The sequence below is a fragment of the Diadema antillarum genome, unplaced genomic scaffold, assembly GCF_040938485.1.
Source record: "Diadema antillarum isolate AM-2024a unplaced genomic scaffold, OU_Dant_1.0 scf00000029, whole genome shotgun sequence".
NCBI lineage: Eukaryota > Metazoa > Echinodermata > Echinoidea > Diadematoida > Diadematidae > Diadema > Diadema antillarum.
This window is the reverse complement of record NW_027270918.1, coordinates 6,416,064-6,704,421: the sequence shown is the minus strand read 5'-3', so window position 1 is coordinate 6,704,421 and position 288,358 is coordinate 6,416,064. Positions and strand designations below refer to the sequence as shown.

General features: G+C 37.8%; 2 protein-coding genes across 2 annotated transcripts; one reads left to right on the top strand and one right to left on the bottom strand.

The window, feature by feature from the left end:
- Positions 1-65,886: 65,886 nt before the first annotated feature.
- On the bottom strand, positions 65,887-238,180 carry LOC139737370 (1-phosphatidylinositol 4,5-bisphosphate phosphodiesterase beta-3-like). Its single transcript, XM_071648050.1, has 44 exons — positions 237,678-238,180; positions 211,633-211,710; positions 209,202-209,222; positions 191,763-191,831; positions 181,932-182,072; positions 167,418-167,497; positions 156,915-156,968; positions 155,713-155,797; positions 146,741-146,841; positions 142,202-142,368; positions 128,936-129,082; positions 128,321-128,481; positions 126,765-126,844; positions 125,544-125,628; positions 124,633-124,735; positions 122,929-123,021; positions 116,917-116,997; positions 108,484-108,540; positions 108,190-108,246; positions 106,876-106,944; positions 103,672-103,737; positions 102,081-102,290; positions 101,482-101,541; positions 97,129-97,298; positions 96,439-96,535; positions 94,266-94,350; positions 93,233-93,305; positions 91,643-91,694; positions 90,894-91,048; positions 90,136-90,300; positions 89,155-89,254; positions 88,220-88,488; positions 87,142-87,352; positions 85,109-85,150; positions 83,896-84,036; positions 81,679-81,722; positions 80,558-80,754; positions 79,751-79,820; positions 79,259-79,291; positions 75,558-75,733; positions 73,647-73,742; positions 70,801-70,858; positions 69,751-69,837; positions 65,887-69,172 (listed from the first exon to the last, which is right to left on the bottom strand). Exons 1-44 carry the CDS (start codon positions 237,774-237,776, stop codon positions 68,585-68,587), a joined length of 5,073 nt encoding a protein of 1,690 aa, XP_071504151.1. The 5' UTR covers positions 237,777-238,180; the 3' UTR covers positions 65,887-68,584.
- A 5,396-nt stretch (positions 238,181-243,576) lies between these two features.
- On the top strand, positions 243,577-280,829 carry LOC139738681 (inositol-tetrakisphosphate 1-kinase-like). The gene is made up of 10 exons (XM_071649309.1): positions 243,577-243,858; positions 247,812-247,836; positions 258,143-258,268; positions 270,719-270,836; positions 272,422-272,526; positions 273,730-273,773; positions 276,837-276,996; positions 278,021-278,094; positions 278,669-278,837; positions 280,384-280,829. Exons 1-10 carry the CDS (start codon positions 243,782-243,784, stop codon positions 280,713-280,715), a joined length of 1,230 nt encoding a protein of 409 aa, XP_071505410.1. The 5' UTR covers positions 243,577-243,781; the 3' UTR covers positions 280,716-280,829.
- The last annotated feature ends 7,529 nt before the right edge of the window (positions 280,830-288,358 follow it).

The following is a 288,358-nucleotide window of genomic DNA, read 5'->3' as shown; positions in this document are numbered from 1 at the left end:
TCCATTGACCCTATATTTCTATTGCATATTACAAAAGCATATGAATTGGAAATAACGTTTCAAGTACCAATATTGCCAGGAAAACTCATGACGTCATCATATCATCATCTGAAATCAAAAAAGTGGAATTAATTTTTTTGAGGTACTCTTTCTGACATTCATTTACTCGTATCTCTGTTGTTTAAGCTCAATATTATCCCAAATTCAGATATGTTGTACTTTGAACATTTGCCTTTCAAGTCCATGTCATGGTTTTGAAATTTGATGACGTCATCATACTTTAAATTGTGATTAAAGGTAAAGACGCAAAATCGGACAAGTTTACGTGTTATGTCTATGGGAGGTGATTTTTTTAAAAACCATACATTGACTTGACAACGTTTAAGCACCTTTATCTCAGATGATTTTGCTTCATTTCCTCTGAAAATTAAGTATGTTGTAGCTGTGACAATAAGCTGCAGTAATCATGCATTTTATTCTTTGAAATCTCCTCATCAGGTTGACAATTTTGCAATTTAAAACTGAAAATGAGAATGGAATGCGGACGAAACGATTCCTGATTCATCTTTCACGTACATAAGTTTACGTTCCTCTAATTTTCTCGTCGAGACGTATGGCCGAGTGGTTAGAGGTGTCGTCACAGAAACGTGAGGTTGGACACGTACGGGTTCGAACCTCACAAGAGCACGAAAGAAAATAATAATTTTTTTTTAACTTTTTTTCTTCAATGGAGTACTACACCTTCGTCCATGTAGAAGTCACGTTCGCATGTAAACACACCTATACGCACACACTCACACAGTATCCCTTTGTTTATCGTTGGAGACTGCATTGCTTCGACTGCTGCAAAATATTGCAGGCTGGGCTTTTCAAGCTGATCATGGTATATTGTAACAAAATGAAATTTGTTCATATCAATTCAGTAACACAATGTAGTCGTGGTTACTTTGTGCTGATTTTATACATGTAAGAAGCTATACATTGTAAAAAAAGGTATTTGAATTGTTCCTTTAAGTCAGTCTTCTGTATTGATGATTATTTGTCAATTAGTGGTTTTTGTGGAGTTTCAGATAATGATAAAAAGTATGTATGATAAGTGCAGCGATACTTTCTACAGTTAGTTCAAAGTTGTGTTACAGAGGTTTGATACATACATTTAGCATTGTGTTTGTGTGTCCACGTGTGTATACAGGTTGGCCATATGGCACATTCTAGACAATAAATCTTAATTAATTAGCAAACGCGATCAGCTATGGAACTGAATATGGTACTAATGTATGATGTTCATGATTCTCATTAAACTGTGACGAGTTTAAAGAGATAGCTTAACTGTGTGTAAAAATAAAGCAATAATAAGGAAATTTTAAGGGAATTTGATAACCATGCCTATAATAATTTCATACAGGTACTAATAGCTGCCTCATATTCGTGTGATTGATCGTCATGTCAATAGCAAACTGACAACGTACGATTAATATATTATACATTAAACAACTGTCTATCAAATCCATATCGATGTTTTCTAGTTTGATGACGTCATCATACTTTAAATTGTGATAAAAGTAAAGACACAAAATCGGACAAGTTTACGTGTTATGTCTATGGGAGGTGATTTTTTTTAAAACCATGCATTGACTTGACAACGTTTAAGCACCTCTATCTCAGCTGATTTTGCTTCATTTCCTCTGAAACTTTAGTATGTTGTAGCTGAGACAATAAGCTGCAGTAATCATGCATTTTATTCTTTGAAATCTCCTCATCAGATTGACAATTTTGCAGTTTAAAACTGAAAATGAAAATGGAATGTGGACAAAACGATTCCTCATGTATCTTTCACATACATAAGTTTACGTTCCCCATATTTTCTCGTCGAGACGTATGGCCGAGTGGCTAAAGGCGACGTCTCAGAGACGTAAGGTTGCGGGTTGGAACCCCACAAGATCACGAAACAAAATACTTAGCTATTTTACTTTTTTTTCTTCAATTTTGTATTACATATTCGTCCATGTAGAAATCACGTACGTATATAAACGCACCTATACACACACACAGACACACACACACACACGCCATATCCCTCTTTTTTGTGTGTTGGAGACCACATTGCTTCGACTGCAGCACAATTTTGCAGGTTGACTTTGTCAAACCGATCATAGTATGTAATGACGACGACTGAGGTGTTGTACTTTGAACAATTGTCTTTCAAGACGATGTCATTGTTTTGTAATTTGATGACGTCATTACACTGAAAATTGTGATTAAAGGCAAGGTATCAAAACCAGCCGATTATAGGTTTTATGTCTGCGGGACGTATTTTTCCCAAGTTGCCAGAAATGGCATAGCGACCTCAGTCGTTACAAGGCCGCTTTTCCGTCTAGCAATGCAATAGATGTTCACACGGCCACGTTGGTTGAGTGGGCATTGACTTTCCCCCTGTTATATCTATACATTGTTTTTTTTTTTTGTCTTACCATTTCCGTGGATGACCCGTGGCCGACTGGTTACAGAAACGGTTTCGCATGTACGCTCAATATAACTTCAAGGTGCCTATATCACATTCTTTTCTTTGTCGATCACAGATGACTGTCATCTGATGACCACAAGCGTATCACCTAACTCGTCCTCAATGTGACGAGTTTTCATGTCTCGTTTCTTTTTATTCTTCTTTCTTTCTGGACAATTTTGTGTCATCAATATCTCAAGAATGACATTACGGAATAACATGACATTTTCAGGGAACATGTCTCATGACAATATCTAGCCACAATAAGGTTTTCATGACAGTAACATATCTATGACGTCATCTAGGCGCCATTTTGTGATTTTCGGACCATGTTACATGATCGATCATAACTTCATAACTAAAGGTCATTTCTGTATCATTTTCGGTGGACATAAAGTTCAGGTCACGTTCTATCTTTCTTTCTCTGATCCTAATTACCTAGGACGTCATCTAGGACGCGTAAGCGCGCGTCAAACTTTTAAAAGGCTCAAAACAACTTTCCAATGGGAAATCTCGAAGTTTCAGACAAATTTAAGCGTTTCAAACGATTTTGCGCGTGCGCGTCCGTCCGCGCGTTTTCGCGTGCACAGCGCGTCAGTAACATGAAAATGCACTTTTTTTGACTGATTTGGATTCCTGATACTTTGAGTAACAATATCCATTGATTTCTGATCGTTTCTGACAAATAACAAAGCATTGCACTTGCGTCAAAGTTCAAATTTCGCCTGCGCGTCTATGTGCAAATATAGTGAAAAAACATGTCTTTGTTTATTTCGCCATAGCTCTTTAAAACGTCTGGTTACCCTATGTTTTTATTGCATATTACAAAAGCATATAAATTGGACATAACGTTTCAAGTATCATTATTTCTATAAAACATTATGACGTCATCACATCGTCATCTGAAATCAAAAAAGTGGAATTAATTTTTTTAAGGTACTGTTTCTGAGATTCATTTGCTCGTATCTCTGTTGTTTAAGCTAAATATTATCCCAAATTCAGATATGTTGTACTTTGAACATTTGCCTTTCAAGTCCATGTCATAGTTTTGAAATTTGATGACGTCATCATGCTTTAAATTGTGTTTAAAGGTAAAGATGCAAAATCGTACAAGTTTACGTGTTATGTCTATGGGAGGTGATTTTTTTAGAAACCATGCATTGACTTGACAACGTTTAAGCACCTTTATCTCAGCTGATTTTGCTTCATTTCCTTTGAAACTTAAGTATGTTGTAGATGTGACAATAAGCTGCAGTAATCATGCATTTTATTCTTTGAAATCTCCTCATGAGGTTGACAATTTTGCAATTTAAAACTGAAAATGAGAATGGAATGCGGACCAAACGATTCCTGATTCATCTTTCACGTACATAAGTTTACGTTCCTCTAATTTTCTCGTCGAGACGTATGGCCGAGTGGTTAGAGGCGTCGTCTTAGAAACGTGAGGTTGCACACGTACGGGTTCGATCCTCACAAGAGCACGAAAGAATATAATTTTTATTTTTACTTTTTTTCTTCAATGGAGTACCACACCTTCGTCCATGTAGAAATCACGTTTGCATGTAAACACACCTATACGCACACACTCACACAGTATACCTTTGTTTTGCGTTGGAGACTGCATTACTTCGACTGCTGCAAAACTTTGCAGGCTGGGCTTTCAAACTGATATAGTATATTGTAATAAAATGAAATTTGTTCATATCAATTCAGTAACACAATGTAGTCGTGGTTACTTTGTGCTGATTTATACATGTAACAAGCTATACATTGTAAAAAAGGTATTCAGTCTTCTGTATTGATGATTATTTGTCAATTAGTGGTTTTTGTGGAGTTTCAGATAGTGATAAAAAGTATGGATGATAAGTGCAGCGATACTTCCTACAGTTAGTTCAAAGTTGTGTTACAGATGTTTGATACATACATTTAGCATTGTGTGTGTATATATACGTGTGTATACAGGTTGGCCATATGACACATTCTAGACAATTAATCTTAATTGATTAGCAAACGTTATCAGCTATGGAATTGAATATGGTACTAATGTATGATGTTAATGATTCTAATTAAACTGTGACGAGTTTAAAGGGATAGCATAACTGTGTGTAAAAATAAGGCAACTATAAGGAAATTTTAGGGCAATTTGATAACCATGCCTATAATAATTTCATACAGGTACTAATGCCTGCCTCATATTCGTGTGATAGATTGTCATGTCAATAGCAAACTGACAACGTACGATGAATGTGTTATACATTGAACAACTGTCTTTCAAGTCCATAACGTTCCTCATATTTTCCCGTCGAGACGTGTGGCCGAGTAGTTAAAGGCGACGTCTCAGAGACGTGAGGTTGCGGGTTCGAACCCCACAAGATCACGAAACAAAATACTTAGCTACTTTACTGTTTTTTTTCTTCAATTTTGTATTACATATTCGTCCATGTAGAAATCACGTTCGTATATAAACGCACCTATACACACACACAGACACACACACACGCCATATCCCTCTTTTTTTGTGTGTTGGAGACCACATTGCTTCGACTGCAGCAAATTTTGCAGGTTGACTTTGTCAAACCGATCATAGTATGTAATGACGACGACTGAGGTGTTGTACTTTGAACAATTGTCTTTCAAGACGATGTCATTGTTTTGTAATTTGATGACGTCATTACACTGAAAATTGTGATTAAAGGCAAGGTATCAAAACCAGCCGATTATAGGTTTTATGTCTGCGGGACGTATTTTTCCCAAGTTGCCAGAAATGGCATAGCGACCTCAGTCGTTACAAGGCCGCTTTTCCGTCTAGCAATGCAATACATGTTCACGCGGCCACGATTGTTGAGTGGGCATTGACTTTTTCCCCCTGTAATATCTATACATTTCTTTTTTGCCTTACCATTTCCGGGGATGTCCCGTGGCCGAGTGGTTAGAGAAACGGTTTTGCATGCACGCTCAATATAACTTCAAGGTGCCTATATCACATTCTTTTCTTTGTCGATCACAGATGACCGACACCTGATGACCCCAAGCGTATCACCTAACTCGTCAGCGTGACGAGTTTCATATCTCGTTTTTTGTTGTTGTTGACGCAATCATGGATCGAGGGGGGGGGGGGGCGCATCCCCCGTGGTACCCCTCTATAATATCTTATCAAAACAAGAGAAAATGAAAAGAAGAAAATTGGGTAGTGTCGCGTGATGACGCGTGTCGCGATATGACATTTGTGGTCGACGGATTATGACATTTGTGGTTTATCCAATACTGATATTTGTAATTGACGCAATCGCGGATTTTTGTATTCAACTTTATTTTCACCTCCATTAAAATGAACAAAGAAATTATGTACATTGCATATGCACGGGATATTTGTGATACAGAACAAAATTTGAAAAGGTACATAAACAAATTATGAAAATGGGAAGTAGATGCGATTACATCTTTGTTAAATACATAAAGCGTATAATACAAGTCAACTAAGGATGAGGATGGAAGTGGAGGGTCCCACTAAAAAGCAAAGATTGTACGATATGGGACCCTCAGAAAATACACAAAACATCAATATAAAACACAATAAACGAACCGATGTCAACTGACATCAAGATGATTGGGAAGAGAAAAAGAGAGAAAAGGAAAGGAAAAAAAAAAGGAAAAAAGAGAGAGAAAAAAAAGGGAGAAAAAAGGGGGAACTACAGCATGTGCCATCGTGGACGCAAGCAATCTAGTTATTTTCATAATGTAAAATAAGTGATAAAATACAAGCTGGATTGAATGTAATGCAAAACATTTTTTATACGTAGTTATGTTGGTAAGAATGCAGGAGAAAGAGAAAAAACACATCGTTATATTTAGAACACAGACAGGGACATACTTAGGAGGACTTATGTAAAAAAAAAATGATGACTTGACTGAGATGATAAAGGGAAACTAACTCTGTTGGATGTTGTAAAATTTCAATAAAAATGATTTTAATTTATTCTTGAAGGAATTCAGAGATTGAGCTGTTGTAATGTTACTGGGAAGTGAATTCCAATACTTTGGGCCATCGTAAATGAATGTGTTTTGAGCCAACAAAGTTCTCAGAAATGGCAAATGGAAATCATTTGATCGCCGTGTTGGATAATTGTGAACGGATTGATTTCTTTGAAACATTGTTTCAAATATATTTGGGAGATTATTTTTATTATAATTATACATGAATTGTCCTAGATTAAACAAATACAAATCATTAATTTTCAATATTTTATGCTCATAAAATACAATGTAGTGGGTCAGTATGGGACAAAAATGCAGTATGACATATAACACGGAGTGATTTCTTTTGCAATAAAAATATTTTATCTAAGAGTGTTTTATATGTATTTCCCCACGCGAGAATACCGTAACTTAAATATGGCAATATTAGGGATGAATATAATACGAGCAGGGACGACAAAGGAAAACAAAACTTAAGCTTATTAATTGTACCAATATTACGTGAAATAATTTTACTTTTTATACTCTCAATATGAAATTTCCACGACAGCTTATTGTCAACTGTTACTCCAAGAAATTTTATATGGGAAACATTTTCGAGTGGAGTACCATCTAAAACAATATCAACAGGTAATGCCTCAGTAGAATTACTAAAGATCATATATATTTTTTTTTGAAGATTAAGAGAAAGCTTATTTGCTTTTATCCACTGGGCAACATTTTCTAATTCTAAATTTATTGTATTAACAAGGGTAAGAAGATTATTGTGTGAAAAAAAATAGATTTGAGTCGTCTGCAAAAAGAATAAAAGAAAGAACATCTGATGATCTAAACAAATCATTTATGTAAACAGTAAACAACAGTGGACATAATAAACTTCCCTGTGGCACCCCACATTTAATATTTAATATTTGTGAATTACAACCATTTAAAGAGGCATATTGTTTCCTGTTCATGAGGTAGCTCCTGAACCACTCCAAGGCATTCCCACGCACTCCATAATGATGTAATTTGTTAAGTAAAATATCATGATTGATGGTGTCGAAGGCCTTGGAGAAGTCCAGGAACAAACCTATCAGATGAGAAGATTTATCGATAGCATGTGCCACTTTTTCTATAAAACTCAATAATGCATGTGTGGTGCTATGTTTCTCCCTAAATCCAAACTGAGAATTCGTAAATATATTATTGAATTTAAAGAAATTAATAGTTCTTTTATAAATAATTTTTTCAAGAATTTTTGACAATGCACTTAACAAAGAAATTGGTCGGTAATTATTTACGTCTAATTTGTCACCTTTTTTAAACAAAGGGATGACTTTTGCTGTTTTCATACTTTCGGGGAAGGTGCCATTTAAAAGGGATAGATTAAATATATGAGCTAAAGGATCCGCAATTGACGATATTACCCCCTTTAAAAGAAAATTGCTGATGTCATCGTGTCCAGCACTTTTTTTGGAACTAAAATCAGAGACAATATTGATTATCTCCTGAGTGTATGTTGGATTAAAAAATATTGAACTAGAGTTTGGGGGACCCAAAAATTCGGAAAAATGTTTTATGGAGGGAGGAATATTACTTGCAAGGCTTTCCCCAATTGAAGAAAAATGGTTATTCAAAATATCACAAATGTGTTGAGAATCTTCAAAAATTTCACCATCAAATCTAATTTTTGTAATATTTGACTTAACATTTGATATATTCATGGCTTGCTTTAGAACTTTCCATGTATTTTGCATATCATGCCTGTAAAATTGTAGTACAATATTTTTTCTTTTCTATTCGTTTAATTTTCGTCAAAGTATTTTTGTAACTAGTGTATTTCACCTTTGATTGCTCAGTACGTTTCATTTTAAATCTGTAATATAAATTATTCTTTCTCTTTATTGAACGCAGGAGCGATTTTGAAATCCATGGGAGATGGGGGAATTTTTTTTTTTTGTAATTAGCTGATTTTTCTCTACGTTTTGGAATACAAATGTCCAAATGTTGGATAAAAATCTTCATAAAATATTCATAAGACAAATTAACATCATCTGTATCAAAGATACAGGACCAGTCTGCGGTGTCTAAGCTAGCACCTAGCCTAGCTATACTTTCATGAGTAATTCTTCGTTTAAATGTATTGTTGTTTTTATTATTAACTGTCTCATTTAAAGAAAAACCAGTCGAGATGGGGAAATTATCGGTGATATCTGAGAGTACTACAGAAGAATCGGGAGGAGGAAGAATGTTACAAAAAATGTTGTCAATTAAAGAAACAGATTCATTAACTATACGTGTGGGTTTAGATATTAAGGGTAAAAAAGAGGCAGACAAAAATATTTCCAAAAAATCTTGCGACATATTATTCTGTTTTAGTAAATCTATATTGAAATCACCCATAATAAAACAATTTTTATTGATAAAAGGTGGGTTTTTAACCAGATCCGAAAAATAATCTAAAAATAATTTAGTATTCGCGTTTGGTGGTCTATACTACACCTATGATTATATTTTAGCTGCCTGGAACTGTGATTTCAATAAATAAAGACTCAAAAAAATCAGTCATACTGGTGAACTCATCGCGGACTACATAATTACACAAACATAATTTTGTTTAAGCAACACCTCCACCTACCATATTTTGTCTGTTATTAACCACTAAATCGTACCCGAAGAGAGCGAAGGGAAGACTGGAGTCATGAGAGAGCTAGGTTTCGGTTAAACCTACCGCCGAGATATTATGTATGATGGGACTATTTAATAATAACCTCAATTCTTCAAAATGCTTATCAATACTTCTAATATTTAAATGTAAAAGAGAAAAAATAGTACTATCATATTCCTTGACAATATTGGTAAATTGGGTTTGAGTAAGATATTCAGAAGACGGACTTTGCAATTGGTTCTCTGTGTCAAAATCATAATCTAATTCTTGCGGCGATGAATTAAAACTGTCAGAAACATAATTATAAAAAAAAATGTCATTTTGATTGATATTTGATTCGTTTTGTTCAAAAGAAGGTCCTGTCAAATCAAAAAAAGTCATCATCATTAATTGAATTGAATGCTGTGTCTATTGAATTGCGTATTAAAGGGTGAGCGTGTTGTCCGTTGCTTGAGTCCACGAGGGCACCTGTAGAGGGCAGTAGAAAACAATTTGATCGTGGAGATTGTTGCAATATTGCAGTTACACATTTTATCGTTGTCTCTTAATATAACGTTATCTATCTAGAGGTGGCGCATCCACCTTAAGTGCCCCCTCTCTTTATTGTGTCAACACAACATAAATAAAAAGAAGAAAATTGGGGAGGGGGAGAGGGTCGCGCAAGCCTTTGATTTTGTAAAAGCGCCTCCCCTTCGTGGAATTTCTGGATCCGCCCTTGTGACGCGTCATGACATTACGGTAAATTTGGAAATTTTGACATTATGTCGTCGACGTGTTATGACATTTGCAGTAAAAATGGAAATTTTGACATTTGTCGTCGACGTGTTATGACATTTGTGGTTAATCAAATATTGACATTTGCGGATTTAGAGGAGGCGGACCCCCCCCCCCTCCTTAGAGCCCCCTCTCTTTATTTCGTCAACACAACAGAAATAAAAAGAAGAAAAGGGGGAGGATCGCCCCAGCCTTTCATTTTGTAAAGGCGCCCCTCCCCTTTACGGAATTCCTGGATCCGCCCCTCTAATGGAAGCAATAGGTTTTTCCATTTGTGGTTGACGCAATGATGGATCGAGAGGGGCCGCATCCCCGTCTGGTGCACCCTCACTATGATTATTATGTTAAAACAACAGAAACAAAAATAAGAAATTGGGGGGAGGGGTGTCGCGCCAGCCTTTAATTTTTGTAAAGGCGCCCCCCTCCCCTTTAAGGAATTCCTGGATCCGCCCCTGTGACGCGATATGACATTTGTGGTCGACGGGTTATGACATTTGTGGTTGATCCGATTTTGACATTATTTTGTCGTCGACGTGTTATGACATTTGTAGTAAAAATGGAAATTTTGACATTTGTCGTCGACGTGTTATGACATTAGTGGTTGTTTTGACATTTGTCGTCGACGTGTTATGACATTAGTGGTTGTTTTGACATTTGTCGTCGACGTGTTATGACATTAGTGGGCGATTTTGACATTAGTGGGCTCTACACCCCTCCTTAGTAATGTTTAATACATCTTTTCAAATCCTCACTAAGAAATTGCTCACTAATGTTGGAGTTGACTACATTTCTCTAACTGAAGTATGCCCTCATCATGCTCATATTTACCGGTCGCTTTTTCTTCCCTGAAGTTGTTTACATTACCTCGTGAAGATATTTTAAAACTATAATGGATTTTTTTTCTTTTGAAAGGAAATAATTTTATACTGGGAAAATAATTATAAAGCACATTGTCGATCTACCTTCACTTCTATGTCTATTTTTGTCTCCCCATATTTTACTTTCTCGTGTTTCTCTTCACTGCTAACCATTACGGTATTGATGAAAATGATTTTAGGCCTACAAGTAGGCCCATTTGATTAAGACTACAATATTCTTAATGGAATTTCCTAAAATAGTCATCAATGTAAGGTATTCGGCTTAAAAATGCTATCTGAACTAAACATGCCAAAAGGGAAATGTAATATAGTATATGATTCCATGATAATAAAACTATTCTTCAAGACCGATTTAAGCTAAATGTTGTGTTTGGCATAGCAATTTTCAATAATTTATTTTACAAGTTATTGCTCTTTCTAATAATGTCATATCCGTACGGATTGTGACTTGAAGTTAAAACATTTTCAAAGATGTCTTGACGGTATTCTCATGATCACGTATACGTCACTTCCGGTATTGACCGATTCTGTGACGCGCTATGTGTATTTTTGGCATGGGCGCAGCCATAGTGGGTGTATCAGCCGACCCCCCCCCCCCCCCCCCCCCGCACTCCCCCACCCCTCTCCCTACATTAGCACGCGCGCAGAATGAAAAACTGCTTTAGCCAATGGGCGTCTCGTACTGAGTGCGCGAATGCTTGCTAGTGCGCGAATCTTTGTCACAAGTGCGTGATAAGCATGTTGCCCCGGGGTGGGGGAGAGCAGGGGGGGTCGGCTGATACACCCACTATGGCTGCGCCCTGTGCCGTAAAATGTCTGCTGCCCTCAACGAACCCGAATCGGTCAATAGCTGGAATGAACACAAATAGCTCGCGTCGGTCAGTGTGAACGCTGTGCATTCACAAGTTAGTGTAAGAATCTGCATGCATGGCGATACAGATGACACGGCGTCGGCGTTCGAAATCCTCAATCTACCATTCTCTTAGTGTAATTTGATAAGAGCATTTCTTGTTGCTATCAGAAATGTTAAGATGAACCATATCTGAAACTTTCATGGAATTTCACAGACAGTTATGGAAAAAAGTAGATAATCTCGTCCAGAAATATGCCGATCATGCACGGATCGTAGGTTTGTTTTCACTCCAGCCGCTGCTAAAAATACCCGGGTGTCCAACCATGAGAATAAGCAAGATGTGCCCTAACATGAAAATCCCTCAGGTTCATAAAAAGCCAATGGACAAATCTAGATACTGTCGTCGTGACATATAGCAGACAAGTAATGCAAAAACCTACAAAGCTGTTAATGAAAGAGGGCGATACCTTCTAGATAAACTTTATTGTTATGGTATGAGAGGTATTGTATACAAATGGTTTCAAAGTTATTTGGATAATCGTAAACAATATGTATCAATTAATGGTTATACCTCTAATCAAAAGACAATTAAGTGTGGTGTTCCACAGGGGTCTATATTAGGCCCTTTGTTGTTCATTCTGTATATTAATGATATATGTAATGTGTCTGATCGTTTAAAGTTTATTTTATATGCAGATGACACCAGTGTGTTCATGTCCAATTCTGATATACAAATATTACAGGAACAATTTGCAAGTGAATTAAAAAAGCTAGTTTATTGGTTAGATATAAATAAGCTTGTTCTTAATATAAATAAAATAAATTTTATGTTATTTTCAAACAAAAAAGTACACAATGATTTTGTTTATATTAAAATCAATGATGTTTTTATTAAACGTGTTCCATATGTTAAGTTTTTGGGTGTAATAATTGATGAAAAATTGTCTTGGAACCAGCACACTGATGTTGTCTGCAACAAACTTGCAAAAAATATTGGTTTATTGTATAGATTTTATTCGTATCCAAAAGAAGTTTTATTATTATTGTATAATTCTCTAATTCTGCCTTATTTGAATTATTGTATACAAATCTGGGCAAACTGTAGTGAACAAAATATGTTGAGGCTTTTAAAATTACAAAAGAAAGCAATCAGAATTGTATCTCATAGCGATTACCGTGCTCATACAATGCCAATATTTGATCGTCTGAAAATTCTTAATATTTATAATATGTATATATATCAAAGTGCAATATTTATGTTTTCATGTTCTCATAATATGCTTCCTGGAGTATTAACTAATTACTTTAAGCTTAATAGCCAGGTGCATACATGTATAACAAGAAACTTTTTTAATTATCACTTGCCATTTGTAAGATTAAGCTCGTATCAAAAGTCAATATTTTATAATGGACCGAAAATATGGAATGAGTTACCAGAGGAAATAAAGTCAAGTCAGACTTTTACGATTTTTAAAACCCATCTTAAGCAGTATTTAAGTGACAGACAATCTTTAGAATAAATGTATCATAAAAAATATTTTTGATAAGACTATACATATACTTTTTGTTTAATGTGTTTGTGTGTCTATGTTTTGTTTGTTTTTGTTTTTGTTTTTGTTTTGTTTTGTTTTGTTTTGTTTTTGTGCTGCTGTTTGTAACTTTGTAATATATATGATATTCGTTTGGTACATGTTAAAGGACTTGGCTTCATATAAGGCACCGCCTTCCTGTCAAGTTCCTAATGCTTCATGATTTCTTATGTTGACGTTTATATTTTGTATCCGTTGCAGTCATATCAGTTATTTTATACAAATTTGACGACATGAATTTAAATGTAATGTATTTGTACTTATAATGTAGTGTATTTTCTCTGTTTGTTTGTATGGTTTTTATGGAGTATTGAATAAATAAATCCAATCCAATCCAAATCCAATCCAATCCAATACCTGATTGTGACAGGAATGCAAAGTAGATTAGGTAAAACTGAAGTGGCGGGGTCTTCAATACGTACTCGTTCCAAAAAGTTCCTTTGCTGGGGTAAAATATGGCTCTAAAATAAAATGCACGAAAAAATACTTATTATACTTGGAGGTTGGTGGAAATAATGTTTTCCAGTCTGTGTAGTTTTTAATAGAGCTTTTGATTTGATTTGATTTGATTATCAATTCTTTTCCACGCTTCCGGCTATCCCGCTTCGCTATGCTAGCTCATCACTATTAAGCATTATTAATGCACTAAAAATACTTGTATATGGCGGGGTCTTTAACACGTAATAGTAGTCCGGGTGCCAGAGGCTGAACCTTGTTTACCGTCCACCCAATGTTTTTTGATGGTTTTACCCTGTTTTGGGGGTGCTAAATCCGAATCTGGATGATGCAACTCTTGCATCCTTGAGGGTTTTGAGACAGGGAAGATGGCCGCCAAAGTGGCCGCCAAAACCGGAATTTCCCACGTATTTCCCTCTAAATGGTGAGATATTGAAAACAATTGATGGTTTTACCCTATTTCCAGGGTGCCAAATCCGAATCTGGATGATACAACTCTTGCATCCTAGAGGATTTTGAGATATTCAAGATGGCCGCCAAAATGGCTGCCAATTAAAACCGGAAATTCCCATGTATTTCATTCTAAATGGTGAGAAATTGAAAAAAAAAATTGATGGTTTTACCCTGTTTCGAGGGTGCTGAATCCAAATTGGATGATGCAACTCATGCATCCATGAAGTTTTTGAGATATTCAAGGTGGCCGCCAAAATGGCCGCCAATTAAAACCGGAAATTCCCACGTACTAGTATTTCCATCTAAATGGTGATAAATTGAAAACAATAATGGTTTTACCCTATTTCGAGCGTGCTGAATCCGAATGTGGATGATGCAACTCATGCATCCTTGAGGATTTTGAGATATTCAAGATAGCCGCCAAAATGGCCCCCAATTAAAACCGGAAACTCCCACGTATTTCCCTCTAAATGGTGAGATATTGAAAACAATAATGGTTTTACCCTATTTCGAGGGTGCTGAATCCGAATCTGGATGATGCAACTCATGCATCCTTGAGGATTTTGAGATATTCAAGATGGCCGCCAAAATGGCCGCCTGCACTTAAAACCGGAAATTCCCACGTATTTCCTTTTAAATGGTGAGGAATTAAAAACAATTGATGGTTTTGCCCTATTTCGAGGGTGCTGAATCCGAATCTGGATTATGCAACTCTTGCATCCTTGAGGATTTTGAGATATTCAAGATGGCCGCCAAAATGGCCGCCAAAACCGGAAATTCCCACGTATTTCCTTCTAATTGGTGTGAAATTGAAAATAATTGATGATTCTTCTCTATTTGGAAGGTGCTGAATCTGAATCTGGATCAAGCAACTCTTGCATTCATGGAGTGTTTGAGATATTCCAGATGGCAGCCAAAATGGCCGCCAATTTAAACCAGAAATTCCCATGTATTTCCTTCTAAATAGTGAGAAATTGAAAGCAATTTATGGTTTTACCCTATTACTCCTGCATTGTTGAAGATTTTGAGATATTCAATATGGCCGTTAAAATTGCTGCCCAAAACGGAAGTTCCCATGTATTTCCTTTTAAACGGTGACAATTTGAAAGCAATTGGTGGTTTTTATCTTATTTTGAGTGTGCTGAATCCGAAGCTCACGATACAACTCTTGCATCCTTAAGGGTTTTGAAATGATAGAGATGGTCGCCAAAAACGGAAATTCATATGTAGACCCCCTATTTCCTTCTAAATGGTGTAAAATATTAAACTGTTAGTGGTTTTACGCTATTTTGAGTTTGCTGAATTTGAAGCTCCAGGATACCGCTCTTGCTTCCTTGAGGGTTTTGAGATAATAAAGATTGCCACCAGAACGGCCCCTAAATGACCTTCCAAATGGTGTTAAACTGAACACATTTGGCGGTTTTACTCTATTTCGAGGGTGTTGAATCCGAACCTGCTTGATGCAACTTTCGTATTCTTTTTTAAGGGTTTTGAGATGTCCAAGATGACCACCAAAATAACTGTCAAAAATTTGAAAATTTTAGGCCGTATTCAGCACCTTCGAAACTTGGTTGTTGAAATTCGTCCATTCTTTAGGGGTTTTAGACGTCCAAGATGACAGTCAAAATAAGTGGCAGAAATTCCAATGTTAATAAACTTTTTTCTTAATGGTAAAATTTTTAAAACAAATTGATAGTCTTACCCTATTTCGAGGGTGCTGAAGGTCTTTGAAGGTTTTGGGACATCTATAAATGTCCTGTATGAACGGAAACTCCTTAACATTTTCTTATAATCAAATGGTGAAGTAATGTGCTCTAACGCGAAGCGGGGGATTAAACCCATGCAGGGTGAAAAGCAATAGTTCGTATTCTTAAATTCAACTCAGTTGAGCGAATTGTCAAATCAGCCAAAATTATTGGCATCCAAAATGACTGTCACAATGGTATTGTAATATACTAAGATATTCCGATATGTCTCAAACGGAACATTAACACGTACTGAAAAAAAAAAGAAGTGATATTGACATCATACTGAAACGTACAAACACAAAGATACGACTGAAAATTTCCTATTGCATAATTGTTATAAAATGATGCTTGTGATCGCCAATAATATGGCTCCACAGATGTGAAGATAATCCTTTTCGGCTATAAATAGAGTAAAATTAAATATATTTTCAATTGTTAGCTGAGCTAACCTATTAGCATAAGAATGTTGACAGGTGCCGGGTTCGAAGCTTTCGCAGGCGGAGAGAGCTGTGGAGCTCACTGACCTAGTTCGACACGCAGCAGAACGGACGTCTTATTCAGAGACGGAATTGCGACGTCCATCACTGGTATTGTCGGGACGGCCTGCAAGCTCAAGATAGAGGACCATATTATGACCAGGACGAAAAAGCTGTCGGGATAAGAGCATCGGGAGGCGGTATTGGTTCCGGCATGTCAAGAAGCAGTTCGTGAGGGTGGTTTCCAGGCGCGTACGTAAGTCATCAGTTCTCTCCGTCCGTTCTGTCTTGCCGTCGAAGCTTGGTGCTCCCCTTGGATTCAGGTATTATGTATATATTATGTTCTCTTGCAGGTTATGCGTTAGGGAAGGGAGGCGGGATTGAAAATGATTTATTCACGTTTGAGTAGCGAATTAGGGAATAAATTATGGCATGTTGGTATTTTGTGTTGAAACTTGTCTTGTATTCTGACGAGTCTCGCCTCGTATTCTTATGAAACTTGTCGCATATTCTGATTACGTCATTGGAAATGGTTGCATCCATGACCACTATAGTAGATATCAATACGGGTAATTTCAAACGCACTCTGGATTATCAACTATTACCTGTGATTTGTCCGTCCCCTCGTGTGTGTTTGTAATATATATATATATATATATATATATATATATATATGTATATATATATATATATATATATATATATACCTATGTACATATATACATAGAAAATGTTACATCATATTGCCGAAAAAATGAAGCATAACTATAAAGATGTCCCATTCGTGTCTTCAACAATGTCATCAATACTACCAATATAAACCAAATAACCGATTTGGTGTTCATGGATGAAGAGATTAAAACTGCTCATGGATTATAAAGACAGGTAATGCTGGGTAATTTCAGTACACTTCTCTACATCACTATCACAATATGATTTAGATGAACATGTCTTGTCCATTGATTGTTAGTGTTCAAAACTTATCCATTTTATGTAGAGGAAACAGTGTAATCTTGTAATTATTCAACCGCATCTGTAGTCTTGAAGGGTTCATTGCTGAAACACTTGTATCGTACCAACTCAAAGATATCCGGTAGAGCTGGTTTCACTGTATATACAGCAAGTTCAAACTGTGCCATTGACGAAAACTTGAAATCTTTCAGTCAAAAAAAAGGGTAAAACCATCAATTGTTATCAATTTCTTACCATTTATAAGAAGGAAATACATAAGAGTTTCCGTTTATGCGGCCATTTGGCGGCCATCTTGACTATCTCGAGGTGCATCATCCAGATTCGGATTCAGCACCCTCGAAATAGGGTAAAACCATCAATTGTTTTCTATTTCTCACCACTTTTAAAAGCTAATGCATAGAAATTTCCGGTTTCAATTGGCGGCCATTTTGGCGGCCATCTTAAATATCTCAATACCCTAAAGGATGCAAGGTTTGCATCATCCAGACTCGGATTCAGCTCCCTAGAAATAGGGTAGAACCATCAATTGTTTTCAATTTCTCACCATTTAGAAGGAAATACGTGGGAATTTCCGGTTTAATTGGCGGCCATCTTGAATATCTCAAAAACTTCATGGATGCATGAGTTGCATCATCCAGATTCGGATTTAGCAGCTTCCAAATAGGATAGGATAATCAATTATTTTCAATTTCACACAACTTTAGAAGGAAATACGTGGGAAATTTCGATTTTGGCGGCCATTTTGGCGGCCATCTTGAATATCTCAAAACCCTCAAGGATGCAAGAGTTGCATCATCCAGATTCGGATTCGGCACTCCCAAAATAGGGTAAAACCATCAAAAAACATGAGGTGAACGGTAAAACGAGGTTAGGCCCAAAAAGTGGCTTTGGCACCCAGACTATAGTGCCAAAAGAGTATGTCGCCATCACAGGATGATATATCATACAAACTCTTTGCTGGGGGATATAAGGCTCTAAAATAAAATGCACGAAAAATATACATACGTAGAGGTTGCTAGAAAACTTCCAGTCTGTGCAGTTTTAACGGAACTCCTGATTTAATTTGAATTTCTATTCTTTCCACCTTTCCGGCTATCTCGCCTCGCTATGCTAGCTCATCATTAATAAGCTATAATGGTTTTGTTGCTAAAACATGCGCCATAACATATGTATTTGTGTTGTTATTTCATATATTACTGATGAGATAAAAACGCAATATGTATACCTCTGTGCCTCTTTGATAGTCACCCAGCAACTCGATTAACGGCTTGTCATCGATGGTGATGCGCTCCATCTGTAGCATGATGAAAAGAATGAAAAAAAAAATCATATTTTACATAGATATGAATCTGTCTTTATTTTTCTCCGAATGTGACCGTGCATCACAAAACGAACAAAAAGTCGCACAGACTGATTTTGCGTGAGGACTGAAAATAAAGTGAAATGGGTCAACTTAACTGATCTTGACTTTTTCATATTTTTGGACGAGTAAGTCTTCTTCTACATTGTACATTATGTTAAAATTTGGGATCATAAAACGGTCAGGAAAGTGCGTTTTTTAGCAGTTTATCTCGAAAATATTTGGTAGAATATTGTGATTAGATGTGTCTTTAGAGTCCGATCTTCATTTCTGAGAAACCTTGTACACACTCTTCACTTTCAACTCTAATAACTTTTGAAAGGGTGACGCTACTGCTTTGAAAGTTAGCGTTAATCATGGACAGAGTGTGTTTATAAGGCATGATCAATTTCAATTCAATTTGATAATCCCTTCATTGTTGCTACTCCGGTGGTTTACTTCCTGTATTTTGTCCCATTCATCGCACAGGCAGCACGGCTTGGTAAAGATTATAAAGCGCTTGAGTACACACTGTACTTCGGAGCCTCTATTCTCAGTTCACACTTTTCCTGAGTGTGTGCTTTCTTTCCAATATTTATATAGGTTAGGAGAATCCATTTGTATTGAGTTATACATCATTAAAGCTTAGAGTCTGCTCTTTTAGAATCTGCCCTTAAACTACAAATCCATGTCTGGCGACTTTTTGTGTGTTTTGTAGTGCAGGGTCACAAATGATATCGGTTGGTTCATGGCAGCATACCGAATAAGATTGAATCACATGTTTTTACTTTTATGGAATGACACATCCACCTTCGTTGCAGAAAGTTCTCATTTTGATAAATTTTCTTTTACGAAACTTGGATTGATCGTCGAGTGTCGGGACGGATTGCGATTACACAGTCGTGATTACATGAAAATGTTTGAGATGTTTAGATATTGTGTGAGTGGTGATTTTAAATCTCACAACAAGTGAAATTACTAGGGAGGTTTACAATCAGATTACATCTATCCGGCTGGACGGATTTTGGAGTACATCGCCGCTTGAAAAACATAACTAGTGCAATAAATCTTAACCCTATAAAGATTAAGCCATTTTGACCCTCTTCACGCCCAAGGGGACTATGGCGCATTGTTCTCCCTACATAATTCATTATCTTTGATGCATCACTGTCACATTTGACACATGGGTAGAGCAACTCAAACTCTATATGACCCCACATTTGAACTTTCTCCTGGTCACCCATGGAGGTTGCTATTTACCAAAATATGAAAACATGCACAGGAAATATGGTTAAAGCAATGGCTATTGTGTATTATCTTTCCCCCGATGTCTTTATTTTGGACCAATCATTTTCATACTTACTTGCCACAAATAAAAAATTAGTCAAGTTTTTTTTTTTCCATTGAAACTGATTGACAAATTGCCCTACATCAACGTATATAAGCACAGAATTGATCAATGTTTTAGTAGTAGCCATGATAAAAAATCATGGGCGTACATACTAGAGCAGGATTCGAGCCTACGACCTCCTGATCACCGGACAGGCGTCATCTCCACTAGACCATCGAGCTTTCGCCCGACAGCAAGTGTGGGTTCTCATCCCTATAGCATGAAGCGGGTACTGCGTGATTATTCAACTTTATGAAATTCTTCCGTCGAGATTTTTTTTCTTTTCTTTTTCTTTTTTACCTTACATACGTCGATGTAGGGCAATTTGTCTCCTCCGATTCTTGTTACGGTCTATTAACTGCCACAGTGTTTCGTTGCTTTCACCCCTTTCTATCACGGCATACAAAATTCCTCATTAGCGCCGGGACTGCCGTAATTTTTTTTTATTTTTTATTTCTATCTTTTTTTTACCGTGGCTGATCAAAACGGGGCTGAAGTGGTTGCCGGGAACATGGTGTAAACGCAGCTTAAGTTTATGCATTGAATAATTTCCAAGGTATGGAGAAAAAGTGTGATTTCAGTATTGAATAGTCAGATTTCAAAATTTCAGCATAAATGATGATACATTCGTGTGCTTTAGCTACTTCCGAGATATGGAGGAAGAACTGAGATTTAGCATTTTAACCTGACTTTTGACATTTTAGCAAAAACCTTTCCCAGCGATTCTCTACTCGGTAATACATGTCTACACAAAGTTTCAAGAAAATACTTTCATGCATTGCATAGATATGGGAAAATAGTGACATTTTGAGCATTTGACTTGAAAGTTGACCTTGAGCATGCGCACCCAAAAGTTGATATGCACTACTTCGGCCACTTAAATATATTCATGCCAAGTTTCGTCAGGATACCTTAAACAGTTTTTTAGATACACTGTCCACGAAATTGATTACGAACGGACGGAAGGACGGACAACCGCAAAAGATAAGACCTCCGGCGTCACCTCGTGGCGGAGGAATAAAAAGACATTATGAGACCTATGATGTATACGTGTATGATTATCAAATTTCACATTTCCAAAATATTGGAATTTTTAGTTTACAGATTGATGATTTTTGTGATAAACTAATGATACTACAGGCATAACTTGTGAAGGATTAAAAATGACATGAAATATAAGGATAAATTTTGGTAAATACTGTTTTTGTGGGGTTTTTTCTTTCAATCATCTCTATTACATCTTTTATGTTTATTGCAATGTCACATAAAGAAAAAAGGAAATAACAAAAGAACCATTTCAGGACAATTCATAATCACAACTACTTTATATTTTACTCCATTAGATTACAGCCATACCAACCCATTTCATCCTTTTTTATATCATTTATTGAAATTGAAACAGAAAATAACGCAAAATGGGACTAATATGGTTGTCAGTTTACAGTTGCCATGACAACAAGCAATATCACATTGTTTCAAATCATAATGTTAGGCAATGCAATTTTAAGTCACCAAATTTGGTTGAAAGGGCGTAGGAGTGGCAAATGAAAATATGGTAGGGGCGCCATATGCCCCCCCCCCCCCTACTTCGGACTTTATAGGCTTAATGTGAATTGCGTTCAAGGTTATTGATGTTACCCCTTCCCCTATTTTGAACAAGGCAGTGCTGAACAATGACAATGACGGATTCTTACTTGACAGCGGGAAGCCTTGGAGGCAATTGTCCTGAAGAATGTCCTTGACAGTTTACACCCTTTGAGACTGGCCCGTGTAAGATGGGGCAGACGACAAAGAAACTCAGCCAAATTTGCTGCAGCTGACTCTGACACAAATTTCCCCTCTGTCCTGGGAAAACTTGATATATCTAGTTTGCTGATCTGTAACAGGGAGAAACAAAATAATAATAACTAACTTTGTAATATGTGTTTTTGTAATATTCTGAGCATTAATAATGTATCATGAAACGAGGTTCATTTGTCACGATGTTACAAATCAGTGAAGTTATGTACTGTGAAAGAAGAAAGAAAACGAAATTGCGTTCTATACTTTTGTTACGCTCTTGGTGTTAAAACTCATTGCAACAATTAAAGAGTTATCAGTTTTCAGCGCAAATCAAGAATCTGTTAGAATGAGAATAATCTCATGGTTCCGAGCATTTCATTTAGACGACCTTTTGGAGGTTTATGAATCATCATTCATATATACAATGTTATTTATGTCTAACACCCTTCCGTCAACCAGTGTCGTCGTAACTATAATCATTTTATAGATTAATTTTACTGCAAAAATGCAAAACTCTGGACATAATTTATTTATGTACATCATATGCCCCCCTCTCCGGAAAAAAAAAAAATATATATATATATAGGAACGCATAGCACAATGAAACCGAGATCCGAGCACGGACGTACCTCCACTACACGTGCAACATCGCACAGCATGTAAACGTTAAAATCACTCGAGCAAAATATTATAATGTCATTTCTTTCCATTCAATGAAAAGTTTATTAGGTGAATTGGAGTGAAACAAAACAAAATTACCATAGACATCTTTATTTAGAGATAAGATGAAAAATGATAATGTCATTATTTGTTGCATTTTTTATTTGTCAAGGTTATCATTTGTTTGTTTGTCTGCGCGTCTGTTTTGGTACGATATTCTACAGCGGTCCTTTCTCTTTTCCCTTCCTGAAGAAAAAAAAATGTGTGCAATGTTTTCTTTTCTGGAATATAATACAGCAGCAACATTTCCATATCACCTCAATTGGGATCTTTCTCTCCTCCTCGCCCCCACCCGTCTCTCTCTCTCTCTCTCTCTCTCTCTCTCTCAGAAATTTGATAATCAAACTTTGAAACATTGTGTCGTCAGAAAAGTAAAGACTGTGCAAAGCCGGTTCGGATGATATTGATAGGATTATGTTTTATCCTTGCTCTTCATATTTCAATACGTTTTTTATTGAATGAAAAGTTGCATGACCTATTCTTTCGTTCATACATTGAATGTCACAATGCTATGGAGGATTAAAGTTACAAACTATGTCAAGTCAATGTTAAAGTTGAAATGGGATTAATTTGCGAAGGAATTTAATACTACCCGACAAATATCATAGAAAACATGTTCCTTTTTCATTTTTCGAAGAACATGAAGAAGAAATTATATTATGCTCCCAACACTACATGACTCTATCAATAGTCAAAGATCATACCTGACAGGATAAAGCTGAGTCGACGGCTGCTGAAAGGAAACTATCGGGCAAGCAAGGGCTCCACAGAGAGAACTCTGAAAGACGTGGCATAGCAAACACCCATTGGATCAAGTCTCCCATCGAGAAAGAGAGAGAGAGAGAGAGAACCGAAATATTGTGAAAACTATCAAAGAGAAAATATTGAAATGGTGTGAAATTACAGGGAATAATTGGAAACGAGATGAAGAGTTCAATATAAAGGTGGATCGAAGGCTGGAATGGGCCATATTCTAGTACTTGCATTTTAAAGTTATAGATATTACATCAAACTATGTCATTTTACATTTCTAAGTCAATCGTCAGATCATGTTTAGATACCTATTCTAGAGGAACGGATACTCGTGGCAGTGGGAATGGTAGCCCACCCTGTCTGACATTAGTGAAAAGTGGTGGCATCACACTTACATGATTATTTTCCGTTAACACTAAATGACGTTATTCGGTTATTATGAAATAGTTTCAAGAATGTAGCCAATTGGAAGCGCTGAAATGAGTCACGTGTGCGTGCATGATTTCTTACTACTGCACGGCCGTGCAAAAAAGCACAAAGTCACTGACGTCACAATGTTTACACTAGCAATGCACACTCAATCAATTGTTACAAGTGCGTCGCGCGCTACTATACGCGCTGTCAATCCTGTAAACAACTTCTAGTTCGGGCTGCCAGCCGGCCTTTCTTGTGCATAACATGTGGCGTACGTATACGCTTATACGTACAGTACTTATATGTGCGGGATTTCCGAGTGCGACGTGCGTAAATGTTTGGGACGACCATCTTCGGACATCTTGACTTTTGAGCGAGTGCTACATGTAGCTGACTGGTATTGACCCACAAAGGTACATGAAAAATGCTGTTAGCTTTTGACCCATTTTATAAATCAAATAAAACACAGGTTTCAGTTCGTGACGTTAGTGGAGATGCACCTCACTCTCGGGTATTTACAATGTAGTGCATGTTTCACTTATTGTAGATACCCTCGGGTGCGCTACATCTCCACTAACGCACTCTCACCTGTGTATTATTTGTATATTATAAAATGGGTTCAAGAATGTAGCCAATTGGAAGCGCTGAAATGAGTCACGTGCGCGTGCATGATTTCTTGCTATTGCACGGCCTTGCAAAATAGCGTAAAGTCACTGACGTCACAATGTTTACACTAGCAGTGCACACTCAATCAGTTGTTACAAGTGCGTCGCGCGCTAGTATACGCGCTGTCAATCCTGTAAACAACTTCTAGTTCGGGCTGCCAGCCGGCCTTTCTTGTGCATAACATGTGGCGTACGTATACGCTTATACGTACAGTACTTATATGTGAGGGATTTCCGAGTGCGACGTGCGTAAATGTTTGGGACGAACGGGACGAACATCTTCGGACATCTTGACTTTTGAGCGAGTGCTACATGTAGCTGACTGGTATTGACCCACAAAGGTACATGAAAAATGTTGTTAGCTTTTGACCCATTTTTATAAGTCAAATAATACACAGGTTTCAGTTCGTGACGTTAGTGGAGATGCACCTCACTCTCGGGTATTTACAATGTAGTTCAATATGCACTCGGCTTCGCCTCGTGCATGTTTCACAATTGTAAATACCCTCGAGTGCGCTACATCTCCACAAACGCACTTTCACCTGTGTATTATTTGTATATTGAAAGTAGCCAAAAAAGTACTCTCCTTTATACATGGAGCGAAAGGCATTTACAGACCCAGTCAATTCGGTCAGTTTCTCAAGTAAACTATTACTTTTACCCATTATCCCCCTTTGTTGTCGGCCATTAATGACACTTGTATCTATTGTTGATTTTTCCTTAATATTGTTTGTCATGTTCTGACCAATACTGTCATATAATTATACGAACAACATGTGCACAGAATGAGTAAAACTCTTCATAGAGTAAAGATGGCTTTAGTGGACTAACAAGGGCAAGACTCAATTCATGAGACGTAATGATTGAGCAAAATTTTCTTTCACAATCACCGGAAATAGTGAAATCAAGTGATATTGCATTAAGGCATTCCCAAAAGTAAAGAACAGTGTTAATAGTCCGGCAGCCAAAAGCTATTTTTTGGCCGAAGTATCTTTTCTCTGATATTGTTTTTTTTTTCTCTGTTGATTATTCATTTTTGGGGTCTCTACAATGATATTCAGGTGGGTGTGGAGTTCTCACCCTTGGGCAATTTTAATTATTCAAAATGGCGTCCAACGCGGCCACCACGCAGCCCTTAAAGGGGAAGGCTAGTAACTGATCGGTGGGAATCAGTGGAAACCTGGGAGATGATTGTTCCAATCCTTATGGGATTCATTCAAGAGTTCATTGTATATCTATTGTTGTGTGAAAATGATTTGCTTCAGAACGGTCTCATATTCAAGTAATGTGCAGATTAATGCTCCGTCACTGACCAGGGACGCTAACCTGGAAGCATTACACTGCACATTACTTGAATATGAGACCATTCTGAAGCAAATCATTTTCACACAACAATAGATATACAATGAACTCTTGAATGAATCCCATAAGGATTGGAACAATCATATCCCAGCATTTCCACGGATTCCCACTGATCAGTTACTAGCCTTCCCCTTTAAAACAAGGAAAATGCATGTAATCGTGTGTTTCAAGTGCTTATATGCCGATGTTTGGATTGGAGCATTTGTCCAAAGGTCCAACAACTTGAATAAAATATTTTTTTGACAATTGTTGCGAGACAGTTGCTATGGTTAAAGTTAAATAATTAACTTAAAATCCCTAAAATACACAAAATCACCACAAAAATTGCACGGAATCGGGTTTGTGTGTGTGATTGTTGCATGATGGATATGTTGACCCGAATTTGGCAGAAAATAATCGAAACTATTTTATTACTTAAAGACCTGAGTAGATGGTTGCCATGGATATTTGCTCTTTTGCTGGTTGCAGACATTATGATATGTAACATACGAATGTATTAATAGTCCTGGGATGTATGTGATTAACCTGTGTATTGATAGGAATCTTATCAATTGGTAAAAGAAACTGAGTACATGGTTGCCATGGGAACTTTTTTTTTTGGTACATGTTACCATGAGCTAGAGTATCATCTGAAGTGATAATTGCCTGGAATGTCTTGAAATATAGTAAATTCTATACATTTACTGGTACCTAAGAACATAAAGAAAACCATACGAAATAAAGTACCGGTACTCTAAGTTACCATGGAAGTTGATTTTCCATACCAATATTGAAGATGAAAATGTCAGGGTCACTTGAAATCGAAGTAATCATCATGAAAATGTGATTTTTGAATGGATGCAGTAATGCACTTAATTATGAACATATAAAGTGGCACCATCACACAGTCCACAATGTATTAGATTGTAACACACAAGACTTGGTATTTGGAAACATCCAAACAATGCTGGAAAAGCTTCCTCTTTGCTCTTGAGCAACAGTAGACAGTGTCAGTTTAATGGTTCACGCTTCAGCTTTTGTTATAATGTGTACCCAGGGCCTGACTCAAGGAGCTTCAAACACACCTTGTAGCAGCAGCTGAGTTAGCATTCGTTATGTAGTTCTGATCCCTGAAGGTACATGTTTGGATAAGTACAATTTTGAATCACATAATTTCCCAAAATGATTCTATTGTTTTATAGTCTAGTTATCATATTTTCTAGCTCGGCCAAGATTTCAAGAATCAGAAATAAAATTGCATTAATTCTATACATAGGCTTCGTCATTTTAATTGTGGTTGGATGTGGTTAACCCTGTGTTTTAGAAGAAATACATAATCACTAATTTCACATCTGCAATAGATCAAATTATTCCTGGTGATTTTATTGATCAAAGTCAACAACAGTAAATTAATACATTTATACACTGTATGCAACCATTTCCACATCGAAAAAGTAAAATACCATTCAGAAATAGTAGATGTTGTACATGGTTTTATATTGATCATTGGAATTAATGTTGTATCAATCATAGGGATATAGAAATAAATCCTGAGCATAACAGTCGGTTTATGTCATCAAAAGATATTGCACAAAAGTGTTGATCTTGTGCCATGTAACTCTATGTCAAACAATTTCGTTGCAGTGTACATGTATGCATATCATTGGACTGTCCTTGAAAGTGATATTGAGCAGTTACCATGACAATCAGGACATAATTATCATCTTCATTTAACAGAGGGAGGCAAGCGCGCTGGAACACTCAGGGTTTTGTTTTGTTTTATTGTTTGTTTGCTTGTTTGTTTTTGTTTTCTTGGTTGTTGTTTTCTCTCTCTCTCTCTCTCTCTCTTTTTTTTTTTTTGGGGGGGGGGGCAAAATCTCTCGGAGGGCACATTTATGTGAGGATGTGAGATCCTCAGCGTGGGAGCGAAGCAACCGAGCGGGGGAGGGTGTAGGAGGGTGGGGGAACCCCCCCCCCCCCCCCCCCCCCCCCCCCCCCACGGTTGGGACTTTTTGAAGAAAAAAAAACATAGTATAAAAGTCGCGTTTATCAAGCATTTCACACCAAATTTCTAGTGAATTAAACATAGTTAAAAACAATCACTGCGAAGGACTATGATTTTAACATAACGGGGGTACATTGATGTGATGGTGTGAGATCCTCGGCGATGGAGCAAAGCGACCGAGCGGGTGAGGGTGTTGGAGGGAAATACCCCCTCCCACGGTAAGGACTTTTTGTAAAAGCAGAGAGTTATAACAGTCGCGGTTATAGAGCATTTTAAATCAAATTTCTAAGGAATTAAACATAGTAAAAAATCACCGCGAAGGACTATGGTCATAACTATAGGTCTACCTACCTGTAGGGCGAGCAAGCGACTTTCACTTTGCCATTTGTCTGAAATGTATTCATCGCACTGTTCGAGCAATGAAAATTATTCTTGTATTACTAGAAAGCATAGAAAAGAGGAAGGTTTACTAAAGGTGTGTTTCAGGGGGCACAATCAAGGACGCGAAGCTGCCATCTATCATATAGATTACTCTCTAAAAAAATTCGTGTGAAAATTTTCACTCTAAAAAGAGTAAATACAAAAAAGAGTGAATTTTGAGTGAAAATGCTCATTTTCACTCATTTTGGAGTGACGTCAGGGATCACTCGAAGATTTTGGAGTGATCCCTGACGTCACTCCAAAACGAGTGAAAATGAGCATTTTCACACAAAATTCATTCCAATTTCACTCGAAATTCACTCTTTTTTGTATTCACTCTTTTTAGAGTGAACATTTTCACTCGATTTTTCTTAGAGAGTAAGGTTACTCATAAGTAAATATTAGTGTATAGATATAATGATGTATTATATTAGTGAATATGTTGACAATCTTAGACAAGAAAAGTGCCGTTATTGTTCATTTTGGTCTTTAAATAATTGATTCATTATTTGTTACAGAGCCCTCCCCCCGCTTTCGGCGTTCTTGGAGGGAGGTACTGGTACATGCTACCATGTAGGCATATGTGGAGTAAAGACCTGAAATATGATATGTCAAATTTTCACATCATTGCTATACCACAGTTCAATCCTTAGGCATTTATTTACAATTCAATTTGAGTCTAGGTTGCTATGGCAACGATAAATAAAGTAGGCTAGATTAAAGGGAATTTAATTAAGATTTTCTTTGTAAGGGGTATGCAGGTTATTGATATTTTGTGCACGTCGCACGAATAGCAAGCATTTTTGTGTGTATTCTGCCTAATTTTCTAATTTTCCAAGGTTTGTTCCAATAAGTTGATGGTTACCATGGCAACCAGATTTTGCTCGGCAACTTAAGACATAATACTGATATTATTGGTCTTTTATAAAGTGTTCCAATTGAAATACTACTGTTTCAGTGACAAAAATATGATATATATCCATTTTTTCTGGCTTTCGGGCTTCGTGGCGGCCATTTTGGACGCCATTTTGAATAATTAAAATTGCCCAAGCGTGAGAGCTCCACACCCACCTGAATATCATTGTAGAGACCCCAAACATGAATAATCAATACAGAAAAAAACTATATCAGAGAAAAACCCCCTCGGCTGCCAGACTATAATGATTAAGATGGTTGCCCAATCTGTTTCCATATGCCCCAGTCACACAGTGCTTTACGATGGGTTACGTCCGCCTCGGATAGATACGGATGAGTGAACGCAGGGGGACGCAGCGTGGACGCAGGCATTCGCAGGGACGTATGTAGACGTAACTGTCCGTAACTCATCCTTAAAGAAACGCAAAATGACGGCGCCAAGCCTGCGAAATTTGGAAATGTTCAAAATTTCGCAAAGGGATTCTACGGATGCAGACTAACGCAAGTAACCGTAACCAAACGTAATTATCCGTAACTGAACGTAATTATCCGTAGCCTGGACGCAGACCATCTGCAAAATATTTTACCTCGCGTCCGTTTGCGCTTGTTTACGTCCAACCTAAGTATCCGAAAGTAACCGCAAGTTAACGTATCTCAACACTTTCGTCCGCTTACGGATATTTGCGGACAGTTACGGATGCTGCGGACGATTATGTCCTTCGACGTTTTCCATTTTCCACTCGCGTGGGAACACAGAGACTCGTCGGAAGCCACACAACTCGTGTTGTCAAGCTACAGTGCATTTACCTGAAGGAATGCTACAACACAGTCGGAGCAGTGGAGAGGCAGAACCGCATGGTCAAATTATAAAATTTCTCCCACAAATGGTCATTTTAAGTGGCACCAATATACTCATGACATCGGTTGACCCTTTGTGCGTAACTTTTTTTTTCTTGCACTCATTGAATGTATATGTTTCGAAAAGGCAATATTTTGGGTAGGGGATGGGGTGACAGCATTTTATTCACTTTTCTGGCCGGGAAAGGTGTGGGACAGCGATAACTATATAAAATGAGAACGAATTTAGTATTTCTCTATTGTCTAACCCACTTTACGCTCCATGGAATGTATTACATTTATAAATCTATATATATATATATATATATATATATATATATATATATATATATTGTACTTGGGTGTGGGAGGGGTGTTTCATTTCATTTCATTCATTTCATTCTTTATTTATTTTCGGCAAACATAACACGAAATGAATGACAAGATATAACGTAGGCATGTATTCGACTTTACATGATAGATAATAGTTTAATAACAGATACAGAATTATACATGCATATCGGCAAAATACAAAGTTATGTCTGGAAAAAAAAAGAATTGAGAGGTCCACTGAAAAGCATGCTTGTAAATTGTGGAACACTCAAAGGATTCTTCGTATGAACATATTTGTTTATAAAGACAGGATAGAACAAAACAGGAAAGAACAAGACAGAAGAAACACACGACATTACATGACTTGACAGAAGGGTATACCATTGAAAGAAATGAAGCACAAAAGAATAATGGAAAGAAAGGAAAGAAAGAAAAAGAAACATGAAAGGAAAAGCCAACACGTTGAACATCTGGATCGAAAGAGATTGAGGTGCTTCAGAGATCGAGCAGCTGAGCAAAGTTTGTACAAATAAGATGATGTAAAAAAATACACAATAATGAATGAAATTATTGACGAATTAAATGATTGACGATGAACCCTTAGGTTGTAGACACCAGCTAAGTAATGAATAGTATATTATCTTAGTAGGACATGAATTCATCAAAAAAAGTTTCAACTTACGCTTAAACGAATTCAAAGATAAAGAGTTTTTTGTATCACAGCTTCAATTCCAGAATCTAGGGCCAGTGTAAATAAAAGTATTTTGGGCCAATAAGGTTCTAAGAAGGGCTAAATGAAACTCATTAGATTGCCTCGTGCTCATGGGATAATAATGAAAAAATGATTTCTTGGAAACATTGAATTAAAAATATTGGGAAGTGCATTTGTGTTATGATTTAACATAATCTGACCCAGCTCAAAGAAAAACAAATCTTTAATTTTTTAAATATTATATTTCCCGAATAATGGATCTGCATGGGAACGTGGTGAAACGCCACAAATAATACGAAGTGCCTTTTTTTTTTGTAATAACAACAGTTTATCTAATAAAGTTTGATGGGCACTACCCTATGCTAAAATTCAATGATTAAGATAAGGTAATATTAATGAAAAATACAACGTCAACAAAGAAGACAACGGGATATGAGATTTTAAAGTCCATTAATGATACGGGCCGTGACGCGAGAAAAGGGCCCTTAGCGCATTGAATACCGAAAATGAGTTTTCACCTCCACATTGTGGAAGGAACTCTGACGTATTTAGATATGCAAACCTTTTTATGAAATTCCAATCCTAAATGACCCCTTTACGACATTCAGAAAAGCATGTTTTGTCCAAATCCTGTCAATTTTTGATGCGTCTATATGCATGTACGCGCATTTAGCTAGTTGATCTTTTTTGCGCGTATTGCTTTGTCAAACTTCCGCGCCGTTTTCTGGCGTTTGCGCGCAGCAGCGCTAAGGGCCCTTTTCTCGCGTCACGGCCCATACCAATATTACGCGAAATTATTCTACTACTATTAATAATATGAGGCTTCCACGAAAGTTTATCGTCAACTGTAATACCGAGAAACTTTATGTGAGATACACGTTCTAAATGAACTTCATCAAAAATGATATCTGTGCTTAAAACTTCTATAGACTTACTAAATAACATATACTTGGTTTTCTGAAGATTTAGTGATAATTTATTGGCTCTTATCCATTGAGTCACTTTTTTAATTCAGAATTGACAGTATGGACAAGGGTAAATGGATTTTGATGGGAGAAAAAAATATTTGAATCATCGGATAAAAGCATAAGAGAAAGTATGTCGGATGAATTGCAAAAATCATTAATGTAAATGATGAAAAGTAAAGGTCCTAATATAAGTTTTTGAAGTGTTTGAAAGTCTTGATGTCTTTTTTGGGGGGAAATTCAATAAGCATTGCATTATCATAATAGTCTCCTTAACATATCCCAATAAGTCATGAATATCGTTGCACAACGACAGCGTAACCACAGTTTGTCTATTCCATGACTGTAAGTAATACTTTTCTTACTCTAATGTTTAACTTATCGATCTATAATGTATTATATTTGGGGTATAATTATGTTATGTATTCTTTACGTTTATGAAGTTTATTCAAATTTGAGTTGCAAAAATAAAGTTTAAACCTCAAATTCAAAATTTCATATATCTTTTATTACTGTAAAGCAAATTAAAGGAGTACGCACTTGTACGTAATTCAATTTCAGTTTTCCTCAATGTACAATGTAAGACAGTCCATGTGATAAACTTGTTGTAATAATACACTGACATAGCAGGGATCGTCACAGAAAACCATACTGTCCATAATCATTTATAACAATCTGTAACTATCCGTAACTATTCGAAAATATCCGCAAATCTCCGCAAGTGTTCAGAACTATTATGTGCCAATTCGCAAGGAATATCCGCAAGTGGACGCAAGTACTCGCATCTGGTCGTATTTGTCCGTATCGCCCGCATTTTTCCCCGTATGTTTTGAACAAATTTTTTGGTGACGGCAAAGGATCCGCGGGAGTCCGCAGAAAAAAATGACTTTTTGGACGTAACGTCGGACGCAGAGCATTATGTGACTGGGGCTTAAGTGTAAAGAGGTATAGCAGGGGCCGCGGAACGTTTTTCAGTGTGTGTGTGTGTGGGGGGGGGGGGGGTGGGCTGTGCAGCCCCGGGGTTATCAAGGTCAAAATCCTCCCCCCCCCCCCCCCCCCCCCCCCCCCCCACCCCGCTTAGACGCACCGGCGTAGCCTGGATAATGATCTTGTGATCTTGGGAGGGCGGCGGTTACTATGCGAGGGAGCCAAGCGACCGAGCCCGAGCGAGAGGAGGGAAGGGGGGGGGGGGGCGGGGGTGTTCCCCCTCCCATGGTGAGAACTTTTTGCATTTTGATGCTGTAAATGGTACAATTTGATGCATGTTTTTTCGTCTTTTATCGACTTGATACGGCCCCACTTGTTTAAGGTAGCAGGATATTTTGATGTGGATTATTATTGAACAATTTGCCTATAAAGTGGTAGCATTTAAATAAACTTCTTGTATTAATTTATTGTTGCAACTAATTTCATGAACGTTGTCTGTTAAGCAATCAAGCAGAATAGGCATGTACACGAGGGTGTACAAAAGGTATATTTCTCCTCCCACACGAAGTTGATTTTACATTTTCAGACCTGAAATTCAGCGATCTGGTGCAAACTTTTGGTGCAATACTTGGAATTTTTTCCACCACCCCCCCAAAAAAATATACATATATTAATGGAAATAATTTTGACTTTTTTTCAGGAAAGTGTTAATAGCAAAATCACGGCATTTAGCTCTTATTCCGCGTGTGCATCATCTGTGTGTATGTACAAAGTCTAAAGAGGTAGAGGGGGAGGGTGTGGGATCCCGCTCGACGGAGCTTTTGCGTTTTTAAAATCAAGATAAAGCAATCTGAAGCACACTTTTTGTGAGAAATTAGGAGTGTTATTTTCCCCCGATTGTTCCCCTTTCTATCTTTTGTTTTCTTTTTTTCACGATCCAAAAGTGTGTGTGTGTGGGGGGGGGGGGGCTGCAGCCCCCCAGCCCCCCCCCCCCCCCGTTCCGCGGCCCCTGTAGCTATAGGTAAAGAATTATCATTAACTTGTAATGTAGCCATAATGCAAAAAGAGTGCTATCCGATATATTGTAAAGTGTAATTCAACGCATATTACACTCTATCATCCAGTGCCCCGATTAAAGGGGCATTCCAGACGATTTTCATAATTTCACATCATGAAGTACATAAATTGACAACTCCATGTATAGATTTATGGAATTTATTGTGGTTTTCTAACAGAGAAACAATACTTTAAAAATGTATTGCTCTGTAGCCCGGCCGGGTCCCCGCGTAGATCATAACAGATGACTTTGGTCGTTGTTATGCTCAAAATAATGGTTTTACACTTCTTTTTTCTATAATAATTTCTACACCGATGAGCTATGATTGGATAATAGATATCTAAGATGTCAGTTCAAATAAGAGACCATGCTGAAGCACATCAAAATTATTTCATTTCCCTCAAACTTGCATAGTATAATTCAGATCACATTATGTTCTCTGTGATTACTGAGCAAAACTGGATTAAGATCTTCCTCTCAAGCCTTGATTTCAGTGATGATGGACACAAAAGGTATTTTAAAACGTCTACGATAGTGTTCATATCATTACATTTTCAGATGTGACTTTGATTCTCTGTTTAAGAAGCTTTCCGGCAGTGAAACATTGTTTTCACTATACTGTAGTTTTTTATATGTATACAAGTAGTTCTTGTTATCACTTTTTAAGTAGTATAACAATGAAAACTTGTTCTTGTCTCTGTATAACATGAAGAGGCAATGAAATATTGTTTCATTGTTCGGTGTTTTATCATTTAATTAATACCGTAGAAACACTTCATCTATAGTTAGTTACATTATAACATACGTGTTGTGGAACTATGGTGATAAAGTCTTACCTGACAGTTCGAAGCCTCTGCCTGGAGGATCTTGTAAAAATCCAAGTGAAATCGTGGTTGCAATATTTCTACGACACGCAGTGCACTCCTCGAACACATGCCCTTCGCCAAGTCACGTGACACAGTTCTTCCGCACCTCATGCACAGCAAAGCTAGTGATTGCTGATCGAGCGAACATTTATTGACAGTAATTATCCATAGTAATGGAGAGTTTTTAAAAAAATGCACACTTATCAGACTTACTCCACTTTATTCTAAGGATTGCTGATAGAACGAACATGAATGATATTGACAGTACAGGAAGGAAATTATCCACAGGAGAATAAGGTTGATGGAGGTTCAAAACCCAGAGCAAAAGGGATCATGATACACTTTCCATTCATACCGTAATTTCACTAATCACTATTCGGGAAGCGAAGAATTCATTCTCAATTTGGTATATGAGAAAGAGCAGAGGGGTGACAGATATGTCTCGATCTAAACCTATGTTATGTGTAATAAGTAGTGTATGCTCAAAATACATAATTATGTACTATACACGAGACTCACTATGTTATCTCCCTTCGATACACAGCGTCTTTGGTATAACCAAACTTAGATGATTAATATAAGGGGCAGTTTGGCAACTACATTAACAACTGTCACAAATCGGCCTAATTTTACTCGAGCATGAAACTACACCAATTATCTTGCCATAAGAACATCTTGCTTAACTCCTCATAACTATTTTTTTAAAGCCACAAATATAAACATTTTATACAATTTACCCCCAAACATTCTGATTAGACAAGGCGGTTAAGATTAAACTCACACACCAAGTCACCTGACAACCGTATGATACGAGGAAGACAATTATTTTACACTAACAATATTTCACTTCAATGTCGATATTAGACTTTTACAAGATGTTGCATTTCAGAACGATTTCCCAAATTAATAGGACCTGGTCAGGTCTGAAAAAAAAAAACCACTGAGTACAAAATCAATGTTGAGGTTTTAGATTGTGCATCACATTTCACTATCAGGGAAAGACGCACAGACACACACGCACGGGAATCGCATACTTGTGCAACACAATTTTTCCTGTAATATTTCAAATCAATTATTCAAGCTGCGTCACTCACCACTTGGTTGTAGCTAACCATGAACACCACTCCTGACACTGTGTGTTGTGGTGGATTGAATGATAATTCGTATTCATTCCACCGTTTTCCCACTGCCCTTGCTGCCTCCTCAGTGTGACATTCAAACGCAACGTCAGTGCAGAAATATCTGGTCAGAACACCTCACCAGGTCCTCGATGATATCTAGACCGAGTTCTTTCTCTGAAGCTGAGGTGAAGTAGAGAACGTGGCGAAACTCCTTACGTCGACTAAGAATTTTCTTTTTTACTTTGTTGTACTTGGCGCGGTCATTGACAAATAAGTACTTAATATATACCCCTGCAATGTATTCTTGAAACAGTTTATGGGGGAAAGACACAGTTGAAGCAACCAAGGATGAAATGTTAACATCGCGCCGACGCTCCCTTGTGATGACATCTCTTTCTATAGTCAAAACACCGACCCTGCAGCATATTTCCATTGCATCGTGACACTCTCTGAATTGTTCTTCAGGAAATGAAAGATTTTTGTCAAACAGACCCTCCAGGGCTATCCCACTTATTTCCTGAATTGCCTTACCAGCTTTCTTCAAATGTACAACAATGTTCTGATTCTTTAAATTTTCACAAAGTTTTGATGCGTAGTGTTCTTTCAGAAAAGATATCATTTCTCCAAAAATCCTGGAGAAAGTTTGCAATTTTTGCATTTCCTTTCGTCTCTCCTGACTGTAGTCGTTCCACATGAGGCAGAGCATTGCGCAGTAGATAGGAAATGGGGCCATGTTTGATCTGATGACATCATTTTCTTCCATAAAACTGATCAAGCTGTCTGCAAGATAATCCTTCTGTCTAATTCGAAAGTACCTCCTGATATAAGTTGATAAATTCACCTTGTTAAACCCTTCGATGTTTAGAAGGGTGTAAGCTTCGGCAAGACTCTTGTCCATCATGAATTCATCTGTCCTCCAGGGGCGTGTCGTTACAAATACCTTGCATGAATTATATTGCTCTGTTTCTAGAATACGAACAACCTCACTGCTGCTCGTTTTACTTAATTGCTTGTCAAACTCATCGAAACCGTCAAATATAATGAGAACCCTACTTAGATTTGCTGAAATATAGTCATCTATCTTTTTCTTTGTTGCTGTATTTGAATGAGAGAGGTATGTTTTGACAATACCACCAATACTTGTTGCGTTCTTAACATCTCGAAGAGGTATTAGGAGCACCATGTCCAGATCCTGGAGAACACGTCCCTGGCACCAGTCCCAAGCAATCTTAGAGCATAGTGTAGTTTTCCCAGCACCTCCCTCACCCTGTATCAGAAGTCGCTTTGAAAGATTTCCATTTTCATCGTTGGTCAAAAGGTCGTCGTATGTTATTGGTGTCTTACGCTTGTTACTTTGGTCTATTATATTTAAATTCGTATAAATTTCATCCAATTCAACACGTTCCATAAAGTTGAGTGGATCCACCGTGACCTTGCGTCGTGACACACGGTAATACGCCTTCAGCTCTGCCTTGCATTGCCGAACTTGTTCCTTTGTAAGCGATAATGGTTCTTAGAAGAGAAACAAGAAGCGAAAAAGCAAATATGCGACATCATTATTAAACATTATTATGAATGTACATAAATACCCGCACACACATATCTACAATAACTTTATAATACACAGATTGACAAAGAGGGAGATAGAGTGAGAGAGAGAGGGGAGGGGGTAGAGAGGGAGAGAGAAATAAGGTCGGGAATATATAATTAGTCGATAGATTCAAAAAGGTTAACTGTACTTGCTGATAGAGGATATTATAAGAAGGCTCTTAATCCTCCAAAATATAACAAAATCGTAAATGTCTTACTATTTAGTGCATTACGTAAAACAGTTCAATTAATTTGCAACGAATGTGGTTAAAAGAGATGAAATGTAATGTTGAAAATAAAAAGTCACTCTGCATGATATGATAAAAATGCATTTTTGACGACGAATAGGATTGTGATTATCCCATGTTTTTCTTACTTAGCATTGATTCTTCTTCCTCGTAAAATCGCTCTGGCGTGTCTGGTCTTCGCCAGCAGGGGTTCCAGCCACATCCTAAAACATATCATCAACAACAACAGTATCACTATCAATGATTGTTTTCATATCATATATTGGGGCAAAATATTTGCCACACTTTTTTTTTTCGTTTTCCCACTTTTCACCACCAGATTCTGAGGAAAGCATCACTTCAATCATGCGATTACTATATGATGTGTGGTCTGCCATATTTTCCCTTCATGAAAACTTTTTATATTTGACATCGATTAATTAGCGTTGATAACAAATTTGCAAGTTCAGTTTATGTAGTTTTGAAAAAAGAAAGAAATTTATTGATGTTTATTTTCATATCAAAATGACGAAAATGCAGAAATAAAACTAAATCAAGAAAAATCACAAATATAATTATGCACTCACACAGGCACACACACAGACACAGGCACGTGCACACACACATACACACACGGACACATATATATGCTCATATACAAATGATTGCAAATATAGAACCTTAAAGAAAATAGATAATAGAAAATAGATCGATACCTTTTCGCGGTAGGTAGTCCGGATGTTTGTTTTGGAGATACTTCCCAACAAAGAGAAATAGAATGACTATGGCAACAGGCACACCAATGGTGAGTCCGATGATGAGACCCAAATTAACACGTTTTCCTGAAACTTTATATAGACACAGATGAAACACGCTTGCATTTATTACCCCATGTAGAGGCAATAAAATAAACACATATTAATACTTAGATATACTTACAAAAACATTAACATTTAGTACTTTTGTATGAGTGTGTGTGTGTGTGTGTGTGTGTGTGTGTTGCCTATGATGATAGCGCCAACGAAGTGGTTGATTGCACGAATATATCATCATTATAAATAAATATGTTGACAAAATAAATTATTCAAAGGACACATTCTAATTGAGTCATCCTAGCTAAAGCCCCTGTTCCATTATGCCGTTCTCCCTACGATTTGACAATTTTCTCAGATCGGGAAGGATCGGGTAAAACCTGAGCCGATCTGGACACAGTACGCTGTTAGAACGCTCTAAGTACGCTGCAGTTACGACTTACACGTGCTTGCTACGCTCTTACTACGATGATCGGGAATGAGGCATTACGATCGTTGCCGCTGTAGCTAGGCTTAAGAAAGATGTAGCTACGCTGTCAGTGCGATGTTGCCGATGTTATCCGATCGATGCAGGCTGTATCTACGCTCTGAACGATCTATACGATCTTATCACGCTGTCACCCCGATCAGAGAGCTGAAAAGTGCCCGATGTGCCCCGATGTACCCCGATTCGACTGTCGATCTGCCGTCAGTCAACTTATTAGCATGCAGAACCCAAGAAATATATTGTGGACCTCGAAGAGGCTCCTCAACTCCCAGTTCATTTGTAGCAATGCATTGTTTTAAACAAAGACGTGCTGATTTTTCCAAGGCTTTTTCTTGATGTCTTTTATAGTCCGTCTTCCTCCAGTTGTAGATGATTTCATATTCATCAAAATTCTGCTATGTCCTCTTCCTCCTCTGTAAAGCGGGGTTCCCACTATCACGATTGGCGCCACGATTGAAATCGTGGTCTTAATCGTGAAGGAATCATGGTGATCTTATCAGATCTTGACGTCAGTCGTGGCAATCGCATTAATCGTAGAAAAATTTTGGACGGTTCAAAAATTTTCTACGATTAACACGATTAATTGTTGATCGTGATCATCGCATCAGGTTGTCTTGGATCGTATCAAAACGCAGCAAATCTCATCTAATCGTACTTCTTAATCGTGTTGATCGGGATCGACTTTTTCACTTCCCTCCTACTTATATACATATATTTATTCTTCTTTTTTTATATTTGCCCTTATTTTGCTCCAAGATCGTACATATTTTGTATTATATATTTTTATACATATCATTATTATCACTATACATTGTTTTACCATAACACAGACGCACAAAAACGGAGTTCCCCGTAATCAATTTGGGATAATTTTTTAACAAAAAAAAATAACAAAACTAAAATGACTGTGGTATATCTGCACGTACTGACTAAGGTCAGTATAAAAATGAGAATGATTTCCTGAATCGTGCATGAGTGAGCACACATCAAAGGCAAATTTGATTACTTTTTAGAACTATACTACAGTAATTGTTGTTGTTGGGTTGTTTGTTTGTTTGTTTGTTTTTGTTTTTTTTTGGTTTGTTTTTTTTTTTGGGGGGGGGGGTAAAGTATTGTTTCTTGTGTTATCAATCGCTTTTGTTGTTTCATCATCCATCATTTGACCCCTTCACATCTATTGTAACAATTTTCATGTTTTTTTGTTTTTTTGTTTGGTTTTTAGAGGAAAATAGCTGTGTCTACTCTTATTAAACTGCAAAATCCATTTAGTTAAGGATTGTTGTCAGATGATGCAGCCAAGATCTAGCAGCCCATGTCAAGTGAGCATAAGAAAGAGTAGTTGTGTCTTCATTGAGTAAGCATGTACACTTTAAAGATGGAGCAAAAACTGCAAAACTGTACTTTTGATATTGAATAGGGGAGGGCTGGCACAATGAATCCTAAAATAACACCATTGAAAGCAGAATGTTTCTCATACCCCACGAAAACTTTTGTGACTTTTGAAAAGTGACCATTGTCACTCATACATGACTATAAAGATCACTGTCATTTTTCACATAGAGGTTAGTTGATAAGACGTGTAACAATACCACTGCGAAATAATTTTGCTTCAAACTTATTTTGTGTTAAAAAGTGACATTAGGGGAGTTACTTTTCTGTTGTGTGTATATCGGTTTTGTTAAACACTGTTGAAAAAAACTATTTATCAAGCTAAACCCACCAAACTTTCAATACCCCATGAGATAACGACATTTTGAAATAGAAAGGCATATATACGTACTATGCAAATATGAAATCAAACACATAAACAATACTAAGTTCGGTCAACTTTCTTATACTGAGCCTATAACACATAATAATGTCAGCATTCAAAAAGATCCAATCCTCTTTTTAAGCTTCCATTTCATCATATTTTCTTCATGTGTTTCAAAGGAAGGCAAAAACATTTGTCTTTATCTTTTCTTTTTTTTTTGGGGGGGGGGGGGGAGGGGGCAATGATTTGATCTTGCGTATGCAGTTGTTTTGGGTTTTTTTAGGGGGAGGGGGGGTGCTGAGGCCGAGCATGTCGATTCAATAATCTTTAGGTTGAATTAGAAAAGGGAATTTCTGACGTTGTGGCTGGCCTAGGCGCTGCTTTCTCTCTGATGATAACGTAATTGTCATTCGCAATATTGCAAAGGTCACGTTGTCGTCATCCTCAGTCAACCCTTGCCATCATCAATGGTTGTGGATAAATAGGCCTAATCACTCTTAAGAAGTTAGAGAAATAATGAAAGACATTGTTAGTCGGACTATAATATTCCCATTCGGGTCCAATCGCGCCTTAAATCGAGTCGCTTTTGATCCCGATCGTGAAAGACATCGTATCTTATCTCAACAGCCCGCATTGCTTCGCGGTATTCGTACTGGAACGTATCAGAACACAGCTGCACGCACCAGATCGGGGATCTCGATCGTAATGATCGTGTTAGATCGAAACCAATCGTAGACTCAATCGGGACAATCCTATCGGGTCATATTTGAATCGGAGACCACATCGTGACAGATCGTATTGCTTGAAATAGACCAATCGTGACCATATCGCATCCCAGCGAACCAACACGTATTGACTCGCATAACCTCATATCCAAACGTGAAATTTCAGACGAGTTGAACAAATTTTCCACGATCAGTTACGAATGTCCAATCGTGGCGTTCGCAATGGATCGCACGATAGTGGGAACCCCGCTTAAGCATCACTTGCAGTCTCTCTTTCTTCGCCTTTTGGGTAGCTGCTTTAAATTGCTGCTTTCTTCTCCTCTTTTTCTTCATCTCTTCTCCTTCGAAAATTTGAGCTCCTTCTTCTTCATGTTCTGCCCTGACAGGTGCAGCGACAATGCCATCCTCCTCCACAACAGTTATGCCTCTCGATCTCCTTGATCTTCTTTTGGCAGACATTTTACTTTTCTTCTCATTCTTGTGCCGATCTTACTACGCTCAGAAAGACGTTGTTACGCTCATCCCGCTGCGTTTACGCTGTCACTACGCTCTCCCCGCTGCGATTACGTTGTCACTACGCTCTCCCCGCTTGTTGTACGATTAATGGTGCGTTCCCACTGCCGATCAGATCAACTCGATCAATCCCGATCAAGCTTTTTTAGCCAGGTCGGGCTCGCTCGGCATTGGTATTCGGGGTCGATCTACCTTGATCGGCATCGCTCCTGCTTCCTTCACGATAATTTTGGACATGTCCAAAATATTCGAGTAGGAAGCCCGAACACCAACAGCTCGGGTAGTGATCGAGAAGAGATCGAGCTGATCGGGAATCGGTCGTATAGAAATCTAGTGTGGTCGGGACGGATTTTTTCCCGAGCTCATTTCCCGATCATCTCGAGTTATACTCGAATGCTACACGATTAATTTCAGATCATCTCGATCCAGGATTCAGCATTTTCATGAATAACTCGACCGCTACAAGACCGATACAGGACTGCTATCGATTGATACTCGACTAAACTCGATCATGCTTCGACCGGCACTCGATCAAATACCGAGCACTTTTTGACAGTGGTTGAAGCAGGTGCAGACGTATTTTCTTAGCACTCATTTATTGTTCAGGTATTAAGAAAAAATATATGCAGTCCTTGGTCACGTTAAAAAGTTAAATGTCGTCAGTATCTTCAGCCACTCCTGGCCCACTGAAGTAAAAAAAAAGGGCCACGAAGAGAGAAAAGACAACAAACCCTAAACAGCAGACATGGCAGATTTAGACTCTCCAGACAAAAATACCAGAAGAAAGAAAGGAAACACAGTTGAAACTGAGAAAAATTCAGTATTCTGGCAATATGACTGTCACGTGAAAATAAATTTTCTAGATTATTTACTTTACTTATAAACTGAGGAATGTTTCTTGAATTCTTTTGCTAGCTTGTCTGTTTCAAATTTGAAATTGGTTACGTTGATATAAAATCTATTTCTTACGCTGACGTGTTAAAACACTAGTTGTAACGTAGATTCATAGATGCTTAGTGACTTACTTTACTTTTATTAACGTAGATGTTACACTTTTGCTTCGCTTAATAAGTTTTTTTTTTTGAGAGAGAGTTGTATGTACATTGCTTGAAGTCCACCTTGATATCGATTGGCCGGGATGAGTTGACAAAAAAAATAAACCAAGATTTTCATCATTTTTGCTAATGTAAAATGTTGTATTGTTTTATTTTCATAATAATGTACTCTGTTTCACATATCAGCGCACTTCATGAATTTAGAAATTGATATGATACATGTATTTTCTTTTACACACTTTTGGGCCTATACTTTATCAATGAATATATTTTTCCTTCACTTTTTAATTCTTTAATAATGAGAACAATAATGACAAAGATAACACGACTCATTAGGGTTGTAGAACAGTCATTTTTTTTTTCAACTATGGTGCATTTATGGGCATATAGGCCTTTGTTTCATTTTAGACCAAATTAATTTCAGCCCACCTATATGTAATGTACTTACGAAGCGTGGCGGTGTAACATATTTTTTATAAGACATCAATCTTAGATTTGCTATTCACATCCACTACAAATATCGAATGCATATGAACGAACCTATATTATTATACATGGTGTCCCGGCAGACCAAGTGCTACAAAACTGTCTCCTATTTAAAAAGATATGAGCGACTGAATGAAATCGTTACATTATTCAATAGAAAGAACACCTCAAATTTTATTTGACACAATGATAATCAAGCTTCGTGCAGGCGCTTTGATTTCCACGATAATTTGTGATTTACAAAATCTGTAACTTTGGGCACTGATATCCGACTTGACTGAGCGATAGTGAAGCCGTAAAAACTGATGAGTGCGTCAAAAATAGCTACTGAAAACGGATAAAATGAATGAATACTACTGAATGCATATTTTGTACCTTTTTGAGTGGCTCACAAACAGTAGTGATCAGTCTTTGTCATATCTTTTTTTCAGGAAAAATGACTATAGAATCGAAACGTCTGCACACAGCGTTCTTCTATCAACTATAGGTTTTCCCGGCCAATTTCGCACTTTTGGTCAGTCCAATTCCTAATTGCTGCATTCAATTTAGCAAAATATACCATAGATGACATGTTCAGTAGTTCAATTTTATGATCTCTTCATTGAAATTCATTTTGGAGCATTCAAATTACCTTTAGCCTCATTCTAATTAACACTTTTTCAATTGAAATTCGTAAAACAAGCACCATTTGGTTATTCGTTTATTCAGTTTAGAATGATATAGTCACGTGATCACGGACATGCTGCTCTCGTTCATTCCAATTCATTTTGGCAATCAATTTAACATCTTTTGCAGTCAATTTAGCACGCATATCTATGGTTTGCTTCTTTCTTTATTTTCTTAGCATAGTTATTGTTTTCCAAGCGTCATTACATTTCATATTTTCGTATGTCAGAGATTTTGGCAACACTTTTTTTTTTCTTTAATGTGCTTAGTGACTCTTCAAGTCCGAAGATAGTGCAACATGTGCATGGCCACAACTTATCTCGCCGTTGAGCGCTTTATTCCGTGTGTCGGCCAGTTGCAGGAAGTGAAGGTTATGATCATCAAATATTCCTATAATTCTTTTTCTGTCCCCTTGAGAAATACATTTGTATCTAACTTGAGCCGTCATGACTAAGAAGATGAAGTTAGAATAGAGTATTGTTTCATATGGGCCTAAAATGTCATGTATGAAAGAGCAGGGGCGTTACAGAACAGCAAACTCGAGTTATATAATAAGATTACGGTCAAAAATACGATACTTTTACTGCTTAACAGTGCGTGGATGAAACAATAAGTCACACAGAAATACGCGTTTAAATGTTATCACCTTTTCAAAATGAAATAAGATGACGTTATATTCAGTAAACATGTAAGGAATTTGACTGCCCATATACGCGAAATTGAATGATTGAAATACCCATTTCGCCAGTGCTGGCGAATTTGAATGACTGCAGAGCACGTGCCAATTTGAATGCCCGTTTTACGAATTCGAAAGGCACATGTGCAAATCTCATTGATGTGAATGCTAAATTGAACGAACAACTTGCAATTTTGAATGACAGAATGTGCAGTGATGAGGATTTTCGCTAAATTGAAGGAACCTTTTTATCAAATGGACTGACAAAAGTGCGAAAAAGATAATCATTTCTTTCGTTCATTCATGCTTTTGCAATTAATAGTCAGTTTCATAGCACTCTTTTGGGCCACGCCGTATTCAAGCATGAATACTGAGTTGTCTGATATAACCAAACGAATAGTGTAACCAATTCTTCTTTCACTCGATCACTGTACGAACCTGCCGACCCGTTCGATGCAAGATCTTACACAGATCGAGTCATGTCGAGCTGGTCTAAGAAGTCTAGTAGAAATCGAGTATTGACCGTGTAGCGATCGTGTATTGATTGTGTAGATCGGGATGATCGAGTAGAGATCTGTGTGGTTGTCGAGGAGAGATTCTGGAGATGTCGAGAATGGTCGGATGTGGATCGTAAAAGATCGAATAGCGGTCGGGAAGGGATCGTGTTGAAGGACGATCGAGCATTTGGTCGGGATTGCTCGGGTAAAAATAGGTGATCGGGATTGATCTCGCTTGATCGAGTTGATCTGCTCAGCAGTGGGAACGGGGTATAAAATTAGGTCAATTTTGATCGGGGAGATCGGGAAGAAATTTTGAACAGGTTCAAAATTTCTTCCCGATCTGAAAAAATGCCCGCTCCAACCCCGACCTCCACACGCTGCTGCTACGATGCTTCCGATCCTCGTACGCTTTTGCCGCTCTCTTCCGATCTGCTAGATCGGGACAGATCGGGGTCCAGATCGTGATAGTGGAACGGGGGCTTAAGAGACCGACACCCACGAGTCATACGGCCAACGAGCTCGACATTCATAAAAGGTTGGAGTCTTACGATAGCTCACAAGTCATACAACCTACCAGCTCGACATTATCCAAAAAAGCCCAGGAGTCCGACACTATGCAAACAAGGCCTAGGAGACCGACACAAGGCTAACGAGGCCTACGAATCTGACACCAGGCAAAAAAAAAAAAAAAGGCCCATGAGACTGACACTACATGCATGAAAAGCCAAGCGATATCGGAGTGATGAGTGTCGGAGTCCTGGGCCGTTTTTGATGCCTAAACTCAAGGGCCTAACTTGCCTAAGAAGTGTCGAGATCACGGATGTATGGATTCTGGGCTGTATAACTCGTGGGAGTTGGACTTGTGACCGTACTCCTGCAAATAGTCGTAAGGGTGCTTTTTTTTTTACCTCCTTTTTTTATCCATTTGAATTGGTAAATATTTTTCCTGTAGGCCCCTATGCATTTTTACTAGTATTGGCGGACTAGCAAAATGGACTCTTTTGTGCCGGAATGTTACTTTGCTCTAAGGATGAGTCATTGAATTATACTTCTCCGTGACCAATCTCATTTAGAACATTAATTTAAGTAATATCAATTGTATACAAGTTATGATTCGGAAACATAAAATTGGCAACATGTCACGAAACCTGAAAAAGGCAGAACGGTGATTTCTCGGGTCGACGTTCCATTCAGTGAGTCACCGGTAGCCAAGCACATGAAGGTTTGCTCTCGTCCATGTATAGCTGTAACAGTGATTGTCTCGAACCTCTCGTATGTGCCATCAGAAAGTGTGCTCTGTAGTGAAACCACGGAACTTAGTCTCTTTCCCAAATCCTCGGTCCACAGCATGGAAATGTTAGGTTTGAATCCACTCACGACACACGTGAGGTTAACAGAAGGGGTGTTGGAGGGGAATTGATATGTACACCGGCTTTGACGAGATTGACTTCTATCAGCGCATCCCTCAATCGTATGTCCTGATGTCATCGCTAGGGAAATAAATATTATTTTAAATTGAAGTGATTGTTATACTTTGTATTCCAATCCTAATTTTCACTATCCCCCAAACATGCCAACATGATATTTCTCATGGAAAACGAACTATTTATCTTATGCTTCGTAATTTGCATGATTGCAAATGAAAGTGGAAAGTTCAAGCACTGACAGTTCACAATCTACGCACACTTTGGTTGTATTTTGCAAAGACATATAAACGGCTTTGTTCAAAAGGATAGAAACGTTAAGTTACGTGTGCGTTCCTATCTGAATGGCATATACGTGCTGGTAAATTGATTGCAACTCCTCTCTGACACAATGTTAACCAATTATGTTCTCTTTCTCATTACCAAAATTTTCCTTATCTGTCTGTTTGCTGTTTGAAATCGTGCTAAGTAAAAGATTAAGAGATTTTGTCAATTTAGCGTATGGAATGATTAATGAGATTCCTGGTTTAAAACACTAGCTTACAGTGTCCTGTATAGCAAAACGTGTGCAAAAATTGGCAATATTGTAGACCTACACTTTGAACATTCTGTGAGTAACAATGGGTGATTTCAAGTTCGGTGCTAGTGCTAGTGCAAGCTCCCAAATAACTGCGCTAAATCGAGCTCCAACACCGGCGGTCAGATTAACGAAGCGATACCGATCAAAATTATCGATCCTAACACCGAGGTGTCGCCTCAAATTCCATCCCTTCTTAAATACACAACTATCTTAATCTTGCTCCCAGGCTCAAATTTATGTAGCCATGTCTGCAGTGTTCGTGTACGTTTCGTGGGCGACCGCTGTATTACATGTAGCATGAACGGCGGAGCTCAGTTCAGCAGACGACATTCAATACCGAGCCCAGCACCAACTACCGGAAATACGTCAACTCCCAACACCGACGTGATTTCAAGTTCGGTTTTATCGCCGGTGCTAGTGCTCAGATAGCACTAGCACTAGCACTAGCACCGGACTTGAAATCACCCAAAGAATACGTTAATGTAAGTGTCAAAGGTTATAAATTCTCTTAACAAAATGTGTGATTGCAATCAAAATCTCAGTTATCCAACATCACCCTACAATGGAAATAGGCTGTACTGCTAGCATTGGACTAGATAAGGGTATTTCTCCTCCCACGCGAAGGTGATTTTGCACTCCAGACCTGAAATTCAGCGATCTGGTGCAAACTTTTGGTGCAATACTTTTATGCAATACTTTAGTGCCAAATAATAATGGAAACAGGGCTTTTTTTGCAGGGAATTGTTAAAATCACGAAATTTAGCTCTTATTCCGAATGTGCAACATGTGTGTGTATGTATAAAGTCCAGTTAGGTAGAGCTTCGGGGGAAGGTGTGGGAGGGGGATTCCCCCTCCCGCTCGATGGACTTTTTGCGTTTTTAAAATTGAAATAGAGCGATCTGGAGCACACTTTTTGTGGAAAATTCGGAAATTGTCATTCTCCAAAGTGTACTAAGTCTGTAGAGGAGACCAAGCAATGAGAGGGTGGGAAGATACCTCTGCCATATTCAAGGGAGCATTTTTTTTTTAGTTTTAGAACTGAAAATTCAACAATCTGGCGCACACTTTTGTTAAAATATCTGGAAATTTGTCAATCAGAAGAGAAGTGTAGCAAGTCTGTAGAAGGAGATTCTGTATAATTTTCTGATTGCAGTTAAACGTTCATATGGAAAACTGCTTACGTTTAGATTGTAGCAACAGTCTGCTAGTACGCATGGGGAGGGGGACGAGCAGGAAGAAGGCGTGGGCGAGTGTTATCACCACCCTTCCCGTACGATAGAACTTTTGGCTTTTTAAAGGAAGAAAAGGTTGAGGGAAGGGTTGGGGATATTCCTCTTGTACATGAGGAAACTTTGAGTTTCCGGAATATGAGTGATAAGTCTTGTGCACTCAGAATGATTCAGAATTTTTTGTAAATCTAAAACGTGTACTGAGGCTAGGGAAAGGGACCAACAGACGGGAGGGTTTTGAAGGGGGAATACCCCCTGCCAAGCGCGAGAGATTTTGCATTTTTTTAATTGAAATTCAACGATCTGGTGCATACTTTGAGTGAAATATTGAAAAAAAAAGGCGATCCTACTTGATGAAAGGTTGAAAGGGAGAACATGGATACAGTGTACACGTAATTTTTATATTTTTTCCGCCTCCCAAATCCCCAGTCCAAATCTTAGGTGGGGAGGGGGGGGGGGGAGGGACCGCCCCAATAATTATTGCCCCCCCCCCCCTTGGCTACGCCAGTGCTATGTACATAATAAATGTCGCTAAGACAAAATCTAAATGCAACTGATTGACAAATTGCCCTACATCGACGTAAATAAGCACTGAATCGATCGGTGTTTTAGTAGTAGCCATGATAAAAAAAAAGATTAAAAAAAATCATGGGCGTACATACTTGAGCAGGATTCGAACTTACGACCTCCTGATCTCCAATCATGCGTCCACTTCCACTAGACCACCGAGCAGGCGCGCCGGAAGCAGTTTTGGATTGGGGGGGGGGGGGGCAAACATTGGAGGGGGCTCAAGATTAGACCATGCATAATTATGTTACACAATATACACATACATACACACACACACACACACGCACACACATATATATATATATATATATATATATATATATATATATGTATGTAAAGTGGCGTACGGTGGGTCGAAACATGGGGGGAACCATAAAGTAATTTTGACGGTCTGTATGCTTCTGCGTGTGTGCGTGAGCAATAATGGGACTACAATACATTACGGAATGTGATACATTCAACAACGCAGTCATTGAGGAACATTGTAAGTTTTCCTTACATGGATTATGGAATGACGGTGTGAAACGATCGACAAATTATATACTGTCAGCAACATAAGGTGAATGGCATAACAATAAAATGCGAGCGAGCGAAGCGAGCGAGCTTGAAAATTTTGATATTCTACAGTTCCAATTTGGAGTTTTAATTGTAGCTACATATTTCGCTTTGAAATAAATGGGGGCGCATCGGGCGCAACTGCTGGCAATTATTGGCAGCAACATTAGGAGAATGGCATAACGATTCAATGCGAGCGAGCAAAGCGAGCGAGCTTGAGAATTTTGACATTTTACAGTCCCCAAACTCCCGTTTGTAGCTATATCTTTCGCTTTGGAAATTAAGGGGGGGGGGGGCATCGGACGCAACTGCTGGCAATTACTGTCAGCAACATTAGGAGAATGGCATAACGATTCAATGCGAGCGAGCGAAGCGAGCGAGCTTGAAAATTTTGACATTAATTTTTACAGTCCCCAAACTCCCGTTTGTAGCTATATTTATCTTTCGCTTTGAAAATTAAGGGGTGGGGGCATCGGGCGCAACTACTGGCAATTACTGTCAGCAACATTAGGAGAATGGCATAACGATTCAATGCGAGCGAGCGAAGCGAGCGAGCTTGAAAATTTTGACATTCTAGAGTCCAACAACTGCCGTCGTAGCTATGTTTTTCGCTTTAGAAATTAAGGGGGAGGCGCACCGGGCTCAACTGCTGGATGCGAGCGAGCGAAGCGAGTGAGCTTGAAAATTTTGACATTTTACAGTCGAAAAGCTGCCATTTGTAGCCATATTTTTTCCCTTTTATTCATATATATACATATTTATTTTATTTTCTTTGTTTATTCATTTATTTTTATTATCATTATTACTATTTTTTTTTTTTTTTTTTTTTTGGGGGGGGGGCTTTTTTGGGGGGGGCAAAAATGCGTTTTGCCCCCCACTTTTTGGATTGGGGGGGGGGGCGGCCGCCCCCCCCCCCACTTCCGGTGCCTATGCAACCGAGCCTTCTCCTTCTTCTGGTGATTGCCGTTGCTTGAAGTCAAGAAGAAAAGATGCAGGCGTGACTATCCTGCATTACACGAGTGATGGAAGAAGAATAAAGGTAGTACAAACCAATACGTCGACTTCCATTTAGTTCCCAGGCACAGATCTATGTAGTCATGTCTAGTGTTCGTGTGCTTTCCACGGTGACACGACATGTGCTCCTGTGACAATTGCTCCAGTTTTGTTTTCTCCAAGGACTTACAAGAAGACGGTTGAGTTGAGTTGAGTTGAGTTTATTTATTTAACCACTGTAAAAAGCTTGCTATCAGCTATAAGCTGTTTTTCAGCAGGGTCGTGAAATGATAACAAATCATAGAAATCATACTAGAAGAGAATGCACATAAAAACATAAAATTATCATTACAAACCAACGCCAAAAAAAGATATAAAAAGTCAAGGAGTATACAATGTGAAAGTACAGACAAAAAAGAGAGGAAAAATCAAACATGTGACAGGTTAGTGGGAGACGGTAATTGCATTGCGTATCACTTAAGCATTGCGTATCACTTTGAGAAATTTGATATAATCAATTAAGTAGAGAATAATTAGCAAAGGAAATGTGCGAAATTGCTCTTGAGAATGCAGAGGATCTTGTTTCTGCTGGCAATGTATTGAATAAACTCGATGCCGAATATAGAGTGCTATTTTTAAGAATAGTTGATTTGGGCTTAGGGAGGTAAAGAATATTTTCATGATTACGTAGATCGTAGTGGCTTACTCTATTCTAGAGACGTTTACATAAACTTTCTGGTAGAAAGTTATAAGCAGTTTGAAGATGAAAATTAATGCTTGCTTTTTCCAACGATCAATGATTATCAGACAGTGGCGGTTGAAACGATTATCAACTTGCAACACGATTCTCAACGCCCTTTTTTGTATTATCTGCAACCGCCTTAAGTGCACTAAATTGCACTAAGCAAAAAGATAAAGGGTTTGTGATTAATTTACATTTTGCTGATTCAGCATTTTTCTATGCTTTCCTGATGTCAATAAATTGATGTGTAATTTGTGGTTTGAGACTTTCAAATCCTGGCTGCGTTATAGCATTGACGAGTCGGGATGCCTTTCCTATCATACCTCACAGTTCTTTAAATGTAGAAGAAGAAAAAAAAACACTCTAACATAACACTTTGTCACAATGCCAACTATAGAACTGTCTTTTCGGATGAGAACCTGCGAAATGTTTCATTTTTCAGGCCACTCGTCCTCATGTCAAGGTTCCAACATTCCTACACTGTGAAGAACCATCAAGACAATTATTATGTTGATATCTCGGATAATTCGCGCTGAAGGAAGAAAGGCATGTCGATCCAGCCGTACGCAGCTCATGAGCGGCAGACAGACGAAAATCGCGAAGATGCATGGCCGTTGCCAGGGGAGTCATAAAATCGTCTCGCTTGGATGTCGTCTGCGTACCCGACCGGGTTTTAAGATGACACCCTGGGTCGTATCAACAGCTGTCCGTCGCCATGGCTCTGTACGAAAGGCGACATGAGGAAGTTTTGTTTCTTTTTCTTTCCATGACAATATACTCAGAGAATATCATTCAACTTATTCGAATTTCTTCAGGAATTGCTCCAAAATATAGCAAAGCGAACATACGAAATTGCGGGGAAAAAATCGGACCAAGATATTTTGCACGCTCTACAATAAGTAATCTTTATTCCAAACATGATTTCATAAAGAGAATTTGCTGGTTACTCTAAAACTGTATTCAAAGCTTACAGTCGCTCATGAAAAATTAAAGAACTGCCACAGACTTGTCCCACCTAGTGAAAACTTAAATACGCTGTGTGGCAGAGAATAAAAAATGACAAAAGCAGCAAATAGGTTGCAATGATATGAAAGATTCAGCTGATTATACCACAAAGCATTGCTTTTTCACTGTAAATACACAACAGGTAAAATACAGCATTTACTGTATATACTAGGTGTTTCAAAAAACATTTTCCACTTTTGATTCTTAATAAGTCATAAACTATATATCAGATAACACTGTCATTGATATGAGTAATAGCTGAATAGTGTACAATTTGGTTGAAGGTAGTTTGAATATGAAAGCATAAATCAGTTTCATAATATCCATGATTAATTTCACGATTAGGTTCCAGATTTTGCTCTATTTTCAACCCTCTGTACAAAATTTCACTTTGCACAGGGGTCAATGGGTGTGTATGGGAGTGTGTGATTAACACCCTGACAATGGTCCTAAACAATGGTTAGGGTTTGAATGCTTCATTATTTTTTCATGAGAAATCCCACTATCACAACTAGTCTTTATTCAGCCTCTGGCAGTATCTGTGTAAGGTCAAACGCCTGCCGATACTGTCGTTGGGTCTCGACAGTGCTCTCCCTACTTCTGAAAAACGAAATTACAATGAATACCTTCTGTTCTATCGTAAACATGGTGACAGGCAGCAAAGAAAATCAATTAGAGTATACACTTGTGTAAATGGAGCCTTAAATAAATCTACTGTGAAACATATCGCCCCAATGATAAATGCTGCTGAACTCTTTACCAAAAATGATAAAAACAAAAAGCGAAACATTTGTCAGACTATTTAATCAGTAGACAGTTATATTAAAACGAGGAACTTTAGATCATTTATGCTTATTTATATCCAAAATTTAGTGATATGTGAAGCAAAAATTTAAAATGATTGCCAGCTGGAATGGAATGTGGTGTTTGCAAGCACATGGAAACGTGTGCTTCCTTTTTCCATGTGCATGCAGTTTACCCTTTACCGTGCATGAATCCAGACTAGCAGTGCCCAGGGCAATCCACATGAATTATTGATTAAGCATTCATGTGCCTGGGAGCACGAGACTGACGCCTAGTCAACAGGTGGTTCAGGCATGTCCATTGTTCAGGGCCATTGTCAGCACACACTCACATACACATCATTGGTTCCTGTGCAAGGTTCAATTTTTGTACAGAGGGTTAAAATTTGGCCAAAATCTGAAACCTTACTTCAAAGTCAATCTTATATTTAATGAAAGTGATTTATGCTTTTACATTCAAAGCACCTTCAACCAAATTGTACACTATTCAGCTATTATTTATATCAATGACAGCTTTATCAGATGAATGGTTTTTGAGCTATTAATGATCAAAAGTGGGAAATGTTTTTTGAAACACCTAGTAGAATGGAAGAATTATTTCGGTAACATAGAGAAACGCTCACAAAGACATCGCGAAAAGTGGCATAATAGCTTCCTAGGTCAGGGGTCATCAGAATTTTTAACTTTCTAATACGTTTTTCCTTGATCGACTGTCGGCTCCCTTGTTCAGGCTGTTTGGTATAGATGGTGGTCGATCAAAATATTTTGCCGGGTAAACACCGTCTTTCACGAAAGTTGTATCGAGCCGGTGTGACCTTCCGGAATAGGATTGATGTTGATGAAACAATGCAGTCCCGGATCGAGACAAATTAATTGTCTCTCACTCGAAGTGCAAGCAAATCATTTAATGAGTTACCCATTTTTATTCAAACAGCCTCCTCATTGCAAACATTTAAGAATCGTGTACGTCAACACCAATCGCTCATTTGATACGAACCCTTTGCACTAGCTACGAATTATGATGATATCTATTTTCTCCACTCGTTTTATGTTCTTTCTTATGTGTTTTATGTTCTCACGAACCGATTGTTCTTTAGCTGTATCATATCTATGTTTGTTTTGTTCTTGTCTTTTATTGTGTGCACATGTAATGTAATGTAGTATCAACGCAGGGCTCCCTTGTAAAGCAGGCCTTTGTGGCACTGAATGGGACTACCCTGCTTTTAAAGAAGACTTTATAAATAAGATAAATAAATAAAAGTGTGAGCTCCAGTTTATCATTCTTTATTTTATCACTCTGTAATTGTCCCATCATACAAACCCGTTGCCACGTGAGGAGCATCAAAGAGCACACTCGTCGATGTTAAAGAAGAAGGGGGACGGAGAGTAAAGCAGAGACTACAAGGAAAGAAAAGATAAGGTAGAGGCACACTATTATCACAAGTTAAGGAATGCAAACGCATCCCCCTTCAACGCAAGCTGCGGTCAGCGAGTTTTGGGGGAGGGTGTTTTGGAAAATGTTGAGGGTTTTTTTCCTCCTTCGTGTTTAAAGAATATTACCACAGAGAATGATTTGAGATTTTTATGGCTCTTATTGGTCTTAGATAAACGATGTGTCATTACAAAAAGAAATAAGGATAGGCCTGAATGAATAATGATTCCACGCCTACTTTAAATTCCTGCACGCCCTCCCTGTATGGGGTAAGTCTAATTTTACCGCGCGCGGCGCCAGGAAGCCAACCCTTTGAGCAGCATGCGGTATAGCATTGCATAATCATGCTCCCCGTGGCAACCATAGCTAGTTCGCACATAGCCGACTGCAAGATTTAAATTTTGATCGACATTTGGATGATGATCCATCTACGAGTTTCGACATGTTTGGACGGAAACTTTACGGTTATAATACCGAAAGATACATCGCGAATGATTCTCACTTAAAGCAAGATTGTTCGTTCGTTTGTTTATGCAGACAAAAAATTCAGTTTATTCTCTTTATAATCGGAATCGTTTCGTCTCGAGTTTTCCTATATGAACGTAGTAGAGTTGGGACAGCGTTTTTTTTTTTTATATTCCCATCATGCAATGTGTCACCTAACGCTATATATTTCGCGGGGGTTTTATTTTCGCGAATTTCACGAGTCGGGAGCTATTCGTAAAATTAACAACACGCGAAAATATTACCTTCCAAAATGAATCCCTTGCCTTGATGATACGAACATTTCAGTACTACAAAATGTAGTATACCATGTTACGGCTTACCGAACAGACCATACTGGCTAAGCTTGTTTACGTACATATAGCACGTCCACGTCTACTTATGAATACTGTAGAGAGTCAATCCATTATCGCAAGGGGACCACTCATCAGAAATCTAGCGCGATGGAATTAACCACTTCAAAAATGTTGAATTCTAACTTACTAGTTCGCAGAGTTTGGTAAGTTTTTTTCATGCAGTGGTATAACTAGTATCATTCTTATTTGCTAGTAAGTTGAAAATTCACACTTTCTTTGCCACTTCATATTTTCTCTGGTCCCCCAATCGCGAATTTAACCACTCGCGAAAATGTGTGACAGCGGCAATTCGCGAAAATTTATGTACGCGAAAATTATAGCGTATACAGTATATGAAGAAAGAAAACACAAACTCGTGAATGAAAGTGTTCTCCTATATATACCAGCGATCTAAAGTTTGAAAAGTGTTTTTTTTTTTTGCTTCTTTCATTTCTTTGTATGGCTCTCTTGAATGCGCCTAAAAATATTAATATTATGCCTATAATTATTGCTCAAAATGTCGTTGAAGGGACCAAAGTTCAAACATCACTTTTTATTTGTTTTGTTTTGCTTTTTTTTTTGTTCTGTTTTCGCCTCGTCTGACCGCATGTTCAAAACTTGCTCTTCGATGCCGAATAACATGAGGGGACTGGCATAGTGACACACTTGCCTTCCAAAATCTTCAACGATCATTACAGCGAATACCAGAAACCACGTTTACGCTTTTATGTGTTACAAATTTACGATGTCTACTGGCAACGCGGTAAACGCGATCAGGCGCGTTGTGTACCATCCCGATCCCACGAAGAATACACACTCCCAAAAAGGGCGTTCTATAATTTCGACACCTTTTACTCGTCTGCACCAAACAGCTACACACTGTACGTACATCGTATATGTTACGGAAGAAGAGTCCCCCGGGCGACAGTGTAAGATGGTGGAATACTATCCCCTATATTCAAGCCAGTGTATCTCCGACAGCTGTGATGGATACGATTTGGAGTAAGAGCGCCTCAAACCTGTTTGTGAGAAGGCTCATTTACAGCTAGCCACAGTACCAAAAGAGTGACGATGCTGTCACGTGAGCAAATTGTGTTCTAGATTCTTACGTTATGCAGACGTGAAAATCGGGATACTTTGGGCTTGTGATCATTACTGTTCCATGCATATTCTTTAATTGATTCATTAATGTGTTTCATGTTTCTTTGTTGATGATGTAGGCCTAGTTATTTTGGCTTCCTATAATTATTGCCTCATAATTAAAACAAAACTGACGCATATCACGGCAACGTTCACTTCACACATCTATGATAATTAAGATGTTTATGTGCGCATTTGACATGCAAGAAAGAGAAATCAGGCTGTCTTTTTTTTAATTTGCCTCATTCAATCATACAAATTATTGAATACGAGTACCTCGCAATGTTATTAGTTTGCAGTGCAGAGCGGTCAGACCGAAGGCAATGGTGAGTGCAACAACACTTCCGCAGGGGAGTAAAAAGTCTTCATTGTCTTCATCGTCCTCAAAATTAATATAGTCCACTGAAGTAGGATTTTATAATAAAATCTCATTTTGGTATGGAGACTTTGCTTTGTCTGGCTCAATCTTTACCCGGACAGCGTGACTGTGTCTGCGGACTTCAAAATAATTTCATCCTCAATGCAACCATCAGATCAAGACAGTTTTGCCAGACTAACCGTAATTTAGCCCCTCAAGCAACTGGGTAAAGTGTTCCTGCAGATATTATCGGCTTTTCATCATGAGATTGGCGCCTCTGAATTTCACGGCGTATCATCTTACATTGAAGAACATGTTATTACATCGATCTCGTTGGATGTTTTCTGACTGTAGAATGTACATGATTAAATCAGATTAATCAGTACTTTTATTTCAGTATAAAGTTCGTCATACAATGTATACCACTTGTGTATCACATTTTAAAGACAGTTGAACGTATTCAAAGAGGAGGCAAATAATGTTTAATGTACTTTTTCTTTTAATGACAGAAAAAAATATGCAGAGTTAGCTGTCAGGTATGGCACACAGTTAACCGACGAAAGCCACTCAACGATAAGTCGATTTAGGAGGACATTTGCCTACGACGTGTGAAGGAGGGCGCTATACACTCTCCCCACCCATGTCAACACATCGAGACGAGTTAAGATCATGCCTCGATGCACTCTAAACACCACATCTTGCTAAGAATGTGTGTTTATGGTGGTCGCAGGTTGTCACACCTGTCGTTGAATCAATAGGTTTCCCTCTCTTAGCATGCAAAAAGACAGAAAATGGGGGTAGGCCGAGGAAACTAGAGGCGAAGGAGTGTGGAGGAATTACGCCAAACTCGATATGCGGCACCCGCGGATGTTGGATTAGATCAGAGCATTTTGCGGTGAATCGTCAATACAGAGGCATAATAGCCCGCAAGCGATTGGCTTTTCCGTACCATCAACGAGACGCAGAAGAAGGCAGAACACCGACCCTGCTATTCGCTCTGCGTTTCAATTGAAGACCTGAATATAATTTTTGGCCAAATTCAGTTTGACATGGGAAATTGTAGCTTATGCATGGACTCATCTTGTGTATAAATGATAAATCCTAATTACCCCCAGAAGTGCCTGAAATGAATGAGTTAAATCTTATATGAATGTAAGAATGAAGGACTTGGGTCATTCTTACAGTCATATTATAGCGCCCTCTCTCATCCTCTCATCTCTATAGCAGAATGTCATGTATATGATTCAAAAGAACGACCCAAGTCCATCACACAAAATGGCCTCACCATAAATAGAATATAATTGGACAAATAAAAAAGATATGAAGGTTTCTTTTAAGTTTACTCGAAATGGTCTTCCATGGACTTCGGTCGTTCTTATATTCATATACTCAATTGCTCTATGGTAGTTTATGTGAAGTGAAAATATTCAGTTTTGATAGGAATGCGTCGCTTTCGAAGGTCAGTCCAGTCCTTGATGCGAATAATTCATTTTGTCACAACCCAAAAATAAGATGGAAAAGAGTTACCTCTGAAAAGACTTTCGCGGTTAGGCCAGACGCTTCTTCAGCAGAATGATGTGATGACTGAAAGTCCTCATCCTAATGAGGAGGTGTCTAGCCTAGCCGCGAACGTCCTTTGATGTACTTCATTTCCATCTTATTTTGGTTAGACAAAGTTAATCATTCGCATTATTATCCTACCAACCAGATGATAGGCTATTTTAACTCCAGTCCTTGTTGATCCACAAAGTCACCTGACAACATAGGCCTATACTGCAGTACCCCTCATCTGCCATGACGGATTGTATAGTGTTTGCCCTTCTGTTTTCATCCTCAACAACCTGCTCTGAAGATATGACCCATCTCGACACCACTCTTTCAAAGACGCGACGGATATTACGTGTAACAAGTTGCCGCGGGTACGGTTAGAGTTAGAAGGTCGGATGTGTCAGAGATGCGTTCGGAATAGACATTGATATTCTTTAGGGACGTAAAATTCATTGCATGAATAATCTCTTTTCCACAAGAACTACAATCGTGTCCGAACACTTTCTAGTTCCATCAACGGCGAACAAATTGAAAAAAAAAAAAACAATGCCATAATACGTAATCGTCTTCGGGAAGTTTGACCCTAAGTGACGATTATTGTGAGGTAAGTCCGTTCGTACATAGAACAAATAATGTAATGCACATGCATGTTTTGCTCACTCTCTAAGGAGGCCAGTACTTGGAAAGACTGACAAGCTGAAGCACACTGTTTTCTAGACTACCCTGTTTTCACTGTCATTTGAATGGGATAACTTTCACAATATTCGGCTTAAAAGTAGATTTCTTCACATGACATGAGGTGGAAAAAACGGGGACATCATCCCTGAATGTACCAAGGCACGTAGCCTTTGTGAAAGACAAACGAGCTGTAGGAGGTGAAAGAGAAGAGGACAGAAAGAGGGCTGTCAAGCCAAGCCAGGCCAACGAGGAGGCAAGTCTGAAGCAGTGAGCGGGGCCTTTGGGGACTCGTTCAGAACTTGAGCTTTTGAGTTACCGAATAACACTACCAAAATCACGATCAACTACTACTATGCCAAGTATCAATAAACCAAGATACACCCTATTCTCATCGGTAATGATTTTGTTAATGACCATGATACATATCGCAATGGGCGAATCTGTCCATTAAATTTGGTGGAGTTGACTATTACAAATGAATAATGGAAAAAAAAATGAAGATGGAATCATGTTTTTTAACGGCTCATGAATGATATTCAAATTCCAGTATCTTAAACCGCCCTTACTGGCACTGAGGCACGCTCGGGTTTGGGCTCTCTTCGCTCATAGCTAACAGAGCTAACAGCGTGACTGCCTTGGACTAAGGCTAGTAGCAGAGCCGAGTTTCTGCCAGAGCAGCAGTACGTGTTGGAATCACGCGTGGACTCGAGTAGTTATGCTCCTCCATTCGACACTAAATCGCCAAATTCTTTCTGAGAAGAAATGAGAGGGTCGGTGCAATATAGTGCTAACCCACACAATAGTCATTTTAAGATAATCGCTGTTGAGTGTTTGGAAAGTCCATACATTGTATATTAATAAAACATGAATGCAAGCATCTTTTACCATCTTATTGGTTGAATCCAAATATGATATTTTAACGGAGGTTAGACTGAAGGATAAGGATTATGAAAATGCATGTGACTCAATTTTGACAAAAGTGTGGGTTAGCACTATTTTGCACCGACCTCCTCAAATCTCAAATGATAAGGCAGGATGTTTTACTCTTTTCAGGATTTTTTTTTTTTTTAAGTTGAACATCCCTGACTAGCGGTTTAATAACATATCATTATTGTCTTGTCATTTTCAGCACAGAGTTGTTGTTTGTTTGTTTGTTTTTCAGCATTTTTTTCCAGGATGGATACTTCGTTACACATCATTCAGCGAGTCGTTTTCCTCCCGTTTTCGTTTTCAACATTGAGTCCGTTACAGTTCTGGTCGAGGTGAGGATTTAGCTTTTAACGTTTTGCGAGATATTCAAAAATCACTCTATGAGATGTCAAAGAGTATGCAATTCTAAGGGGTATCAAAAGTTTATTTGATGAAAATCGGTTTTGAAATGGCTGAGATATCCAAAAACAACGTGAAACAAAGAGATCCTAATATTAAAAGTTGTGGCCTGTCGCCTTTTATCATTATCACTTTTTTGGATATCTCAGCCATTTGAAAACCAATTTTCATCAAATAAATGTTGGATCCTACTTAAAATTACATGCTCTTTCATATTTCATAAGAGGTTTCTCATTATCTCACTTAAGAGTGATCAAAACATGAATCCCCACCTCAACTAGTACTGTACAGTCCCTTTAACAGTCTGCACAGCTATAGGCCCGCATCACATTTTACTTTGTTAACTTCACTTTCACTTTTCGCTCTTTGGCAGACAGAAACATAATGTCACTGAACAATGTTGACCCCGCGAAGTCTCCAGTTATACGTGACCGTAATCCAGTTGGGTGCTTATAGGATCTACTACATGGCACTGTTAGGGTAACAACAATAAATGACGGGGCCTTCTGGTAGAGGTTATCCTGGATAAATAAGACATCATCTTCTATCATTACGCGTTTTCTGCCACTTCTGTGGCTGAACCAACACTTGAACGCACACGGGAGGTGATTACTAATTAATGACATGTACTTACAGATGTGTAATAAGTTTCAAATATTGATGGCACATTGACCCCGAGCTAGGAAACGCAGTACGCCCTACATCGTTCCCGAGGGCGCTAAACTTTATTAATTTAAGATATTTCACACCACAGAGACCGGTGCAACTTATCGCCTGCTGTGATTTTGTGTGCTAAGCAGGACCAGGGGCATATTGGCTTCATAAAAATGAAAAAAAAAAATGTATCACTTCAATGGCGAAATGCACAGTGTGTGTAAATATTATGTATATTATACACTATTATGCCTACATCTATATGTATATATATATATATATATATATATATAATATACATTGTATATTCAGGAAGGTGGAAGACTTTCCACCTCCCTGGTATATTACTACATATTACATGTAAAGTGGGTATTATTGTGCTTTCACCAATTACAGAACATTTTCTTGAAGCAGCTACTCATACTAGGCGGCCTTCTGTCGAGAAACACGATGCTATTTTTCCCCTTGAATACTGTATGTCTGGCAACTATCAGCTCAGATTCTGACCGATTTTTAAAGGAGCATATTAATTTAAAACCAAACACAACACAGGACAACACACGCATGCTATAATTATACTACAGTACTCCCTTCCAATCCGGCCAAAGAAAGGAAAATCTTTCTTTTTTCATAATGAAAAATTGTTCATTATGATCAAGCACATCAGAAGCTTTTGCAGTGCAGAATATATGTCTATAGGCTTTGCGCTTTATTAATTGATATAATTATTATTATTATTATACAGAAATTAATTATGTTTTCAGATGATGCCCTAAATGCCAACAGGTTTGTGTTGATCTGAATAAAACAGCAGTAAACGGGGCTCAAAATCTTCTGCCATCTTTCAGTTTTTATGTTGTTCATCATGCACAGACTCCACCAACGTATATTTTAAAGACAACACACTCTAAAACGTCAAGACATTATTTAAATAGTTTCCTTTAATATCTACTGCACCTCATTTTTCCATGTGTATAGAGTACATGATATGACATTCCGCATATTCCCAAGACAGAAGGTAGAACAAGTAATGCAAGGGTCATCATAACAACCCTGACCCTTGAAAAATCCTTGGTCTTCTTGTGGCATGCTATATGTGCATACAGAACCATGGACTCCGACATGGAATGAACCTCGGTCATGAATATTCATCAGTTTGGATGGGCAGGTTCTTAAAGGGAAACCATAATACACTTGTATGCAAAAAAAAAAAAAGCACAGTAATGTGTAAACAGTTTTGGCAGGTCACATACTGTTCAGAAGCATCAACAGACAACCAAAACTTGTATCTGTGCTTTGCTCTTTATCCATTCAAGTTTGATTACAAATCATGTCGATAATGGAATATTACTCTCTTTTTGAACACACTAGATATCTGCATAGATATACATTTTCTTTTCACCCATTTCTGAAGTGGTTCCCTCTACTTGTAAAAAAACAAACCCATGCCTGTTTGATTAAAGTGCCAGCTTTTTGTGGGAGGGACAAAAGATGACCTCATCTACACAAAAGGATTTCTGTCACCACAGTACAGGATCAAAAACAATGTTTCATGGCATTCTTTAAATTTACGATTTCAACTCTGGTCTTACCTGACAGTATAGATTATATCATACATCCATATCCCAAAACAAAACAAAAAATACAAATACTAAGCCCATAACAAAATTATAGTATGATTATAAGAGCCTGTCGTAACATGATAAAAATGTCACCCAAATGAATATGAACATCAGAATTTTTCAGGTCTAGTATCTCAGTATATATACATCCACACCCACATGTCTGAATAATACAAATTGCAAAGGGCCCACATTTCAGCCTCTATCAGGGTGTAAAGAAAGGAATAATATCACACAAAGAAAAGAAAATATAACAAATGCAGAGATACAGTTCTGTATAAAATGTCTGTCCACTCTAAAATCAATATTTGATTAAAGTCTATTCATATACACAATATGTCATCCTACAAGCTTGAAACCTACATAAAGTGGCTGTGAGATACATGGAAACATTTTTTCTTTTGGCAGTTGTTCGATGAAAATCCCTGGGTAACTAGATATAAAGTGAGCTATCATCCCCTGGTCCCTATCACCCATCACCCTGCCCTAAAAGAAAGATTCCTGAAGCTTTTGGAAAAGGATGGAATGACATTAAAGTAAACAGAAAATAGGAAAAAGCAAAGTACCAACCACACGATATCTGACCAAAGTTTGAGATAGCAATGCAAAGAAAATTAGGAAAACACATCATTGAAATATAATGTTTTCCTACAATTATTGTGAGCTTAAGAATTTCAGCTCTTGTCTAGCAAATATGATTTTGTGCAAGTAAAGAGAGGTAACAGTTTATATGCTGATACAGTGATGAATGAAGTGATGTACATTTGAAAATTTGAGCTAATGATTTTTAGCAATATACTTGCAACCATACAGCATTGCTAGATGAAGTAACTTAGTGCACTTGTGGCATCAGAAAACATTTGGGTCATTATCCTGAAGGTTTTTACTGATTTCATTCAAAACACCCTCTCTTTCCCAAATTCACGCATTCATAAGTTAGGATATCATCTCTATGCTCAAAAGGCATTATGAAATTTTACTTATGAAAATCTCAGTCATTTATAAATGATTTCATCAGCATATAAATGAAGCACCTTACAGGTTCCTGACCCCCCCCCCCCCCAAAAAAAAAAAGAAAAAAAAAACACTCACTAAAAATGCTACATGAAAGGTTGTTGGCAAATTTGATGTTTTGAGACAAACAAACACGTGTGTTCACATTTGTTCTTTTCCCCAACACAGTTTTACAGAATTTGTAATACACAATATCAATTTAGCACTGCTAACAATTCTTGATAACTTTGTGGTGTCATGTAAACCTGCAGAATACTTCTATGGATGTATTTCTCTGTTGCTTTACACTAAGACCATTGTGTCAGGTATAATTCCTTAAATTTACTGAAATTGTAATGTTGGATATGATTACTTTTCTGCACCAACACTTACATGCATAATCCATTCAACAATACTGCACCAAATTCTTTTTTTCCATGATAACAGAGTGGCAATGTATATATAGGATGCAATGTTGATTTCTATGGCAATCCTGAAAACAATTTCTACGACATCCGTACATTATAGGATTCCAACATCTCACTTGCAATTACAATTTATACAACCGACAGTGTGTACCAATTTCAAAGTAAATCATGAAAAAAAACATTAATTATAACAAAAAAACAACATATATATATTGAACGAAGAGCAGTTACAGCTCAGAAAATGAAGCACAAAAGTAAAGGAGAACGGCACTGCATATTCCTGTTACACTCTAGCGAATCAAGCAATGAGTAATTTACAACTGACATGATTTTAAAGAAAGAAAAGTGAGTTAAAGAATGATGACATTACATTCAAAAGTGGGAATGTGCAGCAAATATCAAAATGACCAGATAATACTTGCAGCTGTCTCATGCAAGTTCACATTTTCTAAGAGCCTTATCCAACAGTATCAATGTCAAAACACAACCAACAGGAATGTTCATATATGTTTCCAGTACACAGAGAAGTCTTTCCAAAAATTATTTTGATCAAAATGTTTTGACATCAGGACAGTCCATTCAGTTTTTTTCATCTTGTGTAGGTATAAATTGACATATCAGCATGACTATCATAAAAAGAAGGTTAAAAGGCAATAAAAACATCTGAAATATGTTTGGAGGAAAAAGGAGTCATGATAAAACATCCAGACAGTATTGGTTCATGCTAAATGCATATGAAATGCATTTACCATTTACACCTTCTACATACAATTGGTCAAAGAGATTAAAGAAGAAAAAATCTTGAATATACAGAAAGATGCTCATAGATTTCCATATAACATTCAAATGGTCATTTGGTGATGAAAATGTAACTTTATCTCCTTCAAATTGGTTTTGGGTGATCAATCATGACTATGCATTTTCCAAGTGGTACAAGATCACATACACAATTGAGAAACTTCAAAGAGGATACAATAATAGTTTGCTCGGGCCTTTACCAATAACCCTCCGGGCTTTGCTTACACACTATACAGTAATGACTTTGTAAGATTATGAACAATCACCGGAGGTTAGGGATGTGATCCTCAAGAAAAAAATAATAATTATAATAATAATTTGTCAAAAATAGTACATTTCAAAGACTTCAATATCAGATGAATCATGGCAAACTTACAAAAGATGCATACTACAGAAAAGACTAAGTGTATGTCTCGACAAAAAGTGTTTACAAATTTTTAACAAAACAATTCCGTCCCAATAAAATTTTGCTACCAATGTTGCTGAAAAGAATTGGTGTTAATGTGGGCATGCATAGTCTCAAAAAAATGATAAAAAACTACAACAACAAAACAAACATGGTACATGAAATAAGAATTATTACATAGGCAACGTGGTTTGTTTGTGTGACTAACATTTTTACCGATTTGCGTTAATCTCCTTTTTATGAGTGAATTTGAATGTATAAGCCACATGCACAAGTAAATATATCTACAACATCAACAAATGATATGGGGGTAAAATCGAAATGATAATCACGTTATCAAAAACAAACTTTTTGATATTCCTCATTCACAGAATTTCTTTAAAAACTGCTACCATGGTGACTTAAAACTGCTCTATTTCAATTGTCATTAAGGGCATTTAAAAAATGTATTTGTGCATGAATAAAGGAAACTGATTTGTAATCTGAAGTAGATCACACTGATTCAATCTTTTTTCTTCACAACTACAGGTTAACATACACCAGAGGATTCTAACACTGAAAAGGGGCTTATTTGAGAATTCTGCATATGTTTCATTGCATAAATACTCTATACAGAGCAATGTGAAAATCTCATAATATATTTGCAAGTAGTACATATCTAAAACTTGGACTAAGCTATTATGAATAATTTGAAATTTTCAAAATAAAAAAAATAGTCAAAAAGTAGCTTTGAATTTCATATAATGCCTCCAATAATTACTGTTCTAGTACCATATACTCCCAAAATTTGAAATATTCCTGTACAATTAATAATCCATTTCTGTAATAAAATAACACAGCACAGATGTTTTCTTTCTCTCTCTCTCCTTATTTACATCAATATCATTTCACATTGCATCATGCCTGTACAAAATAACAACAACTCATTACTATAAATAGCACTTTACAAAACATATTCATAGTTTCTCTTTATAAAACAAGAAAATTTAGAGCAGACACTTAAAAATTTTCCTTGTAGTACTGGATGTTCTAAAATCAACATAAAAATATGAAAAAATAGGACCTATCAAGACACTTCCAGATTTTTAGCTTTTTTACCTATGATGGAAATTAGCTGGAATGAAATTACCTTTCTGCTTGTTTTTGTATCATGGAATGACCTTTGAACTATGTGAAGAAACGAAAGCCCCAAATCAGTCTGATACAAGTATGGCAGGATGGCTGGTAGATCACACTATACTTCCGTCAAACCCCTTCACTCTGGCATGCCTAATCCTCACACATTTGAAACGCATAATTCTGTATGATTCTATCACAACTCAATGCTGGCGAGCAAAGCGAAGTTTCCTCAGCAGTACAGCGGAAATGAAACAATGGAAGCTACACACTCCTAGATATACCCGACCATGAATGTCACAGGACTATAAGTAACCTGGATACTTAAAGGGATGCTATGCATGGAAAAAACAAATCTTTCAACTGCCAATGTAGTGTAGCACCAAAGGAGTCAATTACTCAATTCCTACTAATTGCATCAATCTTTGAGTTAGCAATATCTCTTTCATTTTGCCCATATAACCTTTTTCTTGTTACTGTTGTTTGAGGATGACATTCTTTAAAAGATTAAAAGTATCTAAAAGGTCCAGGATCTTGTTTGAAAGTCACAGTCAACATCTAACACGTTTTCTCACAAAAGGAAATTAAAGAGTTTGGTCCCATTTCTGAGTAAGCAGAAGGCAGTGGATTCAATGACAAATCTGGCTTCTTAGTATATTAAGCTAAAAAATTTAAAGCAGTTCTGCAGGAGGAGTGCAAGCTTTTTACCTTGCCTCCTTGTTATTGTAAAAGTGGAAACTTTTGCACATTTCGTGTGACATGAAACTAAAACCACAGAAATTGTTTGCCTGTTACATGTTATACTATTATTTTGATTCAATGGCATTAAAAACAAAACACACAAAATTTGTTTTACTTGACCGAGTGTGATAAAATTACTCATTTGAAAATATCCACTTTTACAGTATATAAAACTATCATCCACTCTATGTTACTGAGTTATCATGTTGGCAGTTGCGAATATTTGCACATTATGAGAGAGACCTTGGCTTTTGGTCTATTTGACAACACCATACCATGCTACTGTTTGCTTGCAATATAGTCTACAAGGCTGAAATGAGTCAGAGCAGAAATACGTAGATTTTTGCAGCATACATTAAAGTCTGTGATACACTCTCCTACTACCAGAAACAGGTACTATAAAGCCATGATACCCTGGGTTTTTCAGTGAATATTTGCCGTCATTTTTCGGCAAAATGAACTTCTCTGAAGTGAAATCCCATTACTGTTCTTCAAACAAGGTAACAATACATTGAAATTTTATGGAACATAGCATCATTCTTCATATCCCATGTCGTATACATCAAATTTGGTTCTTACAGCTTGATATAAGAGCTATGGATTCATGTACACACATTGAAAATATGCTTCTAAATTAGGTGAGTTGACAACATAGCTACACAAATTATTCATGATCTATAACTCTGAAGGCACACACTTTGTTTCAATTATCTCTTTCTTTACAATAGACCGCAAATCTAAATCTGTAACGGTCTGACATATGGAACAGATAAAAAATTTCACCCATAATACACTTACACATAAGCACCAGTCCCTGTGTTTTTGTCTCAGTTCATATAAAGTATCCTTTACAACAATATTACAATCATGTACACTTTACTTTGTTACATCTTTACATCACAGCACAAAAACATAATTGACTTTGCAGTATATCTTATAAATCAACAAATTCTTGGCTTCTTTTTTTTTTCAAATGTTGCAGCTTTTGATGTTTTAAGGTAACAAGACTGCACTTTGCTACGGATGGTTGGTTGACAAAATTGATATCATGAATAATGCAGGAACTTCCCTTGTGCATTACTTTCATATCCTTTGCACACATATTATGACACAACCACACACATCTGACACGTCGGCAACAAGCAACTCCAGAAGGCATCTCATGCAAGGTGACACCACTGATGCACTATTGTCGCCATGGCAACAACCCGCCCTGCCATTACTACAGCCTCGTCAGCTCCACCGTTGGTGTGGCCTTCACCGGACTGTCGGGGATCTTGGAGCACTCCCCCGTCTCAAGATCCTTGCACACATCCTTCGGCTGCGGAGGACTCAGTCCTGTGACGATGCTGCCGTTGGAAACGCTTTCGGATTCCACGGCCGGGCTGGTCTGCGCCGAGTTATTCGCATTGGGCTCCTCCTGGCTACTCCCACTGGGCTGCTCTCCCGCGTCCAGGCTTGCGTGCACCTCTACCTCGCCAGCCACCAGACCTGTACCGTCCCCACTCTCCTCGGTCCCATTTACTTTGGTGGTGATGAGCCCCTGACCGCTGAGGGCGCCATTCGAGTCCGGCCCTGTGGCGGGGTCGACTTCCGACACCGGTGAGGCATCCGAGATGCCATTCAGGCCACCGCTGGACGACTTCTTCATGTCTCCGTTGATGCCATTCTGGCCCACTTCGCGAGGCGTGTCCGCATCGGCCATGGCCACGATTGAGCCATTGGAGTCCGAAGCCAGACGCTTGAATTTTCGATCCTTGATCAGCTGCTCACACTTCTGCTTGTAGTCCTCCTCAATGACATTTTGCATCTGATGTTAGCAAAAGAAAAATATTGTATGGAGAAACTGCACTTAATTTGACAAACAAAATGCATCTCTACTGATGAAGTTAATTCAATGACTTGGCAGAGTGAACTGCAGTACATCTGTACCAGAGTAGACACGTGTTATATAGAATTACCATATAAAGGCAATGGGCAGAGATCATAGTGCTTGTCTACATGCAGTATTAGTATCTCATGCAAACAGTGTAAATTTGTGCAAGATTTTCCTAATACTAACTCAATGTCATCAGCTGAAAAGTGAAGAATGCTTATGACAATTAAAAAGAAGTCTTTTAAAAAGAAAAAAAAAATGTTCATTGCTTACAGAGAATTTTTGTATGACCTCTTCGTTTTGTTTTGTTTTTTCTCTTTTTTGTATGTCCTGATTTTGTATTGCATTTAAGACTTTTTATAATTGACAAAAAGAAGTAGCATGGCCACAACAAAATAACAGCACAAGATTTGATAGGGAAAAGAAACTTCATTTCATAACACAACGTATGTTCAGTGCAGTCATCTAGACTTATATGACCTGCCTAGGAATAAAGGAGACATGACCCTTACATCAAACTCTTCCTGGGAGAGGTTCTGCTGAAGCTCTTTCATCGTTTCCTTCAGCTCGTCTTTCTTCTTCTTCTGGAGTTGTATCAACTGGAATGAAAAAGAGAAAAGAAGACAACCAAGAATTAAAGGGATCGTATAGTTTGGGTTGAGACCAAATTTCAGGTTTCTAACATTTGTGTGTGTGTGTGTGTGAGATGATGAGAAACCTCTTATGAAATATGAAAGAATGTGTAATTCCATGAGGAATTCAACGTTTATTTGATGAAAATTGGTTTTGAAATGGCTTAGAAATCCAAAACAGAGTGATTCTAATAAAGTGTGGGACCCACATTTTATTACGATCACTTTGTTTTACATTGTCTTTGGGTGTTCTAGTCATTCCAAACCCGATTTCATCAAATAAACTTTGAATTCCTCTTAAAATGGTATGCTCTGTACTATTTCATAAGTGTTTTCTTGGTATCTCGAAAAAGTTAAAAGCCCAATTCTCATCTCCACCAATACTGTACCATCCCTTTAAACATACACATTATAGGTCTTTTACACATATCACAAGGTGATCGAATTTCCATACACATGCAAAACTCTATCACTGCATCAGCAGCATGCACAAGTCTTTTTCTTTCAGCTTTTCTGGAGTAACATCTGTTTCTGGGAAGTATCATGTGTGTGCTATACTACATGTCTCCATTATTTTGCTTGAAAAATTGCAAACATAGTTTTACAGAGAGTGAGAGAACAGTATTTCCAACACAAGTTTGGTAAAATATGACTCAAATGAAAAGGGAAAGAAATTAATTGACATCTCCTATCTTGAGTAAGCTTTTGTTTTGTCATATCTTTTCTGCAGATATATCAACCAGGCAAATTGTTTTCTGGCACAAGATATATACAGGTACATTCTCTTCAGAAAGGCCATGATCCCCTCAAACAACACTGAATAAACTCATAAACTGCTTGAACATAACTTGCAAGAGTCCTCGCCCTCAGTTTGGAAAATTATATTTTGTTGACAAGGAGATTGTTGGGGATGGAGAATATGTAGCTTACGTGTGTTCTCTCTGTCACTGCTTGGTCGATGTGTTTCTTGCGTGCTTCTCTCTTTAACCTGCAGAACAGTAAAACAACCAAAACAAAGACACTAGTTAGACCAGTCTTGGAATTATATCTAAGGAAAGTAAGAGCATTTCATTAAACTGTTGTCGCAAAACAGCAGTATCAATGGAAATAAAGTGTGCAAAATATCGCACATGGGTGAAACACTTATCACATATGCAAGGCAAATAGATGGTATACACATGAAACAAGACCATACATAATGATTAAGCATACTAAGCAATGTTCCGTAAGTACACCTCAGTAGATTTGTTGCAAGTACAGATGCGGTCCAACAGGGCCGCCATTTTATTGAAATTAACATTTCAAACATAAAATTTGATAGAGAAATTGGATTGCAACAAATTTGATGTCATATGAAGAAGAGTAAAACTTTCTAAAAGTTGATATCACTTTAGCTGTGTATTGTGATAAATTGGGGGGTGCTTCTCTTTTTTTTTTTGGGGGGGGGGATCCATATTTTTATATTGTTTTGAAAAAAAGGAAGAAATGTAAAAATGCATGATTTAATATTTATCAAAGAAGATCTGAAGAATTATTTTGAAACCTGCGATTGAGATTGAGATTTACTGAGATTGAGACATAATTCATATTTCTGGAATTACAGGCAATATCATACACTGTTGACAAGTTAACATCTAAAACTTGAAAAAATTATATTTATGCATTATAAATTTTGCTTACAATGTGTTTACATGGTCACATCATGTAATACTGTAATTGTCTAGTGACTTGCAAGTACCTGCAAACTAACTTTTCATGCCAAGTGGTAGGTGACGCTGGTCGCTATTACTGTAGCATTTCATCATAGTAGATTGTTCTGAGGCAGATAAGATTGAACAGAAAGTACCGCGGTATTTTCCAAAAATATCACTTAAGGTGATTAATACCCCCGCCCCGTGACGACAGTCTTACCCAAGGAATGATCTTTCCTTGATCTTCTGCCATTTAAATGCCGTTACCATGGCTACGCAGCTTCCAACACGTCCGAAAAATATGTCTTGCACATCTTCCCACCAAGACTATTGTGTGTGTCACATTTCATAAGCTTTTGTCAAAAACTGAGGAAGTAGTTCAATCCACAAGATCTTTCCTTGATCTTCCGCCATTAATATGCCGTTACCAGGGCAACGCAGCTTCCGACACGTCCAAAAAATATGTCTTGCACATCTTCCCACCAAGACCAATGTGTGTGCCACATTTCATGAGCTTCAGTCGAATACAGAGGAAGTAGTTCAATCCGCAAGATCTTTCCTTGATCTTCTGCCATTTATATGCCGTTACCATGGCAACGCAGCTTCCGACACGTCCGAAAAATATGTCTTCCACATCTTCCCACCCAGATCAAGGTGTGTGCCACATTTCATAAGCTTTGGTCAAAAAACTGAGGAAGTAGTTAAATCCGCAAGATCTTTCCTTGATCTTCTGCCATTAATATGCCGTTACCATGGCAACGTACTTTCAGGTACTGTCAAAAAATGCGTCTTGCACATCTACAACCAAAGGCACACATCTGTACCAAGTTTCATGGAAATTGGGCAAAAACTGAGGAAGTAGTTTGCAACACAAAATTTTCCATCATTTTGGCTCATAATATGTGAGCTGTTACCATGGCAACATACTTTTTGTCACTGTCAAGAAATGTGTCATGCTGACCTATATCCTAAGACAAACATTCAATATGAATTCCATGAGAATTGGAAGAACACTGATGAAGCAGTTTTGCCATGAAGCATTTTGCCCTATATTTTACCAATAACATGCCGTTACCATGGCAACGCACTTTTTGCCACTGCGGAAATATGTGTCTTGCACATTAACATATTCAGATGAACATCTGTACCTAATTTCATAAAAATTTATCAAAAACTGTGGGAGGAGTTCGCGACGCAAGATTTGTACCCATAATATGCCGTTACCATGGCAACGTACTTTTGGGTACTGTCAAAAAATACGTCTTGCACATCTACAACCCAAGGCACACATCTGTGCTAAGTTTTATGGGAATCGGTTGAAAACTGAGGAAGTAGTTCGCGACGCAAGATTTGCAACGGACCGACCGCCCGACCGACCGCCCGACCGACCGCCCGACCGACCGCCCGACCGCCCGACCGCCCGACCGCCCGACCGCCCGACCGTCCGCTGATTCCTATATACCCCCTTCAAACTTCATTTGACGGGGGTATTAAAAAAAATCAACACAGGAGGAACAAAGAACAAAAACAATGCTACTTCAGAAGAGAAATATCTAAAAAAAAAGAGAGATAAGGAACATAATTTGTGACAGATAACAGGTAGATATGAGAGATTAGAGAGAGATTAGAGAGAGATATAGTAGATATAATAGGCACTGTAGAAAGCTTACATAAGAAGCAATCAATTTAGTTAGCCACTGTCCCACAAGAACCTGAAACTACATGCGATATGGGATGTGGAATTGGATTGATATTCCACTGATGAACGGAAAAAAATAAATACCACAACATGATTTTGTGACCAGACTAGTCTCCTGGAGGTTGCCAGTTTCTAATCTTACCTATTGGATGGGAGTACAAGTGTATAGAGCTGATAACTATGGCAACCAATGTTTCCTGCCGGACGCAAGGTGAATCGACTTCAATTTCACACTCTTGGGGCCCACATGATCTCACACCACTTCACAAAGAGTCTATACTCATGAAGATTGCTCTACAAACATTGCGACAAGATAAATGATTGATGCTAGACTGGCCCACCAAGGGCAGGGATAAGAAAATGATGACTGATTCCGATCCAATCACCTGTTGATTTCTTGTTTGCCTCCTTTCATCTTGCCAATGTTCTTCATCTCCTCAATATTCTTGCTTTCAAGCATCTTCCGCAGGTCTTGTTCCACTCTGCACATAAAGAAAACAAAAATTAAAAAGAATTGTGCCAAGAATTTCCATACAAAGATTGCATTCCCAGATTCATTTGCACCAAAGATGCATTGTACATAATTATTAGAAGCTGATATTCCTCATTCCTAAAATGCACAATAACATACATATGCTCATTGAGATAAACAAGTCAGTTACCAGTGATGTATCTCTCTTTTTCTTTTTCTTTTTTTTTTCTTTTTTTGGTCACAAATATCAACTCCAAGATTAAAAACCCTGCCATTTTAGAGTGCTCTTTCTTTTATTGCCACAATTACTAAACCCAAGATGAACATCCACTGACTTTTTTTATTGCCCCAATAAGTTAAATACTAAATCATGATTACAATAAGTTTATAACTGATCCTAAGATAGGCAACATTTTACAGAATACTCCAGTTACATTTACATCTAAAATTGATATTTTAGAAGTCCGTGCGGATTTAATTAGGATATAACCAGTTCCACCTGATCATGCAAGAATATGAAATATGCAGTAAAATTCCGAGTTGCCAATTCAATTTTTAAACAAGGAAAAGTGGAAATTACGCGGTGCGTAACATATGTCCCCGCCGGAAGTAGCATTTTGTAACAAAATGTGCAATATAGGTAAAAAATCAAGGTCAAAGGTCAAAGAAGTCAAAGGTCAAAATTCTGTGGAGAAGTTTTGAAGCCCTCACCTAGTGCCATCACATAAAGCAAATGGAATTGAAATTGGGTTAGAAATGGCGGCGGAGTAGCATTTTGTAGCCAATGTACAATATAGGTCAAAAATCAAGGTCAAAGGTCAAAGAAGACAAAGGTCAAAATTCTGTGTAGAAGTTTTGAAGCCCTCACCTAGTGCTATCACATAAAGCAAACGGAATCGAAATCGGGTTAGAAATGGCGCAGGAGTAGCATTCTGTAGCAAAATGCACAATATAGGTCAAAAATCAAGGTCAAAGGTCAAAGAAGTCAAAGGTCAAAATTCTGTGTAGAAGTTTTGAAGCCCTCAACTAGTGCCATCATATAAAGCAAACGGAATCGAAATCGGGTTAAAAATGGCGAAGGAGTAGCATTTCGTAGCAAAATGTACAATATAGGTCAAAAATCAAGGTCAAAGGTCAAAGAAGTCAAAGGTCAAAATTCTGTGTAGAAGTTTTGAAGCCCTCACCTAGTGCCATCACATAAAGCAAACGGAATCGAAATCGGGTTAGAAATGGCGAAGGAGTAGCATTTTGTAGCAAAATGTACAATATAGGTCAAAAAATCAAGGTCAAAGGTCAAAGAAGTCAAAGGTCAAAATTCTGTGTAGAAGTTTTGAAGCCCTCACCTAGTGCCATCACATAAAGCAAACGGAATCGAAATCGGGTTAGAAATGGCGAAGGAGTAGCATTTTGTAGCAAAATGTACAATATAGGTCAAAGGTCAAGGTCAAAGGTCACGACTGAAATTCTGTGTAGCAGTTTCAAAGCTCCCATGTAGTGCTATCATATAAAGCAAACAGAATCAAAATTGGCTCATAAATGACAGAGAAGTAGCAAATTGAAGATTTTGATCACACACGGACGCACACACGGACACACGGACACACGGACGGACGGACGGACGGACGGACGGACACACGGACACACACACGTACGGAGCCCGTTTCATAGTCCCCTGCTCGAACTCGTTCGGCGGGGACAAAAAAAGAGTAAAAGCATAAGCAAAATTACTTCAGGCCATAATGAGTAAAAGGAAGAATACCAATATGATAGGAGTACAGAAAGAAGATACAAAGAGGGTGGTGGGTGTTGGGAGGGGTTGGCTTACTTCTTGTGCTGGGCGTCCAGCTTTTTGAGTTGTTTCTCGTGGATGGCGGCCATGAGATCCATCTGGAGCTCAAAGAGCATCTCGGCGTGTTCTACCCTCAGCTCCTTCTCCAGGAAGAGGTGTTTGCGGTAGAGGTCGATCAGGGAGTCCTCGTGGGATACCTGCTTCCTCAGCATCTACAGAGAGGGTGCAAAAGCAAAATTATGTACAGTCTGACCTCTGTCATCCCGTCATGTCAGAACCAGTGCCTGTCCGGATATGCGATTCAGCTGGATATTTGAGAAACACTGTTTATGTACATATATATATATACACACATGAAGCTGCCAACCAAGTGGTAGCTAGGTAGGTAGTGTACATTGGAACAGTGGTGCAATCTATACCAGCCAATCAAAATTTCAGTCTTTTTTTTTTTACAGAAATTCAAAACATTTTAATGTGAAACTCATAACTCATAGGCCTATCATAGCTAAATCAAGTTTTGGGGCAGTTTTCATTGTAATTGAAAACCACTTTTTTTTCCTTGGTCTCCACTGAGAGAATATGTGTGGAGAAGTCTAGATAGCACATATGCTAGTCTGATAATCGAGGTCAGCCTTTACAAGAAATATTGACTGAGTCAATCTTAAGGCACGCATGAAATTTTCCTTTGTCTTTTTTTTTTCTCACTCTGGTAAAGAAACTTTCATGCATTACTCAAATGTCTGCGTGGGGAATGAATTGACAAAAAATAAGTCAAACAATCTGTGTCTAAAGCTATGTCTTTTGTCAGCCGATTGATACTTGTGTAATGAACAAAATCAAAAGAATTGTTTCCGAAAACACCATTGTGATGTATATTGTCTCCATGCTGAAAGTTGCAAACTCAGGCTTCTTATAAAAAGAAAAGGCTAGAGAGTACTTTTTTTTCCCTTGCCCTGGCTCCCTATGGCAAATATATGCACTTGTGAAATACTTTTACACACTCAGATTCACAAAACGTATGGTATGTGCAGTGAGTAGGCTTTCCTAAAAGAATCTAACACTTTGCATCGGTGCTTGCAATGATGCCTGAAATGTGCACAAACTTGCTTGCATTTCAGCCTACAGTGGTATCATGTTTGTACTCTAAGGCTGTCTGGTGTCAATATCTTTCCACACAAAGCTAATAAATGGTGTACAACACTTAGGTGTAAAAGCACTAGCAAAGCATTCTTGATGTTTGTCCCCCAGCAAAAAATATTTGGCAGCATCTGATTAATCATGCAGGACTGCAAAATCAATTGTATAAACTCTACGTAATGTTTTACAGCATCAATTTAAACAGAATTGCTAACTCTTGTAAGCCCTAAAAATTTGATGGAGCGATGGCAATAGTGTATTTATTGCATGAGCAAGTGACGCAGCAATTTTATTCTTTCTAAATCAGTGGTAAAGGGAACCAAACTGAACAGAATGGCAATCGGATTCTCAAGCAGTACAGGCACTCTACTAATTTTAGGGATTTGAAAAGAAATACCCACCCCTTCACGAATCTGTCATGTCAATCTGACCTCACAGACATAGTGATGAGATGAATGCAGCTTAAAGCTTGAATCACGGTTTAAGTATAGTATGATGGATGATCTTTGTATTATTATTATTATCTGTTATTTCTTCAGCAATGACTACATTACATATTAGTCATTTACTCATCTTCACATCATATTTGAATCATGAAGTGTAACATTGTGAGATGATGCAATTTATTGATTCTGCAAAGCAACTCTAAGCAAGAATGATTTCGTTCAACTCAAAGAAGGTGCTTCATGATGAAGTTCATGTTATGATCTAATCAAACTTGATGATCTTATCACACAAGATTTGGATGACAGAATACATGTACAAGCATAGAATCTGTATTTGAGCATTGTATGACAATGTATTTGAGCTGTAACGTACAGGGCACGTCTACTGTTTGTGGATGATAAATGCACACTAGAGGCGAGACAATGGTGCCATCTGTATATCTGTTGCATGTCTTGCAGTATCACAAAAAGACAACTATTGCTAAAAGGCAGCAAAGAGTATCAATACAGGATGCATTTCAAGAAAAAAGAAAAATAATTTTCAAAGGAGGACGCATTTGCAGTATGTCATTTTGTATCACATACATTGTATTTAACAAACAGTAATGCTGCATTTACACCATGTTCCTGGCGGCCAGAGCAGTCACGTTTCAGACAACCGTGGACAAAACGGGATGGACGTGAGACAATGAAGGGGGACGGGATGGACAAATGTGACCGGCCATGATTGTCGTGCATGCTGATTTTTAAATCGTCAAAAAATTTGCCACGGCAGTTTCGGTGCTAATGAGAAACCTTGTAGGCCATAATAAAACGGGGTGAATGCAAGAAAACGTGATATAACTTGGAGGCGGTCCATCGTATGACACAACAGAAATATTGTGTAGTCTAGCCTAACCAGACACTGAAAGAACAGCATCTGATATCTACATGTTCATCATAGTGAAGACTGGAACAAAAAGACTACAATTTGGAGGGGAAAAGACAGGAGAATATCCCATCTACCCACGGCGCACAATGTTTTGTGCAAACGGGATGGCGTGGCTGCCCGGAACAGGGCGTAAACGTAGCATAATGACTGTACGTCTGTAGTCAAAACTCAAAGGAGTACACATCAGTGATATGACTTAAAATCACCAAAATATGTCTGTTGTTGGTTTAGATTTGGTAATGAGTGATGACAATTTGTAACTCATAAAGGATTACGGACATTATATATCAACAAACATGAACATGGGAGATGAACGAGAGATTTATTTAGCCTGGCTTTGGACATATACACACACATCATCTATGGTGTGATCTATGGAAGATGTAATGTTCAATCCATTGCCAATTGGTTCCCATGAAATGACCATGACAAAATGTCGGAATGTGTGAAACGAGTCAGAGTTTATCCCAAGTATGTGTGTGCTCATTTGCTCACTTAATCATGCAGAGCGAAAAAGCTCAGAAACTGAAAAAAAAATCAAACACCTGTTTCCTACCTGAGAAACAATAAAGAAATGACTACCAAATTTGGTGTGCAGGGATATTCAGAGTTCCTGTAAAATATATTGGTTATCTACTATGTGAAGATTCATAGCATATCATGCATATAAGGTGCAGAATGCATACTACATAGTTGGCAGTTGTTTAGGAAAATATATCAGCAACCAAAATCTTGAAAGTTTATCAGCCAAATGTTCTTTACAGTCTTTTCACAATAACAATCAGCATGGAACAGATTCTTAAAGATAGAAATCAAATAACAATGAGTGAGAATGGGAAAAAAAAAAGGAAGCCCAAAAATCGATCAAGCATCTTCTGATTTTCTGCATAAGATATGGGCATGATGACACAATGAGATTGCTGGGTTTAATATAAACACGCATCATAATGAAAGCAACTAAAAACAGAACAAAAACAAACAAAATGTACAATACAATTAAGAAAAAAACAAGAGAAAAAAAGGAACAAAAAAGCCCAAACTTGTTCTGAATGTAAAGCACACGCCTGATTTCGGATATGAATGTGAACCCTTATCCTGGATGTGAATAAAGATCAAATGAAAATTATATTTTTTTTCTTTTTTTTTTGTAAAATATGATATGATGAATAGTGAATGATTAGGAAATAGTTTTGAAATTTTCCTGCAGAGTGTGCTAAATTCACCTGGGGCTCATCCGGCTCACATGAGGAGACACTCTGAAAATGAAAGAAAAACTCGGCAAAGCTACAATCACGCAGAAGTTTTAAATTCACAAACTCATGTAGTACATGAAACATCATCTCCAGCACATTTATTGCTGAATAATAAACTTATTTGTGCTAATCAATCTGCTATGGCATAGTGCCACATATTTCTACATCATTTCGTCGTGTGCCCGGCAAAACAGCACGAATGCAAGCCATTCAAGGCAGGTGTGCCCTGCAGAATGGCACGAGTGCATGCGAGGTGCACGTTATACTTATGCGCAATGCATGCATTCGTGTTGTTCTGCCAGGCACACCTTCTTTCAATTGTGTACGTTCACGTCCTTCTGCCGGGCACAAGGCGATTTACGCTCAATGGGGTGTCTGTCTCTTATGGAGATGTAAGACTTCATATACTGATATACACGTATCACATATTTTATGACAAAGAAACAAAAACAAGAAACTGACCTCTTTCTCAAGATTGTTTTCCAGCTTCTCCATTGCCTTGGCACAGTTCGCCTTAACCTCCTCCGCATTCCTGTCATCATCACAAAACAAGAAATTAGGGTACAAATGAGCGACAGCGGCACTTAAGTGATGACAGAACATTCAAACGATTGCCCACTGGTGACACTTTTCACTTCACTCTACACCTGCATGCAGCAGCACTAATAATCATCACTAGTTTCTTTCTGTTTTTTTATTTTTTAATGCATCCATTCCCCGTTAAGGGATGATATAAATGTGGTTGAGATGGAGCTTCAGGTTTCCAACTTTTTGGTGAGAGAATGTGAAACTTCATATGAAATGTAAAAGAGCATACATATCTAAGAGAAATTCAAAGTTCATTTGATGAAAATTGGTTTTGAAATTGCTGAGATATCCAAAACAAAGCAATCCTAATGATACAAAACTTATAGGTGGGACCCACCTTTAATGAGGGTCGCTTTGTCTTACTTTGTTTTCAAATTTTCAATTTCAAAACTGATTTTCCTCAAATAAACTTTGAATTACTCTGTGCTCTTTAATAATTCATAAGTGGTTTCTAATCATCTAGCAAAAAGTTGAAAGCTGAATATCCCTCTCATCCAAAATTGTACCATCCCTTTAAGCTTTTCATCCAACTCTTTCAATGCAAGAAGATTTTAATGGAATCACTGAAGGTCTTTTTCTTTTATCAAACTCGCAAGACACACAATGAAGAAAAATGTTTCAGATTAGACAAAAAACCTCAAGAAAACACAGAAGGGAGAAGACAGCTCCTGAGGGACTCACGCATGTTTGCTCTTCATGGCCTTCTTTTCGGTAGCCACGTTCTTCTTCTCCAGGTTCCGCCTCGACTTGTCCTGGGACGTCTTCAGCTTGCCCTCGTCCTTGTCCAGCTTCTTCTTCAGCTTGCTCTGCTTCTTCTCGTGCTTCTTGATCAGCTTCTGCAGCTCCGCCTCCGTCCGCATCAGTACCTTCTGGTATTTCTGGAGTGGGGTTTCGCAAAAAGAAAGAGAGAGCAGAGCAAAATGAAATGCACAGTGAGCAAATGATGAGTGAACTAGCCACCTTCCACAAGACAAAGAGTAAACACCCTTTAGAAATTTGACGGCTTTCATTACCTTTCTGTGTTTTTACCGTGGCAAATTCTTACAATTCAACTTGATGGCAACGCACAAATCATGAACAGCTAAATTATGTTTCCATATTTTAAATGCTGATCGAACATGAAATCAATTTAGTGATGAGGGTTGATCTAACACAAAGGTGATCTCACGTAAAAGTCATGCAATATTGAGCAACACAAGATGGATAAGGATAACAAAATATTTTGATATCTTCAATGCTGTTTGATACGAAAAATAGCAGGAGACCCAGGGGTCTTGCTCTAACACGAGTATTGCAAGATCACTTTCCACGCATTTTTACAGACCATTAGCAAAGAAGAACATATAAAACAAACTTCAGGAGCTTACAGAGACCTTATGGCTGAATCAGCCCCCCCCCCCCCAATCTCTTTATGTTTAAACTCAAAGCAGATAATCTTTATTTCTTGTCTAAAATCTAAGACAATCCATATTTTTCCTCCCTCTCAGTCAGTTTCTCTGAGCTGTAACTTTCAACAACCTCATGATATGCAGTATCAAAGCTTAAAATGCTCACCTGGACAACAGTACACCAATACTTTCTGCAGTATATTATTGACAGTGCTTGGAATAATCAATCTAGGCACGTAAAAATGCCTCTAAAATAGCCAAGAAAACATCCCCTGAGATTTAGCCAGACATTTCAAGCTAAAATCTGCAAATTAACCCATTGAGTGTAGAACCTGTGGCTGCCATGTGAAGTTCATGGACATCAAAAACTTCTGTAGGGAATTTCTTAAGCAGCTAGATAGACTTAGAACCAACCTTTTCTTGTTTGATCTCATCCACAGTGGCTGCAATGATTTCCTCTGCAGTATGCATTTCACGAAGGAAAATAAACAGACTTTGTTGTCAGAACATGGAGAACATCTGGGACAAAGACTACCAATGCAGTGAAGAAAACTGCAATCTTAGAAAAGTGTGCTCAAATATATCCAATCCCATCTATAATCATGTTTTTAATATCAAGAACAAAATTGCAATTTTACACTCTAGATCATATAATTTTCATTCAAGTTCTTTCCAGTGAATTTGGGAAAAATAAAATATGTTCTGATGAACGCTGACCAAAATTTGTGTTGCTATATCTTATTCATTGGTCTTTTTGCTTCATCTTGAGATATTTTTAGTCTTAAACAAGACACATTAATTTTATGGTGCTCTTTGCTGTTCTGCCATTGCAGCAGCTTTCTCACCTCCAAACAATCAAATTTTCCCAACACTGAGTGAAAAAAAGGTAATTGAAAAAGTATCACTTGTGTTCTATGATATCATCATGCACAACAACAAAAAATAAGAATACAACAGGAAAAAAAAGCAACAGTCAACACAAATTGCATGACAACAACACAACAGTACACTGGACAGGCCAACAGCTTCAAGCACATGTCATCATGCTATTTTTAAGAAGTTTGACTTTGTGCAAACTTTCACAGCAGTCTATCTATTTCATTATTAGATAAAAAAAAGTGTTATCAATTGATTCAAAAGTGTTAGCGACTTTGATGAAAAAAAGAAGCTTTACATTCAAATCTAAATCTGCAGTCTCTTACCTTTTCGCTCTTTGCTACGCGCAACATAAACTGTTTATTTGTACACACTAACACAGAATACACACATGTTAAAAATCTCATGCAACAAGAAACACAAGGGACATTTGAACTGAAAGTGAAAATCACAATATTAGTTAGACAAAAATTAGAACATTATGGCATCACAATAACAAAAAAATCAATCATGCGTAAAATCGCCAGCCAGGCTTTGATTTACATCGCAGATAAACTTGCATGCCGCATACTACCAAGCTGCGCATAATTTTTTTATGCAGTGTGAGTGGAAAAGAATGCGCATCGCACATTTCCTCATTGCCGTGATACGATCAAAACTTTCCAATGAAAATGGGCCTATGGCGAGTGCTCTAACTAACAAATGAAAAAAAAAAACCTACATGAATGTACTTTCAGAGTTCAACAAAAAGAGGAAAATGAAATGGGCATGCCCTGGTATTCAATGTCATGCACAGAAAGTACATTGCTCGAGAGTCATGCAATACATGTATTGTGCTCATACATGTACATAAACCAGTGCAGTACCTGTAGATATGATATACCATGCAAAACATCATGGAGATATGATACAGAATATAGAATGTAGAAATGACTGAATGAATGTGCCTAGAGATGTGTGATATGTGTGCCAAATGATAGGGAAGCTGACAGTTAAACGGGAAAATGTCAAAGTCGTGGAGCTGAGACCTATAGATGAGGGATAGAGTCAACAATAGAAGCCAGATATATCTTGCCAATCCAATTCTTGCCATTTCAACAAAAATCTTGCGACTGGTTGTGATACTAAGACTTGTCTGGCCAAAAAACTTGTATAAATGACCATTTACGAATCAGACAAAACACCTTACTTTATTCCTTCATTAAGCTGCTTTGACAAAGTGCCCAGTGTTTTTCATGAGACAGACTTCAAGAAGAATATCCTTTGGGTTTACTCACTCATGGTTTGAATTGTAAACAAAGGAAAAACAAATAAGACCGTGAAACTAACCATGATAAATAAATGCCAAAGGATTTTGCATTTTCTTTTCAAGCAGCAAGGGCTTACATAATTTGCATCATAACTTTCTTTTTATGCACACAATTCAAAGGAAACAGAAAAATGAAATGAAATGGCGCTACTGTTCATTTATTGCCTTTTATTTGACTCCCAAACAGCAAATGCATATATGCAAGTTTCTCTGATCATATTGAAAAGTCAAAACAGTATTATCCTAAGATGTTTCTTAGCACAGAACAAACTGAGTGAGTATTGGTGCAGATTCAGAGAGAAAAAAATTGAAACATACAGTAGATATGACAGGAAGGTGTGACCCAGACAATGGAAACGCAAGAATATTCACAAGGAAACGGACAAGACACAGAGGAGACCATAGACAAGAGTGCACACGTGTCACCATGACAACAGGATGCAGACCTTGCGGCACCAGGTTGGGGGTGCTGCGGCTTCGGATGCTTTGGTTGTGAAACCCCGAAAAGGCATCGGACTGAAATTGGGCCGTTCCCATGGAAACGGACCGCAGAAGACCACTGCTACCGCCACTGTCTTTGGCTGAGACTGTTGGTATGGGTGGATATAGCAATGAAGGGGGGGGGGTTGGATGGGGGGATAAATATTCATACATAAATCATATACAAAAATCATATAGGTCATATAATGCCTGGAATATGGTGAAAATGATTAATCAACAAACTGATATAAAAATAAAATAAAAACAAAATCAAACACGAGGATGGAAACTTCCAGTGAAGCATCCACTGCTCTTGGGAAATGAACTCGGTAACGTGTCATGTGATCAGTCATGTGACAACCTGGGAAATGACAAGCATTCCAATGAGTGTGAATCCATGTTTATCCTGGCTATTCGCGAGCAGAACAAAAGAAGCGGATTTGAAAACAAGCATGTTGGACATTTGCACACTGCTAGCATTAAGTGTCTAGTAAGTGAGCGGGATTATGCTCAAAGCTATTCACGGCAAATTTGGAATGTTACCGCTGTATCTGGGGAACTATTGGCGTGCAAAAAAGCCTTGTTAAAGACCAGTCACACAGAAAAGGACAATAGTTTTTAAATCATCTTTGTCATTCTTTGGGAACTGGATACATTTTATATTGGTATGAGTTTGAAAATACTGCAATTATATTTCATATTTGTCTTATCAAATTTAGCATGTTGTGTGTTTACTGATGAAAATCCCAAAATATCCTTTTATTTTACTTGAATATGTCATCAAAAAATGCTGAGCAAAATTAACAATATGGGAAGAGGAGTAATTTCATATGAATTGAGATGAACGAGTGATGGTGAATGTAAGAGAGACAGGCCATTGAAGTATAGTAATGGCATCCATGAACAATTGCATACAAACCACCACCGCCCAAAATTTACACCCAATGACAAAATCTCTGTATGAATATGATTTAATTGCGATGTCACACCCCCTGAGTTGGCATTCCTCTCTTGAAACTCCCCTGATCTGAATATCATTCAAGAGATGGAAAGTTGTACAAACCTGAGGTGGAGAATGGAATTTAGGAAGATTTTGATGTTAGATGCATTTTTTTTTAAAGTAATGTGAGCTGAACAGTGAGGTCCTCTGTCTACAGAAAGGCATTGAGACACACTTACCCATTGGTTCTAAGTGGTTCAGTAGAATCTGTAGTTGTGTTTCTGGTTCATATTTAAATGGTTGATGGAATTGGTATCAGTGAAAACAGAACATAACAGTGAGTCTTGCTGTACAGCACAGCTTGACTATGGCAAAACAATTTTTCAACACCAGTTTGCTTCCCATCTATCTTCACAACCCAAATTCCTCTCATGGAATAAAGAAACATCCCTTCATTTCAGACAAGACAAATTGATTTGTGTTTTTCCTCTATTTTTTTTTTCCTTTCAGAAAATACCACTGACATCTTTTTTTTACTTTACCCCACTAATCTAAACAGAAATGTTGTCTTTAATTTCCAATTCATCTTGACCAATATTCATAGAGGTTAAAAAAAGCATAAACAAAAATAGAACAAATTTTAATGGTAGACATGCTGGGAATACACTTTATCTCATAAATGTTACCTCAACACATTTCATGTCAATGTTCACACTGAGGTTTGTTCCCTGTACTCTCACAGATAAAGCATTAAATAATTTCATTAATGACAAAAATATAACATATAAATACATTCATAGACAAGAACAGATTTTCTTCGTGAATAAGGAGAATAATGTCCTCTCATTGATTTTGGCACACCAATCAATCATTAACATTGTTCAGTTACACATCAAATCAAGTTTCAAAACATGTGGTGTCTGTTGTAAAAGTACATGTAGTTAGTGCCAAACACACTTTAATGGACAGACACAAGCAATTATTATGATGCATAAATTTGAATTTATGAGAACACAACTAATTCTAGCATGCCATAGCAGGAAGGCTTAGAAGGAAATCAGAAAAAATGGAGATTCATTGAGAATAGAAACATAGCTGGCAGAAAGAGCAAAAGCATTTACTCAGTATCTGATGATCTTATACAACACCCATCTTTTTGCGACAAGGTGATGTGGCTTACTATACCATATTTTATTCACTGATGATCATGTTTGGCAATTAGCATACCCAAAGCAAGCCTCAACTACAATCCAAGTATGAGTAAAGCCAACCTCATCCAACGCAAAGGATGAAAAGGATGAGCATCAATATACACAATATTGAGAGATTTACATTGTCAGATTTTGTTATTTGTTTCTTCTCATCAAACCAAGATCATTGCATATAATCCTCACCTCACCTCCTATCTGTGACATTTCTACATTTCACAAAGTAGGACATTTTTGCATTGTTGAAACAGGAACTCATTTGCTACAAAAAAATGCTGTGGTAATGGAAGAAAGTTTGGGGTCTATTTAGATTCATCTGGCTGCATGTCCTATCAATGACTAAAAAGAGTATGAGTCCTTTCACATAAATTTGTATATGTATGTATGTGCGTGTGTGTGTGTGTGTGTGTGTGTGTGTGTGTGTGTGTGTGTGTGTGTGTGTGCATGCCGTCATCTGTATTGCATACAATGCTTGGTTTTCATCTACAACTAATCAATTATTCATGAGACATGAAATGTTCAATGCGCAATGTGAATGTGTACCAATCAATATTAGTCCATGTACCATATCAGACTGTATATACCCACAGTAAACCATGTTCATGACAATGTAAAATGCATAGAGCTATGTTATCCTTTATAATTTGTCACATGTGTGGCAGTGTTTCAGTCCATAGGGTCACATCCATGACAGTATTTCTATCCGCAAGTAAGAAACAGTGTGTGACAGGTTTCTGTTCACAGTGTATTCTGTGACTAGAAGTGTGTCCACTGTGTATTAGATTTGATTTGATTTGATTTGATTTATGATTATGTATGATGTATTCCACTAATTCTATCCATAATGTATCACATACATGTTACTGCATTCCTATTCAAAATTAACCATATCTGTTAGCTACGTTTTGGTCAGTATCACACACATATGTGTGGCGTATCAGTGACTGTGTTCCTCTCCACAGTGTGACATACCACAGGAAAGCAAGCACTATTGTCAGCCATTTTGTAACCCCTGTTGAGTTTTACCTCCTGCTTTGAGTCTCATCCTCCCTTCAATCTCTTACCGGACTGCCTGGACGGTCTGGATGTTTTCTTGATCGCCGGTGGGAGGGCCTCGATGCTGTCCCTCTTCTCCCTCTCCAGCGTCTTCATGTCCTCCACGGCCTTGTTGCTAGGCGCTTTGTCCTCCACGGCAACGGGGTTGGATGATGCTGCAGCCTGTCCTCCCTCGGGGGTGGCGGAGGAGGTCTCCCCCTCGCCCTCCTTGGTGGTCTCCTGTCGTCAGGTGTGCAGCCAGAGAGGATTAATTGACTCAACATCACACAATTATCATCTTCTTCTTTAAAGTTTGTTTTTAAAAATGGATTCATTAAAGGGTTTAGTAACCGAAAAAGCAGCTCTAGCACCATGATAACATGTAGCTGATATATATGCAAATACCAGCCACAACATACCATTAATTCATGACATATTCATCAGCATTTTGCTAAAACTTGTAATGTTAAAAACAACAGTACAATGAAGATAGTAATGACAATAAAAACGATGATCATGACAATGTTAAAGAAAAAAAAACTTCTAATGAACGTCAATGATAACCACCATCATAATTATGATAATGGCAACTGAAATTGTGACTCCAAAGGAAATATGACAACACAATACCAGTTAATCAAGAACACAATGTCACTTCCCACATACACATTTGAAGGGTTTTATTGCAAAATGAGCTAAGCACCATTTTTAGACATTTCAAAGTAAGTCAATCATCAGATAGGGTAAAATTATCAACCCTTCCAGTAATACCTCACTTGTGACATAAGGAATATTCTAGAAGTTATGATTAATAATACCTCACTTGTGACATAAGGAATATTCTAGAAGTTATGATTAAAAATATCCTGTATTTTCTTATTATTTTCTTTCTTTTTTTAGCAGCTTTAATCACAAATATCTCAACTTAACAAGAATGGAGTTAGCTTATTTTGTGATAAAACTTGATCTTCATTTATAGACTCAGGTCTTTACTTCGGAAAAGGGCATTTGCAACTCTTTGCTGCCGATAGACACGAACAAAAACACACAAACAAATGCACACTCAGACACACACAGGCACATATACGCAGAGGAAATCCATCTTACCCCATTGGTGCTAGGGCCCGCATCGTCGCCCGTCTGCGGCTGGGCACTCTCCTCCTGGCTCTTGGTCTCCTCCATGAGGACGGCGAGCTGCTCCGCCCTCTTCTTGATCTCCTCGTCGATCTGGTTCTGGTGCTGGATGGGGTTGACCAGGGCGTCGGCAAAGTTGGCCAGCCCCTTGGGCACGTAGTCGCACACCTTGATATGCACAAAGAGCGACGGCATCAGCAGCGGCTGGTAGAGTTCATTGCGCAGTGGGATGTGCCGGTAACCTGGATGGCGGTGGGGGAGAGATATTGTGAGATCCAAGATCTGACAGCAAAGAATCCATAGCAGGATGAGCTTGTCTTGAATTTAATACATAATCTTCAATAGCTCTTCACATTCATATATGAGTACATGTGTGCTTCAAAAAGATCAGGAAAAGGGAATAAAAGCAGAATACTGGACACTTACAATTTGTAGATACAACATGTCAAAAAGTTTAAATATGTGTAAATAAAGTTGAGAGAATAAAATGGCTTAAAGCCTACGATTTTGACAATTGCAATATAATATGAAATTGGCGTTAAACTTTCCGCCAAAAAAAAATCTAATTATGAAATAGTATTACACATAATATAAAAATATTGCATGCTCTCATTTTCACACTAGTTTCATATCACACAAAATGTGCGAGAAGTGCCAATTTTACAGTACTTGGAACACAGTATGAAAGCATTTTTCTATTTCCACTATCACTGACATAAATGGATATTCTCTACATTACCATCATGAGAGTTTGACAATGGTGTCAATGGGCAACATAACATAGTGCTACCTGTACTTTAACCAACTCTCTTTGGAAACCAGGTGAATCCTGTATGGAGTCTATGGGGATTTCAGGCTCTAGCAGTGAATGAGTTAACACAATAAAAGGACTGGGAGTTCAGTCTCACCTGGTCTAAGAGTGTCCACTGGCAGGATCTTGTGGCCGATCTGCTTGTTGTTGTCGTCGTACGCCGTGATTCTCAACATGGCCAGCTTGGGCATAATCACCTGCACAGTGATATATGAAATACTGACCTTTAATAAAAAATCTATGCAAAAACTATGCAAATAATAATATTTGCACAAATCAAGTTCTTTGTGAATAGACAGGTTCTGAAATGTATATTTAGATTTTACGCATGCCTTGTTCACAAAAGTCGCCCTTAACATCCTCATGAGGCGTTTTCACATCAGCCCGATAAAAATCCAAGCTTGAGATATTTTTCGCGATTGCAAATTAGCACGCTATTTCATTTCCTATTCACATCAGCCCAAACATTATCAAATAGCGCGATAGTTCGCATTAATTATCCTGCTATTTCGGAAATTTCCCGAGTTGGACTCAAGAAATTTTCTCTATCAATTAGCGCGCTAATTTTTATTCACATTATCAAATAGCACACTATTTTGTGATCGGGTTGATTTTCTAAGTCAGAAAATAGCGCGCTATTTCAAAACATCGGGCTGATGTAAAAACGCCTATTGATTGCTGGAGGCTTGCCTAACCTAGCAACAACTGAGTGAATTCCTGCCTATGGAACTTAATGGGAGGGAGCAGGTGAATGAAATGCTTCTTTACGAGGCTGTAGGAAAATAGACATCCATAAATTGTTACACGATAAAGAAACGGTCTATTGCCTGATCGAAAGTAAAGAGTGACTAGTTATATTTTTGTCTGCCTATTGCATTGAAACAAACATCCTTGACAAAATCTGCTCAATACAACCTGTTGAATCCTGGTAGAAAAATCTGGGACAAATATTCAAAGGATTAAACATCATCACTCCACATCTGAGTAAACAACAACCCACATGAAAGACAAGGATCATGAAATCTCAGAAGATGGCTAAAAATGAAGAGTAAACAATGAAAAGTATCGCACGTCTCACCTTGGGAAAGACAAACTTGTCGTCATCATACTGTGGATTGATGCCGTTACTGGTCACTGTCTTGGTCTTGTATTTCTTCCTGACCGTGTCCGCCGGTAAACCAAACATGTCCACCTCCACGTACGTCCCAACTCTCTTGTCGCTCAGAAACTGGCCCGACAGAACCTTAAGGAGGTTTTGAAACATCCAGTAGGGCAAGTGAGAGAGAATAACACATGACAATGGATTCCCTCATATGATACCTTCATTATTTTAAAGTTTGAGCTACTACTGTGATGGGTTACTTGTTCTCTGCACTCACAGTACTGTAAAAGCTGATATTTTCGGGTACAAAAATGTTCGCAAATGATGCCACAAACATTTTCATGAGAGCTTGTTTTCATGACTTGACTCTGAGGCTATCAAGGGTGCACTAATGGGTGTCCTTTCACTCTGCTAGTTTCATCAGATGGTGGTAGTTTAGCATGTTGTTAAATTAGTGGCCCAATAGTGATTTGCAAAATTCACCAAAATTAAATCCTCATAAAATAACAGCTTTTAGAGTATATGTTATGAAATTATCGCAAAATGGATAACATCCTGGTCAAAATCTTTACTCATGAAAGCTTCTGTGAATCATTGTCTTAAGCAAAGTTACAAAAGAGATGACATATCAACTGCCACATTAAGATTTTGGGGTCATTTAAGGGTCAGCCGTAAGTAGGCTAGCTTTTGAATATCCCTACATACGACCTCCCTGTGACCACCCTGTGACCTACCTTGACCTCTACTGTGGCAGCCACGATGCCATCCATGGTGGACTCGGCGAAAGGATCAAAGTATCGGTCCTTCCTCCTCATGAAGTCTGGCTTCAGGATGTATCCCGTCCTTCCATTCTTATTGAACAACCCCAGATTTAGCTGCATGGGAATGTCTGAATCATGATGAGAGAAACAGCATGAAAGTTCAATCACAAAACTCTCTGATATTACACACTGTGACGAGAATAATGACATGATTCTCAATCCACAAAGAAAGGAATTGAAAATGTCAAGCTCAGAGCTGGTACAAATTAGGTTACTGGACATTTCTTTCTCAAATGCTTAAAATCTGGAAATACTACATATCAGCTTCTGACAGAAGTTCCCACAGTATATCATCTCTTAAGTTTTATGCTTAAAAATTTATTCAGATCACAAAACACAATTCCAAATATCATAAGAAGATGTGCTATTGGTTCATGTCAGCATGGCAGACCAGAATTGACTTTAATCCTTTTATTATAAAAGATACTATGTGCAAGCGAAATGCATGGCTTAAGCTTCAATCAGAAGCAAAATGCATTTACACATTGTTTTGAGGCCAAAAAATTAAAATTCCTCCCAAGATACATGTATGCTTCACAGAAACTCATTCTTTACATGTCAGCATCTAAATTTGGCTGATTTCCCCACCTAATATATGGCTTCAGTCATATCAACTTTGTCTTATTGGTTTTCACATGGTAACTTTTCTATTTTCCACTTACCAAGCTGCTGGTAGTTGAGGGCTACAAGCTGGCATCCAACATTCCAGAAAATCTGAAGAAGACAAAATGAATGTGTTCAAAGAGAGTTTGTGATCATGAATTCATTGTCTATCTATGGCTCTTTCACCATATTTTTTTTTTTCTCAGAACTATGTGTATCTAGAGAATTCTTTTTTGAATAAAAATCACATTTCTGAGGCCCCCCATCGACGTTCCGTGCAATGTATCGCTAATGCGAAAAGCTGTCGCCGCAAAGTTTCATGACTTTTTTCTTTTGAGTCTCATGCATCTTTTGACACCAAATTTGCGATGCCCGGGCTTCCTGGTTCCGAAGTTGCGCATAAATATGTACATGCATGTCAGACCAAAAATTGCTCAAAAACGTGAATTCGTGTACAATTTCAATGCAAACTGTGCTTACAGGCAAATTTCATAAAAGCATGATTATTTTTGGGTTTCATTGATTAAAATCAATTAATAACATATTTTCTTGTTCGGAACAATGTCGCAGTACATAAGAAACTCAAAAAACAATAAAATACTTAAGAAATGTTTTTCTGATGGCACAGTTTTTTTCTCTTACAGTATATTTGCTCAGGACACTACAAAGAATATCTAAACAAAAAATGAGCCTAATTTGAGCTTTATTTAATGATTTATACCACATTGTTTTATTTCATGCATCATTATGCATAAATTAGCATAATTTAGCATAAATGAGTATTTGTTAAACTTTAACTTTGTGGTACTTTAGATTACATCATAGGCAATGTGTGTGCCAATTTTCGTCACAATCGCGCGGTCGACGGCCGAGATCTATGACGGCTCTATGATCTACCCAAATAGCCCGGCCTAGTTAGGGTTAAAATCATTATTAATCACTACAAGAAGAAAAAAGATTTCCATAGAGACACATGTTTACCAAATGAGAAAATTTTGACTTCTTGGTATGAAATCACTTGTCATATCATTGTTTTCTTTTATATTATTCTTGCCATGGGCATCACCCCTCCCCCCCCCAAAAAAAAAAAAAAATAATAATAATAAAAATAAAAATAAAAATAAACAACAAAAAACAGAAAACAATTACCATGTAGTATACAATGTAAATAGTTTACTTGGAAGCTATGGGCGAATTTGCCAGAATATTTCCATTGACCTGTTGAAGAAAATAACCATCAGGTCTGACTTCCTTCACTTTCACGTGCCAATAGATGGCCATTAATTCCTTGTCAAACAAGGTTGTTACAGAACGTAGGGCATGATAAAAGTACAATTTGCACTTGCCCTGATGGGCATTTGAGAAAGGGCCTCATACTTTTAACTGGCAAATGCACCCCTTGTATTTTACTTGCCCAACAGTAAGATCTAATTGCTCTAGACAAGTGGGCAAGAAGGGCTGTAGCATTCTGTAACAGTTGTGTATATCTCCCATCTGCCAAAATGGGAATATAAAAAAAGAGCTTTATGCATTCAACAAGCAAGTGCCCATTCACTTTACTTGTCTGACGGTCAGTTTGACCTGTCCTGGGCAAGTGGCAAGTGGACAGGTGGGTTTGTTCATGCCGTAAAATGGTGGAGCGTCCTTACCTGTGGCATGAAGTTACTGGAATCTACTCTTGTTCCTTTGGGATAGATTCTTGATAACTGACGTTTGTTGTAGCTGGAGGATTTCGAGTTAAGGGTTATCATGGGTATAATGGTATTCTGTATCCCACTGAAGTCTGTTCCCGAGCATACTCTTGCAGGAGTCTAATCACATAATCAGTGAGAATCTATGTTTTTTTTTAATCTTTCTTCTTTTGTGACTACAATCTTGATTATCTTCACAAAAACCAATATGATTTCTTCAGAATATCTCCCGCTCCTGACAAAACACTATTTTCAAGATGAAACTGATCATATGATGAATTCTTGGATCTAACACCTTTGAATTTTTACACCTAACAGTGAGTGGAAGTATCATGCATAAGATATGGGCTGTGGTCATGAAAGCTATTATTACAATGATACATATTCAGATTATTTTATTCACAAGTTGTATTATAGCACTTACTCAGTTAGTATCTAATCACACAAATACAATTGAACTCTACAAGAAATAAACCAACAAAACAAAAAACCCACACAAATATTTCTTAAACACTGGTTTGGTAATTTTCCCTGATTCCCTGCATTTATTCATTTTTTAGACAGTTTTTGAAAGGCTTGTGTAAGTATTCCCCAAAAAAATGCAACAAGGAAATTAAATTTTGGAATTTGACCTCTGTGCAAGCTATACTCTGTGAACACCATAAAGGAATATGTTGATTTGTCCACTAGATAAGAAGATTTGATATGAAATTATAAAAGATGCAAGACTCCAATGTTAAGGAATCTTTGTGTTTTTCATCCAAACTAGTCAAATATAACTCTTTGGTCAGTACACAAGAATCCCACTGAGCGCCGATGATTTGGCAACATGTGTATTATACGAGACAGGTTCTATCCATCAATTGGCCTACGCAGCAAGCTGTCAAAATGTGTCATTTGGAGAACACAAAGAAAGGCTCAAGTGAGTGCCACTACCATCACTGGTGAGAAATTGGAAAAAGGAATAACTGGATGGGTCTGAAAAGGATACTTGACAAACTCGACTGGGTTTTCCTTGACTCGATTCATGGCGGATGTTTCCACAAAGGATGAAATCTCGTAACTGTGGTTCTTCTCTGTGGGGGAAAATGAATGAGAAAGACTAGGAAATGAGATATATCAACCACTTTCTGCAGGAATATGGTATCAGGATATTAGACAATTTTTGATAAAAATTGCCTCAAAGAGAAGACAAAATGTCACTTGTATCCTGTATATGTCACTTGTATCATATACATCATATATATAATCATATATATATGAGATTATCATTTTGTTTGTTTGAGTGGAACACCTGAGTAGAGTGGAGCTGGCTGGAATGTCCCATCTGTTGAGCACAGGTGAATCAGTAGGCAAGTAAGAAAAGAGTGAGTGATTAACATTCATGTTTAATATTGATATTCTGTTGCTAGGATATTGGGAACCTAGCATGGTTATTGGCCAACACTAGGGTGTGGTAAACACATCACATCTCTGAGTAAGGAAGTTGTGCTGTATGTGTGTGAAAGAGAGAGAGGCCGAGGACTTCCCACTGGTGAGCAACTCAGGCTGGCAGGCAAGATACCTCTGGCAGCTATCCACTGCACCACTAGCTCAACACCAACATTGAGTCAGCATCAACATATCTGTGAGTTTTGACACATTTAATGCATCTATCATTTCTCCTGCAGCCCAGAATGAGCACCTTGGGGCAAATGTAGTCATGTTTAGGGATTGAGTTTCATATACAAGCTGTTTGTACTAAACACTCAGGCATGAATAATCGAGTGTTAGAAAATTGTTGTGAAATGTAATAACCACTGTTTCAGTGAACGCAATTTTGGTTGTGAGTTACAGTGTATAAATGGAGTGAAGCATTATTGATATATGGTTAGTGAATATACTTTAAATAATATGGGTAATTAGAAAATCATGGTATGTCATGAGAATGTTCATGAAAATGTTCAGAAGTGCACTTATGGAAGCACTGAATTTTAATTTATTGTGTCTTAACAAAAAAAAAATGATTCTTTCAAGTTAATTGTAATCGAGCTGTCGTTGACTTCTTGCAACACTAATTAAAAGCTAACAAACACCTGAATGTATCATCTTCAGCATATGAATCTGAACTGTGTTTTTCTTCTATAAAGTATGAGAAAGAGGCATATACTTACCTATTATAAGTACATGGCTGTTTTACAGAAATTGTGTGAAGTTGGAGGCACTATAAAAGCAAAGCGCTGTATTCACAAGCCTGCTCCTTTTATTCTTAATGACCCAGCAAAGAGATTAAATTAAGTTTCAGTAGTCAAAAGACATACACTGGATTTGGCATGTTTTACAAGGAGAATACAAGCTTAGAACTTGGATAAAGTCCATGTTTTTTTAAATTCATGTAAATACTTTTCTCACTCAAAAGAGTGACTGCAACGGAACACACAACACATGTATTCAAAGCAAATCTTAATTTTTCAACCTAAATGCCCGGGTGACCCATTGTTAATGAATCAATCAAAGCATCGCATCTCATCATCATGACCTAATGCTCTTTACTGGTAAGATACTGATCAAACATATTTGAGCACTGATGAGAACTGAATACATCCATGCACAAGTTACTGTAAAACATGATATTTTAGCAGCATGAAATTTTCTTTTCTTTTTTAGGGCATTAAAATTTTGCGAAGTGCCCCTGGCATTCAATGCAGATAGTGTAGACAAGAGCCTTCACGTGCATTTTAATTTCGCGAATCTTGGCTCTCATGAAATTCCAGGAATTAAAATGCATGCAAACATTCCTCGTTTGACAGTAGTACAGTAGTATTCCTCTGAAGACCCTTTATACCCTAGCTTCCTGCATCTACACAGTATGCTGTTGTGGTGGCACTGTGGTCTAGTGGATAGACTCTTGACTTTTAATCGCAGGTCCAGAATTCAAATCCTGTTAAATGCCTACATCCATGGCCAAGATGTTTTTACCCACTATTTCCCTCTCAACCCAGGTGTATGGGTACCTAGCAATGCTGGGGTAATAATAATTGCAGAGCCCTCTGGTACAAGAGTGATAACACTGAAGAGGCTACCCCAGGTAGATAAGACAATGTTGTTATTGTTATAAAATAGATAACCCCTACATCATCTGTGACACCTTTCATCCTCAAGAGTGGAGGAAGATGCACACTTACTGTTTGAGGTTTCAAAAGATGAAAAGTGGACTGGCTGAATGTAATTGACCAGGGCTGACATCTCTGCTCCTGCCTCAGCTTCTTGACCGGCTGTACCCTGTGGGTCAGATGGTCAGTGTGTGGGTCAGTCTCCATTACAGAACATACTTGAATATACACCTACTTTTTCTTATCAATGAAATACTCAGGAAAATGGCTGCCAATACAACAGATGTCATATTGTAGAATCCCATACATATGTGGCACTGGAAATTAGAACACATGTTAAAATACTACAAAATCTCCTAGTTTCAAATTTACAAAAAATGAGTCTTATTAATACTATTCCAGTTATGAGCATCATTAGTTTGGATACTGAATCTGTGTTTGGATTTGGTTTCAATGTACCAAATGAAGAAGTCATGAATTTCAGCTCAATTTCCTCTCAATCAACAGCCCTACCCCGGCACCGTTTCATGAAAGTTGTTAGCCCTGACAAGCTGTTGGTCTCTGACAACTTCAGTAAAATCCTTGATTTTGATTGGCTGAGAAGCTCTAGTCACTGACTGTTACTATGGTGATTCTCAGGGCGGCCAACTTTCACGAAACAGTGCATGCCCAGATCCACCACCACAAGACATCCTTGAGAAAGAATTAGAGGGTGAAAGACATGTAACTTCTACCAAGACATCGACCCTAAACTACACTCACTCTGTCTTTCTTTTCCTGCATCTTCTTCAGCGCCTCCTCTTTGCTCAGCGCCTCCTCGTCGTCGCTGTCATCGCTCTCCTCATCGACATCATCCAGGCCGTCGGCCAGCTTGCCGCCAGTGCCCGCCTCGCCGTTCTCACCGTTGGTCTCCCCTTCACCAAGGCTTTTCTCTGCCAGAAATGAAATGATAGGACTTAACCTTCTGTACTAGAAGGAAAATTATAGCATACTTTTGGCTACATCAGGATTGCAGCAGAATTGCTCAGTGGTGCTTCATGTTGGGTAGAGATGTCACACATCAAAACTTGTAGCCTGTACTGTTACTACACAAGACTGAGTAATTAGTGTTCTTATTCTCTCACCGACTGTCATTGATATCATCATTCTTTGAAATAAATGTACTCATGATAAATACTATCTATGTGACAGTAACATTATTTAGAATCTATCACTACTGTCATTTGATTTTCATTATTACTACCATCATTTTCATGATCATATCATCACTGGTAATTTTCAACATCAATACACTATTTGGAGGAGACAGGAAAAAAGAAGTTAATTCATGTGGTAGCCGCAGTGGGATTTCATTCTCACTATCATTATGATCACAATCATTATCGTCTACTGCACTTATGCTTACCTACTAGTATCTGAATTCTGATTCATGATTGACACACAGGAATATTTACACATCATGATGCCTCTTCATTTGGAATATTTAACAGTATATACACACAAGCTAATTGAGTAAAAATGTACATTTTGCACTTGTTGGATGGAATGGATGTGTGATGCATGTAATTATCATATCTGATTTAGAGCATGTTTAAAAAATGACCACTGAAGTTTTTTATGATTTAATATCCTTTGCATCATTACAATGACTACTTTGACAAGGTGAAATTCTGTAACAGTGTGTTGATTAGGTACTTTGATAATGGATGGAATTTTGATGACACTCTTATGACAGGACAACAATGTGGCTATACCATCAGCACACAGTAAAGTCTAGACATATGAATGAATATGTCTAGACCACAGAGAACATATGATTGCTGGTCTCCGTCTACAGGTTAATCTCCCAAGTGAAGCAACTTATATTTGAAAATTTAAATCATACCATTGTCAATTCGATATCTTTGAATGTCTTTGCATTTGTTACCTCGAGAAAAAAAGAATTAATCCACATACTTTTTGCAGGATTATTTATAGCACTCACTTTAACATGAAGAAAAGAAAAAATGGGGGAAAAAATCATCACTATTTTCATTGATAGAATTGGAAACTAACACAATCACTTGGGTATCAATTATGTGACATCTCATTTGCTCTTTAAGCCACTATCCAGTGAATATGCCCATATTGATCGTTAAAAAAAACCCAAAAAAACTCAAACATCTGATTTCATACATACTTGCCCATTGTGTCATATTGGAGAAGATATGCCACAGATAGCCCAACAAAGAAATGAAGCAGTAAATTAGTGGAGAAATTGAAGCTAACTCCATTTGGGCTACCATTTAATTTACCTAGACAAAAGATGGCAGTCTCCTGTTCAATCTTTTATGGAAACAGGAAATAACTGACCATAACTGACCATTTCTTTATGGCGTCAAATACAATGATGCCGCTGACCTATATCAAACACTAAGATAAGATTATTATATCATGACTGTGGATATTTTTATGGAAGACAGATGGAAGAATGGTTAAAAGACAAAGCTTGATACAAAATGGACCTACATTTAAAAAAAAAAATGTCATTGTATCTGAGGGGTCATGAGCATTTATGTAGTACAATTAGCACGCACAGACATCTGTAATGTTCAAAATCTACAAATACATATTGTACTTACCTGTAACAAAGTCATACATTTTCTAGAACTTGGAAAATCAAAATGCCTTTATACACAATGCAAATAAAATAACTGATGCCATAAAACAAATTAATATATCACAGCAGAAGCAAATATACCAATAGCACCATTAGTGCCCCCCAAAAGAAAAGTGAATTTATTAACAAAAAAACTGTAAGTTATCTAATTCATGAATTGTGAAAGAGATCTGAAAAAGTAGGAAATAAATGTGAATATCACATATGTGTTTAGACAAGAGAAAAAAAAAATCAATGAATTTGTGTACACACACTCACAAATAAACACACACACACACTGAAATCCTGTGCAGACATATAGCAAAATTACAGACTAACAGACATACAGTCACATCTTTTGATTTCTTTGCAATTCTGTATGATTCATGATATCACTGAGAATGTTTTGCCATGGATTTGGTAATTTCTGAGTATCAGTAAGCACCTTATTTTATGCCTTCAAGCTTTGTGTAGATGTACTGCAAATACATGTAGCACTGCTGAAGCATGTCAAATGCATGGAAGCATTTCTTCGAAGTGGCTGGTAAGCATTTATTGTTATGGTATAACTATAGACAGCTTGAAAGGTGTAACTCCATTTTGGGGAAACATTTGATAAAATTATCCTTAGGTGATCCCTTGTAGAGTTAGTTGCATTTACCCTTCAAGCAACACAATATCAAAACACAAAATAACTCAAAAAAATTTGGTGAGGATGCAGAAGACTGCCAAAAAAGGTAATTTTTGGCTGAAAGTGCATAAGATAATGAAAACAAAAGTTGACAATGATGGGAGTATGCTTACACATTTGTGTATGTCATCACCCTGAAAAATGATCCGTACAAAAAACACTGCAGCACATTAGTACCTTTCTGCTTCTAATCATAACCAATTTGAACATTCCACAACTGCATGTACACTACAAAATTAAGATCATCTGTCAAGTTCTGAATTCTGAGTAGTTAGTTTATTATTTGAACTATAATGGCGTTTTTGTAATTTTGAATTTCAAGATTATACACAAGATGGAATTATAATCATATACATGTAAGTTTACACATGCTAAGAATGAGTCAGTTATGCCACATTAAAAAAAGAACTAATCAATTTTTTGTTTTTTATTTCATATTGTACTGAGATTTTATAAAACATATAACTCATTGTGAACTCATCCAACCTACATAAATATAATGAAATGTGTTTTGTTTTGTTTTTAAAATATGAAAAAGGGGGTTGTGGAGTTAAGGATCTATTAAGGTGCACCTGGTCTTCCTTTATTGTGTTTGGAACAAAGAACTGAGAAGGTACAGTCAGATTAATATAAGATACAGTGCACTTACTAAAACATCTTATATATGGTGATGTCAAGGTTTCAATGCTACTGCTTACTTGTTAAGTTTCTACAAAGCTTTCGTGCACACTTTCAATGACCTCATGAGTGGAAAATGAAGGAAACACCCTTGACACGGACAAGTAGGTCTATACAAACGGTTAAAAACACTATTTTAACCTCACTCTATGCAAACATTAGATTTAGATATGAAAACAGTCAGATATTAAAACCAAAATCAGGAGAGTTGTTCCCAAAATGTATAAGTTTAGACCTAAAGGAAAGTCAGTCTGTTCAACTTCTAGTGGATTTCATGATTCAAGGTCACATTGTAAGGTTCTGGACAATACTTCATTGAGGGTTGCATGATGACTGCAGCTAACAAACAAGTGAGTATACGGGACTAAAGCCAACTGGAGACAAGTTTATGTGGTAAGCATGTACAATGGTATGCTCCAACAGGCCAATGCTGAGGTTGAAAAAAAAAATGACAGCTACATGCATTCTTAAATTTTGAAATTCATTTCTCTGTTACTTCTTCTCTATCAGAAAGATATAATTAACACATTCTCCATTTTCCTGACATAAATGAAGTATGTTAAAATTTAAAGAACACAGTTTTTTTAGCCAATTTTGATGCATCATCATATCAAACAGAAGAATTCAAAAGAACCATACTGTGTTGTAGATTGATCAAACTGAAAAATAGCTACAAATATATGTTCAAAGCTATTAAGATTTAAGAATAAGAAAAACTGAAAGCAATACTTGAATAATTGCGATTAAATCAGAGATGATTCATCTAGACAAAACAGCTTAATAAATTGTCATTTATGAGTGAAAAAAAAAACACTACCCTAAAATAACAACAGGAGCAAAGCAATTAAGACCGAAACATCTGTTGGTAGAAGTAAAAAAAAAAGTAGAGGACTTGATAAAGGAAGATATGGAAGTGTTTCATTATAGTGACTTGGCGTAAGCACTGAAGATTTTCTTTTCCTTTTTGTGGTGGGTGAAGATGCAAGAAAAAAAAAATATGGTAAAATCTGTTCTCTTGTGTGTTTGGAGTGAAACTACTATTTCATTCTTGATGATAAGCAGTGTAGTTCTTTTTTTGATGAGAACAGCAAGAAGCTTTGAATATTACCTTGACTTGCCTGTCGGTTTAATTTTCTTCTTCTTCTGAGAGAAGAAGGCCTCTCCCCATCTTCATGAAAGGAGTTTAGGGCAGCCAGTTAGCATATCATTTCAACCATTACGTTTGAATCCATCCAAAGACATTTAGCAGATCTTACATTCAATGATATTGATCAAATGTTAGCTACAGTGTCAAATTAATGTGTATTTAAATCAAATGTGACAAATATTTGAAATATCAAAACAGCTGACCCAAATGCTGTTACAGGAATACATATACTACAGTAGTGGTATCTTCTGTAAACATTGGAAACCATGAACAGAATCTGTCTTCCAAAGACTAGCATGGGATATTATACAACCCAAGAAAAAAGAAAGAAAGAAAGATTACGATTAATCTTTTCACAAAGAGGAAAGTAATGTCTTTCAATATTTGCCCTTTATATCTCTTGTTACATATAACAAGGTTGACAAAAGTCAGTTGTTTAATGTTTTTAGTTACTGCAAGGGTACAGCTAGTCTCAATTCAGGAGTATAGTCCCTCTTAACTATTACAACTTTTTTATTAGAGTTTTTTCTGAGATTGATTTCCTGTGTCACTGCCGTTACCTTGTGCGTCTTGGCGAACAAATTTTCTTTTACGTAGACTATGCTGTGAGTCTTGTCTCTTGACTGTACAGAATGGATGGGAAAACACTAACATGTCAAGGGAAAGATATTGACAAAATACTGGGGTTATTGACATCCACACACACACACCCACACACACAACCACGCACATACATACATACATACATACACACAAACTTCTAAGTAACACTTAAACCACTGATATACAGCATAGGATGTGTATTGTCCACCACATGGACGCGGGGAAAACCTGAAAGTAGACTATGTTGGGCCGTGGATGGCGAGATTGGATGATGGTTTCACATTTTGTGCAGTGACATTACTGGTACTATTTCATACACACTTAGCACAATGCAAATGGTGTTGGAATTCTTCAACTTTGTGATTCAATACTTCCATATCTACTGTGGATCGGTGAGTGACACCAAGCCCCATACATTATACATTGTGTGTGCATGCAAACAGTTTTCTATAGTACAGACAAGTGCAGGTAAGAGACTTACAAGTCATATATTTGACTGAGTGTTCTAGATTACTGTCTGTACCAAAAATACATTCAAAAACTAATTTACTCTTGGAATTTTTAAACCAACTGCAATGAGCAACTTAATAAAATGATATGAAGTTCTTTTCAACTCTTTATCGATATAAAGGAGTAACCTAAAATCCCATCTGTTTGACAGTGCGTTTTGAAGACAGACTTTCATGTCTTCTTTTTGTATTCTTCTTCTTTTACGGTATATGTATTTTCAGTCTTTTTGCTATGGTGTATAGGGCGTTGAGCATTCAATCAGAATGAAAAATGGCACCATAGAAATTGTATGTATGTATGTATGTATGTATGTATTATTATTATTATTATTATTATTATTATTATTATTATTATTATTATTATTACTACTACTATTATTATTATTATCATTATTATTATTATTACTATTACTATTACTATTACTATTATTATTATTATTATTATTATTATTATTATTATTATTATCATCATCATTATTATTATCATTATCATTATCATTATTATTATTATTATTTCTTCTGCCTTACATGTCTATGTCTCCAGATGATTAATGTTCTCAAAGAAAACGCTATGATCCCTATATTTCCTTGGTTTAATATCAGTCATGCCTCTCATTTATCCTGAATCATATCTTACACACAACTTCCAATGCTTCCACAAATCAATGCCATCAAAAAGAAAATAGGCTATTACAAGACAGGTGCTTGAAGACTCTAGAACAGAACACTTCAAAAATGCATCTACTAGGCCTGCAAAGCCATTCCAAACCAAGGGAATGGGTAATGTAATGCCTACAAAGGATGTGTAACAATAAAGAATACAATTATATACAAGAGCAGACGAACAGAATTGCACATAAACATACACAAAATAAAATTTCCTCTGTCGAGAAGTTTAAGAAGAAGAAGAAGTAAAAATAATAGTTTTAAAAAAAAACCTGTGGCCCACCAATGTGAGGTAAACTGATTGAAGAATTTGGTGAAGCAAGAACAGTTGCATGCCAGGTGAGGTGAATGATTTGCTATGTGTGACCTTTACCTTCTGACTTCGACGGTTTTCGCTCCAATTTACTAAGTGGAGCATCATCTTCCTTGGGTGCTGATACTGATTATTTAAAGGTTGTACATAGGGAAAAAATATATTGAGATAGTCATATCGATGGTAAAATGTATGGAACTCAGTCTTGAGTGTTGTTTTGAGTGTAGTCCCGAGTGTAGTCTTGAGTGTAGTCACGAGTGTAGTCTCGAGTGTAGTCTCGAGTGTAGTCTCGAGTGTAGTCTCGAGTGTAGTCTCGAGTGTAGTCTCGAGTGTAGTCTCGAGTGTAGTCTCGAGTGTAGTCTCGAGTGTAGTCACGAGTGTAGTCTCGAGTGTAGTCTCGAGAGTAGTCTCGAGTGTAGTCTCGAGTGTAGTCTCGAGTGTAGTCTCGAGTGTAGTCTCGAGTGTAGTCTCGAGCGTAGCCTCAGAAGCTCACATGAGATTTCAAACACCACGTCCTAACCAACCAGGCCCCAGAAACCACATTTCAATGGTTCAAGTGCAGAGCATTTTTATCGTAATAAGTGGGATTCATCATCAGTGTTTCATATCTAAAGTTAAAGTAAAAAGTCTCTTCCATTTGAGCCCTAAGTTATTTTTATAATTGTTTATTTTGCTCGCAGACTTTTCAAACCCTTTTTATTGCAAACGTTACAGGTGATTTTTAAAAAGGTAATACATTTTAGAAGATATAAAGGGATGGCATAATTTTGGTTGAGATGGGGCTTCAGATTTCCAACTTTTTGTGAGACAATGAGAAACCTCTTATGAGATATGAAAGAGAATACAACATAATAATTCATATCACATATAATAATTCATAACTGCTTTCTAATTATCATCAAAATATCAAAATCTGAATCTCCAATCTCAACCAAAACTATACTATCCCTTTAAGTTCTAGTTTCTCTCTAATTTTTTTTTTCTTTGCAGAATTAATAACTTTTACCCAGTTCAATCTAATCTTTTTTCAATAACGGATGTGCAGTGGAATTCAGAGGTGCCAATTTGACGATGTCAAGAAGATCATTTCGGCAACAAAATTCTCCTAGAACTTGATGATGGGTTGGCAGGAAGTCTCCAAAGCAACGTGCTCTGTCTTCCATTTCCTGGGATGTATTCCTACCCTGCTCCCTAAGTTATGGTTTGACTCAGATTATGAGTTGCTTCCATGTCCTCAGAGAGGCAACTTTCGATGCACTTTGGGTCTGAACTCACATGAGTTGCCCACTCAAGTCACTTTGCTCGATTATACAGGTTCACGTAGCTAGAACCCTAGATCAGGTGATGTGTTATGAAGTGACCTGACCACATAAGCTGTAGCCACATGTGTCATTTGTGTTACATCACAGAAAGTTGGGCTATAGTCCCTTTATGAGGAATATTTTTTCCTAAAATTCCAATGAATAAAAAGAGTTCTTTAAAATCTACACATCCTTTCTAAACAAGATTAGATGTGAATGAATATGGTAACTATGCATTCTTGAATATAAAAAATAAGTGCATCACTAAGCAAATGGAAACTATGACAACAGAATCCGAAAGTATTAGTGCACTGAAATTTGCTTTTTTTTCTTAGATAAGTATTTACACATGATTCAACATCATTTCTACAGAAGATGAGCTGTGATGAATATGATAAAATGATAGGTATCCTGTTATAAAAAATATTAACTATAGCTGCATAACTAAACATAACCAAGGAAAGATAAAAGAACCCAAAGTGTCAGTCAATAAATAATTAGACACTTATAAAGATAGCTCTTCATAGAAAAGATAAATCTCTCTTTAAAAAAAAGTATATCAGGTATAAAAGGTGAATAATTATACAATAATGAAGTAATGATATAAGATGTAAAAAAGACATGTGTTGATGAAATACAACATGAAAGTAAAATTGTCTTTGGCAAACTAAAAGAGTTCCAATATTATATGCTACGATTGTTTTTATATTGATTGAACATTCAATAGACATTTCAAACAGCACACTACAGCACAAAAGGGCTAAAAACTTAACATTTTCTGCCATAGAAAAAAAAATCAGATTTCTTGCCATATGTTAAAATGCCATTTACAATTTTACATTTCAATATTCAAAGCCACATTTTGAATAATTTGAGAAATATGTAGATCATCTGGAGAAAGAGCGTTCTTTTGCTCTTGCAGATATTCCCCTGATGAATTTACAATATATTAGACAGAGATAGATAGATAGAGATAAGTGATGAAATAATAAAAATCAATGTTCATACAAGTGAACTGAAAAATAATCAGTTAAGTTTGATTCATCAAGAATATGGAGAAACACAGCAATGCATATTAACCCGTAAAGCCTCGGGAGCCACATTTATGAGGTTTCGTGTGCTGTACATTTCATTAACAATCAATATTTCTAGTGGTTGAGAAGACGCTGTAACAAATTTCTTCTACTTGAGCCTTCAGTTGTTCATGAAGAGTTGTTTGTTTGGGTTGCAGAATTTTCAAATGCCAAATTTGCAACTGATTATCAAATATTGCCACATTCTTTGAAAAATTCAAAGTTTCTGTTTCTTTCTTAAATTGGGAATTTCTATTTGTCATTTCATTTCTGATTTTGTGCAGATTTCATGATTCAAAACTGTGCCTGAAATCTTTCTCTGAAATATAAAACACACAGTGAATGTCAGATGTGCCCTTTCAATGTCAACAAGATGACAATTAATGAGTCAAATTAACTGAAGATAATGTTCTGACAAAAAAAAAAATGCTGCGATGAAGAGTAGCTGCATTTAGATATACCATCCACCTCCCATGGAATGCTAAAAAGTAAAAATTAGCATGTCAGCTGACAATGTTAGTTTGCCCATGCACCAATATATGTATTCACCAGGGCCCCATTTCATTAAAGATGTGAGGATAGCAACTCTTGTTGGAATGGCAACTTCCCATAGCAACAGCCAATCAGAAAGCTGGATTCTTGTTGTTACCATGACAACTGCCCTTCCAGCAAGAGGGGTTATCATACCAACTCACTTCTATGAAATGGGGACCAGAAATCCATCAATATGTCCATTACCAGGGAAAGAATTTTAATAGTGAAGTTTAACAGACCCAAACTAAATTATGAGCACTAGGAGTGAATGACATCCCAGAAAAGAAAAAAAAAAAGGTATTAAATGAGGTTTTGATGGATGAACGAATGGATGGATGGGTATCGTTTTCGTTTACCTTCCTTTTTGGGAGGTTGCTTGCTGGATGCTGAGGAGGTGGAGGAGGACTCCTTGCCACTCCCCTTACCTGTCGATGGTTACGGAATCACGGAGCAGTCACAAACCTCTATCAAACAAACCGATTGCCATTCCCTACCCTGGTTCAATGTCTCTACCAAAATAACTCTATCTACCCATCACCTGTACCTACCCAATATCTGTATCCAGCACATTAATGTATCTACTCTAATAATCTCCCCTCCCCGTCCCCCACCATGAAGGAAGAAGAAGTAATATGCACTCTGCTCCTCTCCCTCCCCGCACTAAGAAAAAAAAATTACAAACAAGCAAAACAAAAACAACATTTAGATCTTCCTATTGTCTAGGTCACTCTAACGAGTCCATCACCTAACAATAATGGGTGAGTAACTCATTCCTCTTCTTCCAATATAACAACTTATATCATCCAAATCAACTAGGACAGCAGCATATAATTATAAGCATAACCGATGCCCCTCCCCCCCCAAAAAAAAAAAAAAAATCTTGTCCACTGATATGCCAAAAATACATCATCTTCTCACATACTTTATTTCAGGCAAATGAAAGCACACATCTGTACCTTGGCACCTGTTCATATGCCCCACTTCTCGTGTGCACAATTTCTTCATCACATACATGTTAAACTTTTCAAAACATTCCCGATGTGAGTTCTTCCATCTCTTCTTTATGGTTTGCACATGCAATCGACGAGCTTTTAAAATTTGTCAATCCTATTTTTAAATCGTGCTTCTTAAACTGCTTCCCACTTGTGAACATGTTCATTCTACAATTCCATCATAAACTTCATTCAATTATGGAAGTCTTGCACAAGTATTGATGCTTGTGAAACAGTCTGACTCTGTCACACTATAGTAACCAGTAAACATATAAGGAACAGTCTTTTTACAACACTTTACAAAAAACAGTCTTAAATATGAGCAATGTATACCTAAGAATCATGCAGCAGAAGAAAGAAACAGTGATGAGTTTACTGCACCAGCCTATCATGATGACAGCTTCACACACTCTATGAGGCAACTTGGGTCTCTCATCACGTGACCGGCAATGTGCTAGTCTTCGTTACCAGCCTGATAATTCTACCACTTTCAGTTTATATTCTCTGTATCACTTAAACTAAGAAGAAAACAAATCTTAAAGTGCACATACACTGCAAAGTATTAGGTGCAAAACACAACTCATCAATAACAATCGTGCATAAACTCATCAGGGGAGGTAATTTATTGCACTCATAAAAGGGCTAGATGGTCTTTAGCGAGAAAGATTCTTAATTTACCTTCTTGTTTCAGAACCTTATTCCTTCCATCCGGAGATCCTTCTTTGGCAGTTGGGGCTGCAAAAAAGAAGAAGAAGATAATACAAATACAACATTTATATTTTGATGGAAAATAAGCATAGGCATCTCTACAAATATCAGTGCATGTAGACAAATTATCTTAGGTTGAAAAATGACTCCCACCCTGAAAACTTTTACCAAATTAGACCAAACATGTGATAATCTCTATTTCTAAACCTGATTTACAGCATGCTTTATGACGACTGAGGAACAGAGGGAAACTTTTGTGTGTACCTTCTCCGTTTGCTTCTGGTGTCTCGGCTGTTTCCTCAATCGTCTTGACTCCCTTTCCTGATAGTCACAAGAACCAATGAAAAACATGACAAGAGAAAAAAATATGTGTTAGTTAATGATAATTTGATAATAGTCTCTTTTTTTTAAAGTTCTTAATGTGACAACATAGCAATAGCTACGGCTATGGTATTGTTCAGGTAAGAAATGCATTGGCATCTAGAACAAAGTGTAATTATTAAATGTGGGAAAGAGTTAACCAACAAAAAAGTCAGCATTGTCTATTAAGTAGCAGATAGACACAACATCCACAGATCAAGTAAATGGTGGCAAAATAATCTGACAGCTCTAAAATCATAATGATTCAAGAAAGACAAAGTAGCCTTCTGTTTTATATAAAGTGAAGCTGGTGAGATTCTACAAATGAAATAATTTGTTTGAAAGAGCATTGTTTGAAGAGGAAAATTTGTGAATGCCGTGTTGCAGAGATGTCATGCTTGCTGTGGTGAAAAATGCAATTACAACTAGCATAAAATTTTGGCTCAACAATTAATCCATTCATGCACACTGATTCATAAAGGATACACAGGACAAACAGAACAAATGGCACGATTCTTGCATTGGTGTGGTGATTCACGTGAAATAATGATGTGCCATTATCAGATACACATGATTTGATGGAAACTTGTGACTATACAAAAGGAAATAAACAGGCATGAACAACAAGAACTCATAAAAACAATAAATGTCAAATGAAAAAAATAAATAAATGAAAGGTTATATAAACGGAAAGAATGAATTCTGAATGCAGAAGACCGGTATAATCGCAGTGACATATGATCAGAATAACTGTCAACAGAATGATGTTAATAAAAATGTGATACAAAATTTATCTTTAAAAAATGTTGGAAAGCACAGTTTAAAACAAATCAATATTAACATAGGGGGATGGGGAAGGGGAGGGGAAGGGGGAGGGGAAGGGGAGGGGGAAAGGGAGGGGGAGGGGAAGGGGATATATTCAACAGCTTCTGGTGCAAGTATGGGCATTTTTGTGTCAAACTCAAAACCACCATAAAGGGAGATAACTTCATTCCATACCCATGCAGTCCCACTGTACTGAGAGGCAAAAACTATGCTTCACACATATGACCACTGGTTACCTTCAATGTTTGTGTCTTCGGCCATTGCTATGGGCACGGAATCGGTTCCCCTTATTTTGCCTTTTTTTTGTTTGTTTGTTGGTTTGTTGGTTTGTTTGTCAAAGACATTTTCCAGCAAGAGAAGGAAATGAGAAAAGAGCAACCAAAATAACAGCAGAATGAAAATAGCACAGAAATAGATTTAACATCTCTTCTGCAAATATCAGCACCACATAAAACTGACTGATTCCCATATTAAGCATAAATGTGAAAAGAGAAAGTTGGATATGAATTCTCTGCTGCCATATGTCATTCAGACGGAGAAGAAAAGTAGGAGATAGCAAATTGCAAGAAAATACAGAATTACATTTTCAAAAGTCAACATGAATGTACATGACGTGGTGAATGAGAAAGTTAAGAACTATTGCAAAAGCGGAAATTTTTGCATGAGTAATTTTTCACGCTCAGTGGGCTAAGACAAATTTTTGTGTGTTTTTAATTCCATGAATCAAAGTATAGAATAGCATTACCCATAAAAAGTAAAATATTTGCATGCTTTTATTATCGTGCTAATTTCATGTTGCACGAGAAGGACAAAAATTTCCGCTTTTACGGTACAGCGTGATAGGCAGCTCTTAAAGACATTGGTGTGCTTGATTTGGCCAAGAAACCTGTAGAAGATATGAAACCAGAGAGAACATGGACAGGTTATATAGACCCGACGTTCTTAGGACGTTCTTGCCCTTGAGAAGTGAACGAGGAGGAACAGAAAGTACGAGCGTGAAGAACTACACACCGCCCTACATTCGACATGACATGACCTGGTTGTTGCAGTGCAATCTCGAGAGGAGAGAGAAGTGATATACTGATGGCATCTGATAGAACACTAATACACAAGAATCACTAGAGGCAGATACATGTAGAGAAATAATGAGATTGACACCAAACTGCATTTTTCTAAAGCATCGACAGGTCTGGGTTTTTTGGGTTTTTTTTCCTTCCCTGCCGTGCCAACTGATGCTCATCATGACTTTGCATGATTTACGATGACACAAACATGAAGTGATTTAGGATGACTAGAACAAAAGGAGAATGCAATCATGTAATCATTGCACATGGTTCTTGCCTGATGGCATGAAAACAGCATGCAAATAGTGATATATCAAAAGGCGTGCTAGCTGTTTTTTAGTTTTTTTACCCAGTTCCTCGAAGTTGTTTATCATTAATAGCGATGATGCATATATCTTCTATGATTACAACCATTACAATTCATAAACCACTCTAGCCAACAATACTAAGAAGATCTTGAGGATATGCAAATCAAAGTATCATGTCAAGAATCATGTTTGATTTTAAAAAAAAAAAGTCAATGTAAACATTCAGAATGAATACACAAAGTTATCTATACGTATTGAAAGAAATATATACATTTTTTTCTCTCTTTTATATCACCAATATGTCAACCCATCAGTGCTAAGTGGTGTAATAAACATCTCTATAGAGGGGCGGAAAATCATTTGTGACTTATTGGTCAAGAGCTGGATAGTGCTCTCCTATTACTAAAATACACACAGACTTACAGGCTGTATACCTTTAACCCATTGAGGACGGGCTGATTTTGCTACAACACACATATACACTTGCCCGAGTATACTCGGAACTCATCCTCAATGGGTTAATGATAGCTGTATGAATATCAATCCATCACACCAGCTTCATCTTTTATGGTGATGATTAATTAAAAAGTGACTAGAGTGAAGTGCAACAGCTGTGTCTTTAAGATAGAGGATACAAATAGATACAATGAGAAAAGCATTTTATTCGTGTACAGTAGTTTGGTACTCAGGAACATTGTAACCTTAGATTACAAATTAGCATCTCTTTGCACAAAATCACCCTCTCACTCTCTCTCTCTGTCTCCTCTATAACAATGTTGCACACTATCTTCAATTATGGCTAACTCTAGTTGTCATCTGAACTTTAACCTTTATCTGTTTTCAATACTTATTCCAATCTGGTTCAAGAACTTGATATAGAGCATACATCTTTGATACAGTCACCATAAATTCCTTACTCTTTTATGAAAGATGATGAATATCAAACTCTCATTTCACAATAATGAATAAATGTCATAAATCAATGTCATGTCAAAGAACATATCGCTACCAATATACAGCAGATTAACAAGCTTTTGCATACTATTTGTTATTTATTAGTGATGTATACAATATACACTGAGACATAGAATTTATTGCAGTTCCAAGGTACACTGTACATATGATTTCATGATATCCTAATACTTGAAGTATGGGCTGTATTTGTGTGAATGGTGGTGATTGACAGCCTCAGCGTAAGCTGCATAGATGAACCATATTAAGTTGTCCTCACTAAATGACTGCAGTATGATTTTATTTTAATGTACTTTTCTGGTGTTAAGAAGAGTTGGTAAAAACTTGGATGTTAGTGGATGGTTGCCGGTGAATAAAAGCAGTGAAGTACCAAGCTTTTAATTATCTTAAATGGTAGTTTTATGCAAAACGTGAAACTCATGAACTCAGGACAAAAACACACACAGACATACACACATACACATAGACACACACACACGCACTATAGATATCAAATGGTATGTACAAGAGGGATCTCCCGTACACGTGTAGCTATTTTGAAGCGCCTACTTCAATCGCTCCACACATGTGTGTCTGCAAACACAGATACATAGACACACACAGACATACCTATTTTGTTTTGGTGTTGTTGTTTTTACCTACAGCTGATGAAAGCTTCCATATGGCTTTCACTGATAAAAACAGATCAAAGTATGTATAATTCAAGCATGGAGTAGAGATGCTGCCTTCTTCCATACTCATGCATAGGCCATCCAATCAGTGTCAGACATGCACAAGCCACATATCAGCAGTGCAAGAAGGGTGTAACAACCAAAGCCAGACCTCTAATCTAGACCTGGTGTTCTACTCTTTAAAAGTGTTGCATTCCACATATCAACGACTCAACACACACTGTGTTAGCCTGTGGTTGTGGCATCTATGTGTGCTACTACGCATACATGTAATTCTATTGTGACAGTGAAGTGTCGGCTGCAAGAGACAAAATGTGTAAAGGCAATGCACTTTGGCATGTTTGAGATTCTACAATATTATCATTATCATATCATTGATTCTCATTTATAGTCTGTTAGTAAGTCCAAATCTAAAAAACCCATCCACAGTTCAGGTATAAATTGACAGTGTTTTCCCAGAAAACTGTCCATTTTGGGAATGAATAATTGATCATAATATGAAGCCCCATTCATTACAAAATCATTCAGAGAGGGAAAAATAATATTAATATCAGCTGAAAAACAATAAAGGTTCACCATCAACAGCTTTGATGCAGGTGTGTAGAACTGGTTTTTTTTTCTCTCTCTCTACTAGTCTTTGAATGGAGCCACATAAGCAAAATTTCAAATTTGGGTTATAAATTCTCGTCTAATAATACGAGAGCTGTCCATGATCACTCATGCAATCTACCATAGCTCATAAATCATCACTTCTACTATGCTTACATCTCAAAACACAGGCAGCATAAACATGAAGCGCTAAGTTTGCCATACTTTGTTTCAATCGTTCCTACTTTATGCAACAACAAAATGAAAGACAATGGAATCAAGCATGCGTGACTATTTCTGTGACATCACTTATATTAACGGTGCATTAAAAAGAAATTAAATGAAGACTGGGTGTTTAAAGCAATGACAGGCAAACTGCTATTTTCGCTCGTCTTAAAACATCCTTGCAGAAAAATGTAGTGTTATTTGCTTGGTTGTGCCTTTGTTCTAGATTCTAACAGTTTCCATGGAAACTATCTATACTTGCAATGTTATGGCGTGAAGAATCTATAGGAAGAAAAGAGTTTGCAGTGCTCTATCTGTGATGAGAAAGAGCATGATACTGGAGACAGTCATGTGCCGCTTTGGGCTAGAGTTGTTACTTTTCATATCATTCTACAGTTAATGCTGAAAGCATGTACAGGAGGACCTGGGCCCCATTTCATGAAGAGTTTATTTGATGACAACTCTTTGCTGGAATGACTATTGTCATGGTAATGACAAGGATACAGCTTCCTGATTGGCTGTTTGCTGTGGAAAGTTGTCATTCCAGCAAGAGTTGTCATCCTAACATCTTTTATGAAATGGGGCCCAGAAGTGAGAGAGAAAGAGAAGAGACAGATGATAGACAGACAGACAGACAGACAGACAGAAAGGGAGTGACAGACAAAGATACAGACAGACAGAGAGAGACAGCAGGGTGATAAGACTTTGTATCTCAAATTTTGGCAAAAATCACTTTTTTGTTTTAATTGTCAGAAAATCAGTTAAAGGAAATGTTCACATTATTATACATGTGGATTGAGAGAATGAAGCAATGTAAGTAAAATACATCAGTAAATGTAGAGGAAAATTGGACAATCTGTTCAAATGTTATGAATTTTTGAACTTTCACAGCTGCCATCGCTGAATTAGAAGACTAATATAGCTTGTGATATCAAATGCATAAAACAAAATAAAGCAAATGTAACAGAAAAACAACACATTTTAACTTTTTGTTCATAAGAACAGGGCACTTGAGTTGCCTCTTTTAGAAGGCAGGGGGAATAATATCACCCTTTATAACATATGACAGTATTTTAAGTCGAGGGAATGTGCACTTTTTGCAAAAAAAAGACATGTTGTGGAATTCTCTTTATATTTTCCTTATATCTTTCCAAGCATGTGACATCACAAGCTGTAGTAGTCTTCTCATCCAGCAAATGACTGTGCAGAATAAAAAATTCGTAACTTTTAAACAGATTGTCCATTTTGCCTCAAACTTTCACTGATATGTTCTACTAATATTGCTGCATTCACTCAATCCACATGTATATGAAGGTAAAGTGATGTCCTGTCCAAATCCTAGCTGTCTTGCCCCCCAAAATGAAGCTAACATGGCATTTCAAAGGAAAGGCAATCCCTATAGTACATTGGCTCCCAAGTCTGTTTGCTCTCCTGAACATTTGACATTGTTGAGATACAAGGTTCTGTCACCCTCAGAGAAAGAGATGAAAAGGCAGAGACCGAGAGAAAGAGAATACATGTTGCATATTCTAACGCTAAGAGACTTTGTGGTGCTTTCGGTGAGGATGTTTGGATGTTGAGGAAGCGGTCTCCATGGTTACCTTCCTCACTTTGAGTTACTCCCTCATCTTTTGACACCTCTGATATCTGGTTGAGTATATTACGCTTACTCTCTCTACGAGAGGCTGTGATGGGAAGAGGAGGTCACATGCAAGGAAAAAACCACATTACCATGGATAAATGCAAATTAGAACATTCTTTCGCTGACACCAAGGTTGACCGCTTGCCACTCCAATACCGTAAAATCATTTTTGCAATGATACAAGCATACAAGCCTTTTAGTATACCCACTAAATTCAATGGATCACCCTCTTTCAATCTTAAACACTGAACATTTATTCAAATGGTATATGGGAGAGAAGCAAAAGGCTTTAACTCCACACCATTGCACTTTTGCTTCGTTTTGTTTTTTTCTACTTTTGGAAAGCTCTTTCAGTTGACACATTGCACAAAGTACATGTACATGTCTTGCGACTTTTTCCCAAAAGACCAATGAACCAGCATGTTGATGCTTTGATTTTGTTAGTATCCATAATTTTCCCCAATTCCATGTTGATTTATCATTCATATGGAACAACAACTGATTTTTGCCAAATATTCAATAGTCTCTTGTGCACAAATAAAAAAAAAAATTCTACTCTCAGTCACAAAACTGAAGGGGCATCCACTTATGATGTTGAAATTCACAATTTCCATAAAAGAATAACCTTTCGTGTGCAGAAAAAAAGCCCACATGAATACTGTAATGAACCCTATCCAATCACAATAGCCCAACAAAAGCCTGGAAACAAAAACAGAGAAAAATATCAGGCTTTTTCCACTTCTATTTTTTAATATCATAAAAGACCCTACCCTCACCACATCTCTCATGTACTTCGATGAAATATACCTACTGGGACTAGAAAATACCTGAGCAAGGTAGCCCACTTCTTTACTGAGCACAGCATTTGACACTGGTCTACCAAATATAAACCACAAACTTTATTCAAGGATTGGCATAAGAACTCTACATGGAGCCAAGGCAGGCCTGGGAGCTCTTTTCAGAATATGACAATTCTCAAGGGACCCCTTCCAATCTTAAGGATAATTTGTAGCAACTCAGCACCTGTTCCCCCGAGAAAGAATTGAGCTCTCTTCGGACTACCCATATAAACTTCATGTCTGAGTCAGGTATGACATGTTCACACTCCACAAGCTTGGCTTATGCGGTTGGTTCTAGACCATAAAGACAAAATTTTAGTATTTGCTAACTTATTTAAACACTAGAACCCTCCCCAAAAAACTCAAGACTTGTCAATGGCACAAACTGGGACCAATCCAGATCCAATGTCAAGAAGTATGATTATAAATTTCAACAAATGTAGCTGGAGTCTGTATTATACATGTATATTTCTTCTCCTATATTAACTCTTTCACATCCATTGACATCATGAATTATGTACAATGTTAACAGCATTAACAGTTGTGGTCCAAATGAGGTTAATGGAGCTGCTAGTTTTGTGGGGGAGAGAATCGAGAATCAAACTTGGCTCAACCCATGACTTGATGTAATGAGGAAGTACAATTTACAACAAAAAGTTGTCAAACAAAATTCCACAATTTCCCATGTTTTTGTTTTTTTACAATAGTAAAATAAAAAATGAATTACTGTCATTACAAACATATAAATTATACACCAAGTGAAAAACATGACTGTTCGGTACATTTGTGATAGATATATTCTGCAATGTTAGATTTATCCAAATAGGAAGATGTAATGTAAAACTCAAGCAAAGAGATCCTGAAGAAGCTTAGTGTTATATCAATGAAAATGGCACTGTTAGCATGAAAACTTATCAATTATCATCAAGAAGAAACATTCCTTTTGAACAAAATGGCACTTAATCTTGGTGTGGACAAATACCTGTCATATACTTTGAGAAAAGGAAATATGAAATTGATGGTCGTAACATTTTGATTAAGATACAATGTAAATGGTCAGTAATTAATACAATCTGCTCCTGTTAAGGTTATGAAGTTGAATTCTCCCAGATTTTCAGTAATATTTGTCAGCAGGTTCTGAATGCAAGGATGTTGCTGGTCCATGAGGTGAAAATGAATGAGAGAGAATTCTGAATGTACTACCTCCCCGACTAGGTCTATTTTCAAGCGAGGGATCTCCACTGTCCATCGACGTCAGCGAGGTCGTACTCTGGAGTCGACGACCTGGCATTCAAGAAAATGGTTATATTTACAGCTGAGCCTGGGTCCAACTTATCACAGTTGAATGGAGTTGGCTTTCTATACTTCATATCTTGAGCTCTATTCATTTAAATAGTATGTGACACCTGTTGAATCCTTGCAGTATTGGAATTAAATTGCACAGTTCATTTTCTTGAAGTAATGTAATAGTTACATGTATTTTCCTTGCTAAAATTACATAATATTCCACAAAAATTTGAACTCAATATCTTCGATTGAAAACACTGTATGAAAGCAATTTCTAAATCATTTGTCTTTGGTTTATATTTCAAATACATAAAACAAACATCTTACCCACATTGTCCACAAAAGAAAGAGTGATAACTGAAGCTCAATAAGCAAGTAGCTATATATATAAACTTGCTCTCATACTGCGATGTATAAACACGTTTTCATGCTGTGAGTGTCCATTTTGATAGAATAAGCAATTATATTCAGTCTACATTTAGCCCAAAATAGAGAGAAATCATAGAAATCATTCAAAACATTGCATTCTGAGAGATAACTGAAGAGTGTTGGGTTTTTATTTATCTGCATCTGATATCATTGCAATCAACATCAAGCCAAACACAGTTTTACTTTACTATCATATTTCAAAATGCTTTGTGCTTTAAAAAATGGTTGAGCACCTAGGAAAGAAGTCATGGATCAATGTTAACAAGAACAATTTCATCATTACATGTTACACATCAAGGTTGCCAAACATTTATTTTAAACATTATGCTTATAATTTCAAAGCATGAAAACAATTTTTGTTACGATTCTTCTGTAGAATTTACGCAGGAATTCCTCTCATCTGAGAGATATCGCACTACTAAAACTGTGGCCACATATGTGGCCATGTATTAGCAACAACTTTGGCTTCATGAATTCAGAAAAACAAAAATAATGACATTTTTCAAAGTCTGCCCATGGGATTGAGACATAAAATACAGAAGACGAGTACAAAGTTTGTATGCTGCTGATGACTTTTTGAGACATTGATGTGTCATGGTAGAAGCAACATGCAAACACAGACCATTGATTGTCTTGCATAGCATAAAACCAATCTGTTTGTATGCAATTTGGTGCACAGTATGAGTGAAGAAACACACTACGGTAAATGTGTCAATGGATTGTCCTGCCCTATAAAGCTCAAATCAATTTTCTCGAAATTTTTAATCAGGCTCTTTAATAAAAATGTAGGCATTTTTGTGATCAGAACATTCTGAAAGAAAGAAGAAGGAACTCAGCAACTGGTTGGAAATTTACAGTCACATATTACAAAGAATTACAAACATAGAGATTTTGTCCGCTGGAACAGAAAAGAAATTCCATATATAGACATGTTAGTCATTTTTGCATAAATAATCAAATAAAATATGGTTAACTGAACTGGTGCATCCAGGGTTTAATACACAATTAGTGTACCTAGGTTATAGTAATGTCAAAAAGGAATAACATTATACCTCTGATTTCTGATACTCTTTCAACAATAATGCTGTAAAGTGCCAGAATTCAAATTAGGCGATACATGTAGATGGGATTCCTCCATTCTTTGCAGGAGACAAAATGCACGGCCAAAGTGCTGAAACTTATGCTATGAATGACACTGAGAGGTCATTGCATAACAATGGCAAGTCCTAGCCCAGCCGCATATAATATAGCCATTAGTCACATCACATCCCAAGCCCACTGAGGTGACCTGTGCATGCTTCATTTTAATACTCAAGTGCAAGCAAGTACACAAGGATAGGCAATATTATATCAATAGTACATGATTTCATGATCCGCACAACACTAGACATTACGCCTGGCAAATGCATAGATAGCCCAAGTGCAGTTATATTCATATTCAAGTAGAACAGCATGAGTACTCATAATGCGTTTGCAGTGTGTATTGACTATTAAAAAAAAGAGCATTTGAGAGTACAAACTTTGTATGTACATGTACCATTTGTATTAGTAAATAATGTGTATTTATGACATTGATTTACAACATACTTTTTGTTTAGTACAGGATTCCCTGTGCAACAATAAAAATGTATAGTTCACTGCCATGAACTACAACGAAATCAATGAATGTTGCCCAGTACCAGTTCAACCTCATGTGTATTTAGGGTTTGATTCAATCTGACATCTGAACGTTTTTTAACTGGCAAAGTTTACCCAACCATGACAAGGGTTTAACTGGTCTGTCAACAAAACAATATGATGGGGTACTTTGGTTTATTGACTTTGCTTCTACATACATGTACATGAGTATTAACACATCCTAAATTCCATCTAAAGATAATCATAGAATTGATCACCCAACATGGTAGGATGTACGCAGACAATTAGTATGTCATCCTCGCATTCTTAAGATTCCACTAATTTCATTCCTGGAAATGGGGCTGAAATTAGGATTAAATGAACCGGGAAGTCCACTTGGGGACTTTAAAATTGAGGGGGAAAAAAAGACTAGGCTTTGACTAGCGATACATTTTTGATGAACTAAGGCTCGCCTGAAAGGCACATTTTGATGCCTTAAGCCTGATGAGAACATCACTATGGTCAATGCAAAGCATCATGGGCTAAAGATGATGTATTTGCTCAAGATGCATCATTCTGTAGGACAATGCAAAAGGCTAGACACACAATGTATGACCATTGGACACTACAGGATGGACAGTGACCACCATGGACCTCAAAAAACTTACATGCACAAACTGAGTTGCTGTTGAAACGATGAAAAGATATGTTCATTCATAAAAATATTTAAAAAACAGATTCCAAGCTTCTACACTGTTTGTGAAGATGAAGTACATAGCAGTATACAACCAAATATGGAAAACGTACAAGTGTATATTCCGCCCATAGTGAACATTATGAAATTACACAAATATTCAGATTTGACTTCATGATACATGAATAGCAGCATTATACCTGGCTTCCCCCCCCCCCCCCCCCCCCGAGTCATGTGACATGGTATCAAAATGATGTTTATAATCCTTGAAATACCTTAATACTGTATTGCCAACGGGGAACTGTGGCAGTTATTGTGGCTACACAGGCAGTAAATATTTCCATGTTTGACTCGACTATTACATTATGGTGTACATTACCCTACATTGTTTAATATACAATGTATGCTATGAAATGGTGACATGGATCCTAATCAAATGATTGGCTAGGAGCTATCATGTGACCAGTTTTTACTTTAACTAAAGACCCTAATCTACCACTCATATGCTTTGCATGTGTATGAATAAATGTACTGCAATTGTGTGTGCAGTTCAGTTCGCTTTGAGCAGGTGCAGGCCTGGGAATCTTCCAAAAAAAAAGCTGCCATAGAATCTAAATTGTTAAACTTCCTATCAAATTCACATCTACGAACACAGATCTACGAACACAGATCTACATCTGTGAGTTTGAACAAGTATATCTCACATATGATGCCATGTATTAACATTTGGGAACAATATTGCTGGTTGGAATTTGGGAATTGGATCTATACGCACCATCTACTACTAATTTAGCGCTGATTACTACATGGTAAGTTCTTCACTTCAGTGCTTAGTTTCTCATGGTAGGTTTATCTGTATACAGCAAATACAGGGAGTACTTTTTTACTTCATTAAATGACACACATAGGAAAGGATCCACATCACCATTTAATAAAACAAATAATGCACATTACTTGGGTGAGTGTTAGTAAAATTATCCCACCAGTATTAACTTCAGAACAGTCAAACGTTAGTATCAAGTCGATAATTCTTACTAATGCCCTGTGTAACGTGCATTATTAGTACAATTATACTTAACTGTAAGGTGTTAGTATGTAATTTTGATAATGGGATTGGCAGATAAAAGTCAAAGAAGGTAATTTAAGTTTCTGATTAAGAATATGTGATGCACTATCGTTAGTGTTACAAAGGATAAGAAATAATAACATCCATAGTGACTGCATTCTGACTCAGTCTCTGGTATTCTTATATTTTGAGATAGATATTTACAAATGTGAAAGAATAGTGCCCTCTGAAATAAATCAGTGCAATCTAGAATATGTACTAGGCACTACAGACTGATTGAGAATGTGTCATGCGCTTTAATAAGTTTTATCAAAAGATGTCAATAAATAAATCTAATAATCCAAAGTCACTGCATTTTGACAGTCTCTGGTATTCTTTCACTTTCAGATAGATATTTACAAAATGTCAAAGACCAGCATCCTCCGAAATAAATCAGTGTGATATAGAATATACCAGCACATCACAGACAGTACAAAAAACCTTGACCTCTTATCTGAGTTGTATAAACAAATTGAAGTCTGAGGAAGTGATTAGTGATAGTCTATCTCTTAATGACGTGGTACTCTTGATATCACAATATCATATATGCCATCGTGCATCTCCAGTCTAAAGAATTTGTATATGCAATTCCATGCCACGGTGCTTTGAGAGAAGAATTCTGAGAACTAACAGTCCTACAAGAAGCCATGCAATTGTTCAGCCATCTTGTTCTCCTTTCTCACTGAATGAATAACTAGTAATGGTAAGAGCTTCCTCTCTTATTTTTTTTTTGTTCTGCCATAGTTTGTTTATATGAATCCACAAATAAGAGGAGAAAAAGAACAATCTACAAGCAACTAGTTTTTATTGGTACAGTCCTTGTTTTACTGTTCCTTATCGACATATATTTCACTCATACTTATATCATTTACATAATGTTAATTATCTATATGACCAGGTTAGCTGGCTATAATTGAGTCAACCTTTTTTCTTTCTGAAGATGTGCTTTCCATGCAGTAACAGCTCTATGTTCAGTAAAGGATTGAACAAATCTTTCAGATTATCAGACAGCACAGGAAAAAGAAGTGTGTGAATAGCTCTTTTGGCACAACACTTGCCTGATATCAGTATCTCCAAGAAAGTAGATCCCTCTTTAAGAAAAAAAAAAAGACTTTGAGCATTTCCTTAACAGAGCAGTAACGATATCTGCCTAATCAAGTTACACCAGAGTGTGCATCTCAAACCTGTAGCTGTTTGATTAGTGCAGAAGTATGACTGGCAAGCAAGCCCCGAGAGGAGAGTATCTTACTTTGAGTTCAAATTGTTTCCAAATACAGAGTATCTGGGTTGTTTTTGCTTTTGTATTTTTTGCAAGGGATGAATATACAAGCAAACAGTACAATGACTCATGGAAAAATGATTTGGCATAGCATTCTCCAAATATTTCTCATTTTCAATTTTCTTGCTATCCTAATGGTAGATTCTCACATGAAGAACATTCAAGCCACAAGGAGAACCCTGCATGTGCACACCTCATCCCGAATGTAATAAAATCATTGCCATGGAAATTGCGCAAGTGCTAACCTTACAGTCAGATTATTGACGAAGTATTTTTTATGTGAACTTCAAATACTACCAAGGTTGGAATGCAAATTGGAAAGCATTTTAAAACATATCAAAACATTGTAACTGTCAATGTCAGCCTCACATTTTCCCCGACAAGGTTATTCATTGAACCTGCTAATATGCATGCTGCTTTATAAGGCAATAACAGCCTTTAGAAAAGGTGTGTGCTTTGTTTTAATATTGCTTCAACATTTTATACAGTCATAACTGTGTGGAAAGTTGCATGAATCAACAAAAAAAAATGCCAGATTTCTCTTGAAAATACACTTTGAAAAGCACAAAAAAGATACTAGCAAGCCTTCCACAAGTTGAGGCAACCACGACCACATATCATCGGAGGAGTAGAATTTGTTCGTCAGAGTTTTAAAGCATGAGCATGGTTTCCATGGCAACAATCAGCTGTCTTACAAGGCTACCCACAAGGCAGGACAGTCTCCGTAATGAACGCATGATGCTCCGGCGTGCTACGTTTAATGCATGGAAAGGTGATGAAGAAAGAAATAGGCGGAAGCAGTACCTCGACTCAGCCTGCGTGAGGGCGCCACATCGGTCGAGTCTTCGTCATCCACCGCACTGGTGAATGAAGAGTTGGAGCTAAAACGGCGCTTGCCTGTCAAATCACAGATTCATCGCCCAATCAGATAAAAACAAGCGAGATGGAGACAGACTGGTGCTCTGTCAGGCAAGCCATTATGGACTTGACTTGGAGCTCCATTACAAGTTTGTGCAGTTGTTGTTGTTGTTGTTGTTGTTGTTGTTAGAATAGAGGATAGGTAATGTTCATGTGATTCCAGTCACTTTCAAAGAGGTATATGAAAGGTGTTAGTTTGTAATGGACCGTAGACGACTAAAATACATAGAGACATACAGAAGTCTCACCTTCAAGAGATATTCCAAGAAAATATGAATAATCATTGACCAGCCCCATACAAATAGTCTATACACAGTGAATTAGAATTATGGCAAAGAATTGCCACCATGATGAAAGTTATATACATTCAATGGCTTAAGGGAATATCTGTTATGAGTCTCATAAATCACAGAATATCATTTCCTTGTGTCACTTGGCAACAAAGTCCAGTTAGTCAGGGGTTGTTTACGAGCATATAGTAAGATAATACAAATGTTGCTTGGTTGATAAACTGGTTAGCCGACCCCACAACCCTGATCTGGCTTTTCTTTTTGTTACCTTCCGTCATCACTTCATCAGCGATCAAGGCAGTGATGGAAACCATTGATGCTGCCTTGTCTCTTTTCTTCCCTGTCACAAAGGGGGGAGGGGGAGGGGAGGTACTAAGGTAATTCAGCAAATGGCATCTAGCCACTTGATTCCCACAGTCTAGCATTTGTCATAGCTGCAGCACAGGTATAGCATCGGTTCCTGTATCAGGAGGGTTAGCTTGTGGCAACTTGCTGTACTGCCTATAAACAGAGAGAACCTCATTTTTTCACTCATTAAATACTATTAAATAAAGCCAGCAATCACATTATTAACTCATCACGTTTTGAGATTTTCTCTTTGAACTGATCAAACCTGCAGCTGTAAAATAAATGTTACATCACTGTAAGACAGATTTCTTCAGGCACATGAACAAAGTGTTCCTTTGGGATAAACATCTGCAATTACGTCACTGCAATTCTTGTTTTTTAACCAATTAATCAGATGAAAACATATCAACATATATAGAAGCCCTAATGTGGTTACAGGTTTACAGACAGTAAAAATGTAAAGAATGATCTCATGATACAAATGCATCACTGCATCTAACCTGTGCTCATATCAAATTAATACACTGCATGTGGAAATTTTGTTTTGGGGTTAATTGTCTATTGTGTTAGGGTTAATGGATGTCAACGGTCTTTTAACCTGCTGATGCCATATCATAAATTTGCATTTCTTCCACATACCTCACTAGCACTTATTGAATACATGAAGTTGTGATAGTAAACTACAAAGAGAGTCATCATTATCTACACACCCTAAAATGTGCCAATCTTCAATAGTTCTGTTGACATGAAATGGTTGGAATCTTGTAAAATCATAAACATAATCTGCAATGATTACATTGTTTCAAATGAAGACAATAAAAGACAACAGTCTGCAAAAGATACATTCAAGAAACAAGGGGAATATGATGAGGTACTTGGGGCTCATATGTCAATAAAAAACTAGGGGACAATGATTAATTGTTTCCGAGCGGCTCAGGATTAGCTGGCATACCTGCTCGTTTCTTGCTGGCGTCACTCTGCTTCCGCTTCTTGTTCTTCACCAGGATCTTATTCTTCAGGCAGGCGGGATTAGGGAGTGGTTTACCAGATTCGATCTGAGCAGTGCAAGAAAGAGAAGGAGAGAGCATGAGAGAGAGAGAGAGAGAGAGAGAGAGAGAGAAGACAAAGAAATAATGGTCAGAAACAGGTGAAGGAGAGAGAAAATAATGAAAAAGAGAGAGACAGAATGAAACAGGAGAGAATTATTAAGGAAGAGATGATGATAAATAAGAACAGAAATACATAAAAAGGAGAAAGACAGAGTGATCAAGATATATATGATAGAGAGATACAACAAGCAAGAGAAAAGATAAACATATGAAAATATAATATTACTGCATGTCTTTCAGCACCTGAATTTTGAAATGTAGAGTTATCTGTCACACTAGTACATCTCCAAGTATCAGATTCTTTGTCAAGTTGTATATTACCCTGCTTGATTGCAAACATTTATAAATGAGACGTTGTATAAGGTGTCATTGAGTTTTAACAAATGCTTGCTTGCTTGAGATATCTTAGGCCCTACAGGCATCATAAACCAACAAAAACAATGAAACAACCAGATTTTGAATAGTGAAAATAAAGTAAAAATATTTGTTACGATTACAATTAGAACTATTCATCTTTGACAAAGGTACTATGTATAACTGAGCTCTAGCAGATGCATTTCCCTAAAGCTATTGAACTACAAATTAAACGAAATCATGAAGCAATCTTTTATACATTATTTCTCTAACAATACAAGAAAGAATATTACAAATTAGAGCTAACGAATGCCATAGTTATGCAATATCATTCTAGGATTGAACGTTTGGTTAGCTCTGCCTTTTCTTTTTGCCAGGGTCTAATGTGTCACAGACTTACCGGAAACTCGGATAGGGGGTCGATTAAGAGCTTGTCACCGAATATGGTCCGGCAGTAATGCGCCATCTTGGCTTGCTGTTTTTGTCTGGGAAGAGAAAGTAAACAAAATAAAACAAAATAAATGATCTATTATGATCACAAGCAAGATAAGATGAGATAGGACCAGTACTGTGGAAATACAAATTGTGTACAATTGTGCTTCTCCTGCCTATCAGGTTACTGTAGATAAAAATCCATCATTTTTTTTATGATTCCAATGAAATGAACATTTGAACAAGAATATGTTGTATGCAACTCATAAGATGAGGGATCATTTTTGTGCAGAGGATGTCACACATGTAGGAATATTTATTTCATAACTTTAAATAAATTTCACAAGATGAACACTTTTCAAATATTTGATATCTTTAAAGTAGTTCTTTACATAGAAAATGATTTTGCACCATGGATAATGTCAAAATAGGTTGTACAAAACTTGATGTGTTGATTAAAAAAAACAACAATGATGCATCTTTTTCCATGATTTGGTAAGTTGAATACTCTAATGTCAACAAAATTAAGCAACATTTCTGTAAGTACACAGCAAAGAATAAATTGAGAAAAGAGAGACTCTACATGTCTCGCAAATACTTAGTGACAAAATTACCATTTCTGATTTTAAAAATCTAGATTTTAAAAATCTAGATTTAGAAAGAGGAATTCATTATACGAGCATTCCACTGTTATGATATCAAAACAAAGAGAATCCGAAATTAGTTACAGCATCATTTACATTTAGTTTATGTTTAGTTCTTCGTAAAGGGCAAATGTGTTGTAAAATCTATCTCACTGGACATACATTGTACATCTGAAATTAAAGTCATGTTCCTGTTATTGGGTGTAATTCTCTTTTTTTAACCAGTACTGTATATGGCATATAATCTGCCAGTTTTTAAGAGTCGGGGGCTATTCATAATTTTAAAAACCCACATATCACACGAACTCTGATCGCGACACGAATACAATGTTCACACGCACATGTTCACGTACCGGTATACAGTGCACAGTACGAGGTATATCAACAAGGTGCATGAAAACACTGTACTCCACGATCGCAAATCTATGCACTCACAAAATTGTCTTGAATTCCCGATTCTTGAATAATTAGTCTAACTAAATATACAGTGTGTACACTACATGACTTGGACGCTAGCAGTCTAGCCTTTTGACCTCCCGACTCACGTGCAGTGGTTCTCAAAGGAGAGTATGACAGGAAACTCAGACGTCTTGAACGCGGACTCATTGATGGCTTCAATTACATCCTGCAATTTGATCAGAAAAAGACACTGCTATTACATCACATCACTGGACAATATTTCACAAGTAGAAATTTTCAAGGAGTGGCCTACATAATTTTAACTGTGCCCCCAATATCAAGCTGTCATTATTTGTTTTATATACCGAAAATATAGATTCCAAAATATAGATACCAAAAATATAGATTCTAGTCTCTTTTACAGCACTCGTAATCAACGCTGATCGGTCGTATCATTGGTGCGTACATATGAGAGATCTATGTGTACAGGGTTACGACTGTCCCAAATCCTATTTACGGGGCACAGTTGATTCTATGCCCCAGGCACAGTAAATCATGACGTCATTTTGATAAAAAATGGGGCACAGCTATTTTCATGACTCCACTTTTAACCAATCATATGAGAGAATCTATATATGAGGTATATAAGTATATAAATATATCAATTTGGAGTCATCAAATCCCACATCTTCTTCAAAACTCTGAAAGTTGTTGAAGCTATATTAAAATGTGTTTCCACACAGATATTCCCTTACATCTATTTCCTCATAACTTGGGACCATTGTGAATAGTAATGAAGCACATAGTGAATGTATCAGAAAACAATATGTTCATTTGCATGACGCAAAAGGATACAGTACAGAGCAAGGAAGACTTGTGACAACTGAAGGAGAAAAAAAAAATCTTAAGAACTTGTTGATGACATATATTTCCTACTGACATCTATCAATCAAATTCCATTATAGGAGTCCAGACTCGTGTACACAACTTTCCCTCACAGTCATATCCTTCACATGTTTACACGTCTCATTCAATACTAATTTTGTGAACAATAGGAATTGGCATACTGAGAGATGAAAGATATATCCCCATGATAAACCTCTTGAGTGTATCACAGTGCTCTATTTGTTGTATTACCACACATTACATATCGCCCAGCAGGAAGTAAATTCCAAGCCAGTCTGTCATGTCAGATAGCATGGTCTCTGCCAACACCCCCCCCCCCCCCCCCCCCCCCCCCCAATGGAAGACTGGTTTCATTTTCCTGGTTTCCGCTGCCTCTATCACCTGTATATATCTGCTTTCATCTTGTGTGTCACATTAGTCTTTGGCATAATATCACCACCTCTGCCTATAGACATGTACCCAACAGGGCCAGGGTGCCGTAACTTTTTTAGATTAGCAAAACTAATCTCAACCTCCTCAAAGCAAGCAATCTTCATTCCAAACTGACCAATCTGGACTGCAAAGCAGGGTGCACAGAGATCACAAAAAACATGTGAAATTATACTGAAAAAAAAAAATTGCCCATCAAATCGCTAAGAGTCATGACAAAGTACCCTGGGCAATACCAAAGTGCCAGTGTGCCTAATACACAAGAAGAATCTCAACTGGAAAAGTAAATCTCGGGTTGACATAAGAAAAAAAAAGACTACTAAAGCCTGGAAAACAAGCTATAGAGAGGAATGTTGGCAGCATGAACCTTGAACAAGACATCGGTGCACATGGTGTAGCCGTGGGTGATGACGGGCTCGGGGTCCGTGTTCTCCTTGCCGTCCCAGCAGTCCAGCTCCACGCAGCGGCATCCGGACAGCAGCACCTGGCGGTAGATCTCCACCGAGGACCTCCCGGTCAGCTGGTGGCCTGGGAAGGTGGAGGAGAGTACGACAGATGATGACAAAGCCCGGAAGAAGAGTCGAATCAGGTAAAATAATGATTGTAAAGATGAAAATTATGATATTGATCATCTCCTGATAATAATTATTATTATCATCATTAATATTACCACTCTTTTCATTATCATTGTCCTTGTTATCATCACCATTATTGTTATCATATAGATTATGAATATGATGACGAATTACACTTTTTCCATTACTATTATTATAATTGCATTATTATTATTATTATCATCATCATCATCATCACCACCATCTTTGTTATTATTATTAATACTTTTACTATCAACATTGTTCTTATTGTTGTCATAATTTTTAATGAATTTGAATTGAACAGATTGGAAGTGGATCAAATGGAAAATAAAGCAAATTATTATTTTACACAATGCAATATGACAAGAAGCCCAGGCCATGCTCACCAGTGAGGTAAGTGTTGTGAGAGGACTTGATGAAGTAGTGTGAGAGAGGCTGTTCCATGTCCTGAGCCATGAGGTATGACTCCATCCCATTCACTTGGTTGTCATCACTGATCAGGTACTTTATCAGCGACTCGATGGACATGTGACCTGAAAACAAAGAGAGAAAGAAAATGGCAGCTTTAATGGGACATGCATTTATGGAATGACGATCATTTTGTGAGATGAAGGACTATACAGTGCACCTCAATCTTGGTATTCATACCTCACAGAGAATTAAACAATGACAATGTTCCAAAAAGTGTATCTACGTACTGTAAACAAGCAGATATCTTTGCAAACTTTGCCCCACTCAAAGAACAGACAAACAAACAAACAAATAAACAAGGAGAATTCTCTCTTACTGCCTATCATAAACACAAAATTTTACACAGAAAAGTTGAACGGACAGATCACATGTAAATGTTGCCAGATCTATGTCAGGTATCTCCTAACTATATCTCACACACACACACACATATTATTTAATTGAGATGAAAGAGTTCATAACCTTCCCTTATAATTGCACCCGATTGGCAAATTGCCCTACATTGATGTAAATAAGCACTGAATTGATCAGTGTTTTAGTAGTAGCCATGATAAAAATCATGGGCATACATACTCGGGCAGGATCCGAACCTACAACCTCCTAATCTCCGGGCAGACAACTTATCCACTCGACCACCAAGCTTCCTTCCGACAGACAGTGCTGATTCTAATCCCTATAGCATGCAGTCGGTACTGCATAATTAGTCAGTCTATCTACATCGATATACAGTTACTTGTCAATCAGTTGCAATAAAACCAGTCGATGGAAAAACTTCCCTTATTAGCATAGCAGAAAGTGAGAACAAGTTTCTTGTTCACTGATTAATCACATAACAAAAGGCTACCTACTCAAGCCCTTAACTTGAACTCCTTATGCCGTCAACAGTGACAGATCCAGGAATTCCGTAAAGGGGAGGCGCCTTTACAAACTTAAAGGGGGCGCGCACGCCCCCATTTTTTTATTTCTTTTGTGTTATCAAAAAATAAAGAGGGGGCCCGCGCCCAGTGGGTCCCCTTCTGGATCTGCCATGGGTCAAGTAACATCATATTAATTCCACATTGTTGCAGTCCCACTATACTTGAGTTATTCCACGTGTATAAAGTGAAAAGTTAGCTCTAAAATGAGCCGGCATCCTTCCCAAGGGAAAAAGATACACACTATCAGTCTTCGAATCACTTCACTTATTTTATATTTTCATAAAACTCAAGCAGAAGGACACATTACAGCCTTCAGACACACAGTCTCAAGTATTGATTAGATATTATTGGGTCTGTTTCCATCAATTCTTCACAGATCCCTGCTTTTCAAACCCCTCAATTTGCTGGCATTTTGAGATCTTCACCTCAACTCAGGCACTACCCACACTTCCGCACGCCAAATGTCGTGGGATAACAGGAGAGTGAGACCCGGCACACAAACAGCAAAAATCTGCTCCGCGGATGCTAAAAAGTGTCAGTCAAACCTTGTGAAGGTAGTAAACACATCAATATTGCATGGAGTTTACAAAAAAAAAAGAATGTCTCTCCCAAGGTGGTTTATCTGTGCCTCGCCGGCAACAATTCAATAGCACTTATTTTCTAACTCCATGGACTCAGTCGATGCATGCAGGAATTGCATAGTAAATATGTATTCTAGCATTCCCTCCATCGGAAATGAATCTGGATAGATAGCGTGGAACGGAAATGAAATGTATGACAACAGTGAAGAGCTTATGTATGCTCTTTGAAGTCTCATCAACACCCATGCACAACCTTGATACAAGCATAAAGTGTACATATATATTTATGTAAGTACGCTGTATGTATACATTTGTATAATATGGGATTATGAAAGACTTTGAATTCATAATGCCATTGGCAAGTTTCAAGGAGATGAACTATGAAGTCTCCATCAAGGATTTCATGTGCACAAATACATGTACTTCATTTTCGCCAATTGGCAAACATAATGTGCAAGTAAACTATTAAAATCTGAAAGTGTTCAAACATGTCATTTTAAGAGAATGATGTTTCTTCAAGTATGCATACATGATTCATTAAGACAATTCTTGCAACCACCTAGACTTTGCCACCTGCTGTTCATTTTCATAGCTCTTCAGCCTCAATCACTTTCCGAGAAATGCAGATCGATCAATATCTTCCAAATACGAGGTTATCATGGCTTATCTTTTTCTATTCTAATCCATAAACCAGTTCAAACATTACTTGAGTTTTTAAGAACTAGAAGTCATAATCTTTTCACACTGAACTTGATATGTGCATATCATTCAAAGTCCTATTTCAATATCAAAGGTCGATTACTTTCAAATTTGCCAGGGAAGAACAGACAGTGAAAACCACTAAATGAGCACCCTACACAATCATCAAAATAAGTTCATCAGGTTCTTGATTAAGTGCAATCTTTTAGAACCACAATTTCTTTTAAGAAACAGCAACTACCAAATAAATATCAGGTAGATTAAATCCCTCTCCTGTCCTTTCATCAGTAAAATAGGGGGAGTGTGCCTCCTTTCTCCAATTTCATAACTTACAGATGTTGAAAGGAAGAGAAATAGAAAAGAGTGCTCAAATTGCGATTAGTATTTCATTGCCTCAGCAGTTCCTTAAGAGAGTCTTCCTGGAATATCCCTGGGGCTTCTCTCCCCGACAAAAGCTGACGCATGCTAGTAAGAGCCACATAGCGGAGCACCAATTAATAAGTCCTCTTGAGAGGGAGCTCGGAGGAGCTATGGGAGATGGGGAAGGGGGTTAACGGGACTGCATCAGTGATGCTGCACCATGGCAACCCTTAACCCTCTCGATACCAAGCCAAGGACATTTGCATCTTTTACTATAACCTTTTGGAGGAAGTTTCTACAAACATATGTGTAGACTATTATAAAGTGAATGCTGAAAAATGAGTGAAAAACATCAATGCAAATAAAAACAGATGTCTGTTGAAAATCTATGCACAACATGTTGTTTAACTTGTTCATGAACTCCGCTTGTTGTGTGCTAAATCAGTACACAGTGCATGTCTCTTTTTCAGATTTGAATGCACAGCACCAACACATTTGTACACATAATAATGAATTAGAGGTGGGTGGTGAAGGGTGTGGATCAGGGTTTTGGTGGGGAATTCTTTGGGCACGGAATGCAATCTTAATCAGTGGGCACAGAATTATGCTGAATACCAAACAATACTCCCATTGTGTCTCAAGTATGTTTAACTTATACAAGATATGTGCAGAGTACAGACTCATTTCTAAAAGCCACTCATTAGACGATTTAATAGACTGTTGTAAGAAATGAGGAAATATACCAGTTCTCAATTTTACCTGCTAACAATTGAAACAGATCTGCACTGTTGGATCAATGCAGTAGTGTTCAAGAGACTTGGTTAAGCTGCTTAGTAATGCTTAAAATAGAATTGTAATCACTGTAATGGCACTTATGGTTAGCTGGTCACATTCATCAAAGTTATTTGATATACAGACAGCCCATTCAGAAATGTCCAGTTTCTGTTCCTTTTTCTTTTCAGGGGCTATTAATAACTCAGCCCACTTAGGGTGTGTTTAGGCTCAATTAGCGAAGGCAGAATCAGCGTTTTGAAACGCTGATTCAAAACGCTGACTCAAAACGCCGTTCACGGGAGCACTGTTTATGCTCACTTTCTTCGAGACGTGGAAAGAGCGTTTGCGATTGCTTCGCTGACCTCAGCAGAGGCAGGTCAAATTGGGGCGCGCACTGCGATCGGTGGCCTGGCCTATGAGAGCAGCTGGGAAAGACATGTGTATGCACAGTACATGGGAAAACTGCACAGGCCAGGGTAGCTGGCTGGCCGGGCGCGCGCTTTTTCACGTGAACCAGAAAGGCGTTTAGATGATGTCACTCTAAACGCGTATAGAAATGCTGTTGCGTTCATGCTTCCCCGTCAAACGTGATTAGTCAGAAACGCCGATCGTAAACGCACCTTTTTGTGCGTTTTGGATCGGCGTTTTGAATCAGCGTTTCTATAGAAATGAGCATGAACGCAACAGCGTTTTGCACTAATCACGTTTCAAAAGCCTGATTTTGGCCCCCAAAATGGAAGCATAAACGCACCCTTAGGCTGATAAACTCTTTGAGTGCTTCGAGTGCAGCCGCAGACACAGAAAACCCATAGCATTGTACAGAGAATATTAAGCACATACCTGTATGTTCCTTTGCAAAGTTTGCATTCTACCAATTGCCTACTTTTGTATCCAATGAATGCTGGAAGTCACCACGTACACACACACACATTATACTAAAAAATGGCCTAGAAGATCAGATATACAGAACATTAATTTGTGTTACTCTATAGAGATAACATTTCCTGGAGGTACAGCAAATGCAAGGAACAGTATTCTCTTCCTAGACACAACTTCATTGCAACTGTACATGTACATACAAGCTAACTACCATAGAAACTAAGAAAATATTTCATGGACTTTTGGTTATGAACAAAGAGCACGCAATCATGCCTGTCATCTGGTGTTGATATAAGTGCACCTTGTATCATTCACTTCTTGCATCAATGCATAAAGAGTCTATTTACGCATTTATCAAGCTTAACTTACTCTGCATAATGAGCAGTGAATCATTAATACTGGACTGTTCGATGTTAGTCACGGATCTGGCCCTCCAATATAATATGTTATTGTAATAGATACATTTAATAGACAACAGATAACTTCCTTCTGTGTAACATAATATGGTCTGCGCTTTCAATGCAAGTTCTGCATACATACATACTTCAGTTCACTTCAATGCTGTGAACTACATGCATTCACTGGAAAATATGAGACATATCAAATCCTATAGCTATGTCTAGTAGTAGGCCCATTTCTCTTCTATCCATAGATGTGTTACTGATTGGTATTAAACGAAATGAACAGAAAAGTCAATTAACCTTTAAAAAAATCTCTCTATCTCTTTTTTACTCTATCTCTCACCCTCTGTCTGAATCAACTTTGTATCACTCTCATATGCAACTTTTCATGTGCATTTAAGCCTGAGTTTATTTTATTTCACCACAGGTCACTCACTTTAGCCAATGGCCGTTCTTCTGTGAGTCTGCGTAGTTTAAAAATTATAAGTGGAAAGATGAGCAAAGAAAATGGGATTCCATCGGGAGTCGAACCCAAGACCTCCAGATTGCTAGACCGGTGCTCTACCGACTGAGCTATAGAAAGCCCTAGTTCAGTGTTCGTCCCAGAAACCCTTAATTCTCAATGCTCGGGTGGTCAGAAGCTATAGCAGTGTGTTTGTGTGTGACACACACGCGCACACACTTAAACCTGGCATAAACCCGAAGGATAATTCAACTTGGGGATAAATGCGAGGGATCACCGAAGTGATGCAGCTTTTTGAGTTTGTAACAAATAAAGACAGAATAAACTGACCAGAAAGAATATAAATTATTAGTGGAAAGATGAGCAAAGAAAATGGGATTCCATCCCATTTTAAAATAGTTTAAAAATCATACACTTACAAACTACAACATTTTATACATAGCACAGAAAACGAGAAAAAAACCCCAACCAAATGAAAGTGAAACATATAGAATCATATATATAAAAAAAGGAATTAACACACTGAACAAAATCAAAAATGGATGACATTCAATGTTACAGTTCAATGTAAACGATTACTGTATAATCTATCGATCTTGTTTTCAAAAGTGGAGAAAGATACACTTCATTTTGCATCATCTGAGAGAATGATCCACAGTTTGGCACTAATAATCAGATGCCAAGGCATCTCAGTATACCAGAAGGAAGCCAAAACCACAGTATCCATTCCACATCAATCATGTAGTCAGTGTGGCAGCTGTTGCTCATTTGATACTTTTTAGGCATGATTAATAATTTTGGGGCATGACGGCACGGACAGAATGATAACCGACTTGCTTTGTCCAACAGATCAGACAAGAAAACATGTTAAAGGACAAGTTCACCTTCATAGACAGGTGGTTTGAGTGAATGCAGCAATATTAGTAGAACACATCAGTGAGAGTTTAAGCAAGATCGGACAATCCCTTCAAAAGTTATGAATTTTTTAAGTTTCTGCTCAGTCACGGCTGGATGAAAAGACTACTATAGCTTGTGATGTCACATGAGTACAACGATATAAAGAAAGAACGAAGAAAATTCAAGATACTTCCATTTTTCTCGCATAACAAAAGAACACTCGACTTCTCTCTTTCAGAAGGCAGGGGGAATAATATTACCCTTAACATACGTCAGTAGCAAGTCGAAGAAATGTACACTTTATTCAAAAAGTACAGTTTTGTGAAATTCTCTTTTTATTTTCCTTATATAGTTGTATGCATGTGACATCATACACTGTAGTACAGTAGTCTTCTCTTCCAGCAGTGACTGTGCAGATACCTAAAATATTCGTAACTTTTGAACGGATTGTCCAATTTTCCTCAAACTTTCACTGATATGTTTTACTAATATTGCTGCATTCTCTCAATCCTTATGTATATGAAGGTGGACTTGTCCTTTAATCTTCAACCATAAAGGCATTACATACATTTTTGCACTTCTAACAGCTTCAACTGAATTGTTTCTAAGCTTTGTTACTTTTGTTCAATTATGAATACTGTAGATTTTTTTAGAGTATTACATAATTTCACTACATTATTGGCATATTGTTTCTCATATCACATTTCATCATTTTTTGTCATTAATACATTGTATCAATCTCTTAAATTCAGTGCTTCGGAGCCTACATTCTACAAGCTTCTGATTTTTAGTAAGTTCCTCATGTTACAGGCTATTCATATTTGCTTATAAGTATACATTTATCTATTTATGTCTCAAATTGATTCTTTTGTGTTGTACATCTTTCAAAATATCAAATGGGGAACAAAATTGTATGGAATGTGGAATATGAAACAATAAATTTTAAAAAGTTTGCATGTAATACATACTTATTTAATTGAATATATTAGTAGTTTTCTACATAATTTGCAGTAATGTATCTTTCCAAAATAACATAAATATCTAAATATCTAAAAGAAAAACTAAGAGATGATAGATGTTCTTTAAAATTTTTGAATTAAGTTCTTGTGCACTTCTGCAACTCAGTTTCCTTCATGACAGTGAAAATTCTTAGGTAACAAACCATGCTGGACAGATGAATGAAAGAATGAAAACATAATTACTTTAAATGAATCAATCAATGACTCAATCAATGAATACATTTTATGTTGTTTTCCTTGACCCATTTTAAACAGATGTTATATACTTTTCCTCTGACTACTGTTACAATATTTGCCAATATTAAAGAGAGAAAGTGTGTGTGTGTGTGTGTGTGTGTATGTGTGTGTGTGTGTGTGTGTGTGTGTGTGTATGTGTGTGTGTGTGTGCAAGAGTCATGTGATAGCTGTCATTTAGCAGCACATGGTCATGTGACCCATTTTCCCAGGAAGAAGATTTGGGTGGAGGATGGGGGAGGGGGGGGGGGGGGGGGGGGGGGGGGGTTAGTGGCCGGGAGAGGAAGTCATGGATCTAAAGAATAGGGCTGAAGGAATGTTGACTGTAAGATTCAGGGTTTTGTTTCGTTTCAACGCGGGGAACCAAGCGCAGCTCATCCACTCATGTCTAGGTACCAGGAAACATGGGTGCACGCTGATAGCATGTTTTGTGTTACTGTGACGATTGCAATCACTACCCGCATCCTTTGATGACAGCCATTGACCCTGATTGGCCTGGCCTTAAAGCCCTACACCACTCGTGTTTGCCAAAATGAAATCAATGAGAAACTCTTCATTTAAGCCAAGTTCTTACAGGTCAACATATCAATCCTCATACCATATGGGATTAGCATCAAACTTGAACTGAATCATGAGCATTTATAGAATGTTTAACACTTATAATGGTGAGGGTAGTTAAAAAAGATGATTAAAACGTGGTAAAGTAATCATTGTGACTGTTATTGCCATTTCTACTATCACAATTATTATTTCGTTATCACCATCATAATTAGCATAATCAAAACTATCATTGTCATTATCATTCTATCATTACATCATTATCATTACCATATTTACTCTGAATATCTAATTACACGGATGCAGGGGGAACTTGCAATCTAAAACCTTGTTACTGTTGCATATATGCACAAACATTCCACAAGGTCAATGATTTACCAAGTGATCACCTTAATGGTGTTAACATTGTTATTGATCTCCTTTTTTCATGTGACTGTTTAGTAGACCAACAGCTGTTCAGTGTTTTTATGGTTGTTTCTAGGAATTTTGATGTGTGCACCCCATAAGGGAAGCCACCTAAAGGAGAACTGCCATCTGACAGAAAAAAAAAATCATCATGCATCCCCCACCCATCCCCCCCCCCCTTCCCCATACACAGTACATGTTTAACCCATTCTGAGCCAGAAACTTTGGACAGTGTGTAAATTACTACACAGTCATTGAGTTTCACCTCCTAAACCTCTTTTCTCAACCTCCCTTACCCCCCCCCCCCCCCCTCTCTCTCTTTCTCTTAAAAAAAAAATGAGGAGATTTTGTGACAATATATGAAACCTATCCCTTATAGAGGCCACAGCCATTTATCACAAGGTTATACTGCTGAGAGTAGAAAGTGACACAATATGCAACCTATTGTGTGAAGAGGATGTAACTAAAGATTCTCGCCCAAGAAAGGCAAGATGATGCGGAAGCTTCCCTTTGTACAGTACAAGGTAAGTCTTTTCCACTACTTTAACCCATTGAGGATGGACTGATTTTGTTACAACATGCATTTCCCACAGACACTACTCGGAACTCGTCCTTAATGGGATAAAACACTGATTTACTGACAACAAAGCATGGAAACTAGATTCAGAAATTCTATTTATGTAAAAAGCCCTTTGCTTCAATGCCTTGTTACCCAATTTCCATAACTAATACAAAATCAGGTGAAAATCATATTTTTTTCTTTTGCTAAATTTGCTTGAAAATGCTGCATTCGATGTTTGTTTGTTGTTGGTGTTTTGTTGTTTTTTAGCATTTCTCATCATTCTCCACAAATAGAAAAAAAAAAACTCTGCTGCTAGGTCACATTAAATCCAAGCCAAACTAGAAATGTCGCTACAGCGACTGGTTATACCCCCGCCAAACAACATTTCATAAGCTTTGGTCAAAACAACATTTCATAAGCTTTGGTCAAAAAACTGAGGAAGTAGTTAAATCCGCAAGATCTTTCCTTGATCTTCTGCCATTAATATGCCGTTACCATGGCAACGTACTTTCGGGTACTGTCGAAAAATGCGTCTTGCACATCTACAACCAAAGGCACACATCTGTACCAAGTTTCACGGAAATTGGGCAAAAACTGAGGAAGTAGTTTGCAACACAAAATTTTCCATCATTTTGGCTCATAATATGTGAGCTGTTACCATGGCAACATACTTTTTGTCACTGTCAAGAAATGTGTCATGCTGACCTATATCCTAAGACAAACATTCAATTATATGAATTCCATGAGAATTGGAAGAACACTGATGAAGCAGTTTTGCCTTAAAGCATTTTGCCCTATATTTTACCAATAACATGCCGTTACCATGGCAACGCACTTTTTGCCACTGCGGAAATATGTGTCTTGCACATTAACATATTCAGATGAACATCTGTACCTAATTTCATAAAAATTGATCAAAAACTGTGGGAGGAGTTCGCAACGCAAGATTTGTACCCATTTTTGCCCATAATATGCCGTTACCATGGCAACGTACTTTTGGGTACTGTCAAAAAATACGTCTTGCACATCTACAACCCAAGGCACACATCTGTGCCAAGTTTTATGGGAATCGGTTGAAAACTGAGGAAGTAGTTCGCGACGCAAGATTTGCAACGGACCGACCGCCCGACCGACCGCCCGACCGCCCGACCGCCCGACCGCCCGACCGTCCGCTGATTCCTATATACCCCCTTCAAACTTTGTTTGGCGGGGGTATAAAAATGTCTCTTCTTCCTTTTCTATACCATACAAAGTGCAGTCTGTCTAACATGTTGATAACGTTCAAAATGTTTTCAGACAAATTTCCCTGTTTAGCAAATTTTTGGAGTTTCCTGGTTCAAATGTTAAGTTTCAAGGGTGTATTCAATACAACAATCTATAATTAAAGCATGCACAACTCAGTTCACATATATGCATGTCTCCCTACATTGATGGTAACATTTGGTAAAATGCATAAAACATAAAATGACGCAGTGCTGGAGGTAATCATTGCTGGATTCAAAAAGTAAGGAGCCATGCTAACTGGCAGCTAACCAGTTCTCTTATCAACCCATACATCCCCAAATTTGAAAGTTCCTAAAGATTTTATAGACCAACTAATGTATATGCTGTTATTTTTACGTACAGATATTTTCACGAATGAGGGGATCATGGACATTTTTGCGAGATGTTGTTTTCGCGAATCGATGCAGAGATCTTCATAAGCGCACTATTACCCTCTATAGCGCACGGTGACATTTTCGCGTGTTGGTAAATTCACAGCCCATGCGTGATTCGTGAAATTCGCCAAAATTAAACCCTCGCGAAAGTAACAGCCTAATATACAGTATCATGTCAATGCAGGCAATGAGTTAAGGGCTGGTCCTGGAATGAAGTCAGCTGAATGGAACAAAACACCTATCATAATAGTTTATTACAATTAGTGGGTCTAAAACAGCACTGAATAGATTACAGAAAACCTGAAGGTGTACAGGTTGTTGATATGGCATCTGAAATCAATGGACACTTCTTTTTAATCACAAATATTTTTGCATTTGATGTGAGCCCTGATGTCTAGCTGTCACCAAGTATGTATCATCATCATTATCAACAATAATCATAGTAGAAGTAGTATCAGTAGCATCATCATTGATGTCATAATTATGTTCAGCATCATTATTACCATCAGGAATATCAGTCCTCGTATCAATTTCTAGATATAAAGATAGCTACAATTGTATGACAGGAACGCAGTCTTACAAAGACAAGAAAACAGTGCTTGCCAACTGGGCATATTTTTTTCTTAAATGCAGACACAATTTACGTTCTGTTTTGCATGTGCACAACGGTTTTCAGTGATCAATCAGCATCTGTTTGCAGTAAACAGATTTAAGTAACTATCATCAGGTCAGTTGGGTATCTATTGTGGCTGCCAATTAATCTAAAATGGCAAGCCACAGTGTGCAAAAGAAGGGGAAAGCAATGTAGGCCATAGACATCGAAGGTCAAATCTCGAATTGAGTGGCTTTACGATATAATGGAAGATCCTGTGTATCTTTTATAGTGACACAAAAGAACTCCTCACAAATGTACACTCAGTGTGCTCTTTACAATGCTTTAAATGCACTGCTTCATAAAAAGTATCAAGAATGGTGAAAAATATTATGCATTCCAAATATGACAAAGAATCTATCCGAACAACTAGCAAATCACTGCTGAGAAGTTGCTCTCTGTGTGTGAGAAAAGGTATTAGCAGAAGTGTCAAGCATTGTTGTACATGATTGATCAGATTAATTGACATGAATTATCAAAACCTAGCAAGTTTTCTATTCTTTTTTAATGCTTAACATGTCAAAGACATCAAGCTTTTAATTTCTCCATCATAAAAATATGCCCAGGGATTTGATGATACAAGATTTTTCACAAGAAATATATCAACAACAAAACTACAGTCAACTGCAGCATTGCAAGACCTGTGATTAAATTTCATGGAAGAATTAAAGCAAAGCATTTTCTTCTTGTCCATACTTCAAATAAGATTTTCATGGCCTGCCTTCATGGTTATTGAGCAATTTTCTACATTTGAATTAATATCTTTATGCCGGAACTAATGCTAGAATTGAAGATATATGGACCCTATTTTGACAACCAGAAGGTACAGATGTAAAAGTGGTAACTCGTGCAATTTGAAAGATTGCAGGCAATACACTGCTCTGTGCCTGTCACTTGTCGCCACGGTAACCACAAATTATATGAAGTGTTGCCATCACACCAGTCCTTTGTGAAGCAAGGGACCTTGGAAATCCTGCTGGTGTTTTTTTTCTCCCCCACACATGGTTATGGCTGGTGGCAGCACATCATGTAAAATTGACTACTGACACAGCGATTGCAGCAAAAGGACTGCGACAATATGATTGTAGATTTGTCAATGAAATTCCCTTTGATTCCACAAATTAACTGGACCGGATATAAAGAGAAAGGGGGGGGGGGGAAGGAGGGGTAAAATTTTACACCATGCTACTGCCTTCAATTAAAGTGACACATGCAAACTATTTTGAGGAATGTGCCGATAGCCTCCCACACACTAGTGTCCTCAGCTACAAGGTCCATGCGATATGCTCTTCATTAAAGACCAAAAAAAAAAAATATATGAAATTCTGAGCAAGCACAATGAACGCAGCATAAGCATTTTGCATTGGCATAACTCATGCCATCAGGTGGGGCATGAAGCTAAGAAGGTTAACCAGAATTCTGAAGAAGACACATTTTTAAAAAAATTTTGATTAATGGCAGCATGATGAAAGAAGAGACAGCATCACTTGGTGATGAGCATTTTCTTCAAGGTTTTGTATAAAAGAACATGTCGTTCGAGTGCATCTCTAAATCCTTGCCAAATGACCACAGCAAGCACGTGCCGCATGTATCACTGCAATGGGTTATTATGATATGATCTTGTAAGAAAATAGAAAGATCATTTGTCATGACAACGTAAATGCTTTTTTCCTTTTCAACGGTTGTTTAGACAGCGTACTTTTCTGATGTCAAATCATGCACAATAGAATATTTTGTTGTCATGTTCAAATTTTTGTTTAAAAAATAGAATAAAATGATCATGACGATGATAATCATCATCATTAGCAGCAGCAGCATAATAATAATAATAGTAATAATAGTAGTAGTAGTAATCATAATAATAATAATAATAATAATAATAATAATAATAATAATAATAATAATAATAATAATAATAATAATGATAATAATAATAATGATAATGACAATAATAATAATAATATGAAGAACAAAAAGCAGAAATAGAACAAGAAGAATTACGATACTAACGAATTAATCACAATGTAACCTTTCTATTTTAATGATCTGATTCTGAATGCAACATTCCACATGTCATTAAAGCAGAACTTCTTGTATGCAGGAACTGTGAGAGAGGACATACCTTTCCTGGCAAACTGCTTATTCTTCTCATATTTCTCGATGATGTCAATGGCTTGCTTGGAATCGTAGAAAGGGTAGAGGATCTCATTCAATCTTGGATCACGCTGCTCATTGTTCAAGAACTTCACCAGGTGGTCCGTGTTTAGGTACGGCTTGTTTTTGGCCCCCCTATTATATACCATGGAGGAAGAGATAGACATAAAAAGTATGATAAAAATATGTTAGGAAATCTGAGGAATATCCATAAACTTGTCATGATGTCCCTACTGACCATGCAAATAATATTTGATAAACTATAAATTATCATATGCATCAAAATACGGAAACATACCTAAATGCATCGTAGTCTCAATAAACAAAACATTTTTGAGTTTCATTCTGGGGCACATGAATTTACGTCTACATGTAAACATGATATTTAACATAGAGAAATTTGATATTTCCCCAGGATTCAATAAACTAATCTTTATACTTTTGACTCTATACAAAAAAATGACACTTTCAAATATGGCTGTTCTACTCAACCAGTCAATTATAGCTGTGCTCTTTCAATCTAGCATAACTACAGAACAGATAAACCTGTACTTTAATGTAAAAAAAAAGAAGAAGCAAATGATGTGACTGGATGCAATGAGGGACAATTATTATGAAAACTAATCATCTGATGGCCCAAGAATGTGACGTCAGTGAAATCATCCACATAAAAAGTGTCACTGTGACAAAAAAGCATCATATTATCAATGTGGATCGAGGTGAATAGATATCATTTTTTCAAAGCATTCTGAGCCTGATGTAACTCAGAAATTTTGCAACAAATTGATAATGCCTACAGCATTGTCTACTGGATTTATGAGAGAAAAGAAAATGTAAAAAGGAAGAAAAGGAAAAAAAAACTCTTTAAATACTAATTTCTGGGCTTAATATTGGTGGCTGGAGATGGCCATGATTACACACGTATCTTGTTGTGTAATTGCCATCATGCACAATTAGTAATATGGCTGTACCCTTCAGTTTTTCCATGGAGGCATTCACCTGCAGAGATGAGTGTTTCATCAAAACATCATTTTACTTGATTACTTGCCCATATTTTGCTGATAACTACTTGGAATTAATGGATGAGTTTCCCTTCGACATTCATGCCATTTTTCGAAAAATGCTTTGGTCTCAATTTCTACAATATTTTCAAGTCACAGGGGGTTAACAGCCCACATAAAGGTTTTCTGAAATATATAAATAACATGGGCAATGCAGTGGCATTCAAGATAAACCTTGTGCACAATGCTTCAACACAATCATACGGCCTAGATATTGCTTGCTAAATGTTTACGTAGATAGGAAGAAAAAAAGAGAAATATGTCATATCAAAGGTAATGTCAACATCATTTGAAACGAAACCATAAAAAAATTATGGGCAGTTTCATAAGATGACTTATAGATAACAATGATGGCATGAATGTAATGCAAGAGAGTCATGATATAAATGATACAGCAGGTGTTCCTTTCTATGCAATTTCACTACAAGTGGGTTGGACATCTTTGATCATTAAAAAAAAGAAATATATATATATATATATATATATATATATATATATACATACATTGTACGTATATATAGTGTGAGAGATAGTTCCCTTCCCATTGTATGTATATAATATTGTACATATATATATATATATATATATATATATATATATATATATATATATATATATATGTATGTATGCATCAGTCAGGTGACCAAGTGAGCTAACAGAGACAAGAAGGAGAGCCCACAAAAAATATCAGATCGGAAAGTCGAGCGTGTTACGATTTGCCACGCAGGGTTGTGGGTCGTTATCATGTCAAAAGCTGTGGAATCAAGACGCCCCCGTCACATTCCCATGAGAGCTCCTTATCAGGCCGACACTCCGTAATTCATCGGCTATTTGAGAGGGTACAAAGCCGGGTAGCGATTGTGGATGTTCACGTGAAACCAGCCATTGCTCGCCCTAATCAAGCATGCATTAACGTCAGAGATTTGCCATCTCGCCAAGCCCCAAGAACAAAACAACATTCACCAATTTCTTGGCAGGGTTCCATGAACAGAGGCCATAGAATAAACTCATGTTCCTTAAGATGCGACAGACTCCATCAAACTAATGTTTGGCTGCTGCCGCTGGTGTCACAAGACTCCACATCAATTTGTACAAATTTGCTGCATGGCCCATTTCTGTCACGTTCATTAATGTCATTCTTAAAACATCCCCCCCCCCCTCATAAAAAAAACACCTTCACTCCACTCCATTACGTTCAGTATTCTGAGGAATATGACAATTTTGTTTCATCCCATAATGCAATACATACTTTTTATAAAATGGGTTCAAGAATGTAGCCAATTGGAAGCGCTGAAATGAATCACGTGTGCGTGCATTAATTTCTTGCTAGCATGCACGCCGGGCCGGCTCGCCGTGCAAAAAAGCGTAGAGTCACGTCACAATGTTTACACTAGCAGTGCACGCTCAATCAGTTGTTACAAGTGCGTCGCGCGCTACTATACGCAGTGTCAATCCTGTAAACAACTTCTAGTTTGGGCTGCCAGCTGGCCTTTCTTGTGCATAACATGTGGTGTACGTATGCTATAAGTATGTGCGGGATTTCCAAGTGCGACGTGCGTAAATGTTTAGGATGAACATCTTCGGACATCTTACTTTTGAGCGAGTGCTACATGTAGCTGACTGGTATTGACCCACAAAGGTACGTGAAAAATGCTGTTAGTTTTCGTCCCATTTTATAAAACAAATGATGCACAGGATTATTTTGTGGCGTTAGTGAAGGTGCGGCGCACTCGAGAGTACTGACAATGGTGCAACATGCACGAGGCGCAAACGCACTCTATCCTGTGCATCATTTGTATACTGTAAAGAAACCATTCTGGAGGCAATAATGGCATATGAAGGGCAGTACTGCAGGCTAAAGGAACTTCCACAGAAATGGCAACTGAAGCCATTTTTTTCATGTTATTTAATCTAGTTCTGCCTAACATCCTGATCTACATGTAGTTGCAGCCCAACCCAGGCTAATGCCCTTGTTAGCATTGCAAACTCATGCTTGTTCATTTCTGAAAATCATCTTCTTTCAGTTACTCCTTGTTCTTCTTCTTTGACATGATTAGAAGCCACATGAAAAGAAATCATAATGACAACTTGTAGGAAACCTTACGTTTAAAATTAATGACTGAATCACTTACCAGCCTATCCCCTTCCATGTTAATGGTCAATTGTATCATTCAACTTGAATCCATCCTCATTAGTACTCCACCATTTCCTGTTTTTCCCTTTTTAGTTTCTTAAGATTCCAAGAAGCCAATCAAATACTTCATCAGGGAACTAACTACAAGTGGGTGTTTGACTTAACAAATACGAGGTCCATCAATCTACTGCCTAGTTTTCCTCCCTTTACTTTTGCTTCATTTTTCTACACTGAAAACCATCACAAGATTTCTGGGCATTGCATAACAAAACATTATGAACTTATTCAATGTACGCATTAAAGGGACTGTACAGTACTGGTTGAGGTAAGGGATTCATGTTTTGAACATTTCTAAAGGGCTTTTTACACTTGTAAATTTTTGCTTAGCCCCAGACCAACGGTGGGGCTAAGGGGGGGCCTTAGCCCCACCGTTGGTACGGGACTATCCTTAGCCCACTTTCTGTTTACACTCGTTTTTGCCAAAGTGGGCTAGCCCCACCGATAGTACGGTACTATCTGGCCCTGCAAAATAGCAGGGGTTAGCACCGCAATTGCGGTGCTAGCACCGCAATTGCGGTGCCAAGCAAGTGAGTGTAAACAGAACGAAAAAATAATCCTGGGCTAAGCGACGGAGACGAAGCGCGACCCTCACTGACCAATCAGAAACGAGGTAATCAAGTGCTGCCGGTGCGTGCGTGTACGTGTACAGTACACAGCGTAATTATGAATATTCATGTGGTTTGGAAAGTCCGGGGCTAAGAAATACGAGTGTAAAAAGATCAGTTTTCTCCTTAGCCCCGGACAAGAGATAGTACGGGACTAATTGGCGAGTGTAAAAAGCTGAAAAAATTGGTACGGGACTAACGATAGTCCTGGGTCAGAGAAAGTCCGGGGTTAAGAAACACAAGTGTAAAAAGCCCTTAAGTGAGATAATGAGAAACCTCTTTTGAAATTTGAAAGAAGGATTGAATGTTTATTTGATGAAAACTGGTTTTGAAATGGCTGAGATATCAAAAAAAGTGATAATAATAAAAGGCGACAGGCCACAACTTTATTGGGATCTCTTTGTTTCACCTTGTTTTGGATATCTCAGCCATTTCAAAACCGATTTTCATCAAATAAACTTTTGATGCCCTTTAGAATTGCATGCTCTTTGACATTTCATAGAGTGGTTTCTGAATATCTCACAAAACGTTAAAAGCTAAATCCTCACCTCGACCAGAACTGTACACACCCTTTAAGATTTCATGCATAGCCCTTGAAATGTTTAACAGTGGGGATCGCGGGAACTCTTATATCTTAGTGCTCTCACAATTCTTGGAACAGCTTGTCCACTTCCTTCTGGTTCACAAGGCGCAGGTAGAATGTGAAGAATACGTCGAAGGTAAACCTCTTTGGATCAATGGTGTCATCCTAGCAAAGAAAATAGAAGAGATGAACGTGAATGGCATGTATGAATGCCACATAGATAACTAGAAAAACACTCGGCGAGCATTGACTTTCGTCAAACACCTCATTTCCACTCATACATGCATGCTGAAAATCACCCAGTTTCCCAATAAAGAAGCCTTTTTGTTACTTCATCAGATTCCAGCTGTGCGGCGCCTTTCATGAACAGAGCACGCACTGCAGTGTGCATATGCATGCAAACCTCAATGAACTCCTAAGTTCATTAACCTGTCTGCAAAATAGATTAAAAGATCCTTCAAATATCCATAATAATTCCCGGACCACTACCAAAATGTAATTATCCGTTCCTTGCGTCATTATCAACTTTTCTTGCCAATTTCATTCAAATCTATTCACAACTTTTGGAGTTATTTTGCAAACAGACAAACCAATGCCTGTGATCACTTAACCTTCTCATTCCTTGGCAGAAGTAATAATCAAGAACATGTTACTATTCAGGGCTGCCAGCATTCACTCAGCAAAATCAGAGATTCCAAAGTGTTTCATGCATTACAGTGGACAAGAATCAATTCCTGAATCAGGAAGATTTCCATATTTTCTCATGAACATATGAAGAGATATCAATTTTTTCATAAAACCTCCTGCAGAATCAGGTGGACTTTGCAGATTTGCATTCTATTAAATTGGTAAAAACCACTCCACAAAATTAAAAAGAATGCATGAATACGAAAGTAAGACTTTGACCCAAAATTTTGAAAGTCCAATGTGTGTCAAATATGCATACATTTGGAATCACCTAAATGCTTATTTCATGGAAAGTGTTCCTTGATTATTTTTGAAAGAAATTAGATTGCGGCCTACCATTATCAATGACTATCTGATGTCAATGCAGAAACTTGCACATCATCACCAGGGGACAAAAAAAAACTACAATATACCATTTCATCATGCCAGAACAATCTCTCAAACTCAACACAATTGCACATTCTTCAAATTCTTCAAGAAGTATCGTAACATAATCAGTCTGTTGATGACTGACACACAGCCAAAGCTCGAACTGAAATGGTCGTCTAGTGTCAAACCACACATACACGCACAACCATGCAGTCCATATTCACCATTTTTATTGGCATGTATACGACAATATTGCCTTTGCCTTCCTTCTAGGACAGGTGAACAATAGCATCATCCACACCTCATAAATCACTACCTGTACAATGTAGAGGTGGGCGTTTATCATCTTTCAAAAATTGGGTGACGATTTCATCCTCCATCCTCCCCCACTTCTCCTGGCCTTGAAGGCCTCGTATCCAAAGGGGCGACACACGGAATCACATATCCTTTATGAACAAAAACATGCTGAATTGCCTATACAAACAGCATGGCCAAACCTGAGGGAGAGGCAGGGCGCCGCATTAGTGAGGAGTTGCCATGGATACGCTCCAGTCACGGCTCTCAGCATGTAGTAAGCTGATTTACTGACTAAATAAAGAAACACTGATACGATAAACTTTGTAAAGTCGTAATGATATTCATCGCTTACAATAATGCGCAGCATAAAATCTCGGGAGGGCTCTATTAAACATGAGTGCATAGATTCTCAGGACCTTAATCAGATAACGCAGAGGAAAGCACTGGTCGAAATTGATTTGTGAATATGGCACTCAGCATACAAAGAATGCACAACATCATTTGCTGATGAAAGTTTTTACACCCATCTGAAATTAATTTTAGGGATTCAGTGGATTATTTTGTTACAATCTTGTATCAGCTAGGATTCATTCACATTCATTTATTTTGTTTTATTTTCACAGGGTAGCCCTTTCAGTCAAAGAACTAATTGACAAGGGGCCCCGACTGCAAGAAAAAAAAATGTACATTCTAAGGATCTCAAGTAATTATCAAGAGCATTTGGATTGGGGGAAACATAATGACAATATCTCCCTCCCTCTCTCTATCTTTGTTTCTTTCAGTATCATGTCTCTCACGTCTCTTTTTTCTCTCTCTTTCTTTCTGTGCATATCTCTCACCTTTTTCTCCTTCTCTACCCCTTTTTAATGTACTTCTATGCATCTATTTATATATATATATATATATATATCTCTTTCTCTCTTCCCTTTCTCTCTCTATCTCTCTCTATAAATATTCATCTGGTTACCTATATCCATCTATCTGGCTATACAACAGCTACATTTACCAACTCATAATCCTTTCCATGAATACTTGCACTGAATATACACCAAATATGATTCACATTCTGGTTTATTTCCATAAAGGTAGCATACTTCAGTGATATGTATATAGGGCCAAGATCTCTCAGAAGTGAAGTAAAGTAACCTCTCAGTAATATGTTAACAGTTCTCTCACAAGTGCAGACAGGATTGCATACCTCAGTATTGAAATATTTTTTCCACTAACTGATTCCAAAGATCGAGTAATCTCAAAGCCATTTTGTGCTCTGTTTCACAGATCACATACATTCTTGGCATGTGAACAAAAGCCACCTCTTCGACTAAAAAAAAAAAAATCCTCATAGCCTTGAGACATAGCACATAGGGCTCTGGCAAGTAACAGGTAAACTTGTTTAAAAGTGTCAAACTTTGTTAAACTTTACAAAGTGAAAGACTAGCCTCCCTGGCTACATTTTGTGACAGATTTAGGAGAATATTTGATTTCTTGCAAAGAGAATGCATAAGATCTGACACACATTGTTCATCATCCCTGCAAAACTTGTTGACAATAGCTAGATCTTTAGTGAAATCCATCATATGGTGCACCAATGACTGCTACATGTAACACTTATGTTTCATGTAAAGAACATCTCATGCGATTCATACAAATTGCGCATGATCAACTGCCCGTTTTGCACACATATTTTTCTTCTTTGGATTGTTCCCCTTCACATTCTTTGTTTTGTCTCGAAAGAAGTATCTACGGTATATAATCACTTGATATGTGACATTCATGCACTTTTGCACATATTTAGACTAGTAACCGAGACAACAAGCATCACATATCACAGACCGTCTTTTTTGCTTTTCCTGATTTTTTTCTAAAGGAAACCATAAATGAGTCAAAAAGTAATTTCATATCATGTCTTGAGCTTTCATGAGCTTTCAGTGACATTTTCTCCACAAAGTTTACATGTACTCTCACCTCTTCCTCCCCCTCCAGGAAAACAACATTAAGGAGATGAAATATCCGCATCCGAGGAGGGGAAAAACCATGATTGGAAAACACTACATTGACTTGGCAAGTGGGGCTTGAAAATCCCCCCGCTTCTTAATGAGATACGTACAATCACCTGATTGCCTTCTAAGAGATCAAGAAAGAGGGTCAATTAACTGGCTGAATAAGTCCATTAGCTGGAAGGAAACGAATCAGCGGCATGGACCGAGAGGAATTGGGGGGGGGGGGGGGGAGGGGGAGGAGTCATTCGTTTAGACCAGTCCGTATCATTATGAAAGCTTTGGAATGGGGTGAAGATCTCAACCTCCTGGGGGGCATTTCATGAAGGAACTTGTCGGATAAAATATCTAATAAGTCTCTTTTATCCGACAAGTTTTGATAAATTCTTTAGTCTGATTGGCTGATTTCTCTGAACTTGTCGGATATAATTGACTTGTCGGACATTTTATCTGACAAGTTCCTTCATGAAATGCCCCCCTGATACCATCTAGTGGATAAAGATTGGGGAGATGACACCACCTGCCAGCTTCCAGAAAAAAGTTCATGAAGAAGGAATTCGTCCTTGCCTCTTCAAAACCCCATCCTCTTAGTGATCATCTTGGTAGTATTTGATTTTACTACCTCTCTTGTGGTCCCATTCTTAACCACATGCTAACTGGGAAGCTACTAAGTAGTTATTACCCTTGCCCATTCTGCAGTAAACTCTTAATTACTTGGATTGATGGTGTGCCATGGGCATTGACTTAATTCATATCAATTCACTTTCCACATTCAAGTCAAAAGCAGTTTTTATGATTCATATCACATTCACACAAGGATACTTTCAATAATAAACCTCATTTTTTTTGTAATAATTCCATTACATGGAAGGAAAAGCTGATGAAAGAAAATGTTAGGCTTCAAGTAAAAGTAATGGCTAGGAAGTGATGCTGATAATCAAACAGATTTTAAAGAACACACTCTGGTTTTTGTGAGAATTCAACCTGAGTAATGATGCGTCACCTTTGAAAGATCAGTATTCATTTCATCTGACTATTAACCTGAGAACAAGGAGCAAAGGTGACCATCTTTTCAAGTCTATTGCATTATCTTTAGGAAAAAAAAAACATGGTTGCTCACTTAAGATTTGTATAATCCTGGCCATGAATGCAAAATGCCTGGGCCTCTGAGTCAAAGAACAACTTAACACACATTGGGAGTAACAATAACTGCAAGTCTGCACACAAATCTGGGGCAGCACTAAACCCACACAACACACACACACACACACACACACACATACACACACAAACACACACAACACACACATCTCATCCAGGCATATATCACATAACAAGACTGTGCATGCTACCCTGTATTACATTAGGACAGATACGATTACATCCCCGGCCATCACAAGACACCATAACTCATTTGTGTGTGGAAGCCAGGAGCTACAAGGGCACCAATTGTTGGCTCCCCATAGATCAGCTTTAGCATCCCCTCATGGTGGAGCTCGGTGTGGTAGCACTCAATCACAAAGACATGACTTTACTTTCATACGCGCTACACCTGTTGCTTTTTACAGTATGCTGCCAACTAGAATGAATATCATTATTACAGCCCCATCTATGGAGTAAACATCCTTTTCGTAATAAATATTTTATGTAACACATAAAATTATCTGGTTGTGCAAATAGATGCCATATCTGTTGAAGTATTTAAGAATAATCTCAAGAAGTATTTGGTTTATTTGGCTTACAATAATAGATTATTATCTTCATATATGTCCTGTACTATTTCACTTTGTCATTTTCTTTCTCCTATGTACTTGAATGAAAATGTATCTTGCACATAGTCGCGCTTACAGCATTTAGCTACTAGATGGATTTGGCTCCTTATCAGTCCCATATATAATCATTATTAGTATCTAATCTGGCAAATTTCATATATGAAGGCTTTAAATGCAAAAAACAGATATATGCCATTTTCAAGTTTTTTATAAGAAAGGTGATCATCAAATAGAAAAAGATTATTTTTTCTCAATGATACTCCATTTGTTACGTAACAAGAAATATTTTGAAGAAATATCTAAATGATTACATATGTTATAATTTTCATCATATTTCAGCAGCTTCAATCACAAATACCACAAGTTGATGAAAATATGATCAGTTTTTGCCAGTACACTATTATACTTATGTGTTGATAGAACTCAGATTATTTGCATTTGTACATAAGTGCACTGCTCACAAACTTTCATTGAAAGATGCTACTTGACATAAAGGCTAACATGCAATGTAATCAAGACATTAATGCATGCCTTTAGGATGAGAAAGGAAGATGCCTTTTGCTGTCCCTATCTCTGAGCACTTCGCATATTTCAATCATTTACTGGGCTAAAGTAATCTTCCAGTTTCATCAAGATTGTACTATCAAGTGCCTACTTCATTGACAGTATGGACATTATAGCATTTGGTGGCTTTATAAGACTATTCAACATCTCAAGATATATTGACATTCATTCTGTGTGCAACCGCAAGCAATTATATCGAAGAGCCTTAACTGCAGCACTTAACTGCATCTAATTTTCTCTTCCAATACAAAAGCGAACACACACACACACACACACACACACACACACACACATACAAAATACACACAACCACTTAAAGCCAGGGTCAAACTGTCCCTAACGCTTAATCTCCAGACCCTTGGTCTCCATCATCAGTCACATTTCATATATATCTGTTTGCATTCCTTCTCTCCTCGGAGACTTTCTCTGTCACCCTCCCTCTCCTCCTCCTTCCATCTCCGACTGGATGCCAGCAACAATTCCGCCCCATCCGACCCCATCCCCTCACCCCTCACTCCATTCCCACTCGCTCTCCAATCCCAAGTGTTATTGGCTTCCTTCAGACCCCATTTCCCCACTCGTGAGAAATGAGTACTCTCTCTAGAAGTAATCCAGATGACCGCTCTGGCGGTAAGCTTCATTTGTCTTCACGTTCGCCGCACTCGTCCCGCCTCGGCAAATGGGGAGCGGACTTCGCGGTGTGGCTGCGACATTCGACTTCGAGTGGCCTACCACCAGTTATGGAATGCTCGGGTTCTCATGCTGCAGCTACTTCTGGTTGACCTGAAACGCTAACGTCACCCCTCTCAAGTAATCATGATGAGTGTGGCAACAAAACTTGTCAACGAAGATGCATGGAAGGAAGACGCTTCCCTCAGGCAAAAGATTAACTTGTTTCGACGACAAATTTCTAAACAAATTTAATCTCCTATCTAATATTCAAACCCCTGTTCTTGAGCCTGATTTCACTTGAAATTGTACCACATGCTTAATTCATACTTACCAAATTCTTTTGCCCAACCAAAGATCCTTCACCCATTGAGGGCGGACTGATTTTGCTACAACACGCATTTCCCATAGACCCTTGCCCAAGTATACTCAGGACTCGTCCTCAATGATTAATCCCATCTTTCACCATAGATTTTAACTCAAATTGTGTGAATGTATACTCAGTGCTAAAAAGAACTTGGCTGTGATTGCTAAATTACTACTGAAGTAATTGTCACCAGGGAATGTAACTTTAATGAACCCCTTGAATACCGCTTCTCCATCAATTACTATAGACATCTTGGTGGAGTTCAGGAGGTGTTTGGTGTGGGGGGGGGAGCTACCAAACTGTAGACCAATTTAAAGTGTGCCTTATTTCTCAAGTGTGAATGGGGCAAAATCCGAGGCTACTCCAACCTGACGACAGATGGGATCATTCATATCAGAAGTGGTGACAACCCATGTGTGAGAACATGCCACGCGTGTAAAATGTTGATTTCTTCCGCGTGGCGTCCCGACAAAGCCCCCAAAAGGGCTCATCCCGTCCTCACAGTCACAGTCGGACGGGCCGGTGATCTCATCCACAAATAACACCTCCAACTCGCCACACCTATTGGTCTTCTATTTCTATCAACAAATATATCCACAGTTGAATGACAATGCTTTGATTTGTTTATTCTTCAGCAATCCATAACATTATCACATTCTAAAAAAAAAAACAATGGCAGCATAATGGATATTTTGTGTTTATTACAATATTTTTTATGGAGCGCTGAAGTGGAATGAAACTGAAGCGCTCTGAATAATGGACGTCACTAAAAGAGAGGTATTGTTCTCACATTGTAGATGAAACAATACATGTACATGGCAATACCCCCAGTCCTTACCATTTTCTTCAACAAATAATGCTGGACATCTCATTCAGATAGCTGAGATGTCATCCTTTGGCTGTTTTCAAACCTAAAAATCCATTTAATCATTTTGAATTACGAACAACTGTAGCATTTTTATTGATTTTCTATACTGGGGCTCTAACCTTTGTAAAATAGGTTATTCTCTCCCTCTTTTTTTCCTCTCTTTCTCCCTCACTGTGTCTGAATGTAGACACAAAAGGTTTAATATGCAATTCTAGAGTCAGATAACTCTAAAAGCTGAGTTTGCATGCATTTAACACTTCCAGACAGTGGATGCTGGCCTCATACTCACATACACAACACATATATATATATATATACGTGTATGTGTGTGTGTGTGTGTGTGTGTGTGTGTGTGTGTGTGTGTGTGTGTCAGCATGTGCGAGTGTCTGTGTGTATACGTGTACATAATACACAGACACATATAGATATATTAATTAAGAGGTATATGTGGATGTATTCTAATATACAATCAATTCATCCATTTCTAGGCCTATATAACCTTCCCTCCATGATGCAGTATTCTGACCATCAGCTTGTCCTAGCATTTATAAAACAGATAATGGCTGGAGGTTACGCTATCTGGAAACAGTCAGAAAATGGCATTAGCTCCCAACCATCAATGTCAATGGGGAAAGAGATTACAACCATTGTGACATGTCTGATACAAAGCAAAGCTTTTATCTCAAAGGCAATGGTCAAAGCCTATTCAGTGTTCTTGAAACCCTTTCAACGCCAGGGACTTTAGACAGTGCATACAATGCTATTGGGTTTTCAGTGACAACTGACACTCGAAGCATACACAAAGGGCTAACCCTTTCTGCACCAGGGACTTTGGACAGTGTGTACAATAAATACTATGGGGTTTACTGTGCCAATCAGTATTCAAAGCAGCCAAAGGGTTAAAGGTCCTGTTTACCTTTGGGAGCAGTGATTTAAAAATGTTCTCGATATCACATTTGATGCATATGTGTAGGTCTGCTATATCACAAAACATCCTACCATACAAAATTTTTGCAATAAAGCCTAAAATAAAAGGAGATATCAGTATTTTTCTCATTAACCCATAACTGTAGATGGTTTAGTCTGGAAACATTTCCATTATAACTTTTGTTTACATTTTATGTATTTAACAATACTTAACATTGATTATATGGATACAAATTTTTACAGTGGTTGTTTCTATCCCTAACTCACAATTTAGAGCTGTTTTAAAGCACTAATAAAAGGCGTGGCCTGTAGTCTTTTATTATCATCACTTTTTTGGATATCTCAGCCATTTGAAAACAAATTTTCATCAAATAAACGTTGAATCCTTCTTAAAATTACATGCTCTTTCATATTTCATGAGAGGTTTCTCATTATCTCACTTAGGAATGTAAAAAACATGAATCCCCACCTCAACCAGTACTGCACAGCCCCTTTAAGAGAGACACCTGCACTGCCTACCTTTCCACTGTGGACTCCAGCTACCTGCAGAGCCGTCTCCACTCTCTTCTTGTCCGACGTGCTGGAGGAGAACATCTTGAGGATGCTGTAAGAGGAGGAAGCAGATAGATGCAGGGATGGAAATCAGAAAGGCTCTTCTTTCGTCTGTTTGTTTTATTGCCACACAACACAGCTGCAGGCAAATCACAATACTAATGAAATAATAAAGATACTAACAGATATATACAAGACGAGAATGACGTGCAATAGAAATGAAAGTTTCTACCTATGGGATAAAAATCATTTTGACTTGCAGTCAAAGATTTGAGATGTGCTCTTGTTAACATTATAAGACAAACACTTGTAAAATAGTTCCTTTCCAGTTGTCAAACTGGACAAGATTACGAGACTCAGCAGAATAGCAGAGAAGACATGCAATGCAAAAACAATAAAAGCTCTGATGTAATGATACATCATGAGTGGTTTATACAACAAACAGCATATAAGTTCTTCAGATCTACATAGAATATCACATTTCTCTTCAACACTGTCAATCTTACATAATGTTTTGTTAACACATGGAAAATGGAAAGAACAATGGCAATGTAGTGAGAAAGTTAGGTCTGCAAGACAATTTTCAGAGTAGTTCATTCATTCATTCACTCAGGCATGCCGATAGAAGGTTGTATTACATACGATATATCTCTTATCAAAACACTGATGGCTTCAAGCCATCAGCAGGCATCTCTCCTCAGTCGCCTCTGGCTACAATAGCGGCAAAACAGTGTCTCATCTGATGTTTGCATGGGTCTGTATAAGTGTGTATGTTTGCACATTTGTTCACATGCATACTAGGGACACATGTGCATACAAATACAATCACAGGAACAGTTGAATAACATTCTGTTTTTTATGTAAAAAGAAAGCAGCGAGACACCGCTACTAACCAAGACAAAATGATGTGAGAAAGACTGGCAGCAGTTTGTCTCATCGAAGTAAGGATTTTGGCTGCTTTATCAATGAAGATTTGTTTTTCCCTACGGCATCCTTCCCCCCCCCCCCCCCATAAAAGGATATCATGCAGTTCAGTTGAGAGGTGCTATAATGTACTGTTCTCTTCTATAGCTTTTCACATTTGTCAGTTTTGTCCATGATAAGAGAGGACAGAGCCTAAGAGAGTGCAATGACCTTGAGAGTCATTACATAATAGACAGCAGACTTACTTCTTGACAGGGATGTGCCCATTTCTGTTCACCATGATTGTGATCTTGGTGTATCTGTAAGGAAACGGGGGGAAAAAAATCAAGAGAAAAGAACCAATGTCAACATGAAATACATATGTATTCATTCAAAATGTGTTATACGGAAATAAACCAACACTTCCCTCCAAGCACAGGTAGAATTAGTACATTTAATCCAGGCAATGTCATATACTTTCAACTTACCAGTGCAGTATGAAATGACCTAGGACATATAGTAAACTATAACTTGGTCAACTTGACTTACTTCCTCACATCCTTGTCGTATCGTCCATTTAAGTCTTTGTCATGTGTGTTTTGTCTTGTCCATGTATAACTGAATATATTTCTTGGGGATTTAACTTGAAAGGCTGGTCTAAGCCTATGCTAATTCTTCCACATCTGTCAATATAAAGCCTATGTTTTGTATATTTTTCATTTACCTTTATGATGTATGCTGTGATGTACACTGTAACTGTCTTTCTTTATCAGATTTGCGGATATAAATTAAACTGAACTGAAAACATGTTAGATGTGGACTTACATAACTGATTTTCAAGAGTTGTAGCTACTAATTACAGGGAAAAGAAATTGAGAGCACTAATAGAGAGTAGATTTCAAAGTTTTTCCCCACTCTGGATCTGACCCATCTCGCTAATCACATCTCATGTTCCAAGTCTTGCGCAAACTTTCGAGTTTGTGCAGCAGTTGGGTCCCACATGCCGAAATCTAACCATGATGTGAACGTATCATCCAAGCATGAAGAATATACCACTGATGTCACAAACTATGGTCTCAATCACACTACTGCAACCTTCATCATGCCATCAAATTACTACCACAGCACACTCAAAACCCTCTTTTTGCTATACAGAAGAAAAATTATACTGTTTTCACAAAAATATCCTTGTAATTCTTCACTTCCCAATAAAAAGCTTTAGCTGATACAATACCCTTATCAAAGCATATAATAATCAAATAAGATTCATAGCATTTCTTTCGAAAATATAACAGAGACCGAGAAAAGGTTGATGAACAAAGAAGACAGAAAGTTGTGTTGCAATGACAGCAATATAATATCCCTTGTATCTTTGATGGTAACAGATACCTTAATGTAAACATGTGAAATTCTGCTTATGTAACTTGGGTTTTTTTTAATCTATCTGATTTTAATGAACAGTTCACTGTCCTTGCTGTTTGATTTTGCTGTATTCTTAAGAGTTGATGTGAAACTTAATGGAAGCTCTCTTGAATCCCCCCTCCCCCCTCCCCCTCTGATATTTCTACTTCTTGAAATACAAGTGCTTCTAAAGAGTTCTCCTGGCTTTGTGCCAACATCCATACACAACTGCCATCTTGGTTTCTGGCCGCCACAACCTCCACTTCAGTGGAGAAGCCACTGACACTCTGACCAACATCTAGCCACAAAGAAGCGGCATGAGCCTGAAGCCATTCTGACTAATGAAATGTTTTTATTACCCTTGTGCCTATGACTTACAAAGACAATTCCACTTGCCTGAATCCAAGAAATGAAACGAGGGAACTTCTACGCAAGGACAAAGGAGAGAGAGAGTGACAGACGACATTGTCTTTTGCACGCATATATTGTCTTTGTTGAAAATTTGTCTATCCTAATTCAATTTGTAAATTCATTTTTGCAGTCTTCTGGCATTTTGCTTCACTTAATCAAACTTTGTGATTCTCCCTTGGCGATCTACACCTAAAAGAATTGAATTTAATGTCAAGCAGAAAGTGTTGTTACAGAAATCACACTTCAACATAAGACAATGTCATCGATCGGTCAAGCATACCCTACTCCTATCTTGAAATCTGAACATAGGGCTGTGTGTGGCACTGATGGACATATAGGACTGATACTATGTTCAGTTACGTCTGACATAAGATTCTCTGTCAGTGAAAATAGTTAGCTGCCACTCAGTTACATCTCCCTAATATAAAGTATTAACAACAAAAAACGTAAAATTATACAACAGCAACTACATTTGCAAATTCTGAATTAAACTATGATGTAGGGCCTCAGTAGTTTCTCTGCGAGGTAAGAGTCACCTCTTTGCTTCACTAACCTGGAAATTTATCAATTTACATACAAGATCATTGATGCATGTGACTTCCGTCTACCCGAGTTGTCACACTACTGTAAATCTGGAAACTTTCACATGCATGAAACTTTTGTGAGTTATTCATGGGGAGCCAAGATTTGCAATAAAGGTGAAATATACATGAAAGGTTTTTGACTACACAATGCGCTGAATGCTGGTGGCAATTTGCAAAAGTTTTATGCTGCAAATGGTTTTGGTTTTACAGTCTGCTGGTCTTCCACATTTCAGTAATATACCTTTGATTTGAATTCTTCAATTCAGCATTGCATAAATTGACCCCACATGTGGCTACATAATCTTTCTTCTCTCTCTCCCCTTCTGTCTGTCTGTCGTCTGTCTGTCTGTTTGTCTGTCTCTCAATCTCTTTCTCTCGTCTCTCTTCTCTCCCTCGTTGCCCTTGATTTACATGCGGTTGCTTTCGTAGGAGCCTTTATCGCCTGGATACCGTTCCCACTCCCTCTATTGATGCCTACGAGCGCTGTCATTTACCTGTAAAGGCTGCCCGCGGCCGATGCTATCTGACAGCCTCTGTTTTTGTTTGCACGCATCATCAATATCACCATGTCTGTTTTCATTTCTCATCCGCGTCTCTCCCATCCTGACGCCATCCCCCCCCCACCCCATCCCACCCCATCACCACTACCACCATCCTCATTTCCTCTTCAGTCGATAGCGATGGCACTTCACCCGTACCCCTCTGATTTCTGTCTCTTTCGACAGGAACCAAGTTTGACTTTGGATGCAGCATGCTTCCTCCCTTACCCTTCTAAACTGACATAAAATTCCGGTGATATTCTAAGTGATATTTCTTCAAAAAAGTAGCACCTACGGTGTCTCATAAGAAAACACACCTGATACTCCGAAAGAAGAAAAAAGCACCATATATGTTTGCACAGCAGCTAGGCACTCAAATCTACCAACAGAAGTCATGAATCAGCTCTTAAGATACTGCCGTGAGAAATTGACAAAGTCCGACTCTCAAACGAGTGTTATTTGCAAACACATTGCCATAATGTTCCTGTACTAGTCATCATCTTATTTGGGGAGTGTTTTTTTTTTCTTACCTTTGTACTTTGTACTTTCTCATTAGGCTATCGATCAAAGGAAATTTCACATCAATGTCTTAATGTCCAGCACTAACAAAGAATTGTGTCCCTACAGACAATGAGTTTGTTACCTAAAATCACTTAAATAAAGGTGTATGAGAGCATCTGTGTCTGTTCAAGACGATTTCATAGGGTTTCATGACCTGAACACATTTGCCATTAACATTGCACAGGAGAAATGCCTGTTCTCGGTGCTACCAATGTTATGCCAATTTGAATATCCCCGTATTGCCCTGAGTTGATTCCGCTGTCTGCATTTCAAAATCCAAGTATGACTCATGGTCTAGTTGTGGCGCTCTTTTGCCACTGCATGTTAACGCCCCTTTTTTATCTCATGCTTTTTCTCTTGCTTGCGGGAATATTTGAATTAGGGAGCACATTTTAGAGGAATCAGTCTGTGTGCACAACACAGTTCACACTAACAAGAATGCAAGCAAAATATGCACATATGAAATTATACAGACATTGGAACGCCAACTGCATGGCAAATTACTTTGAGGCACATGATTCTTTGCTCGGCCTTTGGAATGACGCATATATGTCAGATATCAAACATCTACTTAAATCTATTTGATAACAATAAAATATCTAGATCTGAAACTGTAACACCAGGGAATGAAAGGGTAGTACAGTGAGCTTATATTTGTGTTCTGTTAATATAGTCGAGAGTACCATCGAATGCAAGTCAAAACCCCAAAATATAATTCCATGGTACAGTTTTGAGCTACTACATGTATATCTCACTATAGTGGGTAACTGCTTGCACTTATTATTTAAAGAGTTTGCAGGCACAAAAAGAGCCAGGATTTTACTTCTCTACATTCAGTGGTGGTGTTGTAATACTTCATATGAAGATTATGAATATTCTGTGCATGCATACAATTTTCCTAAAAAGGAAGAATGGCATATTCTGCAAAGCATATCATAGAATCTTATACATCTACTTTGGTATATTAAATTTTATGGAATTCATTTCATATTCATTTGTTGAATTTCTCTTCCATAAGTCTGGCAGATCTCAGACAGAGTTCCGGTACACACTATAGCTTCATCCTGGATAACCATGTACATGTACTAAAGAATATATCGGTGCATCTGAATGGAAATGAAATCAGGTCTGTTTTTAAAAGGACATGTTCACCTTCACAAACATGTGGATTGAGTGAATGCAGCAATATCAGTAGAACACATCAGTGAAAGTTTGAAGAAAATCAGATAATCCCCTCAAAAGTTATGAATTTCTAAAGTTTTTGCTCAGTCACTGCTGGACAAGAAGACTACTACCGATTGTGATGTTACATGTGTACAACAATGTAAAGAAAATATAGAGAAAATTCCACATATTTTCCAGTTTCTCGCATAATGAGAGAATACTTGACTTGCCTCTTTCAGAAGGCAGGGGGAATAACATTACCCTTAACATACGTCAGAGACAAGTTGAGGAAATGTGCACTCTTTCCGAAAAATAAAATTTTATGAAATTCTCTTTATATTTTCCTTATATCGTTCTACTCATGTGACATCATACACTGTAGTAGTCTTCTCATCCAAGAGTGACTGTGCAGATACTTTAAAAATTCAGAACTTTTGAACAGATTGTCCAATTTTACCCAAACTTTCCCTGATGTGTTCTACAACATTGCTGCATTCACTCAATCCACATGTAAATGACGATGGACTTGTCCTTTAAGAGATTAATGGGAATAATCTTTTTCTGAGCATCACATCTCTTTAGCAAGTCTGCCATATGGACAGAGTATGGTTAAAGTCCTCTCCCTCCCCCCCCCCCTTCTTTTCCAGAGGGTGGGGGTTGAGGAGGAAAGGGAGGGGCATGTCTGGTATATGCAATCATAGCTCTATTTTACATGGGTGCAACTGCTGGACCCCCTGGAAATAAATTAAGTCCTTTCTTGTTTACTCTGTGGTGTATTGCATGAAATATTCTTCAAGAAACTTTTTAAGAGCCAAAAAGTTGAAAAGCTCAGTTAACGGCTTATAGCTTGATGACTTTGTAATAAGAGGCCAAATTTATATGAAATTATCATGATATTACCAATTTGAAGCTCTGATTAGAATTCATTCTGAATCACAGCCCTCAGGAGAATGAAGAGGAAGCCATCCATTATCTCATGGGGGAGGGGGGGGGACAAAGTGAGTTGTTATTCAATTTTGATTCTGGAAAAGTGGCCATATAAGTCTGTGACACTACTTACCCTCACAACCTTCCTTGCATATATGCAAATATACAGTATAATCTCCTCAAACAGTTATAAAATCATTTTATATTCTTGAAGTCTCAAAAATAGTTCGGTACAAGCCCAGCAGACTTTGAACTTTGACAATGAATTATGATGAGAGACCAGTGCTTGATACCATAATGAGATTACACCAGCAAAAGAACAAGCCATGCCATGTGTAGCCAGGGAGCTGTTCACACTATGACAAATTTTTACAATACACAAACAAATTGATCCCTTCAGCCTTTAAGCCATACTTTGCCAATCCCCCACTCAGAATGTTTCACCATTGGATGACAATTGGCATGTGAAAGGTTAGCTGCAACTTGCTACTAAATTCATTAATCAGTCAGTATACCTTTCATATAAACATGTATGTATAATAAGATAGATACCTTAGCGACATTACTGGTTGTAATACTACTTGAGGCACTTTTTTTTTCAAAAGGCACACATCCTTGCAGATTTCAGTCCAACACAGAGTCATGGACTTTGCACTCAAACACATCCTCTTGCATGGAAGAAGTAAAATACTGTATATGCCATATATTTCGCGAGCCTAAATTTTAGCTCATGGGAAATTCCCGACGCTTTCGCAAGTGCTTAAATTCGCGACCGTGGAGTCCTGTACTGAATGGAGAAAATGTATACGTGTAGGTAACATTCACATCGGGATCAGAGTCAATCTTTTCACGTGTCTTTAATGTCCCGAATAGCATCCGACTTGCGAAATTCGGAAAATATAAACCTCGCGAAATATTCAGCGTATACAGTAGTTTATGAAATTTGGTTTCTTGTACCCAAGAGTCAAAAGTATATGCACAGGGGCGGATCCAGGAAGGACCGCAACCGGCGCACGCCCCCCCCCCCTTTATTTTTTGTTGAAACAAAAGAAATAAAAAGAAAAAATGGGGGAGGGGTGCGTGCGCCCCCCCCCCCCCTTTAATTTTGTAAACGCGCCCCCTCTTTACGGAATTTCTGGATCCGCCCCTGTATGCAGCTCTAAACAGGCTGCTGTCAAATGGCCCATAGGATATGATTTAGAAAAACTCAAATGTTCCTTTATTATATACATATGCAATTTAAGGATATTTTATAGGTCAGCTGTTGCTTCTGTTTAGCTTATTTTATTTCTAATATTTTTTGAGATGATTTTTTTTCTCTCTCTCTCTGCATGTGAAATTGCTGTAGCATTGTTAGCACTTTTTTCCCTCAACTCTCTTCCCATCTGGAGGTTTTAATCATAGGATCCTCTCATGGAGAGATGCCTCCAATAATTGAGCAACCACCAGACAATCGGGTTATCTCGCAGCGCTAACACTCGATAAGATCTCGCCCGTGCCGACTGCGTGCCGTCCTCTTCGCGAAACACGTCGGAGAGGAGCCCTCAATCGCCTATCCCTCGTATCTGCGTATCTGGCCTTTATCATTCGACTAGCCATTACCCCGGCACTGCCAAACAAAATATGCATTTGAACAACCCAGTTTATCAGGCAGCTTTATCAGGCTCTTTATCAAGGGCTGTACAATTCCGAGCTCAAAAATGAAACATATTTTATCATATCTGAGCGTGTGTACATTAAACAGACATCTATACATATACTTATGTGCATGAGTGCATTTGTGTGTGTGTGTTTGTGTGTGCATGTGTGTGTGTGTTTGTGTGTGCATGTGTGTGTGTGTGTGTGTGTGTGTGTGTGTGGGTGGGTGTGATTACTTAAGCTCAATAAGCTGCCTTGGTCAGCTTTTCAGGATATATTCACATTTCTCTAATACTTAAAGTCTTTTAACCCTTGTGCTCATTCTCTTGCGTGAATATCCTGTGGTCATCCCTGGAGGAAACAAACTAAACTGCCTTAGCAGATAGTTTAAAGTGCAATCAAAACCCTTTGGTTCTGTGCAAAGGTTAATGGCTGCTACTGGGGTAATCTGGCATGATGAGTGTGTTGACTCTTTACACAGAGCAAAGCAACTTTTATGACGTGCCACGAGAAAAATTCTTTCTTTGACATTTCTTCAATTCATTCCATATAACAGACACATATTTTGTGATGAATGTATAAAGATGTACTGGCAGCACTAAATACAGCTCTTCCTTCATTTTACCTCACTCGTTCATATGATGAAACTCTCAATCATGGCTTTGAAGGACACTGCAGAGGCGAACATCTCTCAAACAGCAGACAAAATTGTGTGCTTATTCAAATTTCATGCTTTACAGGTTTTCCTGCTGTTCACAAGCTCATCACATGGTCTTGTATTCTACAGTGGTCTACCACCCTCACTGACAAACAAATTAAATTAAAGAGTGCACACCAAATTCAATCTCGCCCTCAAACGAAATCCTGATCCGATCCCCCCCCCCCCCCCAATAAATAAATGGAGAACAGTACAGCAAAAAGTGCTTGATATTTCAAGAGATACTGTAAAAGTGGATATTTTCGCGCAAGTAATTTTTCGCACTTGGCTGGGTAAGAAGTGTTTCACGTGTTTTTAAATCCGCAGAATCAAGACATTACGCACAGGAACATATAGCAAGCAAAATTATTCGTGTGCTTTTATTTTCGCACTAGTTTCTGGTTGCGCAAAATGGCGAAAATTGCAACACTGCGAAAATTTCCACTTTTACAGTATTTCAAGAGAGAGTAGTAACTGAAAGTAAATGTAGTAATATCATGCGAGATATTCCATTCTTTTCTTGTTCAATGTTCAACGCTCACAGTGGAGAAAAATTGTCAGATATACACTTTAGCTGACCAACACTATATCTTTAATAGCAGAAACCCTAATTTGCAAATATTGAAAAGGGCGTGATCCTGACTGAATTAAGAACACAGTAGCTATGTAATAACAAGGAAAAGTAGAAATTACGCGGTGCGTAATATATGTCCCCGCCGGAAGTAGCATTTTGTAACAAAATGTGCAATATAGGTAAAAAATCAAGGTCAAAGGTCAAAGAAGTCAAAGGTCAAAATTCTGTGTAGAAGTTTTGAAGCCCTCACCTAGTGCCATCACATAAAGCAAATGGAATCGAAATTGGGTTAGAAATGGCGAAGGAGTAGCATTTTGTAGCCAATGTACAATATAGGTAAAAAATCACGGTCAAAGGTCAAAGAAGACAAAGGTCAAAATTCTGTGTACAAGTTTTGAAGCCCTCACCTAGTGCTATCACATAAAGCAAACGGAATCGAAATCGGGTTAGAAATGGCGAAGGAGTAGCATTTTGTAGCAAAATGCACAATATAGGTCAAAAATCAAGGTCAAAGGTCAAAGAAGTCAAAGGTCAAAATTCTGTGTAGAAGTTTTGAAGCCCTCAACTAGTGCCATCATATAAAGCAAACGGAATCGAAATCGGGTTAGAAATGGCGAAGGAGTAGCATTTTGTAGCAAAATGTACAATATAGGTCAAAAATCAAGGTCAAAGGTCAAAGAAGTCAAAGGTCAAAATTCTGTGTAGGAGTTTTGAAGCCCTCACCTAGTGCCATCACATAAAGCAAACGGAATCGAAATCGGGTTAGAAATGGCGAAGGAGTAGCATTTTGTAGCAAAATGTACAATATAGGTCAAAGGTCAAGGTCAAAGGTCACAACTGAAATTCTGTGTAGAAGTTTTAAAGCTCCCATGTAGTGCTATCATATAAAGCAAAGAGAATCAAAATTGGCTCATAAATGACAGAGAAGTAGCAAATTGAACATTTTGATCACACACGGACGCACACACGGACGGACGCACGGACGGACGGACGGACACACGGACACACGGACGCACAGACACACACACGTACGGAGCCCGTTTCATAGTCCCCTGCTCGAACTCGTTCGGCGGGGACAAATAATGCATACGGAACATATTTCGTGGATTCCCCCCCCCCCCCCCCCCCCCCCCCCCCCCGCTTCAACAGTCACTAATTTTGAGCTGCATTTTCACACCTAGATTATGTTGGAACCACATGCTGGCTTCGCACCAATCTAACAGCAATGGGAAGGCCTAAAATATCTGTGACCTCAAATACATAACTTCAGTCTCTGACATAAGATAAAAACATGTGAGGCCACATCACCAGGTAGTAACATGTTTTGCGCTGAGCATACAGCCATTCTAGATTGCCATTCAGCAGTGTATTCCATTAGCTCTTCATGTATAAGGCTGACGTGGCAGCAATTACCGTTAACCTTTTCCTGATGAATGCCGATATTGAGGTAAATCATCCACATAATTGAACTTACAGCCAATAGATCATGATCGCTTGGAATGACTGGGATAGCGCTGTGGGGACCATTGTAAGGAAGTATCTGATTACAATGAGCTTGTCAGTAATTAGCTAATTACATTGATTGTTATCACGGTGCAAATAGCTCCATCTAATGTGCCGAGGATAACAGTATGTGTTCCATGCAACAGCGCCTATCATCACAGTAATGAGGTGGCCCTTGAAGAAAGTTTTGTTGCCCTGCTTCAGAAAATATAACTTAACTGAGAATTAAAACAAAAACAAAACAAAAAAAAAAATCAATGCATTTCTGAGAGATTTGCAATGATTGTATTTTGCCTTTCTTCCCTGTATACTGTCTGGGTGTTCTACATTTGAATGATAATGATAATAGTAAGAAAAAGAAGAAGAAGAAAAAGAAAAATTCAAAAATGATAATGATAATGCATTCTTTAAATGGTAAGTCAAGTGTTCTCTCATTTTGCTATAGAGACAAAAGTTGTGTGGAATTCTCTTTATGTTTCCATTAGGTTGTTGTCCTATTGTGACATCAGACATTGTTGCAGCCTTCCCATCCATTCATCCAGTGACATGGATTAACCAAAACTTTAGAAAAATATCTACTTATAAATGGACCTTCCAATTTTTGTCAAATTTCACTCTTACATGGATGTATCTTCTTGCATCTGGTGTATCTACAGATATGTTTGGGGAGTAAATTTGCCCTTTTGGAGGGGCGCAATAATTGCTTCTTTGTTTTAATGCGACCACTTTTGAAGGGTAAACTTGTGTCGAGGGCAGCTCAGTCGACTTACATTTTCTCGAGAAGCTTGGCGAGAGATGGGTTTTGGGAAGACCGATGGTATGCCAGCTTCAACAGGTTTTCACACCATTCCTGCAGATGGCAGAGAGAGAATCAAAAAATAAAACAAAGACATGAATTTTTCATGGCAGAAACTTCTTTGTAGATTTCATACACGTCACTCAAAGGTCATCTCTTGACCATGGGCATACATCAAAGACACACCAAATGCTGACAGTAAACTCCCAAAACACACCATCTGGGAGAAACACCGTACGATTTCTCGGCAGACCCGGAGCAGACTGTGTCTCCGGCACTACATCATCTGAATAAAACATTATCAGTGATACCCCTAAGATATAGTTGCCAAACTCCAGATGACATTTTATCACTTTGCTTGACATTCTTCCCACTTATATCTCTCTCTTTTCTTTTTAAATTTCAAAAAAAAAAATCCATGCAGAGATGCTTGCAATGTATGCAAAAGTCATGATTTTTTTTCTTTCTTTTTTTGGCCCTCTAGGGTTTCAGGAATTGGACACATTTCTACACACAGTTTCCAGGCACCGGTAGTTCATCTCGTACCTGGAGGGAGGAGTGGTCCAGAGGACGCTTTATCAGCAATTTGCTTCGCTGACAGAATGCAAATAAATGCACACACAAGTGGAGGAAGGAAAAATTCTCGATGTCCCTGTAAAGCATACAGGGTGGCGCAACAGAGGCATGTATTCACAAAGAGATTTATTGGTAACATTTCGCGTCTGCAAGCATGGACACACGATGTGTTTTCAAACAAGGAACTATTGTGGTTTTTTTTAATTCTCTGTCACGTTATACAATCAATGCTTGCTTTGTATCTATTTCTCTAGTTGATAGTTAAGCTGGATGTGTATGATTAGGACGTACGCATGTTTGCTTGCTGTGATTTGATTTTTAGTTGCAGTGATTCTACATCTCCTCAAGACTTCCTTGCACCGGTAACAAGATATAAAGGGGCTTTGACACGGTACCCCAAGTTAACCATGAGGTGACGGCAAACACAAATTTGATTAGACTGAAGGTCCTTTCAAACCGACACCGACGGCCATCGCGTAAAGTGATAATGATCCATCTGTAGCGTCCTACTTACAGCGCTACAGGTGCAGTAGTGTGTGTGTGTGTATGCATCCTGATGTCGTGGTGGAGTAAATCCATTTACATCACGGCAAGACTGCGGTCTATGTGGTGTGTGTGTGTGTGTGTGTGTGTGTGTGTGTGTGTGTGTGTGTGTGTGCGTGAGAGAGGAGCTGCAGAGGAGCCCCAGGAACTTTATGAAGATGGGAGGGAAGAATTGGGGAGGACGCGGACGGTGACAGAAAGGGGTGTGCAGGTTTGCGTGTGTGAGTCTTAAGGTAAGTTCGAGATGACGGGTTACGTGGGAGTGAACGGGAACAGGTTGAACAGGTGGAAGGTGGAGGGTGGAGGCAGAGAGAGGGGCGTAAGTATGTATCCAAAGGACGGCAGTGTTTGGGAGGTACATGCACAAGTGTGTGTAAAGGTATACCAAATGTATTTGTTCTGTGGGTGTGTGTTGTGTGTGTTTTGATCTGTGTTCAATGAGGGGTCATAGGCAGGAAGGGGTTGGGTGAGGATGAGATAGCAATCGAGCTTTAATATCGAAGGATGACAATGGGACAGGTGTGTTCACATGTGTCCAGTGAGCTTCATTTCATTTCATCTGAGAAAATGGCTGGATAGCCCATGTTCAGCTGCAACAGCTTGTCTTCCATTGTTAAAGGAGGATGATGAAAAAGATGTCTACATGTGTCCATGTGTGTATATACAGCATTCAAAGCAGGAAAGAGTAGTCTCTGAGATAGACAACAGATGCAGTAGAAATAACTTAAGATGAAAGATGTTGTGTAAAATACAACAGTCATAGCAAGATGCTGCCAAGAGTTTATTTATGTCTGTTTTTAGATGCTTTACAATGGGCATGATTGTAAAAACATATCTGCTATAAACAAATTTCCCCTCTCCCAAGAGTCTTTTATACAGATCTGAGCAAATTGACAGTGACTCAGCAATCATTTTGATTACAATCAACACAACAACTTATGCCGACATATATTTAAACATTTAATTCTCACTTGGAAAGAGCTCACTTGATTCCTAGTTGACAATCTGTATATGGATATTGATATCCACATGTATTTGTCAGATCAACTTCTGGAAAAAAAAAAATTCAATGAAATGATGCTCTTGGCACCCTACTTGTTTCAGCCAGCATAAAAAGATACATGTACATAGGAAAATTTAAGCAGAGCGTCTAAAGATAGGAAAACAAGAACATTATACATGGTTTGACACATTACTTTCACATCCAAAAATAAAAGCAAAACATATGCATGATTGACACACTGCTTTCATATCCAAAAATAAAAGCAATACATGATACTTTTGAGGACACAAGAAACAAACAACTGACATCAGGCTACTTAACACATGGCACAGTCCTTAGTCTATCACTGCGGCACATGTATGTCCAGGGTAATAAGATATTGAGACTTTGCAGGTGTACACACATCCTTCTGGAACGCCAACAGTTCTAATTTCATTTTCACTTTCTCCGCACCATTGACAAGATATTACAATGCCAGAAATTAGACCACCATCACTTCCCCGCCATGACACTCGCTATTACCATGGCAACCAAGAACACTGATAATGGGTCTCCCAGACCAGACCAGAGAAAGTGAAAGGACAAGAGAAGGAAACCTCCAAGAGAAAAGGCCTCGGTGTCTTTTCAGTATTACAAGGGCACACACACACATTCTTTCTATCTCTTCATTCTCTGTACTTGTCCTTTTTTGCATCTACCTACTTAAAATTGAAAAGGATTTTTCATCCACTAAATCATTTCTCTCCCACTCACTCTCTCTACGCCCTCTCATATATTCCCCAACTCTCTCATTTTCTATCTCTATCTCTATCTCTATCTCTATCTCTATCTCTATCTCTATCTCTATCTCTATCTCTATCTCTATCTCAGATCTCTCACTTTGTCTTTACATCTCTTTCAGTTCCCATCCTCCATTTCACCATGATGAATATCATGCATTTGTGTCATTTCAGTGTTTCTTGTACTTTTTTCTTTGTTTTTTGTGTCATATCAAAGAGTCATATCAGGTGTAAAAGGCATTAAGTCATAAAGAACAATCTTTGACCTCCCAACTTGGGATGCTGAAAGGGTAAATCAGGCAGAAACGGGAAGGAAGGAATGATAAAAGAATAGGCAAACTGGAAAATGTCCATAAAAGGAAAATAATCAAGAAGAATCGATAGATGAAAAGAAAGGGAAAGAACTACACTGACATTCAGAAGGAATGAGATTAAAGGGATGGTATAGTTGTGGTTGAGATGGGAATTCAGCTCTTTGCATTTTGCGGGATGATTACAAAACCACTTGTGAAATATTATAGAGCAGGCAATTCTAAGAGGAATTCAAATTTTATTTGATGAAAATTGGTTTTGAAATGGCTGAGATATCCAAAAGCAAAGGAAAGCAAAGGAAACCTAATAAAAGGAGGGTCCCACCTTTCACTAGGATTGCTTTGTTTTGGATACTTCAGCCATTTCAAAACCGATTTTCATCAAATAAACATTGAGATCCTCTTAGAATTGTATGCTCTTTCATATTTCATAAGAGGTTTCTCATTATCTCTCACACAAGAAAGCTGAAAACCTGAAGCTGGCCATCTCAATCAAAACTAAACCATCCCTTTAAAAGGATGGACAAACAAGGAAATATCAGAAGAAAAAGAAGGAAATGGAAAGAGAAAAGGAGGGGGAAAGATAGGCTAGACAGTGAGCAAAGATGAGGTGATGAAATAAGACAGTTAGCAGACAGTATTGAAGAGAGCCCTGCAGACCGATGCAGGCCCCCTGTGCTACCTTTTCTGAGGGCATTCACCCCGTTGGTTACCGTGGCAGCGGAATAAATGCATCACTCAGCGGAGGGCTCCCCTTTGAGTGGTTGGCAATTTGAGAAGGCGGGCTATCGGTCCCCTATAATCTGGATTGAGGTGGCTGACGCGTGAGTAATAGCATCTACTGACGATATCTTTCTCGTCCTCGCCAACCATCGCACCAACGGTGATGGTTACCTCACCGTTCAAATGTGTGTTCATCACTACTTCCGCATACATTACAGGCAGCACATTTCATTTGCATACATACGCTCAGATGATTCCATAATGTGGGCGTGTTGCTGACAATTGAATTTCTGATATTGGGGACTTCCAAAACTAGCCATACAGTAATGATTTCATTCCAGTGCATTTCTTTGTGTGTCACAAATATTCAATTCAGGAAAGCAAATGAAATGTTAATAAAATGACCAAAGATCACTATCATTGTTGCATAAATGTATACATGATACTTGAGTATATTTGGTGTTATGTTGATCAGTAATAACAATGTGGATGTTTGACAACACACTGATAAAGTTAGAAGCTCTTTCTTCAATGAGGCATACAGTAACAACTGAAAGATCATACAGTATGTATTCAAGGAGGCACTTATTCATAGCATAAGAACAGTAGAAAAATATATGGGTATACACACAACTAGAAAACATTGCGCTGCAACATATACTGCACATATGCAGACATTTTCTTTTATTAGAATATCAGTCATCACAGTCTACATCATATATCCTATCCTATCTTATCAAATCTTCCAATGAGAAATAGAAATAGTTTCAACCATTCCAATTCCCAGCACATCCATATAGCTAACCCACAAACCATTATAATACCATCTGTTACATGATAGTTACATATAAATGACTCTGCAAATGTTGTATGTGTGTGTGCATGTGTTCTAATCACTGGGTTTTCCTGTCTGCTACATTATGTCACATGAGAATGATAAGGGCGATAAGTTGTCACTAAACTCATGGTGTTGGAGGCAACTTAACGCCCTTCTCATTCTCAGCCAACATTTGTTGATTTCCTTCTGTGCAAGGCTTGAATTGAGTTTGGTGTAACAGGTCTATTAACATAAACAAAGTAAGCCCAGTTTGTTTGTTTTTTATCTGAGGCCATTACCTCAAAATTTTCTTCAACTGGAATTCATTACATCAGAACTTTCTATGGCAGTTGCTTCCCTACACTAAAAGGGATAGTACAGTTTCAGTTGAGATGGGGCTTCAGGTTTTCAATGTTTTTTTTATGATTATCTTTTTTTTTTTAGATGAGAAACCTCTTATGAAATATGAAAGAGCATATAATTCTAATATGAGGAATTCAAATTTTTTTATGATAATTGGTATGAAATGGATAAGATGTCTAAAACAAAGCAATCCTAATTAAAGGTGGGGCCCGCCTTTTATTAGAATTACTTTGAATTACTTTGTTTTTTATATCTCAGCCATTTCAAAACTGATTTTCATTGAATAAATTCTGAATTCCCTTTTAGAATCGGATGCTCTTTAATCTTTCATAGAGTGATTTTTAAATAACTCGCAAAAAGTTAAAAGCTGACTCCACACCTCTACTAATACTATACCATCTCTTCAACCTTTGAAATTGCTACTCATCCTGTGACGTGGATTCCATTTTTGAAAGAGGAGTCACCTCAGGCAAGCACGAAGGTCTGTACCTCATGACTGATAAGTCCACATCCGCTGTAGATGAACCGCTGCTGGGTCGAGGGTTCGGCAAATAACAGATTGGAGCACCCTCGATGGTCACTCATGACATATCACAAAGTAAGGTGGGCTCTTCAGAGGTCATGTCAGATGCTCACAATGTAGTAGTAGTAGTAGTAGCAGGAGTAGTAGTTGTATAATGTGGTAGAAGTACTAGTACTAGTAGAAGTAGTAGTAGAATGTAGTAGTACTAGTAGTAATAGCAGCAGTAGTAGTAGTAGTAAAATGTACCAGTAGTAGTAGTATTATAATGTAGTCGTAGTAGCAGTAGTAGTAGTATAATGTAGTAGTAGTAGTAGTAGTAGTAGTAGAATATACTGGTAGCAGTAGTAGTAATAATAGTAGTAGTAGTAGTAGTAGAATGTACTGGTAGGAGTAGTATAATGTAGTAGTAGTAGCAGTAGTAGTAGTAGTAGTAGTAGTAATAGTGGTAGTGGTGATAGTGGTGGTAAAAGTAGCATTAGTAGTAGCAGTAGAATAAAAGTAGTGGTACAAAGGGTAGAAGTAGGAGTAGAGGTCAGAAAAAATCCAGTTGAGCGCAAGGACAGAACTTAGAGGAGACAAATGAATCCCAGGGCATTGGATGCAGACACCACTCAATGGCAATCATCTTTATGTGGAGCAGAATCTCTGGTAGATATATTTCTATGAACAGTTACTATCGGCAGAACTTGAGACATTCTCAGCTTTTCTTCTTGGCGGATTTGCATTGCACAAGGGGTTCAAAAGATGCTTTCTGTTAATTTACCATATAGTTCTTTTTACAAAGCAGCCACTTGATGGACTGAAATACAATCAAAAGGTCTCATGTTCTTCTATACATCAAATCAGTAAATACAAAATATCAAATCAATTCTAGCTGCACCCTGCATTTTCATATTACATTGTAACATGAATGCCAAAATCTAATAATTCATTATGTGATAGTAATGTTATACATTATATATAGTAATGTACATTTATGTGTACTTCTTCATCATGCCTGCATGTTAACGTAAATACAACAAAACATAGTTCTCAGAAGGGTTCAAAATTCATCAATTGGAATTTGCAGGAAGTACATTGAAAGAGTCACCAAGAAATTAACCTGGCTGACACGATTTGCCAAGATGATGAGTTGTTTGGGAGTATTTTGAGATGCTCCAAGTGTCCTCCCCCAAGAAGAGCCTTCCCCGTTCTGCAGCAGGTAGGTAGAATGTTGTGTAATTATCGATCACGGCCTAGCAATCACGTTTCAAAAACAAGCTTGCATAAAAAAAATCAATGGCTGCCGCCACGGCCCGATTTGGATGATCATCTATAATCAATTTTTAAACATTAGATAGCAACCACAATTGGACCTGCTCTGACATTGCAATACTGTCAGCGTAACCTTTTGGCTAATATTTTGCATTTTTGTGAATAACCAACTGAAATTGTATTATCACATTATTATTTCACACATATCATATGCACACATTCATATACATTTTAGAGCAAAAATATGACAGTGTTTTATTCACAGGCATATGAGAACTATTTTTTACCTTAAATTTCTTTCCTAACTCTCAGCTCTTGAATGACATTTCAAATTCCAAGTCAACATAAGAGATGCTTCCTGCCACTTTAACTATAAACTAACATTCATCTAATATGTTCATACATGTCCAATCAATATTCCTACCAGAATCTGTTACAATTACATATTTCAGACTTTTGAATATGGATAGCATTACTTGCAAATGATTATAACTGGTCCAAGGTGTTAGAAACATTTACAATTCTTGTCCTAATCATGCTTTTCTGGAATATAAAAAAAAAGTGATTTAATTTTGCACTTTGAAGTAATGTTCTCTATGACATGATATATGTGTTAATGTTTGTTGTAATTAACTAAGCTTCGTGGGACAACAAATCATACGTGTTGCAGCATTTGATGGCTGGTGTGAACACCAAAACATCCTGAATGGGCTCAAAGCAAATCCACACCGCTCATGGCTGCTGATTGCACGCGCCAACCACGCCTCGAGCTGTTTGACTAACAGCAGGAAATAATGTGGTCACGAGCTTGTATGCCTGGGCCACGCTTTCATCGCACCACCAACACAGAACACCTGTAACATCATCCCCATCTGAGACGTGCTGCTCAAACACAAGTCGCCATGGTGACCTCGGTTACCATGCTTACAACATCTGAGAGGCAGTCACAAAGAAGAGCAAAGAGCCTCATTGTGTCACTTGTACAAAAGCAAAGAGATTTTTTGTTGTTGTATTGCATCTAAATGGAAGCACATGAATTGCCAACAAATTTGTAAGGTGTGAAACTTTGCACATCTCTCGTGTTTTGGTGCGACAAAAGTGACATTACCCACACCTGTTCATGTGCATCCAGATCAAATATACAGCTCTGTAGCACATGCATGGTGTTTAGTGCATTAAAGAGGCTGGACAGAACATCTGAATAATGAATAACAACAGATTTCATGTACTCCCCGAAGATTGGACAAATTCTTAATGCAAGTTCTCAGAAATTCCTCTTGCCGACCCTTTCAAAGTAATCAAGAATGAATTCCAAGGAATTATCATGGCGACAAATAGAAGCAAAAAAAGAAAGAAAAGAAAAAGGCTGGTACCATTAATTCTACGAAGTCATCGTGTTGACTAATAATATAACTTTGTCACACGAAATAACCACCACCTGTTTTGGTAAATGAATAACCCATGCCAGGCGGTACGGTGTCAATTAGATTGCATCGAAAATGAGGGATGCCTGCAAAGTGTGGACACTGATGTACCATCACGTTTGGGTGGGGTGAGTTTAATGGGCAAGTGAGACACCATTTAAATCGCCGAGCCACTAATAATTCTGAGTGTGACACAATATTTCACATTAGCAGAGCAATTCAGAAATCTATGTGTCTTTACAGGAAAAAAAGAGCAAATCATTGCTTCTCTTTAAAGGATACATAGAAGAGTTTGATGCAAATATGATTTAACTCCATTCCTGCTAATTTGAGATATTTGCAGTTGTACGATTAAAGCTGCTACAAGAGGAAGAATATGCAGTATGGGATATGTAATAGGAAAATATGGGATATTTTCCATCATGACTTCAAAAATATTCCATGTTATGTCACAAGTGAGGTTATCACTGGAAATATTCTATTTTGCTATATCTGATGATGGACTTACTTTAAAATTTTTAGAAATGGTACTTACTCCATTTTGCAATCAAACTCTTCAGATAATAACTCTGTCATGGCATGCATATTTGAGCAGTATTAACAAGAAATCCATATAAATGTAAAGGTGTGAAAGGTGCATTATATCATGTATGTATTTTTTTTTTAATCCTCCCAATGCTAGTATATTGCATATTCCACTTGAGACTACAATTGCTCTAGTCTATATCAAACCTTCAGCATGCCAAAGGGAAGGGGGAGGGGTGATTACTGGGTAGTTTTTGCCACTGAGGTAAAACCAAATACTGGAAGAGTCATCACAAGTTTCCCATCACAAGTTTCCCATCAACTCTCACGAGACTCCACTTGTCTGGAACGCTCTCAACCTTAATCAGCTCTGTCTTCATTTACTTCAAGGATAGTTCTTTCTGGGCAGGCCCGAAGCAGCGGCTATGATTAATTCATTTTCGAAACTAATCACTTCTCTGAGAGTGCGTATTAAAAAATGGGATCAGTTGATTAGGTTTCTTATGAAATTCTTGTCTTGGCATTTACAAGTGGAACTGGACAGCTGCACAAGAATTTTATAGCTGGACTGATTTTGCTCAAGTCACATACAATACAGACTGTACACTGAAAACACGCACAATGTCATTTTGAAACCAACAAAATAAATAAAAAAAATATACAATTGTACCAACCACAGACATGATTAGCCTTCATGAGAATATTAGGGGACTGAGGTTGGAAAATACAGAAAAGAAGATGAAACATTCATCTTTTTGAGGGATTTGTAGATTTTGATAAGACTCCCCCATGAGTAGAGTGTCATAGTAATGAATAGAATAGCTCCCACTCAGTGCTTGTCCAGACAGCATCAGGACACCGAGTAGATATAACGTCTAGTTTGCACACCCTATACCTGTCCTTTTTAACCCTTCACTGGCTGGGCATGGGCTGGGATAAGCTCTGATGGCGTTGAATGAGCTCTTTCCATATCCACTCCAATGACCTTTTGACTTGGTTAAAAAACTTGGCGAAAAAAAAGTCACTTGAGAAATGAAGGATGAGTGGGCATCCAATTTCAATCTAAAGTGTCAATTTTCTCCCTTCACAGAGGAAGTTATTTCCCTTGAAAGCAAGTCTTGCATCAGAGGCAGGAGAGGGGTTACAAAGTTGTGAGCTTCCTGCCAAATCACACAAATAGGGGTTTGTCTGTCGACTATGCATTCCAAGTCGCACAGTCCAATCAAGCCAAAAATAAAAAATAAATAATAATAATATCTCTGGCATATGCCGCTACAGATTGTTTTCAGACAGTCTCTATTACAAGAATCTAGCCCTCCATAACAAACTGGAGAAAATGATGTTACGTGTTGAATTGGATATGTTTGAAAACAACTTGATGCATGTAAGATGATCGAATGTGACTTGCATGTAGATGCTCTTTTATCTTAATTATAACCATTCTATTCAACACTCATGAAAATAACTCAGGTAGAATGGAACAAACAATGTTTTTTTAATTCACCAGGTTTGGCGCTTTAATCAAATTTCTCGCCAAAAATAAGTAACGCTCACTGAGCATCAACACTTCATACACTTTGTATATCCAATGGTTGGTCATTTCCAGTGGCATATAGAAGCAACACTATTTCACTTCATGCTTTCTTCTTGAGATGAGAGAAGTTTTCCCTTCATTCACAAAATGTAATTAAAGACTTTGACTATTTTATGATGGAAGATCACTCATTATATATTAAAACTGTCCATGACAGCGCATATATGTAATCTGTTTAGTTTAAAGCTGTCATCTCTTCTTACTTTATTGATCTATTTCATTTTGTCAGATTACAGTTCAAAATTTGTCCTTTTCAAAGATGACCTACTTTAGACAAATATATCAATCTACAGTGGATTAGCCTGCCTTACTGAGCAGAGTAGCAGAAATCATCTTAATACTTTGATTATCTTTAATTTTTAATGCTTTCTTTCTGTGCAGCACATGAAATATGGGAATATGTAACTGTTTGAGATTGTTAGCAATTTAAATTTCATTTAATAAATAAAGCAGCTAATTTTGTTTCTTTTTTAGGTCAAGCTCAGTTACAGAACATTTCCGCCAATATTGGCTCTTTCCTGACATATAATCTAAAGTCATGACATATTGTGGACAAAATGTGAACTTGAAAGCAGCAAAATATCTCAGCAAAAATTATACTTATATCTCATGAAGAAATTTATGAGATAATCATTTTTGCCCAGCTATGTTATAACTTGTGAAAAATACATAAAAATATGCCTCCAAAACCATATTATGAAATATACATTATGTGGTTGTTTGCATTTCATGACCACTGGAAACTGAAAAAAAAAACAATTTCAACTGAAATGAGCATTGAGCCATCAAATTATATCACTTCTTGCTGTTAAACTTCTTGCAAATTTGGTAATAAATGGTGATGCCTTACTTAATATCTCTAGCTGAACTCCGGAAGTACTTGGAAAAGGGGCTGTTAATACTAGTAGTGATTGCGTAGCTCACACATTTCAAAAGGGATAAAAATATGCCTTATACCACGACTTTGCTATCCATTTGCTTTCCGTGGGTATGCTGCCATAAATTCTGTCATTTCATTTATTGCTTTTGACGGGTGAAGTGGAGAAATGCATGATAAGTTTCCATGACAACGGCAGCAGCCTTGCACAAAGGAACACTGACTACCAGGTCAGCAAATCAATACTGCTAGATTGCTAGTCCTTTCTGCAATACATATGAAGTATTGCCTTTATTGGGAAACACAAGTTTTTATATGTATCTAAATACACGTATATTCATTGTACAGACACACATATATACGTAGATACATACATAGATAGACTGATAGATTAAAATACACCAAGAGACTCTTATCACCTATGTGTATGAGAATGTGAAGGTAGTGTGACATTTGTTCATAAGAATTCATATAGAAGAAACAAAATCCACAAGCAGTACCATGCATGAGAAGACTGTCGAAACAAAACTCGAAGAATAGTTCTGTAAAACAAATATTGTTGCATTTAGATCCCTGCATGCCCATGTAAATATCACAAGGGAATATCGGTGGTCATTCTAGGCACAGAAGCTCTGTGCAGGTAACTCAATAAATCAGAGTTTCTGCATCCATTCTGCCTGGAACATGTCAAAATCTGGAAGGGAAAAAAAAACCTTTGTCGCAGCGTTAGTTCCACAAACTGATGGTCGACCGGCAGAGAGGTCTCGCGAGATTGCTAATGGGATAAGGGGAGTCTGCTCCACCACAAGTGTTCTAATTAGCCGTCTCAACAATACCGCCAGTGACGTCAGACACAATCAGAAGGGGAGAGACGGGGGCCGCGGCGATTCTGGCTGCCGCCGACGGAAGCAGGAGACGAGAGCTGCTTGAGCGTAAGCGACAACTGCAATGAAACAAATTAACGACGATCGGCTTCTGTTACGCGCTATTCCTTGAAACGATATCGGCTCTTCCGTGAATTGCGCAGTCAGATCGTAAACACACCACGTACCTTGCATGGAAATACAGGAATGTAATACTACCAGATTGTGTACCTAAAAGCAGCACCATATCAATCTCTTTCTAATGTTAAGCCTAATGTTACTGGTAGACAGTACGGGAATCCCCCTAACAAGATCACTAGCTCATCAAGAGGTTGCTAACTGATATAGTAAAATGTCTGATTTAACTGCGTTTAAATACTTATGACACACTAAAATTCCAGGCGCTATATCCCACGTAAATTAAAACCTTGCCCAAACTTATCACGGATCCGTATCAGGACGCTGGGGACATCTTCTTGTTATTGGAGCCCTTTTTCCTTCTAATGCAAATAGATCGATTACTGTATATCAGAAGGGAAAAACCTCATCACATAAACAGGAGAACACATGCTGTCAACCCTGAGACTGTCAGAAACAAGCAATGAAAATCACCTGGCCATGAAGAAGGAAAACTTTGATAACTTCCAAGACACCAGGGTAGGTATTCGACGATTACACAAACATCGTCTTTGATGAATACACAAAATGATGTAACCACTATCCTCCTTGTAAGCATTGATAATGCAAACTTTCAGGTCCTACAACACATCCATCCCTCTTTTCCTCCAACAACAGAAGAAAGCAGTAGGAAATGCTGGAGCATCCTGGTGGTGAAAATGGCAGCAACAGTATGAACACACAACACTGGCAGCAACATCAGGCAGGTGTTTCATGAAGAATTTAAGTCGAACTTAAAATCTAAGATTTACTAAAAACGATGGTATGCTGTGTTTGTGTCTTCAATGTTCCTCAACTTACTATAAGTAAAATGCAGATTTTGGAGACTTTTTTTATGTAGCCATTGATAATACAAGATAAAATGAATAACAACGGAATTATTCTGTAAACATTAATGATAATTAGAAGTGGGTGGTGATTAGGCTAATAAAATTGAACAGGGAAACCAGTGGCACACGATAATTTTTAGTCAATCTTAAATCTTAAGTTTGATTTAAATTTTTCGTGAAACACCCCCAGGTAACCCAAAGCTGCGCTCATCATCTGCACACCATGAATATTCTCTAGCTCTGTCACTCCAAGGGGTCGATGCTAGTATCTGACAGCCACTGACACAAAATCTTTGAAGGTTTCCGTGGAGGTAGAACATTTGGCAGTAGAAAGCTAACGGTGAATGATCATTCTCTTGGAACACAGTGAGAATATGCTTACCACAACATCGGGAATGGGTAGGCCCTTTTCAGGGCCACATACACTATTGTAGATGCCCAAGGAGGAATATGTGGTGCACTGTTAAAAGCCTTCTACCACTGATACAAAAGTCACCATTCTTGATTCAGTGTCTCTTCTTCATGCATTGCCTTTCTGCCACAGTCCCTCTGCAATTGTTTTTATGTCTTCAGACTCCTTAACTTAATCAGCTACTGTAAAAGTGGTTTCTTTCGCATACAGAAACTTTCGCGGTTTCCATCGGTGCCAACTTTTTCGCGTGTGTTTAAATTCGCAGTCGGTAATGATAGCGTTGTAACAAGCGACAAGTTCAAAACATTTTCGCGTGATGTTAAATTCGCGGTTTAACCTCAAAGCGCGAAAAGCGCGAAAATAAAACCACCACGAAAGAAGTACACTCCTCATTGCCACTGATTTGGAATGCAAGAGAACATTGAAAAGACAAACAAAACCAGAAGAAAACACAACAGCACTGACAAAGAAAAAAGTACACAGACAATGCCACTATAAGTAGTAGTGATAATGAAAATGAGAGTAATAGTGGTAGTAGCAGTAATAGAAACGGTAGTAGTAGAGGTAGAGGTAATAATAGTAGTAGCATAAGTAATGGTAGCAGAAGTAATTTGATATGTCATTGGTTGAAAAAATAGAAGTATTATGCCTATTACCAATGACAATAGTCATCTCAACAGTCATTATTCCAGGAGAAATGGTAGTCATGATAGGTGTCACTTTTATTACCGGTGGTTGCAAAGCTGTCTAACACCATCATTACACTTTTGTTGACCCGTTGAAGACTACTATAGGTAGCCAATTTTGCTGTGGCATGCATTTCCCATCCACACCTGCCCAAGTATACTCAGGACTAGTTTTCAATGGATTAATGAAGTGAGCCCGACCCCTTACCTGGGCTATTTTGTCGGACGTGGCACAGAAGTTGACAAGGTTGAGGTTGACCATGTCGGATCCGTAGACCACTGTGACAGTCTTATTCTCCAGCGTGACATCCTTGGTTCCGAAGTCACACAACTCTCTGAGTTTGGCATCCTAAGTGGGGGGGGGGGGGGGGGGGAGAATTGAGAGAAAGGAGGAGGAAGAGGACAAAAATATACATTAAGACAGAATTGTTAGAGACAACGAGATGGGACTTAAAGTGACTGGTGTTGTGCATGGACACTATTTTATCAGGTTAACTAATACTGTATGCACATTACACTTTGCGGTGCTTTCATTTTCACAAATTATGTGAGTCATCCAATACTGCTTAATGTACGACAAGCACATTGCAATATCATCGCCAAGGTGGGGAAAATGTTACAGGTATAGTACTCTTTTTTTTCTTCAAAACAGATACAACAGTAATTCTTTAATACTCACTCAACCAATGTGGTTTGCGATAGTGGATTCAATTACAGTGTACTTGCAAAATTGTCTTACAAGTCCCAATTCATGACATAGACTATCATTAGATATGACACCATTACAATAACAGTACATATCATCCAGTCATCTTTCCCTGACTTTCCAACTATCTCTCCCTATGCTACAATGTATGATGATTCTGTCATGTCTGTTCTTTTTCATATATACCAAGTATCTTTATCTGCTCCACTCTCTCATCTCTCTCTCTCTCTCTCTCTCTCCCTTTAATCACTGCCACTTCCTCATCCTTAGCAATTTATTTATATATTTCCTTCTTTCTCATCCTCTCTTTCTCAAATATAACTCTCATCACTTCATAAAATAACTGAGTGTGTTGCCCACTTCACAATGGACGATTGGCAGATTGATTAACGGCATGAAAGCTGTATGTACAGAAATCACCATGTGATATGCAACATACTGCCCTGTGGTTTCTATCAATTAACATGGTGACATGTATTTCAGGATCTTTTTTTCTTTAAACATGAGGAATTCCATATCAGTCTGAAAGAGAAATTAGCAAACGCTACATGCTGTCTCTTGGTTTTCTTTGATATTTCAGCACTGTGGTACGTCTAAAATCTTTTGTAATATTGTGACACCACATACGCTGTAAATGTCTCTTGATATAATGCATGTTGTGATTCCATCATTTGAGTCTGTTAATATTCTTATTCCTTTTCCATACCTTTCCATTACGAAAACTCTTCTTTTGCCCCTAGTATCATGTTGTGCTACTACGTCTTAGAGCATTATTTACGATTATAAAATGGGTTCAAGAATGTAGCCAATTGGAAGCGCTGAAATGAGTCACGTGTGCCTGCATTAATTTCTCACTCATATTCACGGCCTGACGTCACAATGTTTACACTAGCAGTGCGCACTCAATCAGTTGTTACCAGTACGTCGCGCGCTACTATACGCGCTGTCAATCCTGTAAACAACTTCTAGTTCGGGCTGCCGGCCGGCCTTTCTTGTGTGCATAACATGTGAGTGGCGTACATATACTCTTATATGTACAGTACTTATATGTGCGGGATTTCCGAGTGCGACGTGTGTAAATGTTTGGGACGAACATCTTCGGACATCGTTTCTTGAGCGAGTGCTACATGTAGCTGACTGGTATTGACCCACAAAGGTAAGTGAAAAATGCTGTTTGAGTGTTAGTTTTCGACCCATTTTATAAAACAAATGATGCACAGGATTATTTCGTGGCGTTAGTGGAGATGCAGCTCACTCTCGGTATTTACAATGTAGTGCAACATGCACTCGGCTTCGCCTCGTGCATGTTTCACAATTGTAAATACCCTCGTGTGCGCTACATCTTCCACTAACGCACTCTATCCTGTGCATCATTTGTATATTATTACACTCATCTAATAGAAAGCCAACTCGTTGAAAATTAGGGTGCATTTATCAACTCACTTCTGGCACAGAATTAAGGTTTCCAAACAAGTTTCAGGGAGTTTGGGAGAGACAACAAATGCAAAGCTGTTTTGATTATGGGGTTAGAAACATGCTTCTGAAATGCCAAAAAAAAAGTGTAACTACAACTGTATTTGATCCAGAAACACGTTTCTTTAGAGTTGATAAATGTAAAGTCCTTTTGAAATGCATTTGTAGCTCGGACTTGCCAATGCCAACCACTGCCAGCTACACATCTCCGCTCCTCAGGTCAAACTGCGCAATGGAGCCGTGCAGTGACAAGGCTTTCAAATCGACTCACAACAGAGTTGATCAAAATGCATCTACTCCAGAAACGCAATCTGAAAGGTGCTAGCAAATGCGTTATGATAGTGGGTATTGAAACATGTTTCAAACATGGGAGAGTTGATAAATGCAGCCTCAGACATATTGTTCAATAAAACAAAAGGAGTACACTCTTGCTACAAATTGTACCTTGACCCTAGCATCATTCACACTCAGGAGTTGAATTTATGTACTGTAAAACAAGGAATTTTCGCGTGCATTTTAATTTCGCGAATTTCGCGAGCGCCAAAATTCACGAAATTAAAATGCACGCGAAAGCTTTTGTCTACACTACATGCATTGAATGCCAGTAGCAATTCGCGAAAATTTCATGCCACGAAAAAGGCTGTCGGCTCCAATTCGCGAAAATTTCATGCCGCGAATATATCATGTTTTACAGTAATCTACTTTATTTACCACCATTCACACCAGCAAAAACACAATCCCTCGGCCACAAATGAAGCACTTTGAATCTCCAGACTGCAACAAGTGGGCATCATGGGATTGCAAAAAAAAAAAATTATGTGGGTTTTTTTTGCGTGCTATTCACACATGCCGCACAGAGCAAATTATCACAAGAGTTCCTGAAACCAACCCAAGCTGCACCTGTTTTTGCATCACAATGTGTATTATGGGAATCACTGAACTTTTTTTTTGTATCCACACACAAGAACTAATGGTTCTTCGGTCAAGCTGCAAAAATCAATTTTCAAAAACCATTAATTTCAGGTGTGCGTGAATGGCACTATTGAATCTACAATGATTGCTTTAGTATAAGGGCTTTTGAAAAACTACCATTGTGTTTTCACTGTTCTCATGAATGCAAAACTTGTTACTGTGAGATAGGCGAACATTAATTCAAGACTTACTTGACGTCCAATGTCCAGTATTCATATTATCAGCATCTGTTGATCAGTGTTACGGATGTTCATGAAGGCATTCATGAAGCAGAATACCTTCACAATCCTCAAACCCTTCATGCTGAGCAGATATCATTGTAAAAGTGCATGAGCCATAATCCGACAGAGAGCAAGTCTTCTGCCCTTCAAAAAAAAAAAGAGTACAGTCGGGGGAAAAAAAAATGTATTATGCTGGTGTTTAAATCGTTAATCCTCTTGTGCTTATTAGGTGCTTAATGGTATTTACCTTGGCACTAGCCTTTCGAGTGCTTGTGGATTTGATGCCATTAGCTCATACAATTCAAAATGATACGGATTATGATCCCTGATATGTACGACAAATGTTGAAGTCCTTTCAGATCCCAACAGGGACTGTATTAAGTTCAGAGGACTTATGAGCTCATTTCTACCATGTCTCCACCATCCAGATATATCCACCCCACAACAAAGAGCTGAGCACATCCATGATGGCAGGGGAGTAACAACTGATATTGGTTAAGCGTCAGCTCATCAGTCAACAGGCGATGATTTAATTACACCAACCACGAGGCAGGGCATAATTTGTAGCTGTAAAAGCAATCACCTCAAGAGTGGTTGTCAAACGGGGCCCGTCATGTAATATCGGTTTGATTGCTGGCAAGTGTCGGTTTCTGGCTGCCAGAATCAATGTTGTGTCATTACCAGGACCCTTCTTTTGGGAGCTCACTAAATTCTACAAATTCGAATATATACAAATTCGTGTCTGATGTTTGACATGTAATATCAAAATAGTGATGATGGCCATTTCCACAGTAAAGTATTTCCCATCTTTGTGTTATTACCAAGTATATACCCCAATTAGAGTCCCCCTTGACCCAGAGAACCTCTGGAGGACAAGCCAGACATACCCCATTAGTAGAGCTGAGGTAACCCAGTGAAGGGTGAGAGATCCCCTTTAGAGTTCCTGGTTTGAAGTCAGCATACATTTCTATGGAAACCAGCGAACGTGCATTTCTCCATGAGAGAGGTGGACAGTTTTAGCACACACATACTTGTACCTGCAGCTTTAAAACCCGTTGAGGACGAGTCCCGAGTATACTCGGGCAGGTGTCTATGGGAAAGTATGGGAAATGCATGTTGTAGCAAAAAATCTGTCCATCCTTAAACAGGTTAATCTCGAAATATATGGTGTCTACAGTAGTACCAGATGATTTGCTTCTTTGAAATACAAGGTGCTTAGTGCACAAGATCTGTTGTTTTAAGCAGTAATGAACCAAAGTCTGTTCAAGACATATCCACATTTGTTTGTCAAATCAAAGATTACCAATTGTATTAGTATTCTTTGTTTGTTATTTGATGTCAGAGTTTTCATAATTAAAGCTCTCTGCTTACTTGATTCTCCCAAGACAGTTCAAAATGTAGAATATTCAAATATGATATCCAAGTATGTCAGCCACGAGTGCTAGAATGCAATTCTGTTCATTGATTTGACTTTCACAGACCTACAAGTAAGATTAGCATCAATGTCTGTACTGAGTTTAGAAAGTGAAAATAATTATATACACAGCAAGCATTTCATAGATCAAAATTTGACATCAGTCACAAGCAATCATAACACATCTATTATAAGCTAATTGAAAAATGTCTGAGATGCTGAAAGATATCTCAATTATGTTCTCAGTGCCAGTTATGACATTTATGAAGTTTTTTGCACTTTGTTATTGAGGGTTCACGTGAGTCATTGGGTTAATAATAACATGTCAACATTGAAATGACAATTAACGAACATATCGAAACTTGCCATGACAGATTCACCTCCATGTCACCATTGAGTGATGAGATTTAGATCTCCAAGTCAAATATTTGGTGGTTCTGAGATTGAAGAGGCAATTCTGATCTCTCAGCATCTCACTTTCAATCAATCAAGTTCGCTGCGATACGAGAACGAAGTTATCATTATTGCAAGTTTCCTTTCATTTCCTGCTCCTGGTACTGTTGTTTTCAACAAGGAGCATGTCACAAATAATTCATACACAGCAAATTACATTCTAGGTCATCTTTGTTCGACTACATTTTCTATTCTCATTTTGTCTTAACAGGATGTGTTTCCCTCTGTTTGGTTTGATGCTTTTGTTTGTACTGTTTAAATCATTTGTTATGGGGCCAACAAAGTGGTCTACGCAGAGGGTAATAAGAAATGAAAATGGAATCATACACAGAAATTTTGTACGAGCATATCTGCACAAATTACGACAATTACAGTATACATGAACAGAAGAGTATAATTTGAGAGCTTCAATATTAGTTCAAGATTTAATTGTCATGCGACACTGCAGTACGAAAGGGAAAGCTAGGTTTAGAAGTGCACAAAATATGCAAACTTCTGACCTTTGACAACTTTGCCAGCATCACGATCTCAGTGGTAATTGATAACTTCAAAATGGTCAATTACATGATCTATGCATACCTAACAGTGCATACCAACACAGATGAGTTGTACAGTTCTAGATATACAATGTACTTGTATGCATCCCTGTTGTCCTTGTTTCATGTGAGCCAATCATCTTTAATAAAAAATGTACATGAAAGAGTGAATTATATCATACTATGTTTTGTAACACATTTTCATTCTGAAAAAGGCAGTTTCCATGGCTAATCTTAATTAGTGTTAATGTGTTTTTGTTCTTGTTTCATATACTGTAAAAGTGGAAATTTTCGCGGTGTTGAAATTTTCGCGCATTTCGCGCAACCAGAAGCTAGCGCGAAAATAAAAGCACGCGAATATTTTTGCTTGCCATATGTTCCTGTGCGTGATGTCTTGATTCCGCGGAATTAAAAACACGCGTAACTCTTCTTACCCGGCGAAGCGCGAAAAATTAGTCGCGCGAAAATATCCACTTTTACAGTAATTTCTAATGTTTCTTGTATAATATGGACCACTCAAGACAAATTAGCACCATCATAGTGTTGACACATACTGAGAACAGGCTAGCTGTATCCTACTTTAAACTGGATTTCATTCATTTTCCTTACATTCTTATTATATAAGAAATTTGAACATTCATTCACTGATCTCTAAACTAGCAGGTTATAAATAACTACCAAAAGTTACTGCATGTATAAATAGAACTTGCACATCTTGTAATATCTACATGTATGTACTACCACAAAATTAATACACTATGTTAGTCAACAGCATGCTACACTGTAGCTTTCTTGGATGAGGTCTAGACAATACAATTCAAGTCTATCCTTACAATCATATAAGCTAACCCTTACAGCAATATCCCCATCCTGTTTTGCAATGAGAAAAAAAAGCTGATACAAACTCTACAAGAGACCCGCGGGTCACGCGCTCACCTGAGTATCACAATTTCACCTTCCATGCATTCTTGCATACTCTTACCTGAGAACATTGGAAATTTTAGGTCTGCATATGGATCCCCCCCCCCCCCCCCCTCAACTCGGGGGGAGGCAGCCCTGGATCTGCAATTAACAAACTTGGAACTAAAGTCATCATGTACAAACTCATGATATTAACTTTGCTTTATCATTTCTGGTTCTAAAGCAGAAGATTTTAAATATTCCTTTAAAATGTGGGGGGTGGGGTGGGGGGGGGGGGTGGGCCCCCTAGGGGCCCCCCAAGAGGGACATGGTGCCCATTTGAAGGAATTGAGATTCTATCCCCCTAGGGATGCTACCTGCTAAGTTTGGTCAAAATTCATCATGAGGTTTTCAAGAAGAAGATGAACATGTACAATTCAGACTCCATTACAACTGTAGGACTTCTTCCCATCCCTCTCCTGGATCCCAAGGGGGGGGGGGGGGGGGGGGGCACCCCTGATTCCACCATGAACAAACTTGAAACTATGTGTGTCATCAATGTACTAACTCATAGTATCATCCAAGCCCTATCACTTCTGGTTCTAGAGAAGATTATTAAAGTTTCCTTAATTTTAGGGGGTTTGGGCCCCCTGGGGACCCCCCAGGTAGGCCATAGTGCCCATTTGAACAAATTGAGATCATATCCCCCTAGGGATGCTAACTACCAAGTTTGGTGAAAATCAGACATGGCGATCTCAAAGTGAAGATGAAAATGTACAATTTAGGCCCCATTAGGACCCCTCCCCACCCCCCTCCCCTGGGTCCCAAGGGGGGCACCCCTGATTCCCCCATGAACAAACTTGAAACTACAGTCTTCAATGTACTTACTCATAGTATCAATTAAGCCCTATCACTTCTGGTTCTAGAGAAGAAGATTTTTAAAGATTCCTTAATTTTAGGGTGTTTGGGCCCCCCTGGGGCCCCCCCAGGTGGGCCATGGTGCCCATTTGAACAAATTGAGATCCTATCCCCCTAGGGATGCTACCTGCCAAGTTTGGTGAAAATCGGTCATGGGGTTCTCAAGAAGAAGATGAAAATGTAAAAAGTTTACGCACGACGGACGACGGACGACGGACGACGGATGACGCACGACGGACGACGCACGACACACGACGCACGACGGACGCCGGACGAAGAGCGATCGCAATAGCTCACTTGAGCCCTCGGCTCAGGTGAGCTAATAATCCCAAAAGCATTACTGTCAGGGAAGCATCACTTCTAATGCATGAATTAAAGGACAAGTTCACCTTCATTAACATAAGGATTAAGAGAATGCAGCACTATTAGTATAGAACACATCAGTGAAAGTTTGAGGAAAATTGGACAATCGATGCAAAAGTTATGAATTTTTAAGACTTTTGTGTTGGGATCGCTGGATGAGGAGACTACTAAGGCTCGTGATGTCATATGAGTACAACAGTATAAAGAAAATGACTTGTAAAGAAAAGTCAACATATTTTAACTTTTTTCGCATAATAAAAGAGAACTTGACTTGCCTCTTTCTAAAGGCAATGGGAATAATATTACCCATAACATATGCCAGTAACGAGTCAAGGGAATGTGTACTTTTTTCAAAAGATGAAATTTTGTGAAATTCTCTTTATATTTTCCTTATATTGTTGTACGCATGTGACATCATACACTGCAGTAGTCTTCTCATCCAGCGGTGACTACACAAAAACTTCAAAAATTCATAACTTTTGAACGGATTGTAGGATTTTCCTCAAACTTTCAATGATGTGTTCTATTAATATTGCTACATTCTCTCAATCCTTATGTTAATGAAGGTGAACTTGTCCTTTAAGGAGCAAACTAGTCTTACAATGCCGGGATTAAAGGAAAAATGATGCAAGATTTGTTGTTTTTTCAGACTGTTCTATATATCAACTGCCATGCTGACAAAAAGCGAATTCTACTCTGATCATGAACACTTCCATCAGTAACTACAAACAGATGTGCACATTAGGAAAAGCACAGACTAAAGTACCGTATGCCAGTGATTGAAGAGAACAAAAATCTATAATACTCCATGCTGAAGTACGACTTAAAATGAACTAATACTTCACGGCCTTAAAATGATTTACTCATTAAAAGGCCATCCCTCAATGAAATTAATAAACATTCCCAGTGAAAAAGTAAAAAAAAAGAATACAAATGAATGAATGGCTAACAGTCACTGTATGTGTAACATTTCAATTACATCAATCAATTGCAAGTACATACACTGTACGCATCCTGGAAGCTGTAAGTCTCTTTCATTGCTGCCTGCTATTATTGCCAGTCACTACCGGAGGGACTTTTCCCCCCAAATGGGTCTGGGTGTGCATTACATACCAATATGACATTCTTTGCGCATTTCAACTGTGTATGCTGAATGCCAAGCCCCTGGTTCACAATGCCTGAAAATATTTACAATGTCCCAAACAATTTGCAGAGGAATGTTATCACGTACATTGCAGCAACGAGAGTTACAATGACAACAACAACAACAAAAAAATACCTGAAATTCTCCCTAGACTCCCTAGAACTGTGAGATAAACGTGATTTCAACCGTATTTTTGCGGAAAAGTCTGTTTGTTTGTTTGTTTGTTTGTTTTTTCTTTTCCATCTGAGAATCTGAGAAGTGCTGGATAGCCCATATTCAGCTGCCCTAGCTGGTCTTCCATGGGGTCCAGTTGGATGTGGGGTGGGACCACTTCACCGGGTTAGACACCCTGCTCTTTGTGTTGAATGAAGTAGGATCTTCTATGTGCATGAGTTTCTCTCACACAAGGGACCTCCATTTTATGTCCTATCCAAGGGACAGAGTGTTTTGCCTCTTACTAGAGGGGATAGTATGGTTACACACAACATTGCTCAGTGGGACACGGAAATCAAGCCCAGGTCCTTTGGATCTGAAGGCTGACTCGCTATTGACTGCAAGGGATTCCGTAAAGGGGGGGAGCGCAACAAATATTTTTGGTGCCACTTCCGGATTTCATTGGCTGACAAGCGAAAAAAAAAAAAAAAAAAAAGACTTCAGCGCAATTCTTTTCTTTAACAAATTAAAGGGGGCTCACAGGCCTTCTTTAATTCTTTTTTTATTTCTTTAATTCTTTTAAAAAGATTAAAGGGGGTGCTCACATCAAACTAAACCTAAAACCATATCCCAACCCAAACCCTAACCCCTTGGAGAGAAAAAAAAAGAGCAATTATCTCAGGAGCAAATGTCATGTCACCACAATGCACACACTGAAACATCTTCTCTTCCGCTTTGATATCAGTTGCTCTCACTGACACCCAAAAAAAAAAAAAAAACCCTCACCTTTGGTGTGTTTGCATATCTCCCTGTCCTCGTGTCTCTCAGTTGCGTCAATTCCAGGCAGTCCACATCCTGGAAGAAAACCACAAAATGGCACCAAAATGTTAGTGAAAATTGCATTTAGGTCACGACAGTATGATCCACCAAGTGGGGGAGGGCTATAAACTTGCAAGAAGAATGACAGCCAGCATGATATACATCATTTGTATCTATGTATTTGATTATAAATACTCTTACCTTCTTTCACAGGTTACCATGGCAACATTCATACTGATGATGACTATCATGTATACATACCCATTCTCAATTGGTGGTCTCCAATTAGTTCCAGTAAAATCAAACACAGTGCTAACATACTGCTGACACCATCAAAACACTCTTTCATGTACTTCACTATGGAAAACATACAGACATACTTGAAAATCACAGCATTGTATTTACAATATTAACATAACAACCTGATCTAGAAATTAATCAGTTTTATAGAAATTTTAAAACGAAACAGGAAAATCATTATAAATGGTATACCAGAGAACAAACAAGGAAAACCAGAACTATACATTGTACTTCTATATGAAATTGGGTTTCAACTGTATGTAATCAATCTGTTCAATGAATAAATAAGCTAATAATATGAGGAAAAAATTAGGCTGACACACACATGTTGGGAAGAAATTTATTTCTGTAATGTATGACATGACAATAGATACAGGAATATGAGATAAACAGGATATTCAGTGGACAGCAATGAAACTAACATGATAATGTATTTATTCTTTGTTTCAACTGCCCATAAAAGCAGTGAAATACTTAGTAGTTCATTTCTGGTATGGTGTGATGTTTCTAAACTTGATGATAGATGGTTTTGGATTTCAAAGAAAAAAAGAATATATAGATATACATAAATAGACATGAATATCACATACACTATATCATCAAGATACTTTGAATTTTATTACCTTGTCACTCATAATATCATGACATCATATCTTCACCATCTCTTGATGAAACACAGCCTATAGCAAGCAGTTGCCCACAGTAATTCTTCTATGGCTTCTAATACCCCTTTCAGGTAATCGTGGATGCGGATAATAGGAGCAATAAGTCGTAAAATTTTGATTACATGAACGGGAGAGGAGTAAAAAAGTACGCATTATTTTGATGCTGCTATTATCCGCATTATTGCAGCATGAGGAGTTGATCGAGAATACATGAACGCGTTTTACGACTTATGCGCACTAACATTCCACAGTTCAGTCAAAGGTCACTCGATTTCCCGCACAACCGCTGATTGCTGAGCTTGAGCGAGAGCTGTGCATACATGTGAGTATATATCACCGGAAACATTACGTCATTATAGAGGCGTGCGCAGTAACCATGACAAATACTCCCGTCTTTCGCACCGTTATATGAACGGGCGCTCGTAAAAGTAGTGCGCACTTCAAGGGATATATGAACGCGATTTTGATTACTTCATCCGCATTATTTGGATGCGGATAATTGAACCGCGATTACCTGAAAGGGGTATCAGCCTCCAGTACAATAATGAAACCAGTGGGTACATAGTACATAATGCTACACTTGAAGCTGAACTGACATTCTTTTATAAAGACACAGAGATACCATTCTACAGTGGTACGAAGAAACCATGGAGAACACGGAAGATGTACCAGAGAGCAAGGCAAAATGGGGTGAATGATATTCGCTTGAATTCGAGATGACAAATGGTGGCAAATGAAGAATAATGCCCTCTGAAAATCTAGATCGCAAAATAATGGGAAGACAAAATCACTCTGTTAAAGGACCTATGCAGTGCAAATGCATGTTGACTAGTACTGATTAATGGTGCTTAAGTACTAATATGATTAATAAAAGACATTGGAATGTACCTTAGCACAACTTGCATGTTTCTCTGCAATATATTTTGTTAATCATACGAGTAATATGGAAACATGTGAGTTATGCTCAACCTGAGAAAAGGTGCATCCAAATGTCTTTTGTTAATCATATTGGTACCTCAACAATAATTGACAGGCAATGTCAGTGGCAGAATCTTGGAATGGAAGTTGTTGTTTTTTTCTATGTACATATCAGACTAGTCTGAAGAAACATAATGGAAAATCATCATAGAATAACAGGCACATATTTAGATATTCATTTGGTCATGGAAAAGAGGTTGAAGATATCATGTATCAACACAGGTCAACATACATTTGCATTGTATAGTTCCTTTAAAATACTCTTGCAGCCTTCCACCATCTCACTCAAAACGTAAAAATTTGCCATCTTAGAAAAGAGAATACCTCTCTCCATGGTGCAAGATGCCATTCTACCTCCCAGTTCACACCAGAGACGAATGTTAAATTGGCATGACTAGCATCGAGGGGGGGGGGGGGGGAGGAAATGCAGCTTCACGTACAGAAATCTCATCCATTACCTTCCCATATACATTTTTGTTTACACTGTCAATAAGTGGCAATAAATTTTGATCCATTTCTTGTGGTATGGTTGGTATTATATTTTGACACAATAACCGCCTTAGGCAAACTATCAATTTTCAACATTTTAGCTTTTAAGATCTACTTATAGGTTTAAGGAGGGAAACCTCACATGAAGAATGAATGGGGGGGGGGGGGGAAATAATATTCAAGACCTCATACAATTGATGGAAAATAATAATCACTCACTCTGCCACAAACTGACCATGAATGCTCAATTCACTGTATGACTGGTAACTGATAGCCAACAATCTGGAAACACGCTTTGGGGAATCAGTGTGAACTGAGACTGAACTCATAATTTGCTATTTGTGCAAATAATCCAAAGCCAGGCCGGGCGGTTTTGTGAACCGCACTGTAAATGTATATACACTCTTCTTTGCAGTTTGTTTGGAGCAAACCACCTCAGACAAGGCAGGCATTTAAAGTGTGAGGTGGGTAAACAATTAGCGTACACTGACCCTCCTCAACTGGGCGGGGTTTTCAGACGTAGAATACTCCTATATGGTCTGTGGGATATAAGGCTTAAAGGGAATCTGTAACATTGTGGTATCACTTGTGATGCAGTCATATCTGCTTTAAGAACAGAAAATGCCATATAAATGGTAAGATGTTTTCTGATATTGTCATACTGGATTCTTATCACATCTTACTCAGGATTAGGCCTACTCGTTACCCATGCTAGAAAATCATCAAACTTCTGATTACACATAGCAGCTTTCCACCTGCTCATTCCTACGGCTCCTTGAACAGTCACAGTTACATCATATTATGATCTGATAAATTGGTCACCACTATTGGCGGCAGAAAGACCATAATGCATCACTAGACATCACTCCAAACGGTGTTCCCCTATCTGCTTACCACTTGTAACAAAAGATGCTAAACCTGTCCTTTCCATGCTGTTTACTCTCAACGGACAGAAACACATATTCGCTCCCTGAGCATTTTACCTGATGGACATCAACAATTTGTGCATCAAACACACATACATCCCAAGAAGCAGGAGGAGTTCTGGTACAGTAAGTGTTGAGCTACTACAAACCACAAGAGGTTTCACTTGCCATAAAGACTACTGCATGTGAATTGATACATGTTTGTGTATCATATTTACTCTCATAAGCCTTCTGATTTCCATTTAGCTTTGTATTAGATATTTAGTTGCTGCATCATAATTTCTCATTACTGCTACCATTAAAACTGATTGTATTCTCAACTGCTTACTATTCAATATAATTTCACATTTTATTATTTTCAGATGCTTTATTAAATCACTTATGGTTCTTGAAGACACCTTCAAATAAAGACTGGCATTTAAGATTGGTATCATCTATAAAATTCTCAATGCTTAAACAATGAACTTTAAAAAATACAGTAAATTGCAACACTTGACACTACAAAAGTTTATATTGATTTTTTTAGAGTAATGCAAATCAGGACATCTAACTTGTTTTAAGCCATGGACATCTTTTATTTAACATTACTCGAGGAAGAGGAAAATGTAAGTCATCCAAGACAATGGGAGTGTGGTCTGGGAAGACAAGCTTAAAGATTTGCATAGATGCCGTGATGCTGTCAAAACATGAGGACAACCTTGTCGGCCATCAGTGATGCAGGAGGTTTTCATCCTGGAGAAAGCTCGGGAGCCGGACGACAGACAGCCGCAGGTAGAGAGTCAGCGAACTTCTTCCGCACCGGTGACCTGAATGTTACGCCCTCACATGTGTCACTCAGTCGCGTTCACATCGATCCACCCCTGTCACTTCCTCACGGCCCATTACAGTCCAAACTTCAAGTGTCATCCCCCCTTTTCCTTTTGTCTGTAAGGAGCACCTTGTGCATATAGATCTTACTACTTGGAGAAGTCTCATTTTCATTGCGCATGCCTTTCACCTGTATCAAACTTGCTTTGCCAACAGGTTCCAGAGGGTGGATGAGGACATAAAGATCTTAAACAAGTTTTAAGAAGAAAAAACAAACTTGATGTTGATACCATCCACTGCTCTGAACTTATTAGTTTGCCTACTGTAGGTCAAGACGGTGATTTGATGAGTTCCGCAGTGATGGGAGTCTGGTGACATTATAACTTGCTTGTTATTCAAAGCTGTGGAGTTGAAGCCGCTGGTAGTAGCACGCGATCTCTTTAACAGGGCTGTCCTGGGCCCCCAGCACGCTGTTGCGGGTTGCTGCTGAATGTATCAACATCGGAGGCAGAGTGTGGGGATGGGTCACAACAGGTGACCTCACCCGTCTCTCTGCAGCCCTTCACAGGTTTGTTCCTCATCAGCTCCAGTCCAGGAGAGGACTTCCTCGCTGGAAGTGGAGACAAGTTTGGCAGGTTTCCCTTCCACTGGCTCTCCTGCCTGCAAGATGGCTGCTTTGGGCCAATCTTTGGGATAACTGGTCATACACCAATAACCAGGGCTGCCAACTCTCACGCAATCAGCGTGAGACTCACGCAATTCAACCAATTTTGACTGTCTCACTCTGATAAACGAAATCTCACGCTAAACCCCCAAAATGGAATGTAAAAAATAAACATATCTCTAAATTCTCTGATATTCCGAATATCAATATGCCCATGCAATCAAGCCCAAAGTTTCGAGATTTTCCTGCGCGGGTGTAAAGCTTAACCAATAATAATCGTTTTCGGTTCGCGCGCAAAGACGAGCTATTCGATTACGATTGGTTTCTACCTATAGTTACGTGAACGTAGCTTGTACTTTTGGCAAATTACAGTACTACAATGTAGTACATGTATGGCTATGACGCGTGCTTTACATTGCTTTACATACAATGTACACAGACTATGAGAGAATACGTTCGTACAGCTGTAAGTACGTACGGCCGCACAGCAGGCCGCCGCACACACGTACCAGGCGCTCAAAGTATAGCAGCCCCGGCCCAGAGGATCTTTCTTTCATCACATTTAGATGAGAGTGAGACTTTCATTCCTTCATCGTGCTGCTTGCATGTATGTATGTATGTATGTATGTATGTACGTATGTATGTATACGTTCAAATCATGACTAAAGTATGCATCAGATTGCACCATGTAAAATGTAAAATTGTCAAAGCTCCCTACCGTGGAAGGGGGACACACCCCTTCCACACCACCACCCCCCCCCCCCCTCGGTCGCTTCGCTCCCTCGCAATGTCTCACTCCGAACTCTCACTCAAGGTTGGCAGCCCTGCAATAACTCAATCTTATTCTGTTTCTCTTTAACATGATACAGACTAAAAATGGCAATTTCAAGCCATGAGTACAACAATCACATCCACATGACATGACCATTGAGTGCTCATATGAGAGTGGCAGATAGCATTACAGATCATTAACCCTGCAAAACTACCAATGGAACCATTAATTGACAGTGTACCTTCCACACTAAATGTCTGTGATTTGGTATGCTTTCAAATATTTCATTTTCTGTATCTAATAGGCGGTTGATGATGCCACACACATTTCAAATCCTGAGACTATCTCCCAAGTTCTAGTGAAATTTCTCTGCTTCTTATTAATTTTCCAAATGCATGTGACCTTTATTCCATAATCAAGATGGGTATGGTGTATCAAAGCATTTTATTTTATACAGACAAGTACATACAGCTGTACGTGTATACCAACACTACTGAGCGAACACTAACCGGACAGATGTTAGAGTTCTTTACATCATTACTCCAACAGTTCACAAATGCCTCCCCAAGACTGTTTATTTCTCCCACATCCTAAAGGAAGTGGGGAGATATATCCCCACAAGATGGTGACACTTGAGCCCAATTAAAGACGACAGGCTGTACCCTACAGAGTTTGGCCTTCCCTCCCTGGCTTCTCGTTGTCACGGCAACATAAACAGATGCTGAGCAGGTGGCATAACTCTCTGCCCAACTCCCTGGGAGCTCCAACCCCAAGGCAGAGGTCTTAAGTCGATGGCCTTTTGGCATGAACAAAAAACAAGAGACCCGCGGGTCTAGCGCTCACCTGAGTATAGCAAGTTCACCTTTCACGCAGTCACTAATCTAAATTATTCACAGCTCTACCAAAATTTGACGAGGCATTCTCAAGTGGAAGATGAAAATGTACAATAAGGGCCCAATTTTTTCAAGATTCCTTAATTTGGGGGAATTGGGGCCCCCTGGGGCCCTCTGGGTGGGGCATGGTGCCCAGTTTGATAAATTGAGATCCTGACCACCTAGGGATGCTACCTGCCAAGTTTGACAAAAATCCATCATGAGGTTTTCAGGAAGAAGATGAAAATGTACAATTCAGGCCTCCATTTGGACCCTTCCAACCACCCCCCCCCCCCACCCCCAAGAGGGGCACCCCTGGATCTCCTATGAACAAACTTGAAACTACAGTCATTACTGTACTCACTCATAGTATTATCTCAGCTCTATAACTTCTGATTCTAGAGAAGATTTTTAAAGATTCCTTCATTTGGGGGGTTTGGGCCCCCTGGGGGCCCCCTGGGTGGGGCATGGTGCCCATTTTAACAAATTGAGATCCTAACCCCCTAGGGATGCTACCTGCCAAGTTTGGTGAAAATGGGTCATGGGGTTCTCAAGAAGAAGATAAAAATGTACAATTTAGGCCCCATTAGGACCCCTCCTCACCCCCACCCCCCCCCCCCTGGGTCCAAAGGGGGGCACCCCTGATTCTGCCATGAACAAACTTGAAACTACAGTCATCAATGTGCTAACTCATAGTATTAACCTAGCTCTATCACTTCTGGTTCTAGAGAAGAAGATTTTTGCGGATTCCTTAATTTTGGGGGGTTTGGGCCCCCTGGGGGCCCCCTGGGTGGGTCATGGTGCCCATTTTAACAAATGGAGTTCCTAACCCCCTAGGGATGCTACCTGCCAAGTTTGGTGAAAATGGGTCATGGAGTTCTCAAGAAGAAGATGAAAATGTACAATTTAGGCCCCATTAGAACCCTTCCCCACCCCCCTCCCCTGGGTCCCAAGGGGGGCACCCCTGATTCTGCCATGAACAAACTTGAAACTACAGTCATCAATGTACTAACTCATATTATTAACTTAGCTCTATCACTTCTGGTTCTAGAGAAGAAGATTTTTACAGATTCCTTAATTTTTGGGGGTTTGGGCCCCCCTGGGGGCCCCCTGGGTGGGGCATGGTGCCCATTTTAACAAATTGAGTTCCTAACCCCCTAGGGATGCTACCTGCCAAGTTTGATGAAAATCGGTCTTGGGGTTCTCAAGAAGAAGATAAAAATGTACAATTTAGGCCCCATTAGGACCCCTCCTCACCCCCCCCCCCCCCCCCCCCTGGGTCCAAAGGGGGGCACCCCTGATTCTGCCATGAACAAACTTGAAACTACAGTCATCAATGTGCTAACTCATAGTATTAACCTAGCTCTATCACTTCTGGTTCTAGAGAAGAAGATTTTTGCGGATTCCTTAATTTTGGGGGGTTTGGGCCCCCTGGGGGCCCCCTGGGTGGGTCATGGTGCCCATTTTAACAAATGGAGTTCCTAACCCCCTAGGGATGCTACTTGCCAAGTTTGGTGAAAATGGGTCATGGAGTTCTCAAGAAGAAGATGAAAATGTACAATTTAGGCCCCATTAGAACCCTTCCCCACCCCCCTCCCCTGGGTCCCAAGGGGGGCACCCCTGACTCTGCCATGAACAAACTTGAAACTACAGTCATCAATGTACTAACTCATATTATTAACTTAGCTCTATCACTTCTGGTTCTAGAGAAGAAGATTTTTACAGATTCCTTAATTTTGGGGGGTTTGGGCCCCCCTGGGGGCCCCCTGGGTGGGGCATGGTGCCCATTTTAACAAATTGAGTTCCTAACCCCCTAGGGATGCTACCTGCCAAGTTTGATGAAAATCGGTCTTGGGGTTTTCAAGAAGAAGATGAAAATGTAAAAAGTTTACGCACGACGCACGACGGACGACGCACGACGGACGACGGACGACGGACGACGCACGACGCACGACGCACGACGCACGACGCACGACGGACGCCGGACGAAGGGCGATCGCAATAGCTCACTTGAGCCTTTGGCTCAGGTGAGCTAAAAAAAACCTTCAAGTTTGTAGACAATCAGGCAACAACAGCAGCATGCCATAAAATATGCTAATTCAGTGCATGAATGATATTGACCTAGGATCGATATGCAGTAGGTTGCCTGCTTGACTACAGGGAAAGGATGCAATATACTGAAAACAGGACTCACTTTTCCCTGCTAATATTTTGCTATATTGCATGTACTTAATACAAAGTTACAAGAAGTCCTAGTGCTGATTCTTTGTACTTGAATATCCATGATTCTGATCTGAATTTGGTTATGGTGTGGGAACTGCTCAGAGGACAATATAGTCCTGGGAAGAATCTTAGAATTCTTTAAATTCTTTTAAAAAGTTATGAGTGTTCTCAAAGTTATAGCACTGAACAGAGTTAGTAGCAGAATGACACTATGTCATAATTTTGGTGTTCTAACTACTACCATTTTTGCCACATCTTGATCAAGTTCAGTCACTTGGCGTACCTTGTCGCTAGAAGCAGTAATCACTATCTACCTCAAGGTGAAATATTTACTTAAAATATCCTTCTGTCAATTTTCAATTCAATTACAGACAAAGCTTGGGAAATGACTTCTCCCTACCTTGCCATTCAGATGTTAGATGGATATTGTTCTTTAGAACCACAAAACAACTGAAATGTAAGGTTCATTCTGAAAATTTTAAGGTTAGATAAACACAAATAACTTAAATGTAGCACACTACATACAAGTGTATAAGAAGACCACATGTTTATCTTATTTTGCTTTGAAGTATCATATCTGTTGTTATGGTTTGAAAAAAAAAAATTACTCCAGAGTTACTTAATTGGCATTTTCAAATCCTGACAAGATAACAGGGTGCACAAAATAATCACAATGTCACCATATAGTGAATGTTCTACTGTGGTTGCCACGTTCTGGAATTCTCAGCCATAATTAGCCACATATTCCCTTTCACACCCCATTCATGATGCAGTATGCAAATCAGAGCTTCATCCCACTGGCTGTAGTTCTCACACCTAAAAATAACATGGCCCCATCACTCTGTTATATAAGTAGGGTTCTAAATCAACGTGGGAAGATGGGATTTTAATAAAACATCTACAAGCAATACCAGCCTGGAGAGACCTAATTAGCTGTAGTTGATGAGGGTACATTACTCTACAAAATTAACCTCACTTGGACAAGTTTCCTTTTCAATCAAAAAGAGCTATGTTTGTGTATCAGCACAGACTTTAAAATACAGGCAGCTTGTCAAAATGACAAAGCAGTATTCCTTAGAGGACCTCTGAATGGAGTTTGAGCCGAGTGCCCCCCCCCCCCTTTGCAAATTTCAGGACTGAAGCAACAACAACAACAACAAATAGTTAGCTTGGATGTCAAACACATCAAAGAAATGAACCTAATATGTATTTCTTAGCTTTTTTTCCCATACTTTGAGTATGGGTTTTTAACACAAATTCACAGGTTTGCAAACAACCATATTTTTCCAAACTGCTAATGATTATCAATAGAAAATGAGCTCTGCTAATATACATCAAGTTCCACCTGCAGACAGAAGTTTGTCACCATGGCAACAGGCCACTTGATGCACAATGAATACAGCTTTTGTGAATACACGACAGCTTGTATGCACTTTATCACTACCCCTCCAGCACAGTGTGATGGGTAGCCAGAATAGGAAAATTCTCAGTCGCAAATCAAGCACTCTACATGCTGTTTTGCAAGTGCTGCATCAATGCCAACTTCTGGAGCTAGAAGTGGTAATTCAATCTCTTAGAATCCCGTTTGATTATACCAGTAACTCTTGCCATTTGAAAGAATCACGCTCGGCGGCATACACCCACACAAAACTCGCAGTCTGGGTACTAATATCTTGCATGTGGCAGGGCTCTAATTTCTAGCGCTGATGATGAATACCTGTTCAGTTTGGGTGCTGTGTTTTTATGTTAATGTCTATTTGGGCCATAACTGGGGGAAGGGGGGGGGGGGAGGGCTTAGTATGCCTAACAATTGTTGATTTATGCGCAGACATAGCGATGTACCTCATCACATAATCCATTGAACCATCTTTTCTTCTCATTTCCGAAGCCCCACCCCACCCCTGTCACAGCATGTTAAAACTGAATAGGTCTACCTGATCTTGCTGCGTGCTCCATCCTGGGAAATCCCAGGCATTTATTGCAGGATGCATGAAATCACATTCTGTTGAATTCTTACCAGGCAGTGCTCTCCTAAGCAATAAACCATTAAATTTCTGCTGCTGGCTAATAGTAAGTAAATTACTTTATGCCCCCTAATGATGGCAATAATGTAACGCTAGATCCGAAACTAAAACTGTGCTCTGAAAGATCTGTGGACACAAATCACCATGTACTACTGTAGCATAGCATTAACATTGAGAGTACTTAAACATGGAGGATTAAAAAACAAAACAATGCAATAATGCCACTGGATCTTAATCACTTCATCGGGAGACATTTTAGGCCAACACTCATGAACAATTATAGCATTGTCCTCCTGCTTTCGATACTTCAATAATTTCAAAGCCTGTACTTGAATTACAGGTACTGGTAATAAATTGAGTGAATCTGCCAGAAATACACTTATGGCAAATAACACCATGCCTTTGATCATTTATTTTTTTTTTTAAGCAGAAAGGACTTCATTAACTGCTTTGTCTGCTTGTCTAAAGTAAAAAGCATTGTCTCTGTGGATAGCTATTCAGTGTGAAAATGAGGATAACTGTTAACTACAGCAAAAGTGGATATTTTCGCGCGACTAATTTTTCGCGCTTGGTAGGGTAAGAAGAGTTTTGCATGTTTTTCAATCCTTGGAATCAAGATGTCAATTACTAGAACGTATGGCAAGCAAGAATATTCACATGCTTTTATTTTCACACTAGTTAATGGTTGCGTGAAATGCACAAAAATTTCAACACTGCAAAAATTTCCACTTTTAGAGTATGGCTATGCAGTTCATGAGTTCTGAGCAGTAGTGCAGTATCCGACATTTTGAGCAGAATATTAAGGCCAAGGCATTTATAAAGTGCTTGAAATTGTAATGATAACAGAAGAGCATACTATTAAAACATTGCATAAATATGAGAGAAACAAAAAAAAATGCATTATACAGCAATCAAAACATAGATGGCATATATGCAGCATCTGCTCTTAGTAGCTGTACATAGACAAAGTCACATCCTGTCAAAACTTGATACACTGAAACATTCTGGAATTACATTTTGCAACAACAAATCAATCTCATACACATTACCCATACACAAAGATTGTGGAGTCTGATAATTCAATGAATTATCATTGGGTACATAACTATAATTATTGTTAACACACACAGCTTGCATGTCACAGGCGGAACTGTCATAACCACATGGGTAAAACACTTCTTGAAAATATTTTTTCAAAGACTCTTTAAAAAACTTTGACACAGCATCTAATGCTATAAACTGGACAGATATAATCATGCAAGGAGGTATTCATATCCACTCATAATTTACATATTCAACAGGCAAGGAATGAAAAACAACTACTGACTACTTTAGCACAAAGGAAGAACTTTTTCAGAATATTTCATAAACCATAGATTAGGACATCTAAAATACCATAAACAGCCCTCTGCTTCTAAACTAAATACACATTCAGTCACAGCAACACACAGATTTACCTTTTGAAGTTGGACAAAATAAGAACAAATTACAATTATATGAAGATAAGCTCCCTTCCAAGCAAAAGGGAATACGTTCAAACACATTAAGTACTCTTTAAATAATGCCCTTCTGCTTCTGACCTGTAAGGACATTCATACAGTCACTGCAACAAATACTTTTACACACTTAGGCAGGTTAAAGAAGATATACATACTCAGCACAACTTCTTCATTTCCTGTTGAAACACATGCATACTAACAAATAAGCATAAGGTATTTCATTCAGACAACCAATCAGAAATCACTTAACTCAGCTTGGGTGTACGCATACTGACATTTAAGCATACAGAGTGTACAAATCATACAAAAATAAAGCCAGCTACATGTACATAAGACATTCTATGTCTATAAACAGACACAACCAATAAAGCTAAAATTCAGAGAGGGGGAAAAGGAAACATGCCTTCTGTAATGCACAAATCAGTAGTCTAGTTCACCTTAAAACACAAGGGTGAAGAAGGAAGAGTTTACTCGAGACAATATAAGATAAATCAGTTATAACCTTGACATAAATATATTGACCTCCACAATGTAAGTTCATAGGCTATCACACACATACACACACACAAAATTGAACACAAGGTTATGGTAAGGCTTTACACTTCCAACTGTTAGAGAATCAACCACTGCCTATGAAACTCTAGAAACCATTCAAGTTTAACAACTATCATAACATGGAACAGATCCTTCTCAAATGATTGGTAGAGAGCACACACGTGACCAGTCATTTATTTTGCCTAATATGTAAATTTGCTTATGACCAGTCATTAGTAAAGTGTAATGACCGGCCATTTGCACTTTCACATAACCATCTGGGCAAGACTTCATCATTTTATTTACTTGCGATGAGAGTCATCAAGTGATGAGGACCTACACTGCACAGCTCATTATTTTATAACGCAAATAATCCACATCATTTCGTTCCAGCATTAGCATAACCACACACACTCCATGCCTCTGATACAATCCAAACACCCACAGTGATACTGTTCCAAAGGTAACTGTACCTTGGTTGAGTATTCTTACCAATGCCTTCACTGATGTGTATCATTTGTATACTATGGTGCACCCAGAGTGGTTGAAGGATCCTATTCTTTCTGTCATTAAATGATGTCACTATTCACACAGATTCTGACAAAAGCCCTAACTTTACATTTCCCTCACTTACTTCTACCCATATTGCACAAAACACTGCAATAACATACTTCTATTTTGCAAAAAAAAAAAGGTAACAAGTCAACATTAATATAAGAATATTGTATGTTCAGCAAATACTCTTTGAATTAAAACATGAAAAAAAATATCCTCATTAATAAATAGAGATACCTGTCTGTGCTCACTACAGTGTATTGTATGTACTGAAGGCTGAGTGTAGAAGTACACAATTGTAGTAGTGACTGAAATGTATCTAGAGTGTAGTGATATAATATACCCTTTGTATGGTATACACATATATTTCTTTGGTGCAAGGTTTTGTAAAATCACCAGATGTTAGTTGATATAATCCATGCATATCATATATATTTTAGTTGGTGGTAGAGGTGGTTCATACAAGACTGCAAATTCAATTAAATGACAGAAGACACTATATCAGAAAGTTTTCTCAAAATTGTACAAACTTACTCATTTCATTTTAAATGTATTAATTCAAAGGTACAAGTAGAGAGTAAACTCTTCATAATTGTTGCAGCAAATCCATTTTCTTTCTTTTCTTTTTTTTTTGGGGGGGGAGGGGTCACACTTTAAATCAAATCATTATGTCATGATTTTAATGATACATAAGTTCCTTATCTGATAATGGGGATTTCAAATCTTCTTCAATCACTTTGCCCACATTATTTCACATTTGAATTGCTATCTGCTAACCTTAAATCAGCCAAAATATATTGAAAACAAAAACACAAGCCTCCCAATGATAACCATGAATGCATACAGGAATTTATCTGTTTTTTAAAAGTCTTACAAACACCTAGGAACTAAAGCTAGGCCGATTCACACATAAGAATTCACTAAAGCTATTCACACATAAGAATTAATCCTTTCTTTTTACTCAGTGTGATTTTTCATGATAAAACAAAGACCAAAAACACAAAATCTGGGCACCATCATCTAATGCTTGATGTGGATAATGGAGGGTTGAATCATAAGACTTTAAAAAAAAAATCTTTCCATTTGCCATTGATACAAATTGCAATTGTACCCTAGGCAAATTATTGTGAGGGTTAAAAAAAATTACAACTCACGAGGATTGACTCTTAGTAATCATGATAATTAAAGGGGGCTTTCTTGTCTACCCACATATTATCAGCTTTCCCCACGACCCAATCACATTTCAGAGACTGACTTTTAAAAACCATTATTTTCAGCTGCATGATGTGAATGGGCCAACTTTCTCACCATTCCATATTCCCATTAGGAATAAAGGAGCAGTTGAATCACTTTAGAATCTCTCTGACAAAATACTCTAAGGGTCTCTGTTTGATTTTATATCATATGGAAAGTTTTCCCAATAACCAAAAAAAAAAGAAGAGAATAATAATAACAGTAATTTGTTTGGCATGTTTGTTGAAATACACATACCTCAAACATCATCTTATCATCACAATGTTATTGCACTTGATTTATTTATTTTTCAGCAATATTCAGATGGGACTGAACTGATTCTTTCAAATTTCTTACAGACTTGAGAACTTACCAAGCTTTTAACTCAGTGCTACTGGTTTATTTTATCTACTACATTATGATAGAAGGTTCCACTTACTATGGCATGCACTAGAAAAACAAAATCTGTTTGCCAGCAACAACAAATGCAATATTCTTCCAAGAGATTAAACAACTTAAATTTGATTGCCTTTGAAACCAAATGTGAGGTTTCATTCATCATTCATTCATGAAATGAGCCGCATTTGATTGACATTATTGCCAAGCATGATAAATGCAATAGAAATTAAACTCAAGTAATGCTGCAGTCTGTAGTGAAACTGTAATCACACAATTTGACAAGATTTTCAAACCATAGGTTCCTTCAAAGATGAGCACACAGTTATGAGCTGCTTTCCAATTTGCGCCAAAGGAAAATGCATTTGTTGTAGATGGTCAAAAATAACACCACTGCTTCATTAAAAAGAATACTTTTTGACAGGAGTGGAAAATGGCTAGAGAGCTGGCAATTCATAATTAAACTTAAGCAAAACAAGTCAGTAGGAGGAAAAACCGTAATGCAACTAAAGAACTTCTAAAAAGAAACTGTCAAGTACGCGACACACACGGGCTTAGTACGGAAATGGCATCTCGGGGAAAAATGTCAGACCAAACTATCGATATCAGTAATTGGGAGGAGGTGTAATTCAAGTCTGAGAATACAGAATGTAGATGGGGAAAAGAAATATGAAAGACAGAGACACCCTTCCATGAAAGAGAAGTCTTGATTTACCTATGAAATTATTGGCATGACAGCACCCATTGCACCCTTTCCTTGCCAGAATGCATGTGAAACCGCCATGGATAATCAATGTTTGAAGGAGCGAAGCTTTTATTTGACATAGTGAGCTGTGAAATGCCGACATGAAGGCCACCATGACGTTCAAATTTAAACTGGATTTTTTTTTTTCATTCCTCATCTCATTCACTCCATTTGTCCATTCCTTTCATTTTTTTTCCAGGTGAAACATTGCACTATTTGAACAAACTTAATGTGCAATTTCCCACTACTGTATGTCCAAGTTGAGTAATATCATGCAAACAGAAAAGAAGTTTCAGCAAATTTGATTAAAAAGTAAGAAAGTTATCAAATTTCAAAGTTTGATATGCTTTTACAACAGACACACAAACTGAAAGATGCAATGATGCCCTTCCCTCACAACCCATCCTTACCCACTGGTTTGGAAACAAAAATATCATCAACATGGTATCTTTCGGTTGGTGAATTTGAAATTGGAACTTTTTCCCCCCTAAGGGTCATCATTGCTAGGATACATTTTGTAGTACCAAACTATGATAATTTGGTGTGTAAGGATACATCTTATTCCTTTTTATTTTCACTGTCAAAACCATGAAATTTTTCCAGTTGATATTTGCATACAGTTCTAAGGGAGACTCATAAAGGGATGACCTCATCACCTCTGCAAATTTGAATATGTGGGTTCAACTACTACTATTACAACTAAGTCACTAAAACATGGCAAATTAAATGTCTTAGCTTTTCTACACTAGATCCCAATGGAGTGAAACCTCTACCATTTTAGTACATACGATTCTATTAAATTTATCAACTTGAACGTGGTGTGGAATGGCACTTTAAGGCTCTTTCCTCTTTTCTGATGCCTAACATTTCTCTGAGAGTGAGCAAATGCACATGGAGCAGAAAAAAAATAATTAACTGGCTTTCAAAGTCATTTGTTTATCAAGTCTGATGCGGTGTATTTGCAGCATACTACTCACATTTTATGAAAGAAGCTATCATTATCACACAAAAGATTTGCTCAAATGGGCTTGACCACAAAACTATGGAATGAGGAATCAAGATGATTTGAATGAAAAGATGAGTTTCCCAACATTTTGTTTCAACTGAAAAATAAACAAAATCACCCCAAAATAATGAAAAAATCAAGACATCGCAAACCACTCCAGAAACATAATTCTGCAAAACATCCCCAGTCACCAAAATCATGAAAGAAAAACAAAAAAAAAGTCCACCCTATTCATAACTGCCAGTATCACTTGTCAAGGAAATTTGAGATGTACGGAAGTGTATAAATATGGCACCTGCAAAATGAAATAACCTTCAATGCATGAATGACTTTTTTTATTTTGTGATAACTGCAATGAACCTTGAATGTATCATCTGGAATATCATCTTCATTAAAGAAAATAAAATTGTACTTCATCGGAAGGATGTCGACAGAGAAATTATAGAGGGTAACATGAGAAGTGGAAATGCCAATGGAGAATCAGGAAACTCTTGAGTTAAGAAACTGAAAGGTTTTGGCAGTAGAGGGCTGAGCAGGAGGAGTGAAAGGCGAGGGAAAGGGGTGGCAGATTTTGACTATAGAGGCTGATCTACAGGTGGCTGGTATAAATGGCTTCTCAGGATCACGCAAAAGGCATGCACAACCGTGGAGGATAGTGGAAGGAGAGCTGCAGGAGAGAGTTGTGTGGTTGTCCACTTGTACTATTCATTGTACTTACCAACTTACTACTGGCTCCTTCCTAATTTGAGTAATTCAAACATAATCACAAAGATGTTTAAAGTCAAATCTGAATTTGGAACAAAAGTAATATTTGAAATGTCATTCACTTCTTTATTCATCATAAGGTTGGGAATTATTTGTTCCTTAGTGGACAGAAGCATTAGTCTTTGATACATGCAGGCAAATGTAACCATTGCATTTCAAACATACAAACAATGACAATGAAAAACACACAAACATAATACATACATGTATGTGAGTTCACATTTATACCAATGAATTTGCCATTAGTCGCCATTTACTATATCATGTTAGATTAATAGATTTTCTTTTTAAGACATTTTTGGGTGCACCTACAACATATAGGTACTCTAACACACATCTCTGGAGACACAAATTGTGGAACTGGTATCCAAAACCTTGGTATACATTCACAGAAACTATAGTTACATATTCATCCTTATGGAACATATCTTGATGTTTGCAGTAAGTACAGTAGGACCTAATCTCATTCTGTAAGTATAAATTAAGGTGAAAATGAAAAAAAAAATAATTTCATTATTTGTATTATCTGGAGGATATCACTAAAACTAGACAATTCTTAGAGCTATTCAAGACTTTAATCTAAATTCACACATTACACAAACCACTTCCCCATTTTACTTCAGAAGTAAATTCCTCGAAGTATTTTGCAGAACACTGTCAAATCCCCAACAGATGTCAGACTACATAACATTCCTTTGGATTGCTCTTTCAGTGAGTCCTGGGCCAAAATTCCTTACAGAATGACAATGTATTTGCTTTATTGATTACAAAGTAAAAAGCCAAATATTTGGTCTAGCTGAAGTCTTCCAACAAAAAAGGAACTGATTTTTTTGCTTTTACCATCTGACCTTGCCATAAAATGTGCTATATCATTCTGAGGGAACACAGTCTTTGGTGGAATGTAGCAGTCATGAGTGAACAAATTGATACACTGATGCAAACCTTACAGCCTATTGAATAAAATACAAAATAATATAATGTGGTCTTTTGTACCCAGGATAGCCTCTTTGGTAATAGGACTGTTCTATGCTGCTATTTATCATTGGTCCAGCATTGTCAGGTACCCATTCCAATTATACCTACATTTTGTAGTTCAAGCATTGTGGGTAAATCATCTTTTCCATAGATGAATGGACCAGACAGGATTGGATCCCAAGACTGGTTTCAAAATCTTAAGCTTTATCGGCAATAGTCTATACCATTGTACTCCAACATCAATTTGTTTTGATTCTGCCCAGATTGCCAAACACACTTTGAATATCACACCATAGGAAGCCATGTTAGGTTTGGGTATGAAACTGAATCATTTAGTTACGAAACTGAATTATGTGGTGTTGAAACTATATCATCAATGTTGTATTGACTGCACTGTAAACACAAATTGATTAAATTAACTACATGCAGGATGTTGTCCTGACTAGTATTAAATAAACTTTCAAATAAACCTATCAAGAACACACAATTCCCAACTGAAATGGACTTTCAAAAACATTTTTAAAGTCATGTTTGTTTTTATTTCACAAAACTATGCAGTTATCTTGCTACTGAATATAGAAATGCTTGTCTTTGATCTACTTTGGATTTGTAATCACGTCATTTTACTTTCCCAAAGAACTTCTTGTGGCAGAATATTAGACAAACAAGCAATGTTTTAGGATGCATCTGCAGTGTTCAGTTGAGTTTAGCAGAACCAATTCTATGGAAGGAATGGCTATACCTTTGAAGAAAATTCTGCCTCATGCCTCAGACACTGCCGGCACCAAAAGAATAATCTCTTGTGAATATTTACTTTCCACTGCGCATGAAAGCGATTATCGCCTTGCCTTGTGGAAATGGAATGTCTGTCTTTCACAGTGGCAACTCTTTTACAACATTCTGAGAACCCAAAGATGTGATCCAATTTTAGAATCAAAACAGGCAGAATTTCGATGCTTCATTTTGAGCATTGATTTTGGGCAGCAGTTTGATAATGAAAATTATTACCTCTAGCTTTTGCTTCTTCAGCTCTTTTCCTACTTGTTAAAGTGGTAAATATTTTGTGTAGCATACATCTTGCGTTGTTACCTCTAAAGCATATCCTTCCTTAAAATAACTGTTAAAGAACAACTGCACTTATATCTAGTTTAACTTGACATTTCACTGGTCATTTGAATGATCCAATATCACAATTTTTGTTCCATCAACTTTACAAAATACACCACTGCTGTTACTAAGTGGAATGAAAATTTGATTTGCAAGCACTGTACACATTATTTTAAATTCTTCATTACTTTGACTGACAGGAGCAGAACATCTTATCACAGACTCTCCTGATGCAAACAAAATAACATACTGACAAATCAACAGAGACACAATGCAACAAAGACAAGGAGTGCAATATTTACCTTGTTTTGGAATTTCCAATGCAGGAAGTGTCCATGTGGGTCAACTTTAAGAGTAACTGCAGTAGCCACCGAGGAATCCTGGAGAGGGAAATATGAAACCTTCGTTATAAAATCTGACATATTTAACTCACCACTTAGACACATTGGATGAAGCATGAAATTGGATCTATCAGATTTATCAAATCTCAGAGGAAATAGGCACGACAAAATTGATGTTCCAATATCCTGATAAAACGCTAAAATTATATTTCATAACATGCATTTTATAACAAAATGCAATAGAAGCTTGAAGGACAATCTTATCAGATTGTTTCTTTTGAAGACTTATTAAATATCGCTATCTAGACCAGACTGTTTTTTCTCCCTTGTTTTCAAAATTACTGAAAGAGAACAAATGGAATGGCTACTCAATAAAAAAAAAAATCATGCATATTTCATTTAAATATATATACTTTTTACATACAGGTAGTATAATTGGGCTTTCTGGGTAGTTTTTGTCAAATTACAGATCGCATTCTCGAGTCATGCTTTGAAAATACAGTAAAATGCATTGTAGAATCCTACTATACACTGTAGCCTGAATTTCATCATGAATACAAATCTGTAGCATACATAAGCAACACTTGACTTACACAATTTTTTTCAAAATTAATGTTACAATACATGAGCACATTGCTTTAAAACTTGAATTCAGGTTTACCATATAAGTCCAGAAACTCCATGGGATATTACAGCACTTTGCCGGCAACACATTAAATAGGTGTGGTCAATGCAGCCACTTCTACCACTTCTTCTGGACACTTACATTATGTACTACAGCCATCTGGTTGGTCAACACACCATATCATTGGGTTTACTAATGGCGCTTTCAGACACACAGAGTTATCGTACAAGTGTATGTTCATAAGACATATGGATATACGACGTTTCGATATGAGAGCATTCAGACTCAGCACCCCGTTATATGACAATCGTATGGGAGCATTCAGACCTAGCGCACAAGCGATATTTCTTGAGTAGACGTGAATCTCTTCCATGCGCAGTACGTAATTTTGCACAGGCTTTGTGCATAGTGTTTATACTCTGCCTTGGATTCATCCGGTAGTTCGCTAGTTCGCGCCTGATCATTATTACGTCACAATCAATCTGTCAGCCGCCCGTTATAAGACCGCACCGCGGATACGTGAGCAGAGACTCCAGCTCTCCCGTTTTCGACGGGAGATCTCCCGCCGAAAGCCCATTTTTGCACAATCTCCCGTTCTCCCGTTTGAGATTTGATTTCTCCCGCCCTGGCTCTGTGTCTCCCGGTGGAAAGGATTTCTTACTTATTTCTATCGTATGTTGAAAAAATAAGCCTTAGATAGCACCAGAGAACATCTAGAATCCTAGGAACTTCGCGCTTCGCACACGTCGACTTGGAGTCTCCCGTTTGCTAGGGGTTTCGGGCGGGAGAATCTCCAGATCAGAAGGTGCTTGGGGTTGGAGTCTCTGCGTGAGCTCAGCATGCACTGCGAAAAAGCCCCGCCTACTCACACGACGTATGGATAAGAGAGCATTCAGACACAAATATACGTCGTATGGATATAAGATAACGATTTGAAATGACGCTCAAACCATTGTTTCAATATACGCCGTTTCAATATGAGAGCATTCAGACACATAAAAACGTCCTATATCCATACGTTGTACATCCATACGAGAACACTCTAGTCTGAAAGGGGGGTAATATTCCTTGCAGACAGATTTCACATTCTTCAAAGGAAACCTTACAATCTTTGACTCTAACAAACATACATCATATATTTAGGGACTTCCACATTAAAAGACTGTCCAAGAGAATCATGATCAATTCCTCCACTCCATGCATACAAAAAAAAAAAAAAAAATCTCAAGAAATGATGATTACTGTGCAAGGCATCATTCTCACATAAACAAGATCCCCTTTTTAAATTCACTAATTCATAAAATGGCATAGCTTTCTTTTATACACGTAGCACAGCAGTTATCTTTCATCTCAGTGCATCAATAGCATGACAAATTAAAGGCTCTTGCCTTTTATCTGAACTAATCACTTTACACAAGAAGCTTACTGACAAATTTACACAAAAAGACATAACTGCTCAACTGTATTCCAAGTAAATAATAATGATGTACGCGCACATGGTTTATTTGGCTATAAAATTTTCACAAAGTTGGCAAGTGGACTGGTATCTTTAAAATCAATAACTCGCAATTGCCTCCCATAACACAATCATGTTGTATATGATCTCCAAAGTGAGAAATCATTTGATTTTCTCTTGAAAAGGGGAAATATTTATTTTATATTCTGTCACTGTGGTTCCTGATCTCAATTTCAACCATGGTATACCATCTTACAAGCCCCAATTTTCAAAATGGCATACTTGTGAGATACAAAATCTACAGGCTTACAGCAGTTAAGTTTTAATACAATGCCTTTCTGCTATCAGTAATGGCACACAAGACGCTTCACAGCACTGTACAAGTTGTACATCATTACTTTTAAAAGTTCAGTAATAAAACTCTGTCCCATAAAATTCCATTTTGCCAGAACATCCAGGTAGCACTTGACAGGAATATTGCCATAAACGATAAATGTACGCCATGAAAAAATGAATAAATAAATACATTGTAAATGAATAAATAAATGAAAAAGCTTCACTCCCTGTGTGCAAGTAACATGAGAACCAGTAATTTTCTACAGAATTGGGTTTTACCTTGCTGGAATACCTGCAGATGTTTCTATAACCCCAGTCACATGACCAATGCCAAGTATTACATTACACATCTGTCCACCAGAGAAAAGAAATTTACATGGCTGTTTCCTCTGAAGACAGAGAAGCCTTGAGAAATGAATTGCTCCCACTGGCCTGTACCGGAGAATGGCTTCACTCCACCGGTCTCTGTGCAATGTAACCCATCATCCTCTCAAGTAATGTGGATTATTCATCTAAATAGCCAACGACACCAACAAACACATCATCACACACGACGTAATGGGTTTATACACACAAGTAAAAAAAAAAAAACTACCAAAACCTAATAGGTTATGTGGTGAGGAATTGAGCTCATTTTGTAAACAAGCTTTATGTATATTATATGATATACAAACACACAACACTATGAAAACTTAACCCACTGAGGACGGACTGATTTTGCTATAACACGCATTTCCCATAGACACTTGCCCGTGTATACTCGGGACTCCTCCTCAACAGGTTAAAAGCTTCTGTGTTGAAGAATCAACACATTTTTCCCACTTCATGACAGCATCACATGTCCCAGACACACTTTCCTTGATGATCTATTGAAAGTTATGATGAAAGGAGAGCACTAGAAGAAAATGGCATAGTTACGGCATTAGCAATATCCCACCATCACCTTCATATTAAAATGGACTACAGGATTCCAGGTTCTCACACTCTTTAAATGGCTCAGGTCTGTATACAACACACAGGTCACTTCCTTGTAGCATCAAGCATGGACACCATTACCGACAGCAATGGCTAGCTGCTGCTGAAATTTCATAGTAATTAGCCTAGTCTGTGGAGGAATCAAGCTACTGTTGTTCAAGCAAGACATTTGCAGAGGAGTAGAAATCTGTTAACTGCAGAGCAAACACAATACCAGTATATTTCCAGGATAACTACATTTGTAATTGTATCTGTTCTATAACTGGAAAGACCTCCTTTGGAGGAAGTTCAGAAGATTTCAGTAGCATTCAACAAATCTGGTATTACGAAACTTCATAATGGCACATTTTAAAGGGATGGTACAGTATTGGTGGAGATGAGAATTGGGCTTTTAACTTTTTGCGAGATACCAAGAAAACACTTATGATGTGGTACAGAGCATATCATTTTAAGAGGAATTCAAAGTTTATTTGATGAAAATTGGGTTTGGAATGACTGAAACATCCAAAAACAAAGTAAAACAAAGCGATCGTAATAAAGTGTGGGTCCCATACTTTATTAGAATCGCTCTTGTTTGGATATCTCAGCCATTTCAAAACCAATTTTCATCAAATAAACGTTGATTCCTCATAGAATTATATGCTCTTTCATATTTCATAAGAGGTTTCTCATTATCTTACCAAAAAAATGTTAGAAACCTGAAATTAGGTCTCAACCAAAACTGTACGATCCCTTTAATACCAATCTCTTCATCATGAGATCTTTATTTTCCTTTCTCCTCAAGTAAATTAATACTCTCTTCCATTTTCTTCTCTTTGCCTCCATTTCATAGAAACATCAACTTTGTCATATTTCTTCTTTTTCCTTGTTTCCTGTCAAATTCCTTTCTCTAAATCTTTAGATTTTCATATCCCTCATTTCTCTCTCTTTCAGTCATCCCCTCCTCTTTCAGTCATCCCCTCCTCTTCCTCCAAGTGGAATTGCAGTTTGTTGTTTTTGCAGAAGCATTCTCTTCTTTTTATCTTTCAAAGTTCTTGTCTAATATTCTCCAATTGGGCCATTATAAATTGGACTATGGGCTACCTGAACTTTGTAATTAACATGCTGAAGGCATTTTATCTTTATACACTGTCATTGTTTGGTTACAAAAATTATCCCTTTCCAGACTTAATGAAGAGAAGATTAGAATCCAGGTCTATGTCGGAAAGAAAATGCCTCGGGAGGGCAATATGACGGAGATAAACGTGAACTTCAAGCCTTTTAATTATCTCATCACACGGCACTTCCCCTGCCACTTGGTGGGACGTAACGAGTGATTCACATGGCTGCATACAATCTCCTGTTCACGGCGGCTTCATACGGATACATGCGTGTCTCCATTACACACAAAAGACACCCATGCACACTGCCATCATGCTGAAAAACACACAGCCACTCCAAACAACCAGCTGAGGGACAGCCACACAAGGTTGCCATGGCGACACGATACGAGGGGATGCAGTTGCCGAGCGGAGCTGCATATATGTACAGGGGAGATTGAGAGATTGTGAGTGTGAAAGTGAGAGGGAGAGAGGGAGAGAGATGCCGGAGCTGGTTGAAGAGGAATTCTTGCTACCTCGTGACGGGTGTGCCAGGTACAGTACTACCGATGCATCGCTACGACATTAATATATTGAGACACAATTTTTTGCTGCTTTTACCCAACAAAGCATGAATTTTGCTACAGTGTATAAGCTATCAATGACTTCATTCAGACAAGCTTGAGTTATACTGCCTAATATCACAGAAATTTGTGAGTCTACACAAATATATTTTCTGCATACTGTATACGCCATATATTTCACTGGAAATTCTATTTTTGCAAATTTGTGAGTCAGGTGCTATTCATATACTTTGATTCACAAATTTTAAAACATACGAAAATATCAATTCTGATCATAACATGAAACATGAATGTGGCATACAACACTGTACATGTGTACATTTATCTGTTCACTGCTGCACCCCAAACCACTAGCAAAATTGTCAGGAAGTCTTAATTCACAAGTTACATTGTAGATTCTCTAGATACAGGTAAATGTACACTCAGAAGATTACAGTAGAACATTTTTATTCATTGTGGAAAAAAAAATCTCTGGATATTGGCAGGTAAGCTGGCACTATTATCCAAGGATTCATAATTAGCCTGAATACCAAATCTTATACATGTAACCATTGTGGACTGCAAGGACATTAACAATGTTATTATGTAGGCCTATACTGTACAAGCTGTATTTCTGAGGATGATGCGAATATCCATGCCAATAAAACTACATAAAACAATGACGATAAAACCATGGCAACCTTAGAGAAATGCGTTGGTTGAATTACATGTAATTGACTACTGTAACTAGGCAGGCAGTCTCAGACAATTAAGGCTGATCTACCTATCTCACAACATATGCATTGAAACTTTATGGTAGTCTGACCTTTTATGGTTAATTATGCACGTACATCTGTACATATAATCACATTCAGAATTCGTCATCTTTCTTTCTACATTATACAGTAATAATTGCTATCATCAATACTTCTATCAACATCATAAACACCAAACTACAATATTTTGGCAAACAGCAGCTATAGAATGATAAATTTGAAAGCACTGGCTTATGATCGCAATTTTGGAAAGTGATTTTTCAATGCTACTCAATAGGCCCATATGCAGTCATACGGTATGTGGAAACAAAACAAAAATATCATTTATAACGCAGTCGATTTCCCCTTTCACTTCACAAATGTTACATTTATTCCAGGAATACAGTTATGTCCTTGCTTCACTTTAATCATTACTCTCGGATCTTCTACCTGCCTTTCCTTCACATACTCATGATATAAACTAGAAGTACCTGGTATACAAAATACATAGTTTACAAACACTAAGGGCCCTGCATTTCTGTTTAGGGAAATATAGCTTTAATATGCTGGTATATACAAAGGCTTATTTGCATCCTGAAGGAAAGGTTGAAAAGATGACACTGAAGTAACTTATTCAGCCTTAATTTCATTCTTTTTTTTTCAATACTAAACATCAAATAAATTGTTACTATGTACAAGGAGGGTTGACATTCATCATCACAAGCAGGAAATCCATTAGTAATACAGTTGGAAAGGGAACAAGAGTCAAACAAAGCTAACATCATAAGTAATGTGAGTTACATGCACCTAAATTTAGCAATCTATGATTTTTTTATGTTATACACTCAGCAAAAAAAAAAGTAAACACTTTTTTGAGTTTATAATTTTCAAAAAAAACTTTTGATGAAAATAAATGTATTATAATTTAATTAGCTATCCACCTAGTAGGTCAATATGAAGAGAAACTTTACACATGAGTGAACACATTTGTTTTTGTCCTTCAAAGCACAAAAGTAAAATTTGCGAAAATTGACAAATTGTCTTTCATTTGCAAATATGCCTTTTAAGATAACAATGATAACAAAAGACCACCCTAACACAATGAGAGATATTAATGAAATAGCAAAAAATCAGTTTTTGTTCTCTTTGTCTCTTTACAACTCAAACAACATCAAAGTGGGAAACCGGGAAATAACAATTTTCTGTAAACTCAAACTTCATATGACCGAGGGAGTAAGGGCATAAAGATGATTAAATGAACAAATTATCTCTATTTCATTCATTCAATTTAGTAATCTAAATATTCATGTGACAAATTCAAGAACCAAATATGATTCAAAATTTTCTAATTTGAGAAATCAATTCAAAATGCTACCACTTTTGTTAATATTGCTTCTTTTCTCATTCCATTTGAATTTGGATTGACAGAAAATTCTTCATTTACAATTGTGTACCTACATTATTTTTAGCTTTTATTAATCTTTTGGGCTTTAACGCTAATAATGGAGATCATAGGTATGTTTTTGCAACCGAATACCTTTTAATTATTTTAAATTAGTCTTTTGTTCTTATTGTTACATGGAAGAGCATTTACGCATGAATGACAAATTGTTCATTTGTGCAATTTTCACTTTTCTGCCTTGGAAGAAAGGAACAAGTTTTCACTCATGAGTAAAGTTTTACTTTTTATTGACTTCCTCAGTTAATAACTAATCAAATTACCTTTTATATGGTATATAATACATTAACATTTACCCAAAAATTCTATGAGAAAAATAAACTTGAAAAAGTGTTTACTTTCTTTTTTTGCTGAGTGTACATACACTTGTATATGTGTCTATCACACATAAATGTGTTTTGTATGTGAATGAGATTGAAGTTGTAGATTAAGGGATGATAAAAAGTACAGTATAACATTTGTACAGATTCTTGACTTGCAATTTTTTATTCATTTTCACACCATATTCTCACATCATACTGGTCAACAGTTCATACATGTAGTTTTGAAAGTCTACTTGATACATCATACATGTATTTCACAGGTGTTTTTTTTTTTTCTTGAATTAGCCGAATCTGAATTAAAAAAACTTGATATTCTTAGTGAACACAGCAGTACGTTAGACAAAACACAAAGGCTTTTGAACTGGTGAAGAAAAAAAAATCTGATCTGGAAACGTTTGTACAATGTAAGTTTGAGCCTAATCATGGCATTCTGTGAGCATAGATCTACAAGCAAATCAACTTAGAATCATACAAAATTAAGATGTGCATCTTAATTCATAATTCTCAATTTAAGTTCAGCATAGTGTGGTCTAAGTTGAGGGTGCTTTCATTTCGCCTTAATTGCTTGATTTTGGATAGTGATATTGTCATTTGAATGGTTTGACCTTTACGGTTATATTTGAGTGGGGAACTTACACAGCAGTTTGATCTATGATGCAGATCTTGGTAAAATGGTTTATCACAAAAAAGATATGCCCAGCTATTGTACGTGTATCTGAAATGACAATGATATCTGTTGACTTGAACAAAGTCATTATGCAGAAAAGCAAAAATCCAATTCATAATTAAGACTCATCAGCGTACCGTACCCTTAGAAATATCTTTACCCTACTTGTACTAAATGTACAGTACGTTGTATACATGTATCTCCTTTTGGGAATTACAGTGTATGTGCATGACTTTGTCTTCAGGTTTGCGGGTACATACCAAATAGCACGTCCAAATTAAGATATGACTGCTAAATGCATGTTACACAAAACAGGATACTACTTTCTCAGGTTTCTTATGATCCTTTCTAATTACTATAACATCATTTGGTCCTTCAATTCAATATCACAGCCTTGGTGATCCTACATGTACTTTTCCCTGAATGTCATAATCCAAGGACACATGTTTTCTGTGGCCTAGAAACAATGATATACCAAAGACATACATGTATAACTTCTGAAAATTTCCTCACTGGTAGACTTTGGACTTATTTCAATCCAGCCCACAGTTTGTTTTAACACCCTGATAGGAACTAAATGAGACTTCATCCAGTTATAATGTCAAGCAGATCAAACAGGCAGTTGTGACATGTATGAGCAAACAAGTGACATGCATCTTTTCTTAACACCTGTGCAAAGGTAAAAATGAAAGCAAAAAGGCAGAAGGCAACAGGCATTTTGTCAAAAGTCTTTGAACAAGGCTAACAATCAAAACAGACCAGCTCTATTAATTATTCTTTCTACAGGCAACCACATTTTATACGCTGGGCCCTTGCACTTTCGGTAAATCAATATTCAGCTGGCATTGTTGATCATTCAAAAGCAATCATACATGGAAAGGCAAGTACACGTCCGGCTGATAGGACTCAAATCCAGATGATCAAAGACATTCAACAAATTTACAAGCGGTATGGTTTGCATGGTTACCATGTTCATAGACAGGTTTCTAATCCAGCTAAATTACACAATGTGCATAGCACTGTAAACATAACGACACTGAGGTGGCATAGCCGGGCGTTGCTTGTATACATATTTACATTACATATTTACAAATGTACAGATGAGGAGAAAGGTACGGCACCCTCAAAGCACTCTGCGTGTCACGATTCTGTGTCACAATATTGCTAGGAAATGAAATTACCTGCACAAGGCCCTCTCGTGCGAATGATTTTTGAGATAGTTCTCCGGCAAAACGCTCGGGGAGTATAGATTGCGTACCCAGGGCACACTTGCACCAGATGAAAGCATTGGTAAATGTGCAATTCTGGCATATTTCATAATATAATTTACACACCACTGATTTAACCATACAATACACACAGCAAACTTGCTCATCAATTTCTACTGAATCATCTAGGTGGTGTTGATTATCATACATTGTACATCTAGACCAAATACTATTGCACCACAAGTTTAAAATGTGACTAATACTGGATGTCTTAAGTAACATGGAAATTCCTAGTAATCTGAATGTAGTTTGTGAATGAAATTAATATTTTCACATTGCTCTCATTCATGAGGAAAATTTTACTTCAAAATCTGCACAAGATAAATGTACCAAAGATAATACCATGCACCTATTCTCCAAATCAGGAGTTGACGGAAAGGAGAAATTTTAATCCCTGCCAAAAAAAGTTCTAATGTTAGTATGATAATGAACCACTGAGATCAAAGCACAAGAAACAGATGTTTGGGCAACTGTTAGACAATTGCTCCAAAATAATGACAGCTCGAATTTAAGAAGCATTCAAGTATCATTCAGACTCAGTGGGGACCCCAGCTCAAATTCTGAGAAACCATGATGAACACAGATAACAATTCTTGTAAACATTCAATGCAAGACCCCTCAAATTCAGCGCAATTATCATGATTACATACAGTGTATTTACACAATACAAAGAATGATGTGCTGTCTATACACTAAGAGCAAAACACCATGTTTTGTGAGTTTGTCATACACTGTACATGTACTAATCTACTATAGAGTATGGCACATACTTGAAGTTGTACATAATTTCCTTTGTCTCTGTAGATACATAACAACATGATATCCTCAATTTATCTGCAGAGTCATGACAAATGTTTATGCCTTGAGCAACTGTAGTGTACATGTGATTTTTCCGCAAAAATCATAAACATGAAGTGTTATACATGTAACTGCCAACAGCAAGAATGTGCAAATAATGGTACGTCTTACAAGGTGCACATCTGACATTATTATGGGGATTTTTTTTTTTTTTTTTTTTTGCATGAGAGTAAACTGGTCCTGTGTAATTCTGCTTAGATTTCAATCTGTTGCCTACATGTGTATATTCTATTGCATTCATACAGTGCATGGAGTGGACATATAGCTTTCACTCAATTGCTTTTAAAATAAAAACTCCATAAAAATTTGGGTTCATTTGTTGTTGTAGTTGTTGTTGTTTTACAAAGTTAGTGAAGTTCTCTTTGTAAAATTGTTGTCACATGATCAGAGCTACCATTTTACAGATGACAAATCATAATGTTTCTTTGTTTCTAACCATTTATCACAAGTTTGTTCAAATTTGAAATGGTCTACAGCTGTTCCAGTTTTCATTCCTCATTGCACTCAAGTAGTTTCTTGAAGGCGACTCAAACAGATTCTAACTTTAATCTTGTAAGTATTCAAACAGAAACGTACACACAAAAATTAGTGTGCATACTCACTAGTAGGTTGTCTAGGGCCTACAAATTGTATGCGCTTATTTAGGAGAGAGCAAATGTGAAGGCATATGGTAAACATACATAAATGCTTCCTCCATTTGATGGCATACAAGAAACACACATTCGCACGAAGCATCCACACACTTTTTGTATCATTTGCGCAATTTCATCAGTCACTAAATTGAATTTGGGCAATGCGAATGGGTTCCCGAGCAGCAAAGATTGATCTCTCGATTCTTTTGGCGGTCAGACTGCTCTGTTCCTCCTGTGCCAATTTGTCCAAACCCCCCTTCCAATTCCTGTTCCCCCACATGTTGTGGCGAGGTAAAAGAACTTTCTGGCGGGGTGATAGGATTATCTCTGACGGGATTGGTTTCTGTCACAGGGATTGATGCAAAATATGAAACGGGCTGGTAGAAAGAGACATGGTGCCATGTCCTTGCCATATTTATATTTAAGAGTAGATCTTTTCCATCGTAAATTAGTCAAGAATATCATGAAGCACTGGAACATGAATTTCTTTTATAAATGGAGGTTCTGAGAAATGCAGAGTACTGTAAAACGAGGAATGTTCGCGTGCATTTTAATTTCGCCAAGATTCGCGAAATTAAAATGCACGCGAAAGTCCTTGTCTACACTATATGCATTGAATGCCAGTGGCAGTTCGCGAAAATATCATGCCGCAAAAAAGGCCGTCGGCTCCAATTCGCGAAAAATTCATGCCGCGAATATATCATGTTTTACAGTAACTGATACTGCATAGTGCAGCAGTACTGGTGGTGCTGCCGAGCTGTACATGTATGCATACACCGTGTATACCATCACTCTAGTGGCAGGGCATTACTGTAATATTTACCTTTTGGTACCATAATCAGATCTAGGGCGAAAAAATAACAATAATAATTATATAATGATATGATTCAACTAAAGTGCAAGTTTTTATCAGTACCCCAGAGCACCAAAATACCACATCATATATTGCATGATACAACTGCTCATTGGATATATTGACACAAATGATAAATGTCTCCTCCATGGTAATACAGATCCAATATATCAACTATAAATCAATTCCACGGATTGACGAAATCTAAAAATCCCGCATGACAAATTATCCATCATGCAACATTGTATCAAGACCCGGTGTCATCACTCATCCTACTATACATTGTAGCTCACCGAGATAAGTTTTTGATTGTGCCCTGTGCACTGCCGTGCTATACAAAAGTAAACTCATTTGTCCGTTTCAGTGCATGTAAAATGCTTCTCACTGACAATAGAATGATTGATGTGGCAGGACAACGTCCAAAAAAAGAAAAAGCAAAATGTTCCTTTTTTTCCTCAAAAGGGGTGACTGCAAGTTAACAGGGAACTCTAAGTTCTTCTTGATGTGTGCTTTCCATTTCATCCTAGATATACAATATGAGGTACGTAGGTTCAGTGAATGCAACAATATTTGTAGGACACATTTAGTAAAGTTTGAGGTAAATCATAAAATCTGTTCGAAAGTCATTTATAAACTTTTAAAGTTTTGGTGCCACCATCACTGGACTAGAAGGCTAATACAGTCTGATGTCACAGTCGTGGAAGAATATAAAGAAGAATTCCACATACCTGAATATTTCTAGAATTATGAAATCACCTGAGCACTTGACTTCCCTCTTTCAAAAGCTAGGGGGATAATATCACATTTGACAAGTAGGGTAGCCGACATTTTGTAAGGATAATAAGTCAAGGAAATATTATTCACTTTTTATTTAAACAATGAAATCTTGTTGGATTCTCTTTATATTTGATCATGGAGTGTATTTCCAGTATTCAGAAAAGGCTTTGGCTTAGATATCCCTTTGAGTGTCTGATCTACAAAATTCCTTCATAAATGAGAGTCAAGACCAACTGCGGAAATTAACACTTCAGGACTGTCCCTTGACTGCTCCTAATACAAATAGGAAATGATTAATTAGACACAGCCACCAATAGCCCCCCAGTATGCACCCTTATTGCAGCATGCACTTGTTTTTAACATTATCCAGAGTCACTTCGCGAGACTTTAGACGGGACACTGCCACCGCATTGTGGATAATACTCTTGGCTTTCAATCGGAGCTCCCGAGTTCAGATCCAGCCAAATGGCTGTGTCCTTAGACGAGGTGTTTTTGCTAATCATGTCCCTCTCAACTGAGGTGCAATGGGTACCTGGATAATAATTGCAGGGCCCTCTAGTAGATCAGCGACACCACCGCAGAGGCTACCTTGGGTAGAGAAGACCCTAAAATACATGGTATTACTGTTGTTGTTGTTGTTGTTGTTGTTGTTGTTGTTGTTGTTGTTGTTGCTGTTGTTGCTGTTGCTGTTGCTGTTGCTGTTGTTGTTGTTGTTGTTGTTGTTGTTGTTGTTGTTGTTGTTGTTGTTGTTGTTGTTGTTGTTGTTGTTGTAATACATTAATCCAACACTGCACACTAGCACTGGTCCGACGGTCCAGGGCCAGTAAAATTCACTGTCGGACCGGTAACTTTTCAGGAATAAACCAGTAAAAGATGGAAAAACTGGGTACCTACTAATCAGACAGACAGGTTGGACCAGTAGAAACAATGGGTTAGTGTGCAGCCCTGATAAATCTAATCTCAGGACCATATCAAGATGAGACAATAACCCCTGAAAAGCCACAGTTCTGGTACTCTTGCTTTTCTCTTGCAACATCGTACTCAAAGAAAATTCATGTCAATACGAGAAGCCACTTGGAAGAACACTCAAGATGTATTTTTGCATTTCCTGTCTATATTTAGATGTCAAGATTTGAATGCTTGATCTATTTTCCAGGCCTATTTCTTGTCTCAGGAAAAACCCCTGGCATATCATTGAATTTCCAAAGTCACACATCTACCTCGGGAACATGACCTCAAAATCCAGTCTTGCTGTAATAAAAAAAACAACAACAATAACAACAAATGAAATGATATTACAGGGACAATGAGTTTCTGTGATTACAGGCAACAATTTCTTTATAAGATGGCAATCTCCGTGCCAAAATTTTCAATCAACGGAGAGGCTACAGAAAATGCAGTCGCATCTATACAGTAGGTGCACATTTTCTATTACATATCTTCTGATTCACATAGATTTCCAGGTACAGTGCACCCTCTGGGTAACCTCTGGTGAATATTTTGCTAAAATCCTACCCTCGATTGCCGAGGGCAAGTCTGGGTTAAGTCCGGAAGAGCCTCCAGAGAACATTTCTTTGTGCCCTCTGCCCAAAATGTTCATTGGATGAGCTGCAATCAGGTGCATACATGTAATGCCACCTTGGGAGGGGGTTTCAGCAGACATTTTCAAGTGCGGGCAGATATGCAAGTTTTTTAAATAACAGTCAAAAAACCACAAACGGCAACTTGATGATTTGTTTCATAATACCCTTATGTACACGTACGTTGTAACACATTAAAGACATAAGAAATCCTTAGATAAACATACTGTACGATGTATGAGGGGAGACAATTAATCATTGTACATAAAAGAGCGGGTGAATCAGAACAAGCCTGTAAAAAGCATTAAAACAGACAAACGGGTTTGTCAAATGGAGTAAGAGAAATATATAAGCCATTCTATTTGATATCCAGAGCATTCATCTCTTTACAGAGACCATATCAGAGCAGCTCAGGTTGCTATAGTATGGCAACATATTCAAGGAAAATCCGCCAGGAAGCAAATGCTACAATGGTGTTCACATGACACCACTCTTGTCTTGAGAGCCAAAGGCAGACATGTTTACCTTTGAAAAGTTTCTTCCTTGTGAAATGTTACAAACAAGGCCCTGGTATAACATGTTTAACATGCTGCTTGCTGGAACGGGATGGGTCACAATTTGCCTCACTGGGAAATTAACCCATCTTAGAGGGAGAGGCTTGACATGGCCCTTTAAATGAAGAAAACCCTGTGCTTCTGGTGATGATGCTGAAAATAAATGCTTCAACATATCAAAGTTTTGGCCTTGTTTCGGCTAAATTTGGAAATTTGATTATCTGCTTATATTTTAAAAGTAAACTTTGCAGATAGGTATAGAATGATTGAATGTGGATCAAGGGGGATTAAACAAATGGCATTTTCTCTTCATACGACAAAAGTGTGCTTACGTAGGCAATGGGTGATTATCCTCACTATTGTACAAAGCATTTACATGTACATTGTGGTCCACACATTCAACAAAAATATTCTTAGCACTACAGGATGAAGGAACTGAAAGTTTATCCAGGGCTGCACACTAATCCATTTTTTTTCTACTGATCGACCTGTCTGTCAGACCAGTAGGTGCCCAGTTTTTCCATTTTTTACTGGTCCATGCCTGAAAAGTTACTGGTCAGGGACTGTCGGACCAGTGCCAGTGTGTAGCTTTGGTTTAATATCACTATCTCAATTCAAAATTACTCCATGAAAACATGGGGGCACATGTAGGGATTTATTGCAACCGAACAAGGTATTCAAAAATCATATCATAGATTTGAATTATGTCACTTGGAATGATCAATAATAATTCATCAAACACCATTCTACACCGATAATATGTACAGAAATAAAATCTTGCTCTCCATCAACATCCTGACACTAGTATTTTACACTTGTGGTATGCACAAAATGTCAGCTATTTCACATATTTTTTTTCTTTATGGATACCTCCAAAAAAAAAGTAAGGAACATATTTGCACATATCCCATGTGAACATACAAATTTTGTACATCTTCCTCAAGATAGACAATTAGTCTTTTAAATTTCTAAACTGAAAATGAAGTTATTTGTGCATAAGATAAAAGGATTATATATTTCCATTCACGAGCAACAAAACACCATTACATTAATCAATCATGTCCATGATAACACAAAATTGGACACGAATCAGTCATAGCAAAGACTTTTGATAACACTAGTAGAAAGCAATCACACATCCACTGTTTTATTCATTTCCCTATCTCTTCTCACATTTACGTACACGTGTACACATACATTTGTACATCCTAAGAAAATCCAGGCAGTAAACATGTGCAAGGGTGAGGTTAAAATTAATGAGATTTATCCTACAATATCACATAAATGTTGTATGAATACATACTTGCTGGAAGCCCTGGGAATGATATGGACAGTCATCAGGTGCTACAAATGTACAGGTATTCATTCTGAGCTTAATATGTACATGTAGACACAATGGCATCCAACTGAGTTAAGACATGCAAGGTTTAACATACAAATTATGCATGGATATGTTTTATTACAGGGGATGGAAAATCTTTTTCTAAATGATAAAACACGAGGAAATAGAAAATCAGTTAAAAAAAATATATTGCACAAATCACTCATCTCTTCCTTTTTTTGTTGTTTGCTTCGTTTTCTTTACACTGGCACCCTCTTTTTTTGTCTTTCGTGTCTCGTTGCTCATTTTTTTTTCTCTTTCTATCAACTCATATCATAATTGTCCTCAGTATATAGTACGGTACGGTACCATCAAAGATCAAGAAATTCCAAGTGTACAAAGATATGAGGCAAGCTACACTAAAAAGCCCTCACAGTGAAGCTCAGTTAACCCTGAAATACACTTACAATGTAGGTGTAGCCCAGATCATAAACAATGTGGCTACTGAAGCGATAGTCACTGAACAAGCGTTTTTGTGGAACAAAACGGTACAAGCAGCTCAAAAATTCCAAAGGCAATGCAGAACTTTGTACTCTGCCTACAGCACTGTAGCACCCACATATTATGGCACCATCGCCAGCAGCAGGGCGTTAACCAGTTGCTTCTTTAGATGTCATTTCCCTGTATACTTGATACATGTGTGTGCCTCATTCCATGATATGCAGTGGGTTAACTATTCCAGCTTTTCTCCACTTGTCTAATTGGGCAAGCAAGCAGGAGTCTCATAATTTGGCAGTCATATGAACACTCACTCTACTTGCCTCTACAACATTGTAGGACATTGAAAGACAGTCGCCCAATGAAACCACATTGTATACCGGTACTTGTACAGATTCATATTTTTCAAATCATGATTGGCCATGCAGTTTTTGAACAAGCTTTCCTCTATGATTGTCCTACAAATGGTTTAACCTCTAAACATAGTTGATGAGGCAAAGCTTATTAAACTTAAGACAGACCATGTATTAAAAAATCACTTCAATGGCAAAAGGACTAATCCCCATGCCCCTGAGCAAACTCTCATGTTCACGCCCGATAAATCAAATCTCGTCCCTCTTGACATCTTTCCTCCTTTCAAAAATCCTGAAAACTGGATGGGATCATTTTTAACTAAAAAGCAAAACGAAATACGCTACAGGATTTAGTTCTCAACTAGAGATTGTAATTTGTCATCACTGACAAATTAAGGTGATCCGATTTTTTTTTTTAATCAATGATTCGAGTCCTGATCGCAATAGGCATGACCATACAAGTTTCATCTGTGTTTAGAGACATTGGCCGTGTGATGTTTGCATTCTCATTTAGAAAAGGGAGTCATATCTGCCATCTTTGGTACCAAATTCTGTATACACTGAATAACGAAGATACAGCAATGAATACATATGACCTTTGACCCACCTTTGCACTCCCAAGATTGCATCTGATGAAATAGTGGTTATTTTGTGAAATGATTCTCGCGACATCGTCTATACGTGTGGAAAATATGGGAAAGATAGGACAGGTATTCACTAAGATACAAGATGAAACATTTATGACCTTTGACCCTAATTTACATACCCAAGATGTTGTCTGATCTAGTAGTTGTTATTTTATGAAATAATGTACGAGACATGAACTAAACATGTGCAAAATATGGGGGTGATAGGGCGTGTTTTTCTTGAGTTATTGCAAAGAGAGTTGCAGAAAGAAAGAAATATCTCAATACATAGAAGATAAGCTTTAATTTCAACCAATTTTTTATCGTAATCCCGACATCGTATGAAAAAACAAAGGAAATAAAACGATAGCGAAAAGCCTCAGCTACAACATATTAAAATCTGGGAGAAATTCACTGAAGGGTAAGTGAGCTAGTGCTCGATAAAGACAATCATGTCAATTTTCACATTAAAGAAAATTCCCTCCCATAGAGATAACACGTCATAACGAAGATACAAAAAGAAGTACATATGACCTTTGACCTCAATTTGCAACGACAAGATGGCATCTGAATAAAAAGTGGTTATTTTGTGAAATGATCCTTGTAACATGGTCTTTGCGTGTGCAATATATGGGAAAGATAGGACATGTATTCACTAAGATACAGGGTGAAACACTTATGACCTTTGACCCTACTTTACATACCCATGATGGTGTCTGATCAAGTAGTTGTTATTTTATGAAATAATGTACGTGACATGAACTAAACATGTGCAAAATATAGAAGTGATAGAGGCCGTTTTTCTTGAGTTATTGCAAAGAAAGTTGCAGAAAGAAAGAAATATCTCAATACATCGAAGATAAGCCTGAATTTCAACCCAATATTTTGACGTGATTCCGACATCGTATGAAAAAACAAAGGGCACACTTACGGTAGGGTAAAGTCTCAGCTACAACATATTAAAATCTGGGAGAAATTTACCGAAGCTTAAGTGAGCTAGTGCTCGATAAAGATAGTCATGTCAATTTTCATTTCCAGAAAAACTGCACTCCCATAGAGATAACACGTAAACTGGTCAAATTTGACAAGATTACTTTTAATCCATTTTTACGAGGTGATACCGTTATCCAATCAAAATATTGTAATTTTATGTTTGAAAGAACATTAAATAAGCTACATCATACTGAAATCTGAGTGAAAATTGACAAAGGACTGGTGAGATACGCTCGAATGAACTTGAAATTTGATGACGTCATTTTGAAAATTTACTTTTTTACTTTATTTAGAAATTTGATATCTTTTAATCATTTTGTCAGCATTGCCACCCCATGAAATGACATGTACAACTCATCAACTTTCAAAATATGTACAGAAAATGGAGGGTCACCGTCCATCCTGACGAGTAAAATCGGATTTAAAATTGACAGTTTTTTGGCATAGTTGTACTGTATATCGCCATTGACGCGCGCGCGGAATTTCAACTTTGACGGGCCCGTATGACCTCATATTGAGTCGGATTGACTTGAAACTTGGTAGAAATATTCCTTGACATTTCAGGGAGCCGATAAGTGTGAAAAAACGGGAAATTTCTATTGCATATGAGCTGTGCGTGCGTATATGAGCGCGCGCGTACGCGTCCGTCCAATTTTTTCAATTTTTCAAAAAATGCTCCAAATGGTCTGAAACGTGTGCAAAAAAAATTTGAGCTCGATTTGAGCATACAAATATTTCAACGCGCGCGTACGCGCACGTTTTAAGATATAGATGAATTTTGAGAATGTGAGTAGAATGCGCTTGACTTGAACTATATGTGACGTAAATTTGATTGAAAAATTCCATTCCATTAATGAGATATGAATGAAAATGTGTTTTCATATAATGACGTCATAGTGACGTCACGGTCGACTGATCACAATGATTTTACAAGATTTGTCGTCTTTGGGTCACCATACATATATGGTATAAGTTTGACATTGATAGGCAATGCACTTTCTGAGCTAACCTCTGCACAACTTTTGGGGAGAAATAAAGAAAAAGAAGAAGAAAGAATCCGTACAGATACAGAAGGTGATCCGAGAGGATACTCGGATCACCTAATTAGTTTCATATGTGCTGTATGTATATCAACAGAGCTGTTAAGTGATAGTCAAAACTTTTTATATGCCACATACAGTACATGATACAATTAAGAATACTGTAAAACGAGTCATGTTCCCATGCATTTTAATTTCGCAAATTTCGCAAGAGCCAAGATTTGCAAAATTAAAATGCATGCAAAGGTTCTTGTCTACACTATATCATATGCATTGAATGGCAGAGGCACTTTGCGAAAATTTCATGCCATGAAAAACGTCATCGGCTCCAATTTACGAAGATTTAATGCCGTGAAAATATTGTGTTTTACAGTACAATGTACACTGTACACAGTTTACTGTACCACTAGCTACCTACACTATAGTATGCAATGTGCAGTAGGTATACGTGTAGATGGGTATGTGTAAACAAAAACAGGAATAGAACACTGTACTAAACAGAAATTCAGGCAGCATTGCCAGAGTTATCTACTGTAAAACGAGGAATGTTCGCGTGCATTTTAATTTCGCGAATTTCGCGAGTGCCAAGATTTGCGAAATTAAAATGCATGCGAAATTTCTTATCTACACTACAAAGTGTATATGCCTTGAATGCAAGTGGCTATTCACGAAAATTTCTTGCCACAAAAAAGGCCGTCGGCTCCAATTTGCGAAAATTTTGTGTCGCGAATATATCATGTTTTACAGTATTCTGTGAAATGTAACATTACTCAGTGATCTACATGTACACAGACGATGCTACAGTTTACATTATAAAATTTGTGCAGGATCATTTGAGTGCTGAAGGAGAGTTTGTAAAACGTTTGTACAACATTTGATATAGCAGATGGCCCTAGCAATAAACATCTGCCCTCATGTACACTGCACTGTACACTGTAGGGTACTGTACATACTACATTGTATAACTGTATGTGTTCCAGAGAATGTCATCCTGTATCAGAAAGTTGCATGTACTCTGTATCATAATATGTATATTAAAAAACAAAAAACAAATAAGAAATAAATGAATACATTTTAAAAATGCAAAAAAAAAAACTTCAATATCCTGAAACTTTAGCAAACATGGGACATGTTTGGAAATGGAAGAAGTTAGTAGCTCGATGAGCCTTTCAAGAAGTCATTTCCTTAGCACCCCATACATACTAGTATATAACTGGTTTTGGGGGTTCACAAAATCTAGATACAAAAGAACCTGTTAAGTTATTCATGTTTCTAAACTGCACTTCCTCAGGCAAGTAATGCACATGTATGTACTCTTGATGCAATGCAAATTAATACAAAAGAACTTGCTATTCAAGTTTCCAAACCACATTTCCTCAAGCATTCAATATGTACACAACGCAAGCCAAGAGCATGAATACTGTATGCAGAAACCAGAACAGAAATGAATACAATACCATCCCTACCGTTATCTCCCCAATATGTTTCTAACCAGTCAGACTACAGGTGCATGCAACAATTGATTTTTAAATTATACACTTTAAGACCACGAATGGCAAAACATAATTTGCTAAATGTTATCATCTTCAGAGAAGAAACAAACAGAAATTAAAATTAGTGTAAAATTTGTATTTAAACAAAGGTAAATCAAACAAGTCTTATTTGGAAGTGTGAAAACCCACCCTATCATAGTAACATGGCTACAACTGACAGGATGTTGCACTGATACATCCTATACATGAAATGAATCCGACTTCATACTTCCTTGAGAGGCAGCATCCGTGTGCTGTACATGTATACACACAAACAGTATTGTGTACAGTACACTATCCCAAACATGTCCGTTTCTTCACACATTCCGAGTTTACCAACCAACAATAATGCAGGTACATGGTAATGTCATAGGCTGCATTTATCAACTTTCCTCTGTTTAAACGGCTTTCAAAAGCCATTTCCAAAGCCCTTTCCAAAGCGCTTTAGATACGGCTTCCAAAATAGTTGCGTTTATCAACTCTTCGCGAACATGATGACTGCCCTGTCACTGCACAGCTGCACTGCCCAATTCGACGCGAGAAGAGGTCATATAAGGCGTGCATGGTCCATAACTGCAGTACAAAGCCGTTTCAAAACAGCTTTGCATTTATCTTGCTTCAAAAGGCGTCTAGACACAGGTTTCTGAAAACCTGTTTAGGAAACCTGTTTGGGAAAGCACAAATTTGCAGCTTTCGAAAAGACTTTCCGAAAGGGCTTTCAAAACAGCTTTGCATTTATCAACTCGTAAAAATTCCTTGAAAGCTGTTTGGAGAACCTGTTTCTGCCGAGAAAAAGAGTTGATAAACGCACCCTATGTAGTATAATCAAAGATGTCCACTGACATGATAAATTATTATTTATTGATTCCAACTGTACAAGTTTTCTGACCATTTTTTATCTATTCAATGTCACCAACATCATAGTGACTTGTAAATTCTAATTCAAGGCTACCTGACCTTAATACGATTATACTGCTATTGTTTTCTCTGTGTCCTTGCCTCATTACATCGTCTCTATGACAGCGTTCCTTCCCACAAGGATGGGCAGTGTCAAATTGAGCCACGGCTAAACCTTAACGGAGCCCTCTCAATCTTGATGAGATTAATCCCGCTTGCCGAGGGGCCTTGAATTAAGATCACTGTCAGTAGCTGACTTCCTCTGGATGACAGATCTATCCCTCAAGTCTACACTTGCACTGGCACCTCGGCTTCTGTCCCCCTTTTAACTCCCTCATCACTGACGACAGCCACACTGGGCAAGATGTCAACAGTATTTTGACACAGCGATTTGGAGAAAGTTAACCCAGACAGCTACAAAATACATTTATATGCCTTGTTTGCAACTAAACCACTACTGGGTCTCGGATATCATTGTATATGTACAACTGTACACACGATATTCAACAGGGCTGCACACTAACCCATTTTTTCTACTGGTCTGACCTGTCCGCCAGACCAGTAGGTACGCAGTTTTTCAGTTTTTTTACTGGTTTATTCATGAAAGAGTTACTGGTCCAACAGTGATTTTTACTGGTCCCGGACCATCAGACCAGTGCCAATGTTCAGCGTTATTCAGTATTAAACTTCTGTCCACAATAAAGATATCATGACGCTGAAGAAATTATACAAGTGTAGATATGTATCCTCCTTAAAGTTATATTTAGTTTTCGAACTGATAAGATAAAAACAACAGATGAGCACAAATTTGAGCTAACTTTGACACTCTGAAGACATGCAGTGTTCGAGTGTAATACGAACATTACAACTGTGAAGGTCAGTAAGCCAACTAGCATGGAAACCATGGCAACCTCACTAAGCCATCCTGGTCATATGATAATGCTACCACAGGGAATCCTCATTTGTTGAATGAATACAGGGGAACATACACTATCACATTCTATTCATTTGATGGTTCAAAATCGACCTCTTCTCTCTGTGAAGATGCAAAAAGAAATATCCTTACAAGTACTATGTTTGAATCTTGAGAAGAATACAACAAATATGAAGAAAAAAGTAGAAAAAAAGACTTTAACATTTCACTAAAAAGTATCGAGTATTGTGTAAGCAATGTTACACTTACAGTCACATTTTATTCCCTTCCACATGCCACTATTAACATTAATGTTCCATTACATTTTGCTGACTGTCGAATTGTTAACTACTCAAATGTCATCCTTACTACGTGGCCGGCACCACAAAGTAGGGGGGGGGGGGTGGGCAATTAATATTTCTGGTGCCACTTCCAGGTTTCATCAGCTAAAAAGCAAAAAGAAAAAAAAGGCCTTCAGTGAAACTTTCTGGTGCTTCTTCCAGGTTTCTTCAGCTGACAAGCAAAAAAAAAAAAAAGAAAGAAAGAAAGAAAGAAAGACAGAAAGAAAGAAAGGCCTCTCCCATGCTTCATCTACCAAGTCAGATGTCATCGGCTGGCCAAAAAAAAAAAATACACAAATACACAAATACACAAACACACAAATACACAAATACACAAATACACAAATACACAAATACACAAACTACACAAAAAACACAAAACACCTCTGGTACAACTTCCAATCAGCTTCCCTAACAAGCAAAACGAAAAAGCTTTACCACATTTTTTTCCGGGTGCCACTTCCGGGGTAAAAAAAAAAATGGCATTCCTCATTGTGTATGTACACTGTAACATGCAAAAGTGGGGGGGAGAGGGACTTCATCTTTGGTAATATCAGTAAAATTTTCATATGGGTTATTAACATTTTCTGAATTGCTGGAATGTGAGTCTTTGGTTGGCACTGCTTTGTTGAATAAATTCTAAGCTTTCTTCAGGAGCAAAGAAGGTTCTATTCAATCAATCTGCATGTACAATGTACAGGCTGATAAAACATAAAACCACAGTCACCAACAACCAGTGACCTCTATCATAATCATACCTGGTACAAATATGTGTACATATCTATCATAGTGTTTTAACAAACACACACACACACAATAAATTATAAAAAAGCATTGATCATTCATTCATTATCCAGTTTTGATCCAGGTCTTGTAACCAATTTACCTCTTATATTACTCTAACAGCAACTGCTCTCACACCTCCTCGCCATATCCCCCCAACCTGGGGCATCCTCCTTTCTGAAGCCAGCCTTCCAAACCTCCTCCTCCTACCATCTACCTACTTCAATAAAGTGAACACCATTAAGGGACAGCTCTTCATATACTTATAATTTACTTCTCCATCAAAAAAAAAGCTCATTCATTACATGGTCAGTCACATGCAGGTCTTCCTGTGTTAATGCCCAACAGACACAAAATGAGAATAGCAGATATTTCCCTAACACTTTAGTCTCCCTGGCATATTCCTCGTTCTCTCGTTCATCTGAGCAGATTTGTTTTTACAGAAAACAAATTCATTCTATCAGTCTATGCCGCTTTTTACTTCTGTTTGTTGATTCTAAAAACAAATCACTGGAGAGAAAATGCCATCAAGATGGGAAAATTAAGTACACCATTTCTCAAAGCAAGATTTATAGGAGAGACTTTGTCTACTGTAATGTACAAGTGTATAAAACGAGAGTTAAGCACACAATCATACAGTACTACAATTGTGAGATGCATGCAGCTTTATCCTGGTTAACTTCGTCAATAGCTTAGACATATACAATGGCACCATAATTGCTGTATAATACTGTACAATGCCTACAACCGTCATAAATTTTCTCCGCAGACTTTAGGGTGAGGGTTGTAATAGGGTTTTAGGTTTAGTTTGATGTAAGGATTACAATTAGAGTTCATACGGTTATGTTTGTGAGGAGAATTTATGTTTGGCTTAACATGCAGATATTTCATGGGAGCAAATATCATGGAACCATCAAAGACAAGCAGTTAATGCTGCTATGGGCATGTTTTATCTTGGTAACAATGTGTTTTTATTGCTAGCAATGTAGCAGTACAACTTGCTGAACTATAAATCATAATTGCAGATGGGACATAAGAAAGTTCCTTTGTTACATCTTACAAAATTATACAAATTGTACTGGGTTTTCTGTGGTGGTAAAATTGACCCTTGAGCTGCTGAGTGGCTGTGGTGGAGGGATCAAGTAACAGTCTTGTGTAGTTACACTGCAATGTTTACATATAATGTACGATGTAGTATAGGACTACTTCTGCAGGTAGTCTCACTGGCATAGGATTATGAGGGGGTGTTCAGTTTCATGAAGGCTACCAATTGAATTTGTGATCATGAAAATGTTTAATTGTCATTACAGTCTACTGTATGCTTTTAATAGGACATTGCAAAATATATTGACGGTCTTTGAATTAAACTGATTGATATGAGAGATCAAATATTTTGGTCTACACTTAAACGATAGCAAAGTGCAGATGGATACAGATATTAACTACACAATCATCTCAGCTATACGTTGTGTAGACATGAAGGTCTTAGCAGGCGGACAGAAGAGTACCGGTAGGCAATTTATGATACATTTGTATAATATCCACATTGTTTTATATGCTCTGCATTATACAAACAGTAGCATTCAAGATATTATAAGAATGACTTTTCTCTCTCTCCCTCTCTCACTCTCAACCATATTCAACCTATCAAATGGGTTTGATAAGAGAAAGATATGCTACTGTAAGAGTGGGTGCCATTGGTATGCAACTCATGAATAAATGTGCCTTTAACTGAAAAAGAAAAATCATACACCATTTTCGCTGAAAGCGCTGATAAAATCCCATGCCCGTCGGTCATCAACTGCATGCAAAGTCAATACCATGACAGCTTTTTAATTGATGGTGCGGATTGGGCCGGGTGTGTGACCAGTTGACTCGTATAGTCGAGTATTGATTCTAGCAGAGAATGACAAATAGGAAACCTGCGAAATGTGATGACAGAATCTTACCTCGTCCCACTTCAAAAATTTGTTGCCATTGATGAGGTTTTCGGGCACCACAACGTCCTCCAGTAGAAGCCGAACTTTTGACGTATCTGCTCCGGCCATGGCTTCATGCGAAGTTGGTATTCTTCATTTGTGTGCAAATATCCTCTTCTCTCCACACAGCTGTCTCCCCACATCAAAGGCTGAACACTGCACACAACTCGTAACCGCGGCTGCTGAATGCACGTTGTACTGAACCCGAATCACTACCACTCGCCACTGGGCCAGTCCTCCCACGCGAACACTTCCGTGTTATGCTCAACTTGTTGATCGCACCACCAGCAAAAGAACTCCGCAATATTCTCTGCAAGCGCCTGACAAGCAATAACAAGCTTATATCTCTGGCAGCTATCCTTCTTTGGTACACGGTGATCGTGTGAAGTACGTGTAATATTTGGCTTTCAAAGGCCCGCTGACAGACTTTACACCGCGCAAAGTTAGGCTGCCATCACTACCACCGAGACTGAATCCAGATTTCGACTCTGCTAGCTGGCGTTGGCATGCACCCGGTATCGTTTCCGTACCCGATACCAAAAGTACACCTGCGTGGTGTACTTCAGTTGTCGGAGGATGTGGTCAGCCAAGCGAGCAAAAAAGGACGGTATTCAACGCGTTTGATACTAGTAATGCATGTATCAAGCTTTCGATGAGTAACATCGGCACGGAAGGATGGGGGAAGAAGACTCCGCCAAAATCACGATCATTTATCGATCTGCCACCACCAAACTACTGAGAAGTTGCGGGGAAAAAAGTATCCACGACTATGAAAATGAGAAAGTATCATCGGGACGATGCGTCCTTCATGTACAAATACATCACGAATACTGGTATAGTGATCGTATGTCTGTCGGTAATAAGAAACATACGGGAATGACTCATATTCCATATATTCCTTCGTATATGTTCATTCAATATTCTTCTGTTAGATGTGCAGTGATCACGAAAGTTGAATTTAGAGCACACCAAAACTTTGCTCCACTAAAGAATGGGAGAGATTGAAAGAGTGGAATGACTTTAGGATGATGTAGCTAATTTCATATAAAAAAAGAGAGAAATGAAAATATACATGCATTTGGGCTAACTTTCCATGTCAAGAAATGAGAAGTAGAAATCTTGACTGATGTTAATTAATCAAAAAATCATGATTAAAGCAAAAGATTTTCTGACTCTTCACTTTGCCTCCACCGAATATTTCCCAGCATGCTCTTCATCCAGCGACTCATAACATATACATCTTCAACTTGAATAACTTTTGTCACTTCTCAATCCCTTTAATTTTTGTCTTCTGCATTAGCATTTCAATCCTTTGTCACTTCCTCGTTTGCTTCTCTGTCTTATTTCTCATTCCTGACAGTGTCATCATTATATCTTTTCGTGATTTTTTAACAACTCACCTTTTTCTCCATCTGACGATTGTGATGAAAAAGCATCTGTCTGTTATTTTAATTAGAGACGCCAGTTAACGTTCTTTATTGTTCTTCTGGAATTCGATTGTTCTTTAAGACGGGATTATCACTTTGAAATGAACCGCAAATGGTTGCTTGTAAACAAAATTACTCTTTTAATGGCCGTATGTGGGTTACAGTCAATTAATTACGTAACACATTTACCGTCGTAAACTGGGCTAATGATGGCGCTCTTCACATTTGGTATAAGCGGCATACACCCAACAAGCAATCAATACAGGGGGCGGTAGAAGTTATTTATTATTATTTTATTATTATCATTATTATTATTGTTATTATTATCATTATTATTATTATTATTATTATTATTATTATTATTATCATCATCATCATCGTCGTCATTATTGTTATTATTATTATCATTTATTGTTAGCGAGGACTTTATAGGCCTATATTGTGTGGTGTGTGGTGTGTGGTGTGTGGTGTGTGTGTGTGTGTTATGGGGGCGGGGGTGCCCTCCGGACCGGGGAATATCAAGGGAGTTCTCGTGGCTGGGTCAAGAGAAATAGCCCCCCGCCCCCGCCGATGGGAAGAGTTTTGGAAAGGCGTGAGTTTTCTTGTGTGTGTGTGTGTGTGTGTGTGTGTGTGTGTGTGTGTGTGTGTGTGTGCCTGTGTGCGTGTGTCTGTCGGTCTGTCTGTGCATAAGATTTATTGTTTTCGTGTTTTGTAAAAGCTAAGAATGTGGGAGGGGGATGCAGTCCTCCCCCCCCCCCCCCCGGTCGCCCTCCCGGTTCCGTGATCCTTGTAAGAAGATGAACTTTGAAGTCTAATTAAGAGATGACTTTAATAATATGTTTGCCAAAACAATCTCGGGATAGGAAATTCATTTTTGGCCGCTCAAAAAAAGAACAAATAAAACATACTAATAAATACTTATCTTGTAAAGATGGGAGCATATATGATTTTTTTTTTAACCCGTGAAGTTATAGACAAATGAAACTGCTCCCTTTGATTGTAAATATACATGTACTGGTTCGTTTCGTCCGTCATCCGTAATCGTATAGATAATGAAGCTATGTCTTAAGACACAATTATTCTAAAAAGAGAATTGAGACAAACTTTGAATAAATGTCTGAGAGATCATTAATCATCCCAGCATAAATAGGATCGCATTCTTAACTAGATGTTTGAGCGAGAAATGAGAACGTTTCGACGGTTCTGATGTAGACGTGATTTGATATCAAATGTGTTTATGGTCATTTTTGTCACATGATTTTGACAAGGTAATGTAGATTTTAATCGTTCCGTATAAGGAATATGAGTCATAATGATGATATGCCATATTCTATTTTGTTCTGGGAAAGCATGCGACACTTTATAACTGCAAACCTTTTTGAAGAACTTCTGGTTTGATGATTATGCTAAATTAACTGCCCTGCTTGTTCGATTTAACAATGGTACTTTCAACAAATAATGTAGACATCAGTATACGGAGAGGATTTTCACTTTCAAAGCAGCTAGTATAAATAACTATCTTCAACTTAATTGATTTGATTCCCAACATCATACACTCGATTACACATATTTTTCTTCAGCATCTATCCTGTTCCATAACGTCATTCTGAAGCTATAGTGTAACATGTATCACATGTTGTTTGATCGATTTTTTTTTGCTTGTTTGATTGTTTGTTTGCTTGCTTTCTTTTTTGTTTTATGCCAAGACTGTATTCTTTTGTATTGAGTCGTCTAAAAGTCGAAGGAATTCAGGGGACTCTCGTGGGAAGTTTCCCTCTGCATTCAAATTAATTGACAAAATGATAAAAATGTGAGGAAACAATTGACTTCTTAATTTCGTCTTAAAGGGAATCGGCGACATTTGGACAGGAGCGATTTTCATTTGGTAATTTCGCTGTCATTTTATCTTTGTTTGTTTGTTTGTTTGTTTGTTTTTGTAGTTGCTCTAATGTATCTATATAATTGAATACTTATACGTATAGATCCTACGTCAAGGCTCGACATTTTGTGGACCGATAGCCCGGGGTCACCAGAAATAGGTGTCGGACAACCACTTTTTGATATTATTACATGTTTTAGTGGCCAGATCGTGCCATCACCCAAAATGTGTGAGTGTGTACCATGTTGTGTATACATTGTTTTTATGTGTTCCTCCTATGCACAATATGCTGGAATTTGACACCTGAGCTACATTGTCCTTGTGTGTATATTTTATATTCACGACAAAATTCTTTTAGCCCACCTTCCATTTATGTATTTATGCCAATTGTTACGTCATCATCTAAACCTCCACACCCACTTAAATCCTTACAATCTCAGTCGTTGTTCTCTCAATGTCCTTACTTGTAGTAGGTTATAGTTGCAACATGTGACCTTTCAGTGTTTTATTCTGTATTTTATATAGCAACATTTGATTTGATCTTGTTCGTTTTAATCGGATCCCCCAATTATAGTATGGTCTAAAAATATCTGTACTTATGCTTCCCGTGATCTGATTTTACCACGGGACCTGCGGCTCTATACAAGCTTGCTTTTACGCAGGCCCCATCATATTTTTCGCATTATGATCTCAGTTTAACTCGCATGTATACAGACCTTGTGTATACCAAGACAAACTTTTGAACATTCCGGTGAAGTTCTATTTTGAATTATGTTCTGTATAGATTTCGTATCAATTTATTTTATATTGTGATATATGTGAGAAATATGAAAATAAATTGAAATGAAATGAAAATGAAATGAATATAATAGGGAGAGTAACTATTGAACGCTAGCTGAAATTTTACAAAATCGTACATTTTTCAGTAAACCTCTCAATTCTCTTTCCCACCTATAAACATAGCTTTGTATTTTGCCCGTATATATACCTGCATGTATAATTTTATTTGTTAACCATTATCCATCCTGTAAAGTTGAATGTATGCCTATGTTTTAATTCCTGATTTATTCTGTGTTATGTTTTGCTGAAAAAAAGAATGAAAATAAATGAATTAATTGAATTGAATTGAATTAAAATCTGTCCCGACGAGGGTTGCCAGATCGCCGGTAGAGCTGAACACTGGCCACGGGCCATTATTGTTTTCAAACAGTTATTCAGAAATCTTCCGAGTACAACACATTTTTCGGTTTGTGATATGAAATGATTTAAATTTCGAACATTAACGTGATGTTTTTAAGGGGATCGTACAGTTTTGGTTGAGACCTAACTTAAGGTTTCCAACATTTTGGGGTGAGATAATGAGAAACCTCTTATGAAATATGAAAGAGCATGTAATTCCAAAAGGAGTGCAATGTTTGATAGATAAAAATTGGTTTTGAAATGGCTGAGATACCCAAAATAGAGCAATCCTAATAAAAGGTGGGACCCACCTTTTATTAAGATCGCTTTGTTTTACTTTGTTTATGGATGTCCCAGACATTCCAAAACCGATTTTCATCAAATAGACATTGAATTCCTCTTAGAATGGTATGCCCTGTACTATTTCATAATGATTCTTGTGCTTTCTCGGTATCTCGCAAAAAATTAAAAGCCCAATCCTCATCACCACCATTACTATACCATCCATTTAAGCCAAAATATATCAGTTATTTGTTTGTAGATACATGTATTATGATCTTATACATTAGTATGAATTCAGTTACTAAGATTATTCCTTCATTTATTCATCCATTCGTCTCTGTCCATTAGGCCCTATTTTTCACTCTGTTCATGTTCCATAAGTTACTTGTTGTAGTTTTGATTTTTTGTTTTGTTTTGTTTTGTTTTGTTTTGTTTTGTTTTTTGTTTGTTTGTTTTTTCGCTTATTAGCTAGCTGATGAAACCCGGAGTGGCAGCAGAAGTTGCGCTGAAGGCCCCCACCCCCTTTTGTTTTTGTTTTGTTTTTTGTTTTTGTTTATGCTTGAAGTGACACCAGAAATATAAACTGCCCCCCCCCCCCTTTGAAAATGTGGCGCCAACCATGATGTATGCAACATTTCCCTAAATTGCTGTGAGCTATAATTTGACTGTTTTTCCCGTCTTCTTGTATCACATTATTTTATTACCGGCATTATTCACCACATGATCTGTTGTTGTTTTTGTTGTTGGTACACTCTGTGTACTTTGAACAGGCCTGGTGAAAAATGAAACCGTGAACACTCGCCATTAGATGGCGCTGTTTAGCTTTTATTCTGCATCCAGAAGCACCTGCTACTCGCTCGTCGTGAATGTAGCCACAGGTAGGCGTGTCAATTTGGCATTGATGTGGCGTCCTAGAGTCCGGGAAAACGGCTTTATCTATCTATTTTCAACATAAAATATGTACAGATATTTTGCATACATCTGTAAGCCCTGCCGCGGTAATGGAGCAGTTCTAGTCTCTGTATGAGATATTATGCTCAAACTATCGACTCGACTTGGCCGACGACACACAACCAGCGCCCGTCCATTACATCTGCTGTGAGTTGTGGAGCTGCACATGTGTCCCAGCCCAGCCCATCTTACACACGCACAGCCTAACTTGTTACTAGCGAGTGTGTACACACTGTACTTACAGGTACAGTACAGCGCGAGAGCTTTGAGTGATCGTGCCCGCGGCTGGTGCTGCACGCGTTAAATTTATCAAAAAATTGACCGTTCTTGTACCCTTTTGAGCTACCCTGTGAACAATGAAGAAAGTAGGGTATTGGGTTCCGGAAAAGAAGAGGAAGAAGCTGAATTTTGAAACCCTGGCCGCTTTGCTGAAGTAAGTATGGAATACCCTCGATGAGTGTACTGTACAAGTTGTAGTAGAGTTTCAACAGTAGATTTGCATTGAACTTTATTGTATCTGTACATTGCTATAGTACATGAATCAACTGTGTGCGCTGTGCATGTCACGGTTGGCGCACATGCAGCGGGGAAGCTAGGCGGTGTCCGTCAGTCAAATGTCGTAGGTCTTGTCCAGAAGGTAGGCGTGAAGCGTTGATTACGATCAACAGTTTAAACACCATTAAGTCAAAGCCAGATGCGCTTTTTTAAAATGCAAATATATCTGATATCACTTTCAATAATTGTTACATTAGCTGCTTGTTCTACATGGTCGGTCGTTCGGCTTCTACAACGTTTAATAATATAACAGAGACTCCAACCCTCCCGCTTTCGACGGGAGATCTCCCGCCGAAAGCCCATTTTTGCAGAATCTCCCGTTCTCCCGCTTGAAATGATTTCTTAATTTCATGGTATGTTGAAAAATAAGCCTTAGATCAGTTCGGGAAACCCACTCACAAGGGGGGCCCCTCCTTATAAGTAACCCGTCCCCCTTATAAGTAACCCCGTCCCCCTTATAAGTAACCCCCGGGGCACCCCTTATAAGGAGTCTCCACGCTTTTTTGCAATGCAACGCGAAAATGAAAGGACTGCGGCAATTCGCTTGATTATGTCCATAAAGCTTCACAAGTTTCCTAGTTACGAAATTTGAGCAAAATCGGTTCGAGGCATCATATCTAAAATCATGGATTTAAATGCGATGTCAAACGACCCATGCGAATGCTGAAATGCGAGCGATTACTGGCGTGAGTGTCGCCAGGCGCGGCGGCGCGGCAATGCTTGAGTGCAGACGTGGCGACTGAGTACGGAGACTTTCGTTATTTCAGGTGGCTTTAAATGAAGGAAAAATAACAAAAGTAATGAAATAACGAAGTAACGAAAGCGCAGCGCTGAACAACTTGCTGAATGCGGGAGCTGTTGGAAATTTCAAGCTTCATCGGCGAAACTTGCAAGTTTCAACTTAAAATTTTTGTTTAGGGACGACTTCAACTGGACAACCCTATGGGAACGTATCCTTTTGTATATACATTGTATGCATACCAATTGCAAAGGTAGGTGGTTGACTATTTCGTTACTTTTGTTATTTTTCCTTCATTTAAAGCCACCTGAATGAACGAAAGTCTCCGTACTCAGTTGCCACGTCTGCACTCAAGCATTGCCGCGCCACCGCGCCTGGCGACACTCACGCCAGTAATCGCTTGCATTTCAGCATTCGCATGGGTCGTTTGACATCGCATTTAAATCCATGATTTTAGATATGATGCCTTGAACCGATTTTGCTCAAATTTCGTGAGTAACTAGGAAACTTGTGAAGCTTTATGGACATAATCAAGCGAATTGCCGCAGTCCTTTCATTTTCGCGTTGCATTGCAAAAAAGCGTGGAGACTCCTTATAAGGGGTGCCCCGGGGGTTACTTATAAGGGGGACGGGGTTACTTATAAGGGGGACGGGTTACTTATAAGGAGGGGCCCCCCTTGTGAGTGGGTTTCCCGAACTGAGATAGCGCGAGAGAGCATCTAGAACCCTAGACCGCAAGGAACTTTGTGCTCGTGATGTGCCCTTCGCGCACATCAAGTTGGAGTCTCCCGTTTGCTAGGGGTTTCGGGCGGGAGAATCTCCAGATCAGAAGGTGCTTGGGGTTGGAGTCTGTGTAATAATAAATCAAATCAAATTACTTTCCACTCTGAAGGATTCAGAATGTCGGAACAGACGCAGTGTACGTGTATTGACTATTTGGTACTGTGTATTGACCCAACATAGAAACTATTTCACGTTAAATTTTAGTGGAAGCAGGCGCTAATGTACATATTATTGGTTTTGTGGAATCCTAGATATCTACACCTGAACATGGATACAAAATTACATCAGCGCGGTGGAAGTAGTAAGCCTCAACTAAGGGCTCAAGCAATGAACATGCATGTGAGATCGTGAGGGGAGGGAGGTCTTACACACACTTTTAAAAACTTGATTCTGCCTTGCTGTTATGCTGTTGATCGAAGCTTATCTCAAATGTCAGTGTGGATTTTTTTTTCTGTGGCTTGTCTAGTTGAATGTGTGGGAAAGGACTAAAATCAGGGGTCGCACTTAACTTTTTTTTTAACTAGCCAGGCGGACTACTTAGAATCAATTTTGACACTGAAGCAATATTTTGGCTAGCCAGACGGACTAGTAACTTCAGAATTTTATGATTTTTAGCTAGTCCGACGTGATTTTGGGTGGCCAGTGGCCAGCGGACCATCGCCAATTTCGAACCCTGAAATGTGTCTAGGACTCTCTTGAGTAACAGCATATGCAGTACACATGTAGTATTTGTCTAGTCTATTCTTGAAAGAGTTTACAGAAGTTGCTGAGAGAAGGTATTCAGGGAGACTAATTCCACACGATGACAGCTCTATTGCTGATGAAATATTTCTTCAAACTGGGCAGAGAATACTGTTTGTCTAGTTTCATGTACACTGGTAGTAGCCTCTAGGCCTCTAGACTTCCAATGGGCTTACTGAGAAAAATCATGTAGAGTGTCTTACATTCAAGTCAAATATTGAAAAACATCAATCATATCACCCCTCCTACACCTGTGAGGAAGAATTGGTAATTTGAATTTCATAGGGCATATGTGATCAGACAAACCTCTAAATCCTGGACTGGGCCCTGTTTTATAAAGCTGTTCGTAAAGTTACGAACAACTTACGAGCGACTGGTGATCAGTTCTGATGTGCTATACTTATCAGAATTTCCATCATTCAGCACAAGAACTGATCACCAGTAGCTCGTACATGTAAGTTGTTCGTAATTTTACAAACAGCTTTATGAAACAGGGCCCAGTTGCTCCTAAGTCGTTAGTATCTTTACGAACAGCTTTATGAAACACCCCCAGGTATACAGGTGTACATTGTATGGCTTAGTCTAACAGAACTATCTATGGGAAATGTTGAGTATGGGGGTTATATACCTCCAGTCACTCACAGGTCATCACTTCTTTAATTTTCAAAGGGCTGTGCAGCCTGTCATGAAGCTAAACTTGACTTGTTAGCTTATTTTGAGATCTTTTCAAAGAACATGGTCCTACTGAGAGTCCATTGTGAAATGGCCTGTAGGGAGATTTGGAAATTCTTTGACTGCAAGTTAGAATTAATCATGGGGCTTTATAGATTATTCCACGCTTGAATGAAACATTCAATTTAAATTTTCAACTCTAATAATTTTACCTAGCTTATAATTTTACAGAATAGCAGAAACTCAAAGCATGTAGGACCATGCAACTCAGATGTTTCAAACTGGAACATTGTTAAACTCTGCTTTAAACAGCCTCCAAACAGCACTGGCTTACCCAAGATATAGTGAGCTCGAGGACCTTACATTTACATTTATGTACATATATGTCTGTGCTTGTTAAAGAAAAAAATGCAATTAAGTGCAAAATGTGGACGATATGACTATTAAAGTCTAGATGTAATTTTAATGCCGATATTCCTCCCTCTCATAAAACTAGAGATTAAAGTTTTGTATGTAGTCCTTAACCGGATTCTGCCAAGCAACGATCCGGTAAGGACTACATACACATGGTGTCACCGCAAACCTTTCTCCCTCAATCTCTTCACCATGCAAACCTTCAAGCAACACATAAAGTTTTGTACTAGAATACAAGGTAGGAAGTGTGTTATCCTGTGATCAGGTACTGTATGCATACATGTAGTTTTTATCCTGTGTTAAATCTGCTGTATATTTGTAGGATTTGTAGGCTATCTTATCCAGCTTTGGGAGCCTAGAATATACTGTATTTTGGAATAAACACAGAAAATGAGGATATTTTTCTTTTTCTTACTGCTGGAAATCACATAAGCATTCATTCTGTGTGAGTTCAATTATTATTTTCTTTTTTTATCTTACAGAGAAAGAGGAGTCGAACTCATTCAGGTGAGTACACCTTGATAAGACTTGTTTTATTTTGGAATTAAAATGGTGTATAATAGCATTTGAAAATGCTGTGTTGGAATGTTAAGCATGACATTTAAGTGCTTTTGAGATTACTCCTTGCGGTTTTATTTCCAACTTTGAGTTACGATTTGTGTCATTTAATGTACATCATGTAATGTTACATATTAATATATTATTCAACTACATTTTAAGATATTTTGGTTGTGATATTTCAGACGTGTGTCCTTAGTTTGTTTGACATGGATCATTTTGTTTTGTTGGATATGGCAATTCGTGTGGTGAGGACTATTTCTCAAAATATAACATGTACAGTATTACTGGGTGTGTAAAGTTTCATTTATTTGTGTGGGAGCTCTATATCTTATCAACATTCTAGTCTATGAGTGATGCTGCACCTTTTAAAGCCCAAACAAAGTTCTGGTACGCCTGCAAAAGTTGTCAAATTTTGCTCCCAAATGTGAACGTATGCTTAGGAAATGTGCAGGATAACGATGTTATGACAAGATATTCGATGGGTAACGACGAACATGCGAAATATTAACCAAAAAGGTTCAGTCTCAGTACTTACCCGAACAGGGTCAGGCTAAACTCGGACTCGGGGATAACTTGGCTTCGCTTTGACGGTGGGATGAGTTGTCCCTCTGATTGTACAGTGTTGTCCCATTGGAGCGGCCTGTATAAACTAGCGCTTTGTGTTCTGGCTACTCGCAGTAATGGTCCGAGTTGTTACAACGCGCGCATCAAAAACCTCTTTTGCGCGCATGCAAAATTAGTGTGCGCCTATCAAGCACCTCTAAAACAATCAAAGGCGCTTGATAAACAACAACAAAAACTCCAAAGACCGCGCGTCTCAGCAACTGAGGACCGCGCGCTGTCATGTTTGTTTTGTTTGTACAGGATTACGTTAGCACGCGCTTTCCTGTCCATTCAGTTAGGCCTCATTTGGTATTATGCAATGGCCAGTAGAATGTGGCGATCACGAACTGCGTGTGAATTGTCTAAAGTAGGGTTGAATTTTTCCCGAGACCGAGTTAGTCTGGAGCCTTCTTGAATAAAAGTCGGTTTTCCTACTATTATTATATTTCCTAAAATACTCCAAACCGACTCATCATTCTGGCAAACCGCGTCAGCCAGGTAAGTTTCTTAGTGGACTCTTTCGATATATTGCAAGAAAAAATGAAATGGTGCTAGACGGGTTCTCAAGCACTTACCGAAACTTCGTTTTCACTTTAAGTACCGTGGTACTGTTTCCAACCAAATAATGTGGATCAGGATTTCTCAAAGTTCTTTTCTCTTGTTCAAATCAATATTAATTGGTATCTTCTTTTCATTAGGTCAAATGTTTTGACAGTGCCACAACAATTACCTTTCAATCTGTAACAAATACTGGTCACTTACTGTGCAGCCTACTGAGACTTCTGTGTTGAAAATTGAATGTTTTTAGGTCACCTTTACCATGAAGATACATACATGTAGAATACATCACCTCGAATAACATGAATAAATGTCAAAGTAGATAATTCAGTGCAGTGTGCATACATGTAGGCACTTTGAATCAATAAACTTTCAGGTTAGATTCAAACTTAACCATTAGATTCAGATGTGTATGAAACAGCACAAGCTTTGATATTAGAGGGATAGTTGTAATATGAATTGTGTGTTTAGTTAGCAGCTGTAGCATGCCAGATTTCAGGGTTTTTTTTGCACTCCGTTTTGCTAACAGTAACAAGTATGTATACAATAAGCCAGCATTCCCATTTTAATGTTGAGTGACTGCATGATTTGTGTGCTGTGACAGTTAAGAGCAGGAGGGTTTTAGTGATGATACAAGCCACCCACCTAAAAGGTATTCTTACAGGTTTACACAAGCAAATGGAAACAAACAAACACAGGGCTATGGGGCCATCGAAGCCTGCTTGCTCCAACCATAGGTTTCCGTTGCTGTTTAGATATCAGAGCACACTGTAGTTTTCAAAGTAAACTAAATGTTTACCATACACTCCCATGTCACTAAACATGATTATAAGAAATCATATTACTGAAGTAAAATTCAGGCCCCAAAATTATTATCCATGTAACTTGATATACTTTATTTGTTCAGTTGTAACAAAATTTTACTATGACCAAGAAATGAAAAATAGAAATGAAAATAAAAAATTCTGGTCCTAAAGACTTTGTTATGGTGGGACCTGCATGGATATTGATCCTCCAAACCAGCCATTGGTACAAAAATGTAGATTGGTAATTAATGTACAGTAGCTCATTAAGGCATATTTCTGTAAATGTTTGTTTCTGTTCATGCAATGCTCTGTGTTGACCAAGAGATTTCTGCCTCAGCGATCCATACAGGAATACAGTTCACCCTCTTCAGTATACAACTGTAACATGCCATGGTTATCTTGCACAGTATACCTGGCAGTGGTAGTAATTGATTTGTAATAAGAGATAAGGCTGTGAAAATGATACTCCTGCTCCCTCCGCTCAAACAAAGTAGTTTGGGATATGTTGTAGAAATTCACTGTTTTATGTGTGTATGCTCTGAGCATATTTTTTCTTCAAGTGTACACTTACATATGTAGAGTGTATGTACATCATGACGTTGTATACCACAAGGGCACTGGAAAAATGACTTGAGAAGAGCATTGATCTGTATACAATTCAAAAAGTTTGAATTGACAGCCACAGAGACTGATTTCTAATACAGTGCACTCCCGTTATAACGAACATGGTTATAACGAAATTTCATTATAATGAAGTAAATATTCTGATCCCAAAATTATCACCATTAAAGTCTATGGTAAAAAATTCACTTGTAATGAACACTGTTATAGCGAAATTTCCGTTATAACAAAGTCTTCTCCGAGCGCCACAGACAATGAAAAACAAAAGAAATGTGCTCCGTTATAACGAAATGCGAATTGCTTTCGAAAATACCTAGCAGAACGAGCATTTATAGCGTCTCTGCATGGGTGAACGCTTCACACCACTGTGTGTTCGCTCTTTGTGTCATGCACAGTTTCTGAGGGGAACTTGCGTTTATTATTGTGATACAGTTATCCCATCACATTTCACATAGCTTTCCGGTGTATGATGAGTATTCAGCAAACAGAATATGATGTGGTTTCCTTGTTTTCGTTGTATATTGTATTTGTTCGGTTATAACGAAATTTCGTTATAATGAAAGAATACTGCCGGTCCCAAGCATTTCGTTATAACGGGAGTGCACTGTACTACCATAGCTTTAGTTGGTTTGAGACTGCTCCCCCCCCCCCTTTTTGCAAGGTATTGGAACATGATTAATGTCATGCCTTGTCTGTGACAAACATGTTTCTGTCATGACCCCATGGTACAGTGTAGGCTCATTCCACCAATTCTTTAGGTTAGTACATGTATGACTCACCGTCATCTGTATATTGCCATGTGATGACTGATACTGCAGGTGATTAATGGTACTCTTTTGCAGTTTTCTTATCTTCATATTTTTCAGTGGTTCTGATAAGACCCATTATGTATCACATGCCAAGTGGAACTGAATTTTTTTTTTTTCATACAAATGGCTCATAAGCTGTATAGATCAGAATTTGGCAAAATTACTTTAGTCAATGCGTCATTTTCATGGTGAAAGAATGTCTCTCATGCCATCCCTTTCCCATATGCCCAGTCTCCATATCCGTGCTAATGAGAGCTTACAGACTAGGCCTACATTGTCTGGAGGTCTAAAGGGCTGTGTCTCAGCAATATGATTGGTCAACTGATTCCCATAATATAGCATATGGGAGGGTCTCTATTTGATTCACAATCAAGGATACTGTTGTATTTTGGTGAGAAAAGTTTTCATAGAGTTTTTCATTTCTGAATACATTGTGTACTTCCCCCCGGGACTTCATATTCGAGCTCATATATTAAATTTTGGACATTGTTTGTTTGTAGATATTGTATCGTGACGTGGATCTGTTGTGGCATGAAGCGTTCCAGTGTTTCATTAGCAAAGACAACTTATCTGCAAAAAAAAAAATATTATCTTAAGGCCTTCAATTATTAAGTGAAATGAGTATTACTACCTCTAAGGAAAGATGAAAGGCGTTTAATTCATATGTTGAGTCATCTATTCGATTGTTCAAGTGCAGCAAAGGGGATGCATTCGGATTTGATAGGCAAATCAATGACATACATGATTGTATGCCTGCACATGTCTGTAATAATGCCTCAGATCTGCTGACAAAGAGGACAATGTTGTGAACTACAAATATGGAACCCTTCAGAACTATCCATCACCTAGCTTGTGTGAAAAGTCACAGAATGCAAATTATAGGTGGTCACCAATCAGGAATTGTCTGCTGGCCTTATTCACTACTTTGTCGCAGATAGCACGACTATGACTGGTGCTCTACGTCACGAAAACAAGAACACAAAAATGTATACCTGACAGATCGGAAAAATAACTATTTATTCCTTCTAAAATAATTACTATTTATTACATCAAAGAAATCAACTGCACATTATGACTGATTCTCAAACCAAAATGTATACCTGACAGATCAGAAAAATTACTATTTATTCCTTCAAATATAATGACTATCTATTACATCAAAGAAATCAACTGCACATTATGACTGATCCTCTAACCAATTTTGGTTTCAACATCGCAGTTTCCAGGACATGGAAGTAACATTCATGTGGAGCACTGGAAAAACAGTTCCAGGAATGCTTCTTATTTGATAATCTAAAAACACTATCGCAGTGGTGTTTAGGTGGATGGTGTTTCTTGGAACTGTAATTCATTTAGGAAAAGACTATGTATAGTGTATGTGTACCAGGCCATTTACTCAAAACAGTTGTTCATCTTGATCTAGGGAAAACCATTTGCTATGTTGTCATACTGTTTTTAGGGTGCTGTGTGACTAAAGTTTTCTGTAGTTTTCTGTAAAAAGGACATTTCCAGCTCACATACAAAATTAGTTAGACCAAATTTAATGGCATGCAGCTAATTGAATTGCCTAACAACTATTCTGAGCATAGTATAGGATCATAGAAGTATTCCATGGTTTGCTCAGAGTGCATAAAGGCATAAAAAAATGCCAAGAATGTTCCTTGCATTGATGACATTACCAAATAATGTGATGGATTGTTGTCCAATGCCTGTTTTTCATAATCTACAGACATAAACAATAACACACACACAAAAAAAAACCCTGTCAATTTGTGATTTTTGTATTTGGTTAGGGTCTCAAAGAGACATGGTATTGAAGTTTGATTGATTTCACAGAGATAGCTTGATATTTTTTGTTGCATTGTTCATCATACAATTTGCTTAATTTGGTTGTGATTTTCAATTCTTGTGTGAACTTCTGCACATGACAAATTATATTGAAACTGTTATGGATTTCGGGGGGGGGGGGGGGTATCTCATACAGTACTTACTATTGAAGGAAGTGAGTGCAATAATTGTTTTTTCCCCATATTTTTCACTAGGCACAATTCTGCATTTCCTGATCAAACAGAAGAGCAAAAATCAAATGAAGTCATATAACCTGGACTTTGTATGTAAACCCAAATCATTGAAATATATATATCTATGGGTTTATGGAACCAGTACAATTGTTTATGGTTGGCATAAATGTGATATTTCAGGAACCAAACTATCACTAAATGTCTTAAATCTAATGTCATACGTAAACCATACTTAAACAAGATTTCATCCAGGTATCTTTCATACTCAAAAGAAGACTTTGCATCATTATATTTCTCTCCCTAAATGTTTGGACCAACTGCACTTGGGCTTTCATTTGTTTGAGGAAATGATTTACAGCCAGATACATGGATATCTGTAAGAACCTGCGAGAACAGTCAAATGTTTTTATTTGCCAGGGGCCCTGAGCGTTTACAATTAGTCCCTCCTGTACACCTAGCTCAGCTTTCTTACAGTGCATGCTTGCCATACTATGTGAATCACGATGAGTATTCAATCAGTGTATGTCAAATCAACTGTGGAAACATCGCATCCTCAGTTTACTCATTGCTTATATCAAGCCTAATTCACTCTCACCAGAGTGAGCGAAATTGTAGTGTCTGCCATAAATCCTCATATATACTTTAGAAAGAATTGGAAATGTACTTTATTTGTGCATCATGATGAAGTGGTATCTGGTATCCTTCCTTCCAGCTTCAGTGATGCTTGGCTGTCAAATACAATCTTAGTACTTGGATAGTGAGATTTGTTTTGGAGGATAGTAAATATGGGAGGGTTGTGTACAAATATCCATGTACATGTAGCTTTACAGAGCGTGGAGTAGAAATGGACTTAATCCAGTTTAAACTTGAGCAAATACAGAGAAGCAGATGCTGTCATTCATTCACTGTGCAGTGACTCAGAGATGACAAAAGAACGTCCAAGAAATGCTTTCATTTGTCTAGAATTGAAAGTTGACTCATACACGTACAATGTATGTATCATGTGCAATCCTCCAGGTGAAATTGAATGGATACACAATTTGTATGCGAAGTCATGCTTTAAAAAAGTTGGAAAAGCCTTGTACTTCCCTTTAGATATCTCTTTCTTTGTCTCTGGCTCACTGTGAGCATGAAAATTGGATAAGAGATTCCTGGTATTTTATCAACATTTTGACTAAGAAATCTTGAATTGCATTATCTGTATGGCATTCTGTTAGGAAGTAGCCTGAAACCATATTATAATGAGTTTGGTTATAACGAGGAACCGCTTGATAGCGAGGTAATCGCGTCGGTGCCATTTTCCTTTGCGTGTAAACCTATGGCAGAACAAATCAGTTATAATGAGTGCAGTTACACACTGTAACAAGATTCCGGTTATAACGAGGACATTTCCGATGCATCATGATAAAGAAAAACATAAGCAATCTAATCGGATACGAAGAGGTTCCATTTCTCGACCTGCCGCTTTCAAACACGCAACAAACTACACGTTGAAAAACGAACACAAATGCATGTACAAACATGTGCATTGTAAATGTATAGCGATCCCCATGCCGTCTGTCTACATGAACTAATCTGAAGAGGGAAGGGACAAGGAAACAAACATGCAAGGCTTTGGGTGCGTTCGAGCGCTCTCCTAAAGCAAACTGTACCGTACTGTACCCGCGCCAGAGGAGTGCTCGAATGCTCTTAAAGTGTACCGTACCGTACTGTACCGAGCCAAAAGTGGACCACTTCCCGATGTGCTCCAAAAGCATACCAAAGTGTACCAAAAGTTCGTTGTAAAGCATGCCCGTATCATGCGCATACGTCACAATGGAAAGACATCATTCTCTTTGTTCGGGACAGCTGTAAGTAGTTCAAGCGCCAGGTGAATGACATTCTTGCTACAAACAAGCGTGACCTTTTCTAAAAATAACTTGTGAGGTGCGCTTTCTCCACAGAGCGCTTGAACGCTCCGGTACGGTACGGTACGGTACGCTTTGGTTTATTTCGCTTTAGAGCGCTTGAATGCACCCTAAGTCCCGCCATTATCCCTCTTTATCCCCCATTGTCAGTGACAAACCAAGAACTCTTCTTTCCATGTTTTCTCATAAACCGAGCGATAAGACACGCGAATGACCTCCAGTGTTCTTACATCATTGATAATCAGTTGATTTTTTTTCTCGAAATACACATACGTGATATTAACTCAAACAAGATCGCAACATGAAAAAAAAATACTCATTCATAAAACTTTTCATCTAATGAAACTCATGGCCGGAAATGGAAGAATATGTTTTTGGGATGCATGCTGTGCAACTCATCATGATATCCTTTCCATTTTTAGTTCTGACTTCCAGTCGTTTTGCTGGTTAGTGAACATTGGCGTGTACTGCATTATGGTGTATGTAAAATATTAAAATCGAAATACAGTGTAATTCATGAAATCATTGTGATCCTGCCGGGTGATAATAGCGTAAAACAAGTTCAAAAATGTATGTTCTTTATTCTTGAACCATTGTTCAGAAAAAGTAACGCACACATGTAACACTTTTAGTAGATCTGATTTTGTTCATTATCATTTAACCATATTTCACAAGATACAATAAATGAATATTTTCATTTTTCAGAATGGTCTATGATGAGGCAGAGATAATGCATTAAAAGGGTCACCAATTCGACCCTGTCGCGTATCTTTCAAGATTTGCATGTGCAAAATGCTACAAATCATTGTAGGAGATTTTCTGAAGAAAATACAGAATTCATTTTCAACCCCTGGTGGCGCATACGCCATAAACAACTTCAGCCGAAATAATTCATGAAATCGTCGCAATCCTGAGCTGGGCACCAAGAGCATAAATTGGGCCAACAAGTTAGATAACGTATGTTACTCTTTGCATTGCATCTGTGTTTAGAAAAAAATAACAAATGCATTTTATACAATCTGATCTTGTTCATTTTTTTTTTTTTTACATTGACTGTATTTCACAAACAAAAATTGTCATTTTTTTCCAAAATGGTTCAAAACACAAGGAAGAGATAGGCATAGAAAGCATCACAAATTCGACCCTGCCGCCTGTACTTTTCAAGAATGCATGTACATTGTACATCATAATAATGTGTGAAGAGATTTTTGGAAGAAAACTAAAGAACCCATGTACAACATAATGTGTGAAGAGATATTTGGAAGAAAACTAAAGAACGCATTTAAACCCCTCTTTTTTTCTTCTTTTTCGTGCATACTTTACACATTCACAAACGACTCCTTTTCATTCTTTCTCACCACAAGGTGTAATAATGATCAATATGTGTGTAACACAAGCTTTTAAGTAACAACTCAAAGACTGCTCATAGGTTTGACTGATTGGTATATGACTCTGTGCTTATGTTTGTTTGTTTTTTTGGTTTACTTTACGTGTAAGTGCGTATGGTTATAATGAGGTAATATCGGTGGTCTCACAGACCTTCTTATAATGGGGTTTCACTGTACACTTCCTTTATAAATTTATGATGTTGTTATTGATAGTGCATGCCACAATAGATAACCACATGAAGCCATTTTGTATTTAGTTGAATATTTCACCTCTTCAGGAGGAAGAAGTCACCTTCATAAGCAGTATAGATTACCTTGCCAAGCCATATATTTTATTGAGTTGAATACCAGGTCCTCTTGAAGATGAGGATGTCACCTGACTTTAAATCAGTTCCTTGAATGATCATGATTATTAACCTGTTGAGGACAAGTCCCGAGTATACTCGAGCCAAGTGTCTATGGGAAATGCGTGTTGTAGCAAAATCAGCCCACCAGAAGCAAGTGGATCTCTTTGCTGCAACCCTTCCTTCCCCCCTTTTAAAGAAAACCAAAACCCAAAGAGAAATGTTGATTGAGTGAAAGCAGCAACATTTATTGTAGAATACATCCGTGAAAGTTTGAGGAAAATCAGATACTGTAAAAGTGGAAATTTTCGCGGTGTTGAAATTTTCGCGCATTTCGCGCAACCAGAAACTAGCGCGAAAATAAAAGCACGCGAATATTTTTGCTTGCCATATGTCCCTGTGCATGATGTCTTGATTCCGCGGAATTAAGAACACCGCGAAACTCCTCTTACCCAGCCAAGCGCGAAAAATTAGTCGCGCGAAAATATCTACTTTTACAGTAATTGATGCAAAAGTTATGAATTTTTAAAGTTTTGGTGTTGTAATCACTGGATGAGGAGACTACTAGAGTTCATGATATCATGTGTGGACAAAAATATAAAGAAAATATAAAGATAATTCCACAAAAATTCATTTTTCATGAAAATTACACATTCCATCAACTTGATAGTGACATATGTTAAGGGTAGTAAGTATTCCCCCTGTTTTCTGAAATCGGTTAGTCAAGTGCTCTTTCATTACTCTAGAAAAGTGAAAAATTGTTTAATTTTCTTTATATTTTCTTTATATTGTTGTCCACACATGATGTCATCCACACATGATGTCATAAACTCAAGTAGTCACCTTATCCAGTGGTTCCAATTTTCCTCAAACTTTCACTGATATGTTCTACTAATGGTGCTGCTTTCACTCAATCCACATTTCTCTTTGGGTTTTGGTTTCCTTTAAAGACCGGTAGTATGGGGACTCATGGGTAGCCTGCTTGAATCAATCTTCATTCACTCATTGCTCATTGATAGAAAGGTGACACTTCCGTAAAATAGCAGCACCTTGTAGGAAACATCCCTGAATGCACTGCTAGTACACTCAGCATCAGTGATCAACTGATTGCTTCTTTTGTTCTAGTTCTGTTCATACATTTCTTAATCATTTCCAAATTTTCTTTATTTCTCACTCTCTCTGTCTCTATCTGCAGTTGGACCTTCTTCAACCCCTGTCAGAGCAGGGCCCCTTTTCGGTCATCATTCACAAGTTGACCGATGTGGTGACCCAGGCAGCGCAAGGGGACAACAAGGCCCAATGTATGCTGAACAACCTCGAGGTAAAGCTTATTAAAGGCTGCAGGTACTACAAAGAGTAGAAGGTTATCTTTGTCACAAACATGTCAAATGTACCATAAAAAAATTAAATGAATTTTGATATCAAACCATTCTAAAACATACTTCCGTTATCAGAGGCTGCATGTCATGGTTGATTACACCTTGGTATTTTCTTTGCATTTACTCAGGAACGTTAGTTCTAAGAGAGTGTAGTTATGGTGGAAATAGATTTAGGTGTACTGTAAAACAACGAATGTTCGCATGCATTTTAATTTCGCGAATTTCGCGAGCGCCAAAATTTGCGGAATTAAAATACACACGAAAATTCTTGCCTACACAATATGCATTGGATGCCAGTGGCAATTCGCGAAAATTTCTTGCTGCAAGAAGGCCATCGGCTCCAATTCGCGAAATTTTCATGCCGCAAATATATCGTGTTTTACAGTAGTTTGCCACTTTGATCAATAGAGGTTTAATGTACTTTTAGTCGTGATGTATTATTTATCCATTTTTATCCAGAGATATTTCAAGACTGTCAGCGAAGTTATAAGTTCCATACACACAACGTTCCTAAACTTATAGATTAGCTGGAAGTTTGATCTTCGATGATTAGCTCATACAGTAGTTTAGCCCCATGAAGACGCACTGGAAAGGTAAAAATCCTCAAAGATTAGGTGATGATTAGAACCACACGACATCTTTAATAGGGTTTACACTCTATCCATTAGTCGGGGGGGGGGGGGGGGGGGGGGACTCTGTGAACCCTATTTCTCCTCAGCTTCCAGGACAATCTCCAGTGGGTGTTGAACACTATCGTCACACATTATTGGGTTTATTGCTAGCGCTTTATTTCTTCCAGTTCAGTGGTTAAATAATGGAGTGGGACTCTTGCTCAAAAATTCAATCTTATGATTAGGGGCCTGTTTCATGAAGATTGTTTGTGAGATTGATCTTACGATCGATGAATTTCAAATAAGTTACACTCAATCTGCTATCAAATTTTTGCTTTAGATCAAGCATTTAAGTATCTTTATGAAACAGACATACATGTATGATCAGTATTGACCTTACGCTCCATTCACTGGGTTATGCTGGATATATTGAACGTAAGATCATTTGTATCTCTTTATGAAACAGGCCCCATCAATCTTAAGATTAGGTGTCAGGTGGATGCGAGTCTTAGTTCAAAACTATGAGCTCATCATTTAGGTGAAGAACTTTGAAGACAACAAACATATTAAATGTGAACGTAACTATAGTTTTAAAACAAGTGATGGAAGCAACAAAAAGATGTACAATTGTATCTCGTGGCCATAAAATAAGGTTTCCCCCACTGAAGTTTGTCAAACATGCTGCACATTTTAGCAGAGATGTATGACATGACTTTCCTCATGTGGATTCTTGTATTAGCTGAGTAAATAGCTGCCACTGTTTTGCTGACAATACATGTACGATGAAATTGGAAAATATTTTTCATAATTTATAGTTTTTACATGCATGTGAGTTGTTGCAGTACAGTACATTGTACCAAAGTCAGCTTTGCACATTGTATGTTACAATTGAAATACCCTTGACTTTTAATAGTATGCCAGTTAAGTAGTGTATGTGAAACCTTGATGGGTCAACATTAATTAACTGTAAACTATTTTAATGCAGTTATATGTACTGACTGTACAGTACATGTATGTCCAAAAAAAAATTACAATCAGATTTTCGCATTGATAACACCCAACATGATTAAATTGTCTAAATGCTACTTCAGGGTCTTAAAATATAACATTTTAGCTCTATTTTGCAGAAAACCCCATTCGATTTGATTAAGCGGTCACAGAGAAATGTGGATTGTTGTAAAGCATGTCATGAGTCTGATTCTTCCAAGTTTAGCACTTCGATGATCTTGTGTCCACGTGAGTGCAATAGACAGAGCTTGGAGGGAAGAGATTCCTGACATCCTCTACAAAATTCCTCATTTCTCTTTGACCACTGAAGCAAATCGAATGGGGTTTTCTGTAAGATGTGGGCAATGAGTTATAATTTCATACCCTGAATTTGTATTTAGATTGATTAAATGTTTTTAAAGGTGTCATTGCGGACAGTCCCGTTGTAATTTTTTTTAGGACATACGGTATACAGTACTGGGAATTTTTTTCTTATGTTTGGAAGGGGTTAGGAATGGGTGTTCATGCATGAAGAAGTATGTATGGTGTATGCTCTAGTTTCTGGTATCTGTGATATCAGGGACCAAGTATCAAATGATATCAAAACTGATGATGTTAAACACTTCAAGGTAGTTATTCACATCATGAAATAAGAAATTAATGTTATAATTTTTTACTTCCATTTGATTTATGGTATGTGCATACCAGGGTTCTCGCCAGGAATTTCTTCACGCTTGTCGGCATTTATGCGCGGTGTTCTGGGGGTGGGTTCTGGGGGCGAAGCGCGGAAGCCTTCGCTAATGCTCAATACAACACAGATAAATCGCCGCTAAAATGCTACTAAAGGCGACATTTTCACGGAGATGTAATAACGTTGTGAGGGGCATATTCTCACAGAAACAATGCAGAAACTCCATACCTTTTGTTAGCGGCAGTTCCTAAATAATAAATGAAAGAGAAGTAGGTGCCGATGGTGAAGGTTCCGATTTATTTTAGGCCTTTCCTGTTTCACTGTTGCAATAATTAGCCGTCTCTGCATCGCAACAACGCGTGCCGTGTTGCTTTCTCGCCGTCTGCTCGACCACGTGGTAGGCCTACTGCATGCAGATGCGCGAGAAGCGATCGAGAACTTTCGGGACATCGTTGCACTTTCCTTTCTGGGTATACTGCGGTAGTTTGGCCGTGACATCAAAGAGATATCATACAAAAATGTAATGATGGTCATTATTCCGAAGGTTTGTTTAATCATAAAATGAAACGATTCATTACTGAGTACTTCAAAGGTTTGTAATCGAAAACAACAACAACACCAAAGGTCGGTACTACAGATGAATGTTCAAAATAAAACTGATTTCGTTCGTAGATTAACAAGCATTTTTTCTTTATTGTTTTCCGATCAACGAACCTTCAGAAAGGAATCTATCATCTGTCATCATTATTGTTTCGGAATAACAAACCTTCAGAATAAGAAAACACCGTTGTTAAGAAAACACCGTTTTGGGGCCGTTGTTGTATTCCGAAATTATACTGGCAGAACATTTGAAATAACAAATTTGATTTCGTTTGGATATAAACGAATATTTTCTCCTTTATCATTTTTCTATTAACGATCATTCAGAATTAAGAATGTAGAGTATTATTTTGCCTTTATTCTTTCGGAGTAACGAACCCTCAGGGTAAGAAAACTGTAACCGTTTTCATTTCTTCTTTATCGTTTTCCAATTAACGATCGATGAGAATAAAGAATCTTAAGTATTTTATCGTTATTCTTTCGCAGTAACGAACCTTCAGAGTAAAAGAAAACTGTAACCGTTTTGGGACCGTCGTTTTGTTCTGGAATTTCACTGACAGAAACGTTCGAAACGAGACATGAAAACTCGTCACATTGAGGACGAGTTAGGTGATACGCTTGTGGTCATCAGATGACAGTCATCTGTGATCGACAAAGAAAAGAATGTGATATAGGCACCTTGAAGTTATATTGAGCGTACATGCGAAACCGTTTCTGTAACCACTCGGCCACGGGTCATCCACGGAAATGGTAAGACAAAAAAAAAACAATGTATAGATATAACAGGGGGAAAGTCAATGCCCTCTCAACCAACGTGGCCGTGTGAACATCTATTGCATTGCTAGACGGAAAAGCGGCCTTGTAACGACTGAGGTCGCTATGCCATTTCTGGCAACTTGGGAAAAATACGTCCCGCTGACATAAAACCTATAATCGGCTGGTTTTGATACCTTGCCTTTAATCACAATTTTCAGTGTAATGACGTCATCAAATTACAAAACAATGACATCGTCTTGAAAGACAATTGTTCAAAGTACAACACCTCAGTCGTCGTCATTACATACTATGATCGGTTTGACAAAGTCAACCTGCAAAATTGTGCTGCAGTCGAAGCAATGTGGTCTCCAACACACAAAAAAGAGGGATATGGCGTGTGTGTGTGTGTCTGTGTGTGTGTATAGGTGCGTTTATATACGTACGTGATTTCTACATGGACGAATATGTAATACAAAATTGAAGAAAAAAAAGTAAAATAGCTAAGTATTTTGTTTCGTGATCTTGTGGGGTTCCAACCCGCAACCTTACGTCTCTGAGACGTCGCCTTTAGCCACTCGGCCATACGTCTCGACGAGAAAATATGGGGAACGTAAACTTATGTATGTGAAAGATACATGAGGAATCGTTTTGTCCACATTCCATTTTCATTTTCAGTTTTAAACTGCAAAATTGTCAATCTGATGAGGAGATTTCAAAGAATAAAATGCATGATTACTGCAGCTTATTGTCTCAGCTACAACATACTAAAGTTTCAGAGGAAATGAAGCAAAATCAGCTGAGATAGAGGTGCTTAAACGTTGTCAAGTCAATGCATGGTTTTAAAAAAAGTCACCTCCCATAGACATAACACGTAAACTTGTCCGATTTTGTGTCTTTACTTTTATCACAATTTAAAGTATGATGATGTCATCAAACTAGAAAACATCGATATGGATTTGAAAGACAGTTGTTTAATGTATAATATATTAATCGTACGTTGTCACTTTGCTATTGACATGACGATCAATCACATGAATATGAGGCAGCTATTAGTACCTGTATGAAATTATTATAGGCATGGTTATCAAATTCCCTTAAAATTTCCTTATTATTGCTTTATTTTTACACACAGTTAAGCTATCTCTTTAAACTCGTCACAGTTTAATGAGAATCATGAACATCATACATTAGTACCATATTCAGTTCCATAGCTGATCGCGTTTGCTAATTAATTAAGATTTATTGTCTAGAATGTGCCATATGGCCAACCTGTATACACACGTGGACACACAAACACAATGCTAAATGTATGTATCAAACCTCTGTAACACAACTTTGAACTAACTGTAGAAAGTATCGCTGCACTTATCATACATACTTTTTATCATTATCTGAAACTCCACAAAAACCACTAATTGACAAATAATCATCAATACAGAAGACTGACTTAAAGGAACAATTCAAATACCTTTTTTTACAATGTATAGCTTCTTACATGTATAAAATCAGCACAAAGTAACCACGACTACATTGTGTTACTGAATTGATATGAACAAATTTCATTTTGTTACAATATACCATGATCAGCTTGAAAAGCCCAGCCTGCAATATTTTGCAGCAGTCGAAGCAATGCAGTCTCCAACGATAAACAAAGGGATACTGTGTGAGTGTGTGCGTATAGGTGTGTTTACATGCGAACATGACTTCTACATATATTGTACATGGACGAAGGTGTAGTACTCCATTGAAGAAAAAATGTAAAAAAAAAAATATTATTTTCTTTCGTGCTCTTGTGAGGTTCGAACCCGTACGTGTGCAACCTCACGTTTCTGTGACGACACCTCTAACCACTCGGCCATAAGTCTCGACGAGAAAATTAGAGGAACGTAAACTTATGTACGTGAAAGATGAATCAGGAATCGTTTCGTCCGCATTCCATTCTCATTTTCAGTTTTAAATTGCAAAATTGTCAACCTGATGAGGAGATTTCAAAGAATAAAATGCATGATTACTGCAGCTTATTGTCACAGCTACAACATACTTAATTTTCAGAGGAAATGAAGCAAAATCATCCTAGATAAAGGTGCTTAAACGTTGTCAAGTCAATGTATGGTTTTTAAAAAAATCACCTCCCATAGACATAACACGTAAACTTGTCCGATTTTGCGTCTTTACCTTTAATCACAATTTAAAGTATGATGACGTCATCAAATTTCAAAACCATGACATGGACTTGAAAGGCAAATGTTCAAAGTGAAACATATCTGAATTTGGGGTGATATTAAGCTTAAACAATAGAGATACGAGTAAATGAATGTCAGAAAGAGTACCTCAAAAAAATTAATTCCACTTTTTTGATTTCAGATGATGATATGATGACGTCATGAGTTTTCCTGGCAATATTGGTACTTGAAACGTTATTTCCAATTCATATGCTTTTGTAATATGCAATAGAAATATAGGGTCAATGGACGATTTAAAGAGCTATGGCGACATAAACAAAAACATGTTTTTTCACTATATTTGCAGAAAGACGCGCGCGCGGAATTTCAACTTTGACGCCAGTGCATTCCTTTGTTATAGGTCAAAATCGATCGGAAATCAATGGATATTGTTACTCAAAGTATCAGAAATCCAAATCAGTCAAAAAAATTGCATTTTCATGTTGGTTACGCCCTCTGCGCGCGAAATTGCGCGGACGGACGCGCACGCGAGAAAATGTTTGAAACGCTTAGAATTGTCTGAAACTTCGAGATTTCCCATTGGGAAGTCGTTTTGAGCCTTTTAAAATTTTGACGCGCGCAAACGCGCGCGTAATGATGACCTTGGTAACTAGCGTTAAAACGTAAGATAGAGCCTGACCTGAACTTTATGTCCACCGAAAATGATACAGAAATGATATCTAGTTATGAAGTTATGATCGATCATGTGACAAGGTCCGAAAATCACAAAATGGCGCCTAGATGACGTCATAGATATGTTACTGTCATGAAAACCTTATTGTGGCTAGATATTGTTATGAGACATGTTGACTGAAAATGTTATGTTATTCCGTAATGTCATTGTTGAGATATTGACGACACAAAATGTGGCAGAAAGAAAGAAGAATAAAAAAAAAGAGAAATTTTGACAATCACAATAGGTGATACGCTGATAGCGTATCACCTATTTAAATAACAAAACTGATTTCGTTGTGAAATGAACGGACATTTTTTTTTTTATCATTTTTGGATTAACGAACCTTCAGAATAAGGAATCTAGCATTATTTTATCATTAATCTGTCGGAGTATAAACGAACCCTCAGAGTAAGAAAACTGCAACTGTTTTTGGGCAGTTGTTTTATTCCACATTTCACTGGCAAAACGTTCGAAATGACGCACTGATTTCGTTTTGAAATTTACGGACATCTTTCTTTATTGAATCTTCGGTTAACGAACCTTCAGAATAAAGAATCTACAATTTATTATTTTATCATTACTATTTCTGTCGGAATAACAGACCCTTAGAGAACGAAAACACGCTGTTTTGTGCCGTCATTTTATTCCAAAATTTCACTGGCAGAACGTTCGAAATAACAAAACTGATTTCGTTGTGAAATGAACGGACATTTTTTCTTAATCATTTTTGGATTAACGAACCTTCAGAATAAAGAATCTAGCATCATTTTATCATTAATCTGTCGGAGTAACGAAAAAAAAAGAACCTTGGTGATGATAACTGATGCTGGTGTAGAGAAAAACAAAGACAGCTCGCTCAAAAGATGCTTCCTTCTTTTAGTTTATTTTCTCCCCAGTCATTCCTATCGTTCTCCTCCCATGAACCCCTGCCATGCACGGACGATGAACAAAACAAAATGTTACCGATGCTGCAATGAAAAAAAAAGAAAGAAACACATCCTCGACGCAAATTATCTACACTTTTCAAGTTGAACAAATTGATGTTCGTAATGAAGAATAAAAAAAAAAACCACGACCACAAGCAGTGGGGAAAGTTGATATCATGGCTTGTGGAAATTTCCACGAAATTTTGTGGAAATTTCCACGAAATTTCCACGAAAGCCAGGTGTCAGATAGAGGAATGCCGCGCCTACTGCCACCTTGCTTCAGTGGTCGTAAACAGCGTGTACATGATAGCAGGTAAACCAACTGGGAACATTGATGAATGATCATCATTTATTTTCTGCCCATGAAGGCCCCCTAACCCACCTTTTAACAAACCAAGCCAGAAGCACGTGGAGCATTACGTACGTTGAACTTGAAAGACCATCATGACAGAATTACTATAAATTTCGGCCCGGAAAAGGAAAATGGAATATTCACGAATGACGTTTACAAATCCATGGAAATTGAAAAGAATAAAATGGAACGCATGGCTTTTTAGATTAAAAAAAACCCAAAAAAACAAACCTCTGAAACTACCAAAACCAAAATAACAATTTGCGTTTGCTTACTCCATCATACATTCTTTTTTCTTTTCTTTTTTTTTAACGAAAGATGGAGCTAATTTTCTCTCTGCGGCAATGCTTTGAACGCATCTAATTTTGCGTAATTGCCGATGGCCAGCTTCCTAAAGAATTGATACGAATCCTTTCAAATATACGAAACAAAGTCTGAAAATCCTGGATCCTGGCGGTGAATTCCGGTGGTATTATAAATCCTGAAAAATCAAAATTTAATCATCTGTTCCTTACGCCATTTTACCAACCAACTGTTCCTTAAAATTTCATCCTAATCTGTTCCCAAATTTTGACTTATTTTGCGAATAGAGAGACAGACAGGCAGACAAACTAACAAACAAACCAAAGCAGCCAAAAAAAAAGAAAAAAATACAACCTTTGGCGGAGGGGGGCATGCATTTCATATCGTTTGTTTTTGCGTAACCCGACAACAAGCGTGACAACAAGCGAGCACGTGTCAGCCTTCCTCAGACTCCCTCGGCCTCCGACCCTCTTTTTCCGTCCTCTCTCCCTCTCACAATACACATACCGTTGTACACTCCGGCGGCTTTCGGTGCAACTAGGGAGGTGAACCTCCTTTGTGCATGTGTGTGTGGATCCCAAATCAGAGCGCATGTACGTGAGTGAGCAAGTGTGTGATGTGGTGTTTATCAGCTTCTAGCACGTCGCTCTGTTGAACCAGGGAGGTGGAAGTTCCACCTCCCTGGTTGAACCGCGTTGTCGTGATCGGTGCGGTGATTGCGTGGGTAACTTTTTGCGCTTGTAAACTGCTGCTCCTTTCAACATCTAGCTTCTTTTCTAGCCAGATAATAAAGACTGAAAAAGGCGAGAAATTGGTCCGAACTTAGCTCGTCAAGCAAGTCACCCTTGTCGGCAAGTTCACGCGTGGTGTTACCCTTGTCGGCAAGTTTTACCCTTGTCGGCAATTGTTTCTTCAAACCGCACGCTTGTCGGCACCGACAAGGGTGATATACGCTGGCGAGATCCCTGGTGCTGGTTTTGCAGATAATTAGCAGTCAATTGGATTGGTTGATATCGAGATATGTTTATCATTTATTTACCCTTTTAGTGATCGCTGCCAACATAGAGTAACAAACAGTCATTAATGTCCTGGAGTTTTATACAAGTATCACAGTCCCTTGAACAAAGACTATGAGCCCACCCCCTTCAATGGAGCGAGCCTTTAATTACTCTGCAAGGTATGCTAAGTACAAACTGCAACCATGTAAGCTCATGGGTGATACATGACCTGGACCTAATGGAATGTGAATCAGATACTGGGCTAGTATGTCGCAGCCTAGAGAGGTTTCACTCATAGAGAGGTCCCCCACGCAGGTCTTCCTTGTATGGGGCATGGAAGTCCATTAAAGATAGAGGGCGCTATTTCAGTTTCTCTTCATTAATTCATATATTGACATACAGTGCACTCCCGTTATAATGAACACGGTTGTAACGAAATTCTGGATACAACGAAATACAAATTCAGGCTGCAACATTGTCCTCTCTATGTTTGTTTGTTCTTTTGTTTATTTGTTCGGTTACAACGAAATTACGATATAACGAAAGAAAACTGCCGTTCCTTAGGACTTTGTTGTAATGGGAGTCCACTGCACTGTATAACTGTAAAACCAGAAATTTTTGTGTGCATTTCAATTTGCAAATTTCACGCGAGCCAAAATTTGTGAAGTTAAAATGCACAAATGTTCTTGTCTACACTATGTGCATTGAGTGGTGGTGGCAGTTTGCGAAAATTTCATGGCACGAAAAAGTTCGCCGACTCCAAGTCATGAAAATGTTATGCCGCGAAAATTTCTTGTTTTACAGTGTCTCTGGGAACAACTCAGAATGTGTGTAAGTACATTGTAGTGGTAGTATCTGTAGTATCATGGAGCCGCATGTAATTACAAAAATATCATAAAGTTTATTCCTATCTGTAACTTGCTCTCTCTTCTTGTCGGTTTTATTATTTTGCTTCTTTCTTTTTCTTAGCTGCTCATGTAAAATTCATCAAATCTCGGAGTAATGTTGCTACAGAAATTATTGTCTTTTCCTTGTTAAAATAACAACTCTGAATTTCACTGCATAAATCCAAAACTGGAGGCAGATTTGCTAGAATTGGTTAAGTTCTACAAAATTAGAAAGGAATTCATGAAATGTTGTCATTTCAGATAGAAACAAGCATCTCAACCTCATAGGATATTGTGATCAATTTGGAATCAGTCATCAATTGAAAGGAATTTTTAGGCTTTTGGAAATTTTGTGCCTAAGACAAAACAGTTATGTATGAATAAATAGCTCCAGTATTAAAAAGAAAGAATTTGTTATTCTCCAATATCATACACTGAGAATGAATAGTAGAAGTTGTGATAGAACAATACTGTACCCAGCCACAAGTAGGAATAATCATGTAAGAATTCCATGTTTTATCTGCAGATAAATGTTTCCACTTTCTCAGAGAAAACCTTGAATGAGATGAGAAGTGATACAGTAAGTGTCCATTGTTAATTTGGTTGTCAGAAAGCGCACAAATTGTTTGTGCTATGTTTCTTTCTGGAATGTCTTTATTGAAAGAGAACCCTAACACAAAGAGCAATGTGGATTGAGTGAAAGCAATCACAAAATTAGTAGAACACATCAGTGAAAATATGAGGAAAATTGGACAATCAATGCAAAAGTTATGAATTTTTAAAGTTTTGGGTGTTGGAACAGCTGGATGAGGAGACTACTAGAGGTTATGACATATGTGTGGACAACAATATATAAAGAAAGTATAAAGAAAATTCCACAAAAATTCTCTTTTCTGGCATTATAAAAGAGCACTTGACTACCTTTCAGAAAGCAGGGGGAATAATTGCTACCCTTAACATACAAAGTGTACATGTATGTCAGTATCAAGTTGATGGAAGGTGGAATGCACTTAATATTTTTTTTATTGTTGTCCACACATGATGCCATAACCACTAGAAGTCTCCTCATCCAGCGGTTCCAACACCAAAACTTTAAAAATTCATAACTTTTGCGTCGATTGTCTGATTTTCCTCAAACTTTCGCTGATATGTTCTACCAATGTTGCTGCTTTCACTCAATCCACATTTCTCTTTGGGTTTTGGTTTCCTTTAAAGGACAACTTCACCTTCATAGACATAAGGATTGAGAGAATGTAGCAATATTAGTAGAACACATCATTGAAAGTTTGAGGAAAATCGGACAATCCGTTCGAAAGTTATGAATTTTTGAAGTTTTTGTGCAGTAACCGCTGGATGAGAAGACTACTGCAGTGTGTGAATAACTTAGATGTCACATGCGTACAACAATATAGGAAAATATAAAGAGAATTTCACAAAATTTCATCTTATGAAAAAAGTTCACATTCCCCCGACTCGTTACCGACAAATGTTATGGGTAATATTATTCCCCCTGCCTTTAGAAAGAGCCAAGTCAAGTGCTCTTTTATAATGTGAAAAAAGTGAAAATATGTTGAATTTTCTTTATATTTTCTTTATACTGTTGTACCCATATGACTCACAAGCTGTAGTAGTCTCCTCATCCAGCGGTTCCAACACAAAAATTTTAAAAATTCATAACTTTTGCATCGATTGTCCAATTTTCCTCAAACTTTCACTGATGTGTTCTACTAACATTGTTGCATTTTCTCAATCCTTATGTTTATGAAGGTGAACTTGTCCTTTAAGCATCTTCCAATTACCTTTACGGTATGGTGTATAAAAGAGCTTGACTTTAGCAGCTCAGTATCCTGTCTGGACCATGATGGCAGCAATGTGACACAGATAATCAGCCATTGTGAGTCTATACCTCTTTGAGGCACTTTAGGATAATGATGTGAATGATAGTGCTAACACCAGTCAAAGTAGTTTGGCAGCATTTCAAGATCCATCATTATTCCTTTGGCTCTTTACTTTCCTTCTCTTTAGCCTTTTGTCAAGGCCCTCTCGCTATATTACATCCTTCGTCTTGGCGTTGTCCGGCCTGTTTGCATGCATCACTGATCACCAGTGGAGGTCTGTGGCATGCATTCACCATATCAGATTCGGGCAGACAGACACGTTGATTGTTGACTTTTGCTCCTGAAATCGGGGAGCAAAAGTCAGTAATTCAAAGGGCTTTCACAAAAGGATGCGAGGCAGATCTCAAATGGCCCTCATGGAACCCTTTGGGTGGGTTCTCTTCACCATACAGTGTGAGAGCCTTGACAAAAGGCTAGCTTCTGTTGGGCTTAGCGACTAATTTCAAGCTCTGATTGTGTTTATATTTCCTTGCCCCATATTACAGACTCACATCCAACTCTTCCCAGATGTGATAGTCTTAGACCCTCTAGACTCCGTCAAGAACCTCATGGATAGGAACATCAGCTATCAAGTCCTCCAAGACTCGCTCCAAAGCAACCACAGTAGGTGTTCAGTTTTCCTTTTTAAGTCCTGCTACATGCAGTGAAAATATTCTATGATATTGCAAATACATGTTTGACAAGCCTTTCTGAAGGATGAAAATTTTTTATATCAAAGAATAGCTATACTTCAACAAATTAATGTACCTTTTCGTCAGCAGCTCCTTGCTGTGTGCCCTTTCAATGTTGTGGATATTATAAATGGCAACCTTGTACATTGTAGGTGTAAATTGATATAATGCACACTGCATAAGGCAGAATTTTCTGTAGATGCATTCCCAAGAAGGTGAGATGCATTGTATTCATGCCTAAAAATGACATCTTTTGTTATGTCCATATGTTTATGAAGATATCTATGATAAGACCAGTGATTGTGATGATGATGATTATTATGATTATAATGATAATAGGAGCAATGGTGATAATGATAACAACAATTATGAATGCAATACATTGTAGATATGACATTACTGCCAAAAATTATAGATTGTCTGTCACAAAATTTTTGTAAGCAATTCTGTGATACCACTACTTTGGGATACTAATGGTAGATTATTTGTGGCTCGAATACTGTGAGGAGTTCAAGTGTGTCATGACCTTGTGGATTAGATGAGGCAAGGAGAGCCTAACACAAGGGCACAATAAGACAATTGATGAGAAAGTGATGGCTGTGTGGATCAGATGTTGGTATTAAAGGCATTATTTACCATTTGTACATGTACAAATAGATCAAGCAAAAACCCAGCTTTAGCACTTCAAAATAGTTCTAAAATATAAGTCAGGTATAGAAACAACCAAAATAAAATTTGAATCAGTATAATCAATGTTAAGTATTATTATACAAAATGTGAACAATAGTTATGATAAAAGATGTTTCTTGACTAAACCTTTTATAGTTATGGTTTATGAAGAAATATAGTGATATCTCTTATATTTCAGGCTTTATTGCAAAATTTTTATATGGTACAATATTGTATGTGTAGGATGTTTTGTGAAACAACTGACCTACACATATACTGTATTAAATGTGATATCTCAATCATTTTTAAATCACTGCTCCCAATGGTAAACAGTACATTTAAAGTGGGCTAATACGGTGTCTTGTGAGCAACTCAGAACGGCTACATTGGTTACGTGACTGCACTGATCCATGATGCACACGTACTATTTGCTTGTGTGTTTTTCTATGTGAATTAAATGTGATATGTCAGTGGTCATCAGTACAACATGTGTGTTACTCTCATTTTATTTATTCATTTTTTTTTTCTTGCAGCTGCTGAATGAGAGATGATATTGATGATTACCAGAATAACAATGATGCCAGTAGTAGCAATAGTAATATTAGGAGGAGGAGGAGTAAATATAGTACTGTAGTTATAGTAAAGGTTGTAATAATAGCTGAAATAGTTGTATTTGTAATAATGGTATTAGAAGTAGTAGTAGTAGCAGCAGCAGCAGCAGCAGCAGTAGTAGTAGTACAGTAGTAGTAGTGATAATGTTAATTCATTGTATGTTGAAAATTACTCTTGTGACTTCTTGTTTCTACAACAATTTTTGTATCATTATTTGTGCTTGTTTGCAATTTCAGAAACACACCACGTTGTCAGAGTACCAAACTTTGTTGAAATTCACACTACCAAAGAAGCGGAGATCAAGAAAAAACTCCAGGAAGCCGATGTGGGCTTCCCGTTAGGTAAGTTTTGAGCATATCTTCATTGTCTTTTAGCAGGACTGCACACGAACTCATTTTTTCTACTGGTCTGACCTGTCCCTACCACACCAGAAGATGCCCAGTTTTTTTTTTTTTTTACTGGTCCGAACCTAAAAGCTACTAGTCCTGATTCTTATTTCGACAGGCCCCTACAATGCTATCTGTTTTATTTTTTTTCTGGTCGTGTCGGACCAGTAAATTTGTCAATTCGTGAAAGTTATACTGGCCCGACAGTGATTTTTGCCGGTCTTGGACCATCAGACTGGTGCTAGTATTATACGTTGACTAGCGTTGTTTTAAGTATGGAGAAATGTAAGCAATATGACTGAATATCATGATATCATATATGCATATTGTTGCTGGGATGACAAAATTTTGTATCTCAGATTTTGGTGAAAATCTTTGCATTGGGTCAGTTGTCAGATAATCATTTAGGTGATGTCCTGTGCAAATCCTAGCTGTCCTACCCCCCCCCCCCCCAAATGAAGCCACCGTCATGAGGGTGGCATGTCAAAGGAAAGGCAATTCGTTATAGTGCTTTGGCTGCCATGCTTTTAGCTCTCCTGAGCACTTGACTTTTTTTAGATACGAGGTTTAATTGTCGCCTCGTTGGCGATGTATGACAATTCTCAGTGTTGTAACACTTATGGTGGTCAATTTGTCTATTACTTTCACTTCAACAATCTTTGTTTACAAATGACAGAAAAGTTGTTGACATTACACTTGATTACTTTCAATTGTGTTGCAAGGAAATCTTACATTGTACAGTGTATATGACTGTAAAAATTTAAGGCCGTCATACTACAGAAACATTACTCACCATTTTAAAAACATTGTCAGGTGTGTACTCCTTTAACATATTAAGAGATGTTTTTGATAGTACTATGGAATGGAACTTGTGTCTTCCTTTTCAGTGGTTACTAATGTTATCATTCATTACCCTATGCTACTGTAATGTTCTTATCTCATGTGAGTATAATTCTGTGATGTGCAATATATGAAATGATGATTTGTTATCTTTGCTTCGTTTATCCGCCATCATTTCAGTTAGAATGAATGCAATTCTGCTAACTGAAGTCCCTCACCTATGATTTGTACATGGACTTTATAACGCTGCCTTTAATGTGATCTGCTGCTAACTTCATGCTTTGACAACCATATCTCGTCACATGCTTTCGTCCACAGTCTGTAAACCTTCCCAAGCTCACGGCTCAGTGATGTCTCACAAGGTAATAAGCTAATGCTATTTTTTACCCAGTGAGTCCCAGACACACTTAAGTCTGTGTGGTGATGTATCTATCAATTATGATTTTCATTTGTATTTTATTCTTATATCTTATTATTATATTCCATTGCTAGCATTCTATAAAGTACAGTGAAAATTCTCTTTCATGTGAGCTCATTGTATTTGATGTATAGTTGTTTGTTTTTGTTGTAAAATCTTTTAAAGCTGTGTAATTATTATCTCCATGAAATGATTCTCAAATTGGCAACACATTCGTAGCTGATCAAAGTTTCTCTTTTTTTCTCAAATTAGCAATTCAGAAATTTCTCTCCAATTTGATTGATATAAGCACTTCCATGTGAAGTATTAAAGATGTGTAGTAAAATTCTGTATTGCCAATTTAATGATCAGTGACAAGATCATATACAGTAATTTCAATCAAATAATTTCGCAGCACATATATTCTTCCTGGATGTACATGCTAACATGGATATGACTTTCTACTGCTTGAATGCAGCCATGGTCAGTAAGGGTCAGTTGACAGAGAGCTGTGTTATTGTTGAGGGGAAGGGGAGAGGGAGGAAGGAGGGTGTGGTATTTAGGATAACAGCCATGGTGACTGCATGAGGTTTGTTTAGTGTGCACTGTCACACGTAAACATTGTCGGGTGGGAGCCAACGAAATGCCTGTACTACACAAATACGATAGTGTTGACATTCTCTTGTTTCTTGAACTGCTGATGTGAAGGGGGGGGGGGGGGGGGATAAAGTACTGCCTGAATATGAGAGCTGTGGTCTTTAGAAAGGCTTTGTCAAAATCCAGCTGTGTATGATGACAGACTTACAGTATGGTTTGAGCATGCCAGTTACTTGTTGGGACTACGTTTGTTGTTATGTTGTTTGAGTCATATAATCAAGCACAACTTGTCATATGCCTCTATGTAATTTGATGCCGGATGACAAGCAGTAGTACTGTTAGAGGTCACTCTCTGGTGAAGCAGTAATTTTCATGGCCGATGAATTTAATTAGAATTTATTTTGATATATCAGGGTGCATAGAGGGATGACTATACATCATGTATTTATGAATTGCAACCATGGTACATCAGCTTTTATTTGTGAGGCCTCAGCCTTCCGATGATGATAAAAGTGTTTCTTAACCCATTGAAGATGAGCTAATTTTGCTAAAACACACATTTCCTGTGGAAATCTGCCAGAGTATGCTCAGGACTAGTCGTCAACAGGTTGATGCATCACGTGATGACCTCTTCAGAAGTCAGTGTAAAGTCACGTACCTGCACGCTTAAAAGCGACAACATGAGCTTGTGGCCTCATTTAAGAGGGCACTGACATGTAATATTGTATCCCTCTTGTCTATTACCACATATCAGTATAACATACACTTGTAAGAAAAGGCAAAGGAGAGGGTGGGGGGGGGGGGGACTCAGGGAGCTGGAGAAAATTGCTTTCTTTACAAGGTGATGTGCCCTTGCATGTGACATCATGGATCAAAAGGCTGCAGACTTCAGCATTGCCTCACAAACAAGTGGCACATCTAATTGAAGAGCATATTTTTTATTTTATTGAAGGAGTAAAACATCTGTAATGTCTTTTCAAATGTTTGAAGCATAAAATATATATTTTGGAACAGTTTTTTTTTTTTTTTGTATTTATGCCATTTTGTTCTGATATTTGATTATTTTTCTCTGATTTTTGTCCATGAGGCATGTGACAATGTAAACATGCAAGTCATACAAAAATGAAATAATTTGAAATAAACATATAATGCTCAGTTAGTTTGCCAAGTTTCAGGACAGTCTTATAATCCTTAGGAACTGTAGTTGTTGCTATGGAGTTCAAATCTTGTGTGTGTACGTGTGTGGGAAAGCACAGTACAGAATAGTGTCAGTGCACTCCAGTAAACACTTAAATTAAGCCCCTGCTCTCCCCTTTTCCCCGGAGAGGAATGTTACTGGATGTCTGATTTTTAAGCCCATATTTCAGTTGGTTAAGAATATGCAATCTTGATGAGTCATTTATCAAAATTATAGCCAAGAATCTCAGAATCATTCAGAATTGAACCTACATGATAAAACAACAACAAGAACAAATCTAGAAGAGCAACTTTATGTTAGTTTTGTGATGGAGGGTCACATATTGGGACTGAGTGAAATTTTCAGCTGTGTGGATATCCCTCAAATGTCACAGTACTGGAAATGCCCTTTAATTGTACTTACCAACATGTAAAGAACTGAACATTTTGCATGCGTAGCACATACACTAATGGGCCTGAGTAATCACTGGGGCTTTTGACAATGTCATAGTATTACTAGTTAATTTTCAGAGTGACAGAATATAATCCCTTACTCCTAGCTGCTCATCAAACAGTATATTAGCAAATTGCCCTTTCTGTGTCAGGGACTTTGTATACTTCATACAATGCATCAGGGCAATTACACCCAGCTAAATACTGGTTAGTGATAAGGTTTGAGTAAAGATTGGGGTTAGGGTTAGGTCTAGGGTTAGAGTCTGGGTTAGGGTTTGCATTAGGTTTAGGATTAGTGTTAGGGTCAGGGGAAGGGTCTGGGGTAATTGTCCTGGTGGTAATTGCCCTGGAACTGTATACAGTGCAATGGGGTTTTTTGTGCCAATCAGCACTTTGACCAACACAAAAGGTACATATAATTGCTGACAGAAGTTTTGAATGGACAAGTACAATTTTTGATAACAAAATCAATGTTTTGATGCTTAGAAATGTCCCATGAAAAGGCAATGTATACAAAATATGATGTATGAAGGTTTGAATAAGACTTGTGAGTACTTGAATAACATTACTGACAACAGAATTGTGAAGCCTTCCTTTGCATATTTGTTATTGGTATGTGACTATTGTTTTCACATTAAATGTAGCAAATGTACACATTGTTTGCAAATTTTCAAGGGCACATGTTTTCTTTTCTATTCCTCTCTTCTATCTTTTCTGCTCTTTAAAATGTATTACATTATCTTGGCAAACACAAGATGACAGTTATATTCAATTACACCTTTTATTATCTTGGCATACACAGATGGCACTAATATTCAATGAGGCTGGACTAAAAGACATCAAGCCTCCATGTGTAGCGCAGACCTTCATCAACCACAATGCTCTGCTGCACAAACTCTTTGTCGTGGGAGACCAGTACTTTGTCGTCAAGAGACCTTCCGTCAAAAACTTCACAACTGGAGGTAAGAAGCCTTGTTTCTTTGTTGTTGTTTTTTTCTCCCCTTTTCTTATGAAGAGTAGCTACAAGATCAGATTTCTTCCACAGTGTTAACCAGGACATGACAGCACTAGAATGAAACCTATCAATCGTTTTCACTTAAAGGAAAAAATATGGCAACAAACAGCTGAGTACGGTTTGATTTTGCTACAACACACATTTCCCATAGATGTTATACCTGGGACTCGTCCTCAACAGGTTAAGAACATATCCATAAAGACCACAAAAACATCACAGTTTGATTTCGTGTGAAGGTGGTCTTTATACAAGGTCGTAATGCCTGTAAATTATACAAAGGAATTGACGTCAATAGTACACTATTGACCAGTATAGCAAGTTTAACTGAACATGATGACTGTAGTTATTATCTTGGCTTGCTCCAAGGGTTTCATTGCAGCAATTGGGTTGTATGTGTGAATGATACAGCTGTATGTGTCTTTTTGTCACATTACAGTCACATTATGATAGCCGAGTTTCAAGTGAGGTTTATATTTCTAACAAGAATCTGCTCAGCTTAATTTTTTCATTTCCAGAATCCCCAATGATACTCTGTATAGAATGTGACCACCTGTGCATGTTGACCTATGCATCAACATACTGTAGTTGGGCACCAGAGCTTTTTGCTCTGCAAGAGTATCATCAAAATTGCTTGGACATGACTCACTGTCTATGATGTCATAAAAGTATTTTGCAGTCTGCAAAGCGAATATGAAGACATTGCTTCTGAGTAAGAGAAAAGGTATCTGTTTTGTTGTTTTGCTTTGTTTTTTTAATGGCACACACAGAATAGAATGAGCTTGCACTCTTATGCTGATGCACTGCGAGTGAAACACACTGTCTGCTCCCTACATTGTTCATCATAGCAAAGTGTTTTCTCTGGGAGTATTGGTGAATAATAGACATGGCGTGGATGCCATCCATGAACCCCTCCCTTGAGACAATGGAGCTAAATCTTTACCCCCCTCCTCTCTCTCTCTCTCTTCATATAGGGTCAGGTCAAGAGACAATATTCTTTGACAGCCATGACGTCTCCAAGCCCAACTCAACATCATTCCTCAACGAGGTTTGTCGCAAACTCCTCTTCCAACCACCACCTTATCTTGGGAATGTAGCTGGAAATGTGGGGGTGATATTGCATTGTTTCGTAGTAGAGAAATATTGGTTATCTCTTATCTGTTTTTTATTTCCCCATAAAAAAGTTACGAGAAATCACAAGCAGTAAATTTTGGTTAACAACAGAAATAATAGAACAACTAATGGCTCCAGACTTTGACAGGAATGAGTATGTAGCAAATTTTAATTTTTGAGGGTACCTTCTTCTTTGTTTGTTTTTAATTGTTTGAGATATATTTTATATGCAGAGCTGTGAAAGGTCAATACATACGTATGCATGGTACAAGTGATTTTTATCTACACCCATTTTGAAGGACTACATAGTAATTAAGAAACGGATAATGATAATATCATATTGCAAAATATAAATGTTGTCTCGATTCATATCTGTTACTCCTATTCATCACTTATAAAACAAGACTAATCTATCCAACTGATATTGAGAATGTGTTTTTGTTGCCAGAGAAAATAAGAAATATTGCTGTTTCATTTCTGTGATTTTTTTTTTCCCCGTTCGTTGGTAGCTGGATGAGACGGATGCGGAACGTATCACAGTGGAGCCATGCTCCGACCTCCTCAAGTCACTAGCGGACTGTCTGCACGACGGCCTAGAGATGGCGCTGTTTGGGGCAGACGTCATTGTTGAGAATCACACAGGAATCCACTATGTCATCGATGTCAATGCATTCCCTGGTAAACTGACTAATTTGAATGATTGAATTGAAATCGTCCAGAGAACGTGCTAATGAGGTTATGTGGATAGATCAAGACTAAAATGCAACTGTAAGCATTTTAATGCAAAGACACTTGCAAGTGTCACATATGTGGCTAGCAATTTTTTTTTTTTTGTCAGATATTTCCCTTTGTTGCTCACTGAGGCGAATCTATTCTCATGGTCGGACATCCGGGTATTTTGCGTGTCCCGGGGTCATGGATAGCGGTGGAGTAAAAACAAACAGTCGCGTGAGCCTGGAGTGGTAACGCTGTACGTGTTTTCTGCCGGGGCGCCCCGCGAGCATAGCGCTAGCGCAAGCTGTACTACTGTAGCTGTGCGGGCGGCAGGATTAGGCCCTAACACGTAACAGTTAGGGCACGTTAGGCCTACCCTAAATTAGGCCCTACCCTAAGCCTACGTACAGTACTAACGTTAGGCCTATAGACCTACCTGAAGTTTCTATGAGGTACATAAGTGAGCGTAGATATCGGGGTAGGGCCTACTCAAAGAGGTTCTACGGCACATCTGGCCATTTTGTCGAGTCGTTGATCCAGAGTCCTGCCGCGATTTCATACTGGCACAGGTCCAGTCCGGCTGCCTTCAACTTGGCAATTACCGGGACCGATCGATTGACAGGATCCAGATTTTTATAATATTTGCTGGCAAGACATGATGCATGTATCTCATGAATGATGGCACAAATGACAAAATGAATAATGAAAAACAGTCCCCATGTCTGCGTAGAGTTGCACATAAATCATACGCGTCGCACATGCACAGCATGCAGTATGCGCATTATGCAGCAGGCTTAGCGCTTGCAAGCTGTTTGTATTCACTCCAGTCAACCGGAAGTGATGTGTAGCCGACCGCAAGAATTCATTGTTCAACTGTCTGCGCAATGCTATGATTATTAGTTAAGGCAAGAGACCTTTTCAAATGAATCCAAAGAATTGCATTGTTAATGGAAGCAAGTTTGTTGTTTATTTCTCTCTATGCCTCCATGATGAATGTACTTGGGGTGATGTATTTTCGTATCGTCTCATACCACTCTGTCACTCAATCATGCAGTGATTTTGCCACTAGAACTAAGACATTAAGAAAGGTCATTTTACAGGTTATGGCCATTGTATGCAATCTGACTCCGGTGACCAAGCTTCATTTTATGATAGCATTTGGTATAAAAGTAGCACATACAATTGTATTTTGTATTTTAGAGTAAAATAACTCATAGCTTATTATGTTTTAGAGTGAAAAGAGATGTAGGGTGAAGAAGTGCACTGTGGAGTTTTGCATGTAGTTTCTCCTTCTTTTCTTGTAATGTTTGTAGCTGATTAAGTCTTTTCAAAACCAAAGGGTGAATCCGTAGGGAAATATTTCACCATTACCATCACTTGAATGTTTTCTTCAGCAATGTTGAGCACATTTTGGTTTGCAGATTACATAATATTACGCAATGATGAGCTGCTACGGACTTACAGACACCTCGCTCTCTCTCTCTCCCTCCTGATCTAATGTGCCTAACAGGATACGATGGAGTACCCGACTTCATGAAGGTTCTCTACAAGTACGTGGCGAAGCTGTCAGCTCTTCCAGAGGACAGTGAAAACCATCCGCTGATACCCAAAGACTCTTTACCCGACAGGGACAGCAGGTTATTGTGCAATGGAAGCACGTCGACAGTCACCGTCGTCGCCCTGGACAGCGGCGACCGGGAAAAGTGTGTGAGAAGTGAAAGCGTGAAACCGGCCAAGAGGCCGCACCACCAGGTGATAGAAAACGGAGTGGACTCGATGGAGCTAGCGAGCAAGAGATCTCCGGTCGCTGTGAACGGGGACAACCAAGGAACAACGACCTAGGAGAAGATAATCGTGTGCCTGGAGGAATTTTCTCTTCTAGAAGGGCAGCTAAACTTGTATCACCATCATCTCTTTCTTACCACTGTGCCATTGCTTCATCTCTGCACTCTGCATCACGAGGGCTGACTCACACACATCCATCTCTGAGATCGTCGGAAACCATTTCATTCTTTTTGCTGAAGGGGGCTCATTTTTCACTCCCAGATGAAATGTATTGACTCAGGGGGAGAACTGTGCTTGTATTGTTCAGTTGCCTGAAACTTTTGTGTGTACTTTGTCCGACTAGAAATTGTTGTGTTTGATAATGATATCTATTGGATATATGTGTGGTTTGTTTTTTTTTTTTCCCCACTTGGGGTGGGAAAAATTCTATTTTGCAAGGGAAATGTGATGTGATTGTGCATAACTGAAACAGAAATGTGTTTACAGCAGAAACTCAGTCCTCTTGGATGACAAAACCAGGAATATACACCAACATTCCAAGTTTGGACAGATAGTGAGCTAGTAAGAATTGGTAACTTTTGTAGCTCCCAAGGTTCATGACTTCTGCAAAATCCCATCACATACAACAAAACTAACAATCCGAGATTGCATGTTTGCATTTGCAGCACCCAAACTGCGTTGAGTTCTCTCTTAAACTCATAAATGGAACAAAGCAAAACACTTTGAAATAAAGCTTAAAACCACATCTTTGCAATGGCCAAGTATATATAGTTTGTATCATAAATACATCAGGAGTGCTTGCAGTGCAGTAATATGTATCTGTTGAATATAGGGCTATAAAAATGTGTGTATCATCATAGACAATGTCTGGTAGATGGTTAATATGGAACAAGGCTGAACCGTAATGACAGAACACATGTTCTGCCCTATGCTGCTCCCTTAAGCTGTTGAAGACTACTGTAGATGTTAAAATTTTCATGGTGCATTGATTTTTGCATATTTAGCACTATTTTTTTTGGCTAACACAAATTCCATAATCCCAAAAATATCCTTACAATTTTCTCTGCTGCACATTTTGAACGGATTGCATCGTGGGCTTTGTCAGTGGTGTCTCCCTGGTACAAGTGCGAATGTGTGCTTGTGCCCTAGTAGTATTCATTTGAACACATACATGTATATGCAGTAGTTTCTGTGCAGGCCATACATCTGAATGTATCAGACAGCACATTAATTTTCATTCAGGAAATAATAATAATAATAATAACCAATATTTATATAGCGCTTTTTCTAAACAGACACAAAGTGCTTCAGCAATTGTAACAAAATACAAAAAATCAACAGTATTTACAAAACAAAACAGAGAAAGTACAAAGCAAAACAAATAAACAATGATCACTAGCAGTGGAGGCCTTACTTCTGGAAATGTTAAATCAAATTCTTTTTTTGTCTATGAATTGGATGACAACATACAAGTATAGAGCTATTGCATAGCACCAAATCAAGAACCTGCACATATGTTTTTGAACCGCTCAGCATGAAAAATTAATTGTACGAAAATACCGATGTTTACAGTAGTCTCCAGTATACTTGGGCATCTTTGGGAAATATGTGTTATTTCAAAATCAGCTCGTCCTTGACAGGTCAAACAGAAGATCCCCATATCAGCTGAAGTTTGAGGGATAGAGCTATTTTGCCCGAGTTTGTAGCTTCATACAGTTTGATTTGGTATTTTAGTGCACAGTGCTCACTGTAGGGCTTGGAGTGATTATAGCAGCATGATTCAATGAACTCTAGAATGTATCTCCTTTTTTTTAATGAGTTTTGTGGTGTCTGAGGTATGGCTACAATCACAGATAGGATAGAAAGCTTATATGATAAAGTACAACTAATTATTATGGGGGGGGGGGGTGGTAATATGTTCTTCTGGGTCTTTGTCTTTCTCAGTGCAGTTGGAGATAGTTTCCACTTGTGTTATAAAATGTGAAAACTTGACAAAGTGTCTCCTGGCAGATTGCTTAGAGCTGATATAATAGAATTGTTGACATTTGCAACTAAAGATTAGCCCTTCCACATAAGTATGATCGGGAAAAATATTTTATATAAAGACATATATAGAGCACTTACATGAGGTACATGATCTTTTAAACATACGAGTGCCTGAGTTAAATGCCTGATTAAGTGTTGGAATTGTATGTTCATTGGTTGAGGAAAATTTCACGTAAATCTGCTCTTTTCTCACATGTCATCAGTGAGCATTGCCTATGTGATTAGATTATAGTTTGAGTCAGTGATACGCAAGAATGTTACGATGCCACTCTAGAATTACTGATCATGGTAACTCCCGGAAGCAACTACCCCACTTGATTTCTTCTCTGTAAAATGTGACTGCTTTCTAAGGAGTGCCTCAATCATTAATATGTGAACTGAAGTATTCAAGAATGCACCCAAGGTGCAAAATAATTGTGGAATGTTGTAGAAATGTAGTTTAACATTTGCTGTTTGCAAAGGGAGCTCAGAATGAGTTTAAGAGTCTTGATGCAAAGCAGTATAAAATCTCTATAGACATGGGTCTTCTTTTGGGTTGAATAGGATTATGAAGGGGTGGGGCTACAGAATTGTTTGTGTAAGTAAAGCAAATTTGGATGCCAATTATGCATTTTCTTAGCACAAGTTATGCACAACTTACACTTTAATATCACAGAGGGATTTTTGCAGATGTTTTCAGAAAGATTGGAGCAAACAACTCACCACAAGGACTTTGGGCATTAGACATCTGTAGATTTGCATGCACAATTCAGGTTGCTTGTTTGATAGGTCATGAGAGGAGTGGAAATGAACCAGTCTGCCTTGAAACGAAGCCATACATATCTGTTCCCGTATTTCCCTAGTTTCACATGTCACCTTGTGTATACCTATAGAAGTTGACATTTTTCACCTGTTCAGGCCTCTACTCGGAGCAATAATTAAAATGGGATCTGTATATGTGCATGAAATCTTAGATGTAAGTTAGATTTCCACAAAGAAAAAACCAAAGGTTGCTCTTACTTTGCCCAGAAGCGTCGAGGGTCTGCAGATATTTATCGTAGCATTAGATTAGAATATAACACATTGTGCATCAGTCATGCAGTTTTGCTTCACTTCACGTTAACTCCTGTATAAATCTTGAAAATGGTTGGAAATTGTTATTTACCTCTTATGACGTTTGTTCCTTGAGCCATGCACACATCTTGATGTCAAAATTAATTCAATCGATCTCCCCATGGGAATGCCTACTTTAAGTACAATTGTAGCCAAGGCCACGGCAGGAGTAATGGGAGTTTTGGAATGTAGATGCAGTGTATTGATAAATAATGGTATTACAGGTACTGGGACTTAATGAAAAGTGTCAATTCAGTGTCTAGTTATTGAAGCTGTTGATATTCCGTAAATCGCTGTCAGACATTACGAGAAAATATTTGAATGGAATGATAGAAAGACAGAAAGATTCATCAAATTTTGTTACCTTATGCTGAAAAGCTACCAACATTAATCAATGACTTTATTTTTGTGTGTTAATTTTGTGATTCCTGACATTTCAGATAGAAATTGATATGACTGCAAAACATCATTGTAAATACCTTGACATCCTTGATAAGGTGGCACCATTTTTAAGGGAGATACCAGTATTACGAGAAGAAGAAATTGTGTATGTATACCATAAATTTCAGGTCTTTCTGTTACCAGCTGTGAGAGGTGATGCCAGTGATTCATATTAAGTACTCAAATATTGATATGGGTTTGGGAGAAAATGACTTAACTTGAAATGATACGATCTTATCCTTTTACAATGTAGCATTGTGATCTTGCTTAAAATCGTAGGCACTGGGATGAATTGCACAACTCTGTATTGATCGTCAGTAGAGATCTATGCTTTGGTTTGATACATATGATCCGATTTGATGTGATATGATTTTATATGGCATGGTCAGTGGATGGTGAAGATTCTTGCTGCTATGAAAGCCAGCACTTTGGAAAGTGATGATGAAATTGAAAATGCTTTATTAAGCCCTGTGCTTAAGAATAGACATTAACTCAGTCAGTGTCATTATATCTGTGTATGCACTGTCAGTGGCAAAGGGAGAGGTTTGTCCTCGTCGAGTTAGCCAAAGCTACATTATTTGAAACGCTACCCAAGGAAAATGGGTTTACAGAGATGTGTGGTCATGATGGAATTAAGTGGAGAGGAAGGAATGGTTTAGTCTCTGAATCAACGTGTCAAGCAGAATGATTGATGTTGTAAAACTTGACAAAGTGGTTACATGTCATTTGTTGGCCAGTGATAAATTCCATCATCTTACATTATATCTGTTAGTGTTTGAATTGTTAAACGTACATTGTATTTAGAGTGACTTGTTTTTTTCAGTGTTGCCTTGTAGGCCTGTATGGTTTATGGCAACGATCATATCTGTTATGTGTTTCATTTCCATTTATTTTCAAGAGGCTTCGTCTGGGCATGAAATATGTTGATGCTGTTATTTTGTACATATTCTGGTACTCTACCATTGGCTTTCAGGGAGTATTGCTTTGCTTGAATCTTGAGTGTTAATCTGTTGCCCCATTTCTGTGTTGTTAATGTGTATTACTGAAATGTGGGCAAGTATTGTTCTGTGCCAGTAATGTCGTGTTCTTTTTGCAGAGTAAATATGTATAACCATCCTATGGAAATGTCTAGTGTTTTGTTCCTGCACAGCTTTAGAGGGAGTTCATCAGAAAGAGGAAGACATCCTTAAACCCCTGGTGTGTTTTGAATGCTGATTGGCTCAAAACTTCCTAGCATAGAAAGGGTTAAAGAGAGCAGTCAACTAGGAAACAGGGCTCACTGGAAATTTAGCAGACCAGTAAATTATTCGAAAGTTTGGTCATTTTGAATTTCCATGATTTAGTGCGGTGTTTAAAGGGGTTCTTCAAGAAGCGGTCATGGTGTATATGGGTAATTCCATGGGGTTGGGACTGAAATTGTGACATACAAGTTGAAAATTCAAGTTGGGTAAATTGAAATTTCCTTTTCCCCCCTGATTTGTTACTCCCATTCTTCAACATATTCCACTAGAAATCTGTTTATTACTTCGCACACTTTCAGTCAGCATGGGTAAACAGGTATGGCAAAATACCTATGTTACACGGACTTCATTTGTTGACATCCTTCATAATTTTGTGTTCTGAAATGATAACAATGAACACATCCACGTTTTTTTCGTCCATAGCACATCAACATGTTATTTAACAGGCGCATGAGATCATTATTAGTAAGATTGTATGTTCTGATGTCAACTGCAAGCCACTTTTATTAACATGTTTTTTTCTACAAACCATTAACAATTTCAATCAAAGGTTTAACTTTTTCATCAAGAGTGACACAATGACAATATTCTTAAAAGCACCACAATTGAAGCAAGTGATTTGTATGGGTATTCAAGTGAAAACATGATTTTATTGTTATAATCAGGGGTTTTCAGACAACAACCTCGCCCACAGTGTACTACCTATGTTACACGGACAGTATGTCTTTGTAACATAGGTACACTACGACATATCAACTGATTTCCTTTATTGTGGTGTGAGATGTTAAAACCTACACATATAGACTTTATGTATGTTCCCACAAATAACACTATTGTAACAGTTCTTTGGAATTATATCTACTGCACACCTGTGGAACAATACCTATGTTACACAGACTTCAATTCTTTGTAACTCTGGTATGAAAGAAGGCAGACTTAATCAGAAGAAGAAGAAGAAAGTGAAGCTTTACACAATTTGACCTAATATACACTAACAACATCATCAACTAGTTTTCAACTAACTAAGAAAACTAATAAAGAGAAATCAGACAAGTCTTCTTGTCTTCTCCATGTTCTTTGTTTGAAATTAATTTCTGCTCTTTTGTCCAATGTCCATTTAGCCCTCGATTTTTGTTTTTCTTCTGTCCATTTTCCCTCTGTGCAGTTTTCTTCTTGTCTAGTTTGTTACATTCGCTCTTCTTGGGTGTTGCTTTGTCGGCTTCCTCTCTGTTTGTGGAGTGCTGTGGATGTGTCCTTTTCACTCTTTCATGTAGTTTAACATGTAGCGGTGGTAGAGGAGGAGCCATGGCAGATTCATCAACAAACTGAACAAAAGGTGTAAAGAGAAATAGAATAAAAAAATTAAAAGAAAATTTTTGTCGGGGTTGACTATATATTCCTGTTGATGTATCTGTGTGTTTATGAATGGAATTAAATAATTTTAACAATTTTGCTAACATTTCTACCTCTTGGCATACCCATTAGCTAGAGTTCCATGTGTACCTCCCACCAAAATTGAAAAAAAAAAATGGGTTATGCTTAAAATTATGTAAATATTAATGATAATAATAATATAGCATGTAAAACATAGGAAAATATCATTTTCATACTCTATGCTAAAAACTTGTTTTCAGATGCAAGCTACACTGTAGGAAGGGCAGGTCGCTGCCCCCAGTGTCCTAGCTAAGGTTAGGGCTAGGGTCAGGGTTACGGTTACGGTTATGGTCCTTAATAGACTCCCAAAATAATACTAGGCCCTATTTTATATTCATCCCCAATCAAAATTGTCGCCCTCATTTTTGAATGATAGTGTAGAGCAATAATAGTCTAATTTTGATTGGGGTTCATAATTTTATTGAAGCCTTTCCTACCCACTACCCACCCAAACTGAATAGGACACTGGCATTTTAGCTTTGAGACTTCACAGTGGGTGAACATGGAATGGAAATGGTGAATCCTTGTGAAATGTTAACAACTTCATCAGAGCATCTAACAGGTCAGTGAAATCTTGGAAGGAAAATATTGACATTTTCGAAGTAAATCTGTTAAAGAGAAAGAATTTCACAGCTCCCAGTTCCCTCAATATCACCAGCAAAATAAGGCAAACTCTATTTCTCTAGTTCAGATGCAGTCTGGACATCTACGTTTTCCAACTAGTATATAGTGATTAATACTAACTCTAGCACGTCTACCTTGGTAGATACCTAATGACAAAAGGGTCCAAAAATTCACAATAATCGGGAGGTAAAACAATTTTATATTGCAGTGAAGATACACTGATATACTTTTGTATGGTTTTCTAAGAGAGGAATATATGCTCCTTTTGCAGAGACCGGCATGGACGGAAAATTTGGCAATCAAAATTATGAACATGAACCTGTAACAAATATCTCAGTATGTGGGACTACAGTATCATCGTCCACAGTATTTTTGGCCAGTTCAGAGGTTTAGATGTCATTTTTTTTCCTCTAATAGAGTTACAGAATATGACAAATGTTATTATTTTCGTAAAATAGCGTAAAAGCTTACCAATTGACATCAGAAACATTAAAACTCCTGTACCTACGTTACATGGACAACGGCAGAAAAACAGATCTTGCACTGTCCAGGTAGGTGTATATTGGCTGTGAGTAGTTTTTCTGCCATTGGGGGAGGACTGCCAGTGACATGAATACGATTGCTGAAGTTAGTAGCTCTTCTTTTTATCGCGAGACGCGTCTTTCCTTACCTACGTTACACGAAGAGGCCGGACATCGCACTGAAGTACAGTGATATGTTCCGTATTTTCTCGTTTATTTGGAGGATTTTGATGCTAATTTTTGGATAAGAATACTCCTGAAATATAAATCTCATTATAGAAATAAAGTTTCTAATCATATT

Coding starts and splice junctions, on each gene's coding strand:
- LOC139738681 (XM_071649309.1), top strand. CDS start 243,782: ATGAAGAAAGTAGGGTATTGGGTTCCGGAAAAGAAGAGGAAGAAGCTG. Junction 272,527..273,729: donor CGATGTGGGCTTCCCGTTAG/GTAAGTTTTGAG, acceptor TTTCGTCCACAG/TCTGTAAACCTTCCCAAGCT. Junction 276,997..278,020: donor CAAAAACTTCACAACTGGAG/GTAAGAAGCCTT, acceptor CTCTTCATATAG/GGTCAGGTCAAGAGACAATA.
- LOC139737370 (XM_071648050.1), bottom strand. CDS start 237,776: ATGGCCGGAGCAGATACGTCAAAAGTTCGGCTTCTACTGGAGGACGTT. Junction 146,842..155,712: donor CTGGAGTCCACAGTGGAAAG/GTAGGCAGTGCA, acceptor TTTCTTTGCTAG/GATGACACCATTGATCCAAA. Junction 89,255..90,135: donor ACAAGTTTGTCTTTCCCAAG/GTGAGACGTGCG, acceptor ATCACTGTGCAG/GTGATTATGCCCAAGCTGGC.